Consider the following 288,358-nt stretch of genomic DNA (forward strand, 5'->3'; position numbering starts at 1 on the left):
TATTACCTTTGGCTTAACACTCAATGAAATCAGCTGTAGTAGTCACTAAGTTCAATCTTTCCGGTATTGATTAGTTTTTAGTAGCAAAAAATTTGACTTATAATAATAAGTATTTGAAGAATAATAAAAATCCTGTGACAATGCATGCTTCCATAATGTGTACAATAAACCTACTAGGTGTTAAAGATGTAGCTCAAAAAATGTAGGAGGATAACCAACTCTCTATTTATCTGGTACCAAAACGTTAATGTGTCCAACTACCAGACCTTTAACGAAAATTTGATAAAAAATCAAAACCCTGTAGACATACACACCTCTATTATAAATAAAAAAAGCTTTTTAGTCTAAAAAAAAATGAAGGAGATAGCGAAACGTATATATCCGGACAGAAACAGCCGAATGGATGATCCGGGCGGACAGATTGAAGTTAACGAACGTGCTCGACATTTTGATACGTGGGAGAGGGGAACAAATGTGAAATAGAATAAAGAGGGCTTAGTTTACCTGTACATTGAACAGGTCAGAAGAACCTGTCCACTCTAGGATTCGGTATCGGTTTGTAATGAAATTTTGTCACCTACATAGAATGCATGAGAAAACAAATCACATATTTGAAATGGCAAACAAATACAGTCACGTGTTCTTTAAAATTCCAAAAAGGAACTGAGTCAATTCAATGCTACATTTGTACTTTTATGTCATGGTTATTGCTTGTGAAAAGAGTGCTCTGACATATATAAGAAAAATCATTAGTGTAACGATATATGAATAGGCTGATCATACATAATTAACAGTATAGCTTAAGTGTCGTGAACTTAATTTCAGTATCCACTGCTCTTTACATGAATGAAGTTTGTAATTATATACTGTATTTGATAACTGCACATGCAAAACGCATTTATTTAGTGTAAACAGAATGTTTTGTCTATCAGCAAATAATTTTTCAATTTTCAATTCTTTATTGAAATGATTTACTTAAAGATATAGAGGGTGTGTTGGAAGTATCCAAAATTGTACGAAATAAATATAATACAATTATAAATCTATTTTTCTGTAGCTGATTAAAATGAAAATTAACAAAGTGCAATTATTTAATGGTTGAGGAATGATTTTCTTCAGAACTGAAAAAAGAGTTTGAATGTATTGAGAACTTATTATTAAATTCATTTGTAAGATTTTGTTGAATATTTGAAAATAATTAATAATGAATAAAAATTAATTCACCATATTTCAAAAGACACAACTCCGTATTTGTCTGTACTGTGTTAGACTATTTTGATCATTGTGGTTCTAATTTTGTGTACAACATATGTTTAAAGAGAGTGACATGTCTTGATGACTGGATACGACGTAGTATAAAGTATCTGTACGTGATATTCTGATCGATTATGTATCCCGGAATAATTTCGTACCCGTGCCGTGCCCTATGACGTATTACAAAGACTTGCCAAAATTGTAAACAATCGGATTATTTTTCATAATTTTAGACATGAGCGCCAACGTAGACCACCATGATATTTTATTATGTGAAAGATACAGAAGAGTACAGTTGATGGATAAAATTTCAAGATGGTCTACGTTGGCGATGATATCAAATTTCGTCTCCGAACATGACGAAATTGTAGATTTTTTACATTTTTCGTCGTTTAAGGTTCATGTGGACCCTATGGCTAAAATGGACGTATTTTCACCTCAAATGTGGTTGTATTATCTGTCATTTTTGCTGGTGTGTTTTGTAAATGCGACTTTTTGTGTTTCTTTGGTTCTCATAACGTTACTCTGTACTTTAAAAGATCCTGCCAGTATGTTATTGCTCTATAAAATGTCATTATGTTATACCGGTATTTCTATTATAAAATAGAAAAAAAAAACGTTAAACCACGAACGTCAAAACTATTATTCAATCGCGCAGTAGAATGAACTATTTGTGGATTCTTATAAATTCTATAGACCTTTTGTACAATTTAAAATTTTGGACTATTTCTTAAATTAATTCTTACATAATTTTGATGTTTTAACCCTGAATTAACATTGCCCACGTGAAAATTTAAAATTGTTGGTATAAATATTGAACGACAAAAATAAATGACGTATAAATTTTCTGACGTCAGACACAGCAACAAATGTGTTCTTAATTTGAAAGATGCTGTTGTGTTCTGTAAAATTGTTTCTTTTAAAATTGTAACACGATGATGACTGCTGTAGCCATATTTTGACTATATTATTTATTATGTCTGTTTAGTTTACGCATCATTGTAAATATAACGGAATTTGATGACACTGTCGTACAAAGTGAGAGGTTTAGCGCTATAAAACCTGGTTTAATCCACCATTTTCTACATTTGAAAATGCCTCTACCAAGTCAGGAATATGACAGTTGCTGTCCATTCGCTTTTGATTGGTTTTGTCATTTGATTTTGCCATGATTAGGGACTTTCCGATTTGATTTTCCTCTGAGTTCAATATTTTTGTGATTTTACTTTTTACTAAAAAAAATATTATTTGGCGCCAATAAAATATGGTTTTTTTTTGGCGCAAATGAAATTTCACTTGACGCAAAAACAAAAAGACCGGCTATAAATCATATCCGAACATGGGCACTGACTACTGGTCTGATGATACTATCAGGCACTTATACTTATAGTTCACAATCAGGGGTATCGACCGTATGCTTTAAACAAAAATCAATAAAAACCATACGTCAAATTATATGTCTTCGAAAGCCTTTTTCTGAATTGACCTTTTTTGGAAATAATTCAAAGCTTAAAGTGTATAACTACTATTTAAGAGCTTATCATAAACTATTGTAATAAAATATATGAACATAGTGGTATAATTAGTAGTTAAACAATTTTTGAAGTGTAAAAAATTCTTTGAATGTTTTAGATAAATTACGTGCTTTTGATGGTCCTTTTGATTCTGTTGACAGTTTTTATTTTTCTACTCTTTACACTACACTTCCACACTATCTTATTAAACAAAGATTTTCCTATTTATTAAAATGGTCGTTTGGTAAAGCTGAATGCACATATATTTGCTGCAACTCATTTAAAGTCTTCTTCTCTAACGAAAAAGGTAAATATGTTAGATATACTTACTGGAGGTTTGATGAGATGATTGAAGCTGTTAATTTTCTCCTTGATAATATTTATATACGTTTAGGCAACAAAGTTTATCGATAGGTTGTAGGTATCCCCATGGGCACTAATTGTGCCCCTTAAATAGCTGACTTGTTTTTGTACTGTTACGAATCACAGTTTATGACCACAATTGCATGAAATTATGAAGATCGAACAAGAAACTGGCTCGGACGTCGCCCAGTATAAAAAGGTCCGAAACAGACGTCACCATGGACACGGTGTCGTCTGATACGGCAGGTGTCCCCTTCTAACCAGACATGAAAAATATCTCAAATATGACTCATTCAGATCATCGTCCTAGTGACAATAGCAATATTACACATATACAGCCATATTCAGTTGTCCTTAAAAACATTTTGGTTTTTGATGACACAGTACAACACTGTCGCATTTCGAAATGTGAGACCAAAGGCTGCAAAACTTGTGCAATTTTAATTACAGATGCTGAATTCACTAGCAATTTGACCAAGAAGTTATGTTTTACCAGAAGTTACGATGATCTGAATTGTAAATCGATAAATGTCGTCTACGGATTAGAGTGCAACCTTTGCGGATTGGTATACGTCGGTGAAACGAAAGGAAGGCTAAACAAACGTATGTGCGGTCATTGATCAGACATTAACCTCAATGCTAACGACATTCTATACCAGCATTTCAATCAGCCCGATCATTCCATCGTTTCTATGACACTTCGCATTATCGAAAAGATATACCATAGCTCTGACAATCCTAATCTTTCAACGACTCTCCGTAGACAAAAAGAAGATTACTGGATTAGACAATTGGGAACTGCGACACCTTATGGTTGCAATGACAAAATTGATGGTATAGGTATTCTATCTAGTCCTTCGTGTAACTCGGTGAATGTGATGAATATTTTCAATTCGACTCCTCGACATAGACGCATTCATGGTCATCGTCATTATACATCAACTTCTCTGCATGATGTCTCTATTAATGACCTGCTGCCATTTATACAAAAGCCGTTAGGTATTCATCACATTCGCACGAAACTTTATTCATTACCCCTTACAAAACTTCCTTTTCTGTTCAATTTATGTTTGGAATTCACTGTTACAAACCCTCATTCAAACCAATACAAACTTGAAGCTATAATTTCGGATATTGCAAGTCACAGACTTTTCAAGCCAGTCCGCATTGAAAAAGAGGAAAAAGAGAAAAGATCTTTCCTTAATTTTTCCTTTGCCAACAAAGGTCTCGATGGCGTCAACTTAGGCACTATCCTTCATCATAAATTAGTTCAATCAAAAATACCTCCTTATTTCAAAGACCAGTCTGTACCTATCATTTCTTATGCCTATACCAAACCTATTGCAACTAAAATGTTCAATTACAAACACGTTTTGCCGGATCTCGATATTGACCACTTCAAGTCTAAACCTCCTGATTGCACTTGTGCTTGTTCCCAATTCACATATAATCCTGCTGGCCACGTTATTACCGGTGACCTCAACATTGTAAACAACACTTCTCTACGAAATTTGTTATCGAAAGGTCCGAAATATCGTGAGCCTAAATCCATCAATTGGAAATACAACTTTATAATTTTGATGGATTCATTCGAGGATTATGCCTGGCAATAGGCTAAGCGCGAAAAGGAAGACGTAGACACTCTTTCCGAATGGATTAAGGCAGTGAGGTCGTTGATACAAATCAGAATTAAGAAACTGAATGGGTCCATCAATGCCCATGCTACGTCAATCTTTACAGACCCAAAAGTGCTAAACACCAATCCGACCTCCATGATAAATATGTTGTTGTCCCCGCAGACAAAGCCCCAAATAACATCGTTTTTGTGTGTAAAATTCATTACATTAACTCGAATTGGGTATTGACAATTCACTTGGAAACTCAACATATACCCTCAAAACACTTACCAAAGAGGAAATTCTGGATAATAATAGGTCTGTTCTTTGTTCCTTTGGAATATCAACCAAAGATGAAAAACTGGATCTTCCATCACTGTATTGGATACCTAAACTACATAAGTGTCCTTACAAACAACGGTATATTGCTGGGTCTTCAAAGTGCTCCACGAAACCTCTTTCTAAATGATTAACATCTATTTTATCAGCAATCAAAGACGGGCTTCAAAGTTATTGTGAAACTGTCCATTCTAGAGGTGGCGTGAATCAGATGTGGATACTTAAAAATTCCAAAGATCTTTCAGAGTACATACAATCTAACTCTCTTTCATCTTGTAACAATATTAAAACATTTGACCTTTCTACTCTTTACACAAGTATTCCCCATTCCAAACTAAAAGACAAATTGAAAGAGTTGGTATTACTTTGCTTCATAAAAAAGAATGGCCAACGTAGATACAAGTATCTTGTCTTAGGAAGAAATAAATTCTACTTTGTAAAGGATAACTCTGATTCAAACAAAAAAATCTCTGAAATTGAAATTATCAAGATGCTTGACTTTTTTATTGACAACATATTTGTTACGTTTGGAGGACGTGCTTTTCAACAGACTGTCGGCATTCCAATGGGAACAAACTGTGCCCCTCTATTTGCCGACTTGTTTCTTTATATATGAGGCTGACTTCATGCAGGAACTTCTTAGGAAGAAAGCCAAGAAGTTAACAATATCCTTTAACTCTACTTTCCGTTATATAGATGATGTTCTTTCACTAAATAATTCAAAATTTGGTGACTATGTGGAACGCATCCATCTCATTGAACTAGAGATAAAAGATACTACAGATACAGTTAAGTCGGCTTCATATCTTGACTTACATCTAGAAATTGACCATGAGGGTCGGTTGAAAACAAAACTTTACGACAGAAGAAATGATTTTAGCTTTCCAATTGGGAACTTTCCATTTCTAAGTAGCAACATTCCAGCAGCACCTACATACGGGGTATATATCTCCCAATTGATACGATATTCTCGTGCTTGCATTTCCTATCATGATTTTCTTGATAGAGGATTGCTGCTCACAAGGAAGCTATTAAACCAAGAGTTTCAAATAGTGAAGTTGAAATCATCCCTTCGTAAATTTTACGGACGCCATCACAAGTTGGTTGACCGTTATGGAATAACCGTTTCACAAATGATATCGGATATGTTTCTCATGTCGTACAAATGTAACTACAATCACCTTCCCTTTCATGAATGTGACCTGCAGAATTATACTTTTTACCGGATTTGATATCACATAAGCAACACGACGGTTGCCACATGTGAAGCAAGATCTACTTACCCTTCCGGAGCACCTGAGATCACCCCTAGTTTTTGGTGGGGTTCGTGTTGTTTATTCTTTGGTTTTCTATGTTGTGCCATGTGTACTATTTTTTGTCTGTTTGTCTTTTTCATTTTTAGCGATGGCGTTGTCATTTTGTTTAAGATTTATGAGTTTGACTGTCCTTTTTGGTATCTTTCGTCCCTCTGTTTTGACACACACATCGAAATTGCATTCAATTTATAAATTCAACAACACAACCTTTATCTTGATGATATTTTTTCGTTAAACAATCAAGAATTTTCTCAATATACTGCTGAAATTTACGGCAAGGAACATACTTTAAATAAATCAAATTTTGATACGGTAATAACTGTCCTTTCCTGGATTTAGATATTTCGGTTTTAAACGGGAAACTTCACACTAAACGTTTCGACAAAAGGCACCATCTTACGGTGTTTATATTTCACAGGTAGTTCGCTATGCCCGTTTCTGTTGTGACGTTTTTGATTTGAACAAACGCAATCTATCGTGTATTACTGGTAAATTATTAAACCAGGGATATCGTTATCATAAACTATTTAAAACCTTTACTAAATTGTTCCATAGATATTAAGATTTGGTTTTGAAGTTTGGTTGTACCTTTAGAAAACTTATTTCAAACGGGATAGCACATACTCATTTTTACGGAAATGTTGTTAACCGTATCCCGAAATTTAGAATTGATCCTTGTAAACTTATCGCTCCTTTAAATAAACTTATTCTATAAGGTTACCAATTCAAAACTGTAATAAGATCAGTGAATGTTGTTTTTATTGGTATAAATATTGACTTTGTTATCAGTAAATTTAACTATTTATGACGTCTTTACCCTAAATCTATTGGATGATGGATGTGTAGGAATTGATTGTTCAGTTTTAGATGCATGATTTTTGGAAAGATTAAATGTATTCACACAGAAATATAGTTCCCTATTGTTCTCGTGTATGTGCACATAAACTGAAAAATATGGGTATATGTTTTTTAGCAGTTCATTCAAGAATGTAAGTCATTAAGGTGTGTTGATGTCCAGGCTTTTTTGATTAGGTAATTGGGTATTGATATCATGAATGAATGAATGATTTTATTCTCATAAACTAGTAGCTTCAGAGATTATAACAGTTCATATATAAAACATATTTTTGTTTCGCATGTGTGAAAATAAATAACATTATAATAATATTACAGTTCCTCTAACCAGGAGGACAGACTTTCAATGACATATATCGTATAAATCTAATTCTACAACATTTTCAGATGAGAATACATTTTTAGATTTAATAATGTTTGCATTTTTGTTACAATAGTGTGGTAAATATTTTTCTCTTTCTATGTTAAAACAATTGCATGACATAATGTAGTTAAATTCATCGCCAATATCTTTAGAGCTACAGAGATTACAAGACCTTTCCGATCTAGTATGATTGACAACAGTCATTATCACCAAACAATCAGAGACAAGATAGACCTTCAATTACAATACCCCCTCCTAAACTGTGAATCAAATTGACCACATTACTTGTCAACCTCAGTCTTACATAATTATACAGAATCCTCCAATACACATCTGAATATACAAATATTTGACCTCATAATTGAATACACAAATGTATATATTAGATGTTTGATATAAATAAGGATGATAGATTTATTTATTGCCTATATTTTTTTATCTACATTACATAAAGACTTTAGTGATTCTGTAAATTATGTCTGAAAGATAAATGATTAATGGATTAACAAGATCTTTAAAAAAATATATGAATATAAATATGAATATATAAAAGGTATTCATTACAAGTAAGGCTTTTAATTTACTTGATAAATTTCCAATAATCTGACATCTGTAATAAATCAACAATTTCGATTAGTTCACTTATTTTTTGTATCAGGAATTGGCTTGAAACAGTTTTCAAATTTTAAAAGGTACTCTACAACTTTTTATTTGCAATGTCATTTAACCCATGTTTCTACTTACAAAATGCCCCAAAACAACATTTTTAGATTATTTTTGTTGACACTTTAAAGTTCTTAGCTGTTGGTCTAGATTTTTTGTTTTCAAGGATAGCTGGTAACATTTAGTAGAAAAAAAAATTATTTGCAATTTTTTGATTTTTTTTAAACATGTTCAGAACAGACAACATTATTTGGATAAGATATAAACTGCCATTTAAAGAAAATTTTGCGAATTAAGACTAGAGACCAATATTACTTAATTTAAACTAATTTCATCATCATACTGGAAAAACACTTTTCCTTCTAAAGACCTTCTGTTAATGCAATTTTCCGCAATATTTTTTTATAAATGTTCTTTTGTCCCCACGCACCATACCTTGATATGAAATTATTCAAACTACTCTTCTAATCTTTCCATCAGTGATATCCATCACTTTGACTTATATTAGTTGTTAGTGGCTTTGAACTAGCTGTCAGATAACTGCGAGTACCTCTCAAATCTGTTCCTAGTGTCTTTTTGTTGTCGGGATGTACAAGTACCCAGCCACGTCCACTTGTATTTTTGTCCATCTGATGAGTTAAACCTTTTTCAACTAATTTTATAGTTCGTTTTTATGTTGTACTGTTATACCACTGTCCCAGGTAAGGGGAGGGTTGGGATCCCGCTAACATGTTTAACCCCGCCACATTATTTAAGTAAGTGCCTGTCCCTAGTCAGGAACTTGTAATTCAGTGGTTGTCGTTTGTTTATGTGTTACATATTTGTTTTTCGTTCATTTCTTTTCATATAAATGAGGCCATTATTTTTTTTGTTTGGAGTGTTTTACATTATCATATCGGGGCCTGTTATAGCTGACTATCCGGATTGTTTTTTGCTTATTCTTGAAGGCCGTACGGTGATCTTTAGTTGATTGTGTCATATTGGTCTCTTGTGGACAGTTGTCTAATTGGCAATCATACCACATCTTCTTTTTTATATGTTTAAACAAACCACTGTTGTATATGCCTTCTCCGTCATTGTTTTTTCTTGTTGAGGGTTGTCTCATCATACCACATCTTCTTATCATCATACTTGTAGATAATTTAATTCAAATTCATGCTAGGAAGATCATGGATCCTACTGCATTCCTATTCGTATGACGTTTGTTTCCAATTATTAGATGTGTTTTAGCGAACTAGATTTTGCCATTCTTTAAAGGACTTTTTATTTTAGGATTTCGGTATTTTTGTTATTTTACTTTGTTTGTACTGTAACGAATATATATCGGTGTTATTGCTGTGAATCTTCCCACTTTAACAGTGAGTGCGTATTTCACTTTCTGTATACAATATACATTGTTTTATGTTTTAGATACATTCATCATCTTGGTGTGACGTACATTTTTGTACATGAGATTATAATAGTGTTTGATTAAAAAAAAATTCAATGCAGAACTAAGTAGGTGATAAAAATATATAATAATAATTGCGATTTTTGTCGGACTATATAATGCTTTAAATCATCGTTTACATGTTATAAGTTAAACACAGCCAACTTCTGCATTCTAAAAGTTCCATCTCTTTTAAATTCACCGTGCGATTTCAAGCCATAAATCATTACACATGACATAGTGACAATACATTTCCTTCTTAACAAACTTTGTTACATTAATCCCCCAGTTCACATCAAGTTATAAAAATAGTGTAAAAATAAAGGGATTATATGAGCATATTTAATTCCATTCAGATTCATCAACTACTTCTTTATCTTGACAGTTGATTGGTTAATTGGTATACACTTATTAACATGTGTATAGGTGTCAGACCACCAATTATAAATCCCTATCTGTTCAACCAAATTTTGCAATTTCCACAGCTTTCTAAAATTTTTACCTTAAGTTTAACTTCATAGAAACCAGGTATATCCTGAATTGTACATGTTTCAGCTTTCTACATGCCAATTTTCAGCATACCTTTAAAGCCTTCTAACAAAATAACTGACGTTTAAATAGAAGTACTCCAAAACAAAAACCTGGTTTTCTGGAAATCTAAAATTAGCATACTATGGAGCGCATTAATCCTCAATTTTTAATGCAAACTCATAGACAAGTAAATTTTGGCTCAAAATGATCTAGATATATTTATCTTTCACCCGAAGTTTCATTTCTGCAAATTTGTTTGTTAGTTTAAGTAAACAAGGACATCAAAAGCACTATTTTGTGTCAGAGTAGGTCTACTTTTACATACGTTTTAAATTGGACGGAGTAATTGGTGGTCTGACACCTAAAAGATTACAGAATATACTCTTACTTAAGCATTATCCCTTAAGTGTTTTTGGGGTTAAAGGTCATAAAGGTTTGACTGTACTTGAAGATACATCGATATTTGAATTTTGACGGCTTTTAATATCTCTGTCGAGTTCCACCATGCGATTTCAAGCCATAAACATAAATTCCAGCACATACAGCGCGTAAGAATTCCTAAAAAATTATGAAGTTGTTCTGTACATTGCAGGTTTTTCATCGAAAAAAGACTCCTTTTTTCTATTTTTTGTATTTTCTCAGCAACTCTGTAAACAAACGTTATTGTAAAAAGATTAATAATGAACAATTAACTTTTAATTTAAAAAACTGTACATGTATTTTTTCGATAAAACCCTCATGGAATGATATATATCTGTTGAATCGAATAATTGTTCAACATTCGAAACTAAATTCCATTATTCAGTCGCTTACAAGCCGTTAGCAAAACCGACTACGTTAGAAAATGCACACAAATGACCAAGCGTATCCGTGGATGCATTTACGCAAATACTTATAGATTATCGTTGATTATCTCAACGAGATTGATTTTCTCGCTTGAGCTGGAACAGCGAAAGTGAGAAAAGCAATCGAGTTGAGATGACCAATGATAATCTGTTTATCGCTATTTGACCTATGACGACGTTGTCAATTTCAATGTCAATTTCGATAGCAACGCCACGTGGCCTCCTTAGTTTCTAGTGATAATTTTTTCATCTCAAGCGAGAAGCATGATATGAAAATTATCACAAAAAAAAGATCAAATGAAAAATGCACAAAATAGCGATAACAGAGTTTATCGAATTGCATTGCTCCTGCGATGGTTAGATATGAAAAACATTCACCGATAAAAGAGCACACTTGAAATTTACACAAGCTGTTAGCCAATCAAAATCTGTCTTTTTTCATTATACGAAGTGCCGGAATTACATCTTTTATCAAGTAATCTATTTTTCATAACACTTCACATCCTTATTATTTAAATTTGTTGTTAAAATTTGTTGTTTCATTTTGCTTTGATAGAAAGAAACTGTGTTATTGTATTTTACTTTAACGTTCTCAAATATTGTCCTCTTTGATAAATTTGCAACGGGATTAGTAAAAAATATTGAAAATACAAATCAAACTGCAATACACACAAGTATTTCTTGCTTTCATGATAAAAGTACAGGTGGCTTACACCACAAGCAAAGAGAAAGGAAAAATTCAAAAAAAAAGTTTTCTCACAGGTTTTCCTTTTTGAATAGTTTCTAGTCCTGAAAGATATTTATTTTAATCTTCTAAAATTAAATTCAAATGTTCCTGATAAATCTGTCAAAAATTGGTTTCTAGAAATCATTCTAGTCAATTGAGAATATAACAATCCGGTAACGGTAATGTTCAACATGTAAATATTATGTTTCAGGAAATAAATGGCGTATTTACATTCATACGCAATGTAATTGGTATCAATATGGACAAATCAGGTTTTCAGTTTCCATGCAATCTTTACAGTTTACTTCATACGTAATTAGAAGTCGTTGGAAACAAATGTCATTTTATCAACATTTTGACATTATAAACCGGACGTACGATATTAGGAATCGAATGTACCCTTTCAATTTCAAAACAAGGTAGATGAAAAGAAACCGGATCTCCTTTTTTGAATCCAATCAATACTAATGTAAGGACTAAATCATTACGCGGAGACATTTCCGGTATTTAATAATCATTTATAACAGCATAATTAGATAATGCTACATCCACTTAGGACCTAGTTGACGGTTTGAACTAAAGTAATTATTTTTCTCAGTTGCGTGAATTGGGTTACATATAATTTGGATTATCAATACCGTGACAATAATGATTTGATATTAACCAATTATTAAATCAGAACTAGAATGAAAGTGGAAATCAAACGTAATTAAACAAATATAAATGAAGGAAAAGTATTCTTTCGTGTCCATTATTTGACCAAAGTTGAACTGAAAAATATGTATACTACAGCATTATATATTATTTTTGTAAATATTCTCCAGTTGTTTGTGAATATCAAATGTTCGGAAATTCCTCCGGATGCTAGAGATATGTTTCCAGCGAGCGGAAAGTACGAGGACAATTTTCGTTACTTACACGTGAGAGAGTTTTCTACTCTAGCCAACAGAACATTTCCTGATGTAATACCAGTCTTTAGTTCACAATCTATATCAGATTGTTCCATCTCTTGCTTGAGGTACTTTTGTGTTGCATTTTTCTTCAACGCAGATAAACTGGAATGCACCTTGAATTATTTTCGTTTTGATCTTCCAACACTCACTGTTGAAGACATTGGTTCAAAATACTACCTGACTTTTCGAGGTAAGATTTATTATAGATATTTTATATTAGTATAACTTGCTTCGTTAATTTATTTAAAACAAAAGTTAGAAAAAAAATGTTCTTACATTTGTAGCTTGCCACATTTTCTTTGATATATATGCAGGAATTCTCTTAATGTATTGTTAAATCAGTTTAATTGCCGATGTTCCGTAACATTTTTTTTATAATGAGTAGATCACTACGGATTATGAAGATAATATATGATAAATTTCAATAAAGGTTCAATGTTAATACATTGTATATCAATTTTAGATATATTTTAATTATAAATGTACCGATTTCACATCTTGTCTTGAATTGGTTATGAGTAAGAGTGCATTTTACAAACAAAAATACAAAGTAGAATGTTCTTTTGTTAAAAAAAATTCTGAAGCAAAAGATATTCAGTTGCTCGTCTTATAGATATTCCCATTTAGTGTAAGCCTATGATATGGTTACATAGATATAAAAGCATTGATGTGGTCACTTAAAGGAAATCCCGTGAGGTGGTAATACAATGTGATACCCAGTGGCATAGTCAAATCAACTGAACCTCCGAAAGTTCATCGATAACTTTTCTCGCCAAAAAAATTAACCTGGGTGCTACAGTAAGTAAGTAAGTAAGTAAATTATTTATATTAGTGACATGTGTAAATATGTACAGATTATAAATATACAATATATGATAAATATCAATACACCCGGCCCAATGGACCTATAAGTCACCTCAAATGAAATTAAGTAATTTTAAAACAATATATCACGTTATCAAAATAACAAATTATTCATGAAATTATCTTTTTGTTGACGAAAGTTAACCTTTAATTAATTTAAAAAAATATATATATAAATATTAAGCTATTTGTAAACATAATTTCGTCTTTTAAACTATGCCTGCACAATGTATTTGGCTAGTTTTCGAGTATGGCTAATATTTAAAAAAATAAGTTTATCATTAATGTTCATTGAAATAAAGGAAGTAGTTAACAAAAGTTCACCTAAACATGTTCTTGTATATCAGATTAGAATGTACGGTCTAGTAAAAAATGAGTTTCAGTTTCTGGTCTTTCACCTTTATATCGTCCTGTTTCTATCCTCAGAGGTAATATTCCACACCTGAATTATGCTAAATGTGAGCGTTCGACTTTGGTTAAATTTAGTTTTACATACTGTTCCTGATTAAATGCAGATTTGAAAGTAACATAGGTACGAAGTTTTGGTACTTGTTGTATATTGTCATTCCATATGTTTGAATAAAGTCGCTGAATGTTCATTTCTACAGTTTTCAAATTAACAGCTGTTTTTTAGTCAAAATAATGTTCTAGATTAAGTTTACAGAAAATGTTCTTCAATTCGCTACACCAATTGTCGGTGCAACGGTTATAGTCTGCATTAAAAGCGATCTTCGTTATGCGATCATCTTCAAACTTGACTCTTCTGTTCCAATACCTCACCATGTTTGTCCATCTTCGAAACTGGCTAGGGATCCATCCAACATCACCATGTAAGGCGAGAGTAGGCGCAAAACGGTGAACACCAAGAAAATATCGTATTGTACGGTTTTGAATATTGTCTATTGTTTGAAATTTTCGGTATCCCCAGACACTTGAGGCGTAATCTATGATTAGAACTACACATGAGTAATACAGTTTTTCGTAGGCATTGAATCCGAAGTCTTTATTGTTGTGAATTTTAGGTATGATTGTTCTTATGCTCTTCCATCGCCTTTCGACAAAATTTCGACGTTGGTTTTGAAATTTCCGTTATCACTGAATGTAATCCCTAAATATTTGTAATTTTCAACCTTCTCCAATTTGTTTTTACCAATTGTAAATTCGAAATTAGTTTCTTTGGTTTTTGGTTTTCTGAAATGAATACACTTAGATTTATCTGTATTGATTAACACCCTCCAACGTTTACACCATTGGTGAAGTGTATTCAGCATACACTGAAGATCTTCAGCCTACTTTGCAACTAACGCTATATCATCCGCGTACAATAATCATGATAACTTCGTTTCAAGTAAGTCTACCCCAAGATTAAGGTCATTAATTTCTTGTACAAGATCGTTTATAAATATGGAGAACAATGTCGGTAATAAATTATCTCCCTGTTTCACACCAGTTTTACAGCAGAACCACGATGTTAGTTTACCGTTTATACGAACACAGGACTCAGAACTTTGGTATATACTTTTGACAGAGTTGTATAACTTCCCATCAATTTTGTTCAGCAAAAATTGTATAACATCATATCTCTGTCAATAAAATCAAAACATTCAGATCGATGAATGCAACAAATACTGATTTATTATTTCATATAACACTATTCAAAGTAAAACGATCTGTTTTTTCTAAACCCATTTTGTTCGTCGGCAAGAATATTATTATTATCAAGATGACTGACGAGCCTTTGATTAATAAAAGAACTATACAATTTGCTAGTGCACGACAATAGACTTATACCTCTGTAGTTCATTGGTACTCGGAGATCTGATGACGGGTCCTTCAAGATTGGACATATTATTGCTTTTCTCCATATGGTTGGAATTATTCTGGTGTCAAATATTAGTTGGAAAAGTTGTTGTAATGTTTGAATGATTATTGGGTACATTAAAACGACACATGGAATTTTGTCGGGTCCACTTGCTGCCTTTGATTTTGCATGCATTACAATTTTAGTTATTTCATGAATCGTAATATTAAAGTTTAAATCTTCATTCGGCATAGATAACGGATCTTCCATTTCAGATTCCAATAACTGTGTGTGAACTTTTGACTGATTATAAAGGTCGTTTTCAAATTCTATGTTGTTTTTCTCGTTGTAAAGATTTTCAAAATCAATACGCCATTTGTTAAGTACGTCCTCCTCGTTTGTTAAGATTTCCCCAGATTCATCAACGACTTCCATCGGAATATCCTTTACTTTTCGAGGACCAAGCTTTCTGCATCTGCGCCATTATATTTTAAATACTACAGGTATCATTAAAGTAATTGTCATCGATTCAAAATATGATCAAATACTACTGACTAGTCTATGGTCATTTATCAGAATTACTATTGGCATTGAAGTGGTTAATATGTATATCGAAGTCAGAGTAGAGCTATTGTATGAAACAGCATTTATTTGATAAATGTATGGTATCAGACGGGAAAAATAGTATCATGTGTGGTCATCCCCTTACACCTTCCTTTGCAGTTTTCAATAGTGGATAACTTTAGACAAATATCAAATAGATACTACTTAAATATGACATCGTGAAACCTGTTCGACTCTGAATAGGTTTAACAAGGTTGCTAAATATATAAACATTGAACTATTAACTCTAACTATCATAATATAAGAGTTTTTGTTGGATCTGCATTCCTTTATGCATGTTCCTGTTTAGACACTGCACTGTAATTTGACTCTGATGTTCCATGTATTATATTTTTCAGAGGACTGTCCAGCCGACCAAGGCTACATGTATTACCCAACAGAAAACTTTTGTGTTAAGTTAAATACAACTAAGATACCATATCTCGAAGTACAGTATAACTGTGTATTAGAAAGAGCAACGACGGTAAAAGTTGACACCCTAAAAAAGCTCAACATTCTACAAAGTTATCTAGGTATTATTGTGTTTTAATGTATACTTCATATAGGTGTGGGTGTTCGTAGAGAATAATTGGAATAAACAAAAGGCAACAGTAGTTTACCGCTGTTTAAAAGTCATAAATCGATTGAGAGAAAATTTATCCGGGTTACAAATCGTAAAACCGAGGGAAACCATCAACTATAAAAGGATAACAAAAAAGGCATAGAGGAATATATAATTGGTCAAAAAATAAAATTTGGAGAAAAATTACCTCAACATTTCTAGAGTAAAATAAAACAAAGAACCCAGAGCCCGACTCTCATTAAGAGATGTACACCAGCATAAGGTACTAGGATTTGTTGAAAATTGCGTGTTGTATGTTCACTGTTATTTAAGAAATGAATGCTTCTTTTTGTAACTTTATTGGGGTTTAAAAGCGTTGACCGAAGTACATTTTGTATGAAGTGCGGAAGCGCTTCATTTTAAATATGTGCACACGGTCAACACTTGTATAACCATGGAAGTTACAAAAAGAAGCGTTCAATACTTTAATTACATTTTTTAGCTATGATGATAAAAACACGAATTTTATCATTTTTTTATTTAGTTCGCCTGTGCACTTTATTGTGGGACCTCGTGTTATCATGAATGATAAATTTTATTGAGTAATGCAATTATCTAAGGAGTAACACGTGCTGTGCAGTTAGCCAATCAAAATAACGTATTTGAATGAAACATACGTCTAATGTAATTATAAACGTTCTTATTTTGATGTTTGGAACGATAAAACAAAGTAAGTTAAGCCAAAATGTTTATGAATATTTTGGATATTTTTGGTCTGCAAAAAAGACAAACAAAAAAAATTGTTGCTTTAGTTCACTTCAAAAAGTAAAACATATTGAACCTTGTAATTCCTTATAGCGTTATTTACTATATTTTGATTGTTTTTGCGTTATTTGTCGCGTCTCATTTATATGATAGTAGAGTTGGCGATAAAGGTTTTTTTTGTGCGTGTATATTTCATATAACAACATTTGTCATTAAAAATTGTAATTTCCATACATATGGAACTATAAACAAAAAATTAACAGAAGAAATATGTTGTCCAACGAACCCCTCAGGGTCCTACGATCTAATCAATCAAAATGTAAACTGTCAAACGCTTAAATCGAGCACTCTAAAGGTTTGGCATGAACATATAAATATTCAAAGCGTACAATATATAATATATATTAGGGCGATATTGTTTTCCGCCAAATATGAACTCCTTTGCGCCACAACGTATTTGCGCCAATGCTACTTCCGCGCCACTACATTTTAATTACTATAGGTATCATTTGCGCTAAATGAAAAAAATAATCTTATTGCCGTCAATTTTATTTATTTATTTATCTTTTATCATTTTTACACCAAACACATTCATAATTTCGTATTGACTAACTGGTTTATCTCCTTTTTTGTAGCTTCTCAAGGATATAACGATGACAACGATTTCGCATACATCATGAGCAACCCTATGCATGGTAATAAATATGGCTTAATAGATGGCACGGAAATGCTTTATTTTGATTGGATGTCTGGAGAACCAACGAATGATGGTGGTGGACGAATAGTCATGGGAGGAAGCAATCAGAAGTTTTACAATGTAGCTAAAGAAGATCCCCACGGGTTTATTTGCGAGAAACATATTTTGAAGCCATAATCTACGGTTATAATTCCCGGTTACCGATATCTTTAACCAGCTCGGCAACATCAAGAACGTTGAATAATGTATATCTACGACAAACTATACAGTTTATGTAAATTATAAATTGTAATAGATAACTTGAGAACAAATAGGAGGTCACCTTTTAAAAAGAACATCGAATTATTGTTTCATGTACAAAAACTAAGAACTATATGATAATCATGTACATGTTGATATCACTTTCCTTTAATAAAAAATTGTGCACTGCATCCGGGTAAAGCTATAAACTACCATGTGGTGGATCATGGAGGAAGTCCAGACCTCCTTTTTTAATGTAGTTTACGGTTATATGGATTGAATTTAATAAATATAAAAAGAAAACTACAGTCAACATACATAATGTTGCTTACATTTTTTAATTACATTTGTATGTCAGGTAAAATTTATCAAATTTGACAATGAAAGACAGAAAAGACGTTTTGATAAAGTTAACATATGCATGGCTCGTTAAAAAATCTATAAAATCAATTTCCACTCCTTTTATTAAAATGAAAGAAAGCTATTCTTTTCTTAAATGTAGATTTTTTTTTAAATCATAATAATCACAGATTAATTATTAAATAAAATCATCTTTAAACAAAGGAGATCAAATAACTTACGAACAAATGAAATAATTACTAGTTCATCAAACCCAATCTGTACAAATACTATCAAAACAATGAAGTGAAAAAAAGAAACTGAAAAAAACCAGTTTCTTCAAATGATTGAAACCGTCGCAGACAAATTAAAATAACCCTAATTTTGAAGGAGAAAAGTATATTTCACTTCCAAAATAGAAAACAGCACAAAAAAATAGTAGAAAATGTGAAAGATACGTAAACATACAACAAAAGAACACCACCAATACAAAAGAAGACTGCTATCATTCTAAAAAAAAAAGGAATTTGTATGACAGATATGTTTGTGTTCCTAATGCTTTCAAAACTATCGGGAAACTTTCTTTGGACTACCTTTATTTGGAATAATAATATGTATTCATATGTAATTGTTTTTGGTTGTTGTATACCTTATATATAAACTCATCATTGATACCAGGACTAAATTTTGTATATACACCAGACGAGCGTTTCTTCTACAAAAGACTCATCAGTGACGCTCGAATCCCAAAAAGTTAAAAAGACCAAATAAAGTACGAAGTTGAAGAGCATTGAGAACCAAAATATTCCTAAAGGTTTTGCCAAATACAGCTAAGGTAATCTATGCCTGAGGTAGAAAAGCCTTAATATTTCAAAAAATCTAAATTTTGTAAACAGTTAATTTATTTATATTACCATATCAATGATAATTCATGTCAGCACAAAAGTGCTGACTCCTGAGCTGGTGATATCCTCGGAGAAATAAATCTCCACCAGCAGTGGCATACTCGCTGTGTTAAACTTTTTGTCAATTATATTTTTTATTCATGTAAAGACATCAAGGGTTTACTGGAGTAAAGGACTGAAGCGGAGCTTATTATGTTGAATTAAGCTGACAGTTTGTGAAAGACATAAGCGGCGTTATCAATTATCTAAAATTTCTATTCATTATTCGAATAACAAAAAAAAAGAATTATACAAAATAATACAAATATAAAATTCTGAAACATTTAATTATTTTAATCAAGTCGATTATTAGTTTTAGACCTGACAGATTTACGCAAACAGTAACTTATATATTCCAGATGGCTGTACGTCCAGGGACCGGTCTATACATTTAAGAAAAGCATTCCCAACCCAGGAGAAAAGATCTTTCTAACTATTTGTCCCCATTCAAATGCTTTGATAATTCAAAATAAAGAGGGATTCAAACCCCTATATCCGCCTCTGACGACACTGGGTAAACTTTAGCCTTGTTTTTAATGTTACCAAAACCAAGTGTTAAGGTCCATTGATTTCGTAAATATTGGCCACTTTAAGTATAATTTGAATATTTTCACATTTTTTAGGAATGTATTTGTTGGTGGTTTTGCTTTATTGATATAATTTTCGTTTGATACCATATATTTTTTGCTTTCTCCTTTTTTTGAAGAGAAAATCGATATGATTTACTTTTAGACGCCAATTTCACTTGATATGGCAATATGAACAGCCATTTTTTTCAACAATGTGAAAAAACTAATCTTTCAAAATTATATCTAATTGCTGGGTTTTAATCTAAATCAATCGTAAATGCCAAACAAAAATTATAAATTCACTAGATTTTTATCCAAAAAAATAAATCCAAAATATTTGGACGATTTCACCATATTTGTCAGGATGTTACATTGTCCCATATCTACAGGCTATTATAGAAAATAGATAATCCATTAATTTGTGTATTTCTAGTTTTAAACACATTCTATATTCACAAACTTTGGCATGTTTGATTGTATGTTGCATGCAACAGCTTTATTTCCGAAAGCAATGTTATAAATCATAATTGCTTCACTAAATGCGGTTTACTAAAAGTAATTGAACTTTTATCTAATAAACACGTGTTTTTTGTTTAGTTCTGAAAAACCAAGTTCAGTCTTTTGAAGATGAGGGTAAGTTAACAATTTTACAGTTTAAACGATGCAAAAACACTTGTTCCCCTTTCTATATGCAAGCACTGATTGTATGACCTGCTTTACAGAATAAGAGGTCGTGAAAAATAAGGTTAATCTCTATTTATTGTTTTCATTCATGCATTGTAAACCATTAGAAACTGCGTGGCAAATCCTTTAATTAATGTAGAATACTAATACAGATGTTTTGCTTTTAAAGAGAGAGATAATACCAAAAGTCAAATTGCTTGATTATGATTTTAAATAATTTATGATTAATGCATTAGAAACAGATGGTCAACGACAAGAAATACAAAGCCTTTACATTTTTTCAGTAATTGTTTATTTTTTTACGGTTAGAATATAAATAGAAATCAATGTTTACAATAAATAACCATGTGTGCTTTTGATTATCATTTCTTTGTATTTTTTTTCATAAAAAATAGGCATTGAATGGGATTCATTATGAAAATTAAAAAAATAATGTCGCCGCATGATTCTGTACAAATAGAATTTCTCCTTAATCCTCATACATAAATTGTTCAAACTATTTTTGTAATTGTGGTACAAACATATAAGATTTATTATGAATTATTATTCCATCTGAAGAACTTTAATGAAATGGGCAAAACTTATTCAAGAATTGTCTCGGTATTCTTTCATTTTGGTTTCATTAATAGAACTTATGAAAGTGCTTAAAATATATATCTATACTGTCGTTGAAAAAAATATGATTATATTCGTGGGGATTTAAATATGTTCCTTCGTTGATAGTTTGAAGCTAGACAATACTGTTCTTTTCTAATAATAATACTTTAAAATGCTTCAAAAATATTAAACATGGAAAACAAATCTTAAATAACTACTTGACTGTACGGTTTGAAAGAGTATAGAGGAACAAGATTCCATCATTTTTTTTATCTATAAGTCGTTTTGTGAAATTTGCATTTTTCAAAACGAAAATGTGTTGAATTTATCCTTTAAATCTAATACCATAATAAAAATCCACCCCTAAAAGTAAAATGATAAAATTTCCACCTTTTGTTTTGTTTACACGGTTACGTAACCATGTCATCCCAAGCTTCCCTCTCAATCTTTACAATTAGACTTTCATTCTTAACTGTTATCCGATAATTTTAAACATCGATATCACATTATCTCAAACGCGAGTTCGAACCGCCAAGAGGACCCCAAATTGTTTTAATGCCTAAACAACCTATTTAACATTTCAGTGGATACTTTCATTTTGTTATTTCGTTGATTCAGAACGAAATGATAGGTAAGAGTACTAAACATATGTTTGTTGCAAACCATCTTGGTTGTCTTTTGCCTCTTGGTACTAATGGAATTTGCTTTAAGGGTATCATGACAGTTCTTTAAGATGCATGCCGAACTTTTGTAGACTGATTTTAAAAGTATGATGTATAAATGCAAATACCTTTATATAATTATTCCATACTTCATTTTTGTCAAATAATAGGTAACACTGGTCAGAGATAATGCAGAAAAAAACAATTTTTAATACCTTATACTGCCTTGTAAACTGTTATAGTCTTTAATAATAATTTTATATTTGATTACTAGTTTATTTCTCTTAGCGCGGTTTCGACAATTATTACAAGTGTTGAAAACTATTAATCATTGGAATAATAATTATTAATGAATTTTTTTTGTAGAATTATCTTATTATGTGTATTCTCGTACTGTGCACAGTAGGGACATTACATGTCTTCACATGTGACAGCTGTAGACTGGACATCTTCTCATGTACCGGAATCTGTGGTCAGTTGGCATCAAAAGAGAAGTGCTATTGTCAGAAAGCATGTTACAAATCTGCACTTATTTGTCTCAACTCATGTGTTGACCTGTCTGGATGGGAAGCTATTTGGTTGCTTTTGGAAGATGATTAAAAATAGCTTAGATATTATTAAAAGCAGGCATCTATCATGTAAATAAAGCTAAAAGAATAATTACATTTGTTTTATTTCAATTATTTATTTTAGTTATTTAAAGGAATTATACATAACATTTCAATACACTTGAATACTAAGCAAATGTTACAATGTTAGTACAAGAGAGGCAACATATAATATAGGGTCAAGCAAACTCATAAGGCGAAAAACATCAAATACCATTGATATTCAACCCTCAGATACCAGTTGTAATAACTGCAATATAATGCAATTCTAATATCAGCGATTTCAACCATGTTTTTCTACATAAGTTTTTAAAGATTTATCAGTATAATATCACCTTGAAAAATGATACGCATTTTTTTAGGTAACATTTATACTGTAAGTTCAGAAATGAAAACTACATCAGTTCCATAAAACAATTTCAATTCTTCAACTCAACAAATGGATTCAGATAAAATTGAAAAAAAACATCCACAATTAATCTACTTTGAATTATTCCGTTGTGTAATTTAAAAATATTCCGTATCAAATTTCACTAATTATTAAGTTTACATTTACATTTTTATGACATAAATTTTGACAGAAGTTATCATTAACGTTGTTTAATCATAATGAATATTATCTTATGATGACAATATAAATGAATTACATCCATTCTAACGAGTTACACTCAAGTATATTAAACAAATTACATTCAGGCTAAGCAAATCTCTAAAGTAAAACTATATCACAAACTGTGATGGATCTGTTAGACAAAGTTCGCACAGTTTATCCACTGAGGCCGGTCCATCTAAAATAAAAACAGATATATCATTTAAAGATCAAAGGAAATAGGAAGAGAATGTATAAAAATAAGTCACATATTAAGAAAACAACAATTAACAAGTGAAAATAACCCTATATCATGGTATCGTGCTTGTTTGGAGTGCGTTTTTGTCGCGATATTAATCCCCGTTCGTTATAACAAACTATTGACTTTAAAATTGGCATTGCTGCATTGTATATATGATTGTTGCATTAAGAATTTAGAACATGATTTAAATTACTTCTGATTGTCAATTACAATATTATAACAGCGTGTTGAGTATTTGCTAACATACCCTATTTAATTTCTTACCTTTTTGATCAGATGAAAACAAGAAGACAAGACTACGAACACATTTGTGTAGACAATTGTTAGAACGAATTTATATATTGCCAAACACATTTTTGCAGATACATAATATTTTTATATATTCTATTTTAAACAGAATATTCAAGACTCATTTACTATCACCCTTAATTTTTAAAATACCTAGCGGGAAGAAGGTATCTTTCTGTATATCCTTCCTTGCAGCCTCAACACAACGTTTCAATGCAAACAATGCTGAAGTACTCATACATAATGGTGGTTCTCCGACAGCTAATGTAATAAACAAGATTGGTTTCAATACTTGTGTTAACGTTGTGATATCTAAATATGTACGTAACTCCAATAAAAAAACTGTTAAGCAAAAACCCGGTCTCCAACGCCCATTCAAAAACACAATCATGAATGAATTCAATATATGCTAAAAACCTGTATACCGTTTGTATCGTGTGAGATTCTTTCTAAATAATGACTGCAAGAACGTTTCTTCAATAAACATTATTCTTTGTCGTTTGATTTGGTACATTTATAGTTAAACTCTGTAACGTTTGTTTTACTAGGTTTTTTCTATTTTTACATATTTTGGCCTTGAACAGCAATCAAAAATTAAAAAAAAAAACAACTGTTTTCGAAACACCTTTCTGAATTTTTACCTCACCACAAAAGTCAAAAGCTTAAAGGTTGAAAAACCAGGGATATATAATTAACGAAACACCTTAAGAGCTATATGACCAAAAGAAACGTAGCCAAAATAGTTTTCGAAATAAATGTCTGAGAAATCGCACTGTTCATATCAATATGCTGTTTCCCCTAGTGTAAATGCATAATCAGATATGACACGTGCAGTTACCTTTTTCTTTTAATTATTGTATAAGTTTTTAAGTTTTGAAAATTATGCTATTTAAGTTATTCGAATATAAATGTTTCATGCATGTAGCAGAATGTGCACAATTTTTCAAGAGGCCGTCGTACTTAAAAGGCCAGCGCTAAATTTAACTATATTTAAAAGATTTAGAAGATGTTTTTCACAAAGGTAACACTTTGGAAATATTAAACTCCAAAACCTTGATGTGATATTCTAGGTGGGTTATAAATATGTATGCTCATGTACTATTGGATTTAGATTGGATTAGAAAATAAACCTAAAGCCTACAATCATCACATCCTAAATACGTACTCCACCCACTCCCCCCCCCCCCCCAAAAAAACCCACAACAAATCAGACAAGTCTCTTGTATATATCGTAGAAGTCTTAAATTTTGCACATTAATATGTATATAGAAACAGTCAATGAGGCTTTATATTAGAAAATGTTAACTTAAATAGAGAATATTTCATCATATAAAATCATAAATGATCCACAAAAAGACAAGTGCCTTGAATTTGTCGTGGAAGTTTATGTTTTGCACATTGTAATGTAGATACATCTTAACTAAATATTAACTTAAAATAGACAAACATTCACCATATCATGACTATATATGCTTGCGTAATGCAAAACTGTTACCTTTTGATCTTAGAACGCCTTTAGGGTTTGGAGCATTTTTTAACAACTGTATTCTAAAGTCAATTGGAATGTCTTTGGCCATTGGTGGCTTGTATTCCTGAAAGGATTTAATAAATAATTGTAGTAAATCACATTAAAATGTAAATAAAATTATAGATATTAATTATACCTTACAAAATAACTTGCATAGTTTCAGATAAAATACGGTATTAATTTGATAATTGGTTACAACACCTCATTCAATGCTTGCTTATTTGCAGGGTCGTCGTGTATCTAAATCCTCGATTCAAAACTGTTGGTAATTGAAATACCTGTTTAATGTCAGTTGTTACGGAAATTTGACATTATCTGTCTTTGTTTATTGCAAAAAGATGTACCCTGATCTGCTAAATGTCTTCATTTCTGTCATACATGTACCATCAAGTAAACTGTTCTAGTTAAGACATACTTTTTAGCATATATCAAGTACGGAATGGGTATACTGAATACGGTTTTATTGTATTAACCATTGACGACTTGTAATTTCGTGCATTATTTTATTTACACTTGCAATTTATCAAAGTTATTTTATTACGTCACAATAAGAGTCTATTGATCAAGAACTCAACTTATTCATAATTTTTTTTTAACAAAATGTCATATTTTATACAAATTGTTCTATTTGATTTAAGATATAATGCTGTATTTTATTTTCACTTACCCATGTACTATCAGTCAATAGTCTTCCAGACTGAGGGTCAAACTTAACCTGTTCTGTCAGCCAGTATCCGAGTCCCATTACAAAGGCACCTTCCACTTGCCCTACGTCTATCATGGGGTTCATACTAAAAATGATAATAATAAATATTTCGTAAATCTGATTAGCTTATTCCTTGTTCAACCAATTTTACAGTTCAATTTATCAGAACAGCAATGCTGTTTCAATTCGACTTCAAGGTATTAAAATGTGTTTACTTCACCTATTGTCATTCTTTTTCTAAATACAAACATAACTTTGACACTCGGTATAATACTGTTGCATTTGTTACATTGCGACAGAGGATGATCTAAACAATTTTTAACTTATAAGTGCCAAAAAAACTCACAGAGACCTTTATCTATCATGAATGTCATACAAAAGAGAGATCAACATTTTATTATTCATTAATATTAACACCGAATTTTAAAAGGAATTAAGTTCAATTAAAAATGTCAAAATAAAAAATAAAAATTGACGACACGACTGAAAAAAACAACTGTTATATTCCTTTTTTTGTACAGATTGTTTTTCTCTGAAAATGGTAAATTTAACCTGGTTGTATAGCTAGCTTAACTCAAAACGCGCATAACAGTCTTTATAGTGCGTATGTTATTCTGAACGCACAACAGGCTGCGAAATATCACACGTTTTAAATCAGGTGTTATGAGATACATGTTGACTTACCTCTCCCCACAGTCATACAGAAGATCTACTCTATTGATGAGGTATTGGCCAGTAAGAACGTCGAATTCGACTTCTGTACATGTGACACCGTAGCTGTTGTACTGTGGTTCATCCTCAGTCTTACCAGGCTCATAAACACTATTTAATAAAATTGAGAATGGAAATGGGGAATGTGTCAAAGAGACAACAACCCGACCATAGAAAAAACAACAGCAGAAGGTCACCAACAGGTCTTCAATGTAGCGAGAAATTACCGCACCCGGAGGCGTCCTTCAGCTGGCCCCTATACAAATATATTCCAGTTCATGCATGTAACAGGAAATAATTTAAATCAGTAAAAAAAAACTAATGCAAGTGCAAGAAATTATTTCAATATTTCTTACAAATCTCATTCAAGGCATCAATAATACATCCGACATCGTTTTTATATGGCGTTTGTACTAGGAAATTGTATGCTCAAGGATTGCTATGCATACATTTTTGTTTAATTTAGCAAACGATATATACTATACAATATATATGTTGTGTACAAATGCAAGTTATAATTTGTACAAAAATATTTGATGATTTTATAATACTACACCAACTAGTTTTCTTATAAAATAAAAGTCTGTCTGTTCTGCATACGTTTAATGTTGTTTTTAAAATTTGGATTGTCTCAACTGATTTCCATTAAGTTTTATGCGCAATCATAGATAATTATAAAACAAAAATCCTTTGTTGAAAAAAAACATTGATAAAAAACAGCAGAATAACAACTGACACATTCCTGACTTTAGCATAGTCATATTCCTAACCAAATGGGGTGTTTAATCTCGCTTTCTTTCTGGGGTATTTATTTGTCTAAAAGCCTCACTGAAGCAGTCAAATACACATGTTTATTCACAGTAACGGTTCCTGAGCTTCAACGTTAGCTATGTGAAGCAGCTAAAAAGAAAAACAGGTCGTCATCGATTTGAGAGTGAAATGATGGTTTGCAATACTTGATTCCATAAATCACTAGATCACCTGCTCAAACGAATGATAAAGAACTGATTTTTGAATTTTGTAACTTTGGTGTAATGTGTGGTCATTGAATAGAAATTAGATAATGTGTATCAATGCCTTTTCACAAAAATACATATGATAAATTATTGTACAAGTTATAAGTGATTTTTTGTCCATATTTGTACAAGCACTTTTTGAACAAATCACAATTTGTTCAAAGTCAAAATACAAATTATAATTTGTACAATATTTTTGTACAAATTATAAATTGTACACAACATATACATATCGTAATACAAAACTGATTCAGTACGTCCATACGTTTTGATTTTGACTTTAAAATACATAACAAAGGAAAACAATAATGACCTAACATATTGGATAATAAAGCTTAGACAGTCAAATGCCAGTATCTATATCTTAATGTACAGATACGTAAGAGGAACTTACCTTGTCAACAGTAAAATAAATTCAATATTTTAATAAATGTACAAACATTTGGTGGTTTTTTTTTAGAGACGTGAGTTTCTTTTTCACATTATTACAGATAAGTTAATGAAGAAAGTCAAAAAAAAAGTTGAATACGTGGATTACTCTAAGCATTTGGTGTTTTTTACAGAGACGCAATTTCTCTTCAAATTGTAAAAAATAAGTAAATGAAGAAAGACAAGAAGTTAGCAGAATCATTTTACTTCGCTTACTTTTATATAGATGATATTCTCTCACAAAACAATTCAAACCTTGATTACTATTTTGATTGCATCTTTCTCGTCAAACATGAGTTAATATATCCAACAGATACATTTAAGTCTGTTTGATATCTCGACTTACATATAGAAATAGACAATGAAAGTCGGTTGAAAACAAAACTTTACGACAAAATGATTTAAGCTCCCCGATAGTGAACTCATATCTATGTAGCAGATAGACAGATAATATAGCTGTATAGATACATTTTAAAAAGGTGATAACGAATATCTTGTGAATAAGTTTAACCAATTTTACCAATATCTTTCTGACAAGTCAACTTTTGCATGTTGACACATCTGTGCCAACTGTGGCCATGTTGGATTTTTCATCTTAGCTTTTACTGGAGCCATTCTTGCTTTTAATGCTTGACAACAGTTCAAAACAGCCTACAAAATATCTACTACATTAATGATTTACATAGCCGTCTTTTATATCAAAGACAAAATGCAAACTAAATATAAAGTGAGTGTGTACTGATTGATTATTTAGTCTTATATGCATATATTGTAGTTGGTGGCTTTGAACTAGCTGTTAGTAACTGTGAGTGTTCTCAGTTCTGAACTAAGTCTCTTTTTGCTGTAAGAATGAACAATTACTCGGCTACGTCCACTCTGTGTTTTTTAAAGATGTATTTCTATTTGTATCCATTTGATGAGTTAAGCCTTTTTCAACTGAGTTTTATAGTTCGTTCTTATCTTGTAGTGTTACTCAAATGTTCAAGGTTAGGAGAGGGTTGGGATACCAATGATATGTTTAACCCCGCGACATTCTGTATGTATGCGTTTGTTCCTACTCAGGAGCCTGTAAATCAGTGTTGCTTTATTACATATTTGCGTTTACGTTAATGGTTTGTACATAAATTAGACCGTTAGTTTTCTCGTTTGAATTGCTTAACATTTGTCATTTCGGGCCTTTTATAGCTGACTATGCGGTATGGAGTTTGTTCATTGTTGAAGGTCGTACGGAGATCTATAGTTGTTAATCTCTGTGTCATTTGTTCTCTTGTGAAGAGTTGTGTTATTGGCAATCACATCACATCTTCTTTTTAATAGAGATAGTATTGGATTTGCCTGAAGTATAATAGATAAGCTTTTATTCTGAATGTACCCTTCAAAAAATTATAACGTTTGTCCGCTGAAAAAACGTCACAACAAATACATGGATTCGATGCTTACAAACAGGGAATATAATGACGAAATATCATATTAATCTCAAACCTACCAAACAGCATAATTCACTAGTTGTACTACCACCGCTGGCAAAATCATTGGCATTAGATGTTGTTGTGTTTGATTTTACTGTTATTATATCCAGAGGCACTCCAAGCTCAAATGCACACACCTGTGCTACCTTCAATACAGATGAATATACATTGTTTTGTAATTTTTAAACTACATATATTAAATTTATCTAAATGTTTATAAAATATGTACAGGATTTAAAATACTATTTTCATTTTGTTTCGTAAGCAATCGGTTTGATACGTTTTGCATATCATGTACACATTAAATATAGAGCGCAGATAAATATAATTCTTTGATTTTTTTTATGACTATAAAGTAAAAGAAGAGGAACCATATTGTTTTTAATAAATAAAGGGTTCCACCTTGTGGAGTTTTTTGTGTTCAGATCAGAGAAGACATGTAGGCTTGAGACTAACCTACTGTAGTGTCTAAAAATTATAATGCTGAAATTATAATTATTTTACAATTCAAGTATCTATACAGTTCCAATCATTAGTGTTAACTCTCTTGTTGTTTCCTTGATCTTTCTTGTTTCCTTTCACGTGTTTATTGACATTTTTTCATATTTCAAATACAATATATGTATACCTTAGTATTGATTCCTTGGCCCATTTCAATCCCACCATGAGCGATAGATATACTTCCATCCCAAGCATATATATTTACAATGGCATTGTAATGGACGTATGCGTATCCGATTCCAAACTTAGCTGGTACTACAGATAAACCCTTTTTCTTCCACCTATTTACCTATATTTTAATATTGAGAAGAAATTAGGAAAAGTTCTAATATGCCAAGACACGTTTATGTTATTATTTAGTTTTGTTAAATAGATTAAAAATAAACACATTATAAAGTATTATGTTTATGTATGTTAAAATTTCACCAACTTATATTTGACCAGTGTTGTCCAAGAAAACAAACTAGCATTAAACGGTTAAAAGTTAGAAAGAAGTATGAAGGATTTCCTTAAATATATCACCTGGTTGAAAGCTTTAATAGAGTCCTTTCTCTGTGTTACTCCAGCGGAAGTCATTAGGTCTGTTGTAAGTTGTCTGATATTGCAGTATGGCAATGGTTTATTCGCAGGTGTGGTCTATATGTAAAACAGCATAACATAATTTAACAAGCAAAATAGCTGCATTCATGATTATTAGTAATCAAATCTTTATTATTTTTGTCTAACGAAGGGTGGATTATGCATGCTAAGTACGACAAAAAAGTAAGATCACAAAAAAATCTGAAATTCCAAACGGAAAGTCCCTAATCAAATGGCAAAATCAAAGGATAAAACACATCAAACGAATGTATTCCTGTCATGTTCCTGACTTGGTACAGGCATTTTCAAATATAGAAAATGGTGGATTGAACCTGGTTTTATACCGCTAAAATTCTCAATGTTATGACAGTCGTATCGAATTCCGATATTTTTTACAACAATGCGTAAACAAAAAAAGATATAATAGGTTAAATTAATCAAAATATGGTTACAGCAGTCATCACTGTGTTACAATCTGAAGACGCTTATTACAATATACAAACACAGACAGTGTCGCCTCTTTTTAAATTTATACAGTGTCTTCATGTTTAACTAAATTTGTATCTTAGATCGAATAATGAGATTTGAACATTGAAAGACTAGTGTTGTTTCTCATTGTATGACATGTTTTTTATAAAAACAAATTATAATTAATTCACACACAGTCTAAATTTGTGTCAGATATTTACATTTGATATTCTGCATTATTTATCAAGTATTTTAATATAGTTGTTTATATATATTCTTCCAGAAAATGTTAAGCGTTAAAAAAAATCTTTTCATAATTTTATTACCTGTCCTTTGTTATAAAGATTTAGTATCCTAACACTTGTTGGGTCTAAATTCAGTTCCTTAGAAATATGTTCCATAACTGATTCTATGATAAAAATTCCTGGTGCCGAATCTAAATATAAAATGTAGTCATTACAACAATAAAGTGTCTTTCAAAAAGCGCACATACAAATTTCACTCCTAGTATCTATAATGAGTTTATTAATTCACACCTGATAAAACGTTCATTAACAAACAAGCTCGTGTGAAGATACAAAGGTAATGCACCCAAGCTTAAATACACGTGTTACATTTAAATGTGCTTGCTTTGTCACGTACCGAAACAACGAAATATGAGTACTCTTGTGCATTTAATTTTTTTTTCTCGAATATATCAGTTCAACGACGTACACAGTATGAAAACGATTTTAAAATACTTGACCCCTGGATTCACTAAGGAAACATTTTCAGGCGAAATTTCGTCTGTTTGTTTTTTAAAGTTAGTATTGTTAAATGGTTAATACTGTTTATCCGATTAACACTCCTTTAAGCTTCGTTTTCGTCCTAAACTTAATGGTATTCATTCCGAAAAATTGTATGATAAATACTAGTAAGTTGATCAATTGCATTCTTACCTGGTGCTCGACAAAACGTATTTACTGGTTTGTTCGTCCTGACGGTCTTTGGTGTTACATTCCAATTGTCACAGAAGTATCCTGTAGGAGTAAACAGTATTGATATATTTTTTAAAAGACTTGTTTGATCCGTTCCGGTCAGTTTAATGTATAGTTGTTTCATTTCCAACTATTCTACATCTCCTTTACGAGATAAAAAAAAGGTACTATAATAAAAATTGATTCATGAAGACCAAATATATTGTTAAGTGATAGTTTCGGTCGTTCTTTCAAAATAATTCATATGTGTTATTTGGGCATGAATAAAGGAAACAGTAGTATACCGCTGTTAAAAACTCATAAATCCATGAACAAAAAACAAAATCGGGGTAACAAACTAAAACCGAGGGAAACGCATTAAATATAAGAAGAGAACAACGACACAACACTGAAATGTAACACACATAGAAACGGATCAAGCATCAGACAAAATTCCACGAGAATAACAAACATAACATCAAAACCAAATACATAAATTTGGGATAAACAAGTACCGTGACACGTCTTATCGCAATGTCAATTTACACTCAAAAATAAAAGAAAACAAACGACGCAACTTTAAAATGTAACACACACAGAAACGAACAATAATATAACAATGGCCATCTTCCTGACTTGGTACAGGATATTTTTAAAGGGAAAAATGGTGGGTTGAACCATGTTTTGTGGCATGCCATTTGAAAACATAATAAGCTGGAAAAGAGGGACGAAAGATAACAAAAGTACACATGACACAACATAAAAAAATAAAGAATAAGCAACACGAACCCCACAAAAAAATAGGGGTAATCTCAGGTGCCTCGGTAGGGTAAGCAGATCCTGCTCAACATGTGGCACCCGTCGTGTTGCTCATGTTATAACAAATCCGGTAAATAGTCTAATTTTGGTAGGTCACATTCATGAAAAGGAAGGAGCAGGCTGTAGACAAATATTTAGAACGTTAACATTGCCAATGTATCCTGTAATTCCATGTAATTAGACTCGTTAAAGACAGAAGAAAAGGGTTTCAACAGTAGTTAGTTCTGGCAAATTAAAAAGAGACAGAGACAAAAAGTTGACAACATAAAATCCGATATCAAGCAAAGTTATCATTTTTTTTTTAATTGTCCATCAATATGACTTGCAGTTTTTTAACATAATATTTGTCTCTATATGTAATTACGATTTGATGTTTATGAAATGTTTAAATTATTTAAAATATTTTCAAAATTGATAAAATGCTTATAAAATGCTTATACAACTACAAAAGCCACTAAACGTGATCTTTTTCATTTTTCATATAATTGTGTTACCGTTATCGATATGTCCAAATACACCATTCAGCGGATCTTCGTTTCCAAGATAACCAGAGTCGCTATAAACTGTCATTTTGATACCATTTAATTTTCCTTGATCGGTACACCCAACCTGTACGAAAAGGGAACATATCTTAATCTAAAAGATATATGCATTACACATAGGACGACATGCTCGTGCACGTCGATACTGTGTCCTTGGTAGATTAAAATCAGATGTTCATAATGACAAAAAAACGTGCTATATGTTTTATGTCTTTTAAAAGTCTGTCCCAGGTTAGGTGGAGGGTTGGGATCCCGCTTACATGTTAAACCCCACCACATTATTTATGTATTTGTCTATCCCAAGTCAGGAGCCTGTAGTTCAGTGGTTGTCATTTGTTAATGTGTTACATATTTGTTTTTCGTTCATTGTTTTACATAAATAAGGTCGTTAGTTTTCTCGTTTGAACTGTTTAACATAACCTTATCGGGGCCTTTTATAGCTGACTATGGGCTTTGCTCATTGTTGAAGGCCGTACTGTGACCTCTAGTTGTTAATGTCTGTATCATTTTGGTCTTTTGTGGATAGTTGTCTCATTGGCAATCATACCACATCGTCTTTTTTATATTGTGTGCTTTAAAAAGAAAATGAACAAATAAAAAACACGAATAAAACGTACCGTATAATCAGCTCGGTAGGCAAATCTTCTTCCGACCATTTTCATGTTTGTATGAAACTCCAAATTCAATTTGACTGGCCTAAATAAAGACAAATATATGTTTTGTTAATATTTTAACTTCATAAGATGCAGTCTCTATTTACACATCTATTTACTAGTATAACAAAATGAATGAAATTTTTTACCACATCAAGTTTTTGCAAATAGTACACACTGACAATGATAAATAATGTCTTGGCAATCCCAGGGCAATTGTACAAATGACATGATTTGGAGAGGCTAACAAAAACAGATCAAAGTTAAGAAATTCCGTAAGTGGCGCATGTCCACCAAGGAGCAACATGATTAAGCTAGTAAGCAATCCCATGGGTGTAAACTAATTTAAACCTTCAGATGCAGCGATCATGCAGGTGCGCCTTGACTCCAATCTTAATTGATTAGGATTGTCAGTTTTCTTATCGACGGTTGATGGTTTTCTCCGGGTACTCCGACATCCTCTTCCAATAAAAACTGGCCGCCACGAACTAGCCTTAATACGGTGCTTTCAAGTGGCGTTAAAACACTAAAAACTCAACAACAAAAAAATGTCACTAATTGGCTCATCAATTTGATACAAGGGTGACTTTTACGTGCAAGATATATGCATTTCTCTTGACATGGGTCAGCCGTTTATCGTCCCCTTCCGACCATGGGACTATCATCGCTTCCTCAAGAACATACTTGCAAACATTGTCAAGGGAGAGCAGAAAACTTAGTTCCTGAAATTTTAATCCCGGAACGGGAATCGAACCAGGAACCTTTGTGTTAGTAGTCCGATACATTTACCACTACATCACGGTTTTGCAGTTCATGAACGTCTCGCAATGTTTGTTTGCCTCCATGATTCGTAGTTTTTTAACGAGATTTGAACATCGGTAAACTTTGAACTACTTTAACAACAAAACTATTTCAAAAATAACTAAAACGAAACTAAGTATCTTGAAGTTGTTTACTGTTGTGGGCTTTTTATTCATTACACCTTATAAATAAAGTCAACATTAGTATAACGGTGTTCAAAACTCATTAACCGATTGAGAGAAAGGAAATCCGGGTTACAACCTAAAATCAAGTGAATCACATCATCTTTAAGAGGAAAACTAGGAACCACAGAAACACTGAAGTGCCAAAAAAAAACCCGACAACATTCATATAAACAAACCATTTGATAAAAACTGCAATATTCCTGACTTGGAGCAGGACATTTTAAGAAAAGTACAAATGCCATTCAAGTGAATACTTGATTGAATTTTTAAGCTGTTTCAATTCAAGTAATACAGTTATAATTTTAGAAAGACTATATATAGTATCAGCCTATTGTTTTTTGTTGATATTATGGCAAATTCAAATTGTAATTCGGATGGTTATAAAATGATTCGATATACCGATTGTTTTGAACCTTGCACGTATAGCATTTGTCAGATTATGTACTGCTCAATTAACGCTTCCAAGTGTTTTGATTCGAGAGCATTGAAGGATAACTCAATTGTTGTTTTATTTCTAAACTTCGAATTCACAAGCTCATTTTTAACAGGCGGAAGATACGGTAAATTAGATTTACTCGGTAAGCGAGGCCACATTGTCAATAAAACAGAGCTATTGTGATATCATAATTTTGAATGCTGGTCTATATTGTACAGATTTCAGACTGAGCCCTAGTTTAAAGTGCCGATTTAAAAAAAAAATCAGTTTGTATGTTCAAATGACAATGTCTTATCAATATTTACATACCTATTCATAATATGAGCTGTTAATGCACAACCTGCAGCTACGATAGCATTCCTAGTCAACTTTGAACCATATGCTCCACCAAGTCTTTTTACCGTCACATTTACCCTGAAAACGTTCATCTTTATACTCAAAGCTTTAGCATTTTGAAAAATCATATTTTTTTCTGCAGCAAATGCGCATTTCGATAAAGTTATTTATTTGGTGATGCTCGAAACAGAAAATTTACAAATGTCACTGTCAAAGCACATTATAATGTAATTAATTAAATTAGATGGATCGAATAATCTACTCAGTTTTTCAAAACGCTTTATTTTTCAAGATACCTCAGTATGCAATATTTGCAGAAAAGAATCCGGCTGGGATCGGGTGTATCTTCTTAAAACACTTTGAGACATGTAGTTTTATCAAAACAAAGTTCATTTATGCATTCGTTTTGTTCAGACTTAAGTTTATAAGTGTAGTTTTCGGAGCGTGTTTTTGTCTTTACATCGTTTATTTTTATTTCTAAACTCCGAATTCACAAGCTCAGGGTAGAGAGGCGAGTCATGCTGTAAATGTGATTTACTCGGTAAGCGAGGTCCCACATGGGCACAGTTAACATTATAAGTTGACGAAAAACATAAAACAACATAGCTAAAACAAAACCTACGAAAACGACAGCCTACTAAACATTTAACAGAAAAATACAGACTTAGCAACACAAAACCCAAGATAAAAAGCAATGGGATCTCAGAGTTTCAGATGCAGAACTTGTTCCACTACAATGCGCTAAAAATTAAAAAAAAATTGCATGAACTTCTTTAAAAATTGTTATATATACCTGTTTATCGGTACACCTAAAACGTTTGAAACAGCTTTTTGTGTATTGTCTAACCATTGCGTAGAGGCTTCTACATTCATCCCTTCATCTGTTGGTCTGCAGTAACTGATCTATGGTAAAAAGTAATACAATTAGTTCAGTTTGTTGATGATAAATACATATATTGTGCTTATTCTTTTTTTTTTTTAATATTAAAATTGAATTAACAAATTCCAACACTGAAAACATGGCTCTTAAGATGAAATATCGCAGAAGTCAGCTATGAATGAGATATATATGCTTTCTTCTTCACACAAATTAGACTCATCCTTTAATTTAAAATCTGAAATTTACAACAGTTCGGAATCGTTTTTAAGGAGAACAAGATAGTATCTTTGGAAAGCTTATGGCGTTCTGTATTTATTGAAAAATACAATTTTGATCATTGCTTGTAACAGACTAAACCTTGACTTACATGTAGAGCACCATGAAATGAATAGTAGTAAAAGTTATATGATGAAGTTGAAAAAGTATAATAATACAAGTAGGAACTTCAAGAGAATTTCAAGAGGACAAGTCCATGACATGTAAACATCAAACACATAGGCGAATACGGGATGTTTACATATTCGAGAGGGCAACAATTTGTGTTTTTAGTTGAAAAATACCACTCATCAAATGTTATACACTGCTATAAAGAGAGATCTAAAATATAATTCGAATGTAAAAGTATTGAACTTAATCATTTTATCTTTAAATAATCATATATTATGAGCTACTGTTCTTTTGTACGAACCTGTGTTTCCATTTGAAAATGTTGTTGTTCTCCAAAACTTATGGTTCCAGTAATTTGTTTCGTACTGTTTGTGATAGCAGCTGTAATACGTCAAACAGGGTTTAATAACAGATATATATTTATTTAATGATCTAAAAATGTTCGTGAAAATACTTTGATAATTAACCAATAAAATTCATAAAAATTCTTTTTTTTTACCAAGATACTGCACAAAAATTGTAAATATATATTTTATTTTAAATATCTCATTAAAAGATTGATAAATAACAATAAGACTGTATTACAAAATCACTTTATAAATGGAATAAACTATAATAATTGTACTGATATTATATTGGCATCAGTTATTCTCCAGGACATAATATTTAAAAACCAAAACCTAACAGAAACGTTGCAGAGATGACAAATATCAAAAAGCAGCACGTAACATGCCCGTCAAAACTACTCAGACAAAAAGAGCTTTGCATGTGAGATACATTCCTATGTTTCAAATAATGTAAAAGGTTTGCCAAGAATGATTCCAATATAACTAGAAGTCACAGTATTCAATACTAATGTTTCTAAATCTTTCAGCAAACAGACAGACATATAAGACTCTTCGATAAAAATTACATCTTACTTTGAGCATCTCCTTTTACCAATGGTTTTGTTATAATGCTTGGGATGAACGAGCCCTGTGCTATGCCATCATCTATAGAAAGAATTGGCGTCTTTTGGTCTGAATACGTCACTTGTACTTGTGCAGCAGCTCTGTTGGCCGTTTCTTCGTCCACTAAAATTTAATATTAATTCGATATTAAAAAAAAATACCAGCTGCTAATTCGTAATAAAAGAGGGACGAAAGATACCTAAGGGACAGTCAAACTCGTAAATCTAAAACAAACTGACAACGCCATGGCTAAAAATGAAATGAGATTAAATTCATCTTTTCTTTTACAGATTTTTTATTCTGTTCTAAATTGGTTCGAAATATTTAGAATTTAAAAAAAAAATATGGTAACTTTTAATTGAAAATATAATTTATAACTTCTTTTTCATAACCAAATCAACGAATATTATCAGAACAGTATCTTCTCTTTAAGATTTTAATTTTATTATGACGGACCCGGAGAACACACCTGCCACTATAATTGCCAAAGCTTGACCAGCGTACATCACATCACCGCCACATAGAATCTATAAAAATAAAACATAAACTGAATGGCAACCAGTGTATACAAGGGGTACAATCAAAATCACGTGATGGATATACACACACCGGAAGTAATAGTCGAGCAGACCGCTTGAAAGGTAAGTAGTCGTATTTACTTGTTTATATCAATAAAATTTAATATATAAGGTAGTGCACCGAATGTCGGATACTATCTAGTTTTGAAATATACAATTATCCTTGCTAGAAATCGTGCAGTTAATGCTAACACTTCGACACAAAAAATCGTCGAAAATTTGGAACTGTGTCGAAGTGTTTGCAATAACTGCACGCTTTCTAGCATAAATAATTGTGTATTTTAAAACTACATACTATCCGACATTCGGTGTGCCAACTTATTAATCAAAATTTAATTGAAATAAACAAGGAAATGCAACTACTAACCTTTCAAGTGGCGAGTTCGACTGTAACTTGCGGTGTGTGTATATCCATCACGTGATTTTGATTGTACCCCTTGGTATACGATTTGCTAAATCTGCAAAATCCAAAGCAAATACACAGTGGGTTTTTTTCAATTATCTTTCACTTCCTAGTTGGGCATTTAATATTTACTAGTTTTAGATAGGCCCGTTGCACCAATTTCCAATAAATTATTTGTAAGATGCCGATGCAATATGTCGCCAAAATATGGATACATTTATATTTCACTTTTTAAAACTGATTTTACTGGACCTTAATAGTAATAAGATATTGTAGTGTAATTAATGCTTTAAGCCTTCTTTTAACGTTCTATTATATAAGGCCCTGTATATTGTACCTATAAGGTTATATACCGCACAACACCGGACGTACCCTATATCTAGAGTTTCGAAAACCGGTCCTACAGACGTCAACATTTGTCGATTTTTGAAGAGAAAAACAATTTAAAAAGAGATTTTTATTCCCTTAGAGTACTAGTACTTACCTTCCTACAAAATGCTTCCTATGATCACACAGTTGAATAAAAAAAAACATGCGCATACATGCAACGAGCCAGGGTATTTCATGTCAAAATAAAGTTCATATATTTTTAACATTCCATGATGATTTCAAAATTTCAGTATCATTGCCTTTGCGGTGAAGTATTTGTTTGTATATTATTTATTGGATATCAATACCACTTCAATTTGTTTTATTTTACAAGACGAATCTAGCGGTCAGGAATACATATGTCGACTAACAGAATATGGATGCTCAACTTCAATGAGCAGGATATAATAAACTTTTGACTCACTTCTTCGGGGGAGGTAGGAATGCCTGGAATGGATGCAACACAATCATTTTTACCGGGTATGTCCTTGGCTGTTATGAATTTTAGTACTCCTGGAATACTCTAAAATGTTAGAAAGACATTCAATGTTCAGAATTTACTAAACTTAATAGCGCTAATCCACATTTTGAAAGAGGAACAAATAAATAAATGTTAAGCTCGTCATCATGGTGGTATATGGTCTGTCAAATCAAATAAACCATTTTACATAAATGAGGCCGTTAGTTTTCTCGTTTGAATTGTTTAACATTGTCTTATCGGGGCCTTTTATAGCTGACTATGCGGTATGGGCTTTGCTCATTGTTGAAGGCCGTATGGTTAACTATAGTTGTTAATGTCTGTGTCATTTTGGTCTTTCGTGGATAGTTGTTGCAATGACAACCATACTACATCTTCTTTTTTACATGTATAGCAATACCCCCAGAATTACTTCTTTCTTTCTTGAAACACATTTCGTTTGCACTTAAATCGTATTTGTGTTTCATTCAACCCTTAAAACTTTTGAACGTTCTTTATTTTTCTTTCAAAACTATGTTTATGGTCAGGATCTATTATTTGATCGACTTGATATGTCGGTTGGTGTCTCAACTCTGTCATGAAACGTTTTTAATGTCTCAGAAAGAACCGTTTAACCTGTTATTTTAAACAAATGTGTTTTTTTCCCTATTATTGAATTATGGCGTAATGTCGATTCGCATGGCGGGTGATGCAAGAAAAACAGGAAAGTTTACCAACTAGATCTCTTGCATGTTTTTGAAATTCATTTATTTTCAAGTTTTTGATTGTTTCCTTGATTGGTTTTCTAGATCGATAAACTGATTTTTCATTGAATTGAATTGCAACTTTCCATTTCAGGTATAAAAAAATAGTTATTGAAATTCAAAAGTTATAAACCACAACCTAAATTTATGAACGACAAAAGAATTATTTAATGTCGTATATCTGATAAATGAAATGTAATTCAAATATGGCAAATGTGTGTCAGGACTTTATACTGACGTACCAAACATTAAAGGATTATTTTCATTTTTTGCACATTAAATTTATAAATTTATAAATTACCAATGCTTTCGTAGAATCCATGCTCTGAAGTTTTGCATTTCCAACCGTACTAGTGACAAAAGCAGCATACAAAGTATCTTTATATTCAGGAATGTCGTTGATATATTCTGCTTTTCCAGTGCACTTTTAAAGAGATTGGTAAATTCAAGCATTTAGAACTATTACAATTTATTATTTACAGATTTCAGCAGTGCTGGTTTTAAACAACTGGTACACATTACGAATTGTGTGGATGCTGCCAATTAACTGAGTTTTGGTCTGGTTTGGTCCTTTCTGTCATCTAAATCAAACCCTCATTCTACGATATTTTTTTCATCTTTGACATCAGTTCCTGCACGTTTTATCAACAATAGAAAATGCAGTTTGCAATTGATTCTATGATTCTATAATTTTGTGGGAGGTTGACTTCCCATTTAGTCTACCTCATTTATTCGGATTTTAAAAGAAACATCATTCAACATTTGGCTGTTGTTTTATTTCCAGTCATCTTATTTGGACATGTAACGTAATTTCAAGGATAACTCGCTTCAATCAATGTTTTATACAATTAATATATTTTCGGATGTTCGAACCACTGATTCTAAATGACCAACTGTTTCACGACTGATATAATATAGATAATAGAACTGAAACAGCGAAAACATATCTTTGATTCTCTGTGTTGAAATATAAGCCATCGGAAATTAGGGGTGAAATGAATGACTCTAGATTTTTTTAAATTGTCAACTTATTGTTTTCAAAAACTATGAACAAATAACGAGTGTTTTTATAAAATGTTATTAATAATTTGTAAAACCATTTGCATTAAAATAATGAAAAAAAAGTTGTGTTCAGGGAATAAAATGATAGTGGCACTTTTCGACGATAAAAGCAGAGAATTGCATTTATCTTGCAAAATGTAAGAGCATCAAACATCCTTAACGTTTTAAAAAACATACGCATATAACAGTGAAACTGAGTAACCAGATGCAAAATTATTGGATTGTACAATGTTATGTCGTCTTCACATTCAAAATATAATAAAATGTGTATATACGAATAGTTAATGAATTATTACCTGGTCAAGAGCTTCTAATTTGATTAATGGTTCCGTAAGTGGCCATTCCATTGGTTTTGTGTCATATGATTGTTGTCCGGATGAAAGTGGTCTTAACAATGGCAATGCACCACTTTTATATATAGCTCCTGCTGCATTGCCAACAGCTTCTAGAATAAACTAAACACAATATCTATTTTATTTGTATCATTCTTTATCATTTATTGTTTTCTTATTCACTTTTTGACTGAATGGATTAATAAAAAAAATGTAAGATATTTTGAATAATAACCGTAAAATTGAAGTTTATATAAAACATAGATATCGCGCAAAAGAAGAAACATATTCAAAAGATTTAAGTATTTACTAAGACTTTTAGTGTAACTATTATCAGAATATATGCCTTTAATGTAAAATCGGCATATCCACTATTTTTTTTAAATATATCTTCTTTAAAACAACACTATAACAAATTATATATAGGCCTAGACTCAGTTAATTGTAAATAAACTCATCATTATTTCTAAATTAATTATGCATACGCTGTACAGGTATCCGATTGCTACATTCTTTCTATATCCCACACTAGGTTCAACGGCATCAATCTTTGGGTCGGGATTTAGTTCGGACGCTAGTGTTGTTATAGCACCTGTAGATATAATAATTGAATACGAGTTGTTTTAATAGAAGTATTCGATTGTTTAAAACCTTGTAAAACCTTATCAGATACTAAATTACAAACCAAAAATATAAACAAAATCAGAAAAGCATAAGCTATATATAGTGTTGGAAATTAACTATTCAATGTATCTGATCCTTTGAAACCTTCCTTTGAACAAGAAGATAATAAGCGATTACTTTTGAGCCAACTCTTCACAAGAGACAAGAGAACAGATACATAAACAATTATTGGTCACCGTAAGGTCTTTAACCATGAGCAAAGGCCATACAGTATATTCAACTATAAAAGAGACCGAAATGACAAATGTTTATACTTGTAACTCAAACAAGGAACGGTCTATATCTTCAATTATTGATATAAATTTCGTCAACTATATCTTTATCTATATTTTCCAATGTCATTCGTTAAACATCGTCACATTTTTAATAAACTCTAGCATTTCATGTCAATTGTTTCTAGAGCTTTAAAGTAGGACGAAAAGACAAGCTCATCCTATTTCGTAGCGAGTATGAATAAATTGTACATTTACGCAAATGTGCATTGATTGTTTTATCCTGTAATTGACACCAGTCACTTTGAGGTTCAGAAACAGTGATTTTTAAGCAAATCGACATTGTTTTATGTTAAACTCGGACCACGACGAGAATCCCAAAACTTACCTTTGTGCAATTGAAAATATCAACATAACAGTTTGCTTAACATCGGAGCAGAGTAACAGAAAAAATATTTTTATTTAAACACAATTACAGTGTATCTGTTATTGGAATATTTAATGGATTTTCTTTGGAGTTGGGTGTTATTGTAAAAACGTTTGTACTTGTTCTTACGATAACAAAAAAACGGCAATCTTTTAGAGATATGTTTCAAGTCTCTTATGATGTAAGTTTTTTTTTTATTTTACGAAGACATTGATTTGTGCTCATGCCCAAATATTTTCGTCAAAGTTTTACCTTGTAATATATATATATTGTTAAATAATTATGATACCTTGTATGACATTGATATCTGCCAACGATTTCCCTTGTAGATAGGTTTCTGTCTGTACAGCGTGGATCTTTACATGAAACAAATAATAATGGTGAGATCTAGCAACTCTAACGAGAAAAGAATTTAAAAACTTTTCAATTGTTATGAAATATGTAAAAGCCGTTTGTTCTTGTAAAATGTCAATTTCACTATCTAGGAAGATATGCTTTATCTATTGTATTTGCATTCCCAAAATGACAGTACGTAAAAAGATTCAAATAGAAATTAAGAATATATTTCTAACATTTATTCCTGTTAAACTAGATTAAGCAATGTAAAAAAAAAAAAAATTGGTGTGTTACTAATTTTTCAAAAAAATAATAATTAAAACATACAAAGTCTTTCGCTATTCCAGAGAAAACAATACATGGCTTTTCTATCACCATAACTTTTGGGTTTGCAATCTTCATCCTAATACCAGCATTAATGTACGAGTGCGAGTTCTGAAATGTAAGATAAATACTATTGGTAATGATTTCAGAAATAAATAATAAAGAACTCCTACAGATCAATTTAACAACATATTGATGAATGTAAAGCAGAACATGAAAACAAAATGAAGATGGAGACCTACCCTGTTCTCAAACTGGTCCAGTTCCTTCAGAAATTTATGCATTATCCGTAGTTTTTGGGCATAACCTCGGTTTGTATTTTCGTAATCGATTCATGATATTTGATCATCGGTAAACTACTGTTACTTTACTCTGTTTAAGCAATCTTAATAATCTGACAAAATGATTTATTGAATATGTTTGGAGTATTTTTATTTTATCAAACATCTTGGTTTCAACTAAAAATATATTTGAAAATAATCTACCTCTGCTCTTTGTGCAACCTTATACAATCTAACCATGTAATCATCGGTCATAGCTGGTACCTCCATGGCAACTATTATTTTGTTTGTCATATCTGTCTTAAGAAATTGGCTGATTGGTATCGTATTAGATCCAGAACTATCCGCTAAAACAGGTGTAAATTAATATGTGAATCGTTATTGCAAACTGTCATAAGTCATATTGCATATCAATTAGATATTATAAGATTCTAACATTACGTCCTTCAAACGCTTTGAGTACTCACCCGTGGTAAAATATGAATACATTGTTTGGGCTGTTCCGATCGTACTCCCACGTCATATGTTTTTTTTATGAATGAGCTACCCGACGTCATAGAACGTTGACGTCAGAATATAGGCATTCTACCGGAAAATATACGCTAGTGAAGCCGAAAATCATCATAACAAGAAAACGTATATAAACGATGCTAAACAGTGTTAAAAATACCATTGTTGTATACATATAAGACATATAAGTAAACTCTCATTTAAATTTATCCAAAACTATCTAAATACGTTATTGTAAACAGTTTAAGCATGTCACAAATTCAGTTTGCTCCGTTCTTTTACGCCAATTTAAAAGTGCGTTTATTCATGGGAACGGCAAATATTTGCCTACACCTAGAGCGCTTCGATCCCAAACAATTGCCGTTTTTGTCCTATTAGAATCGAAATAATTCATGGGGGCTTGAATATATCTAGATTTTACCACGGGTTGTCCCTTTATGCCGATATTTTACCCCTCGCTATCGCTCAGGGTAAGATATTTGTCATAAAGGGCTAACCCGTGGTAAAATCACGATATATTCAAGCCCCAATGAATTATTTCTTAATTATCATATACTTAGACTAAATAACATATGATTTTTACCGTATGATAATAGCATTAAATTAACTTATCATATACTTGTATGAAATATTACTAAAATTTTACAGTTCAATAACATTTAAAAGGCTATTAAAGGTTTGTTAGGTTTATTGAACAGATTCCTCAGAATTTCCTCAGCGGGCTGATAAAGGGACCTTTATTGACTGCTTCCGGAATGTTATCACATGCAACTTCGTTCATTTCCGGAAATTTGTTCGAACACGACAAAACAGTGCGGAAAACCGCAAGTGATTTAATACTTGTCACATAATAGTTGAGGATCAAATATATGTTGTGACAAGATAAATAAAATGCTTGTTATATCAATAAAAACAATTAAATTAAAAAAACTTTTAATCAATAGTTCTTGTCTGTATTTCTTCTGCTGAAGTATATGATAAAAAGATCATTACATGTCATTTTTCATATCATACCCTTTTTCGGCCCTCGTTCATGATATCATCACTCGAGCCTGCGGCTCTTGGGCCGATATCATGACCTACGACCGATAAAGGGTCTGATATGAAAAATGCCATGTAATAATTTATACGTATATTCCATATTTTTTCGAATTGATGCTTAGCGGGCTGATATGAAAAGTTTATCACATGCTTCGATTGTTATCACATGCCTTTCTGTAACGTTATCACATGGCATTCCGGTGATACTCGGCAAATTCCGGAAAATACACATCAATACTACGTTTTCACTGAAAAAAATTACAAAGTAGTGTACAAAACAATTATTTGGATACTAGAAAGTATATTGTGTAAAATAATAAAAAAAAAATAAACAAAACTAAAAACAAACAAATTATTCAATAAATGCATTTTTTAAAAGTTTCAAACATATTTTAGAAAGTTACTTTAAAAAAGGTTGACTTTTCCAAACACTGTTCATTTGGCATCTCACCAACTTGGAAAACAGAAACAGAATACAAAATCTTACTTATTTGTTTTGTTGCATTTGGTATACAAAATTCTTTCCCACATTAAACCTTAAATCCATCCGTTGGTAATAGTTTAAACGTTTTATAGCAGTGATGACTTAATAATATTTTTGTTACTTATTTGACCTTTTTAAAAATAATAACGTAGTTATGAATGATTCTTTTAAAGTTAAAATATAAAAAAGCATCTATGTATATGTGTAGTTAAAACTATGACATTTTGTCACTATGAGCAATCGATAATTTTTTTTTTTAGCGTACCTATGATAAGCTTAACATTTGCTGATTCCAAGGAAACGTAGACATCTGACTGAAATTCTGGATGGAGATGTTTCATCATTAAGTTTCCTGCCCAGGATGCCATCTGTTATGTTAAATTCGAATATTTATATGAATGTTCAAAAAAAAGTATTTATCAGTGTTTACATTTTTTATCCATTCATGTGATTATTCTTTTAAAATTATTAATGAAATACATTAACATAATAATTTTTAAAATGTCACTGTCAAATATAAAAGCTTTCGTTAAAATCAAAATGATATACATTTTACAAAGTATTAATTATCATCTAATTATTTTTCCTAAATTTACTTCTCATAAGAGTATGGTGTATCTTAGTGAAATGTGTAGAGTTGTTACTATTTAATGGAGAATATCCAACTTATTTTGTTACTCTTTTTTAAAAGGAGAAAATTTACACTGGTAACAAATTAAAAAAAAAAAAAACCTTTACTGGTATGAGAATAGCCATGTTAAATCAATTAAACTATCTTATATTTACATAAACCTGCTTTACACATATTTACATAATATTGCTTAAACCACAACCTATTTTACAAAACAAATTATGCAGTAAAAAAGATTAATAATGCAAATTCTCACACTTCTGACAGATGTTCCAGCAACTCTTTTTAGCATGTCACGTATGTGTACAAGGTAACCAAGAGATGGCTCTTGTTGGGATCTTGTGAATACATCAATCAACTGATTAATGGACAAACCAGCACCAAGTACAACTGTTGGATCAAACTACAATTATAAAACATCGTCATCAATGATAAACCATTGTGTCATTGAGTTGTCTTAATCTGGTTTTGAACAAATGTCAATCTCATTAAAAGTTCTTGTGTTAAAATTAAATAGATATGTATGCATAATGCAAGCTGGATACTTATATATAGTATATACATTTACATTTTCTAAAATGTACCATGAAAAACTTACATTTACACTATACAGACCCTGTATTCCTCTTATATCGATAAGTACATCAAAACTAGCCAGGTTCAAGTCTTTGTAGTAGACACCTAAAAACATATATATAAGGTATTCTTACTTTAAATATGTAAAATGAGTTTTTGCCTAACAAAATGTAACATAAAATTGAGAATGAAAATGGGGAATGTGTCAAAGAGACAACAACCCAACAATAGAAAAACAACAACAGCAGAAGGTCACCAACAGGTCTTCAATGTAGCGAGAAATTCCCGCACCCTGAGGCGTCCATCAGCTGGCCCCTCAACAAATATATACTAGTTCAGTGATAATGAACGCCATACTAATTTCCAAATTGTACACAAGAAACTAAAATTAAAATAATACAAGACTAACAAAGGCCAGAGGCTCCTGACTTGGACAGGCGCAAAAATGCGGCGGTATTAAACATGTTTGTGAGATCAACACGATATATTATGATATAATAAGGTCTAAAACCGATTGATTTAGCTAAAATTATAACCGAAATAGCCATGATGATGCATATTTCTTTTCATCCTTTTAATTCAAGCCGGACGTAATCTACAGCTGTGTCTTTGTCTCAAAACAATGAGAACTTATTCAAATAAATACTTTTATTTAATATGTGTGGCAGCTTTTTTTTGGGGGGGGAAATATTTATAAATTAGTTATGAAAGGTAACAGGCTTTCGATTGACCTTTGAAAGGACATTACTTGGCCTGTTGTACAGCCATTGACTTCAACATTTTGCAAGAAACATCACTGATAATAGTATTAATTCATTCGAATGGTTAATTGTTGCAGTCTTTTAATGCTTGTAGTATTTTGAAACAAGTTTAACAAAATATGTACCTTGTCCTGTGTTTCCGAACACCATCCTTGTTTTCTTCCCAGAATTGTCTGCTAATATTTTGAATAGTTGATCAAACGTGTCAGGCCTATACCATACTGCATCACTGCCTACTACCTGAAGCTGTTGGCCTGCTCGTGGGTGACATTTTCCCTGGCAGCATTTTCCAGTTTTTGAACAAAAGGCTCTTCCTAGTTCCTGCAAAAATTACTATTTCTCGAAAAATGCACCTTTTATAAAAAAAAAATCAGGATGCAGTTCTCATCAAGTTGAAATGGTGGTCGTCGCATAAAACATCCCTATAGAGCAAAACTGCTGAATTAAGGCGAAGAACTGATTTGATATTTCACGGACGCCATCCCGAGTTGGTTAACCGTTATGGAATAATAAAAAAAATTAACGGTACCAATTTTCTTGCACCAGATAGTTTCACAGATGATAACAGATAAATTCCTAATATCGTTAATACAATTGCGTCCCCTTTTTAGTAATGGGATTAACTGAATTTGACTTTGTACTGGGTTTCTATTCATATGAACAACACGACGGATGCATATGTAGAGCAATAACTGTTTAGCGTTCCTCAGCACCTGAGATCATCCCCAGTTTTTGATGAATTGCGTGTTACTTAGTCTTATATGTTGTGTTTACTATTGTTTGTCTGTTTTCCTTTTACATATTTTTTAAATGATGATAATTGAAATGGCAAACATAATGAATTTAAAATGAATTTTATTGCTTTGCTACCAAAAATCATTGGAGAAAAAAAACCTCAAAAATATAAAACAAGAAATTATTGCTTGCAAGAAGCACAGACTTCAATTTGAATTAATATTTTTGGTACAAAAAGTTCGGAGAAAGGTGCAAGTTCAATTCATGACATATGTCTCATTTTAAAACAACGAATTAATATTTCATATAATAAGATAAGCGGTACCAATTTGTCTGCACCATATACGCATTTCGACAATCAATGTCTGATTAGTGATGCACGTGGCTAAAATGTTTGAATCAAAAGTTTATTAAGCAGATAAAGGACTATAAACCAAATAGGACAAACAAATTAAAGCCAAAGTAGTGCAAGCATTAAAAGCTTCGCATGAGGGAGATACATTCCTTCATTTAAAATTATTTAAAAAAAATTATGTAATAGTTATTTTTAACCAGAATCCGTCTTTTCATACCATTACCGAAGTATTGGCTACTGTGAATATTATATAATTCTTATATCATTTGCATATCTGTAAATACTTGAATTGGATTTGTCAAGTAGATTTTTTCTCTTGGTTTACACTTCGATAAACCATGTTTTCGAAAATACTTTTGTAATCTATTCATGCGCGATACACATTCTTGCAGGGATACTGGGATTTTCAAAAAGTTGAGATTATAAAACAATTGCATAACAGTTGTTTCTATTCTGATGCATATATAACCAAATATAAAGAAATAAAATAAATGCACTAACGCTTCGAAATTGTATAAAAAATTAAATTCAAATAAAATTCCGGGAAATTTCACGAATGATTCGGCGAATTTACGTCATGGCAAAACACGACGTCATACGATTGAAAACTTTCAAACGGAAGATTATTTCGTTACTTGAACGCTTCAAATTCGGATAGTATCTAATTAAAATGAATTTTTTGAGGCAGGTGCTAGTTCATTTTAGATTCTGCTGCTTTTATCGATTTTTTTTTTTTTAGAAAGTCAAGATGGCGACGTACTCCTTAGTTAAGACATGTCGTTGTGCTCCTGATGGTACATATAGTAACCATCAAGGTAATAATGTAAATTAGGAATCGCGTATGTTTGGCTAAAGAATTATAAGGATTAAACACATTTTTTCTAGAGGTTATTGATGTGTAAACGGGTCTCTAACTCACAAACTCGACATAAAAGCCTTTCGGACTTTTATTCAGTTTGTGAGTTACCCGCCCCGGTTTACAAATCAATAACATCTAGAAATCCTATAATAAACTAGTACCAGAGATGAAAAAGTAGCTTTTATGACGTAAAAAATGTTATTTGTTCATGTTAGTTTTGCATTAGTACTGGCCAAGATTGCTATTGTTGAATAGAAGAATTCATTTGTAACTTGAAAATAACTATTATGTATAAAATTAATTCCACCTCAATGTCAATAGTTGAAGCTTTTTTCATGGTTAGTGAGTCCTGTGCAAATGATTTCATCGCATCCAGAATTGGTCTATATCCTAAAAAGAAATTTAGACTTTGCCAAGTATCTGATCATAATGACATAAGGGTTTACACGGACTTGCATAATTTAAAAGGATGTAGTTTTAATCATATATATCATCATTTTATAACAAAGATCATTTGGTCGAAAGGCATTATAGTTATCAAAAGTTTAAGGATTATAATTTTATACGCCAGACGCGCGTTTCGTCTACATAAGACTCATCAGTGACGCTCAGATCAAAATAGTTAAAAAGCCAAACAAATACAAAGTTGAAGAGCATTGAGGACCCAAAATTCCAAAAAGTTGTGCCAAATACGGCTAAGGTAATCTACTCCTGGGGTAAGAAAATCCTTAGTTTTTCGAATAATTCAAAGTTTTGTAAACAGAAAATTTATAAAAATGACCATATAATTGATATTCATGTCAACACCGAAGTGCTGACTACTGGGCTGGTGATACCCTCGGGGACGAAACGTCCACCAGCAGTGGCATCGACCCAGTGGTGTAAATAGTTATCAAAAGTACCAGGATTATAATTTTATACGCCAGACGCGCGTTTCGTCTACATAAGACTCATCAGTGACGCTCAGATCAAAATAGTTTAAAAGCCAAACAAATACAAAGTTGAAGAGCATTGAGGACCCAAAATTCCAAAAAGTTGTGCCAAATACGGCTAAGGTAATCTACTCCTGGGGTAAGAAAATCCTTAGTTTTTCGAATAATTCAAAGTTTTGTAAACAGAAAATTTATAAAAATGACCATATAATTGATATTCATGTCAACACCGAAGTGCTGACTACTGGGCTGGTGATACCCTCGATAGCCGTTATCAGTGTTTTACAGAAGGAAATAGACCTTATAATTTCAGTAAAATTGAATAATGTCTGAGTATTGCAGAATACATTCTTTAGAGGTTGTCAAAATTGTAGAAAACAAAAAAATACAAAATATAAATTAGATTGATTAACGATACTATTCGAAAGCAAACTTTACTTTACACTTTGGAAAAGTATTGCAACACTTCTATGAAAACAATGTTAAATGACATGATTGTAGAATTAGTTTAATTTGGGTTTTACCCAATTCGTTTGATCCGTTTGTGGTTTGAAATTGAATGGATGTTATTAACTTACATTTAAAAGAACTATACGATTTAAATGTATAAAAGTCTGTATTTATTGCAGAACAAAGGTTTTGGAAAAAAAATAGTCCTGTACCTGTACATCTGCAGATGACATTGTCATACGCATCCTCTACTTGTTTCATGGTAACTTGCCCTTGGTTCAAGTCCAGTAATCTAAACGATTGAAATTGATATCTAAATATTTAGTTGTTTCAGTTAACATAAAAAAAATAGGATATATGTTAGACTTCAATAAGATGACAACTTATTTACACAGGCAATTAATCGAAAGACATGTTTTGTTCATTACACAGTGTTACACAATAGAAAAGAGCATTAACGATATGACAATTTCTTAATCTCCAGAGTCGAAAGTATTAATGATTGCATTGAAGGAAACTACATGTATCAAGGAACTTCCTTCAACAACAACTGCCAAAATCACACAAAAGAATAACGTTTGAGAAGCCATGGCATCAATATATGGAATTCCTGACCTATCATATGCACTAATAAAGAGTTGTCGCCTAAGAAATTATTCCAAATATTCTTGTTTTTACATGCATAAAAATGTATTAGTTTGTATCATATTATAATCGGGTCAAAGTAAAAATAAAAAGCGTTATAATGATGATGTTACCAAAAACAGTTCTGGAAGCATTAAACACGCAAACGATTTTGTGATGTTTATTTGTAAACTTACGCATGCATATTCATGACCTGACCAGGACTGCAGTATCCACACTGTGAACCATTGTATTTGGCTAGACGTTTTGGTATGACATCACTTATACCTTCTATGGTTGTTATTTCCCAGCCATCACACATAAATAGCGGACAAAGGCACTATAATTTGTTTTAAAAAAAAACATTGACGGGTTAAAAAATTCAACACAAGTAACACAAAATTACTAGGTAGCATCGGTAACACGGTATTTGTTCGACTGTTTAAAAGTTCAATAGGTGTATCGAATTTTGATTATATCTTATAAAACATTTTAAAATATGGACTGTTGTTTAGACATATTGCCTGATTTATTTTTGCGGTCAAACCTGTATGACAAAGAATATTAATCAGCTTAAAATAAGATTCGTTGAAATTGGTATAATTCAAACATTTGAGACATTTGCCTTGTGTGTGCGTTTTCAATACTTACTGAATTTATAGGATAACTTTTTCTCGTATCAGACATAGGTTCATATAATTTAGCCTCTACCATACAAATACCACATCCTCCTTCATGACACATCACTTTGGTACCAACAGAAATCCTCTCTTTTCTCAGATAAGTATTTAGTGTTGTCCATGGTGGATATTCATTGCCAACTATAAATAAAGGTGTTAGTTAAAATGTATGTGTGACTTTACCAAGCTTCTCGGTTGTTGTTACCGCTAATAGACATCTGTTTGGTTGTAACCTGTGATCTCTTTCACAAACTAGATGAGTCTTTACTACTCCAAAGGCACATCCCTAAACTTGATTTTTGAAAGAGAAACGAAGGCAATTTTCTTTTCTTTTTTAAGAAATGAATGGAACATTTACAACCCTTTTCGTTTGTTTCTGTGGACGAACATAGAAAAACTTTAATACAATTATTATCCCCCTGCTTCAAACTATCAACTCCTCGACAAAAATATTTTCAAGAAGTATAATTTGTTAAAACTTAAATGTTGATCGCAGGTATTTTTCTTCCATGCTCCTTTGTAAATATATTGTCATTCTAATAATCGAACTTTAAAGTGTGAAAGTAAGTGTCTCGCGTACAATTGAATTAAAGGTTCACAATCCATTTACCAAGTCGAAGATTTTTGTATTCGCATGCATAGTCATCGGTAAACTTTATCAGTTTGAGTTTTAATAAAATGAAAATTAAGATGACAGGAAATTAAATGATTACAGATGAAGGGATTAAAACGTCATACAACAGGGGGAAGGTATGTTACTGTCGAGAAGTAGTAAATTCACAATTGAAGAATTGAAATAATCACGTTTATCCAAGATTTAAGTTTGAAGTCGTATATATGTTTCCTTTTTAAGGAAAAGAACAAGATATGATATAGACCTTCTTCTTTGGTAGTCTCTAATATGAAGTTTATGGGGTGAAATATGAAATATAAGCATATATCAAATGTTGGGCGTTAAATAACAGGATATCACCTATAAACCTGAAAGTAAAATAAAAGAACTGATTGAAATACCTGAATATTTCTGTCCGTTGATAGTAACTGTGATTTGTGAGTTGATGGCAGTTTTCACACGGAATTTGATGAAATGTCCACAACATTCACAATTGGCAGCAAATACTCCATTTTTTATTGCATTGTTTCTGAACAAATGTCTGTAACATGAAAATATTGATGTATTTTAATTTATATTTTTCTAAATTCAATATGCAGAAACTGTACACAAACAGTATTTTAGTAAAAAAAAAAAAAAAGCAAAATAGATGACTCTTGAAATATTTTCGAAATTTTTACAATCTGCAAATAAACGGTTAGGGAATTTTTCATTTGAAATAGATCTTACGTATACTTAGAAGCATCCTCAATTTAAATGACCATGTTGCACACCAGTAAAGAAGAAGAAGAAGGATAATATGTTTTCTTCTTAATACATTTAATGAAAGCACCATAGTACAAGATGTGGTAATTCATGAAAATAATACAATACTACATTTAAACTTTCAAGAAGAATGATCTACCTTCAATTTCCTACATGATAACATATGATGACTACAATACCAATTATAAGAAGAACTTACTTATGAAGTATTAAAAAAACATTTTCATGTTAATACCAGTATTGTCTTCAGATATAAAATTATAAGCTATATTTGCTTTGATTTTTACTAACTTATCAGTGAATTAGGAGATGTAGAATAATTGTCAGTCGAGTGAGAATGACAACTCCCGGTATCCATAAAGACCAAAGATCAAACATGCCAACTATAAGAGGACTGCGTACAGCCTTTCAGTGAAAAAAAAACATGCTGCAGAAACACGCATCAAAAGCCATATAGACAAAAAACGACTCTTTCCAAAAACAATTGTATAGAGTTTCCTATTTTTAAACTGAATTATGGATTAAAGTCTAATATCCTTTTTATCAGAAACGTTTGCTAAGAAGTCAAAATTTTGCTGCTGAAAATAGATTTTTCTTGCATAACTTCATGTCCCGATATAAGATGTAAACATAAGATTTTGCTTTTTATATTTCTAAAGGTGTGCAGGGTTGAAATGCAACCCAACTAATACCCGTCTCAAAATGGTTTATGCGTAGACTTTATATGTGGCTAGATACGTCACTGACTCTAACTAGTTTAACGCTGTAATGCAAATACTTTTAAAGTGAGCTAACAAAATAAGTACAATGTCACCATTATCCACCGTCAGGTAGAACGATCTACCTATAATATTGAACATGATAAAATATAACTGTTTGATACTGCGATAATAATAAGTAGAATTTTCGTTAATATGACTCTGGATATAAGAAGGTTTCTCTCTATATAAATTTATTATCTATATTTGATTTTATCATCACTTTTCAATCAACGTATTATAAACGATCCGGTATGATTACAAATGAAACAACTGTGCATAAAAATCAAAGGTCATCGACTTTCATCAGAGAAAAAGTTTACACCGTAACGCAATCTATAACATGACAAAAGGTGAAGCTATTCATGATAAAAACTCATGATCAGTTAATGCAGAACGAAATGTCAGACCAGTGGCAACTACTGGATTAGTGTTTACAAGTCCCTGTCTTGGGACAAATACACGGCAAATTAGACCGGATTGTATATGTTCATAAGTGCTTGGTCCTCCCATAACTTAAAAAGTGATGAAACAAAACACATTAACCAAAATAGAGAATCATTTGCAATGCGTTTGACTATTTAGATCTGTAATACACATCAAAACAAGAAACTTAATGATAGAGATAATACAAATAAAAGCTAGATCACTCGCAGTTACTTAAAGCTAGCTAAAGGTACACTTTAAACAAATGAATAAACCATGGTCTACCAGACTAATTTATCAATCAGCACACTTCAAAGACAGCTTCGAATAGAGGTATCATAATCAGTTCTCCTCTTTCTGATAGCATTTCATTGGTTTTGTTTTTAGAAAGATATATGAAATAACATTAGAATTAAATGTATAATCATTTTATTATAACATCTATTTGATATTCGTATAGCTTACTGTACAGTATGTGCATTTTGCTTATAATAGCAGGCCAAACTATGACCTATAATTGTTAACATATCTTACGGTCTCTATTCGATATGTGTCCCATTTGCAATCAAACATCAAATAATTATTTATAAACTATGTACACTTTGAACATTTCAGCCTTATTAGTGTGATCGACTTTTCATCAGAAGAAAAATTCACTGTAATCATATTAGTACTTTTACAAGATATGATAGCACAGTGAAAGTAATATAATATTTCAACCTCTAAGTAGAACGCTCTACTTTCTATTTTATACATGATAACATATATGTAACATATGATAACGGCTATTCTGAATTCATTATGCAGAAACTGTATACGAACATTATTTTTGTTTAAAATCAAAAAAGATGACTCTTGAAATATTTTCGAAATTTTTACAATCCGCAAATAAACGATTGGGTATGTTTCATTTGAAATAAATCGTACGCATACTTAGAAGCCTCCTCAATTTAAATAACCATGTTGCACATCAGTATATGGTATAGTAGAAGAAGGATAATATGTTAACTTCTAAATACATTCAATGAAAGCACCATAGTACAAGATGTGATAATTCATGAAAATAATATAACACATTTCAACTTTTAAGTAGAATGATCTACCTTCAAGTTCCTACATGATAACATATGATGATTACAATAAAGATTATAAGAAGAACCTACTATTTAAAAACATCATTTTTCATGTTTATACCAGCTATGTCTTCCGATATAAAATTATAAGCTCTATTTGCTTTAATTTTTACTAACTTATCATTGAATTAGGAGATGTAGAATAATTGTCAGTTTAGTGAGAATGACAAATCACGGTATCCATAAAGACCAAAGATTAATTATGTCAACTATAAGAGGACTGCGTACAACCTTTCAGTGAAAAAAATCATACTGCATGGACACGCATCAAAAGTCATATATATAGATAACAATTTGACCCTTTCCAAAACAATTGTATATATGATAGCACAGTGGAAGTAATATAATATTTCAACCTCTAAGTAGAACGCTCTACTTTCTATTTTATACAGGATAACATATATGTAACATATGATAACGGCTATTAAAGTCATTGATATCAGGGATATTTGTTCAGTTTCAACATACAAACACAAACGAAACCATGCTGGTTTGCTTTTAAAATTGTTATTTGGATGGAGAGTTGTCTCATTGGCGCTCACACCACATCTTCCTATGTCTATTTACTCTTCTTATTTGAATAAGGCAATTGACATCCCTTTTCCGAATTAACCTTCATCCGGAACGCTCAAAGTCGAATATTTGATAACCAAGGATATATAAGGGCCGAAACCTTTTAAGAACCATATGTACTTAAGTTTCTTAAATAATAGCCAAATTAATCTAAGATCAACTAATAAAGTTTAAACCTCAGTTTCTTTACAATTTAAAAACATCTGAACTAATAACCTTGGAAAGTTTGTTATGAATCATGTCATAATTTTACTGAGCTGATAATACCCTCGGGGGCTAATAGTTCACCATTTTTATTAAGCATTTTTAACCATTGTGAAAGATTTATAGCATGATTGTTAGATAGTGTGCACTATTTAAACAGAATTGTAAACATCTTGCTTATAACCTTTCCCTAATATTCTTTATATCACAATTCCAAAATAAATCCAAATACTGTAGATAACATAAACGAGCTTAAATTTCAAAGATTTCGCGTATGATAATGATTCGTTCTATATAATGTCAGACCCTACTGTAAAACTATGAGTACTGAAACAACTGCGAAATAAATATTCAGAAAGAAATGATTTCAAGGAACATCACTATCAGGCTTATCGATTCATCTTACTCCTTAAAAGCATCATTGATATATTAAGTATATATACAAAGTGTCATTTTAGTATTATAGTATTATATTTTACATTTCTATCAAAGCGGGAGGCTTTGCTAGCAATAAAATCAGGTTCAACCCACCATTTTTTTCTTTAAATGTCCTGTAACAAGTCAGGAAAATTGTTATACATTGTATTATAGTTCGTTTCTGCGTGTGTTAGATTTTAGTGTTGTGTTTCTGTTGCGTCGTAGTTCTCCTCTTATATTTAATGTGTTTGCCTCAGTTTTAGGTGGGTTTTATTTTCTTCTCAATCGATTAATGTGTTTCGAACATCGGTATACTACTATTTATACTACAACTAAACACTTGCCTACATCACAACAAAATATGAAAGTTAAATTCATATAGACTCTTTCCATGACGGGCCTAAGACATAGTTATTACTAAATACACTGACTTTGTTCTATAGTTTTTTTTAATTGTAAATACCTTGAATTACAAACAGGACACACAATATAATTATCCAGCTCAGATGAGATTTTAGTGTCCATACTGTAAGTCAAAATGTCTTCAAATGAACAATTTTACTTGTTTATTGCCTATGAACCCCTACCACATCTGATATCTATTAATTGATAACCTACTGATAGTAGGTGACATATGGAAGGGTGGCCATTCGCGTGTACTTAATGTACAATAGATTTCAGAGTTTCATGTATTTTGAAGTCTTGTTATAATTTGAAAAAAAAGTTGTTCATACTGAACATGTTTATTATTATAACATTGTGAGTATGCAGTTTGTAAGTTTTTTTATGATTTGAATGTAAATTCGAACCAGGTAATCAGAAATAACTCAACATAAAAGTAATAAAAATTAAAAGTATCATCAATTGCAGTGCACTCTACTATTGTGGTAAATTGGTGATTGATTATCATCGAGGTACGACGATTTATAACAAGCGTAATCAAATTAAACGATTGTTTGATATTCGGTTGATTTGCACTTAAAATAATGTCGGACGAAAAACGTCTTCTATATGACTGAAAGTGTAGGCGAAACGTCATCCATGTGGGTTTTTGTTTTCTTTAGAAAGACAAAGATGTTTGTAGACATATTAAGTATATCATTTGGATGTTTGATTGTAATGGTCAATAGACATTAATGCGGTATGAGTGCCTAGAGACAACTCTCAATCAAAGCCATCATTTGTAAAAGTAAACCATTATAGGTCAAAGTACGGCTATCAACTTCGTATTTAATTTGATCTTCAACTGCTTTGACTCTAGCGCCACTTTAAAGTATTTTGTAGACAAAACACGCATATGGTGTACAACACAAAACCACTGAGTCGATGCCCCTCTAGTTGGACATTTGGTCCTGGAAGGATAATCTGCCAAGTAGCAGTCACTTGTTTGGTATTTATATCATTGAAATATTCATTCAAAGTTTAGTTTACCGTTTGTTGAATTTTTGTACATTTGAAAAACTTGGTTTTTTATCACCAGGTATATATTACTTAAGATGTATACGACATAATACTGTTTTGTCCCCGGTTTAAATGGTTTTAACCGTTTCTGAATCGCCCTTCCAACTTATTGTCCTGGACATACATAACACGTTTGCCACTAAACGTTATGCAACCGATAATCAGTCAAATCTTTGTAACTGGCCACGCGCGACTGAAAAGTCTTTTGCTAACCAAACGAGAGTCTGGTGTACTAAGTTATAAGCCTGTTCACTGGTCAATTTCTTTCTCTACCAGTAGATAAAGCGGTATAGTATTATTTATTTGAAATACCTTGTCAATATCAATTATTGTAAGACGTTTAATTGTTTTGAATGTATTGCTCTTGTCCTGTTGCTGAAATTTTTCAAAGGTAAATGTCGGTCTTTATTGAATAAAGTATCCACCAAACTAAGGGTGCATTTCTTTCTAACACAAACGATGCATACGACTAAGCGCGCAAATGTTTTGTTCATTTGTTTCTAACATACGTTTGCAAAGTTTATATAAACTTTGACCAACTATGCACTCGCTAAAAGCGCGTCTACAGCTTGTCGTTCGTCTTTTGTAAGAACAAACACTACATTTGTTTCTAACTTCACCCTCATTAAACGATGTATTTGGTTCTACATTTGTGAAAAGTCTTTTTACCAACAACATACGCATGCACTATTTAAAGTTCGAACAGAGTCAGTAAACTCTGATTAAACGATGTATGTGTTTCTACTTTTGTAGCGTTTAGAAAACAACAATAAACGCAACACAACGTTTACAAAGTTTTGGTAAGAATGCTTTATTTTAATAATTCTATATAAGAAATTACAGACAATAATTATCCAATTTCAGTCATTAATAAATTAAAATCATTTTTTCCTTTGAAATTTATATACTGTGGAAATCTCTGATTATTACACAATTGTTAATGTTTTAAATATTGAACATAGATACATACAATTTACATTATCATCCTCATCATATGTACATTTTTGAAGACAATTCATACTTCATTTCACTAGTAATCGTGATAGTAGGAGAACACAAAAATTAATACAGCCATAATGATATTCTATTTTGAATACCTGGACAGTTAAACATTAAACAGAGGAAGTTTCATAAAGACAAAATATGAATGGATAGAAAATGACATACATATACATCACTAAACATGTAATTCACGTTTCAACTGTGTTAGTGAAATTTAACATTTGATGAATTTGGCTATTCTTTTTAGATATATTTTAATAAAGATACTAATTTTTTGATATTTCAACATCCATGCTTTCAATATTTGGGTGTGAGAGTTCTTGAAAGGGTGTCAGAAATCTAGTCGGAAATAGAACCAAAAAAAATTCTTATTGACACGCACGATCTGTTTTTAAAATAGTCAATTTTGCTTAGCATTGTGGAAATATTCCTACGTTCTCGACTATCATATTGTCTGGCTGTTAAATTGTAGGACAATAGCTTGTATTTTGCACTATAAATCAAAGACAAAAAACTTAAAACGTTAACTAAGGAAGATGTTTTTCATAGATAATACAGGTTTTTACTACGAATGAAGAATTTCAACTTCAAATAAAAAGAAATGCTTTTTAAAGTGTATTATATTGTTCCTCCTATACATACAATATTTCCCTTTAGATTGCTATTACAAAGAAAATACACAGTGAATTAGCTTCAGGGCAATTACACAGTTCCGTCTTGCTAAGCTTGGTCTACTTCCGTCTAGGTGGATTGACATAGCTATGCTTAAGTAGATTTATGCCGATAACCATATTTCGTGTGGAGTTAGTTAGTTTGTTCAACTGGGATGATACAAATATGCATGAATACACAACCGATAACGATGATACACAAAATTCAGATTCCGTATTATCTATAGGATATTTCCACTGAATGCAATGAATTAAGGAGATATATAGCCCCAATCATATTTGTTAATGCATTACTTACAGGGTAAATATTTTAAATCATATAAATAATAAGTAGCTATTAGACATTCAACAAATCTCACTGTTCATGAGTGATGAAATAAAGATTGTTTCGATCAATCTCTTCAAACTTTCAGAACTCACAATAACCTTCATATATTGAATAAAAATTTACCACCTTCCAGAACAAACACTGCATATCTAGAATAGACATAATGTTATAAAGTTATATTACAAATTGAGAAGGGTCTGCTAGACACAACTCACATAACTGGTCCACTGAAGTTGGTCCATCTAAAATATAAGAAATAAATTTTAGTACGAAATCGATTTTTTTTTAATACAATATGATGTAAACTAAAATTTGCAATTGTGTCAATAGTTCCCAAAACTTAACGAGTATCGTGAGGGGAATTAGGAGAGCGAGAAGCGAATTATAAGAACGTGATCTCAACACTTAACGAGTATCATGAGGAGAATTAGGAGAGAGAGAAACGAATTATAAGAACGTGATCTCAACACTTAACGAGTATCATTAGGAGAATTAGGAGAGAAAGAAACGAATTATAAGAACGTGTAATGTCTTTTCCAATAGAGATAATGATAAAACAAAATAGGGATGCGTGCTTATAACTTATTTCCAAATCAAATTTGGTATTCAAAAACGTCATCAGTAGCTGTCTCTTATTATTTCGAAATGAGCGTTTGGTTGATATTTAAACTTATATAAACGCTAGTAACACAGATAAGCGTTCTGATACTATATGATATGGTTTTATGTTCCTTGTTGAAGGCCACAAGAGAACCCTTTGAGCTAAAAGCTATGTCACTTAGTCTCTTTTGGAAAGTTGTCTTTTTTACAATTCACACAACCTGTTTTCCATGTTGAGTGGGGAAAAAACTCACATTTAAATATTCCATGATATATTTTTAATACACAATTGTTTTCAAATAATTTCTATCCAGAGTTTATTTGATTCAACTAAAATCTTACTAAGTGGAAAATATGTGTCTTTCTGTATATCCTTTCTTGCAGCTTCTATACACCGTTTCAATGCAAACAAAGCTGAAGAACTCATACATAATGGTGGCTCTCCAACAGCTAAAAAAATAAGAAATGAATTCGATAGATTTGCGATAATTGTTTAGATATTAAAATAATCATTTTTAGTATTTACATATTATCCATCTTGGCCTACACGGTTGTTTGTGTCAGTTCCCAAAAAGTAAAGGGAAAACAAAGGCCAAATAAAAACAATTTTGTTTGTTTGTAGTGATTTACATTTGTCATTTTGGGGCCGTTCATAGCTGAATATGCAGAGTTTTTTTTTTGTCATTTTGGAAGGCCATGCAGTAACCTGTAGTTGTTAATGTCCATGTCACTTTGTCTTCGGTAGAGGTTTGTCTCATTCGCTATCAAACCACATTTCCTTATTTCATATAATATGGAAACACGGACTATTAAAGTCTTAAGCGAGTTGATTGGTCATTACAGAATATTAGGTTATAAGTTTACAAGAAAAAATGTTTTGTGTGTCGGAAATCAACCTGTTAAATATTTTCCATATCATACCAGTCTGGAATTGGGGTATCGGTATGCTACTCCATTAAATCCTATATGTTTCTTCATATATATATATATAGTATGATATTGTTCTATTATATGTCATTATTATTTATTTCTATTATGAATTAAACAATACGTTGAACCACAAACGTCAAACTTATTCAATCACGTAGTTGAATGAAATATTTGTTAATTCTAATAAATTCTATTTAACTTTTGGATTTATTTAAATCTCTATTTATTTCTATAATTAATTCTAACATACTTTTGATTTTTTAACCCTCTCTGCTAATATTGTCCATGTGAAATTTTAAAATTGTTTGTATAAACATTGAACAACAAAAATATGTGACGTAAATGATTTTTTGACGTCAAACACGCCAATCAATGAATGTGTTTGTAGATAGATGTTTTTTCTGTTCTGTCAAATTGTTCCTTTTAAAAATGTTACACGATGATGACTGATGTACCCATATTTTGACTATATTATTTATTATGTCTGTTTAGTTCACGCATCGATGTAAAATTTAAAAAAAATGATGAGGCTGTCAACAAAGTGAGAGGGTTAGCGCTATAAAACCAGGTTAAGTCCACCATTTTCTACATTTTAAATGCCTGTACCAAGTAAGGAGTTCTTGCAATTGTCCATTCCTTTTTTATGTGTTTTGTCATTCGATTTTGCCATGTGATTATGGACTTTCCTATTGGATTTTCCTCTGAGTTCAGTATTTTTGTGATTTTACTTTTTTCTTACCTTTTGATCTGAGGACACCTTTTGGATTAGGAGCATTCTTCAGCAATTGAATTCTAAAGTCGATTGGAATGTCTTTACCCATCGGAGGTTTGTATTCCTAGTATAAAAATTCATAAAGTATAAATTAGTATTCTTACTGGTACAAGACGAATTTGAAAAAAGAACAATATTAATACATGTATTCAAAAATTCTTTGGCAATATCATCACAGTAATGTTTTGAAATTATTCTACGTTCGGTGAATACATTTCATAACAATCTCAATCCATCTTATCGCATTTTTTCCCGCCATTACTTGATATTAAAGACGTTTTCATCAATTTTGATAACACATTTACAAGTCTGAGAAATTAAAGAAGGATTGATCGATATGTAGCGTCAACAGATAAACTAATTGAAAATATTTGGTTAAGGGACGCTGATTCCCCATTAGCAAAAGGTTCAAGATATTGAGTCTTCAGCTCAACGTGAAAAGAGGGACGAAAGATACCAAAGGGACAGTCATAAATCTAAAATAAACTGACAACGCCATGGCTAAAAATGAAAAGACAAACAGAAAAAAAAAAGCATACATGACACAACATAGAAAACTAAAGAATAAACAACACGAACCCCACCAAAAACTAGGGGTAATCTCAGGTGCTCCGGAAGGGTAAGCAGATCCTGCTCCACATGCGGCACCCGTCGTGTTGCTTATGTGATTACAAATCCGGCAAATAGTCTAATTCGGTAGGTCAAATTCATGAAAGGGAAGGGGGTTGTAGTTACGACGTAAGGAACATATCCGATATCATTTGTGAAACGGTTATTCCATAACGGTCAACCAACTCGTGATGGCGTCCGTAAAATTTACGAAGGGATGATTTCAACTTCACCATTTGGAACTCTTGGTTTAATAGCTTCCTTGTGAGTAGTAACCCTCTATCAAGGAAATCATGATAGGAAATGCAAGCACGGGAATATCGTATCAATTGGGAGATATATACCCCGTATGCAGGTGCTGCTGGAATGTTGCTACTTAAAAATGGAAAGTTCACAATTGGAAAGCTGAAATCATCTCTTTTGTCATAAAGTTTTGTCTTCAACCGACCCTCATTGTCAATTTCTAGATGTAAGTTAAGATATGAAGCCGACTTAACTGTATCTGTAGTATCCTTTATCTCCAATTCGACGGGATAGATGCGTTCCACATAGTCACCAAATTTTGAATTGTTTAGTGAAAGAACGTCATCTATATAGCGGAAAGTAGAGTTAAAGGATTTTGCTAACCTCTTATCTTTCTTCCTAAGAAGTTCCTGCATGAAGTCTGCTTCATAATAATAAAGAAACAAGTCAGCAAGTAGAGGGGCACAGTTTGTTCCCATTGGGATGCCGACAGTTTGTTGAAAAACACGTCCTCCGAACGTAACAAATATGTTGTCAATCAAGAAATCAAGCATCTTGATAAAATCGGTTTCAGAGATTTTTTTGTTTGAATCAGAGTGATTCTTTACAAAGTAGGATTTATCCCTCCCTAAGACAAGTTACTTGTATCAACGTTGGCCATTCTTTTTTATGAAGCAAAGTAATACCAACTCTTTTAATTTGTCTTTTAGTTTGGAATGTGGAATACTTGTGTAAAGGGTATAAAAGTCAAATGTTTTAATACTGTTACAAGATAAAAGAGAGTTAAAATTGAGAATGGAAATGGGGAATGTGTCAAAGAGACAACAACCCGACCAAAATAAAAAAAAACACAACAGCAGAAGGCCACCAACAGGTCTTCAATGTAGCGAGAAATTCCCGCACCCGGAGGCGTCCTTCAGCTGGCCCCTAAACAAATATATACTAGTTCAGTGATAATGAACGCCATACTAATTTCCAAATTGTACACAAGAAACTAAAATTTAAATAATACAAGACTAACAAAGGCCAGAGGCTCCTGACTTGGGACAGGCGCAAAAATGCGGCGGGGTTAAACATGTTTGTGAGATCTCAACTCTCCCCCTATACCTCTAACCAGTGTAGAAAAGTAAAAGCATAACAATACGCACATTAAAATTAAGTTCAAGAGAAGTCCGAGTCTGATGTCAGAAGATGTAACCAAAGAAAATAAACAAAATGACAATAATACATAAATAACAACAGACTACTAGCAGTTAACTGACATGCCAGCTCCAGACTTCAATTAAACTGACTGAAAGATTATGATTTCATCATATGAACATCAGGCACAATCCTTTCCGTACGGGGTTTAGTATCATACCATCATAACATATATGAGAAGAACATAACCCGTGTCATGCCAACAACTGTTTTTAGAATAAATGTGTTTAGTTCCGACGCAAAGACCTTATCAGTGACTCAATATTAACGCCAAAATATGCAATCTTTAATGACTTGACAACAGTATCGTAATTATATCCCTTCTTAATAAGTCTATTCAAAGGTTTTGTAAGTTTATGAGGTGAATTTAGATTGTATGTACTCTAAAAGATCTTTGGAATTTTTAAGTATCCACATCTGATTCACGCCACCTCTAGAATAGGCAGTTTCACAATAACTTTGAAGCCCGTCTTTGACTGCTGATAAAATTGATGTTAATAATTAAGAAAGGGGTTTCGTGGAGCACTTGGAAGACCCAGCAATATACCGTTGTTTGTAAGGACACTTATGTAGTTTAGGTATCCAATACAGTGATGGAAGATCCAGTTCTTAATCTTTGGTTGAAATACCAAAGGAACAAAGAACAGACCTATGATTATCCAGGATTTCCTCTTTTGTAAGTGTCGTGAGGGTATATGTTGAGTTTCCAAGTGAATTGTCTATACCTAATTCTTTTATCAAGCAATTAATGTAATGACTTTTACAGACAAAAACGATGTTATTTGGGGATTTTTCTGCGGGGACGACAACATATTTATCATGGAGGTCGGATAGGTGTTTAACAACATTTGGGTCTTTGAAGATTGACGTAGCATGGGCATTGATGGACCCATTCAGTTTCTTAATTCTGATTTGTATTAACGACCTCACTGCCTTAATCTATTCGGATAGAGTGTCTACGTCTTCCTTCTCGCGCTTAGTCCATTGCCTGGCATAATCCTCGACTGAATCCATCAAAATTTTAAAGTTGTATTTCCAATTGATGGATTTAGGCTCACGATATTTCGGACCTTTCGATAAAACATTTCGTAGAGAAGTGTTATTAACAATGTTAAGGTCACCGGTAATAACGTGGCCGGCAGGATTATATGTGAATTGGGAACTAGCACAAGTGCAATCAGGAGGTTTAGACTTGAAGTCGTCAATATCGAGATCCTACAAAACGCGTTTGTAATTGAAAATTTTAGTTGCAATAGGTTTGGTATAGGTATAAGAAATTATTGGTACAGACTGGTCTTTGAAATAAGGAGGTATTTTAGATTGAACCAATTTATGATGAAGGATATTGCCTAGGTTGACGCCATCGAGACCTTTATTGGCAAAGGAAAGATTTAGAAAAGTTTAGAAAAGTTTAGAAAATTTTAAACTGCTTTGACAGTTTTTAACAGTTATTTAGGCATTTTCCCCTAACATTTTATCAATAAACACTACATCTACTTAATTGATATCTACTGTAACTGTATTTGATAGGTTTAAGAAATATTTCCCGTTTCAAGAACAATGTTTGAATATGTTGAATGGTAATTAATTAAAAATCATCAACTAACCCATGTACTATTGGTTAATAGTTCACCAGACTGAGGGTCAAATTTAAGGTTTTCTGACAGACAATATCCAAGTCCCATTGTAAAAGCACCTTCAATTTGTCCTATATCTACCATCGGATTCATACTGGAAACATTAAAGATACATATATTATACATGTGGCAATATATAGCCCAAACCAGGGCCAGAGAATCAAAGATTTGCATCAGGGAGATGTATTCCTCTATTAATTTATAAATCTAACATGTATAGAAAATTCAAATAACACAATATCTATATTTAGTGTATGAGTTAGATTATAATTCCATAAAGTTAACATATACTGGTTGTCGTTATCGATGTGGTTCAAAAGTGTTTCTCATTTCTAGTTTTTTATATAGATTAGACAGTTGGTTTTCCTGTTTGTATGTTTTATAAATAGTCATTGTTTGGGGTCCGTATAATTTGTTGTTCGGTGTAAGCCGAGGTACATTGTCAAAGACCGTACATTTTGTACTGTGACCTTTAATAAGTAACTTTTAGAAATTGTGACTTTGATGGAAAGATATGTCATTGGTACTCATACCACATTTTTAATATCTATATACGAGATACCTTTCCCCGCAATCGAACAGCATGTCTACTCTATTGATAAGGTATTGTCCAGTAAGTACATCTAGTTCCACTTCAGTGCAGGTAACACCATACGAATTGTATTGTGGTTCCTCTAAAAGCGTCCCAGGCTCGAAGGTACTATAAGTAAAGTATATGTTAATTAACGTTATTTGTAGCTTTGTATGCATTAAACAATAAAGCTTCGGAGTCGACCTTGCATACTATTTTCTGTTGTTTGAATCGTTGATTAAAACATTCAATTGCATTTTTCGCTGAAAGTTGTTAGTGAAAATACAAGTGAACTAATCACTGGAATATAAACATTTGGCTATATATTTATCGAAAATGGGTTACAATATTATTGTTTTTAATCTTGTTCAATACAATTGGTATGTAAGTTATCCGTCTTTTAAACTGTGGTATAATTTTGTTATGCTCATTTTTGTCTATGTTCACATCGAAACATTAATTCTTTACGTTCCGTTGGTAAATGTTTGTCTCAACATTTATATGGGAGTTACTAAGAAGTAGTTACAAACATGCAAAAATCCTTTATTCGTCTTACAGCAACAAATTTCCTAACTAAAAATATAAACAAATTAAAACCAGAAGGCAAATTCAAAAAGAGGGCCACTTGGAAAACTAAAGTGAAACAAAGAACAACTATAGAACAAATAAATGCTTACACATATCTGGCAGACAGGTCCACTTTATCCAAAAGACATTTCTGGGTCAAGTCTTTCCATGAAGGGTTCTGCATTTTAGCTTTCACTGGTGCCATCCTTGATCTTAATGCCGTGCAACAATTCAATACAGCCTGCAACCATTCAAAATAATTTTTAATGATGTATAAAGTAGATACATATCATCTAAAAAAAATCATTTCAATTCAATATTGAATATCATTGGATTTGGAAAAAGATCAACATTCTTGCATGTAAAATAAAAATAATTTGTTTACCAACTTTACTAAAAACTTAGAATTGATAAATTGAATGTCTCAGCTGAAAGTACGTATAATCATATATATATTCATATTCGATAATTAAAGCATTACATAAAAATTCATCTTTAATAACAAAATATATGAATTTAAAATGACTTAGAAATTTAAACAGGAGTTTTTATACTTTTCAAACATTTCAGTGTCCAAAAATGCGAACGGTCTTGTCCTTACCAAACAGCACAGTTCACTGCCAATACTTCCACCGGTTACAAAATCATTAGCATTTGATGTTGTCTGGGTTGATTTAACACTTATAATGTCAATTGGCACACCGAGCTCGAATGCGCAAACTTGTGCTACCTTAAAAATAAATAATAAAAAATAATCATGTTCATTTATTTATAATGACACTTCTAGTTTATAAAATAACTGTTTTAGTTATCAAATCTATATACTACTGATATTTTTGAAAAAAAATAATAGATTTTATATATGATTCGAATAGAAAACTGTACTATTATTTTAAAACATTTATATATTTATGGTTGTCTAGATCTTATTTCATTGAATGATTAATATTGGCACACGAATACCTTTTTCCTTGACATAACAGTGTAATTAACATAAACTGATATTTAATTACTTGCTTGAGGCCTAGTGGCATTCCTGCATTTGCGGAACGCGAAATTCTGCATATAGTGAATTACATTCACACCCGATACTCAAACTAAAATCCCTATACTTAAATATCAAACACTTAACGAAAAGATGTGAATATGAGTTTTATTTATTAAATAATTTATGTTCGTTTGAGCTGGCAAATTAGAATATAAAGAATGAATAATAGCAGGTTAAAAGTATAAAGAATAGAAAAAAATGGCATAAAACATTAAATACTACAAATCTAAAGGACCCTATCCAAACACAAGTTAAACACATTGGCGTCATGCAGTATATGCGCGGTTGCATGGTCATCACTGTTTCCTAAATTTTTCAATGAATTGACATAGTTTATAAACGGGTATTATGTGCATGCTTGCAATTGAATACCTATATATGCATTGCTGTTGATATAATGTTTACGATTTAGAAATCTTACTCTATATTTTCATCTGATATTATTAGTTACATAGTGCGCTTCTAACCTAACGCGATATATATGGTGTCACTTGTACACTGTTTAACGGCTTGATCGTCCTGACTATCTTAACCTATGTTGTTTAGACTAGTTACCTATCAACGTGGTTAACTGTACAGTACTTAATAGTATAAAAACATACTTCTTTTTGTCCACGCAAAAACAAATGCAAACATTGACAATTTGTTAGCTTTAAATGTGTTTTATGAATTTATTTCAATCGTTCAAAATGAATTCACTCGTCTTTTGAAACCTTTCAGATTGCTCAACAATTTTTTGCTTATTAAAATAAGCTGCGCCTACTAACCAAATATGAAATATGCACGTTTTTATTTTTCTTTAATTAGAGATCTTCTGTTTAGAATTTTCCTTGAATTCGGTACGTTTGTCATTTATTTTTTGCAATTTTGCCTATCAATTATTTTCATTTTAGGAGTTTGAAGCATTGCTCTGTTTGTAAAATGCAAACAACTTGAGTACCTTTGTGTTGATCCCTTGTCCCATTTCAACTCCACCGTGGGAGATAGATATACTCCCATCCCAGGCATATATATTTACAATTGCATTGTAATGAATGTAAATATAACTTATTTCAAACTTCATTGGAACAACGGATAATCCTTTTTTCTTCCACCTGTTTGCCTGTAATATTATGTTAAATTATATCAATCGTCAAATAAAATGTATTTAACATGTAATAATAGTTTCTGTATTTGGTGCAAAACATCACCCATTGGTTTAAAAATTGTAGCGTGTTTGCTAAAACTACCCATTTTAGACCTTCATGCCAGCCTTGATGTCGATTATTTTGAGAGGTTTAAGCTAGCTATAAAACCAGGTTCAATCCACCATTTTCTACAAAAGAAAATGCCTGTACCAAGACAGAAATAAGACAATTGTTATCCATTCGTTTGATGTGTTTTCTCATACTATTTTGCTATTCGATTAAGGATTTGAATTTTCCTCGGTGTTCAGTATTTTTGTCCTACGCGACATATCATAAAACTGGAGCGATGAGAGATCGGTTTTTTATTTGATTGCCGCCTAACTACCATACACTTTTTTCCTTTTTAAATCCAGGCAATAGACAGAAACATCATAAATGATTCTCTTTTGTTATATCAGGTCGTCTTTAAGAATGTACTTAGGTAAAATTAGAAAAATCAAGAGTTTAAAATTGATACTATAAGTTGGAAAAGCATTAATTAAGAAACAAATTAAGCTGAAAATATTGATAGGTCATGGAGGTCCTTTTCAAGATATTTGATTTTTAAAATATGGCGGGAAAAAGCTAACTCGGACTTTTACCTTATATTTGCATTATATTTGCATTGGTATTATTAGGGTCTCAAAAGAAAAAAAAATCAAAAATCTGCTGACATTTTGGTATATGGTTTATGAGCTATTGAAGTTATAAATATGAATAAATAAATGGGTGTTATGGGGCAAAATAGTATATGTTGTATTGTATGGGAAAAGACCTACGGGTCCGAACATTTGACACAAGTTCCAAAATCTCACCTTAGTACATCCTTAAATGACTATGGTGTGGTTGGCATATCTTACCCAGTCTAAGTATACTTTAAAGTTATCACCTCTAGGTACTTATTAAACGGATATATAATTCCAGCACTTTCCTATTGTTTAAAACCACCTTTTTTGGTCCCTTTTGAAGGTTTTGTAGTCGGTTATAATACAATTGGTCTATATCTAAAATCTCATTTTTCTTCTTTTTTTAAACCTATATAACTCATCTGTGATTGTTTTATTGATAAAAAATCAATATTAACTGATATGAGAAATGCTAAAAACAAATTGGATTGAAGGATTAATGTAAAATACCTGATTGAATGCCTGGACTGATGTCTGTCTCTGTTTTACTCCTGCTGATGTCATCAAGTCTGTGGTCAATTGCCTGATATTGCAATACGGGAGTGGCCTATTATGTGGTGTTGTCTGCAAGTATAAGACGTTATTCCTATTGAACATATAAATTATTGCTTATTGTATATAACCATATACAGACTGCATCTTGTTGATAAAGACATTTATTTTTTCAAAATACTGTCTTGAATACATTGGTCACTTTCTTTGGGATAAAATTAAGAGGAGTCTCTCACGTAATTAGTTAGGATTGTTAGTTTATCTATTGATCATTATGTTTTCATATATTGTAGAAGAAACATTTCAACACAATGCGCACTTGGTTCGATTATCTTTTCACATTTTTTTTATCAGTTAACATGACACAATTTCTAAACTCATTTCTATTCGAGGTCTTACTCACTTCATCTGAATCCGTGTATTTCTCTAAGATATAAAAACAAAGGGAGCAATGGCAGTTTCAGAATTTGAAGAACCATGGGTAATTTCATTGTGTGTACCCCAAAACGAAAATTACGTCATGTCCTTGGTTAAATTTTCATAGTTTATGACATTTTTAAGGTGGTACCTAACACTACAGGGAGATAACTCTGTAAAGCCAGCTAAACGTTTTAAATACATTGTGTTGTAAAGGTAACACTAAGCTTCTCAATGATCAAAGTTGGTGTTTGTCAAACTGCTATATAACCAGTGTAATTTTTCTGATAAAACGGTTGGTTCAAAGTTTTTGAAATTTTTATATTTTTGTTAAAGGGTCAAAGTAAATACTTTGTCAAATTTCTATGAAAATTAAACGAGCCAAATAAATTTTAGTGAAAGTGTTGGGTACCACCTTAAACAATTAAGAAATTTTGGTGCACACTTTTGAAAATATTACCCAGAAATGCAATACATTCTGAAACGGCGAATTGATTAGACATTTATTTTAAAAACAATGTCTTAAATACATTGGTCACATAGAAAAACGAGAAATTATTACAAAAGCCCCTCCATGAAGTTACTTGGAACTCGGAATTATTTGCTTTTCTTATATTGGAGTGTTATTAAGCTTTATTTTGAATGTGCAATAAATGGCAAGGAATTTCTCAAAAGATGTTAAATTAACGTACCTGTCCCTTTTGATACAAATTAAGAACCCTGACATCTGTTGGGTCCAATTGTAATTCCTTTGCAATATGTTCCATAATTGATTCCATGATAAATATACCTGGAGTTGAACCTGTTGAATATTTTAAGGCATTTACAATTATCCATTATCATATAATCATTTATTGTCATAAAGTACTTTCAAATCAATTCTTGTAGTTCGTCGGATTGTTGTAAATATAATGGAATTGTGTGTGGCTGTCATACAAGTGAGAGTTAAAGCAAGTCATAACTCCAGGTTCAATCCATTGTATTATACATTAATAAATGTCTGTTCCAAGTCAAGAATATGATATTTGTTTTCCATTTATTTGATGTATTTGAGCTTACAATTTTGCCATTTGATATGGGCCTTTCCGTTGAGTTTACCTTAGAGTTCGATTATTTTGTTATTTAATTACTTTTTGATAGATTGTACGCTGGTGTACTAAATTTATCTGACCAACCAACGGGTAAAAAGTATCTCTTCCGGTCAAAAGTATACACACAAAATCCGCTGGTATATACATTTTTATATAAAGTCAAATATATCATGGAGTGCAATCACACATAGGAAGTATTACAATGGGTTAGGGGTATCTCTTCCTATCAAAATATATACACACAAAAGCCGCTAGTATATACATTTTTATATAAAGTCAAATATATCATGGCGTGCAATTGCACGGAGGGATTATAACAATGGGTTGGGGGTATCTCGTCCTATCAAAATATATACACACAAAAGCCGCTGGTACATGTATGTTCAAGTCAAATAAATAAAGATGTGCAATCGCACGTAAGGAATATTACAATTGTAAGAATTTTATATGGCAATCGGTCAGGAAGTATAATCTTTTTACTGTTTAGATGTCTGTAAAAGCTGTGCACTGCTTTGTTTTCACTAAACTGATATGAATGATATCATGTAAAATTAATTTATTTCTGAAAATGTCACTGATTGTGTTTATGATAGCATGATTCGTATAAATATGTTTACTTTTATGAACACATAGCCTTTGACCTTTGTTAGACTTGTATGGTTTTTTTTTAAATTTTAGTTCATTTATATGTTTTGGAGTTCAGTGTAATGTTTCTTTTCTCTGAACTAGTACAGTTTTATTAAGGGCCAACTGTTTTTTTCTCGATGCGACCCATTGTTGGCCTTTGGGTGTTTCCTGTTCTTTTGTTGGGTTGTTGTCTCTTTGACATATTCAATTCTAATTTCTATGGGTATGGGCATTCGCAATTATCAATATATAAATAAGGGCATTATTTTTGAAATTTGGTTAAATGACATATTACTTTTACCTGGTGCTCTGCAGTACGTATTACAAGGTTTATTCGTTTTGACTGTTTTCGGGTTAATTTTCCAGTTCTCACAGTAGTAAGCTGTATACAAAAAAACTATCATATGATTTTTTACCAAAAAAACAGTGAATACAATTTCAATATAAAATGAAAAAGGATGTTTCCTTAATTTATAGATAGAAAAAAAATGTGTCTGTTTACATTTAATAACATGACACTAACAAAAAGTATACTGTTTTATTATATAATATGTATATGTTACAGGCATTTTCTAAATTTAGGCATTTTGTAAAATGACTGAAATTTTTATGCATTTTCTAAATGTAAGGCATTTTACAAAATGCCTAAAAGATAAGAAACTGAATGGAATGCACTCAATATTTAACGACTTGAAATTTCAAATAGATAATTCTGTTCTATCATTAAATCATTTACATAAACACTGAAGATGACTTTTATTTGTTGCTACTTGTAATGTTTGGGTGACAGCGACTGTTATATATTTGTCCTGACTTTTTGCAAAGACAACTCTTAGTGTTACATCTAGTCTTACCACTAGCATTACAGCCACATGTTGTGTAACCCTGACTCTCACGTAAAGAAACTTTACTGAAAGCTTTTCTAAAGGATATTTCATTATCAAAATTGCAGGATTGAATAACAATAACCAGACAGTTCAAACTGATTCCTGGTGTAAAGTCCACCTTGTATTCCATCTTTAATTTCCAGTTCAATGAATTGGTGCATGCTAAATTTCCAGTGGCTAATATGTCATGCATATTCAATAAGTCTATGAGACAACTTAATGGTAAAAGAAGTTGTTAACTCATTTTTTATGTGATTATGTCCTTGTTTTGACTTGACCATTTGTTAAAATATTACTTGGGTGCATCATATTTTTATTTTCAATATTTTGCTAGATGAGCAATTCAGGAGTAGTTTCACAAAAAAATTACGACTAAGTTTGATCGCAAGTCATGAGCAAACCAGTATACTTACGACCGATCTTATTAATAAGGTTTTTGGTGAAACGGACTCCTAGCTCCAAAGAGTCTACAGAATTGACACTTGTTTTGAAAACTTTTAAATAAGTTAAAACTCAACAGAAGAAATGCACTTAGTTTTTGCATATGATAAAAATCCGAGAAATGTCACTTTATTCCAAATTTAAATTTGTTCAAAATAGTTTCATAGTTTTCTCTGTTCCATATAACACTTTTCTGATAATAATCAACATTTTCAATTAGTTGGTTTGTAAATCTTTGTTCAGGTGTAAGAACAAAAATGCCCTTCTTCCATAATGAAAGAAGATGATCATTAATGAACAACAGAGTTAGTACAAACTCATAGTTGTTGCTCTATGGAGTTTCTAATTATAGACATTAAAAACTAGTAAAACATGAAAACTTAACCTGCAGGCTACATTTTTAAAGAATAATCTTAACTCTATTTTACTCAACCCTTTTTTGTAGCTTGACAATATATTTCTATCATCTATTTCATTTATTTCATACGACACAATTTGCCTGAAACAGACCAGGCGATTTGTGAAATTTTGATTTTAAATTTCAGGCATTTTACAAAATGACTAGGTTTTTTTAGGCATTTTGTAAAACACCTGTCAACTTTAGGCATTTTAGAAAATGCCTGAAAAGTCAGTTATTTTACAAAATGCCTAAATTTAGAAAATGCCTGTAACATATATAAATCAGGTATCAATAATATTGAACAAAAAGAGACTTGTAAAATTTACTGTAAATTGCTTATGAATACATCGCTCTGAAACAATCTATTTCAGATCATGTTTTTGACAAAGAGTCACACATTAATTTTGATGAACTGTAATTTCTCCGAACGATTTTTTTTTTAATCTACAGTAAAAGTAAATGGAAATTTATGACACTAAAGAAAATATGACCAATATTTTCTGTGATAAACAGTTTTTGAACTGCACCCTTTTCCCCAAAAAAAACGTATGTTCTTAATTCCCAATGGAGCAAAAACTGAACAGAAGCTTGTATTCTTATGAATATTAACTTCCTAAATGAACCCTAAAAGTTAAATGCTTGTTATCTGTATTTTATATACTTTTTTTCTTATCTTGTAATTGTAAATGAATGTCGATAAATGCCACTAGATTGTGTTGGACATCAAACGTAAGAAAGCAAATTGTCAAAACAACAGGTGATCGATAAAGACAAAGGTCACAATTGAAACCTTCCAAAATATCTAATATTAGCTAATTGACACAGTAATGACAAACCCTTATTCTCATAAAAACTATTTAGCATTCATTTTACCATTATCGATGAATCCATATACAGAATATAAAGTATTGTCATTTCCGTTGTATCCTACATCTGCATACAGTGTCATCTTGATTCCATTCAATTTCCCCTGGTCAGTACATCCAACCTAATGTTAGATAAATTAATGTTATTCACTTTAAGTTACTTTTATAAATGAATAGATGTTAACATGAGAATCAATGTATAGAGCTTCTCTAATCTTAGTAAGAGTGTTACATTTGTAGGTTAATGGTTTGATGCATTTTCAAATTTATCTGATGCTAAGAACGAAGGGAAGTTTAAAACAGTTTACATTTGATTTTGAGCTTTTATGTAAATATTACAAAATATCCTCATAAAAGATAACAAATATTTCAACTATCCCAATACAATTTTGTCTGCAGCTATTATTGTTCGCCATTAATATTCATGTAAAACTGGCTCCCGGTAAATCTGCAAATGAATACTATTTGAACTAAAGATCAACTGACAAACTATGAATTACTATCTTAGTTTGATGCGACTGTCGTACAAGTAAGAGGTTTAGCGCAATAAAACCAGGTTCAATCCATTTGAAAATGCCTGTACCAAGTCAGAAATATGACAGTTGTTTTCCATTCGTTTGATGTGTTTTTTCATTTAATTTTCCCATTTGATTAGGGACTTTCGTGTTAAATTTTCCTCGGACTTGAGTATTTTTATGATTTTACTCTTTACATCAATTGCTCCGTGGATATATAAAGTGTCAAGGACGATGCTATAAACAATAAATATGGCCATATGGTTAAAAAACGGGTTAAACATTTCCACTAGAAAGAACTACATCTTCTTTTGTGCTTCTGTTGATACATACGAACACTGAAAAGAGTAGGTTCAGTAAGACTCCTTTTTTGCCCCAAAATATAGCAGTTTTACAAAGTTGTGAAAATGTAATCTTTTATCTATCTATTTGAAAGAAGAATGCTTCTGCTACATAAATATGGGCTGTTTTTGATAGGTCAATGCACAAATATCGGGTACTAGCATCATTAAGGCATGCTAAATTACTAAAATCTTCACAATTTCAGCATTTAAGTTAATTTTTAGACGGTTTCCGTCTTAAATGAAAGTGGCCGCATTCGTGTTCATCCATTATATTGAAATGCATCGTATCTAATGATAATACATAATATATATAAAGATTGAGGATAAACACGGATGCGGCCATTTTCATTTTTTACAAAAATGATCTAAAAGTTTTTGTGCATATTTGATAGATTTTTAATATTTAAGATTAAATCGGAGCGTTTTTAATGACTAAATCAGTTAAAATCTTTCACATTAAATAATTGAATCAACTGAAATAGGCACTTAGTGTTTAAAAAGTGTTCAAAATATTTCGTTAGATGAACCTGAAATTTGAGGTCAAAATCAGCCCTTACCGGACCTACTCCTTTAAATATCATGGCATAAGACATACTGTATAGTCAGCTCTATAAGCAAGTCGTCCTCCAAGCATCTTCATTTGAGTGTGAAATTCCAAATTCAGTTTAACAGGCCTGTAATTGAATAGTATTGTATGTTTTTTTTTTTAAATATATCTTTCTCGAAGTTTTCTTTAAAGATCTCGTTTCATAGTTTTCAATACAGAAATGTCGAGAGAATATGTTACTTATTTATCGAGTTACTTTTTATTAGAAAACGAAAAATGATTAATTTCGTGGATTTTAAGACAAATACGTAATTGAAATATGACGTAAAGATCTTGTCTTTGATTAAACATATCTATTTTTACATGTTATGTATTCATTGATATTTTAAAACGTATGACTCAAGCTAAGAAACATATAATCAATTATGAAATATGATAATTATCTAAACCTGTTCAAAATGTGTGCTGCCAGCGCACAACCCGCAGACACTATATAATTCCTTGTTATTTTAAATCCAAATGCTCCACCTAGTCTTTTAACCTTTACATTAATTCTGAAATATGTTAAGTATATAAGAATTAATAAAAGAACGATACTAGCAAAACTAACATTGAATGCTTGCAAATTGTATATATTTTGCGTTCAACAATATTATTCGGTAGGCTAATTGATAATTTTATCAAGTAAGGAGCCTGAAATTCAGTGGTTGTCGTTTATTGCTCTGTCACTTTTTTTTTTTCCTTCATTGTTTTTGTACATTAATGAGGCCGTTAGTTTTTTTGTTCGACTTGTTTTTTTGGGTCTCTTTAGCTGACTGTGCGATATGGGACTTGTTTATTGTTGAAGGCCGTACCGTGACCATTAGCTGTAAATGTCCGTGGTATTTGTTTTCTTGATGAGAGTTTTCTCATTGGCAATCATACCACATCTTTTGTTTTATATATTATGTTAAACACATTGAGCCAAATCATAATAATATATATCCCTTTAAGCTGGGGTCACACATTCAAGATTTTTACTACCGTCCTTGACAGGACCATTCCCGATTAAAATTTATTAAAAGTCTGATCAGGATCCTGTGAATCGTCGATGGAAATTCAAACTCAAATTAAAATTTGTAAAAAAAATAATTTGATCACGACAACAATCAGATAGTGTTCAGGAAGTGTCGATATTCAACCGTTTCTAAGCGAATTAGTCCCGATAATCCCGTTCTGAATCCGCTTCTGATCCGATTTGTATTTTTCGCCAGGTAAAATTCGACCGAGTTTGTCACGACTGCGTCCCGACTTTACCGAATGTAATCCGACAGAGATCAAACAGTGACCAGACAGTGAACCGACCTTGACGGAGGTTATCCGTTCGAAAACTGTCGGCATATTCGGGATGATCAGGTACTGTCGGAACGTAATCCTATCACGGTCCGTTCTATCGCATTGCAAACGGCTTTATCTGGTCTCAGTCGTATTGTATTCTGTAATTGTCGGAACTCTGACGTGGGTATCATTGACGAATTTCGTATTAATAACGGGACTGTTTCGGAACGGTTTCGGCAAAAAACGGTTCGCAATCGACAAGATCTGGATGCAATCTGGACTTAATCGGCAGAAAAACAGCTATGAAAAAATTCTCCAGATCAGTCCCGTTCCACAGGACACCGTCCAGAATACTTAAGACATTGTTCGGAATTCGATCCGATACAGCAGAATATGTCACGACATAGCTACGTTTGTAATCCGACTAGACAAAATCGGCTGAGTTGCCCCGAATGTTACGGGACGCACCTTACTGTCGGGGTGCTTTGCCGAACTATTCAGACCCTTCCCGACCCATAGGAATCTGTTACGAACTAAAACGACTGCGTTCAGACAATGATAGGACATTCCGGATCATTGTGGATACTAATCCGACTTTTTCACTTTTCGTGTCGTATTGCTGTCTGATCTCAAACGGGAGCAATAATCGGCAATGTGTGAACCCCGCATTAAAGACTATTGAATTTGAAACTTATTTGGATTTTTTTTACTTTTTCTTTTTCAATTTTTTTTTATAGTTGTCATTGAGATGAAAACGTTTTGTATATTCAATATATAAAGAAAATAAATGTAGATAAAATAAATATTACTGCAACACAAAATCTAAAGAAATAAAACTAATCAAGGTACAATTTAGACTAATTAAGGCCTACCATAGTAAACTTTAAATATAACAACAAGGACAAAATCAAACATATAACTAAAGGTTCTGTAGTATATTAATAAGCTCATTGTGTGTGTCAAATTTTAAAAGTAGATTTTGATTTGAAGGATATTCGATGTATAAACCATCTGTTAGGACTCCTGTTTTTTTCATGTTCATGACTCACGAGCTTTTAATGTGTTATGATAATTCACCATTATATGTTTTATACTATGCCGCTAAAAAAAATACCTGCTTTGGGGAACTCCTAAAACCAGTGCAACAGCTCTTTGTGAGTTGTCAATCCACTGAGTAGACGTCTCAACATCCATTCCTTCTGGTGAAGGTTTGCAGTAACTGATCTGTTTTATATATCAATATTCACATATGGAATTATTCTCACACAACTTAGGACACTTTTGAAAAACTTTTTTTTCTGATATAAATTATTAAGAATATGAAATTGATATATCTAAATTTTTAAGTTTTGATAGAAAGTTCCATTCATACATACCTGTGTTTCCATGGGAAAATGTTTCTGTTCGCCAAATTGTATGCTTCCAGTTATTTGTTTGGTGCTATTAGTGATTGCAGCTGTAAGAGGTAAATCCAAAATGATTTAGAATATAAAACTAACTGTGAGTGTTACACTTGATGACTAATAATTTCGTATTGTCCATTGTAAAGTCTACATTCTTACAGTGCAAACTAGATGATAAAAACATAAAAAAAAAGCTGTAACAAAACACTCTAACTTCGTCCTTAATCAACATTGACTAGGGGAATTTGAAAGTAACGTAAAATTAAAAGTTACCAGTACAGTTTATAGTGGTTCCTAACACTTTCACTTCAATCAATTTGGCTAGTTTAATTTTCATTAATTTTTGACAAAGTATTTACTCTGACCCTTTTACAAAAATATCAAAATTCCAAAACATTTGAATCAACCATTTTATCAGAAACATTTCACTGATTATATAGCAGTTTGACAAATCTTTATTTTAATCATTGAGAAGCTTACTTTTCCCTTAACACAACATAATTAAAACGTTTAGCAGATTTTACAGAGTTATCTCCCTGTAGTGTTAGGTATCACCTTAATCATATTTTGCAATAAAAAAAAGTTGACATAAAAAGAATAGCAAAAAACTCCAACACAATTACACAGTCCAACGAACCCCACCAACCTCCAATACCCAAATATTTCGAGAAAAAAGACAAAATGAACAAAGAAAAATAATAAAATAGTCTTGATTAGACGAATCTGAACCTGTTGCAAGCTTATAACCTAATATTTCAATAATAAGATAAATTCAGATTAAAAAATATTACTTACTTTATAGAGTGACGTTACTCAATACATATAGTTAAGATTCAAAACTTGCTACTTAGGGGGAGGGAAGAACAAGGATTGCATTAAGTAAGAATATGACATTATTCGAAAATGTGTTCCATAATTACAAGTAGTTATTTTAAGGAGGGAAAATATTCAGTGATGAAACTGAAACACTCAACAATGTCAAAGCATGAAGAGGAAAAACAGGACCACAAATTAAAATTCCATACAATTGTAGCTGTCAGTTTATGTTTTATTTATTTCCACGTATTAAAGTGTTTAAGGAAAATATACTACATCTATCATTTATGCTAAAGTTTTGTCAGTTACGGACAAATTGTGTCTTACTTTGAGCGTCTCCTTTCGTCAGAGGATAAATGTCTGGTAAAAATGATCCCTTGTTTATTCCATCATCTAAAGACAGAATAGGGGTTTTCTTATCAGAATATGTCACCTGAACTTGTTTGGCAGCTCTGTTTGCTGTTTCTTCATCCACTGAAATTAAATAGTGCAAAATCAAAATGACTCTTTAATATATCGTCATATAAATAGTTTTAATGGTGTGTATAATTTATTTGTTTAAATGGCACAAAACAAGAAAAAACAATAAACCCATTTTAAAGTACGGAAATTAAATATTACTCAATTACAATGAGTTAGTGAATTCAGTAAAGTTATTATAATCAAGTACTAGTAACTGTATTTGTATGAAACGTTTATTGTATGAATCTATAACCCAAATAAAAACAACACATAGCTAAATTTAAAAACAAAACAAACCCGCAACAATAATTGCTAAAGCCTGACCAGCATACATAACATCGCCTCCACATAATACCTTTAAATAAAAAAAATCAGAAACAAGAAAGGGTCAGTGTTAAAAGATAGAAAAAAAAACAAATAATATATTTTTACAAATTTGAGCGGTAATATTTCTGTTTGTACTAGAGAGAAAAGATAGTTCAATTGAATTTTTGAATAGTTAATAGTTTGCAATTTTGTGTGTTCTGTTTTTTATCTTTTGTTGTGTTTTGTTGTTCCTTAATTTTGACATATCGTTTTCAGATTATTTTCGACTAATTTGTGAGTTTGAATGCCCCCTTTGTACCTTCTGTCTCTGTGTGGTAGTTATTCAAACTAAGAAGATCAATGATATACTAAGATACCTCACATTTCTGATCAAAACAAAATTAGTAATTTCAGTGTTTTCGTAATTTCAGCGTTTTCTACAAGTCAATTACGTAGAATCAAATTTCGTTACCTTAACTAAAACAGTTGTTGGCATGACACGGGTTATGTTCTTCTCATATATGTTATGATGGTATGATACTAAACCCCTAACGGGAAGGATTGTGCCTGATGTTCATATGATGAAATCATTATCTTTCATTCAGTTTAATTGAAGTCTGGAGCTGGCATGTCAGTTAACTGCTAGTAGTCTGTTGTTATTTATGTATTATTGTCATTTTGTTTATTTTCTTTGGTTACATTTTCTGACATCAAACTCGGACTTCTCTTGAACTGAATTTTAATATGCGTTTACTTTTCTACATTAGTTAGAGGTATAGGGGAGGGTTGAGATCTCACAAACATGTTTAACCCCGCCGCATTTTTGCGCCTGTCCCAAGTCAGGAGCCTCTGGCCTTTGTTAGTCTTGTGTTATTTTAATTTTAGTTTTTTGTGTACAATTTGGAAATTAGTATAGCGTTCATTATCACTGGGCTAGTATTTATTTGTGTAGGGGCCAGCTGAAGGACGCCTCCGGGTGTCGGAATTTCTCGCTACATTGAAGACCTTTTGGTGATCTTCTGCTGTTGTTTTTTATTTGGTCGGGTTGTTTTCTCTTTGACACATTCCCCATTTCCATTCTCAATTTAATTAATAACTAAAAACATTTTGCCCTGGAGATTTATAAAGTTATAGTTGTTTTCAGACTTTTAATTATTTCTAACCATTTTACATTTAAGTATCATTAAAAAATCATGAATAAACTCACCTCTTCCGGAACAGAAGGGATTTCGGCGGCTATTGAAGAATAGCAGTTATTTTGTCCAGGAATATCCTTTGCAGTTATAAATTTCAATACTCCTGGCATGCTCTGAATTCAAAATACTATCTTTAACTCAAAAATATTGCGTTAAAGGAAGATTTCGTTTAATCTTTTCCGATATATCTATTTATTAATCAGAACTAAAAGTTACATAATACCAGTAAAAAAAGGTTATTTAACTGCTTTAGTTAAGGAAGGTTTGTTGTTCTTTGCTTTGTTGATGTTGGAAGGGTTTTCAATAACATCTGGTTAACATAAACACAAATAAATGTCAAGTAGTTTTTCTATCATTAATTGTCATATTTTGGCAAGTAGACTTAACGCAAATAATACTTAAAATAGACAAGGCAATATAAAAACTAAAAACCAAATATTTCTATTTTGTTGTTGACAATACCCATCGACATTTGGTTCCCAAATGAAAAGTTTAACCACAAAGTGTATGTTGCATATTCTGGTTTCTAATTAATTATAATGCTTCCAAATTGATCTTACTTCGCAATGATAAATACAAAATGAAATTAAGATATTAAGTACATATTATATAACAATTCCTTTTAGCTTATTTATTACCAAAGCTTTTGATGGATCCATGCTCTGAAGTTTTGCATTTCCAACGGTGCTTATAACAAATGCAGCATACAGAGTACCTTGTTCTATTGGAATATCGTTAATATAATCTGCTCTACCAGTGGTCTGTGTATAAGCAAATTAACAATCAGAGTCAAGATACACAAGCACATCTATATTTAAGAATCTTAATATCATACTGGTGTTGAGAAGATGTTTTTCATTTTAGTGGTATATTTAACATTGTCGTAAAGGCACGAGGCTCAAAAACGAGGTTCAAACCGTCATTTTGTCTTTAAAATATCTTGTACAATTTCAGAAAATTACAGTCGTTATCGTATAATCCGTTTCTGTGTGAGTTGCATTGTCGTTTCTTTTTTGTTGCACTTCAGTTTTTCTGTCGTTTTGTTGTTTTCCTCTAATAGTTGATATGTTTCCCTCGGTTTTAGTTTGTTATTCAGATTTATTTTCTCTCAATGGATTTATGACTTTTGAACAGCGGTATACTACTGTTGCCTTTATTTACGTGTCGCATAGTCTTTGGCAAACTGAATTCATTAATTGGTTGTTGTTTTCGTAACGACGAGAGGTTTAAATGCTCTGCAACTTTGAATTTGAGTTGGTCTTTTGAGTGTTTTTATTTGAGCGCACTGGTGAATGTTCTGAGGACAAAAGCGCGTCTGGTGTAATTGACTTTAAACATGGTATCTTTTATGATTTATTGTTTCAATATTTGTATGTTACTTGCTACATTTGTAAACCTCTACATATCGTTTGTACTTTGTTCTACTGTTGATTAACTGTGTTATTAAGGTGCACCTTTTGTACCATACATGCATGTATAAAATTTTAATTAATTCCTTTTGTAGATTTAAAATTACGAATTATAGAAGATTATAAAATCATTTTACAAAATGTACATGTAATAATGTGAAGATTTCAAAGTTCGAAATGCGTTGTTGCAGACTTTTTACTTTTACCCTTATGCTTTTAAATAAGGAAAACAAGAATAAAACATGCCTGGTCCAGAGCCTCTAATTTAATCATTGGTTCAGTAAGTGGCCATTCCAACGGCTTGGTGTCATATGACTGCTGTCCGGATGAAAGTGGTCTAGTAAGAGGTATCGCACCACTTCTATAAATACCTTTCGCTGTATCACCTACCACATCAAGAATATACTGAAAATATTAGATTATCTCAAATGAAGAATTATTGAATGACATGTTTGCAATATTTTTTTCTGAAATTAATCGATGTATATAAGAAACAGTCTGTGACTCCCTGTCAACAAATGTGCGTACTTTACAATTCCTTCAAAAATGTATTTATTTAAAAGTTTTTTTAGAAACAAACACATCAGTTTAAAATCTTCTTGTGTTAAATTTAATTATAACGTATGCTGTTATAAGGGAAGGTGACAACTGTTTCCTATTTTTATTTCTACTTTTTTCGTGAAAAAATCTCATAAAAATGATAAATTTTTATTGGTCGTACTTTTTTTCTATCATTTTCATTTTTATTATAGCTATTGTAAACAGAATTTTATTCGCGCATATTGTTGATATTATATATTAAGCAATCTTAGATAAAAATAAATCCGAAACTAAGTACCATGACATACATCTGCAAGGCAAATGCACTAAAACTGTCTCATTAGAATGAATTAAACAAGAAAGTCATAATTTCAAAAGATATTTAAATGAGATGATCGTGATATTCTATAGACAGTATAATTTTATATTTTTTTTTCTCTTCATGTTACAAGTATTTGATGAATATAAATTTTTTAATTGAAACTGTCGGCTACTGTAGAATCATTCAGTGTCGCATGAAGCAAAACATACCGACAGAAATTCATATCTTAGATAGATCACTTAGACCAATCTCTATCGGGAAAGTAGAAAACCGAATCCCCGCGTTATGTGCAAAATCTGATTAAATGCAAATTTTTAATTATTTGAAAATATGTCTTGCTTATTATTTTATCCAGTTAAGGTGTTAAATTTGCAAATTGAACGCTAAGTTTGAAGAGCAATTAAAAATACTCTATTTACATACCAGAGGAATTAAATCATTCGTTTAATACTGAATAGATGGCATTTTTGTTTTCAAATTGTTACGAACTAATTTTTTTACAAAAAGATATAGTATTATATATATATATATTTACCAAATAATGACATAGAATTATTCAGTTTTAATTTCATTGTAGTTTATAGTAAAGAATGCACTGTTAAAGTCTCACTTAGGCACATGAAAATTGATTGATAAGTTATTGCTTTGTGTTGTATCAGTACAACAAGGCTATTTCGCGGCGATGCGTATGTAGAAAGGTAGATGATAAAATTACTTACACTGTAAAGGTATCCTATTGCTACGTTCTTTCTGTATGCGACACTTGGCTCAACAGCATCAATGTTAGGATCTGGATTCACTTCAGATGCAAGAATAGTCAATGCACCTGCAGATAAAACAAATAATTTAAAATGATTAATTTCCATCAACCGCATAATCTCTAAATTCATGCACCTAATGGTTTACTTTTATAAATTGTTATTAACTCATTGGCACTCACAACACATTTTCTTATATCTACTTGTTATATAAAGCATTATTTGATTACTTCTACGATCAAATCAAAACGGTAATTTCAATACCTAGATCAAACCTAGCTCATCAAAGATTTTCAATCACAACAGTGCAAATAGAGAAAGTGTTGTCAAGAAAGTAAAATACTAATCTCCGATTTGTCTGCTCGAATGTTCCCATTTAGCAATAAAGAAGTTTGAGAGGAGTTAGCCAAAACTCGATTATTGCATTGCATAGCCAATTAACTTACAGTAACATTTCAGGTTTAGTTAACGGATACAAAGAGAAAAAGCATCTGCAAGATATTTTTAGTTTTCTTTCAGATACGTTTATGATGCTCTATCATTCATTAACCAAACTTTTAGTGATAACTTGCATCTCATATATTCCAGAAAAAATAAATTAATGATATAACCGAAACTAGGAGGTGCTGATCTTTTCCTTTATTCTAATACAGACGGAGGACTTCATACTAGAATCTATGACAAAAGTCATCATTCCATCTCACCAAGTGTTAACTTCTCAATTCGAAGTAGTGACATATCATCTGCCTTCTCGTTTACATACACAAATACATATATTAAGTTTGTGTATCCTCCCACTATAAAATCCCTATAAAAAGGAGCGTTCAACTCACACAAAACCCGTTTCAAAAGTGATGTGAGGAATAATGCACCCAATCCCACTTCTAATGTCGATCATTGGATTACCTTAACTTTGTATTTACCTGGAGTTGCATGATTGATTGATATCGATTGATATATGAGATTTGAAAATCGTTAAACTGTTTTATTGCCTCTGAATTTAGCAATCGTTCACTTTCGTATACTTATTTATAAGACATAAATACATACACCTAATTTATTCGAGTACACTGTGAATTATTCATATTCAGTGTCTTACCATGAATCAAAGGTTAAAACAAAAACAAGCCTGAATAATTATCATAAAAACGAACACAGGCTTTGGTACGCCAGATGATCATTTGTGTCTACATGAAACTCATCAATGGTTAACTTTGGAATTGATAGTGAATCTCTAATTCTATGTGTATATGCGTAAATATTATACTCGTACGCTAACTAGATATGTACCGATTATCATGTTATCTACATGTTGATATCGTAAAATATCAGCTGCGAGACATATTATGAAGCTTTTTGTCGAGTGAGCGTAGCGAACGAGATCAAAAAGCCTTCACATAATGTCAAGCAGCTGATATTTTACAATATCAATATGCAGATAATCTTTCTAGCGAAACTATCACCGTCAGTGTACCACAACCTGCATCTAAAAAACCAAGAGTACTAAACGAAATAACAAACACACTAAATTCTAGTCTGGATGATTTTCAAGCTTCAATGGGTAAGTGCATTATATTTATTTTTAATTGTTCAGTTTCACTAGTAAGTAGTTAAAATCACTTTTTAAAAATCATTTACATCGACGTCTTTCGAAGCGGTAAAAAAAAATGGCCGCTGTTTATATTTCAGCATAGCAGCGTAACTCGGGGTTATCGGTCATGCGCATAAATTGTGCATCTTCCAACTTCCGGGTCCGCTAAAACAGATTCTTCCCATCAATATGCAGATAATCTGATAATCGATTTAGCGGGCTATATTTGCGTGTTTCGGAAGTGTTTTCTTTGTTTCACTAGCACACAAAAGATGACTTGATAAGTTCGGGTCAAAGTTATTAACGTCGGTTTAAACATTATGACGTCACTGATATGTCCGGGTCAAAGTTATTAAGGCCGGGTCAACGTATTTGACGTCACAAAGACATGATACGGAATAATATTAAGAGCTGAACAGAGGGATATAGACAGTGGGACGACCGATAAGTTGTGAGATACATCTTACCTTGTAAAACAGATGGGTCTGCCAATGATTTGCCTGCAAGGTAAGTTTCTGTCTGTACTGCATGAATCTTAAAAATTAGAATGATAGTATAATTTTCATCACAGGGTTCGGGATGACGAAAGATCAATGATTTTTGTAAACATTTCCATTTATCCTGATTTCTTCAAGTGCTCAACTGACGAAAATTAGCTCATAAAAGCTATGATATCTATTTGCTTGTCGTTTGATATATGCATGATTAACGCTAACCCTATCGATACACACGGTGTTGCTCTGAATAAATATACATACCAAGCTTTCAAATCTTTAAAGTTGAGTGTTCAGGAAAAAGAAAAAGTCAGAAAAGCGCTTAGGACGTTCGAAATTATAAGTAATATTTTCATTTTGGAGTTCATTTGATTCACTTGGTCTTATATTTTTACTTTGATTTAACTTGTATCCTTTAGTGGATTTATGAGATTGTAAAGTCAGTAAATTACGTTTATTACACCTAATTTGCTATAGAGCGGTGTGTTACTTAAACATGAGCTTCTTGTATCTAGAAGTTTGTGTATAGGTTCAGTTAGTTCACTTATTTTATTCATACAAACGTATTTCATGTCTTGTGGAATGTTTATGCGACTGACATACAAGTGAAAGGTTAAGCTAGATATAAAATCAGGTTTGATTCCGCATTTTCTACATAAGAAAAGCCTGTACCCCGTCAAGATCATGACAGTTTTTAGCAATTCTTTTGATGTGTTTGAGCTTTTGAGTTTGCCATTTGCTTAGGTACTTCCCGTTTAGAATTTCCCTTAGAGTGCGGTATTTTTGTTATTTTACTTTTTGATAACAGGTGGATAGATGTTTAATTGAAAATCTTAATATTACATCTGGATGTTTTGGGGTGATTTTGCATATAATAAGTAACAATATATTTTCTTACAAAGTCTTTTGAAATTCCAGAGAAGACAATACAAGGTTTTTCCATCACTAGACATTTATTGTTTGTGTTAACTTTCATTCTAACACCAGCATTAACGAAGGAATGTGAGTTCTGTAAATGTATGAAAAAGATTAGTTCACATATAAAACGAAATAAGTTTAATCAGGAAATTATCCAGTAACATAAGCTGTTTTAACATTTAATATAAAATTCACACATTCTATCAAATTTTCATATGAAATTTACTTTTGATCAATATAAAGATTACTGCGATTTGTAAAATAAGTTTGTAATCCTATATCGAAATTCTATTTAAAAACTTTTATGAAATTATTTATCTTGAAATAGCTAATTAGCTACTGACCTCTGCCCTCTGAGCAACCTTGTATAGTCTGACAATGTAGTCGTCAGTCATAGCTGGTACCTCCATGGCAACTATCACTTTATTTGTCATATCTGTCTTAAGGAACTGGCTGATAGGTATCGTGTTAGATCCAGCACTATTCGCTGGAAAGTGACAAAAATAATAAGCAAATGTTCTTATCATATGATCTTCTTGTCCACCAACAGAGAAGTACTCTGTGTAAAGGAATTTAAGTTGGCCCGCGCAGTTACATATTTATTGAGACTAATGCAGCATGTTCAATTTTGATATTTTTTATCGTCTCTTATAAAAACATGTATTTTTGTATTTGTTCTGACTGGACGGAGGTAAGGCCCATTTCCAATGTATGCGTGTCATTCATAAAGTCAAAATCTAATAGCTATCAAATGTTATGTAAGGGAAAACTTAAATTTAAATTGGAAAGCTTTGCAATTTGAATGGCTCTGTAAAATGATACGAAAAGTAAAAATCACAAAAATACTGAAATCCGAGGAAAATTCAAAACGGAAAGTCCCTAATCAAATGACAAATCAAATGTTAAACAGATCAAACGAATAGACAACAACTGTCTTATTCCTGACTTGGTACATGCATTTTCAAATGTAGAAAATGGTGAACTGACGGCAGTTGCATCAAATTCCATTATATTGACAACGATGCGTGAACAAAATGTTCCGAATAGGGATACAAAGGTGTTTTGGAAGGGTGAGTATATCCTGCTTTCACATGTGGCTCATGTTATAAGTCGGTAAATAGTCTAAATTGATAGGTCTCTGATTCAACGTACTAGCGACATGTTTTTTTGTGTTCTTAGATTTGTGAGTATCAAGTCGTTTGATCTGTCATTGTACCGATTGTATACTATTTCTGATTCCATTTAACTGAGTGTAGTGGTTGATGAATTAATACCTGCATCATGCGCATATCATGTCAATCTATCAAGTGTTCCTGTGATGACATATTTGTTTTTTTTTATAATATTTATTTACATCTTTCAAAATTAATTTTGAGATCAGTTAACTTCTTTTTCTTAATTTTTCTACAGTTCTAAATAATTCTAAATCATCTAATGTTATATTTTTGCGCTTCATGTTGATGTGAACGGCTATTTGATTAAGAAAACGATGAAAATGTTACATGGAAATGTGGCATCTTTTTGAAGGGATGAAGATTATAACACAATGTTGTCCGTTGTACCCATATTTTTCAAATTTTTACATATGATGTCTGTTTATTTTGTTCACACATTAATATTATGGAATTTTATGCGACTCTCATACAAGTGAGAGGTTTAGCCAGCTATAAAACCAGGTTTGATCCACCATATTCTACATTAGAAAATGCCTGTACCAAGTCAGAAATATGGCAGTTGTTATCCATTCGTTTGATGTGTTTGAGCTTTTGAGGTGTCATTTGCTTAGTTCGGTAGTTTTACTATTTTACTTGTTTGGTATCGGAGAACGTAGCTGACCAAAGTATATTAATTTGTATCAAGCAGAGAGTATACAGCTTTACTTCTAAAAGAAATTTAAGTTTTCATTAAGTTTCCTCTTAGTAATACATGTCAGTAATACATATTTAAATTTGACTAACATTTGACATCAGACAAATAACATTCCATCTAGAAGCAATAACTATGAGCAATATCTAGCGTGTGATATAATATCAACATACGTCTGTTGCTGGTTATGTGTTTTTTTTTTATTGTTTTTGTTTTTGATGGATGGCTTTGTCGTTGAAATAAACCATACATATATTTTTTTTCAATAAGAATCCATTTGTGAAGGAAAATAGTTTACCTATTATAAGTTTAACATTAGCAGCTTCCAAAGAAACGTAGACATCTGACTGAAATTCTGGATGAAGATGTTTCAACATGAGGTTACCTGCCCAGGACGCCATCTGTTTAATATATATATATTATATATATATACAAAGATATTTGGTTTTCAAACTTATCATTTACGAGAGAACAGCATGAAATTAATTGTGTCTTTTCAATGCTGTGATCAGTAACTTTTCAAACGTGTTATCCTAACATATAATTTCAGCAAATTCATAAGACAAAGTTAAAATTACATTTTAATGAAATATACACAACTACTTACACTACGCACTGATCTACCAGCTACTCTCATTAGCATGTCTTTGATGTTTGCTAGATATCCGAAAGAAGGTGTAGATTGGGATCTGGTAAAGATATCAATTACCTGGGTAATAGACAAACCTGCTCCTAGAACAACTGTAGGATCAAACTAAAACGAAACAAAACCAGGGAATTACACACTGGCTTAATATATCTTCTGACTGTTGTTACCATTTCTAAAGTATAGACAATATATTAGAATGCAAGTGAAAAAGTTAAACAATGTTCACATATTTATTATTGGTAACGAAAGGTAAATTCAAGATATAGCAATATTCCAAGTGAACAGTGAAATATCAAAATTTTTGCTTGGTGCACAGCCTCTCTCAATGCTGAAAAAAGTTTTCACATGAGTTTTATAAGTTAACAATATTCTTGTGAGATTTGTTATATGCTTCAAAAGTAGGAATATAGGATTGATTTTAAAGTGAGGAAAATATGTAGTTCCTCGTCATTATGATTTAAACTATACAATATTCTTAAGTGTTCTCGTCAATATGTATCGAACGAGCACAAGAGCAGTGATATCAGACTAAATTGAATGCTATGTATCTTTATTTTTTCAAACAGAATAATTTTACTTACATTTACACTGTATAAGCCTTGTATTCCTCTTATATCAACGAGGACATCAAACCAAGCCATCTCTAACTCTTGGTTGTATATACCTTAATGTAATGTATAAAACTTAAGATTAATGCATTAAGTTTGCAAGTTCCGTTAAGCTATATTTATTTATTTTGGATATCAAAATTTATTATTATCACGAATTAGTTGTACAATTAATGGACATGAAATACAATTTCAGTTGCAAAATATTCAATTCCTTCATACAGTGTTCTTTTTATTACTTGCGTAAGTAGTCAGTACTTCGGTACTGACATGATTTATAACAAATATGTCTTAAAGTGGCTGTTTATTAATTTACAAATGGTTTAGCAACAGAAATTTCAACTTCTGAGTCAAAATTGACCTTAAATGAAGTTAGCTAGTATTTCTATGTCCATTTTGGTAATAGGGCTATGTAACTATTTATTTTCTTGTACATCATTGGATTTCAAATATCCGACTTTGAGCGTTTCTGATAAAGGTATATCCAGAAAAACGCTTCGGACACAGAAAATTTATAACGTGTTGTTCCCATTCGTCAAATGTTAAATTTGGTCTTTAACTTGTCAGGTTACTCACTATGTTCTTGTTCTTTAATGAGAGTTGTTCACTTTAAAGTCATTTTTTTGTATTAATATTTCTTAATGCAGGATATTCCTGCCTTTAGTACCTTGTCCGGTGTTACCAAACACCATCCTTGTTTTCTTTCCAGAGTTATCAGCTAGGATTTTGAAAAGTTGATCAAATGTATCAGGTCTATACCATACAGCATCGCTGCCAACAATTTGAAGTTGTTGTCCTTTTCGTGGATGACATTCACCATGGCAACGCTTACCAGTTTTGTGACAATATGTCTTTCCAAGCTCCTATGGCAATTATAGAATTTAAACTATCGGATATATACAGTAACGAGTAATGTCTTCCAAGATATTATGTTAAAGAAGACATATACTTTGGAAAATGCCTGTACCAAGTCAGGAATATGACAGTTGTTATCCATTCGTTTGATGTGTTTGGACTTTTGATTTTGCCTTTTGATTTTGGATTTTCCTTTTTGAATGTTCCTCGGAGTTCAGTATTTTTGTGTTTTTACTTTTTATATCTCAATAAGTGATAGAAATACAAGCGAGTGTAAGCTATTTAAAGTAGTCATTCTGGTAAAAATTAAATGTTAAGCACGTGCAATATTAAAGCATATGTATCAATATGTAAAGGACAGATGCATAAATAATAAATTAATAAATTAAATAATGTTTTTGTAGACATGACAGTAAGCATTACTCATTACTACTTATTAAACATTTTAACGGATAAAGTAAAAAACACCAATACATTAGAAACGTTGTAAAATTACAACTTTCAAAAACAAAAGTCTCAAGTGGTGAAATTTTAATTCACGCCTTGATTGACCGTTTCACAGATGACCAGTGTTATGATTTAATTATTTTCGTAGCCATATCACGTTCGTTTTCCGAATTTAATCTACAGATTTAGACATTTCATCAGCAACACGACGGATGGCAACTTCAGAACATGATCTTCTTTTCCTTCATAAGCACCTGAGCCACTCCTGGTTTTTGGTAGGGTTCGTGTTGCTAACCATTGGTTTTCTATGTTACTTTTACTATGTTTGTTTTTTTATCATATTTATATTTTTTTTTTTTTTTTTTGCTATGGCATTGGCATGTTGTTTTCGAATAATAAGTTTGAATATAAATTAAAAGTTGTGGTAGGATTGCCAATGAGACAATTCTCCGAGAGACCAAAATAGCACAAACATTAACAACTATGGATTGCCTTCAACAATGAGCAAAGCCCATACCGCATAGTCAGCTATAAAAGGCCTCTAAATGACAATGTAAAACAATTCAAACGAGAAAACTACCGGCCTTATTTATATAAAATAAAAATTAACGAATGACAAATATGAAACATAAACAAACGACAACCACTGAATTACCGGCTCCTGACTTGGGACAGGTACATACATACATAATGCGGCGAGGTTAAACATGTTAGCAGAATCCCAACCCTCCCCCTTACCTGGGACAGTGGTATAACAGTACAACATAAGAACGATCCTTTGGTATATTTCGCCTATCATGTACATTCAATCGATCCAAAACGTGGTGGTTTTGGGATGGGATATGTGCTCATTTAAAAAGATTTGCTACTTCGCCGTGTATCATCGGTAATTTTGTTTATCAATGAAGTTATCAGGTAAAAAAAAACATATCGTATAAGTAGTATTTTATGCTATCTTATACATTCTATTTTTATCAAACTTTGTTTTGTACGGCCTTGCTTTTGATTTTTTCAAATCGTATGTTTACCTCAATATCTACAGTGGTTGTTTTCTTCAAATCTGGAGAGTCTTGTGCAAATGATTTCATGGCATCCAATATTGGTCGGTAACCTGTACAGAATAAAGAGTCCAATGAGAAAAAAAAAACTTTTGTATCAGCCAATAGTAACGTATTGTGTTTGTGTGTGCTACATTAGATAATACATACATGGTTTCAAATGTACGATGATAATATGCAAAAAATATCTTATAATCAACCATTTCATTTAAGTTTTACCTTAAAAACCTCTATCAACGGTGCAAGTTTATTAATTCGAAAATATATAAACCGTACTCGCACTCGTTAAATGCTAGTTAATAGCTCAATTACAAATGATAAATAAATGTTTTTCTGTAATAAAACTGTCTGTCTAATACGCTTATATGTTTTTTATTTCACATACCGGTACATCTGCATATGACATCATCATAAGCATCCTCCACTTGTTTCATTGAAACGTTTCCCTCGTTTTGATCAAGTAATCTGAAAAGAGAATTTTGTAGTAAAAAAACAAATGTATTAAATAAAACAAAGTGAAAAAGTTATAACTTAAGTACCTATCTCCTAGATAAATTCAAAAGAAGGGAGTCGACAAATACTGACACGAGACATCTTTCCAGAGCACAATTAAAAGAAACGACGAAGTTATTTTGCAAGTAATAATCAAAAGCCGTTACTTTTGGGTCTCATTCAGAAAGAAAAAGCATAAAATAATGTAGTAGATGGCATTTTTTTCAAACAGATATATCAAACATCATTCAAATTGAATAACCGTATAAAACATAATTGTGCTATACAATGTAACTTTATCTATGCGTGTAAATTGATTCAAATGTATACAAAGCTGGTTCACTTACGCATGCATATTCATGACCTGACCAGGACTGCAGAATCCACATTGTGAACCATTGTATTTGGCTAGACGTTTTGGGATGACGTCACTTATACCTTCTATGGTAGTTATCTCCCAACCATCACACATGAATAATGGACAGAGGCACTGTAAAAAAAAATGTAAAGTGAACACATGTTTAAATTATATGTAATTTTCAGAAAAGGTGATAAGAAAACATGTTTTAAAGCCATAATAAACGAGTGACCTGTGAAAATAATGTTGTTCCAATTCTTGAACCAAGGCATACAAACATCATAAACTTAGTCTTCTGTGCACGATTTTATCATTTTTTTCGCAAAGATTTCGTATAATCGTCAATTTGTTTTTTAATCGGTCAGTGTCGTTGTGAAAATATGGCAGGTAATTAATGTTCCTGTTTTGAAGCCGAAGTTTAACGATTTTCACCTGTACGTCAACAATCAACAAAAATACATGGATATTGAGCACGTGTTTAATATGTACAATCAGATAATAGTTTTATTTTAAGGACATCCATGCGTATTGCAATCACCGGATTTTTATGAGATGGGTCACACAGAGGTCACTTTGCATACGGAAAATATGTCGGGTAATTTCTTCTCGGAAGGAAGCAATGAAAATAAAGTAAACTTCTTCTAAATATGACCAAATTGAAGAAATTTCTTCAGAAAAAAGTATATGTACATCAGTTTTATAATGAAAACTGGCCATTGAGTTATAAAAAACATATGCATTAATTTTTGTTTAATTTAAGGTTTCTTATGACTTTAACGAATTCATCAATTCAGATAAGATTAGAAATCTTTTGATTTAATATCTAAATATTGCTATATATGGTTCTGTTCACTTTAAAAATCCATCTATTTTCATTTAATTTTCTTTTGGGGGGGGAGGGGGGATATTTGCAATAAATATCGTTTTATACTATCATTTATGATTTTTTTGGAAATATTGGTCCATCTCTATATCAGTCGGGGGAAGGTGATATATATACACCACAGCTGCCCGAGTTGTTTGGGCAAAAAAAGATCAGCAATAAAAATTTCGGAATAATATCTATATCATTATTAGACCATTTATCATACAAAATTATGTTCCATTTATATAAGTGTATGATATTATCTTAAAATAATATTTAAAGAAAGTGTTATAATAATTATTATGTTTTGTTTTGTTTATTTGTAATACAACCACTATCTTCTTTTATTTATATCAGAAATAAAATAAAATTAGTCCTTACAGAGTTGATTGGGTAACTCTTCTTTGTATCAGACATAGGTTCATACAACTTGGCCTCAACAAGACAGATACCACAGCCGCCTTCATGACACATCACTTTGGTGCCAACAGAAATCCTTTCTTTCCGCAAGTACGTGTTAAGTTTGGTTGCTGGCGGATATTCATTTCCAACTATAATTAGAAAACAAGAACACCCAATAAATTATGTTGCTTACGTGAATATTGAATTTGTGAGAATTTATAAATGTTTTATAGTCAATCTAATTAAAAAAAAACTATCTCTCATCGCTCCCGTTTTCTGATATGTCGCGTGGGAGATCTAACGAAACCCGCTTTGAGGTCACATGTCATGTATGTTAGGTCTCGATCTCGATAATGATAGAAAGATTCACGTTGCTTTGTTTTTTAATACAAATAAAACTCTTAAAATTGGTATTTTTACTTAAAATGGCACAAATATATAGAAAATGGACATGATGGAACAGCTCCCTCTAAGGTTTCAATTATATTATGCATTTTTAAAAAGTTGGAGGCATTAAACAGGTTAGGTTTGGACAATTTGCGGAATTTGCAATGCATCTCAAAAAAAGATTATCAGAAATATGACTTTTATAATGCTAAAAAAACATGCAATTTACTAGTGTCATTGTTAGTTATTTTTTAATCAAATTATCATGTTAAAAATATACATGTGTAGCATATTTCTTTCTTATTTGTATATAATCATTATTTGCAATGAGTGAACAATCAATTATCAAACACAACTCAAAACAACAAGCATATTCTTTTCAATATTTTTATTTGATAATGTGTTCATTTAAATAAAAGGCATCAAGGGCACTAAGGTGTATAAACACATTACATTCTGGTGTAAATGAAAGAACACGTTAAAAGACAATTTCTACATTGCATGGTTACATTTACGACAAAATTAATGTCGATAAAAACCTCCTGATCTGAGTCCCAATCTCCTGACCAAAATTTCCCAATCTCCTGATCTGAGTTTCACAGTCCATCACATGTATGCACCTGTGCCAATTGAAGTAAAAAGACTAAGTTTAGAAATATATTTTAGCACTACGTAATCATTACTAAAATGATGAATTGTCACTAATTTGGGGAATAGTTCCCTATTTAGTTGGTTGTCCCCAACCTTTTAATCAAACACGTGTCCTGGTATTACATGATAATAACATTCACATTACCCGTGTACTGCTGTCCATTGATAGTTACTGTGATTTTAGAGTTGACATCCGATTTCACACGGAATTTAATAAAATGTCCACAACTTTCACAGCTGGCAGCAAACACTCCTGCCTTAACTTTGTCATTTCTAAACAAATGTCTGTAATAAAAAAAAAACGCAGTTAATAAGTGTGAACCATTTTTGTACTTATATAACGATTTTTTTTTATAATTAACATAAAAGAATTTTCTTCGTAAGAAATCATATTACTCAAATAAAAACTTTTAAATAAAACAATGAACCGGGTATGCAATAATGATTTCTGGAAATATACGAAAATGTAACTTAAAAAGAAAAGAAAGTTTGGAAATCTATAATTCAACGCCAGTTTTAATGTTTCAGAAAAAAACAGAAATTCTCTCTCTCTGATTCACAATTACGTAGCAAAATCAAGAAAATCAGATACACAATTATGTAACACAAACACAAAATGAGATAGATCTACCCAATTACGAAACACAAACACAAAAAAAGATACATAATCACATGACACAAACAGTAAATAAGATACACAATTACGTAACACAAATACATAATAGTAAATAAGATACACAATTACGTAACACAAAACAGAAAATGAGATAAACAGTTACATAACACAAACAGAAAATAAGTTACACAATATCGTAATAAAAACCGACAATTAATGAGATAAAAAATTAGATAACACAAACATATATTATGATAACAAATAGATGAAATGGAGGACGCGTAAAATATCAATAACTTGTAACAAAAATTGAACTATCATCTGATTAATAGAGTTAAGATATCTGACGGTTGATTAAAAGTACATTTATCGTGTTCCAATTTATCAAACAACCCAATAATTTTAATATCTACTAGTTGGTAAATTGATAAAGAGAATCTACACAACAAAATGAATCTTACAGTATTATAAATTTTATTTTACGTTTTTATAGAAAATCGCATATTGATTATTTTTTCTGTTTCATTGTATATGTTACCTACATATACACCGTTATCAGAACTATTCCATTATTTCTTATTCAGTATCACTCTTTTCCTATTCAAATTGTAGCACGATGATGACTGTTGTACCCATATTTTGACTATACTATTTGTTATATCTCTTTAGTTCACGCCTCATTGTAAATATAACGGAATTTGATGAGACTGTCAACAAAGTGAAAGGTTTAGCGCTATAAAACCAGGTTTAATCCACCATTTTTTACATTTGAAAATTCTTGTACCAAGTTAGAAAAATGACAGTTCTTGTTCATTCGTTATTACGTTTTTAGTCATTAGATTTTGCCAAGTGATTATGGACTTTCCGATTGGATATTCCTCTGAGTTCAGTATTTTTGTGATTTTACTTTTTTCCATAACAGACGTAAATCATTAGGTGAGGTTACTGCTCACTGTTCACGCTGTTATGAATTTATGCAAATGTATATCTGTTAACATCTTTCAGGCAAATACAGACATCTCTACGGAAAGTTTGTAACTATTTTAAAATTGAGTTGTTATAAGACCAACATTTATCTTTTACTTCGTTTTTAAAAGTATTTAAATCAATCAAAGTCAATTTGTTCAACAATCCTGTTAATGATCAGTTATCTACTAGTGTGTCAATTTTCTTTTCTTTTTTGTTTTAAAACATAAAGGTTGAGAACAATGTTATCCCTTTTAGCGCTAACGATGATATTAAAATGCACTGCTGTTTAAAAATGACAAAATACCTTGAGTTGCAGACAGGGCATACAATACAATTATCCAGCTCAGCCAAATCCTTTGTATCCATATTATTCTTTAAATGCCAGCAGTTTACAAATTAATGACAGCACAATACATGTTTATACTTATTGGACAATTGATACTGTATCTTCTATCGATTAGATCATATAGGTTATCAATTTTAGTGACTTGTATCGAGTTTGATAATGAACTAACAAATGGACAGATTGTAGGAAAACAATCACCTTTTCGGTCTGTGTTGTAATTAATGTTATGCTAAGCGAAAATAAATCAACGAATATTTCTTATAAAACAATATTCTTCCTGAGAAATAAGATAACTCAAATAAAAACTTTTAAATACAACAAAAATCAAAAGAATTAAATAATAAAAAACGCCTTTCCAGGTATTGTCAATGTTATTTCAAATGATCGGGCGGAGCTAACATTATAATTTGCATAAGGACAGTCTAATCGAAGAAGTGTGTGATAAGGATGATTGCCGTTATAATTATAATTAGTGATTTCTAGTCATCTATCATTGTCAACAAATAGATAAATAACAGAAATGAGTGTACGATATGGGACGATTAAAATAGTTTAGGATTTATAGCATGTATGTATGCAAAAGAAGGTTATTCTAAAGTATCTGCTATTTTTTGGTTGTGTAATACAGCTAGTTTTAGGTGGGGTTCGTGTTGTTTATTCTTTAGTTTTCTATGTTGTGTCATGTGTACAATTGTTTTTCGGTTTGTCTTTTTCATTTTTAGCCATGACGTTGTCAGTTTGCTTTAGATTTATGAGTTTGACTGTCCCTTTGGTATCTTTCGTCCCTCTTCTATTGTATTATTATGTTTGAAACTGTTCGGATTGTGAGATTTATATTTTAAACATGATTTATAAAAACATATATAACAAAAATTCAAATACTTAGAACCTTCTTTTCCTTTCTTATATATGATCAATTATATTTGCAACTAATCCCCTTGTGCCCCGCACCCCCACACCACCCACCACATACACCAAAAAAAAAAGCATTTGGAATATAAGTTTTAAATATTTCAAAACTTTATTGAATAACGACATATGCATATTGTGCAACTGATGTCGATTTAGTTTGCTTCATATCCACACATTCCAAAATACGACACATTTTACATGTTAATCTTTGCTTTACAAGAAAATCAACGGCTGTTTATTTTGCGAATATACGTATAGTGTTTACATATTTAAACCGGATCAATGACTATAACTGGACACTTCTTTGATGAGTTCATCCCAACAAATCTGTCTATAGATGGACTGGACTCTGATGACCGAACTGGTTAAACTCCGCCCAGTCAAGTGAAATAAATCAAGTAATACTCATGTCACTGTGCTACTGTAACATTGATTTTTCTTGATATATGCAAAAATGTAACGTAAATGGAAAACGAGTTGTTTTCAACATCCCTATTGTTCAACATGCATATTGTTATTCAATTGTTAACTTTTCTTTTCATTTCTTAATAACCGAAAGATTGATATTAATTTTATTCCTTAAAGTCGTAACGGTTTACAAATATACGCAATTTCGAAAGTATACTTATTCCTAAATAGTATTTCAATAATTTACTTGAATACTGACCTTTTAGTGTCTGTGCAATAAAGCGTTCCGAGGATACAAATTAATTAATTTAAATGAATTTAAATATCTAACATATGCTTCTTCGTTAGGTTTGTGTTTCTTTTTCTTGTTGCTTGTTCTTTGTGTATGTTTTGTTTTATATTGAAAAAAATCATTTTCAACGAATTATCATGTAAGCTTAAGTTTGTTGAGTAATTGCAATACACAAAAGATAGTTTTTAATGATATTACTCCAATTTACTCTGAGTTTTCAACATCAGATTATATTTCTCCAAAAACAAATACAATACAACTATCCAGCTCAGCCAAATGCTTGAAATTATTGCATTCTTTCAAGGCAAATAGTTCACAAGTTAATGACAACAAAGTAAAAATCTAACGTATTGAACAGTTGCTAAAATATGTCGTCTTATAACTAGATATTATTATATATCTATCATATTGATAAGTATCTAGTATGACCATGAACAAACAAATGTCAAGATTGTTGGAAAACTGTGACATATTCTGACTTTTGGCAACAGGAAATCATCTCAATGAATATTTCTTTTAATGTTCATTAAAACATGATTCTTCGAATGAAATTATATTACTCAAATAAAAACTTAAAAGCCCCCAAGAAAGAAAAATTAAAACGTTCTCAGTATAAAATTCATTTAATTTTAAATGCAGTTAATTTAGCTTGTTCGTTTTGTTTTTTTAAGGGTGTTTTTTCTTGTTCCTTGTATTCTTTCTTTGTTATATTTTATTTTTAAATTATTATTTCCCTATTTCCCTATTTCCAATGACTTATCATGTAAACCTAAGCTTGTGTTACAGTTGTAATTATAAAACTCAAAAAGTAGAAGTACAGATTTTAAAAATAAGACTTCGATTTACTCTGATATTTCAACATTAAATTCTAATTCCCCCCCCCCCCCAAAAAAAACAAGTATAATTATAAGGAATGTGAGATTACAATGTTTTTTTCAAAAACTGACAAAATATCAGAGTTACAGACATGACATACAAAACAATTATCCAGCTCAGCTAAATGCTTTAGATCCATCATATTCTTGCAAGTGAAATAGTTTAAAAGTTAATGACAACACTGTTCAGATTTAAATGTATTGGTCAGTTGATAATATATCAGTAGCATACCGATGTTTAATATGTTATCCATGTAATCTATAAAACGTGGTGTTATGATAATCAATGACATGGATGTGTATCTAGTATGACCCTCAAATTGTTCGTCGAAAAGTTATTATTGTTGATTATTTTTCTTCATATTTTATGATTTTTTCTTCCTTTTTCATCCTTGTCAATTTAAAACAAAATAGCAAAATATACAGAAAAACAGTCAAACGTATAGATCGGAAATAAACTGACAACGCAAGGACTACCAAAGAAAAAGATACACAGACAAATAGACGTACACAAGACACAACATATGAAAAAAAAGACTAATCAACACGAACCCAACCAAAAACTGGGGGTGATCCCAGGTGCTCTATAAGGGAATGCAGATCCTGTTTCACATGAGGAACCCGTCATTAAATTATTCACAAGTAACATGTATTTTACGCTTAACTGTAATCCTTCATTAACATTAATGATTAACGATTGTGTAAAAAAGAATATAGATGAATCACAACTTGGTGATAAACTGTCAAAAGCCATTCTTGACAATCTGATACGAAACATATTTCAATTCCTAATCCCCACTTTCAGAACGGCAATTTATAATATTTTACAACACGATTTTTGATTTGGTTATTTTCTGCATGTAAAAAGTAAAAACACAAAAATACTGAACTCCGAGGAAAATTCAAAAAGGAAAATCCAAAATCAAAAGGCAAAATCAAAAGTCCAAACACATCAAACGAATGGATAACAACTGTCATATTCCTGACTTGGTACAGGATATTCTAATGTAGAAAATGGTGGATTGAACCTGGTTTTATAGCTAGCTAAACCTCTCTCTTGTATGACAGTCGCATCAAATTCCATTACATTGTCAACGATGTATGAACAAAACAAACATACTCAAAGAGTAAAAATGTCAAAAATAGGGGTACAGCAGTCAATAGTGTGTTATCATCTTAATATCACTATAAAAACAACAAATGTAACGAAGAATCACAAAAAGGCATACATCAAATTTAACATACTCATTTTGCTTTTCTTGTACCACTTTATTTATGTATATAAAGTCTACCCGTAAAGGAAAGAAGGTTTTCATTGCTAAAAATCAGTCTATGAATTTATATTTGAACTAATATTTGGTATTTGTTTTCATTTTGATTTTCAGTTATGTTATGATGATTGAAATGGTGCGAAATAGATATGTAAACTTTCCAGTAACTTTGACTTTATCTGATATACCGGTAGTGCCCCCCTCCCCCGAATGTAATGTAGAAGACAGAGATAAACAATAACCTGGCTGTACTAGTAAAATAAATGTCAAAATTACTGGGAATGGAAAACAATGACCGCTCTGTATGTGCTTACAGCTTGCTTCTTTTCTCGTTTGAAATATCAATGGAGTGGCTAAGCCAGTTAATGAACCACCTACCTGCAGGCTTAATTTTGATTTTTCGTTTGGAGAAATATTTAAATTTTAAATTTTGCCTGGTCGTAGAGTTGAAGAATGGTGCATTATTTAAAGTTTGAGATCAAAGTTTCGTGTTAAAACATCATAAGGGGATATAAATAAAATCATCATAGATACCAGAACTAAATTTAGTATATACGTCATTAAAGTCAGTAAAAAATGCCTTTTTTGTGAAAAAGGAATGCAAAAACCCCTAACGGAAAGGATTGTGCCTGATGTTCATATGATGAAATCATAATCTTTCAGTCAGTTTAATTGAAGTCTGGAGCTGGCATGTCAGTTAACTGCTAGTAGTCTGTTGTTATTTATGTATTATTGTCATTTTGTTTATTTTCTTTGGTTACATCTTCTGACATCAGACTCGGACTTCTCTTGAACTGAATTTTAATGTGCGTATTGTTATGCGTTTACTTTTCTACATTGGTTAGAGGTATAGGGGGAGGGTTGAGATCTCACAAACATGTTTAACCCCGCCGCATTTTTGCGCCTGTCCCAAGTCAGGAGCCTCTGGCCTTTGTTAGTCTTGTATTATTTTAATTTTAGTTTCTTGTGTACAATTTGGAAATTAGTATGGCGTTCATTATCACTATATATTTGTTTAGGGGCCAGCTGAAGGACGCCTCCGGGTGCGGGAATTTCTCGCTACATTGAAGACCTGTTGGTGACCTTCTGCTGTTGTTATTTTATTTGGTCGGGTTGTTGTCTCTTTGACACATTCCCCATTTCCATTCTCAATTTTAATAATTTCTTTATGCAAGCGTTAACAGTAGTAATTTACTTTTGAATCATTTCGAACAAAATTAAATCACCAAATGCCCACTTTCAATAAAAGTCTTTAAAAACAGTAAAACAATATTCAATGCTTTCAGTTGGATGAGACTAACTTATTAATTAATATATCTGTTTACATGAAAAAAAATATAGAATTGTGACCTTTGGTATAAAAATAAAGAACCTGAATTTTATTTTCCCTTCTTTTATTGATTGATCTGAGTCCACAAACAATATCTTTTGTTATTGGTGCAAATTTCAAAAGATTTCCCCATGATTAGCCATTTGTTATCATATTTACAAATGTCTGAGAAAATTTAAGCATCAGAATTCCTAAACAGTATGTTGTTTCAAAATTGAATATTCAAAGAAAATACTAATATATATCAGATGTGATATGAGTGCCAATGAGACAACTTTTTCTCCAAGTCCCAATTTGTGAATGTAAACCAGTACAGCTTTCAACATGGAGCATTGGCTCACACAGAACAGCAAGCTTTATAGGGCCTCAAAAATTACTAGTGTAAACCCAATCTAACGGGAAAACCAAAGGTCTAATCTATATAAATAATAAACTGTTATAACAGAGATATGTCTCGCTTTTTTGTAATTTCGATAATGCAAATGTTTTGCAAATATTCAGTTATTGAACCATAACTTAGGGGTACATGACTAATCAATCTCCATGGAAATAAGATGTGCCAATGCTAATACAACTGCATACCAAATTATATTGACTTATCATAAGTAGTTCCTTTTAAACAAACATGAACACAAACTAATACATGTCAACATGCAAAATTTCAAAGTCAATAAAACTTAGCTGAGGTTCGGAGTTAAGGAGGCTCGAGGTTATAAAAATTTTAGAAAAAAATTAAACATTTTATTTTCATTACAAATTTTATTTGTTACCTTTTGTAATTGTTACTTTATCATATGGTACAAAAATCATTCAAAACAATCAATTCGTGTTGGCCCCAGATGACTTTTAAAATGTATACATAATTGAAAAAGTTCCAAATTATCTCCCTTTGGTGAAAAAATGCCATGTTTTGGCTTTAAAATTGAAATATTTTTTTTAACTCGTCGGTGACCTATATTTTTTAATATAATTTCCATATAAGCTGTACTAAAACTAAAATATTGTAAAATTTGAGAGATTTCTGTAATAAATTTCTTTTTTTATTTCGATATTAACTTTATTTCTCCTATTACTTCAACAGAAAAAAAACACTTTTACACAAATGTATGCTTCTTTCGAAGGCAGATTGTGAGCGCAAATGAACGGTGACCCCACTTTTTTATTTTATTTTTCTTCTAACTATAAGATAAAGTTCATTTATAGAAAAATATAGAGAAATCCTATATAAATGATTTAGACCCGCGAACCCCCTTAAATAATCTCCATGGAAATGAAATTTGCCAATACTTATACAACTGCATACCAACTATTATTGACCTGCCACTTGTGTTTCTCCATAAACCTATCTTACCACAAACTAATACATAAAATCTTAAGCAAATGTTTCAAAGTCAATTAACCATGACTGAGGGGGGGGCGGGGCCAAATAATCTCCATGGAAATGAGATATGCCAATGATTATACACCTGCATATAAAATATCTTTGACTTACAACTAGAGGTCCACCATAAAAAGACCTAATCAGGCACTAATACATTGTTGCAGACGACGTGTGCAGACTTCAAACTGCCAAAAGCATACCTATGTCTCGCTTTTTGACTCCGTCAAGTGAAACAAAAACGAGAAATGAGAACCACTTATGAACCACATCAACTAACAACAACTACTGAACATCAGGTTCCTATTAAAAATATAAAAAGAATGAAATGATGATTGATTTATTTTTATATAATATGAATCAACAATAACATGTAAATATGTTGAAAATAACAAATAAATTATTTATAAAAAGCAGCAAGAACATTCATAGGTAAAGATTATTCCTAATATTCAAAAGGTGTTCTTATAAGTGGACAGATATATCTGTTATCAGTTATTAGCACATTTAATGTGTAAAAAAATGTAAGCGTAAGTAAGTATTTGTACTCTAAATTGCAGGATATAAACATTTCTCGTTACAATGAAGACCTGTTGGTGACCTTCTGCTGTTGTTTTTTCTATGGTCGGGTTGTTGTCTCTTTGATACATTGCCCATTTCCATTCTCAATTTTATTTTACCTTTTCTTTTTATTGTATATAAGCATGCCATTCATGAGTAATTTTAAGGTTAAATTTGTATTTTCTAGGTATTTTCTGGGTTGTATTTATTTTTATATTGAGTAAATTTTTTTACATTTCTAATAAAAGTATTTACAACTAGTGTTCATTGAACCAAAACCAGTTTACTACCCCCCTTCTTACCAGTTGTAAAAAGAATGATATATGCTTAGTGAGGCAAACTAATCTTAAGGTAAAAACTAGCTTCCAGTTGAAAATATTATCTAATGATGAACTGATAACAAAAAGTAAAATCACAAAAATACTGAACTCAGAGGAAAATCAATTTGGAAAGTCCATAATCACATGGTAAAATGAAATATCAAAACGCATCAAAAACAAATGGACAAGAACTGTCATATTCCTGACTTCGTACAGGCATTTTCAAATGTAGAAAATGGTGGATTAAACCTGGTTCTATAGCGCTAACCCTCTCACTTTAATAACAGTCTCATCAAATTCTGCTACATTTACATGATGCGTTAAATAAACAGTCACAATTAATAAAATAGTCAAAATATGGGTACATCAGTCATCATCGTATAACAATTTTAAAAGGAAAAATTTCTTATAGTAAATGGTACTGTTTTGGGTTAGTATTTTCAAGCCAAAAAATTTTGAAAAATTATTTTTTATTTATCTACTGTTACTGCTCTGTCTGAGTTAAAACAGTACAAACACATGTTTGGTATAGTAAATCAAGTCTTGCACTGTATGGTATGAATAATAAATAGACTCCTAAAGCAGGCTTTATTTTGTTATACTGAATGCAAAATATAATAACATAACCATCAAATAAGACTTCTCAAAAATTAATAACAATGCATTTCTTTAAATTATGCCCTAAGTGAGTGAAAATGTGCTTGTCAATATAGGAATGTGACTAGCATAACAAACAAACAAGTATAAAAGTAGTATATGACAACATGAAAGACCTTATTTTAGTTTACATGAGCACATGAAATATTAAGGGATAAAAAAGAAAAACCTGTATCAAGAATATCCCACATAATGTCATACAATCAAACAAAAAATTAACAATAATGCATTTGTTCTATTTAGGTAACTTCTTTTAAATTACTCCATACTGGTGCAATAGTCAAATATATGTTTAAAGTCTGTTAGACATTATAAGGTAAAAGCTATGTATCAACTGTCTTAAATACCAATGAAACTGTGTTTTCACAACAAGGTCATGGATGGACTACTTAGATCATTCATACCGTCAAGGTATGAAATAGAAAATCATTTACATAATATATATTATAGAAAATAATTTAAAAAATATCCAGAAATATATATCATACAGTAGAATTTCATTTTAAAATATATGATATAGAAAGACATTTACAAAATATATATTAATTCATCTGATTTAATCTTGATATCAAAGTCAATCACATATTTCCTGAAGTACAGCAGAATGTTCTTTCAAGTGTCATTCATTATTCTCAGATAACAAACTGAGATGGATCTACCAGACAAAGTTCTTGTAATCTATCTACTGTTGCTGGCCCATCTGAAAGTAAATAATATCATTAAATGTCTTATCAGTGTGCCCCTTATGTCACTCAATAAAGGCAACAGTAGTATACTGCTGTTCAAAACTAGTAAATCGATTGGAAAAAAACAAAATGGGGGTAACAAACTGATGGAGAGTTGTCTCATTGGCACTCACACAACATCTTCCTATATCTAAAACTGAGGGAAAACATAGTTTTTCTTAAAAAAAAAGGCTCCTTTCACAACAGTTGCAATTAAAGGGTATCGACTTTGTCAAAATAGATGGAGAAAGAGAGCGATGCAATCAAGTTAAATTATTCTTTACATTTTACTTTGAGAATCATTAGAAATATAACAATCATTTAAAATAAGTAGAAATAATGCCTATTCAAATCAAGGAAAAAGGGATTTTCAATCCTTGCTCTCTGACATTTGAAAAGGGATAATTGAAGTAAACTGAACTAACTGGTAGATAATTGAAACTTTAAGCTACTGCACACTGATGATACCCCTCGTGCAACTTTTAAAATAAGTATAATGATGTAAAAATATTTAATTGTTCTATAAACAGGAAGTTGTTGAGGGATGTATCTGAAAACATGTCATAGGTAAACGGAAAAAAAGTCACAGGATAAAAAGTCACAATATCCCTAGGAAAAAAAGTCACAGGAAAAAAAGTCACAAGAAAAAAAGTCACAGGAAAAAAGTCACAATTTGTTTAGGTAAACTAATTTGTCAGAAATATGTTGGAATGCATGTGAAAAGGTCACTATGTACATGTATGCAATAAATAAATAACTGGAGTTTTTGAAAGCATTGAAAAAAAGTCATAATATATTTGTATTGGATTCTGTAAGGGTACTTATTTAAGTTATGTTACAGTAAAACTATAAAGGAATTATATATATACTTATAAAAATGTATTGGAATAAATAATGTAGACTTTTTAACAAACAGGGAAAACTAATTGTGTCCTTTTATTTGATCTTGAGCATAAGTTGTATTTCATTGATATGGCTTCCTACGAAGACAGGAAATGAAAGGTCTACAAAGGGGGAAGGGCGCCCGGGGAAGGTGTCACAAGAGGCCACACATCAATATCAACAGTTTCTAGATATATATATATAAATATATATAAATACTAAGCTATTATTATTGGCAATATGTTGTTTGTTTAACACTAAATTAAAGAATACTTATCTTTATAAAAATCAAAAACCCATGTGGTCAAGTTATATACTGAACCTTTAACTTGTATTAAAATTGAAGGAAATTGTGCTGTTAAACTCACATCTCTTTCATTAGAGATATAAAACAAAAATAATTACAACAAATCCTTGAAAGCATGTATCAATAGTACACCAGCATGTACATTTTCCATTTAAATGTTTTGCGATTTATTTCTAAATTTCCAAAGCTAGTCGTATAAAATGAATTAAAAAATGTCTATTTCCAAACAAAATATCTATTGGGAATGTTTCCCAATAATAATCCATATATATGTGCGGCCTTATGACCATTTCCATAAAAAATACAAATTGGGAATGTTTCTCCTGTTAATAGTACATATATGTGCAGATCATATGATTATTTCATACAAAAAATATATTGTGACTTTTTTCCTGTGACCTTTTTTCCTGTGACTTTTTTTCCGTGACTTTTTTTCCTGTGACTTTTTTTCCTACATTCGGTGTAGCTGACATATGTTAACCCTGAAACCAAATTTCAGAAATCTTTATGATGTAGTTCCTGAGAAAGATGCAGCAAAAAATATTCATATGAAGTATGGATGGAAGATCTACAAAAACATCAATAAAAACAGTATACCCCCACTTTTTTAAAGCAAGGGCATAAATACACATTTTCTATGATAGAAACAGAAAACATCTTAGATGGTTTCATTTTTAATGTATTTGCCTAGATAATATCTATACACTGACAAAACACTAACTGTTTAATCAACCTACCAAGAGGGAAGAATGTATCTTTCTGTATATCTTGCCTAGCAGCCTCTACACATCGTTTTAATGCAAACAAAGCTGAACAACTCATACATAATGGTGGCTCGCCAACAGCTAAAAGAAAAGAATCATTTTAATGTTGAACAAGAAATAATTTTTACTTATAGGAAAATATAAAAGATGGTTCTGCACCAAGGTTTCCAAAACGCTCATATATTCTTGATATTTGTATTATGTCCTGTTAAAGTCCGGCTAGGCAAAGCATGAAACAGTCATCTACTTTTTAGTTCAAAAGAGATGGTCAGTTTAACGTAATTCTCAATCTTTTTGACCCAACCTTTTGCCTTAAACTATAACATTGTGCACATGTGCACAGGTGGGAAATTTAATTATGCATCCAGTACATTTCTTCAAATATGCTAAAATCATAATTGATACCTGTATCTAACGTTCATTTCAAGTATTTTGTTGAAAAAATAATGTGGAAAGAGCTTCTTCACTCAGTCATGCTTTGTAAAAACGTACACAGATTTTACATATCCGTGTCTGGTCCATGTTTTACCATTGTCAAGTCAACATCCGGTTATAACAAAATGTGATTTTAAAATGAAAGTAAAGTTTTTGATAACATCATTTTACATGTGTACATTCTAATGATGCACTACCAATTTAAGATTATTTAACAGTTTACGTCAGAACATCAAATTCATATCAAAGTAAAGTTCAATGTTCTGTTTTTTCATCTAATGTCAAGCATTGGGATGGCCATCTGTTTTCAATAATTGCCTTAAGGGATTAAAATTGAGATCAGATATAAAATGTCCAGCTGGCTCAAAATAATTTTGGAATCCCTATTCTGCACTAGAAAAGTTTTAATAATTAACATTAATTTCAGCTGTATTTTGAAATAAATTCATAAATATAAACATTATTTTTAAAACTTCTAGCTTATTTACCTCTATGAAAAAAGTTTAAAAAAGAGCAAGCTTTTAAAAAAAACCTTTTGTAGGTAAGGATAAAAATCCTTGGACAACTTTAAAAGAAATAAGATATTTTAAGTACACAAAATAAGCAATTCTTTTATAAAATATGAGTACAAAGCCCTCCATGTCCTCAAATTGTGGACATTCCAGACTGATGATTTAGTTTCCATTTATTAAATTGCAATATGCAAGTCTGTAACTGTTATTACCTTTCGACCTCAGAACTCCTACTGGGTTTGGAGCATTTTTCAGCAACTGTATCCTAAAATCTATTGGAATGTCTTTTGCCATTGGTGGTTTGTATTCCTGTGAAATAAACAAAATGTTGATTTTAAAGTAAGATTTCTTCCTCTTGATTAGATTTTAAAGTCTTTTACATACATTTGTTTTGTAGATAGATACAATCAAGCTTTTCCTCATTTTTTAGGCATTATAAGGTATTGGTCATGCCTTTATGCAATTACAATTTAAGTGCTCTAATAGACCACTGTTCATTCTTCTTAAGGTGGTACATAACAATATAGGATGATAACTCTGTAAAAACCAGCTGAACATTTTAATCATGTTCTATTGTTGAGGAAATGTTACACTTCTCAATGATCAAAACTAGTGTTTGACAACTGCTTTATATCCAATGAAATGTTTCCAATAAATTGTGTGGTTGGACTGAATGTTTTATGAAAGTTGTATATAGGCCTAGTCTATATAAAAAGGATAAAAAAATTATTTGTTTGTATATTCGGACTTCATTTGAGGAATAAAACTGAAACGCACCAATGAAACCAACAACATTTAATTTTCTCCATCAAATGAAATGTCTTAGCAAATGACTTACAAATTAACTTGATCATGCAATTATCTGTACAACAAATGATTCTTTGTCAGCTTTTAAATAACTCAAGTAAATCTAGAACCACTTCCATACAGATAACATAACTTTAAGTAAACTGTACAGATATGCAGTTGACCATCCTTCTAAATCATTTGACCATGGTCAGCAAGGCTCAATAAAATATAACAATACATTTTCCACTAAATACAAAATATAACTAGACTAACCCATGTACTACGAGTCAATAGTTGTCCTGTTGTGCTTGCAAACTTGACAGATTCTGTCAGCCAGTATCCAAGTCCCATTACAAAAGCACCTTCAACTTGTCCGACATCTATCATTGGATTCATACTGAAAATATCAAAACAAGATTAATTTGAGCTGAACTAATAAATAGTTCTATAATCCCCTCTCCCTTCTGATTAGAAGGAAATACATTTACATATAGTGGGGTAATTTAAACAACAGTGGCTCATGCAGGGGGTGGCTGGGGGAATCCCCTTTTTTGGACAATCAATGCATTTGAATTTGGACATTAAGCTGGAACCACCCCTTTTTATCTGGATTTGGGAATCTCCCCTTTTTAAAATGGCTGGATCTGTACCTGAGCAATTTGTATTACTTACAGGTTATAGTTTAAAAATGATAGGTCTAAACATGTCACAAGTTAAAACTTGCTAATTATCTAGTATGAAACCTAGTTCAAGAATTAATTGCAAAATTTCAATGTAAATTCAAAGTTGAAAATGTAAAAAACAAGTTCTTTTTTCTTCTTTTACTTTTTTCCAATGCAATGTCTTTGAAAACATATTGGTAACACCTTGTGAAGTAGCCACAAAAGCATATTGTTTTTTTAAGATAAAGTTTTACCTTTCTCCACAATCATATAAAATGTCCACCCTATTAATCAGGTGTTGACCAGTCAGGACATCAAATTCCACCTCAGTGCAGGTAACACCATAGGAATTGTAACGGGTATCCTCTGTGCCTGGTTGGAACACACTACATATAAATACACAAATCATGATTACTTTACCTAGAACAAGAGAACCTACTTTTTTTTTAAGAATGTTAACTCTGCAATTTAGTGGTTGTTGTTTGATGTATTACATATTTGTTTTTCGTTCATTTTTTGTACATAAACTAGGTAATAAGTTTAGAGGCCTTTTATAGCTGACAATGAGGTATGGGCTTTGCTTATTGTTGAAGGTTGTACAGTGACTTATAGCTATAAATTTCTGTGCCATTTGGTCTCTTGTGCAGAGCTGTCTCATTGGAATTCATACAACATATTTTTTAATATCAACAATTACTTTGGAAAACTTGATAGGTACAATATAAACCTCAGGGCAAGAAGTGTATTTATTCATTTGCAAATATAAACCGAAGGAAGTTTTACATACTTTAGCTTAACAATTTCATTTATATATTTCAAAAAGTTTTGCAGCTTTTCAGGTTAAATAATCGACAACCTAACATGTCTAAGCAAATCATAGTCCCGAGGACTATCTCAGCCTTTCGTGGTGAAGACTGTTGTTATCGTTCGTTTTACTATTAACAAATTAGTTTAATTTTTTTTTACAAGTTCTCATGATGAAAAGTATAGAGACATGCTGGGGATACAACTTTTACATTAGTATACAAATATTATTTTTATCTCTAAGGTACCTTATTTGGTGATTTGGTTGTTATTTTCAGTTTTGCCCCATGTGAATTTAAACTTTTAAACTATTGAGATTACATAGCTAAGATTTTTATCAAAGCTAATATTTTGATCACAAGTCCAGAGTTCTCGAAAAGTGGTGGTCCAAGGTTTTGACCACCCAAATTTACAAAGGACATACACAATTTGTGAATTTTGCAGTCTGAGTGTGTCATATTTATAAACATTAAATTACCAATATCTGGAAGATAAGTCTACTTTATCTTCTATACATTTCTGTGTCCATTCTTTCCATGTTGGATTTTTCATTTTTGCCTTCACTGGTGCCATTCTTGTTTTCAGATCTTGACAACAGTTTATTACAGCCTATGAATAAAATATCAGAAAGATAAAATATACATTAGATTAGATTCTTTGTAAATCATATACATTTTTATAAGCAAGATACAATAAAAAAAAAGTATGTAAGTTTTATGTTATGATTACAGAGTAATTTTTCTTAAAATTGTATCCAAAATACAAAAATATATTCCCTTGGGCCTAACATTTCCAATGTTTGTCTCTCCAATTATCTTCATATTTTCTTTTTTTTCAACAGAGAAATTGCAAAAACTAATCCACTCTTAGTATACACATTATAGAGTTTCCACTTTGACTACAACTTAATAATAATATTTAAAGATTTGTTATTTTATTGTTTTTTTATTTGTTTGCCATTTTTGGTCTCATAGTACTCACCAAGCAGCATAGCTCACTGGTAATACTACCTCCTGTTGTAACATCATTAGCATTGGCTAAAGAAGTGTTGGCCTTGACCTTAATCAAATCCATAGGTACACCAAGTTCATAGGCACAAACTTGTGCTACCTACAAAAGAAGAAACATAAAATTCAAATTATTATATCTAATTAATCCCTTCTTTTATTATCAATAAATAGACATCATTCTTATGTAGTATATAGCTTCTTTTAGTGAGCTTAGGCTCACTACCACAACCAAACAATAATAATCATGATATTTTTTTAATGAGCCCCTCCCTCTTAAAATTGGTCTTCTAATTACCAAATTGCCCATAAATTGACCTCATAAACATTTCATCTTATATACTGCAGATTCATTATTACTCGTTGAATACCAATTGTTGTTTATTCACAGGGAAAAAGTAAACCAGCATTTTAATTGTTCAACCAAGTACACATTTTCTCAAGGGTCTGTATACAGACTGTGGTAAATCAATTAAATCAAATATAAAAAAAAAAAAAGTTTTCCTCTATCCACAAAAATTGAAATACACAAACAATGAATCAACAGTAACTTGCATATACAAATGTATTATTAATTGGTATATTTTAAGAAATTTGATTCGTTTAGGGATAGTCACATGTTAAACTATATTTTCGAATGTAGAGAGAAAACGGCGGATAGCAAAAAGCATATTGCACAGAACATATTGCATGGTTATTTTTAGAATATTTAAAAACTGATTTACTTTGTGACGTCATGTAATGAATTTCAGGATATCGTTAAACGTTTTGAAAAAAATGATATCTTTGACCTATTATCTGACTTAAAAAATCTTCAAATACATAAGATGTCAAACAAACAAAAACATAAAAATAAATAACAGCTAATATATGTTGTTATTGTCAAGGAGACAATATGATATCTTTCAAACAAAATCAAATGACGATTTTGATTCAAATATACATATTGATAATGGTCTGAAATTAATAATATAACAAATATAGCCTTTGTATGAGGTTAATACAGGATATATTGACCCAAAGAAGTAGATCGACCTCGGACTTGGTCCTCAGTCAATATACTTTTTTCAAGTCAATATATCCTTGTATCGACCTCATACAAAGGCTATATTTGTGTAATATAGTTTTGTACCCACCTTAGTGTTGATCCCCTGTCCACTTTCTACGCCACCATGAGCAATAGAAATACTGCCATCGCCAGCATAGATGTTTACAATAGCATTATAATGGACCCCAGCATAGGATAGGCCAAACTTGATAGGGACAATTGATAAACCTTTTTTCTTCCATCTGTTTGCCTAAATAAGAAAGAATAAAATAGTTAAAAGAGATTACCTAGATATGTATTTACATATAGAACTCTTATTATAAGTTAAATAGAGTATAACCACCATGAATTTGGTTTAAAACATGTTTGGTTGCTGTTTACTTTGACTTTTACTGTCTTCCTTTTTCTTGAAATATCTTGACATAAATCTTAAAATCAATTATATATCATTAACACAAACTCAATTGGAAAAGATGTTTCATTTTTATATAATACCTAATTTTTACTTCAAACATATTTTTTTTTATTTTGTACAACAGCTTCTTCAAATTTGTTATTTAAAATTATATATGGATAATACATTCTTAATACATGTAGTAAATATCGCTAAGTAAAAATGTGTTTGTCAGGTGATTGACTTCATTGATATTTAACATTTCAATATCTTATACCATTTTTTTAAATTGTTTAATGTCATTTAACTTGTCCTTTCATTACATAATTTCCCTGGATGAATTTTCTCTATTTTCAATTAAATAAAAAAATATATAAATACTTGACAAAATGAAATATTTAATAAATTACTTTCCTAAATTTTAGGCATAAAATATAATCAGGGCTAATTCTATATTATTCTGCAATTACACCTGACTTACCTGATTAAAAGCCTGTACAGCTGCAGCTCTACTGGTATAATCTGAAGAGGACATAAGCTGTGGTACCAGTTGTCTGATGTTACAATAGTTCAAGGTATTTCCTAAAGGTGTTTTCTATCAGAAACAAAAAGAAAGAATTGTAATATGACAATTACCAGTACTTTTATGAATTGCCCCCCTTATGTTTCTTTTGGCTGATATGAAAATGTTCAAGTATATCATGGGATTTTAGTTGCAAAACAGTGCATGCTAATTTGTTATTAACGTAAGAATAAATCATACAATATATTCAACTACATCAATTTCTTGAATAAACTAAACATTTAATCATCATCTAAACTCTAAATATTATAAGTTATATGGTTCACTACTGACCCCCTACAGATCCATAGAGGGTTAGTAAAATCCATAGGGGGTGAGGCCGGAAATATTATAAGTTATATGGTTCACTACTATATGGTTCACTACTGACCCCCTACAGATCCATAGAGGGTTAGTAAAATCCATAGGGGGTGATGCCGGAGGCCGCATCCCTATGGATTTTATTCACCCTCTATGGATCTGTAGGGGGTCAGCAGTTAACCGTATAAAGAATTCATCGTACGCTGGACTTTTTCTGCTGAGTTTTGTTGAAAAATAATCAAAGAAACACAACAACATTAATAGATGACGTCACCATTACCGTGTCATGAACCCCCTATGAAATTTATTAACCCCCTACAGTCTTATAGGGGAACATCACGTGACGGCGTTAAACCAATCACAACTTGATAATTTAGCCGCGGTACAATAATATAAGTTATATGGTTCGCTACTAACCCTCTACGGATCCATAGAGGGTTAGTAAAATCCATAGGGGGTGAGGCCAGAGGCTGAGTCCCGTATAGTTTTTATTCACCCACCATAGAGATCAGTAGTTAACTGTATAATGAATTTATCGCACGCTGCACTTTTTCTGATGCGTTTTGTTGAAAAATAATTAAGGAAACACAACAACATTAATAGATGATGTCACCATTAACACGTCATGAACCCCCTATGAAATTTACTAACCCCATACGGTCTCATAGGGGGTCACCACGTGACGACGTTAAACCAATCACAAAGTGATATTTTACCAGCGGTGCGATAATACATAAGATGTATTTTGCCCCTTAACATTTAAATTCTAACATACCAAATTATGGAAAGCCAACAGGGTCAAAATTCTGAATTCGTGACTTGTCAATTCGTAACTTGTAACTGTGTAATTTCTAAATTGTCAATTCGTAAATTGTTAATTTGTAACTTGTTACTGTGAAATTCATAATGCTTAATTCGTAAATTGTCAATTTGTAACTTGCACCTTTGTAGTTTCAACATTCTTAATCGGTAAATTGTCAGTTTGTTTCTTGTAACTGTGCAATTTCATAATGCTTCATTCGTAAATTGTTGATTTGTAACTTGTATATTTGTATCAAAATTCAACATTCTTTATTTGCTAATTGTCAATGTGTAACTTGTAACTTGTAGATTTCAAAATTCTTTATTGGTAAATTGTCTTTTTGTATATTGATGTTTTGTAATTTGTAACATGTAACTTGTCGATTCGTGAATTGTCGATGTGTGAAATGTCGAAGTGTTAAATGTCCTCGTTGTATTATGCTAACGATCATTATGACGACAGATGGCGCTCGGGTTCTTCTTCGGTGTATAATTCTCCTGTAAGTCGGAGTACCTCCATGTGGAATATATACCTAAGTAAGTTTAATCCATTTATGACAGCAAATGCGTCTAAAAAAAAGCAAAACCAAAATTGCATGTTTACAGGATTCCAGTTTTATTTTGTTTACTGACATGGACTTTCGTTAGAGAACGGAAACTATGTAAAAAAAACGTCCCGATTAGTTCAGTCCCTGAACCGGTAATTGAGGCTCTCCTAATCACGGGGTTAATGAAATAGTCGTTGGTCAGTGGGATATTACGACTGGATTATTCAGGTATATACAATAAGGAGATGTGGTCATAAACCGTATGATTGCCAATGAGACAACTATCCACCAAAGCGAAGTACAAATAAAGTCGATGTAAGCAACTATAGGCAACCTACGGCCTTCATGAAAGACAAAACCTAATACCATTATAGTCGACTTTAAAAGACAACATCATTACTGAAAACTCAGGTACTAGTAATAAACGATTTCTATTAATCATAAAATGCTATTATTGGACCATTTTATTCTGACAGGAAAGGGCTGACGTATATATTCTATTCTGCCGTTGTCGGTTATATGGTCGGGTTGTTTTCTCTTTGACACATTCCCCATTTCCATTCTCAATTTTATGTATTAATATATATGCCTACTGAATTTTTCTGGTCAAGAAGCTTAAAAATCGACGCTACCAGATTTCCTACAATAAAAATGTACAACCAAAAAGACCAAAATATTCACGAGTTCGTCCATCTCAAAAGCTGTTCAATGCCCCGTACTTCCGATATGAACCCCACGTGGTGTCACACCTCCTTATAGCCCGGCAACCTTTATACTAAATCTAACATTTTGTCAATCGTTAATTAACTGAAATGATTCACGATGTTAATCGATACACCTATTTTTTTTAAATTTGCATGTCAAATATGAAATAAAAAATCATTTGCAATGAATTCGTAACAATACAATCCCAATATCCTATTGACAAACCAGCTTGTATTCCGCCTGGCTCTTCTGTCGAGCAGTCAGCCTGGGTCACAGGCTATCATTTTACTGTAAAAATTACCAAATACATACTCCTTTGGCCAAACCCCAAATAATGTGCAAATATTTTCGTGGAGAAATAAAATTAAAGAACCTTAAGTGAGCGCGCTTACGTACCCACATTGTCACTGGAAAAATAAAATAAGTGTAAGAAAAAATAGTTGTATAAGAAAAAAAAGAATCATAATTTCATTTCGATATGTAAATCTTCATAGTATGTCCTTATTATCTAAAAGGTTTCATGAAATTCTGTGGTGAGGTTTCAGATGAGTTGCGACGATAAACTGTTGCAGAGGTATATCGAAGCACATAAGTTCAAAGGGGCGTAACTTCTAGAAAAAAAATTGAAATGTAATTTCTTGTCGATATGCAAATCTACTAAGTTTGTCCCTATTATCATGAAATTCTGTTGTGTGGTTTTAGATGAGTTGCGATGACAAGAATCAGGACCGATGGACTGACTTACTGACGACAGACAGACGGACGGGTCAAAACATTACACCCTCCGCAACTTCGTTGCGTGGGGTATAATTAGTGTAAGCATATAAGATATAATTGCCTCTTTCATGCAAATGGCCATATGGCAAGATCTTTTCTCTGACAAGTCAGAGGGAGAGGGCGTCAATTTGTTTCAAAGTGGGAGTATTAGGAAGGGGGGGTTGTAGATTTCGAAAAAAAAACACTGGCCTTTGTTAGTCTTGTATGATTTTTAATTTTTGTTTCTTGTGTATAATTCGAAGTTCAGTTTGAAGTCCGGTATCACTGAACTGCTATACATATTTGTTTAGGGGCCATCTGAAATACCAGCTTTAATATAACGGTAGAGAGAGCGCCGTCGATGAATTGACGATGCACGAGAGTAGTTTCTGAACGGCTGTTAACGATCGGTGTATGCACTACGCTTCTTCAATGTGGTTCTATACGAATACTGTTTTTACGAAAAGTGAGTTAGAATATTGTTGTATTTTACTCGTTGAGATCTCAAAACACCTAGTGTAGGTTTTTTTTATCTGCATGTTTGTTCACAACATTTCTTGACTGATCATTGTTAAATCGGGCCCTTGACAGCAATATAGTGTTCTTTTTTGGAAGATTTTTTTTTTTAAATTGTCTGGTTCTATAGCACTGCGACCACCTCGAACAGAATTTATATTAGCTTCTGACTTGAGCGTTTTGTCTGTCTGTCTTGTAGTTTCAGTTTGGTGAGCGTGTTTGAGACGCATCTAACTTCTCTGGATTTGTACTCTCCTGTTATAAATCTCATAGGTTGTCTCTGTATTCTTTCAAGCTTATTGATGATTGTACATTAAGATGTGTTCTGGTTCCATACTTTTGCCCATAACCCATTATTGACCTGACCATTAAAATATATGCGGTTTTCGTGCATTCCAGTTGACAATATCTCAAATATTAGGGCCTCGATTAGTTTTCTGGTTCCTTTAGATTTTATTACAAAAGTGCACATTCAACACAGTTTTGATATATAGTATAAATTAACTAAGTGACTCATTTAAAATAATTTTTCATTCAGTTTGTTTTGCAAAGTACTTATATGATATCATTAAATATTTTTTATAGATAAAAGAAGATGTGGTATGAGCGCCAATGAAACAACTCTCCATCCAAAATGATAACAATTTATAAAAAACAGTGTATTAAAAAATGTTAGAATTATTATTAAATTGGAATTTAGGTAAATTTGTGCTAGGGACATTTTTCATGCCTCACATGTATTCAGAAGAGAATATACAAATGAGTCATGTCAACATCATATCCATACTGTACATAATTACTGAGTTTTGTTGTTGATTTATGACTTACCGTTAAGTAAATTATAGCTCAAGATACGACCTTCAACACGGATCCTTGGCTCACACCGAGCAACAAGCTATAAAGGGCCCCAAAATTACTAGTGTAAAACCATTCAAACGGAAAAACAAACAGTCTAATCTATATATAAAAAAAACCAAGAAACGAGAAACACGTATAAATTACATAAACAAACGACAACTACTGTACATCAGATTCCTGATTTATGTTCATTACTCAGGAGCCAAATTAATAAAGACTGTTCGTCCATTTGTTTCTTGTATCAAAAGATATCATTAGATAATTACATTCTTTTCTGAAATATTAATATTGAAATTAATGAATGATGGTTGTCAAACCATTTCTGCCATTATACACTGAGTCCAAAATTTGCGGTCCTGGATACTAGTATTAGTTTTTTTCCAGCACCGTCTCATATTTCATGTTTTTAGTCTTGTTCGACCCGGTTAAATATTAAGTAGAAATTTCTTACAAAGTGACAGTAATATATTTGCGAAGTTGATAAAAAGGCCCGTTCCAGCGACACATCTATATACCTTAATAAAGGAAGTGACACACCTCATTGCAGGTTTGGTGACCAGTACAGTTAATAAACAATGATTTTTATACGAGGTTACCTCAATATAAAACCGAGTTCCTTATATACATGCCATATAAAACAAACAAAATGAATGTATCTATCTATTTGTTATCTTTTATATGTATGCGCTGTACATAATTGATTTAAACTCCTTTATATTCCATATGGCGGTGCTCCTACTTACAGGAGAATTATACACCGAAGAAGAACCCGAGCGCCATCTGTCGTCATAATGATCGTTAGCATAATACAACGAGGACATTTAACACTTCGACATTTCACACATCGACAATTCACGAATCGACAAGTTACAGGTTACAAATTACAAAACATCAAAATACAAAATGACAATTTACCAATAAAGAATTTTGAAATCTACAAGTTACAAGTTACACATTGACAATTAACAAATAAAGAATGTTGAATTTTGATACAAATATACAAGTAACAAATCAACAATTTACGAATGAAGCATTATGAAATTGCACAGTTACAAGTAACAAACTGACAATTTACCAATTAAGAATGTTGAAACTACAAAGGTGCAAGTTACAAATTGACAATTTACGAATTAAGCATTATGAATTTCACAGTAACAAGTTACAAATTAACAATTTACGAATTGACAATTTAGAAATTACACAGTTACAAGTTACGAATTGACAAATTACGAATTAAGAATTTTGACCCCGTTGGCTTTCCATACCAAATGAAGGTTATTTGTTGTGTACACTGAAATCTGTATCATATATTCATTTTCAGTATATAAACTACATAAAATTTGAACAAATCTACCTTACCTGTCCTTTTTTATACAGATTGAGAGTTCTAAATGCTGTAGGGTCAAGGTTAAGTTCCTTAGCAACATTTTCCATAATAGATTCCATCATGAATATGGCTGGTGTAGAACCTGTCAACAAAAACAGACATATATAATTAATTCATTTATTTTAACAAATTTGATTCGTTTAGGTATAGTCACATGTTAAACTATATTTTCGAAGGTAGAGAAAAACGGCGGATAGCAAAATGCATATTGCACAGAGCATATTGCACGGTTATTTTTAGAATATCTAAAACCCGATTTACTTTGTGACGTCATGTAATGAATTTCAGGATATTGTTAAACGTTTTGAAACAAATGATATCTGTGATCGATTATTTGACAAAAAAATTCTTCAAATACATCAGATGTCAAACAAACAAACAAAATAAATCAAATAACAACTAATATGTTGTAATCGTCAAGGAGACAATATGATATCTATAAAACTAAAACAAAATCAAATGACGATTTTGATACAAATATGCATAATGATCTGAAATTAATAATATAACAAATATAGCCTTTTGCATGAGGTCAATACAGGATATATCGACCCAAAGAAGAATATCGACCTCATCTTCGTTCTCAGTCAATATACTTCTTTCAGGTCAATATATCGTTGTATCGTCCTCATACAAAGGTTATATTTGTATAATTTAGTCATCAAGATGAGAAAACTTGACTAGTATTGAATCTAAACATTTTGGATAACCTGCTTCAAATTTAAAATGTGTAAACAAAATAAAAACATTGTAATCATACCTGGCGCTCGACAAGCTGTATTTATAGGTTTATTTGTTTTTACTGCCACAGGTGTTAATTTCCAGTTTTCACAAAAGTATGCTGAAATGAGAAACAATTGTAAATAGAATAATTGAAAATAAAAATCGAGATCTCCCTGCTCCCAAAAGTAACCAAGGTAAGTTATGTGTTACAACCACTGTAAAACAATCTTTGAAATGTCATGATACGAAGTGCATGTAGTTCATACAAGATCTTATATGGGTAGGTAGCTAAAAAAAACTAATATAACTTGTGGATACAAGCTTATAATTTATAATATTACCAAAAGTAGTTGTGTGTCTATAATTGAAGATTTCTTAACTAACCCAAATCTTTAAAAAAAAAAAACTGCCTCAAAGTTCATTTTTTTGGGTTTATATCAATTGAACTAATCTAGGGATTCAGGATATTATTCAAGGTAAAATAATACTCATGACATGTCTTTCTTTTTTCTTTCAGGCAGATAGCTATAATAGTGAGTTTTAAACAAAAGTCCTTTATCAAAAGCATCATTTCTTGACAAACAGCATGGTAGCAACTGTTTTGTGTCTTAGATTTTGGAAAGATCTGAAACCAAAAATATCAGAAAAACAATACAGCTTGAATCAATCACTAGATACAATAAACAACTATGCCATAATATATAATACAACAATTCATCTTACCATTGTCCATCCAGGGGGCAATCCCAGGTAGGCTGTTTTCATTTGGGAGATATCCAAGGTCACCATATATCTGTATTTTGATTCCATTTAACAACCCATCGTTAGTGCAACCAACCTGTCATGAAACGATAATTGAAAGTCTTGTTTAAAATCTTCTTGACTGGATATTCCATGGAAAATGTTACACGAAAATACTTTTATTTACACTTTAAGAAGAGTTTAAAAAATTCTATTTAAATAATATAAACAAATGAGAGATCTGGGATATATAAACCAATGAGACAACTCAACAACAGCCTCATACTCTTATCAACATGTTGTGGGGTCAATTAATTTTCAGGAGACAAGATTTAAAATTCCAAACTAGTTTTAGGTTCTGGTATTGAACTAATATGTTCGATTGTACTGTTTATTGTTATAATATTCAATAATAAATGCCTCATTAAATTCTAAACTTATAAAATGAACTTCAGACTACAGACAATCAAATGTAAAATGGTGCTTTCATCAAAATTTTCCTATGACAGTCAATTCAAGCATTTGAGTAAAAACACATTTCATGATAGAGTTGATAACTTACATCATAGTCAGCTCTGTACGATACACGTCTCCCGACCATTTTAAAGTTTGTATGAAAATCCATATTAAGCTTCACAGTCCTAAATCATTTAAAATTCAAAAAATCATACATATTAACATAAGAATGAAACTTTTAAAATACATTTTTTTCTAAAAATTATGATAGTTTAACAAATTAAAGGCTTTACTAATCAATGTAGTGCAGTGTGTATTTTTTTGTTTGTTTGACATCTTATGTATTTGAAGATTGTTTTCGTCAAATAATCGATCGCAGTCATTCACAGATATCATTTGTTTCAAAACGTTTAACAATATCCTGAAATCCATTACATGACGTCACAAAGTCAATCTGTTTTTAAATATTCTAAAAATAGCCGTGTGATATGCTCTGTGCAATATGCTTTTTGCTATCCGCTGTTTTCTCTCTACCTTTGAAAATAAAGTTTAACATGTGACTATTCCCAAACGAATCAAAGGTTCGGTTCAGTAAGACCCCTTTTGGCCTCAAAATATAGCAGTTTTACAAAATTGTTAAAATGTAAACTTTCAGTTATTTATTAGACAGTAGAATGCTTCTGCTTCATAAATATGGGCTGGTTTTGACAATACAATGCAAATGTGTTTGTCGGTTTGATTTGCAACTTGTTCAATGGGTATTAAATATAGTCATTGTTAAGCATATAATATTATATAGATTAATTAGCATATATCAGGAGACTTAATTAACCTTTTATTTATTCTTAAAACTTAACTAACTTATCATTTGCAATGAATCAGCAAACTTGTTCATGCTGAAAGTCTTAAATATTATAAATCTGTGTATCTAGCCAGGCTATACTTCATGATAAACACATACTTATTAGAAATAAATATATAAAATAGTCAGTGGTTTCTGCTATATACATATTGAATATACCTTTTCATGATTTGAGCAGCAATAGCACAGCCAGCTGACACAATTAAATTCCTAGTAATCTTACTACCATAAGCTCCACCAAGTCTCTTCACCCTGACATTTATACTGAAAATAAGTTAGTTTCAAATGTAAAAACTAAAACACAGAATTTTAAACTTTTCATCTTTATGTGACATGAATGCAAATACGGTAAAAAGTAAAATCACAAAAATACTGAACTTAGAGGAAAATCAATTCAGAAAGTCCATTATTACAAGGCAAAATCAATTAACAAAACACATAAAAAACGAATGGACAAGAACTGTCATATTCCTGACTTGGTACAGGCATTCTCAAATGTAGAAAATGGTGGATTAACCCTGGTTTTCTAGCCCTAACCCTCTCAATTTGATGACAGTCTCATCAAATTCTGTTATATTTACATTGATGCGTTAAATAAACAGACACAATAAATAAAAGAGTCAAAATATGGGTACATCCCCTGCGAGATGAAATTCATGAACTGATGAACCACCATGAACTGTTCATGAATGTTCATGAACAATGCATGACTGTTCATAATGAGTTCATTAAGTTTCGTTAATGAATTTAGTTCATGAATAGTTCATAAAATGCAGTTCATGAATATTTTCTGAACTTTAATGAACTGTAAGTCATAACACAATTTTTTTTTGTTCATGAACATTTTATGAACTTTTAATGAATAAATGAATCCATAAAGTTTATAAAAAAATTCATAAATATGACTGTCATACAAGTTCTCATAAAATTTGACATCCATTACCTTGTATCATGACATCACAATTAAAGTGCTTTTAGCATGACCTCCAGTTTATTCATTTACAGATCTTGAGATCATTTTGAGACAAAATTCAGTTGAATAGCAAAAGTGTAAATACATGTATGAGGGGGAGGACAGGGGTAAGGGAGACAGGGAGAAAGGGTGTAGGAGAAAGGAGAAAGGGGGTAGGAGAAAGGAGAGGAAGGCTGGGAGAAAGGAGAAAAAGTTGGAGAAAAAAATAAAATATGAAAAATAAAATATCTCTCTTTTTTCTGGTAAATTAAAAAAAATAAAATAATCATTAAAAAAAAAATCATTTAACAACAGAATTTAGCTCAGCACCTTTTTCTTTTTTTCATACTACGCCAGAAGAATGTTACATTTTTAGAGTCATACAAAATTTGGGACTAACTTCAAAGTTTTGTAACTTACTTTGAGCTGGAGATGTTTCTCATGTTTCGTTTTCACAATCATGACAATGGTAAACTTAATTTCTTTCTTCTAAAGATGTAATTTCTGATTGTCTCTCAAAGTTCAAACATGTGCCTTTCTTAACCATCATACCGCACATAGAGGAACTTATAAACTAGAGGCTCTAAAGAGCCTGTGTCGCTCACCTTGGTCTATGTGAATATTAAACAAAGGACGCAGATTGATTCATGACAAAATTGTGTTTTGGTGATGGTGATGTGTTTGTACATCTTAATTTACTGAACATTCTAGCTGCTTACAATTATCTCTATCTATAATTAACTTGGCCCAGTAGTTTCAGAGGAGAAGATTTTTGTAAAAGATTACTTAGATTTACGAAAAAATGGTTAAAACTTGACTATAAAGGGCAATAACTCTTAAAGGAGTCAACTGACAATTTCAGTCATTTGACTTATTTGTAAATCTTACTTTGCTGAACATTATTGCTGTTTACAGTTTATCTCTATCTATAATAATATTCAAGATAATAACCAAAAACAGCAAAATTTCCTTAAAATGACTAATTCAGGGGCAGCAACCCAACAATGGGTTGTCCGATTCATCTGAAAATTTCAGGGCAGATAGATCTTTACCTGATGAACAATTTAACACCAGGTCAGATTTGCTCTAAATGCTTTGGTTTTTGAGTTATAAGCCAAAAACTGCATTTTACCCCTATGTTCTATTTTTAGCTGTGGCAGCCATCTTGGTTGGTAAGCAGTCACGCAAAACATTTTTTAACCTTAATACCTCAATGATTGTTGTGGCCAAGTTTGGTTAAATTTGGCCCAGTTGTTTCAGAGAAGATTTTTGTAAAAGATTACTAAGATTTACGAAAAATGGTTAAAAATTGACTATATAGGGCAATAACTCCTAAACGGGTCAACTGACCATTTCAGTCCTGTTGACTTATTTGTAAATCTTACTTTGCTGAACATTATTGCTGTTTACAGTTTATCTCTTTCTATAATAATATTCAAGATAATAACCAAAAACAGTAAAATTTCCTTAAAATTACCAATTGAGGGGCAGCAACCCCACAATGGGTTGTCCGATTCATCTGAAAATTTCAGGGCAGATAGATCTTTACCTGATGAACAATTTAACACCTGACAGATTTGGTTTAAATGCTTTGGTTTTTGAGTTATAAGCCAAAACCTGCATTTTACCCCTTTGATCTATTTTTAGCCATGCCAGCCATCTTGGTTGGTTGGGCGGGTCACCGGACACAATTTTTAAACTAAATACCTCAATGATGATTGTGGCCAAGTTTGGTTCAATTTGGCCCAGCAGTTTCAGAGGAGAAGATTTTTGTAAAACATAACTAAGATTTATGAAAAATGGAGAAAAAAAAATGACTATAAAGGGCAATAACTCCTAAACGGGTCAACTGACCATTTCGGTCATGTTGACTTATTTGTAAATCTTACTTTGCTGAACATTATTGCTGTTTACAGTTTATCTCTTTCTATAATAATATTCAAGATAATAACCAAAAACAGTAAAATTTCCTTAAAATTACTAATTCAGGGGCAGCAACCCAACAACGGAATGTCCGATTCATCTGAAAATTTCAGGGCAGATAGATCTTTACCTGATGAACAATTATAACCCATGTCAGATTTGCTCTAAATGCTTTGGTTTTTGAGTTATAAGCCAAAAACTGCATTTTACCCCTATGTTCTATTTTTAGCCATGGCGGCCATCTTGGTTGGTTGGGCGGGTCACCGGACACAATTTTTAAACTAGATACCTCAATGATGATTGTGGCCAAGTTTGGTTTAATTTGGCACAGCAGTTTCAGAGGAGAAGATTTTTGTAAAAGTTAACGACGCCGGACGCCAAGTGATGAGAAAAGCTCACTTGGCCCTTCGGGCCAGGTGAGCTAAAAAGCACAGATTAATGACAATTCATTCTTTCCCAAACATTGCAGACTGGTGTCAATAATTATCATTATTAATGAATTACGTTTTGCATACGCTTCAATGACTTTGACAAAAGATTACAATGTAGACAAATGATTACAAGAGACTGGGAATAGAAAAACCGTCATAATGACGTCAGCAAAATGGTGTTTTTGACGCTTACAATACAAATGAAGATGTTTGATGAGGAGTGAAGTAATATAGCTGTCAAAATAAAGCAGATTTGTTATCAGATAAGTAAATTATATATATTTTGATTATATGTTTTTGCTGAATAACTATTTGTTGAAGCATTATATAATAATTATTGATTAATTAAAATAAATATAAAACACCAGAAAGTAGCCTTTACATTTTACAGTGTTAGTTTAATGATTTCCATTCAGGAATAACTGATAGATTTGTACAATATATTGTATTTCAAGGTAAAAATAAATCATGCTTCAGCCACTCTTATGATTGTGTGTGGGTAAATTAAAAGGGGAAAAAGGGGGTAGGTACATTATTTGAAATGTCATGAAAAGGCTGAAGTGATATTCTTGTTATTAATCTTACTCTATTGATATTTTAATAAAAACAACATTTATTAAATTAAATTATTACATTGTTTTATACCTGTTAGAAACTGTTTAATCTTGAGTGTTTATTTATAAAAACAAATATCAAGGACTTTTGATTCTTTGTGGAGTGATTTTTGATTTTGCAGGGGGGGACTCAGATGCATTTATTAATTAAAAGATCTGTTCAACTGTGAAGAATTTCAAGCAGAACAACTTCACCAAGATGTTATTTAGCATTTCTAGTTGGAAGTCCTGATACAGCAATTTGAATTACAGACAGGAAGAGAAGTTTACTTATGATAAAAACACAAAAAATGAAAATTCAAGAAAATCCTTTTTAATTATTTCATGAACTTTAGATGAACAGTTCATGAACTACAAGTGAACAAACAATGTTCATGAATTTAATTACTAATGAACAGTTCATGAACACAGTAGTTCATGTGTTCATGAATGATTCATTGACTGGTATGGTTCATGAACAAATTCATGAATTATTCATAAAAAATTCATGAACTATCCATGAACAGGACATGAACTACAAATGGACAAGCGTGTTCATGAACTATAAAATCATGAACAATTCATGAATAATAAAAGTTCAAGAACTATTTTTGTTCATGAACTTTAATGAACCAAAGAGTTCATGAACACTTTCTGTTCATGAATAGTTCATTATTCACTGGTTCATGAACGTGCTTGTCCATTTGTAGTTCATGTCTAGTTCATTAACTGTTCATGAATCTTTTATGAACAATTCATGAACTATTCATAATCATTTCGCAGGGGTTTAGTCATCATCGTGTAACAATTTTAAAAGGAACAGATTAACAGAACACAAAAACATCTATCTACATACACATTCATTGATTTGTGTGTCTGATGTCAGAAAATTTTAATGTTTCAAAGATGTCTCAGTTGTCTTTATATCCTGTAAATTTATAATTCCTGAGGCTGATTGTATTTCAACAAAAACAGAATAAATGCAGATCATTTTTTTTTCGTCCTGTCAATGTGTTCTGCTCTTGACTATGGAAGCAGAAGTAATGTGTAAACACTTCACTTTAATTTGGTCTACATGCCTCTCCCATGACAAGAATCTTGTTATGACTGTCACTACTTTCTTGATTGTTCACCAATTATTGATTGTTGGTGTTATAACGCCATTTCAAAGTGCCACTAAATTTTGGGCTATTTCATGGCGGGCAGCTTTTATAAGTTGAGGAAGCAGGAGTGCACAGAGAAAACCACTGACCTATGATAGGAAAACTGACCATCATATTCAATTAACATTGGAGTTGTGTGCACCCACACGAGTTGTTTTCAAAATCAGAACCTCATTGTTGACTAGCTAGTGATTACACTAGTAGAACTTCTTAAACCATGTGGCCTGGAGGCCCCTTAGTTGTTCACCAATAAATAAGTTGAGTTAGTTTTCATATCTTTTATCTCTACATTCAAATAATATTTATTATTTATGACATTGACATTGTTAAAAATTATAGATCTGTGTATTTGTGTTATCAAAAAAATATATATTGCGGAAGACTGTATACCTGCTTTCTGGTACCCCTAGCACCAAGGCAGTAGACTGTTGAGTTAGGTCTATCCACTGTGTTGAGGCTTCAACATCCATGCCATCTTCTGTTGGGGTACAGATACTGATCTGTAAATTATTACATTGTAAAAGATTTAATTATTGGTTAATAAATGAATAATAAACTGTATATATTCTTTCTGTCTTGCAGACACGTAATCTGCAGTTTAAGCAAATCACCTTTTCTTTAATCACTTATGTTCTTTCATTTAGACTGAATAAAGGATGGAACAAATTAAGATGAAAAGTGTTTTAGAAAACAGCTCACAAAACTGATGTATCTATAAATGTTGTTCATCTCGCATACAGATAATTTCCTGTTACTGTGGATTCATTTATTGTCAATTTGTGGCAGATACATATAGATTCCACAACTGCAACAAGTGTGTTACAATATTTCTCCACTCGAGACAGTTAAATTTTAATATTTAAAGAGGGAGGCTTTGCCAAGCAATTTAGATAGTTAAAATTTAACTGTTGAGAGGGGAGAAATATCATAATAAACAAGTTATAGCGGTGGAATCTGTTTCTCTTATGATTTTTATACTTCTTTTTCAAAGATTTGAAGAAAGTTGTGTACTTTTTATGTGACGTCATCAGGCATGGTTGCCTTTTTCATGACGTCACAATAGGAAAAATCAGAAGAAACAAAGAAAATTTAACGTCACAATAAAATTTCAACCAATCATTTGCTGAGAACAAATTTTTCACTAGAGATTGGAAATATTTTTCTCACATCGGCCAGTAAATGTGAAAATAGCATGAAAATTAGAGAAACAAATTTCTCATAGACTGAAGACAAAATGGTATTCTTGGATATTTTATTTCAACATTTTTGCCAAAGTCTGACATACATGTCTATAGAAAATTTGTACTTCTTCAAACATTTCACAAGTACCCACAAAATCAAAGAAATTTGATATCTTACTAATAATATAGAATCCACTGAACATTTGAAACGATTTGAAAATATTCTATACCTGAGTTTCCATCTGGAAATGCTGTTGTTCTCCCCAACTAATACTTCCTGTTATCTTTTTAGGACTGTTAGCAATGGCAGCTGAATTATAAAAAAAACAAAATATTTGTTTTTTAAAAAGGATGCTTTACTTCTATTTTTTTTTACCTTTTCTGTTCGATATAAAAATAAGAAGATGTGTCCAGTTTTTACTTATTTTAATAACAATCAAAATACTTTAGAAGAGGGTTAAGTGTGGAAAGGATCTTATCCTTAAACATAAATGTCCATGATGAGGCAAATACTATTATAAAATTGAGAATGGAAATAGGGAATGTCAAAGAGACAACAACTGGCCATAAGAGGTTTATTTCATAACAATGCATGTGTATTGTTGTTAAATGAAGTCGACATATCATGAATAATTTTGTCTTTCGGAACTCATTATCTTTTTTCTATACAATTCTTACTATCAGCATCCCCAACTTTGACTACATCTCCAGGTTTAGGAAAGAAGGATTTAGCCTGGATACCATCTTCTATTGACATTATCGGTGGTTTTTGGTCAGAGTAAGTTACTACTACTTGTTCTGTAGCTCTGTTTGCAATATCTTCATCATCTGAAATTAAATGAATTTTTCATAACATCCAGTATGCAGGCACTATGAAACAGTTTTGTTACAGATTTGTCTTACTATTATCAATCAAGCCCTTATGAGTGCAGACCTAATGCCAAACCTATATTTCAAATTATGTAGTGAGTATGGAAGTTTTGCAAAATATAACACATTTTTCAATCTTTTAAAATATTTGTTTTAAAAGAATTTTAAACCTTGCACTGCAAATAATCTTTGATAAACATACCAGCAACTATCATCCCTAAAGCTTGCCCTGCATACATTACATCACCACTACAAAGCACCTGCAAGATCAATGTATAAACAATCACTCCAGAACCTTTGCATTGACACATTAAAACCATATATTCACATCCAAACTGTTCTTAACTCTTCTTCATAAATTATTTTAAATAAATTCTTTTTTCTGTGAAATGGTTATTGTGAAATGCATGAAAATATCCAAATCCAAAAAGTGTGTAGTAAATAACTATATTGGAATGTTATTGTGAAATCAAAGTTTGTTGTATGAATTCACCCTTGAAAAAAGTTTATGCATTGAAATCACAAAAATTACAAACAGAAATCATCCATGTCTACAATAAATATGGATTTTACTATATATGTTGCATCCAGTGAAATACAAATATTTGTAAACTAAAAACAGTTAAAAAAAATGTTTTTTTCATATGACACTTGCTAAGCATTCTTTTAATTGTAATTAAACCAGTCAACCTACTGCATGTACAAAAAATATCTTTATTTTTCTTACCTCTTCTGGCAGAAATGATGGGTCTAGGGGTGGGTAACAGTTGTTTGTTCCAAGTATATCTTTTGCAGTGATAAACTTCAACACTCCAGGCATGCTCTAGAAAAAAATCAATTTGAATTAGGTTTATAAACTAAGGCTGTGAATATAAGAAGGAATTGTATTTTCTTATATAAATAAAAAAAAAGACAGTAAGTTGAACTGAAAATGTCTTTTTAATGCCCTGTGACTAATCTTCCAATAGTTAACATTTGTCTTACATTAGGAAGATAAATTATTATGTTTTTACTTTACATGCGATTAGAATTTTCTGTTGGTGGTTTCATATATATCTGTCCCAAGAATAGTTGTAGGCTAGATATTTAGATATGGTACTTTCCATGTACTGTTTTGTATCATTAAGAAACATTTTTTTTTACCATCTTTTCAAACTTTTCCTACATAATGTAATAAATTGTACAAGTTATGGGTGCTTTACAAATGAGTAAGCCACATGCAACCATTTTAAGTTATTATTGTCTACTAAATCTTATGTTTGCTTCACTAAAGAGTTTACAAATTTTCCTGTATATTTACAACATTTGTGTTATAGCGTCACAGTAAACACAGATTGTTTGTTGATGTCCTTTATGCCAAATGACCTTGGGTCAACCTGACCATGTTACTCATTCATAAAAACTAACTAGACTAGAGATTGATGTTTTCAAGCATTTCAAGTACCATCATTTTTGTCTTATTTTTTACACACCATATAAACATATTTGATAACTCTAACATACCAGAGCTTTAGAAGGATCCATACTCTGTAATTTAGCATTACCAACAGTACTAGTAACAAATGCAGCATACAGAGGTTTATGTAGAGGTATATCATTGATGTACTGGGCTTTACCAGTTGTCTAAAATATATAATACAACAACTATATTACTACAAGAGTTTTTGAAAATTCAAAACTTAAATGTTATTTTTGTAATTTCGTGAAGTGATATGCATAATATATATATAAGAACTTTAAAAAGCAACCATCTCAAGCTGCTTTTCATGTATCTTAAGTATATGTATATATTCAGTCCCCATGATATATAAACAGATTTTTAACCATTATCCATACACTAAAATGATTTAAAAAAAAATTAGTATCTACTGTAAAAAGATTTAGATTATTCTTCAACCTGATTCATGGCCTCTAATTTCATCAGGGGTTCAGTAAGGGGCCACTCCATTGGTTTGGTATCATAGGACTGCTGTCCTGAAGATAGAGGTCTCTGTAGGGGCAAGGCACCACTTCTAAATTTTGATCCAGCAGTATCTCCAAGCACTTCCAGAAAGTACTGAAAAACATGAAACAAATCAGTAACTATTTGAAGCTGAGCACTCAATAAATTAAACTGACAATTTTCAGCAAGAACCTGTTGAGTGTTGAAACTGTTGTAAGCCATTGTGATGTGAACTCCTTACATTGCCTTTTACTCAATTCTTATTATAACCGGTCAAAAGTAATAGAGTAAATGGTGTTTTTTGTTGAACCTGGAGCAAAGTTTGCCTTCCATTTTTGTCTGTAATTCTTAATAAAAGAAAGACAACAATTAACTGTTTAAAAAGAATCAAGTACTGTTAACAATATAACTTTCAAGATCAGTTTTAAGACCTTTATGAATAGAAAAAATAATGCAATAACATATTAAGATATTCTGATATATGAAAACCTAAACAAAATAGCAAAATTGCAAAAAATAATCACTTAAAAGTCTGCTATAATACACATGTACAGAACTGAATTTTAAAAAAATACTAAAATATAAGTTAGTTTTATACTATGTACAAATGACTGTTACATATTCTAAAAATATATATAATGAAGTTCTGAAGTACTTACTGTATACAGAAATCCCATTGCTACATTTTTCCTGTATCCTACACTTGGTTCCACAGGGTCAATGTCAGCGTCTGGAATTAACTCTGATGCAAGTGTTGTCATTGCACCTGAAGAATAAAAGGTCAATGAGTACCTGATGTGTCTCCAATATAATCATATTGAAACTGAGACCTAACTGGTTTGGTGGGACACAATTGTAGTTTTGAAGAAAAAAATTTAAGCATATTGTTGTCAATTTATTGCTTTTAGGGGGATTTCCTTCACAAGTGATTGTGCATGAAAATTAGATCATGTCTGTTTTATAGAATCAGTTGAAGTCTAGTTAAGTTTTTTTTTCATAACCTACAAGTCAGAAGGGAAATAAAAAACAATATATTATAAATACATGCCTGTTATATTAACTGAACATACATACAGTTTAAGATTTTTTTTAAAAACAAAAATATTTATACTTATGTTTTGAACCCAATTTATATTTACAAAATTCAGAACAAATTTTCCAAAAAGAAGCAATGATCAAATAAGGATTACAAAACTGATTATCTCAAATATTTGACCATCAAAATCCTGCCATGAGGTGGATACAATCAAATTAAACACAACAACTTTGGACATAATTAATATAAAAGGTTTCTGTCCTAATATTTTAGAGATATAATTAAAGGCAGCTAATAAAAGGGGACTACTGTGTCCATGTGTTTTATTAGTTGATTACATACCTTGGATTACTTTCACATCACTGAGTTCCTTTCCTAGTAAATAATTCTCTGTTTGTACAGCATGAACCTGTTAAAAGTGGTAAATTGACACTTTTCATATCAAATAGAACAAGAGTGCTTACGCTGAAATGTCTCGCCTTCTTTACTTATCATAGATATAAAAATATGTTGATAGACCAAATATAAAGCTTTATTACAACTCTCACATAAACTCAACATTAAAAAAGAAAACAAAACATCGATCAATGAAACATGAAAATGAGGTCAAGGTCAGATGAACCATGCCAGGCTGAAATGTACAGCTAACAATTCTTCAATACAAAAAATAAAGTTGACTTATTGCTTATAAATTCAGAAAAACAGACCATAACACAAGAACTTAACACTGAACAATAAGCTGTGAAAATGAGGTCAAGGTCAAATAAAACCTGCGTAACAGACAAATAGATCATAAATCATTTCCATACACTAAATATAGTTGACCTAATGCATAAAGTATTAGAAAAATAGACCAAAACTCAAAAATTTAACTTTGACCACTGAACCATGAAAATGAGGTCAAGGTCAGATGAAACCTGTCAGCTAGACATGTTCACCTTACAATCATTCCATACACCAAATATAGTAGACCTATTGCATATAGTATAAGAAAAACAGACCAAAACACAAAAACTTAACTATAACCACTGAACCATGAAAATGAGGTCAAGGTCAGATGACACCTGCCAGTTGGACATGTACACCTTACAGTCCTTCCATACACCAAATATACTAGACCTATAGCTTATAGTATCTGAGATATGGACTTGACCACCAAAACTTAACCTTGTTCACTGATCCATGAAATGAGGTCGAGGTCAAGTGAAAACTGTCTGACGGGCATGAGGACCTTGCAAGGAACGCACATACCAAATAGAGTTATCCAATTACTTATAATAAGAGAGAATTTAACATTACAAAAAATCTTAACTTTTTTTTCAAGTAGTCACTGAACCATGAAAATGAGGTCAAGGACATTGGACATGTGACTGACGGAAAGTTCGTAACATGAAGCATCTATATACAAAGTATGAAGCATCCAGGTCTTCTACCTTCTAAAATATAAAGCTTTTAAGAAGTGAGCTAACACCGCCGCCGCCGTAGCCGCCGCCGCCGGAACACTATCCCTATGTCGAGCTTTCTGCAACAAAAGTTGCAGGCTCGACAAAAACTTACTAAATATTAGCAGAACCATATTTTTTTTTGTCTAATAGAAAACATAAATAGCCTAAATATGTAAATAACTAATCAGATAGATATTTTACTTCTTTTTACACATCAGCCTTAGTCAAGGTCCAAGCTATATATAGGTATCCTCTTAACTCTTCAGATGACTTCAGACTTACCGTGCTCAAACACTGCTTTAATATATAATTAATAGCAAAATATCAACATATCTGTGTGTGATTGAGATTGTCAACTACTATGATTGGAATTATTAAAAGTAAATATGACATCACTAGCACAGTGTTAAAAGACTTCCACTTACAAAATCCTTTGCAATTCCTGAGAAAACAATACATGGTTTTTCTTTCACAACAAACTTGTTACTCTTGTCAATTTTCATTCTGATTCCAGCATTAACAAATGAATGTGAATTCTGAAAGATAAAAAATATTATTTAAGTATGCATGGAAATCCATTTTTGTGGAAAATGTTGACATTAGTATTGAAATTTTTGTAACAAATAATTACAAAGTAAATATATATGCCTTTAATTTTCAAACCATTTATTACAGAGATTTTTTTTAATCAAATACACCACTCTATAACAGACTAATAGACTTATAATTATTGTATTACCTGTTTCTAATTAATTTTGAATGAATGAATGAATTCTTTATTTGCAAAGCAGAAGATACATGCTATAGCAACACAAACATATTTACATTGTGACACACAATAAACAACAGAGAACAATTTCATAAGATAGTACAATAGAAAAATGATCAACTTTTCAAATGTGATCTAATCTGCCAGGAAGATTTCAAATAATTACATAATTTTCCAACTAAAGATCTAGATTTGGTTTGATACAAATACATAAGTTTTGTCACATTTGGCCATGAACAGTAATAATTTGGTAAAAACTGCAGTCGTACATGTTTATACACAGGACACACTAAAGTAAAATGGTACTCATCTTCAACACTTTTCATATTACAGAAAGTACATAATCTGTTTTCTCTTAGTATATTTGTTTAACGGCCCATCTCAACATTTAACTTCATAGTACCACTATGTAGCTTTGTGAAAAATGGGAATTATAGTTATAATCTACGTAATCTTCAAAACAAAAATCTAATTTTAAAATTCTGTACATAGTAAGTTTCTCACACTCCTGCATAGATGCAGACCAGCTTTGAATATATTGATCTTTTAATCTAGTTTTTATTACATCTAATGATATATTCATACCAGACTGCTGGTACCATACAAAGTTTAAACCAATACTAAACAATAGGTCACGAACATTAGAAACCCAATTAGTTTTACCAGTATTTGCATCTCTGAGTAACAATATATAGATATCATACACAATAAGTGGTTTATGAGTTACAATTTTTAACCAGTATTTTAAAACTTTTTGTTTTCTTATTACATTCATTGGCAAACGCCCTAGTTCGCCATATAAAAATACATTTGGCGTACTTTTACCCAGTTTCAAAATAGATCGACAAAAACAGTTATGGATAATTTCAACATCATTTCCACGATGGAAACCCCAAATTTCCGAAGCATAATTTATCACAGACGCAACCATACTATCGAACAAATCACATTTCTTTTTCTTAGTCAAGTATAAACCATTTGTAGAATTATTCAGAGCTGCCAAAGATCGTGAACCTTGTAAGGCTAATCGCTTCTGTGTTTTTAAAAATTTTCCATTACAGTGTATCAGCATACCAAGATATATATACGAATCGACAATTTCTAGTTCTTCGTTGTTGTAGAAAAATTTTGCAGTTACGGGTTGCCAGCCATTTTTTAATACAACAACTTTCGTTTTGTTAATATTCACTTCTATATTCCATTTATGAAATGAAAAAAGAATATTAATCTTAATCCAAGTCTCAGCTTCAGAATTTATTTAGAAGGTCTAGAAGAACATTGCCTTTTATGTAGGAGGCAGGTCGATAAAATAATAATGTCACCTGTCTTAAACAGAACCAAATAACTACCTTTCACTTTAACATCTGAGTTTTTGGCATTTTTAAAAATGTTTAAATTAATACGGCAGTCCCTTTAGACAACGATCACACTACGATCTGTGAAAAAAATGAAAATTTTGACGATCCTTTTGCGATCGTGCAGATTGCAGTAAAGTTGTGGTGAGGTCTACATGATCGTGATGAGCGTGGCCAACTTTGAACATGTTCAAAACAATCGTGATGCGGACGTGGCAAATCAGGTCATAGAAGAAGCATACTGAGAGTACAGTTAGGTCATGGTAAGATCGCAAAAGTTGCTGTACTATCATAGCAACAGCTTAGCGAACGTGTGATTCTAGTCGGGGAGACTGTGCTACAATATTATAGAGACTTTACGACGACCTCACTATCATCATCACATTCTTACCATGACCCAAACACGCTTCCAATATGACTATATAACGTTTCTACCACCCTGTACGATTTTACGATTTTAACACGTCCATGCTGGCCTCATCACACTGTTCTTATAACCCGACTATGTTCATACTAGGATCATCGTGCTCATTGTTATTGTCATATAAAATTTATAAAAGCTCTCCAGCTTTTGTTTGGCTGAATGTAATTTGGACCTCTTGTCCTTTATCTCCAACAGCTCAACTATTCTTAACGCATGTGTTGTCATCCCTGCTATCGTTCTCTAAAGCATCGTCATTTAATCTTGACCAGCTATAAATCGTGATTCAGGTTGGATTAGTCGGTTCAACATATATCTTCTAGATCATGATTCGTTACTATCAGATCTGCCTCCACCCTAACCCTAACCTAGATTTTGGTTGCTTAACTGCTTTGTTTCCAAGAATTCTACGTATCAATGAGAAATAGAAGGAATGATACAGTATTTATATGGAACACGATGTTGACGTTATTGCTGGGAACATAGTATGATCGTAGTATGGTCCTGTTAAGAGCATGCTATAATCGCAGTAGAGGCGTGGTAAGATCATGTTGCATTGGGTATCATCTTAGTGAAGACGTGATGAGAGTTGAAAGATTGTTGTAGCAGCATCATGAGGTCATGATTGAAAAGAAAATTTTCATTTTCATGCCGCTCATACTACGAGCTTACCACAATCTCAATTTATTTTAGATCGCTGTGAGCGTGGTATGCTCATGGTCTAGTGGGACTGGGGTAAAGTGACATATGTATTCAAATGTCTTGTGAGTTTCAGAATGCAGAATATATATAGACCAGTTTAAGTTCTGAAGACCTTAATGAAATATGTGTCAGTCGATATGATCTCCCCTCTATGCCACTGTGTACATCCTAATACTGTTATAAAACTGACCTCTGCTCTTTGTGCCACTTTGTACATCCGTATGATATAGTCATCACTCATTGATTGTAACAACATGGCTACTATAACTTTGTTGGTCATATCTGTCTTCAGAAACTGGCCTATTGGTACTTGGGTAGATCCTGTTTTGTCAGCTGTAATTAAATATGTATGGCATTTTACTAAATGCAGTAAATTTATGTTTCAAATTTAAAAGCCATGAAAATTGCATGACAATGGTATTATAAACAGTAAATTTGTTTTATCAAAGGGCCAAATTATCTATCAAAATCTAGATATTCATCAAATTACCAAAATCAATCATGCAAGAATAAAATATCTTCAACCTGTTCTATTCACAGTAACAGCCAACTTGTGGGTCAACATATGGGTATTGGCATGGAAAATAATCCACCAATCAGCAACCTTTTAAAAACAGTGAGCACATGATTTTTATTTTCTGATTTTTTAATCAACAGATTAATCTATGTGAATGAATCTTTAACTCACCAATCATAAGTCCTACATTAGCAGCTTCTAGAGAAACATAGATATCTGACTGGAATTCTGGATGTAGATGTTTTAACATTAGATTACCTGCCCAGCATCCAAGCTGTCAAATATAATTGAAAAGGTAAAACTTTCTATTCACATAATTCTCAAACTAGTGCTAGGGGCATTCTCAAACTTGCAGTGAGATTATATTTTTTGCTATTGGTTAAAGACATCACTGTCATTTTGCTTTTTTATGTTTTTGCAAAGCACATACCGATTTAGTCTCATGGATGGATACCCCATATCCTTTCATTTCTTTTCTATAGTACTGTAATTTATACATGAACAACCTTTTGGTCGTCATATAATTATTTTTTTTACTGAAACAATTCAGATCACCCTGTGAGGGTTGACATGGTCCTCCAATTGACATTGCATAGTAGTCTTGACATCATAGCCCTCATATCAGCCCATTAATCTAATTATATAATGTTGTTCACTATATATGCATTTAAGCACTGCAAAAACATAATACAATAGATGATAATATATTATGATGATCTTCCTCAAGGAACAAATGATATTGAATATTGGTTCATTTTCAAAACTTCAATTTTTGACATATATATGATTAACCATGTGTCATTAGTAACTAAGTTTAATGGTTTATATGGAAAAGGCATTTAAAGAATATTTAATGTTTCTAAGGTCTTGGAATTAAACAGAATAAGATCAAAATCAGGTACATCTCTTATTAAACAGAATGGCCACGAAATGGTTAAAGTATTTGAAGTACTCACACTGCGTATAGATGTAGTAGCAACTCTTTGTAGCATATTTCTAATCTGTGTAAAATATCCAAATGATGGCTCCAATTTGGTTCTTGTAAATATATCAATCAGCTGAGTGATGGACAGACCAGCTCCTAGGACAACTGTTGGGTCAAACTATAATAGAATTTAGTTGAGTGTGAATGAAGACTGGTGATTAGTATTTTGTGGATTAAGGAAAACTTTCATATTTGTGGATATTTAGTTTGAATTTATGGTTTTGCCATTTAGCCTGCATACAAGCATATCAAAAAATATAATTTGTTGAACATCTATATTTTTGGTTCATATATACCCACAAAAGCCACTAAAAATTGGTATCCTGGTGAATTTAAAGAATAATAAAACTACAAAATAAGGGATTGGGTGCTATTATGGTAAAAGGGTTCTCATGAATTCAAACTGTACCAAATAACTTCAATCCACATAAAAATCTTAGTTAAGAAAATCAATTTGACGTAATTACATATTAAAACATTACACCTTATGCTACCAAATAAAGAGACCATGTACCTTCAATAATAATATAAAACTTACATCAATACCATATAGCTCCTTTATTCCTCTCAAGTCCATTAGTATGTCAAAGTTTGCAAGGTCAAGATCACTCTTATATACACCTATAATATATGAAAGTACAGCATCAGTCCCTCTAGAAACAATAGACTTCCAAGACATGGCATTGACATTATCTAATTAGATAGTTTAACAGATCTTAAAAATAATCATCAATTCTTTTAAACTTAGTTAAATGTATATACCCATGTCTTGGTAATCCAGTACCTTGAAATTCTAAAATAAAGATACTGCAGTTAAGAGACTACACAATACTGCATTTCACCCGTGTTTAAGATATTTGTTCATGTAGAACTAGCATATGTTTTAATCATAACATTCAACTTTTGTTTACAAAATAATTATGATCAAATGATAAATACATACCTGAGCCAGTATTGCCAAACACAAATCTAATTTTCTTTCCTGGATTATCTGAGATGGCCTTGAAAAGTTCATCTAAGGTCGCTGGTCTATTCCACACAGCATCAGCACCAACCACCTGTAGTTTTTGTCCCATCTCAGGGTGACATTTACCATGGCAACGCTGTCCTGTTTTACTACAAAACATTTTTCCTAATTCCTACAATAAATCAATGTATAACAATAATGTGTCCTCAGTACACAAATGCCCCACTCGCACTTTCATTTTCTAGGTTCAGTGGACCGTGACATTGGGATAAAAACTCTAATTTGGCATTAAAATTAGAAAGATCATATCATAGGGAACATGTGTACTAAGTTTGAAGTTGATTGGACTTCAACTTAATCAAAAACTACCTTGACCAAAAACTTTAACCTGAAGCGGGACAGACAGACAAACGGACTGACGAACAGACGAACGGACTAACGAACGGACGCACAGACCAGAAAACATAATTCCCCTCTACTATCGTAGGTGGGGCATAAAAGTAATTCAGAGAACAGAAGTAATTACATTTAATATCATATTCATTGAGACAATCTGGTTATCAAGTTTTATTAATTTCCATCATATAAATCATTATAAGGTGGTACCAATCACCTTGACTAAAATTGATTTGGCCCGTTTAATTTTTATAAATATTATACATATTATATACTTTGAAACTTTGACAAAAATATTGACATATCAAAAACTTGAACCATACATTTTAAAGCAAAATTTCATTACATAAATAGCACTTTGACAAACATAAATTTTGATCATAGAACAGCTAAATGTTTCCTTAACAATTAAATGTGATTAAAACTTTCAGCTGATTTTTGCAGAGTTGTCTCCCTGTTGTGTTATGTACCACCATGAGTCTCCATATGTACAATGAGAAAAAACATCAAAATAACAAAACATAATTGCATCAAATTGCACAGCAAACAAACATACACACTTAAAAAAATACAGTAGTCTACCTCAATATCTGCTGCTGTGGTTTTATTCTTTTGTGATGAGTCGACTGCAAATGACTTCATTGCATCTAATATTGGCCTGTATCCTTTAAATATAATTGTTCATTCTAAATGAGGAAAACAATATTAGAAGATATAGGAGTTTTAAAACTGCATTTAAAATCTATCTATTTCTAATTGCATTAAGATCTATATTTATGATAGAATAGAAATCTGTTGTTTGGAAATGATACAAATAAAAGTAAGAGCACCTTCACATTATGAATGAAGTGCAAAAACACATCTTTCTTAAAATGGGATGGTCATTTGCTTTCATTTAAATTTAGGTACAGCATTCAATTCTTATATTAACAGATTTTAAAAATTAAAATATATATGTAATTAATATTTTGAATCTAAAGGTAAAATGTTTAAATTATCTCCCCTTGGCTTTACTTTATAACTACAAGAGTTCAGCCGAGCATTGTGATGAATGAGAAGCAACAAGTTAAACTTTTGATATATTTTCTTCACTTTCTTATGTAAGGGCTAGATTTCTTCTGTTTGTGTATGCTTAAATTTAAAATCAATAACAATCCTCACTTATTGTGACAGGGTTTTTTTAATAAGCAATTAAGACAATATTTTCTCTAAAAGCCAGTATATTTTGTTTATACTTAGGTATGATGGGAGTTCAGTTTCATCACCCAATATTTACATACAGTAGGAACAAGTGAAACTGCGAGCTACTGCTCACTGATGATACCCCCACCGCAAGTGGATAATATTAATAGTGTAAAAATATGCAAGTGTTAGGTAAACAGGAAGTTGTCGAGTGATGAATCTGAAAACGCATCACACGGTATAGCTGACTTAGATAAACCCTGAAACCAAATTTCAGAAATCCTTGTATTGTAGTTCCTGAGAAAAATGCGACGAAAAATATTCATGGGACGGACAGACTGACTGACGGACAGACAGAAGTAAAACAGTATACCCCCCCTTTTTTAAAGCGGGGGTATAATAAGAGCACATATAACTACTACCTACCTGTACATCTACAAATAACATCATCAAAAGCATCCTCTACCTCCTTCATTGATACTGAACCTTTGTTGAAATCTAGTAGGCTGAAAAGAAACATTTCTTAATGTTATAAATTTGAGGAAAGAAAGAGTGGACGTAAGAAACACAAATAGAGAAATGAGAAAAAATTTAATGCCAGCAAGAGATTAAAAATAATGTTAGTTTGATTGTCACAGAGTGTCCTCTGATGGATGGTTGTCTCATTAGCAATCATATCACATCTCCTTAGTTTTATCTCCATATATAGTTGTGTGCATGAGAAAGTTTAGATTAGAGTTTGAAAATTAGGATAGTCATTTATAAGACATGAACAAAATATGATTATTAATCAAAACAATTTTTAAGTACTTACGCATGCATATTCATGACTTGACCAGGACTACAATATCCACATTGAGAACCGTTGTATTTTGCCAGTCTTTTTGGTATAACATCATTTACACCTTCAATGGTAGTAATTTCCAACCCATCACACATAAATAATGGACACAGGCACTGAAATGAAAGGAATATTTTAATGTATGCATTGATCACATCCAGGATCACCGTATTCAAAATGCAATCATTTAAAAATTCATATTCCAATTCCGCTTGCACAAGTTCCCACTTTGGTCTATATACTGTAAATTTAGAAATTATTGCGAAGTCTATATTATTGTGAAATATGTGAAAGGGTTAAACGTTATAATAGCAATAATTTAAACTCATGTTTTGATATTTTGTATATGAATAAAACAGGATTTTTCTCAATCTCGCAAAATTTTAAATGGAATAATAGTTTAAACTGACAAAATCACAATAGGAAATGCACCCAATAATTTCTCAATTTACAGTATTAACTTCAATTTAAAAAAATACAAACTATCATCATATGCATCAAACATATGTGAATTTATTTTCTACCAATCTTCTATATTTGGTATTTATTTACATCCCAAAGGAGATACCGGCGTTTTGCATTTGCGCCAATCTGCATTTCATTTGCGCTGATTTTTTCTTTCATTTGTGCTGATTTTTCTCTTTGCAATTGCGCCGAATTTTTCCCAGGTAAATTACAGGTGAATGCTATTTTTCATCTATCATCATAAACCTCATCCATTAGCAATTGTACAAATGTTATGAATTGTCAGTCAATTCGGATAGCCATTAACCAAAGTCACTCAATAAAAAAGATTTGTTATGATTGCTAATGGGACAACTAGCCACAAGAAACCAAAATGACACAGAAATTAACAATTATAGGTCACTGTACGGCCTTCAACAATGAACAATGAACAAAGCCCATCCTGCATAGTCAGCTGCCCCAAAATGACAATGTAAAACAATTCAAATGAGAAAACTAACTGCCTTATTTATATAAAAAAAATTAATAATTTGTCTGTATACTCTGTGCTCAGCCCAACAGACATGATTTTCCTCCACCAGTTTTGAGCCTGCTTAACCTCAGCCACAAAGGAAGATGTTTTTGATGGCAGAGATCACAAATAATTTTCAACAATACTTCATAACACTTTTGCTTGGAAGAGGGTGTAAACTACAGGTACACAGTTTCCAATTTTACATCCGTGTAAAGTAAATAACTAATATCATAAAAGTATTTCGGACAGCACTTAAAAGTTTCATCTATAAATATTAGAGATACTAGAACACACCCGTGACATCGCGGGTCCGTGACTGAATTGAAGTATATAACTATGCGCAAGCGGCCTTTAGCCTTACTTTAGTATTAGTATTGTCATCTGATAAAATCATGCCGATTATAAGATAACCCGTCAAACTGGAACTTATCAATTATTGGTCATGATAAATACTAATTATTTGGAAAACAAAAGGTCCTGGAATGGAGTATTTTTAAATCAACAGCATTGTCCTATATTAGTTATAAATTAAGTTGAATTCTTTGATTCGCTGTTTTACGTCACTCATGCCCGCTAACAAATTGAAAACTGTACCTATACGCCTTATTTTTAGCCCAGATTTTTAGTATTCTCTAGAACACACCAGTGATATCGCGGGTTTGTGACTGAATTAAAGAATATAATTATGCGTAAGCCTTATTTTAGTATTGGTATTGTCATCTGATGAAGTCATGCCGATTATAAGATGCACAGTTTTCTCTGCTTTCAACATATTTCTGTTTGAACACGTCGACCTGGAACGTATCAATTATGGTATTATTAATTTTATTTGGAAAACAAAATGGCCTGGAAAGCAGTATTTTTTATTCAACATCATTGTCCTTTATGAGTTATAAATAAAGTTGAATTCGATGATTCGCTGTTTTACGTCATTCCGGCTAACAAATTGAAAACTGTACATGCTGTACCTATATATACGCCTTATTTTAAGTACAGCCTCGGATTTTTATTATTCGTATTGTCATCTTAGAGAGTCATACTGATTAAAATTCTACAATCGGGAACAATGTGACAATTATTGAATTTAGTAGTGACAACCCTGTGAGTACGACCCGGTGTATATATCAAAATCCTAAATACAGCGTTTGGTGGTGCGCCTGTCAGATGCGGAACGTACTGATAAGGCTAGGTAACAGGTGAATATACTATTGGTATCGGTATCGGATTTGACCCGGAACTTCTTAATTATTGGCAATATTAATTATGTGGATAACAAAAGGGTCTGGAGTGGTGTAATTTTTAATCAACAGCATTGTACTATATTAGTTATATATAAAGTTGAATTCTTGGATTCATCGTTTTTACGTGATGACGGCTGACAAATTGGACCTCGTAATTTTAGTATTATAGATATCATTGGAGATATATCATTGCAAAGACATTGAAGATTGAGGTGTGTAGAAAAAATAAATATATGTTTCTCGCTATCATTTACACAGACCTTTTGATATGTATGGCCAGTATTTATTCACCTATGTTAAACTGAAAATGCAATTAGAAGCAATTATAAAATCGGCGCAAATGAAAAAGTGAAATCGACGCAAATGAAAGACTGAAAAGTTTTAAAACGGCTTAAATGTCATTTGCCTGGAGATACACAATGTACTAAAACTACAGTCAATTGATACAGAAAAGGATTGTCATGGAATCGTAGAGACAGTTTTTCATCACACCTTAAACTTTGGTTCAACCATATTTCTTTTTATTAAACATTTTTTTAACCTGTACCAAATGAAGACTTCTTTGATTATTTCAACAAAGATAGTTTGAGATAGTTTTTGAGATCCTCCTGAGTAGTCAAGGTCTGTAACCATTCCCGATGTATATATAGTTGTTCTGTCAATTGATGATCCACTGATCATAGACATGATAGAGATATATAGTAAACAGAATATGCTTTTCCTACAGTAGAAACAAGGACTTTTAAAAAGTCTATTACAAACCAACATTAAAGCTTAGCAAGATTTTTTGTTTTCTGCTTATTCGCTGCGGTTTTTGTAATACTTACAGAATTAATTGGATAACTTCTCATGCTATCTGATATAGGTTCATATAACTTAGCCTCCACCATACAAATACCACACCCTCCTTCACGGCACATCACTTTGGTACCAACAGAAATCCTCTCTTTCCTCAGATATGAGTTCAGTGATGTCCATGGTGGGTATTCATTTCCAACTGGGAATAAAAGTATATTAGAATCAAAGATCTGTCATACTAATTACTTTTATATTAGTGCAAAATTTAGACATCCACCAAAGTTAATAAAGTAGTGTTTAGATTATACTGCATAAAGCCTCAACAAGCTTTTCTTAAAAACACAATTAGGTGACAAAAAATCAACCTGATTTAATTATTTTTTTGAATTATCATACATGTATAACTGTATTGTTTTTATTTTATTTTATAACAACATTTAGAAATTAATCACAATATCAAGATATCATCCCATGACCAACCATAAAGATAAACTTTCTTTTTTGTGAAAAAATAAAAGTTTATTTCATATAACTAGAATAGTTCTGCATTTGTTACACCTGAGGTATCCATGAAACACTAAGGCAAAGTCTAAAAAACAATGACCAATATTCTCACTTAAGTACAAAATGTAATATGATTTGTTTAGGTTGACAAAGTCTTTATATTGCCAACAATTTTAAAGTTAAACGTACCTGTATATTTCTGTCCATTGATAGTTACTGTGATTTTAGAGTTGACATCTGATTTCAAACGGAATTTAATAAAATGGCCACAACATTCACAGTTTGCTGCAAACACTCCATTTTCTACTTTCTCCTTTTTGAACAAATGTCTGAAATTACAAAATAAAATGTTGATATGGATTAATATTTGATAAAGTGCTGAATGTATAATGTTCAAGAAATAATATTAACCCAACCGGGTTTTGTGTCTGTTTTTAGTCAGGCTTTCTGGACTAGTAGTGTGTTCTTTATTGTCATTTTGGTTGGTTGGTCATATATTATAACTCTTGCTTTGTAAAGATAAGAGTAAACACAACATAAATATACAGATATAACATTTTTTTAACTTTTTTTCCATAGGAGTCAAGAGTTGATTAAGGGTTGTAATAGGGGTCGATCCACAGGTATAATTTCCTTGTAGTTTAAAATTTAAATCTTATTTGCTTTTTAACATGTTAAATATGCAAAAAGAATCAGAGACACAATATAACACCAGATGCTCTGCAGGGGGAAGCTTTATACGACCGCAGAGGTTGAACCCTGAACGGTTTGGGCAAGTATGGACACAACATTTAAGCTGGATTCAGCTCTAAATTTGGATTGTGATTAAATAGTTGACACAGCATAGGTTTTTGTCACAGAATGAATGTGGTCTAATGAACTTAAAAATTGTTTTTGCCTTTGAGCAATTCACTATGCTATATTAATCCTCTCAAAAAATATTTGAAGAAATTTTCTTTTTATTTATGAAATCTGAAATGAGAAAAATTGCCCCCCCCCCCCCATTTTTTTTTCACATCCCCCTTTCCCTTCTTCCAAAACTGATCTCAATTCAAATTTCTAATGAAGTTTGCAACAATAACAACTCATTTAAATATGTTCCAGACCGTATGAGTATTTGGACCGTACGGGTACATACCACATAGTAGGATATAAAATGCCCCGAAATGACAATGTTAAACAATCAGTCAAAACAGAAAATTAACAAATCCGTGTGCGTAACTTAGTTGCTCCCCAGAGGAAGGCTGAGCAAGTGTTAAACACGTGTTGCATTAAGTTTGAAGTTTAAAATTTTCATTCAGCTGAAGCGTGTGTCAAGCATATACCTGTACGCCACACGCACATTTTAGTTAGAGTCAAACGATTTTGAAGCGTATACAACATGCCCTTAACGTGTCTCATACTTATTGGTAGCGTTTTCAATGCCCTTGTAGCGTTTTCAATGCCCTTGTAGTGTGTATAGTATGTGCGCACATACTATACACGCTACAAGGGCATTAAAAACACTACCAATAAGTATGAGACACGTTAAGGGCATGTTGTATACACTTCAAAATCGTTTGACTCTAACTAAAATAAACACCCCATAACGTCCCAGATACTCTGAAAGGACAGATAATCGTTCCAGAGATGACCAAGACACGTCTCAAATACATTTAACAGACTTTTTTCCTACGAAGTGTACATTCCATCTACGTTAGACAAATGCCAGACATAAGATAAACACTTAGGTACGCTTCTCGCATGCCCAATACACCTTTTTAGCTGGTTGTGCACATGATACATAATGTGATTGACAGGTTGAATGCATCCAAAAGTACTGGATTGGTAGCAAGCATGATTTTTTTAACACAGTCGATGTACGTTGGACCTATACGTTGGTGTGTAAAGCCGGTATTATGATTAAGTAAACAATCAATGTCAGTTTCTAATTCTTATACAACAAAAGTAATATAAAACAATACATCTTTATTCAACAATTGTCTATAATATATAATGCCAAACAAGCATTTGGGTCTACGAATGCATTTCTTTATTTAAAGAAAGCAACTTGTTTTACTGTTATTCAAATAGGCACTTGTTTCTGTCAATGTGGGGTTTACTGTGGGTCTCATTGGGGTCTAAGCGTGACGCGGGATTGCCAATTTTTTGTAAGCGTGACATGTGAAAGTGCAATTATTGTGGCGTGAAAACGGGAAATGAGGTCTTGCGGGACCCGGGAAATGACAAAAAAATGAAAATTGCTTTCGTACATAGTGTAATTGGGATATGGGAATCTGACAAAACAGTAAGCGGGATCCGGGATCAGAACCCCCCAATGAGACCCCCTTTACTATACACACCTGTACGAAAAAAAATTCCTATGGGTGTGGATTCTGGAATATGACTGTTATTATCAATTCATTTATGTGTTCAAGTGTTTGATTTTGGCATTTCATAACTTAACACTAACATGACTAACTTAACAGTTACTTAACACTAACATGACTAACATGTTAGTATACTAGTTCTAGTCCAAATAATTATGCCGTTTAAGTACGGCTTTTTGATAATTTTTTTTGGACGCCTTCGTCAAAAATAGCCTTTCTAGACGGCATAATTATTTGGACTATATACTAGTTCCAGCTAACTGGCTAAGTAGACTTTCTGTTTTGAATTTTCCTCAGAGTTCGGTATTTTTGTGATTTGACTTTTTTGTCATTAATATCTCCTTACCTAGAATTACAGACAGGACATACAATACAATTGTCCAGCTTGGACGACTGTTTTTTATCCATCCTTCGACTTTGTGTTCAAAGCACGAGTTTGTAAATAAATGGATGACACATATTATGACCTTTGATCAGCTGACAGATAATATTTTTATATATGGTGCAAAAATCTTGTCATAATTCAATGCTGTACGTGACTTTAGTCATTTTCATCTTTATTTTTGCCAGATATGCCAATATTGTCTGGAAATGGTTTGTTAACAGTATGCTTGTTCGATATATATATTTATAGGCCTTTCTTCTTATGTTGAAAAGTTGGCGGGAAATAACTCTCTCTAGATTTTTCATAAATTAACATTAAGCACCTTATTTCTTTCAAAAACATTGAAAAATTAACAATGATTTTATAAGATTTTCAAAGTTGTCATCTGAAACGTTTTGTTATCAAATTATTGAAAGAAAAGTAGAGGTTAGTGCGCAAAATATTGTATGGCACTAATTAACATCGATAAAACCACAGAATTCCGAAAATTTGGCAAAAAAAAAAGAGAAAAAAAAGAAGAAAAAAATCAAATACAAGTGGAGTAAATAGATCTCTATGAAATCAAGGATTTGTATAGTTAACTATACAAATGCCTGATGAAATTTTACAAGAAGGTTCAATACCACAAAAGAAAGGTTGATAATGAGTTAAGGGATGGCTGGGATTGTGTTTAGTAATTAGGGGGGGGGGGGGGGAGGAGGTGCAAAAACGAGTATTTTTCAAAAGTTTCCACACCATATAACTTGTGTTTATAATTAGAATTTATGAAACTCTCTAAATTTGTACATTTTCCCTGAAAAAAAAATATTCTCAAAATTTCTTTCCACAATTTTTTTCCGTTTTTCAATTGAAGCATATGGTTATTTCTGATCGATTTATGCAACTTGAAGGATTTGTATAGTTAACTATACCAGGAACATATATATAGATATACTGTTGATCACTGTTCCCAGACTACACAAATCCTTGATTTTTGTAATACACATCTTTTATTGACTTGAAATTTCTGTCACGGTGACCGGATATATAATTATTTATCCATTTTGTTTCATTATTAAAAATTTACAAATATAGTTGTAATGGGTGAAATGGGAAGATTTCCCTTATTTCTTGAAGTAATTCTAAATATGTTTAAGATATTATAAATATATATTAAAGTCTGATGATATCCTTCTCTCTGAAGCCCTGAATGTCTCTAGATCACTAAATAGTTTAAACAAAAATAGTTGGTATAGATGTATTGCTATTCTTATGAAATATCTTGATATAGATCTTAAACTTATTTAAAATTCAAAGATGGATTTAAAATCACTAATTTACCGGAAATTAAAACAGAAATATTCTCGTATTTGGAAATCTGAACTTTACAATAATAGACAAAATAAACAGCAGGGAAATAAACTAAGAACTTACAGATTATTTAAAGAAAATATTTATATGGAAAAATACTTATTAATTTTAAATGAGGATGAAAGGCGACTGCTCACTAAGTTTAGAGTCAGTGCACATAAATTAGAAATTGAAAGAGGCAGATATGTGGGGCTTCGAGTTGAGGATAGAATATGTATATTATGTAACACTGAAGTTGAAGATGAAATTCATTTTCTTCTTCAGTGTCCTGCATGTTTTAGAAAATAAAAGATCTGAATATATAGATAACTTAACTTAAGGTTAACAAAAACTTTAAAAGCCTCCCAAATAAATCAAAATTAATATGGTTAATCAGTGGCGGATTTACCGGGGGGGGCACAGGGGGCACGTGCCCCCCCCCCCCCAGTTCAAGTCACCAAATTTGTTTTCTAACATAATTCTACCATGGAAGTATTATATTGATAATACTTCCATGATTCTACTTAAACTTCTTCTCTAGTGCGGAAATTGTCACAGCTTGATTAGACTTCTTAACTGGCCGTTAATTAATACCAGCGTCCCCATGCGTGATTTATGACAACTTATCGGTGGGTGTGTAAATATTGACACCTGTGTGTAATGTCTTTATGCAAAAGCTTTTATCTAAAATACATTTACATGTTGATTGGAATTGTACAAATTTGTATTGGTTTATAATACAATACCGGTAAAGATCGATTACCAAGTGAAACTTCTGATCTGTGTATTTGAAGAATAGGTTAAAACATTTCCTGTACTAAATGTATGTTTTTTCCAAAACTTTCTTTTTGTGAATTTATTCAACAACAAATTAAACTATTTATTTTTTGATAACTTAGAAAATATATGTTTTTTAATTGGAATGTCATATTTCATTCCCCTCTCATTTTCAAGGGAAATCAACAATTTGTTTTACTTCCCTTCCCCTTTCCTCTAATGGTTTCCCCCTGTCCAGGAAAAAATAAATTGACATTTCCTATTAAATAATCATTAATAAAATGCTATTTGATTTTCGTTAAAATTTAGTTTGTAACAGAATCTAGGACTTATACATTTCTCTAAAAGACGAGGCATGCGGTTATATTTGTTTTTCTTGTTCACTTCTTGTTTCAATTACCACGTACACGTTTGAGGCTATAAGGTAACCATTTATGAAGATATGAAGGTGTTTTGCAGATATTAGAATAATGTGTAAAAAAGTAAGTCTGGAAGCGAGGCCAAAAAATATAGTTGAAAGCATATAGAGGTGATGAAATATAAAGAAAATATTGTTTGATTGTTGCATGTTTGTTAAACTTCCAGTAGCAAATATTTGATGCATGTTTAGGTCGAATATAATAAAGATCAATTGGCAGTAAAGTGAAAAAGTAAAAAACGTAAAACATATTGAAATATAGAAACGATGATATCTGACCCCCCCCCCCTCCCCCCCAAAAAAAGGAAAAAACAAAAAACGAAAAAAAAACCAAACAAACAAACAAAACAAACCTAGCACCCACTCACACTCGCATATATATATATATATACCAATAATTTGCGAAAGCAAATTTACAGATCTAACATTGTTGGGTTGATGTTTAGACGAGTTGTATATATATATATATATATACATCAAAAAAAAAAAATTGGTTCATGGTGCCCCCCAGACATCGATGTCCTGGATCCGCCCCTGTTAATGTCATCTGAGGATAATGTCACAATTAAAAAAGTAAGTTTATTATTGTGTACTTTATTCAAAGAGAGAAAATCAATTCTAGATACAGTTTAGTCACCGGTAGTTTGTCCATCTATATTATATTGTAAAACTATATATCTCATAATACTAAAATTACGAGGTCCAATTTGTCAGCCGTCATCACGTTAAAACGACGTATCACAGAATTCAACTTTATATATAACTGATATATTACAAAGGTGTAGATTGAAAATTACACCACTCCAGGCCCTTTTGTTTTCCACGTAATTAAAATTGCCAATAATTAAGAAGTTCCGGGTCGAGACCGATACCGATACCAATAGTATATTCACCTGTTACCTATTACCTTATCTGTACGTTCCGCTTCTGACAGGCGCACCACCAAACGGTGTATTCAGGATTAATATGCTATATATACGGGTCATAATCACAAGGTTGACACTACTAAATTGTCAAATTGGAACCTATTGTAGTATTTTAATCAGTAAGACTTTCTAAGATAGCAATACGAATACTAAAAATCTGGACTTAAAATAAGGCGTATAGGTACAGTTTTCTATTTGTTAGTGGGCATGACGTAAAACTGCGAAACAAAGAATTTAACTTTATTTATAACTAATATAGGACAATGCTGTTGACTCCATCCGGGACCTATTGTTTTCCAAATAATAAATATTACCAATAATTGATAAGTTCCAGTTCGACGGGTTCAAACAGAAAGATTTGAAAGCAGAGAAAACTGCCGTGTATCTTATAATCGACATGACTTTAAATTTATCAGATGACAATACTAAATACTAAAATAAGGCTTGCGCAGTTATATACTTTAATTCAGTCACGGACCCGTGAGATCACGGGTGTGTTCTAGTACATATATATTCATCTTTTTTGCAGAAATTATTTGGGTGAAAAAGACTTGACTTTTTAATTGTTAAATAATCAATGTAATCAATATGTAATCACTTGTATGAAATTGAACTTAATTGTACTGCTCAAATTATTGGGCGTCATGATTGACAATAAAAAACTTTGTATTGTATTGTATTGTATTATTAAGCATTTCATATTTTTTGTGTTTTCAGTGTTATATGTTTTCCATTCATCATGTTCATATCATATTCATATTTCATATTTCATATTCATGTTTCTTGACGATTGACCGGACAATAATAAACTATAGCTTTGTACGATGTTTACGTCCTGAATATTTAAAACATGTAAAGCGATTTTTTATTGTTATTTAAATGATATATATTTATATTCAAATAGCATGAGTTATGCTCAAAGCGCGGCAATACTAATATAATCTTACTATTTGAGTTAGTCACTGGTCATTATTACAATCAGGAGCGCGGAGGACTAAAGTCACCGCTGCAGGTACTTGTAACTTTATTTATTCTTTTAGCCATGTTTAAAATGTTTCAATTAAAGTAAAGTTACTTTAGTATTTCATATATAGAATTCAGTATGTCTTGAAAGCCGAATTTTGGTATACATTTTGTAAGTTAAGGTCAGAATTAAGCTCCGTTGCATGCAAATATTTCAGTCAAATATATTGTGAACATACTGATTGTAAACTTGGTTTACAATTTGTATACTAAGTCTTGCAGATTTATAATAATAAAGTATATTAAAATTTGGACGACACAGTAAATGCAGAAATGGCACACACATATTGCCACGACTGGTCTTTGGGTTTATGGTGACTTATTCTTCACCCCAAGTCGACGTTATATTGGTGTCTCATTTTTCCTGCGACATTTCGATTTCTGAAATTCGTGCGGTCTCAATAATTCGGTATGTTCAATAACCACAGGTAAGTCGGATGTTGATTTTTTCAAATATGACACGAATTGAGAATGGAAATGGGGAATGTGTCAAAGAGACAACAACCCAACCATAGAATCATAGAAAAAACAACAGCAGGTCACCAACAAGGTCTTCAATGTAGCGAGAAATTCGTGCACCCAGAGGCGTCCTTCGGCTGGCCCCATAACAAATATATACAAGTTCAGTGACAATGAACGCCATACTTATTTGTAAATTGTACACAAGAAACTAAAATTAAGACTAACTGAAAGGCCAGAGGTATTATACCTTATCTTATCTGATAATATTCCATTGATATGAGTTCTTTATTTCTATCATACTGCCCAAGCAGAAGTAGTTATGAATTTCGATATTGGTATAAAGGAGAGATTAACGATTCAGAGACTTAAATCAAAGTTTACAGGTAGGATACTCTATTGTTTGATTCTTATGGAGCCTGCGACTTTAGTTGCAGACAGCCTGACATAGGGATAGTGATCTGGCAGCACCATTAGTGAGTGTGTTAGCTAACGTCTTAAAGTATTTATATTTTAGAAGGTAGAAAACCTGGATAATTTATACTTTGTTTATAGCTGTCTTATGTTACAAATTTTCTGTCTGTCAAGCACATGGCCATTATCCTTACCCGAAAGCGTCCTTCAGCTGGCCCCTAAACAAATATAAACTAGTTCAGTCTGCCTGGCATAGTTCATTTTGTGGCTAAGTTAGATTGGGAAATTCCCAAAAACAATCAAAGTAGGGCATTACGTAAACATGATAAAGCTGCGTATGTAGTTCCCATTGAGTCACAATCAGAAGACTCTTCTGATGATAAAAGCATAGATTCAGACACTCCGTTAAATCAAATTGCAAAAAGATATAAAAAAGAAAGGGAAAATTCTGATGAAGAAGATGATATACCATTAATGGAATTATCTGAAGAATTAAGGGGTTAGAAAATTTTCTGTTATATAGGGTTAAAATAAAAAATAATCAGAAACCTATACTGATATTGGGGCTAACGAAATTGGTATCTAAGGAACATGTACAAAATTTAGTGAGGGCATTAATAGGTATTATGTTGGTATCAATTAGATTTATAGGTAGTAGGTAGGATGCAGATCATTTAAGAATTTCTAAAACTTATAAAATATGTATTAAAACTAGTATTTATTCTCATTTTACAGAATGGCAGACACTACTGAAGAAAGCTTTGCTCTAAGTGAGGAATTTCAGGCCCGATGATACAGAAACTGATTAATTTGTCGGATCCAATTATTATTGACAATTATTGTGGGTTACCCACAAAATTCACAGAAATAATAAGAGGACGAAAACAATTCGCAGAAAGACACAATTTACCCAATCGGGAGCACGTACCTTAAGAAGTGGACGGTGGAAAACTTCGGAACCATTGGATGGTTAAAACGATCCAATCGCTTTGAGGTTTACCGTCAAGAAGTTATTTTAAATGGAGCAAAAAAAATGCACCGAATATATACGTATCTTCGATCTGATAATTAAATTTGAGACTGTAAAGGAACACAAACAAATATTTTATTCAGGACTATCCTACGAATTTCAAAATGAGTAAAGGCAATATACTAGTAAATAAAATATATTATGATAATCTATATATCTGTATATTTATTTTTAGGATGAACCGGTGATGAAGTGGTGGTGGTTCTCACTTGTTCTTTTTGGCTTAACCAGCCAATTCATTGTCAAAGAAAATGTCATGTTCCAGAAAATTAAGGGAATATCAACTTCAAGGTCAAATTGGCTCATTACTTTTATTGTAGACTTGGATCCTTATGAAATGTTTCTTAATAAAATAGAACAAGACTTGGGCAAGGCTTTTCTCGCTACACAAAAGGTTCAAACAATTTCTTTGTTCTTCACCCCCAAAAAAACCCATTTTGGCTACTATCTTAAGTCTTCAAAGGGAGGTTGAAGGATTAAATCGGACTAAAGATTATAATGTATTTACAATCACAATTCAATGATTACAAATCTTTATATTACGACGAAACGGCAAGATTTAGAACTATCTAGAACTAGCTTATTTCCTAATACAGGCAAGGCAATGAGCTTTTCATTTGGTTCTGTATCAAACAACACAAAATCAAGATGCAATTCGTCATATTGTTCAAGATGGGTTAACTATTTTAAACACTACACAAACATAGACAATTCTGAAAATAGACACAAGGTTAATGAGTTGATTGAAAGTGTTGAAGAACTTGGAAATAGACTACAAACTTTTGCCACGGATTTAGAAAAATAGCTATATTTTTGTACTGTAAGTTTTTTAAAAAACAAATCATGGTTAGCCGTTAAAAAAAAGAATGAAAGCTATGGTCATTGCAACTTGCGTGGTTCCTTTCTAACATATAGTGGTTAGAAGTCCTGGTTGATCCTGGTCACGGCACCAAATCGACTTATGTAATACAGTCAGTGGATTAAATAATTTTATTATATAATTACAAAGTCAAGAAAGATTCTAAAGTTCAAATGTTCGAAATGTTCACAAACTGTCCTAAAAGTTGAATTGTTCGAAAGTTCAATAACTCATCACATGGGCACGTGATCCTATAGTGGTATTACTTGAGTCCTGATGGAGTACGTTCGGATATTAAGCACACGAGTTCTAGCCTACCCACAAGGAGGAGACCTTGACGGAATCTCTCTGCACGATTCTCTTGTACCAATCTGTCTAATCTGCCGTTTGAGTCCTAAACTGGATCTTGTATAGTCCAGTGGTCCATAAACATATTATGCCTTTCCTCCAAATAGAACAAAAGTTCGAAAGTTCAATAAAATACTGTAGTTTTTCTTCTTGTTGGTTATTCTATTTAGTTCATTGTAAGGTTTCCAGTAACCATCACCACACATCTAAAGTTTATAAAGTTCTATAAGTCCAATATCTAGACTTATAATAAGTTAATTAGATTTATCAAGTCCAAAAGTCCAAACGTCACCATCATAGTATAATGTTCATCAACTGCTGGAAAGGGCGCAAATCTTTGTACATCTTCATTACGTAGTAATTGACACATCTAGCTGTTTGTTCGTCCTTCTTAAGAGGCTGTTTACATCAGCCTTCGGTTAAGTTTCGTCCTTGATCAATGGTGCAGAGGAAGACATCTCTCTGGAATCAGTAACATCTGTTCCAACCAATTGAGCAGACACCATTTTGTACCAATTGTTCATGGCATTAGAACCAAAACTCACACCCTTCTTTTTGGCCAACCAAGATATATTCTGAACTAATTAACAGTACAACAATATGGCTATTCTAATAAAGGATGCCACATTCTTTATATGTCCAATATAAATCAGGGGGCTGTATAGTTCAGTGGTTGTCTTTTGGTTTGGTTTTTGTATATGTTTTTCATAAATTGCTTTGTTATAAATTAGGCTTTTAGGGTTAGTTTTCTAAATGGAATTGTTTCATACATGTATATTCCTTTTGATATTCATAAAAAAAAGTTGCATGCAAACTCTGTATGATAATTAACTAAACAACAAATTAGTTTGGGCAAATCACCACACTGGTTGACACTGGATTAGAAGGATATATTGTATAGAACATACATTTTCTGAGGAGTAGATATTGGTAATGAAATTACAAAGAACCTTTAATATATATAGAGCTGAGTTCTACGGTTGGTTGCTAAATGTTCAGTGGCAAATACTTCATGCATATTCAGAAGCATTTAACTGGATATAGTTCTGGATATTATTCATCCAATACCTGACATCAGAACTTCAAGAGAATCATCAGTGTGGCCCTACCTACCTACCCTAACTTTTTTACATGTAACTTGACCACACATACTATTTCCTTTGGCCTAAATTGGAGTGATAAACTGGTAAAACTGTACAATATCTGATAATATTTTATTAGATCAAATCATGTTTAACATCTAAAAATATATATCTTTAAAAAGTTGTAAATATATCATAGATAGATAACAATTAAAAAGAGTTAAGTAAATAAGATACCTGAGCATATATATTACTATCAGTTCTACCAGTAAGTCAATTTACATGAATATATAGATAGGTTCAAACAAATATTAACCTCCAAGCACAAGCACTAATTTATGTATCCTCACAAAATATGGTAAAGTAATATGGCACATTAAGTAATTTCACAAAATATGGTAATATGGCACATTAAGTAATCTCATAAAATATGGGAAAGTAATATGACAAATTAAGTAATCTCATAAAATATGGCAAAGTTATATAGCACATTAAGTAATCTCAAAAAGGTACTGTGTGTCCCAATTGCCCTAAAAAATGACTAAATGAAAAATGAAACATTTTTTATGCAACTAAATGAAAAAAACAAAACAGAATATATAATAGAGAGTACAATCTACAAGATAAAAAAATATAAAATTATTGATTATTCAAATTAAAGAAGAAAGATTTTGATCCTATATATAAATTAAGAAATAAAAGGCTTATTGAATTGTGTAAAAAAAAAAATCTTTCTAACAAAGTAAACATATAAAACAAGGAAAATGCATTAAATTATGTAAGAAATACATGATTGTGTCTTAAACAATTTGATTGGGTATTTAATAAGAATAAGTGTCCATATTCAAATCATACTACTGTGGATTCATTACAATTCATTGGATACCAATTTTCATAGATTTTGTGGATAAAGGTGAACCACAAAAAATTAAATGTTCAACGTATGCCAAATATCCTATAGGCTTGAATGCAATCTTCTTAAAAACCACAAAATCAAATATCAACGAATATGTAAGTTTTCCTTAATCTACGAAAATTGGTACCCACGAAATTAAGTGAATCCACAGTACCACATTTCCATGTTGAGTGAACCATATGGCAAATAAATTGATGGTTGCAGTAAAAGTTTTAAGTTCTATGGAACATGTCCATAGCATTACCATAGCTGCTGGTTGTTAACACATTCAGATGACAAATTGAGATGGATTTACCAGACAAAGTTCTTGTAATTTATCTACAGTGGCTGGTCCATCTGGAAGTAAATGATATCTACATTAAATGTTTGTCACTGTAAAATTTTATGTTATATTATAAATAAAGAAATCAATTTTAAAATCAGGAAAATAGATGATGATACACTTTCTTATACAAAATAAAAATGTGAACCTACCAAGTGGGAAGAATGTATCTTTCTGTATATCTTTCCTGGCAGCTTCAACACATCGTTTCAATGCAAACAAAGCTGAGCAACTCATACATAATGGTGGTTCTCCTACAGCTGAAAAAATCAAATTGAAATACATCTTGCATTGTGTTGTAAATTATACAAAACCAGAGACAAAAAAAAATAATTCTAACAGGACATTAAGTTTTATTTTGTAGCCTTTTATCTATATCACTAACGGAAAGCTGAATACTAAAATTTATGATAAAAGGGATGATTTTTCATTTCCTATCGTTAATTGTCCGTTTTTAGATGGTGACGTTCCCTTGTCACCATCTTACGGTGTTTATATATCTCAACTTGTACGATTCGCTCGTGTATGTAACAATGTTTTAGATTTTAACGAGAGAAATTTATGTATTACTGAAAAATTATTACACCAGGGTTTTCGATATCACAAACTAGTCAAAACATTTACTAAATTTTATCATCGGTATAAAGACATCATTCGTAAATATAGCTCAACATGCAGACTTTTTATACGTTCAGGTATTTCACATCCAATTTTTTATGGAAATATTCTTTATAAAGCACAAAGGTGTCAGTATTCACCTCATAAACTTACAAAACCTTTGAATAGACTTATTAAGAAGGGATATAATTACGATACTGTTGTCAAGTCATTAAAGATTGCATATTTTGGCGTTAATATTGAGTCACTGATAAGGTCTTTGCGTCGGAACTAAACACATTTATTCTAAAAACAGTTGTTGGCATGACACGGGTTATGTTCTTCTCATATATGTTATGATGGTATGATACTAAACCCCTTACGGGAAGGATTGTGCCTGATGTTCATATGATGAAATCATAATCTTTCAGTCAGTTTAATTGAAGTCTGGAGCTGGCATGTCAGTTAACTGCTAGTAGTCTGTTGTTATTTATGTATTATTGTCATTTTGTTTATTTTCTTTGGTTACATCTTCTGACATCAGACTCGGACTTCTCTTGAACTGAATTTTAATGTGCGTATTGTTATGCTTTTACTTTTCTACACTGGTTAGAGGTATAGGGGGGGGGTTGAGATCTCACAAACATGTTTAACCCCGCCGCATTTTTGCGCCTGTCCCAAGTCAGGAGCCTCTGGCCTTTGTTAGTCTTGTATTATTTAAATTTTAGTTTCTTGTGTACAATTTGGAAATTAGTATGGCGTTCATTATCACTGAACTAGTATATATTTGTTTAGGGGCCAGCTGAAGGACGCCTCCGGGTGCGGGAATTTCTCGCTACATTGAAGACCTGTTGGTGACCTTCTGCTGTTGTGTTTTTTTATTTTGGTCGGGTTGTTGTCTCTTTGACACATTCCCCATTTCCATTCTCAATTTTATTTTTTACAGAGTTTGTCTTTAGTGCCGTGTGGAGGCAGTAGAGTGCCTCCCCGTGCTTCAGGTTTATGCTCTTATAATATACTAGATTATGGAGTGTGTGTCCGAGCGAGAACTTCTCTAGTTCATTACTTTAGGAATGTTTATCAAAAAGTAGTATTTCAATATTCAGCCCCATTCTACTAATTGGTCAGCCATCAGTCATACCCTGATATACACTATCTTTTTCGGGTAATTAATACTGATAGCGTTCGACATTTTCAGCCGAACAAATTTATCACTTTTACTTAACTTAATTATTGTATGCTGGTTCATATTCTGGACGCCAATCTTTGCTCCTTTATTATGTAATTCACTAACAAAACAATTATGAAACTAAGAAACGGAAAAATACTAAATACTAAACTTGTTCAAAGGGTATCTACACGTCTCAATTTTCAAAATCGGTTATCTAAAAATACTACCATCGCTAACATTTTTAACAATAAAAATCGTGGTTACCCTTCTATCGATAAGTGTCATGCCAAAAAATGACTTACATGTCCCCGTCTTTCCACCAACAATACGGTAAGGTCCACGTTTAATGGTCGCACATTTTCTTTAAATTTTGAAACTGATATTACTTGAAAAACAAACAGTATTATTTATTTACTCACATGAAACAAACCGGGATGTGGTATTCAGTACGTAGGAGAAACTGGAAGATATTTATCAAAACGCACTCAAGAACATCTGTATCGTTTTAAAAGACCTAATAAATTCAAAAGTATCATTTACCAACACCTTAAGAAGCACAACCATCCTTTTAAATATTTAGCAGTTCAACCTTTAGAAGTAGTAAATAAGCAGCCTGGTGAATCGCATTCAAAGTTTGTACGATCACGGAAAATAATTGAATTAAATTGGATTAAAAAATTACAGACAGTTTACCCTCTCGGTCTAAATGATAATATCATGGGAATTGGTAATATATCTAGAACCAATTCCGTTAACATTTTGGATATTGTTTCTAAAACTGTTCGTAAAAACCGTTCTCACGGTTGTAGAACAAATCGCAATCAAAGAAAATTTCGGGCCAATCATACCAATATTTCGGACCTTATTTCTATTTCAAAAAACAACGGCAGACATTATCTGTTAACAAAACTCTGTTCGTTACCGGTTAATAAGTTAAATAAAATTTTGGAGGATTGCAACACAATTTCATATAGCAGTCCTAAGTATGAAATTGTTCAAATTATTATGGCATATTGTTATTCTAAATTATTTCCCAAAATTGATCGCCCTGAAGATCATAAAAAACATTTTATTAAAATTAAGTATGTCAACAAAGGCTTTGATTTTGTAAATATTGCCGGTATATTTAACGACCATTCTGTTAAAGAACAAATTCCTGGATATTTTGACAATACTGAGCTACCTCTTATTTGTTATATTTACAAGAAATCTACCCGGAAATTTGTGTTTAATTATAGTCAATTGTGTAAAGATGTTAATATCAGTGAAAATACACCTACTTCATGTAATTGCAGTAATTCCGAATATATTTATGGACCCATTTCCCATGTTATAACAGGAGATCTTAACATCGTTCAAGACCGAGAGTTAAAATCATTTCTCAGTAAAGGACCTAAATATCGTCCCCCGTCAATTATTAATTGGAATGAGTGTCGTAATATCATCCACGACTCACTCCTTACTTACTGTATGAAATGGATAAAACGGGAAAAAGCTGACAAAAAATCTTTGGACTCTTTTTTTGATTCAGTAATGAAGATAGTTGATATACGTATTCAACATTTTAAAGAACATTTTACTATTAACAATAACCACAATAAACCTATTTCTCGTATCAAACATAAACTAAAAGAACTAGCCAAGGAATTTGTTTTTGTCCCGGCCGATAAAGCTGCTAATAATATTATTATTGTTTGACGTAAATTTTACATCGAGGTTCTGAAAAAGGAAATCACCAATTCACCAACATTCCAACTGACTCCATTTTCAGAAAACGAAATCTGTAACAAACATAAACTTTTAGCCACCGCTTTACAAGCAGAGCCAAATACAATGAAAGTTCCAACTATGTATTGGCTTCCGAAGCTACACAAAACCCCTTACAAATATAGATTTATTTCGTCTTCAAGCCATTGTTCAACTACTAAATTGTCTATTATTCTTACCAGCACACTTGGTACAATTAAAAACCTTATAATAAATTGTTCAAATAAGGCCTTCGAAAATAGTGGAATAAATTACTTTTGGAGTGTCAAGAACTCGTTGGAAGTACTTGATAAATTGCATGCTTATATTGGTGATTTTGAATCTGTTCAAAGTTTTGATTTTTCTACCCTGTATACCACATTGCCTCACATTCTCATTAAGAAAAAATTCACACATCTAATTAAATGGGCATTCAAAAAATCAGAATGTGAATATATATGTTCAAACTCTTTTAGGTCATTTTTTAGTAGCAATAAACAAAAAAACTATGTTAATTGGACATGCTTTGATACTATATATGCCCTTGAATTTTTACTAGATAACATTTTTGTTCGCTTTGGGGATTCCGTATATCGTCAGATTATCGGAATTCCAATGGGGACTAACTGTGCACCACTTATTGCGGACCTCTTTTTGTATTGTTACGAGTTACAATTTATGACAAAAATAAGCAAAGACCCATCAAAACAACATCTGATAAACAAATTTAATAATACTTTTAGATATTTGGATGATATTTTGGCTCTCAATAATGACGACTTCAGTATGTATATTAATGAAATTTATCCTGGTGAACTCACTTTAAATAAAGCTAATACTAACAATGACCACTGCCCTTTCCTCGATCTTGATATCTATATCACTAACGGAAAGCTGAATACTAAAATTTATGATAAAAGGGATGATTTTTCATTTCCTATCGTTAATTATCCGTTTTTAGATGGTGACGTTCCCTTGTCACCATCTTACGGTGTTTATATATCTCAACTTGTACGATTCGCTCGTGTATGTAACAATGTTTTAGATTTTAACGAGAGAAATTTATGTATTACTGAAAAATTATTACACCAGGGTTTTCGATATCACAAACTAGTCAAAACATTTACTAAATTTTATCATCGGTATAAAGACATCATTCGTAAATATAGCTCAACATGCAGACTTTTTATACGTTCAGGTATTTCACATCCAATTTTTTATGGAAATATTCTTTATAAAGCACAAAGGTGTCAGTATTCACCTCATAAACTTACAAAACCTTTGAATAGACTTATTAAGAAGGGATATAATTACGATACTGTTGTCAAGTCATTAAAGATTGCATATTTTGGCGTTAATATTGAGTCACTGATAAGGTCTTTGCGTCGGAACTAAACACATTTATTCTAAAAACAGTTGTTGGCATGACACGGGTTATGTTCTTCTCATATATGTTATGATGGTATGATACTAAACCCCTTACGGGAAGGATTGTGCCTGATGTTCATATGATGAAATCATAATCTTTCAGTCAGTTTAATTGAAGTCTGGAGCTGGCATGTCAGTTAACTGCTAGTAGTCTGTTGTTATTTATGTATTATTGTCATTTTGTTTATTTTCTTTGGTTACATCTTCTGACATCAGACTCGGACTTCTCTTGAACTGAATTTTAATGTGCGTATTGTTATGCTTTTACTTTTCTACACTGGTTAGAGGTATAGGGGGAGGGTTGAGATCTCACAAACATGTTTAACCCCGCCGCATTTTTGCGCCTGTCCCAAGTCAGGAGCCTCTGGCCTTTGTTAGTCTTGTATTATTTAAATTTTAGTTTCTTGTGTACAATTTGGAAATTAGTATGGCGTTCATTATCACTGAACTAGTATATATTTGTTTAGGGGCCAGCTGAAGGACGCCTCCGGGTGCGGGAATTTCTCGCTACATTGAAGACCTGTTGGTGACCTTCTGCTGTTGTGTTTTTTTATTTTGGTCGGGTTGTTGTCTCTTTGACACATTCCCCATTTCCATTCTCAATTTTATTTGTATTGTAAATTTTAATTCCATACACTACATATAACACTTTTTTCACAAACTTTTGCCATAGAAAGCTTGGTACTAGTGTTACATTTGCTTATAAGGCTGTTGTAATAATAAAAGATTTCAATTTATAAACCAGAATAGATATAAAAAAAAATCCATTCCTGTTTAACAAGAATGGGTCCTCAGTACACGAATGCCCCACTCGCACTATCATTTCTATGTTCAGTGGACCATGACATTGGGATAAAAACTCTAATTTGGCACTAAAATTAGAAAGATCATATCATAGGGAACATGTGTACTAAGTTTGAAGTTGATAGGACTTCAACTTCATCAAAAACTACCTTGACCAAAAACTTTAACCTGAAGCAGGAGAGATGGACGGACAAACGGACGCACAGACCAGAAATCATAATGCCCCTTTACTATAGTAGGTGGGGCATAAAAATAATTACCAAGTAAACTAACAATTAACATTAAAACAACAACTAGATGTAGCCATTTTCCCTGAGAATATATCCAGCTATAGCGAATGAATTTTATAAATGCTCTTTATGTTTCAAAAGACAAAATATATTTAAAGTACCTTTTGACCTGAGAACTCCTACTGGGTTTGGAGCATTTTTCAGTAACTGTATCCTAAAATCTATTGGTATGTCTTTTGCCATTGGTGGTTTGTACTCCTGTGAATATATATGTCAGAGCCTTCAGTCATAAAACTTTACTTGATAATTTAGAGTACAAAACTTGTACTTGAAACATCAAATTCAGTACTTTGATTGTTTGAATTCCAGGTGTGAGTATGATTATTGGTTATTAGCAATAATAAATTGATTTCTGAATTTACAGTAAACAGGATATTATAAATTGAACATGGAATTATTTTTAATTATGGAATTGCATAATTTCTTGTGTTTGAAACTTTTGATAAATTCCATGTTTATTCTGTATCATAATGCTGTGAGTGGTGCATTACACTTTCCACACAATATATTTTGTCTATATAGTGTAGTGCACAGGACAGTACATTCTATTGAAAATGTGCTATTTTCTTTGTAATAGAAAGTGCTTTGCGCCGCACAGAACATTATAATATGTAGAATAAACATGGAATTCATTAAAAAATTCAAGTACAGGAAATAACGTAAATTCCAGAATTAAATATAATTCCAAGTTAAAAAAACAAACTATTAGAAGTAGTATTTATCATTTAAATCATCCAGTCAGACTGATAAATCTTGGGCTATATGTTTGTTACTACATGTATCAAAATAGAACTACTTTCAAGTCAAATTCTTATAAAGACTTACCCATGTACTGTGGGTCAATAGTTTTCCTGTTGTGCTTTCAAACTTAACCTGTTCTGTCAGCCAGTATCCCAGTCCCATTACAAAAGCACCTTCAACTTGTCCCACATCTATCATTGGGTTCATACTGAAAATATGAAAAGAATATTCTATCAGGCAGTATCAAAAGACAATTACAAAAGTATTGCTTTCATGTCCAATATTCATGAGGTTTAATGTTACCATTTTACTAAATGTTAGTGGCTTTCAACTAGCAGTCAGATAACTGCGAGTACTCTAAGATCTGTTCCTAGTGTTTTTTTTGTCGGGATGTACAAGTACCCGGCCACGTCCACTTGTATTTTTGTCCATCTGATGAGTTGAGCCCTTTTCAACTGATTTTTATAGTTCCTTCTTATGTTGTACTATTATACCACTGTCCCAGGTTAGGGGAGGGTTGGGATCTGGCTAACATGTTTAACCCGCCACATTATTTAAGTATGTGCCTGTCTCAAGTCAGGAGTCTGTAATTCGGTGGTTGTCGTTTGTTTATGTGTTACATATTTGTTTTTTATTCATTTTTTTACATAAATAAGGCCGTTAGTTTTCTTGTTTGAATTGTTTTACATTGTCTTATCAGGGCCTTTTATAGCTGACTAATAATGCGGTATGGGCTTTGCTCATTGTTGTAGGCTGTACGGTGACCTATAGTTGTTAATGTTTGTGTCATTTTGGTCTCTTGTGGACAGTTGTCTCATTGGCAATCATATCACATCTTCTTTTTTATATTGGAGGAGTCAATATATGTATAGAAATGGTATCTTGAAATAAATACAAAACCAAAATACTACAGAAAAAAATCTTCAATGAAATGAATCAAAGCCTGAATGTTCTAAAAAGGTTGTTTCTATAAAAATAAATTGGTTCTACGGACCCTGAGTCTCATAGTCAACTGTTGCTGTCAATGTAAAAGAATTATATTCACAACCAATGTAAAAAAGAAGATGTGGTATGATTGTCAATAAGATCACTATCAACAAAAGACCAAAATGACACAGACATTAACAACTGTAGGTCACCGTACGCCATTCAATAATGAGCAAAGCCCATACTGCATAGTCAGCTATAAAAGGCCCCAATAAGACAATGTAAAACAATTCAAACAAGAAAACTAATGGCCTTATTTATGTAAAAAATTGAACAAAAAACAAATATGTAACACATAAACAAACGACAACCACTGAATTACAGGCTCCTGACTTGGGACAGGCACATACATAAATAATGTGGCAAACATTCATCAGTCTTTTGATCGGTTGAATATGGAACAATAACATGGAGAATTTGTTAAAAACTTATTACCAAATTGTTTTTAAAAACAAATAATATCATGTGATTTACGTGAATACATAAAAAAAAATAGCTACTAGAGAAAATACTGGTATAATTTACTGGTATTTTCACTTAATTTACCTTTTCCATCAATATATAATGTATCATGTAAACAAGCTCTCACCTCTCACCACAATCATATAGTATATCTACTCTGGTGATTAAATGCTCACCTCTCACCACAATCATATAGTATATCTACTCTGGTGATTAAATGCTCACCTCTCACCACAATCATATAGTATATCTACTCTAGTGATTAAATGCTCACCTCTCACCACAATCATATAGTATATCTACTCTGGTGATTAAATTGTCACCTCTCACCACAATCATATAGTATATCTACTCTGGTGATTAAATGCTCACCTCTCACCACAATCATATAGTATATCTACTCTAGTGAGTAAATGCTCACCTCTTGCCACAATCATATAGTATATCTTCTCTGGTGATTAAATGCTCACCTCTCACCACAATCATATAGTATATCTACTCTAGTGATTAAATGCTCACCTCTCACCACAATCATATAGTATATATACTCTGGTGATTAAATGCTGTCCTCTCACCACAATCATATAGTATATCTACTCTGGTGATTAAATGCTCACCTCTCACCACAATCATATAGTATATCTACCCTGGTGATTAAATGCTCACCTCTCACCACAATCATAGTATATCTACTCTGGTGATTAAATGCTCACCTCTCACCACAATCATATAGTATATCTACTCTGGTGATTAAATGCTCACCTCTCACCACAATCATATAGTATATCTACCCTGGTGATTAAATGCTCACCTCTCACCACAGTCATATAGTATATCTACCCTGGTGATTAAATGCTCACCTCTCACCACAGTCATATAGTATATCTACTCTGGTGATTAAATGCTCACCTCTCACCACAATCATATAGTATATCTACTCTGGTGATTAAATGCTCACCTCTCACCACAATCATATAGTATATCTACTCTGGTGATTAAATGCTCACCTCTCACCACAATCATATAGTATATCTACTCTGGTGATTAAATGCTCACCTCTCGCCACAATCATATAGTATATCTACTCTGGTGATTAAATGCTCACCTCTCGCCACAATCATATAGTATATCTACTCTAGTGATTAAATGCTCACCTCTCGCCACAATCATATAGTATATCTACTCTAGTGATTAAATGCTCACCTCTCACCACAATCATATAGTATATCTACTCTGGTGATTAAATGCTCACCTCTCACCACAATCATATAGTATATCTACTCTGGTGATTAAATGCTGTCCTCTCACCACAATCATATAGCATATCTACTCTGGTGATTAAATGCTCACCTCTCGCCACAATCATATAGTATATCTACTCTGGTGATTAAATGCTCACCTCTCACCACAATCATATAGTATATCTACTCTGGTGATTAAATGCTGTCCTCTCACCACAATCATATAGCATATCTACTCTGGTGATTAAATGCTCACCTCTCGCCACAATCATATAGTATATCTACTCTAGTGATTAAATGCTTCTCACCACAATCATGTAGTATATCTACTCTGGTGATTAAATGCTCACCTCTCACCACAATCATATAGTATATCTACTCTGGTGATTAAATGCTCACCTCTCACCACAATCATATAGTATATCTACTCTGGTGATTAAATGCTCACCTCTCACCACAATCATATAGTATATCTTCCCTGGTGATTAAATGCTCACCTCTCGCCACAATCATATAGTATATCTACTCGGGTGATTAAATGCTCACCTCTCACCACACTCATATAGTATATCTACTCTGGTGATTAAATGCTCACCTCTCACCACAATCATATAGTATATCTACCCTGGTGATTAAATGCTCACCTCTCGCCACAATCATATAGTATATCTACTCTGGTGATTAAATGCTCACCTCTCACCACAATCATATAGTATATCTACTCTGGTGATTAAATGCTCACCTCTCACCACAATCATATAGTATATCTACTCTGGTGATTAAATGCTCACCTCTCACCACAATCATATAGTATATCTACCCTGGTGATTAAATGCTCACCTCTCGCCACAATCATATAGTATATCTACTCTGGTGATTAAATGCTCACCTCTCACCACAATCATATAGTATATCTACTCTGGTGATTAAATGCTGTCCTGTCAACACATCAAATTCTACCTCTGTACAGGTAACTCCATATGAGTTGTAGTAGGGATCAGTTGTACCAGGTTGGAATACACTAAAATATTTGATAAAGATATCTATTTGTACAGAGTATTGGTTAATTCTACTTTTAACAAGAATTAATTGTATCATTATCATACAGATTCATCCAATGAAAGACAACGACTGTGATTATTGGATCAAATATAGGATGTTTGGATCATCATACTGACAGGACCAAATGAGTGTAACAAATTATCTCCCTTTCTTTGACTTATTTGTCGATATATTAAGATTTCTGTACCTAAAACAATAGATGGAAAATTCTCTCTGTGTTACAAATTATCTCCCTTTCTATGACTTGTCGGTCTACTTGTCAGTCTATATATAAAAAAAATTCTTTAACTAATACAATGGCAGTGAAATTTTCTATGACTTTGTTAGTGGATATATATATTTAGATTTATGTAGCTTATGCAATGGTAGTTTTATATTTTTCATTGTCATAAATGATCTCCCTTTCTATGACTTTTTTAGTGGATATATTAAGATTTATGTAGCTTATGCAATGGTAGTTATATTTCTCTCAGTGTGACAAATGATCTCCCCTCCTATGACTTTTTTAGTGGATATACATGTATTAAGATTTATGTAGCTTATGCAATGGTAGTTACATTTTTCTCAGTGTGACAAATAATCTCCCTTTCTATGACTTTTTTAATGGATATATTAAGATTTATGTAGCTTATGCAATGGTAGTTAAAATTTTCTCAGTGTGACAAATAATCTCCCTTTCTATGACTTTTTTAGTGTATATATTAAGATTTATGTAGCTTATGCAATGGTAGTTACATTTCTCTCAGTGTGACAAATGATCTCCCCTCCTATGACTTTTTTAGTGGATATATTAAGATTTATGTAGCTTATGCAATGGTAGTTAAAATTTTCTCAGTGTGACAAATAATCTCCCTTTCTATGACTTTTTCAGTGGATATATTAAGATTTATGTAGCTTATGCAATGGTAGTTACATTTCTCTCAGTGTGACAAATGATCTCCCCTCCTATGACTTTTTTAGTGGATATATTAAGATTTATGTAGCTTATGCAATGGAAGTTACATTTCTCTCTGTGTTACAAATTATCCCCCCTCCTATGACTTTTTTAGTGGATATATTAAGATTTATGTAGCTTATGCAATGGAAGTTACATTTCTCTCTGTTACAAATTATCTCCCTTTCTATGACTTGTTAGTGGATATATTAAGATTTATGTAGCTTATGCAATGGAAGTTACATTTCTCTCTGTGTTACAAATTATCTCCCTTTCTATGACTTGTTAGTGGATATATTAAGATTTATGTAGCTTATGCAATGGAAGTTACATTTCTCTCTGTGTTACAAATTATCTCCCTTTCTATGACTTGTTAGTGGATATATTAAGATTTCTGCAGGTTATACAATGATAGTTAATTTCTCCCTTCCTATGACTTTGTGAGTTGATATTTTAAACTTTTTATAGCTAATACAATGGTAATTTAATTTCTCTTATTGTGACAAATTATCTCCCTTTCTATGACTTTGTTCATGGATATATTAAGATTTCTGTAGGTTATACAATGGTAGTAAAATTTCTCTCATTGTGACAAATTATCTCCCTTTCTATGACTTAGTAGATTTATGTTGCTACAATGGTAGTTTAATTTCTCTCAGTGTAACAAATTAATTCCCTTTCTAAGACTTTGTTAGTGGATATATTAAGATTTCTGTAGATAATACAATGGTAGTTTAATTTCTCTCTGTGTAACAAATTATCTCCCTTTCTAAGACTTTGTTAGTGGATATATTAAGATTTCTGTAGCTATAATAGTAGTTTAATTTCTCTCAGTGTAACAAATCATCTCCCTTTCTATGACCTTGTTAGTGGGTATATTAACCCTTGTTGAGCGGGGGCCCTAATCTTACGTCCATACCCAGACCACCATTATTTTGGCATCAATGGCGCTCCATACATTTGGAGGTCATTGTAATGCCATTTAATTCGTAGTGTATGCACATTTCCTCAATCTGACACTATTTATTGTCATGTTTCTCACTTGTAATATTAATTTTGAGCTCAAATACGAAATTCAAAATTTTATATTGGACAAAATTGGGTTTTTTGGAGGGGTGGGCTTACCATCAAGGTCTGAAACACAGAGTTAAGAGGACTTGTTATTGGATATATTAAGATTGATGTTGCTACAAAAATACTTAAATATCTTTCTGTGTAACAAATTATCTCCCTTTTTATGACCTTGTTAGTGGATGTATTATGATTTCTGTAGCCAATACATTTTTTTTGTACAATGCTAGATTAATTTCTCTCAGTGTGACCAAATATCTTCCTTTTACAACTTTGTTAGTGGATATATTAAGATTTCTGTAGCTATTACATTTTTTTTTGTACAATGCTAGTTTAATTTCTCTCAGTGTGACCAATTATCTCCCTTTTACAAATTTGTTAGTGAATTTGTTAAAATTTCTGTGGCTTATTCAATGGTTGATAAATATCTCATTTAAAAGGCTATCAAGTATTTAAAAAAATGTATAAATTACCAATATCTGGAAGATAAGTCTACTTTATCTTCTATACATTTCTGTGTCCATTCTTTCCATGTTGGGTTTTTCAATTTAGCTTTCACTGGTGCCATTCTTGTTTTCAGATCTTTACAACAGTTTATCACAGCCTTTTGAAAAACCAATAACTTTCGTCAGAAAAAATGTTCATGATACATGTATTGCAGTTTGTACATTTTTGACAATCTTTTAATTATTAGATTTCAGCTTTTTCCTATCCTTCCATTAAATTGTGTTTTGTCCAAAAACTGAGTATTCTAGTTGCTTAAGCAATGGCCATTTATACTCATTTTGTCTAATGTAATGAATGTGATATGTTGGATTTGAGTTTTTATTTAGAAAATTGCATTCTTTTAAAAAGATCTTCTATTTAATCTAATCCATAAACAAAAATGTTTTAGAACACTACAAATGCTATGTTTTTTTTTTATTCTGGTCATTTTGACACATTAAAAAGTTATCAAAGGTACCAGGATTATAATTTAGTATTAAAAATATGCTTCCATTCTGATATATAAAATAAACATATACAAGTTTGTTTATTTTGCTTTTAAAAAGTACTTTAGTTTTAGAATATTTCGACTTTTAATGCAATCAAATATTAATCAAAATACTCACCAAGCAGCAGAGCTCACTGGTAATACTACCTCCTGTTGTATAATCATTTGCATTGGTTAAGGAACTGTTGGCCTTGACCTTAATCAAATCCATAGGTACACCAAGTTCATAAGCACAAACTTGTGCTACCTACATGTACAAACAAAATAGAAATAAAGACCACTGTTTTAATGGTATCTCATTAAAAGCAGGATGTCTGATTTATGCTTATTAGATTCTGCTTATTTAAATTTTTGATCAACTCTTGTGACAATTTAGAGATGAACAATTATTTTTAATGCAAACATTGCCTTATACATGTATAAGTGTTTAGACATTAAGTGAAACCTGTTTTAGACAAACCCCATGTAAAGTAGAAACATGTTTTAGGCAAACCCCATGTAAAGTAGAAACCTGTCTTAGACAAACCCCATGTAAAGTAGAAACCTTTTTTAGACAAACCCCATGTAAAGTAGAAAGCTGTTTTAGGCAAACCCCATGTAAAGTAGAAAGCTGTTTTAGGCAAACCCCATGTTAAGTAGAAACCTGTTTTAGGCAAACCCCATGTAAAGTAGAAACCTGTTTTAGACAAACCCCATGTACAGTAGAAACCTGTTTTAGACAAACCCCATGTACAGTAGAAACCTTTTTTTAGACAAACCCCATCTTAAGTAGAAACCTGTTTTAGACAAACCCCATGTAAAGTAGAAACCTGTTTTAGACAAACCCCATGTAAAGTAGAAACCTGTTTTCTCTGAACTTATATACCAGGACCACCAATTAATACTCTGCATATAATTTCAACCAATTGAAACAGACATTTGGTCAAATACTTACAATGTGGAATCCTAAAGGTTTTCAATTTGGTAATTCTCACTATACAGTATCCCTAAGGAAGATATGATATTTGCTTTCTTCATTGCTTAATCATTATTCTCTAAGTTGGTAAACTTAACTTTCTTAACTATATATCTATGAGAATCATTCCTAGTTAGTAATTTTCATATTTATAAGTACGTCTAAGTCTGTGCCAACTCTACAACAGATTTATCCATCGGATCGCCATCAATGATAGTGATACATGGCTGTGCACATTATGTATATGTTCCGGACCATATGAGTATTTGGACCATACGCGTATGGTCCGACCGTACGCGTATGGTCGGGGTAATTAAGTCATTGGACAAAAGTGAGTTCCCAGTCAAAAAAAGTCCTATCATTTCAACTAAAATCGATAAATTTCAAAACATTATTACGAAGTAACTGTATGAGCGATTTTCTAAATAAATATACCAAAAAGGTGTAGAAATATCTGAAGTTTTATTGTTTATTTGGTTGAGATATTATTTATGCTCATTTTAATTTTCTGACGAGATAAACACAATGAAAAAAAAATCTGGAAAGTTTGCTATCATTCTAACCAAATTAAAATCGTAAAAATTTGCATTTGTGTTTAACTTATCAGATGATGAAAACATAACTCAAGAAAACTATGACTAAATAAACATTAAAACTTCGGACATTTTTACTCCTTTTGGTTTCTATTTTATAAAAATCGCTCATACAGTTTAATAATTTTTTGAAAACTATCGATTTTGGTTGAAATGATAGGACATTTTTTGAGTGAGAACTCACTTTTGTCCCATAACTGTATGTTACTATTTACTTTAAATACTTCTAAACTCTTCATATGGTATGACCGTTATTTAAAAAGACGCTATCATATAGTTAATTTTATCTTTATATTATAGTAAAAAGATTAGCTAAATAAAAATTACAAGTTTCACAGTTAATTTTACTTACTTGTCAAAACTATAATAATCACAATTTATATCGATGGTCATTTTCAATGTGGAAGTATAGATGTCACCCCAAGCCTACATGCAAGAATGTAATTAGCGATGGAAACTTACTATGACATAAATATTTTTTTTTACGTAGTATTTAAATTATAAAAATAATACATTGTTTTTTAGATAAAGTTTTTGTATTAGTGAAACTTTTATAATGTGATTCACCAAAAAATACCTGTATGGTCCAAATACTCATATGGTCCGGCCCGTTAATAACCAAACGAGTATTATACTCATATGGTCGGACCATACGTGAACGGTCGGACCATACGCGAACGGTCGGACCATACGCGTATGGTCGGACCCTATGAGTATACGCATATGGTCATGACCATACGCGTATGGTCCAAATACTCATATGGTCCGAAACATATATACAACTCGTCTAAACATCAACCCAACAATGTTAGATCTGTAAATTTAATTTCGCAAATTTTTTGTTCTTCCCTCGCCGGGATTCGAACCCATCTCAGTAGCATGGGTTTGAAACCCCGTGAGGGAAGAACAAAAAATTTGCAAAAGCAAATTTACAGATCTAACATTGTTGGGTGGATGTTAAGACGAGTTGTATTTTCATATTTATGTATCTATTTATTTACCTTAGTATTTATACCCTGTCCAGTTTCAATGCCACCATGTGATATAGAAATACTGCCATCGCCAGCATAGATGTTTACAATAGCATTGAAATGTACTCCCACATAGGTCAGTGCAAACTTCATAGGAACTATTGACAGGCCTTTCTTCTTCCATCTATTTGCCTGGCATTCAGAAAAAAAAATCAAAATCAAACATAATCCTACCGTAAATCTTTATGCTTCATCAGGGAACCTTTTAAATCACTATTGACTTTGAATTTCAAAAGCTGATAATTTTATTTATCTAGGGCCAAAACTATCAGAAAAAGAATGTGTCCCCAGTACACAGATGCCCCACTTGCACTATCATTTTCTATGTTCAGTGGACCGTGAAATTGGGGTCAGAACTCTAATTTGGCATGAAAATTAGAAAGACCATATCATAAGGAACATGAATACTAATTTTCAAGTTGATTGCACTTCAACTTCATCAAAAACTACCTCGACCAAAAACTTTAACCTGAAGTCGGACAGACGAATGAACGAACGAACAAACAGACAGATAAATGAAGAGACACACAGACCAGAAAACATAATGCCCCTCTACTACTGTAGGTGAGGCATAAACAAATGTAAGTAGTGAACTTCATTAGCAGGCTTTCATTTTGTATAAAGAAACTTTAAGATTTCAAGTAAAGTGTATTCATAGAACACACATTATTAAACTCCTCAAGTGTATTTATAGAACATACCTTATTAAACTCCTCGACAATCATCTGTCTCTTTCCAAAGTCAGATGAAGTCTCATGGTCGTTTACAAGTTCTATAATGTTACAGTACTTCAATGTACCACCTAAAGGTGTTTTCTGTTGAAAAAAATATAAACATAAAGTAAATATCTAGACATGACTGACAGAATTTAGACATTTTGTGAAGAATTCAATACGTATAGATAAAAAAAAAACATTCAAACTAAACACACATGATTTCTTTTGACATGTCAGATGTAAAACAATCACTGAAATCATCGTCAATTAAATCTGAGTTTCATTGGTAACCAAAAAAGTAAAATCACAAAAATACTGAACTTAGAGGAAACAAATCGGAAAGTCCATAATCACATGTCAAAATCAAATAACAAAACACATATAAAACAAATGGACAAGAACTGTCATATTCCTGACTTGGTACAGGCATTTTTAAATGTAGAAAAAAGTGGATTAAACCTAGTTTTCATCTGCATATTACCTCTGTATTAATAATCTAAATGCACCTGACCACTCAGGAGAAAAAAAGAGTGTTTCCTCAATAAAGTTGTCTGTAAGAGGTGTCAGGGGTGCTAATCAATTTGGGTAATACCAGGTTTATTTTGCAGGTTTTAATTTATTTTTAATATTGAATGAATTGAATACATTTCAGTCATCTTAAAAATTTATTAATGCACAGTGCTTCAGTATCATGTATCAAGAATTTAACAATAAGGAAAATCAATGTAAAAATGGATTTTTTTTAAAAATACCTGTCCTTTTTTGTACAGATTGACAGTTCTGAGATATGTAGGGTCAAGGTTAAGTTCCTTAGCAACATGCTCCATGATTGACTCCATTACAAATATCCCTGGGGTAGAACCTGTTCAATCAGAAGAACAACACTTTTCAAGGTCGTATTTCAAAATACATTTCTAGAGTCACTAAGATCTATAAAAGACTATACTCATATAAAATATAAATTGCTTTGTGTAATGCTGTATTTATCAGTGATGTAAGGTGAAAAGTGCATCAACTCATATATATTAATAGAGTTTTATTAAATACATTTATGTAGTGGTAATAATTAAGGTATGACTGTAATAATTTTTCTGTCTATGAAGAAATAACATAAACAATTTGGTGCACACTGAATAACGCGTGTAGCAGGTTATTTAACAGTGTTCACCAAATTTTTTATGTTATTTCGAATAGAAAGAAAAAATATTACAGTCATTTCTTACAATTTAATTCTAAATTTCTTTTTAAACCGTAGAAAACCATGACAAAACGTTGATGATGTCATGGTCACATGACTAAATTATGTCTATGGGCTCATAACAAAATATTGTCATCCAATCAGAAAATGCGTTGCATCCAAAATTAAATTATTAAGTTAGGGGAAAATTTATCTAGTAAATAAGAGGTCTTTGTTTTCATGAACATATGTGGTGAGAAATAATGTAATTAAAGTTTACATCAACATATTTAGGAAAAAATATAAAGTTCATACCTGGTGCTCTGCAATAAGTATTCATTGGTTTGTTTGTCTTTACTGCTACAGGTGTTAGCTTCCAGTTTTCACAATAGTAAGCTGAAATGAGGTAAACGAATATATATCTTAACTGTTACAAAAAGAGGGACGAAAGATACCAAAGGGACAGTCAAACTCATAAATCTTAAACAAACTGACAACGCCAAGGCTAAAAATGAAAAAGAAAAACAGAAAAACAATAGTACACACAACACAACATAGAAAACTAAAGAATAAACAACACGAACCCCAAAATTATTTACCAACTTTAATAACACTATGAGTTTTCTGGATCTTGCCTAAAACACATAAATTAATAAATAAATAACAAAAAATACAGTAGAGTACAATATATTTCCTTGAAATTATTAAAAGAAATATTCACTGATAGACAGGTGTAAATAGGTTTAATTTAAAATGATGACACAGTTTGTTCCATGCTCAATTTTCTTCAAAGTCTTGTATAATATGTAATTCTCTAATATGAGACTTTTACCATTATCTATAAACGTGAAAGCCACAGGGAGGTTGTTGTCATTAGGTAAACATCCCAAATCAGAATACAACTGGATTTTTATTCCATTCAATTTCCCAACTTGCATACAACCGACCTACAACAAGATATCATAATAATTAAAGAATTGATAATAACTTTTGAACACTGAAACTTAAAACAAAATGTCATACTTATTAAACCTCAGTTTGTTTATATAATTTAGAATATATGTTTCCATTATTTAATAGTACTTGTACTAAAATTTGATATTTGTAAAGTATTGATTATACTATGAGTAAAAGCAGCTTTGTGTGATTTAAGTTACTGTAAAATATTATTGCAGTGTTTTTATTAATGCGGCCAGGTTATAATCGCAATAATTAAAACTTGAATATTTTCTTTTAAGAATGAAACATGATTTTTCTCAATATCGCAAAATTAAAATTGCATTTTAGTCTATATTGACAAAATCACAACGATAAATGCATACCATAATTTCTGAATTTACAATAGTTAAGAGTGTTAAGCAATTGTTAAGGACACTGCATAGAATGTAAGGTTGGTATGCTAAAAGCAAAGAATTTTCAATTCAATAAGAATTACCACTTCTGCAACAATCAAATGAAGCAAACAAATAGCTTGTGTTGATTATTTATTTTTTTCCCATCACCAGAGTATTTCGGGATATTCAACACAATAATAACTTATGAAATAAAGTTTCAAGCTAAAAACTGAAAGCAAAATACTAGAATAATTGCAGAATAGTTGCAAAGTTTAAATGAATAAAGCATGACTACTTATTATGTTTGTAGTGTAAAGACTAATTGATTGTTATGTTTACGCATTGAATAAAAGCTGTTGACATAACATACTGTATAGTCTGCTCTGTAAGAAAATCGTCTTCCAACCATTGTCATGTTGGTGTGAAATTCCATATTTAACTTCACGCTCCTTAAATTTAAATGAAAATTCTTTAAAAAGATCAAATCAGGAAAGTCAAATTGCTACATATTACACTTGATTCAAAGCGTTACCTTTCCATCAAAGTGTTTGGTTTTAGGTGACATTATTTGATGCATTTGTGTGTCTTTATGACTGCTTTGATAACTGTTTTCAAATCATAGAACTATTTTAAAAATTTCTCTTTTCAGGGTTTTATTACATACATGAGAATAAAGACTGGTGTTTGAAATTACTTTAAATAATAGGTACAAAGATACTAAGACTCAACCTATAAAATGTTTAAATAATGTGAGAAATCAGGGTAAAGTACAAGTATTTCTGGAATTGGAAATGATATGGATCATAGGTTTTAGGATTGAGTTCAGTACTTTGGTGGAGTTTGGTATATATTTCTATTTTAAATAAAACCCTTAAACAGACAGTTTTAAATGTCAAGTCCTCCTGCCACAGAAAACTTCCCACAATTCTGTGCATTTCCTTGACTTAACACTACATCATAAGTGATGAAGGAATTTACAAATCTGTATTGTACCTTTACATTTCTATGCTTATGCCAAAAACAGCAAATCCTCGCATAGATTACTGTACTTGTACTTATTTCTTCGCGAATTGTGTATTTCAAACATGTTTGCGGGTATTTATTTATGCGATTTAATAATTATTGCCTTTAAGTTTTGATTTCGAGTGTATTTATTTACGCAAAAATAAACAAACAGCGAAATTCGTGAAAAAAATACACCGTGAAAGTAAGTACAATTACAGTATATGCACAAATTTAAGAAATATGTAATTAATTCAACATTCATGGTTATTCTAAATGTGTAATCTTATATACTGTAGAAACATAATTTTTTTGGGGTTAAAATTTCGTAGTTTTGTCTCTCTATAAGGTTTCATGGGGATTTAATTTCGTGGTTTCCTGAAATGTGAGTGGTAATACATGTAGGTTAAATTTTCGTGGGTATATTAATTTTGTTGATACATGTATATTCTTTCAAACAAAATTAAATCCCCCACAAAAAATTTCTGCTTTTACAGTATACATGCTTGAGGTCAAAATAACATGAATAAGATTCAGTTTATGATTTATTCTGGTTGAAAACATATGAATTTAAAAAAAATCATACCTTTTCGTGATTTGAGCAGCTATAGCACAGCCAGCTGACACAATTAAATTCCTAGTAATCTTGCTGCCATAAGCTCCACCAAGTCTCTTCACCTTGACATTTATACTGAAAATTAACATATTTGAGTCATAAAAGTGATAAAGGTTTGTAAATAACAGCCCAGATTTTACAGTTTTTTTCATGCTAGTACATAGTACACACCTCCCTCAAGATGATGGATTCTATTACAAAGAAAGTCAACAATATGTTAGTGGTTTGAATTGAAATTTATATAAAAAATATATCCTATTTCAAATACACCCTTGTAATTTGTCAATATTCATTTTTCAACTGGGACAACTCATATTCAACTTATTAAGACTGTATACCTGCTTTCTGGTACCCCTAGCACCATGGCAGTAGACTGTTGAGTTAGGTCTATCCACTGTGTAGAGGCTTCAACATCCATGCCATCTTCTGTTGGGGTACAGATACTGATCTGTAAATTATTACGTTATACACATTATACATAGTTAAATTATGACTATGTATGTAATATCTAAAAACAAGACAAAATAATCTAAAACTTAATGAAACAAAGTTCTGTAAAAGTATGATAATTGCACTTATTAAAACACCGGTAGGTTACTCTTTGACTACAAATTATGCCTTATTGAAAATTGGTTCAAAAGCTTAAGTCTTATTTGAACATTTATATCATAGAAATTCAACATCAGTGGACGGAAATGTAGGTCATGAAGTTTCCAAAAATGAACTTGACTGTAAAACATATATACTATCAGTCCACAGTTTTCTGGATATTTTGTTGGTTTCATAAAGGAGTAGGTTCAGTAAGACCCCTTTTTGGACCAAAAATACAGCAGTTTTAAAAAAATGTGAAAATGAAATCTTTTAGCTATTCATTTGAAAGCAGAATGCTTCTGCTACGTAAATATGGGCTGTTTTTGTCAATACGATGCACAAATATTGGGTACTAGCATCGTTAAGTCTTGCTAAATTACTGAAATCTTCACAATTTTAGCATTTCAGTTAAATGTTAGATGGTTTCCGTCATAAATGAAAGTGGCCGCATTAGTGTTCATTCATAATATTGAAATATAAGTTGTATTTGATGATAATACATAACAAATATAAAGGTTGAGGATGAACACGGATGCGGCCATTTTTGTTTTTGACAAAAAGCATATGAAAAGTGACTTTTTTTGACATATTTGATATATTTTTCATATTTAAGCTTGAATCGGAGCGTTTTTTATGACTAAATCAGTTAAAATCTTTCACAAAAAGTAATGGAATGAATTGAAATAGACACTTATGTTTTTAAAAAGTGAAGCCAAAATCGTCTCTTACCAGACCTACTCCTTTATACTTCATCTTTTGTAAAATCAATTTACAACTCAAACAAGAATGTGTCCACAGTACAAGGATGCCCCACTCCCACTATCATTTTCTATGTTTAGTGGATCGTGAAATTGGAATAAATTCTCTAATTTGGCTTCAAAGTTAGAATGATCTTATCAAAGGGAACATGTATACTAAGTTTCAAGTTGATTGGACTTCTACTTTATCAAAAACTACCTTGACCAAAAACTTTAACCTGAAATTTGCAGTATCATTTTCTATGTTCAGTGAACCCTAAAATTGGGGTCAAAACTCTAATTTGGCATTTAAATTAGAAAGATCATATCATAGGGCACATGTATACTAAGTTTCAAGTTGATTGGACTTCAACTTCATCAAAAACTACCTTGACCAAAAACTCTAACCTGAAGCAGGACAGACAGACGAACGGACGGACGAAAAAACAGACGAACATACTATCGTAGGTGGGGCATAAAAATAATGCCACCTATCTTTAATTTATTGTAGTTCACCAACTTGAAAATTATTTCTTCATTCAACTCATACTTTTTAAATTAATTTTGATATTTACCTGAGTTTCCATCTGGAAATGTTGTTGTTCACCAAAACTGATACTTCCAGTTATTTTTTTAGGACTGTTAGCAATGGCAGCTAGAATAAATTGAAACCTGAATAAAACTGATAGACATTTCATACTTTTGAGCCCTACTATTATATTGAAGGAATAAACACAAAGAGATGACATCATCTTTGTACAAGAACAAACTACTTAGTTTTAGTACTACAGAAACCTGTACCCAAGGTAGACTAGCTACCTTTTGCAAGTATCTAACAATGTCACATACCAATAAAAAAATAATACATTTCAGTGTTTGCCCGATGAATCTATTGAGTTTATAAGTTGATATGGAATAATAATCAATTATCTTGACTAGTAGGGAATTGGCACCTCTGAATATTGTTACTCAGATATTGTCTATTTTCATTATATCATTATAATTGTTGGATATGACAATGAAAGTCAGCTTTTTATATGAAAGAACTGTTAAAACAAATATATTTCAGTCCTAATTGTCTGTTCTAGTTTATATCTACCATCAGCATCCCCAGCTGTAACTACATCTCCAGGATTTGGGAAGAAGGATTTAGCTTTGATACCATCCTCTATAGTAAGAATTGGCTGCATCTGATCGGAGTATGTCACCTCTACTTGTCCTGTAGCTCTGTTCGCTGTTTCCTCATCATCTAGATATTCAAACAGAGGTACATTTTAATGAAACATCTATCTATAAGTTACAGCTAATACTTTTAAAAATCAATCTTTAAATTCTGGCAACTTTAATTGACAAACAATCTTCGTTTATAGCGCAGGATTTTCACTGAAAAGCACCTACCAATCAGTCAAAGAAGTTGGTGGGTTTCTTGTTGCTCAGTATTTTTTATTTTATGTTGTGTTTTATTCTTGTATAAAGTTGTTTTTCTTTTTTTTCAGCCATTGTGTTGTCAGTTTATTTTCAACTTATATGAGTTTGAATGTCGCATGGTATCTTTTGCCTCTTATTTACATAATGAAAATGATCAAACATCTTATTTTCTGCAGCAATCAAACATCCAAATTGGTTTTTTTAAACTAGCAATGAGCGTGATGACACATTATAATTAAAACGTCTCACCTTGTTTATAAAGCTTTACTTAGTACTTGGAGTACAAAATTTGGGATAATTTCTAATGATTAAAAATACTGCTTTTTATGAAAATACCCACCAGCAACTATTATCCCTAAGGCCTGTCCTGCATACACCACATGACCACTACATAGAACCTACAAAATTAAACATTTTTTTCGAGATAAAGACAATTACAAAAAATACTGATTAAATGATAAAAGTACTGTATGCTCTTTAAATCATTATACAGTAAATACATTAAGTTAAGTTGCCCATTGCTACATGCATACCGCACCTTTGTCTAGCTGTGTCTTTTGTAACATTGTTTCTTCAAAAACATTTGTGTATTGAATAATTTTTAATATTGAAAAAAAGTTATACTTAAATAAACTGATTTGATAATTTATGATTTTGACCAATGAAAGTCAAGAACTATCTCTAACAGCAACTTTTTAAATATTCTAATAAAAAAAGACATTTCTAGTTTATTTTAGCTTTATTCAAATTAAACAATGTGGGTAAATGGAAAAGCGTCCCAACAACACTATATATATTTAAACAATAATTGATCTTTTAAAAAGTTTCAGAAAATATAATAAAAATCTGAATTCTTACAGACTTTAGCAACAATCTCTGTGCTATAATAAACCAATTCAGATATTGTTTTGTATGATGCCCTCATCATTATACCTATGGTAAATTAGATGCATTTGAATGAAATGATTATTATAATTTCTGAAAATGACCAAAAAAGCTATAAAAAGAGGGCTATCACCAGAATGTTTTTTTACCAACTGTGGGAGGGCTGTAAAGCCAGTCAAGGTTGTAAAACACTTTCATCTTAAATTTTTTTTATTTGTTAGCCACCAATAATGAGGGGGGATAAGACCTTTATCGGGGCTCCAGGATCAGGTGTTTTTAAGCTCAGGATTTCAGGATTTACCCATTCGCGATCTGGGAATTCTTATTTTTGAATATTGGGACCTCAGAATTTCATGTTTTTAAGCCCAGGATTTCGGGATTTCGTGTTTTAAGCCCGGGAATTCAGCATCAGGACCCCTCCTACCCTCCCTCAATAATCTCATATCTAATCTGTCTAAAAGGAACAGCATCTTACCTCTTCTGCCATAGAATTAGGAAAACAGTTATTTTCTCCTGGTATATCTTTTGCTGTTATAAACTTCAATACTCCTGGCAAATTCTAGAAAAGATAATTTTATAACTTATACTAACATGTTTAACCCAGCCACATTATTTATGTATGTGCCTGTCCCAAGTCAGGAGCCTGTAATTCAGTGATTGTCGTTTGTTTATGTGTTACATGTTTGTTTTTCATTCATTTTTTTACATAAATAAGGCTGTTAGTTTTCTCGTTTACTTGTTTTACATTGTCTTAAAGGGGCCTTTTATAGCTGACTTTGCGGTATGGGCTTTGCTCATTGTTGAAGGCCGTACAGTGACCTATAGTTGTTAATGTTTGTGTCATTTTGGTCTTTTGTGGATAGTTGTCTCATTGGCAATCATATCACATCTTTTTTATATTGAAATTCTATGAATATCATATTATGCTATAACATGAAGATCACTTAGAGTTTACATTGGTCAAAGAAAGATAAAATAAAAAATATATCAGAAATTATTGGATTTCCTTCTAATTTGATCTTGTCATTAAACTACATTTAAACATGTATCAAATATTTGCTTCTGTATCTAAGCTAACAAAATATTTTTTGTCTTTTATATATGCTTTTTGTTTAATGTGTTTTTCATTATTAGAACTTTATCTTTTCTCTCATTAGAATCATTTCAAATTTTGTGATGCCATGAACCTTCATAGCTGCATACCTGCCAACTTTTCAAAATGCCCATGGGGTTTTACGTGAAAGATGTTTCTTACAGTCCTACAAAACCTTTAAGTGTTTTTTTGACTTCTTCATGCTTTAACAAGCTCATAGCCATTGTTAAATTAATTGTTTTCTTTAAACTAGTGGACAAAATTGATCTTACAAAATTTCCAAAAGCCTCCATGGGGGAAATCCCCTGCAAATAGTGACAGTTGGCGGGTATGTAGCTGACTATGTGAATGAGTTTCACTTATTCACAAATGCTGTATGGTGACCTATGCTTGATTTCATCTACATGATTTTGACTTCAATTGATAGTTGTGGTATTAGCAATCATACCACATTCTTTATTTTGTTACATTCAATCATTCGAAAAAAAACTAATAACCCTTATAAAATAAATGTTTATACAGTGAAATACAACATACCAGAGCTTTAGAAGGGTCCATACTCTTTAATTTAGCATTACCAATAGTACTAGTAACAAATGCAGCATACAGAGGTTTATGTAGAGGTATGTCATTGATGTACTGGGCTTTACCAGTTGTCTGAATTATACAATACAATAATAAAACTATAATAAAGGACAATTCTTTTTTCAATGCTATTCAAAAACCTATAATGGTGAATGGTTATTTTGTGATTTTTGGAAAATGCTTTTGATGGTAAAAAATGATTTTTCTATATTTATTTTCATAAAACAATGCAATAGAATTTTAAATTTTAATGAAATCTTACAAATTTTGATCATGGTCTAAGAAAACTAAAAATACTAAATCCTCAATGAAACTGTTTTCACTAATATCAGGTTCAAAACAATGTTTACTATCTAATTCATTTTTCTATGACCATGTTTTCATAGTTTGAACATACAGTGAATTGTACATACCCTTTTTATTACTTGGGAAATAATATTTGTAGATCTTACTTTGCTGAACATCATTGCTGTTTACAGTTTATCTCTATCTTAAATAATATTCAAGATAATAACCAAAAACAGCAAAAATTCCTTAAAATTACCAATTCAGGGGCAGCAACCTAACAAGGGAATGTCAGATTCATCTGAAAATTTCAGGGCAGATAGAACTTGACCTGATAAACAATTTTACCCAATGTCAGATTTGCTCTAAATGCTTTGGTTTTTGAGTTATTAGCCAAAAACTGTATTTTACCCCTATGTTCTATTTTTAGCCATGGCGGCCATCTTGGTTGGTTGGCCGGGTCACCGGACACAATTTTTAAACTAGATACCCCAATGATGATTGTGGCCAAGTTTGGTTAAATTTGGCCCAGTAGTTTCAGAGGAGAAGATTTTTGTAAAAGTTAAAGCCGGACGCAGGACAACGTCGGATGACGGACGACGGACGCCAAGTGATGAGAAAAGCTCACTTGGCCCTTTGGGCCAGGTGAGCTAAAAACTAGAAACGAGGAACACGTATGAACCACAACAACCACTGAACAGGTTCCTTTCTAGTTGCAAACAAACGCAGCATGTGTAAACGTTTAAACAGGCGACAACCTTCACCCTAACCCGAACTTATACTAGTATACTCTTATTAGTAACTTTCATGTCCAATTAAAACTGTAGTTCATTTTGATAAACAAATTACAAAAACACAAAAACAAAACGAAAAAATGCAAAATGCAAATTAGTTACATACATGCATTTTACATGATATTTCACAAATCATTTGACACTGACAGGAAAGTGAAACCATTTTCCGTCATTGCCAGTATTCACATCATATTTACAGATAACCAAAATGTTCCATAGTTATAGGAAGATGTGATGTGAGTGCCAATGATACAACTCTCCATCCAAATAACAATTTATACAAGTAAACCATTATAGATCAATGTACGGCCTTGAACACGGGGCCTTGGCTCACACCAAACAACAAGCTATAAAGGGCCTCAAAATTACTACTGTAAAACCATTCAAACTATAGTCCATTTCATCGTGAAAGAAAACAGTTCATTCTGTTCTCAGTTTTCACTTGTCTTTGTCAATTTTCCCTGGCTTCAAATGAAATGAATCGATTAATTATGTTAAACATATTACTTTTTTCTTCTTTTTTTGGAATTTTATTCTCATACACACTTGTCCTGGTCTACACTTATTTAGTTTTTATACATTGACTTGTGATATTTGGCATACAGTGTATAGCCATGACTCAGATATCATAACAGTCTAATTTTGTTTATTTTCTTTGGTTACATCTTTTGACATCAGACTCGAACTTCTCTTGAATTGAATTTTAAATGTACGTATTGTTATGCGTTTACTTTTCAACATTGGCTCGAGGTATAGGGGGAGGGTTGAGATCTCGTAAACATGTTAAACCCTGCCGCATTTTAGCGCCTGACCCAAATCAGGAGCCTCTGGTCTTTGTTAGTCTTGTATTTTTTTAATTTTAGTTTCTTTTGTACAATTTGGAAATTAGTATGGCGTTCATCATCACTGAACTAGTACATATTTGTTTAGGGGCCAGCTGAAGGTCGCCTCCGGTTGCGGGAATTTCTCGTTACATTGAAGACCTGTTGGTGACCTTCTGCTGTTGTTTTTTCTTTGGTCGGGTTGATGTCTCTTTGATACATTCTCCATTTCTATTCTCAATTTCAATATCATTATGACATTTACCGTTGATCTCAAGGTCCAATTAATTGACCTTTAACTTTCATGGTTAAATGCCTTGTTAATAACTCCAAAAATGATTTATACACCCCCCCTTTTTGCCTTGATAAGTCGTTTCTAATCCACCATAGGTTTGCACCCATGCAGAGGACACATTTATTCCAACCCCTACATGTGTACATCATATTAATTCGTAATTGCCTCGATTAGACATTTTATTCCGCACAATGTCTGTATGTGGTACAAGTCACGTCTCTTTTATTCCATTAACTGTTAAGTATCTTTAAAAACTGTTTAAACTCATCTCAAATTATTAAATCTTATATATTCTTGTTTTCATGAAAAGACTTTCACATTGAAACAAAGATTTTGTACTGGTCTACAAATTAAACAAAATGTTTGATGTTGCTTAGTAAGATGTGGGATTCTATACTCAATATAGAATTCGTCCAAAAAATAATGATAATCTAGATGTGTATATTATAGTGTAACACCGTATAAGAAGTATATTCTTAAAAAATAACTTAGCTCATACTTCAAAAAATATAAAGAACCTATTATTGCATTGTTGATATGCACTTGTTATGTAATTTAGTTGTTGATCAGCGTGTAGTGACCTACAATTGAACTAAGTTTTCATTTCTAACTAAACATGTTTAGAAAAAGACAATGTGTATTGCATTCAATTTAATTTGTTCAATAAAATGACTTATTGATTTGTAGTTGGCTTTGATTCAAACATGGTTTGCTGTTGCTAAGCAACACTTGTGTTGCTATGCTCAATATGGAATTTGTAAAGAATAAAAAAAAAGATGCATATGAAAAAATATTGGATGAAACACCAAATGGAAAAAAAATCTTCAAACAACAGCTTAATTCATACTTAAATTGTAAGAGGGGCAAGCACCAATTTTTTAACCGTTGCTAGACAACATTTCTGTTGCCAAGGTTGTTATTAAGCATATAATAAACAAAATCAAAGGGTATTTTCATTTGTGACTTCAAAATCTTCTTGGACAAACAATATAATTTGCAAATATTAAAATTTTTACTGATAAAGCAATTAATATGTGATAATTTTCATTCTTCATAAAAACCGTTGCTAGGCAACCTTCTTTTCACCGGAACACAATAAAATCATTATTTTTTCAAGTGTCTACACTAAGACCATCATTGATATCAATTTAAACTTATTTGGAGAGGGGGCCAAAAATAGCCCTTATCATACCTTGTCCTTTCTCATTTGCAAGACATTTATTGTTTGACTGAATATAAACTGAGTGTTAATCTACATTACCTGATTCATGGCCTCTAATTTTATCAGGGGTTCAGTAAGGGGCCACTCCATTGGTTTGGTATCATATGACTGCTGTCCTGAAGATAGGGGTCTCTGTAGGGGCAAGGCACCACTTCTAAATTTAGATCCAACAGTATCTCCTAACACCTCCAAAAAGTACTGAAATACATAAAAAAACTTCAATATGTTTTTATTATCTAGAATATTCGTTAACTATAGATTGCTTTTCATTGTGAAACTGATAACCAGATTATTGATAAAAAGTTGTCATGCAACTACTACCATAACTGCATTAATATTGAATATCAAGCTGCCCTGTATAAACAATGCCAACTATAAAACGGAGTTGATGCAAGATATATGGTCAAGTTGGTAGAAGTATATTCTCTATGCTCATAAAATGTAAATATTCATGTACTAGAGCTAATTTACCTAAATCAGTAAAAAAAATACACAGCTGCACAAATGCTTAATTCATATGAAATTGTTGTATTTCAAAATCCTTTCTCAAATTTATAAAGATAAGATAATTAACTTATATTTTACAATTCCATGGATAAAGCAAGCATGAAGACTAAACAGAAAAAAACATACACTGTACAGGAATCCAACGGCAACATTTTTTCTGTACCCAGCACTTGGTTCAACAGAGTCAATGTTAGGGTCAGGATCTAGTTCTGATGCTAGAGTTGTTAAAGCACCTACAAAATATTGTACAGTCAAAATATATCAAAGTCTATAAATTATTGCAAATTGCACCATTTATTTTTTCTTCTATTTTAAGTTTTCTCAGTTCAATGTATATTTGAGGTACAGACTTGCCTTCAGTACAAAACAAAGAATTCACTTCTGGAAGAATTTTTTTTAAAACTGTTTTATAATGATATCTTGTGAAGTCAGCATTTTTTTACCCCACTCAAATAAAATGTGCCTCAATTCCTTAGACATATAGTGACATTGATGTTGTTAAGAGTGTTAAGAGTGTTCAGTGTTTTGTGTGACTTGTGTGTCTTGTGTTGAAATGCCTCTATAAATTGTGTAATTTAATCAAAGAGCTGAATAGCTCTGAGGGGAAAGACGGCCCTTGTTTTTATTTAATTATTTTTTTGGAAAGGGGGGTATCTTTTGATAGTTTTCATATGAAGAATGAAAAAGAGAACAGCTAGAATATGTAGAAAGGTTGACAATATTGAAATCAATTGTTGTTTATGTAATTTCATTTCCTTAGTTTAGGATTCAATTTGGACCAATGGAAGAGATCTGCATCTTCTAAATCTAAACATTTGATTAAAGTTGATAGCTAACTATCTAAAACTCAACTGAATTCTGTCATTTCACAACAACAACAATATTTTTTGAAATCTTGATTGTGTACCACTGAACTGCAGGCTAGGGCCATTTTCCATTTTTTGTGACAGTACTCTTTGATTTTTAAGTTTTTTCTTAAGAAAGTGTGGACTGAAAAATCTATTCAGTTTTAAATTTCCATTGTTAAAGTTCCGAGTTACAACTCTCATCACAGGGAAACAGGTACTAATAAAAAAAACAATGAGTGATGTAAACTGTGTAAAGCTTGTTTCCAAATCTTAATTTTGAAATATTTGTAAATAATAAATGTTTAAACTACAAAATGATTTTTTTTTTTTTTTTTTTTTTACCATTACAATGATTATGTAGGTACACAAAAAAATAGTTTTAATAGAAGACTACTAATCCAATGAAATGTCACATTTGAAGTGTTTAAATACTTTAACTTTTATTTTAGTGGATAATTACTCATCAATTGAGGTGCTCCTGAATTGGAGGAAGATTCCCAGAATTTTTACAGAAAAAAGTGGTCTCACTAATTAGCGACAAGAAGAATTTTTAGCGACAAGAATAGTCTTCTTGACGCTTCTTGTCGCTTTTTGACGCTTCTTGTCTCTGATTAGTGAGACCCGAAAAAAGTAATAAAATCGTTTCTTTCCCCTGTCTCATGTAACCCCACGATCTTTGTTTATTTTGAAAGTTGTTGACCTACAAATTAAAGTATTGTATGTTGATGTTTAAATCATCTACAGTAAACAATATTATGTTAAGTTTTAACAAATACAAATTTGTAATTAGTGCACGATCTCTAAGAATGATTTAAATAACCAGTGAACTGGTGAAGGATATCCCTGCTTCTTCCAAGAATGACGTCACTATAAAATACAATGTAGGTTGGATATATTTAGAATATCTCGTCATACTAATTTTTCCGGATTGTAAAATAAACGTAAATAGTGTAAAGGAGAGTTCAAGATACGATAATTTCGTGAGAAACAGAAGGGAAATGTGTAAAAAAGTGTTTAAAGTCAAACTATTCATTTCTGGGTCTCCTTCTCTTCAATCTAAGTGAAATTTGTTGGGGGTTTTCCACACTATAACATGTATAAAAACAAAATGAATGATTTGAGGGAGTGTACTCTGGTCAACCCCATAGTGGATTGACGGCTTGAAGCCGTCTTCCCCCAAAAACAAAGTTTCAGTACTTCAGGAACATGAAGACAAATTCCTTTAAGGAGACATGTAATGTGATTGTAGTTGAAGTACTGAAATCATAAAGATATATATGTACAACAGGGGCGGATCCAGCCATTTTAAAAAGGGGGGGGTGGGTTCTCAACCCAGGACAAAAGGGGGGGGGGGTCCAACTATATGTCCCCTTTAAAATGCATTGATCGGGCAAAAAAAAAAGGGGGAACACCCTCCACCCCACTGGATCCGCCAATGTATAACAAACCTTGAATAACTTTGACATCATTAAGTTCCTTCCCTTGTAGATAGTTCTCTGTTTGTACAGCATGAACCTGTTGAAAAGTAAGGTTTTACATGAGAATACAAAAAATCACATATAAAATTCATAATCCTTGAAATTCATATACGATAATAGCACTATAGAAATATTCCCCATAATCAAAACAAGTGAACCAATCAGATCCTAAATCTCAAATGCTTGTTCCTGAATCTGTTGTTTATAAAATCAACATATTTTATATTAGATGTTTATCAAAAAACAAAATACTGTTTGAACATTCAGGTCAACCAATTATTCCTTCCTTCCCTTTTTTTGTCTCGGACGAAATCTTCTTAATTCTCAGCTTTAGATTTATGCTCACTTGTTATTCAAATCCATTTCAATTTATATTTATTTGGCTAAAACATTTGCATGCTTTGCAAATAAAGGTCATATAAAAATTAAAACAATTTTATTTCTATCTATTATCTAATGCCCTCCCAAGTTATGTTCATTTTGTTTTTAATTGACATAACAGTTATTTGGAAAATAATAGTTCAGGCTTTCACTTACAAAATCTTTAGATATTCCTGAGAAAACAATACATGGTTTTTCTTTCACAACAAACTTGTTACTCTTGTCAATTTTCATTCTTATTCCAGCATTTACAAATGAATGTGAATTCTGAAAGATAAAAAGTAAATACATGAATATCTAATAGGTATTTAAGAGTTATTAAAGCAAAATATTTCATATAAAGCAGAACAAGAAGCTTTCAGAGAGACATAGGGAAAATGTATCTACTAAACTTCTTTTTTTGGAGTACATAAAATTGAGAATGGAAATGGGGAATGTATCAAAGAGACAACAACCCGACCATAGAAAAAACAACAGCAGAAGGTCACCAACAGGTCTTCAATGTAACGAGAAATTCCTGCACCTGGAGGCGTCCTTCAGCTGGCCCCAATGTATGTATATTAATAGGATGTTGTAACAGTTAAGGATTTACTTTTTAATATTTTAAAGATGTAAAGAGATGTGCTGGCATTACCTTCCACAAGATGTGTGAGTGTTTGTGTAAAGGTGGTTTAGGGGTTCCACTACTGAAAAACTGAATTACAGACAACTTCCACAGTAACTATGCCTGTTACTATTTCTTTACAACAACAAAAAAAATACAACCTTAAATTGAAGTCATAGACCTTTTTAATCATTCAAAATAGGAATATATGACAATAAGTCTATTTTCCAATAAAAAAAAATTCAATTACTGGAGAATCATTTATTTTTTGTATGTATAAATGTTTAGCAGATTGAGGGACATTTTTGTGGATATTTGATTTTGTGGTTTGGACAATCTCTGCATACAAAGCAATGAGGAAAATTTAAAATTAGTTGAACTCATATGTACCCACAAAACCCATGAAAATTGGTACCCAACAATAATAATGAATCCATAGTAATCATTAATTTAAATCCAAGTAAAGCTTTACGTTTTTTTATGTATTTCAATGTAGATCAATATGTGACACTTTAATAAACTATTATTTATCTTATCTTATCTTTACCTCAGCTCTTTGTGCCACTTTGTACATCCTAATTATGTAGTCTTCACTCATGGAATGTAATATCATGGCTGCTATAACTTTGTTGGTCATATCTGTCTTCAGAAACTGGCTGATAGGTATTTGGTTAGATCCTGTTTTGTCAGCTGTAAACATAGTAAAAGGGGTATTTCTAATTGTCAAAAACTATCATGGTCAACATAGGCATGTCTTTATGAGACAACTGATGCCCCACTCATACAATATTTTGTGAGCTGAACCTGATACAGGTAACATGGACAGATTAACCAACCCAGACAGACATGTACACCTAACAATCTTTTCATTTCCAAAAGATTGTTGACTCTACCTGATAATTGCTTATTGCATCTGAGAAACAGACATAATATGGACAACTAAATGTTTAATGAGGCTAAAAAGCATGTACACATTACATAAATGTAGACAAACTATAGTTATTTTCTGTGTCATTTGGTCTCTTGTGGAGAGTTGTCTCATTGGCAATTGTACCACATCTTATCTATATATAGTTAACATATTGCTTTAATTGCAGGCGCAAATTAAATTTTGAAGTAGATTCAATCTATATAAAACAAGTGAAACTGCGAGCTACTGCTCACTGATGATACCCCCGCTGCAAGTGGATAATATTAATAGTGTAAAAATATGCAAGTGTTCGGTAAACAGGAAGTTGTCGAGTGATGAATCTGAAAACACATCACACAGTATAGCTGACTTATATAAATCCTGAAATCAAATTTCAGAAATCCTTGTATTGTAGTTCCTGAGAAAAATGTGACGAAAATTTTCAACTTGCCTATCATGTGTAAAATCATACAAGAGTTCAGTAAACAGGAAGTTGTCAAGTGATCAATCTTAAAACACATCACACGGTATAGCTGACTTAGATAAATCCTGAAACCGAATTTCAGAAATCCTTGTATTGTAGTTCCTGAGAAAAATGTGATGAAAGTTTCATGTGATGGACTGACAGACAGAGGTATAATAGTATACCCCCCTTTCTTTTTAAAGCGGGGGAATAATTATTACCATCCCCCCCAAAAAAATGAAAAATTTACTCACCAATGATAAGTCCTACATTAGCAGCTTCTAGAGAAACATAGATATCTGACTGGAATTCTGGATGTAGATGTTTTAACATTAGATTACCTGCCCAGCATCCAAGCTGCCAAATAAATGAAAAAAGGACCTTAAAGTAAAAATATATATATGCTCTTGATTCTATAGTTGTTCCTTTTATTGGCTGAATACCTTTGGTTATAATGAGTAAACAAATCAGAAATGGGATAAAAAATTGTCTCATTGGCTCAAATTAAACCAAACACCTGCCATCAACACCAAGCATCTCAAATGACAACAAAATAAATAAGTTATAACAAAAGGCTGTCACTAAAATATTTTTACTCTGTAAAATAAGTTTTTGAAGATGTCACTCAGTGTGTTTTTGAAGATGAAACACAGTATATATTTCAAATGCTAGAAGGAATTATTTTTCTGTCTTAATTTAACTTCAATTTCTGCCAAATGTTTCATTAAAATCAATTTTAAATAGATTGGTTGCAAGAGCATAAAGATACTCACACTGCGTACAGATCTAGTGGCAACTTTCTGTAACATATCTACCAGTTGTGTAAAGTAATCATATGATGATGTTAGCTTGAATCTTGTGAATATCTCAATCAGCTGAGTGATTGACAGATTTCCTCCTAGGATTATTGATGAGTCAACCTTCAAAAATATTTAATGAGATTTAATTGAAAATGAATTATGTGCTGTAAAAGTAAAATTGGTCAATGTTATTTCAACACATAGGAAGCATAATTAACAAGTGAAACTGTCAGCTACTGCTCACTGATGATAGCCTGCCGCAAGTGGATAATATTAATAGTGTAAAAATATGCAAGTGTTCGGTTAATAAAAAGTTGTCGAGTGATGAATCTGAAAACGCATCACATGGTTTAGCTGACTTATATATAAACCCTGAAACCAAATTTCAGAAATCCTTGTATTGTAGTTCCTGAGAAAAGACTGAAGGACTGATGGATGGATGGATGGATGGATGGACAGACAAAGGTAAAACAGTATACCCCCCTTTTTGAAAGCAGGGGTAGGGGTTATAATAACTAGAAATTAACAGCTAATAATCAAAAGTTCATATACACATATTTAAATATGCCAAAATCAAATTTGTAAATTGAAAACATAATGATAACTGCAGCTCCAATAAGGTAAAATCTAAACCCTCAATCTTGTGTGGTTTCAAAGTGACCGTGAGCACTGAATACACATTTAAAAGGGGAAAGGAATTTCAACCTTTAACACAGGTTTTTCATTATTCATAAAATTGTCAATTTGCTTAAAAGTGACCTAGTGTCCTGAGGCAATATTCATGCAAATGTGACTTTAGGATGAAAGGAGGTAACTTACAGAAGTCCAACTCTATACATCTTGGATTCACTTTGGGGGTAATACCAAACTAGCATCATTCTGGGGACAATGACTCAAAAAAAGAACATGACATATGCTCAGAGCATCAAAGAAAGAAGATCCATCTTGCTACAATACATATATATATACATATTGCTATCAAAACTGGTATTCCACAACAATCAGCTATCTAAGGTCTCAGTTCAGCATGATTTCTATTAATTAAGGGCATACGATACAGTTACAGGGGAGGTAATGACGTTGCTAACATAAAATGTTATTTTCGTGACGTCAAACTGTGACATATCGGGAAAAGATGCATTTTTCGACTGATTTTTATCATTCAAACTGATTTAATTTGAAAACAAGTTCATGGACCCCTATTTTTCAAAACAGCAATTTGTTTCATTTTGCAGGGAGATTATGTGACCGAAATTTTGTAAAACTGTAAATATAGGATTTTTTTTAATTTTGATAAACATGCAGCAAAATATGATGTATTTTCCTCAATTCATTAACATTTGATAAATATGAGTTATTTCTGAATAAACCAGATGCTCCGCAGGGCGTAGCTTTATACGACCGCAGAGGTTGAACCCTGAACGGTTGGGGCAAGTATGGACATAACATTCAAGCTGGATTCCGCTCTAAATTTGGATTGTGATTAAATAGTTGACACAGCATAGGTTTCTGACACAGAATGAATGTATTCAAATGAACTTAAAATTTTTGTTTTCTTCACTATGCTGTTGAATATTAATCCTCTCAAAAAAATGTTTGAAGAAATTTTCTTTTTATTTATGAAATTTCAAATGAGAAAAATTTAACCCAATTTTTTATTCACATCCCCCTTTCCCTTATTCCAAAACTAATTTCAATTAAAATATTCTAATGGAGTTTGCAACAATTACTACTCATTTAAATACATGATGTAAAAAAACTGCTTGTTATCACTGAATGGTTAAGATTATTTAAATTTATCAGTTGGTAGTAAAAAGTGAATATACATTGTATATTGTATATAACAAAGATTTAAGTTGATTCTGGACAAAGAAAGATAACTCCAATTAAAAAAAAATTCTTGCAGATATTTCTTGCTTACTATACTGGACAAAGAAAGATAACTCTTAATTAAAAAAAAAATTGCTATTTCACAATATTGTGAAATTAGATATTTCTTGCCATTGCACAATACTGTGCAATTGAAAAGACTTGCTATTGCACAATACTTAATATAATAATTTTAGATCCTGATTTGGACCAACTTGAAAACTGGGCCCATAATCAAAAATCTAAGTACATGTTTAGATTCAGCATATCAAAGAGGCCCAAGAATTTAATTTTTGTTAAAATCAAACTTAGTTTAATTTTGGACCCTTTGCACTTTAATTTAGACCAATTTTAAAACTGGACCAAAAATTAAGAATCTACATACACAGTTAGATTTGGCATATCAAAGAACCCCAATTATTCAATTTTTGATGAAATCAAACAATGTTTAATTTTGGACCCCGATTTGGGCCAACTTGAAAACTGGGCCAATAATCAAAAATCTAAGTACATTTTTAGATTCAGCATATCAAAGAACCCCAAGGCTTCAATTTTTGTTAAAATCAAACTAAGTTTAATTTTGGACCCTTTGGACCTTAATGTAGACCAATTTGAAAACGGGACCAAAAATTAAGAATCAACATACACAGTTAGATTCGGCATATTAAAGAACCCCAATTATTCAATTTTGATGAAATCAAACAAAGTTTAATTTTGGACCCTTTGGGCCCCTTTTTCCTTAACTGTTGGGACCAAAACTTCCAAAATCAATACCAACCTTCCTTTTATAGTCATAAACCTTGTGTTTAAATTTCATAGATTTCTATTTACTTATACTAACGCTATGGTGCGAAAACCAAGAAAAATGCTTATTTGGGTCCCTTTTTGGCCCCTAATTCCTAAACTGTTGGGACCGAAACTCCCAAAATCAATCCCAACCTTTATTTTGTGGTTATAAACCTTGTGTCAAAATTTCATAGATTTCTATTAACTTAAACTAAAGTTATAGTGCGAAAACCAAGAAAATGCTTATTTGGGCCCTTTTTGGCCCCTAATTCCTAAAATGTTGGGACCAAAACTCCCAAAATCAATACCAGCCTTCCTTTTATGGTCATAAACCTTGTGTTAAAATTTCATAGATTTCTATTCACTTTTACTAAAGTTAGAGTGCGAAAACTAAAAGTATTCGGACGACGACGACGACGACGACGACGACGACGACGACGACGACAACGCCAACGTGATAGCAATATACGACGAAAATTTTTTTAAAATTTGCGGTCGTATAAAAATGCATAATTTTTTAGGATACTTATAAAAAACCCAGAAATTACCGATTATTTAACAAAAAACAATTTGTGTTTATCTTTTATAACATAAAAGTTATGTCTTTCTTTCAAAAAAAAAATTACAGCCACTAATCTGAATTTTGATCAAATATACAAAATTTCTACCTCATTTTAACTCAAAAAGTAGCACATGAAGGTATATTTTTTATAACATATTTGATTTAATCAGTTAAAAATAGCCTATATGCAAATTTTCACGAACTTGTAAATACAGGATCAGAACTGTATCACATGCCCTTAACATGTGGGATATAAATTTTCTTGGATTTTGTTAGTACACAATGTATAAGTACACATTTTCTTTAGGTTTGTAATCAAACTTTTGGAAAATAGCATAACATCAAATGAATCCAGAGAATTCCTCAATGGATAAATATAAAACTTACATCAACACCATACAATTCCTTGATTCCTCTGAGATCTATTAATATGTTAAAATTTGTCAGACCAAGATCTCTGTAATAAACACCTACAACAAATAGCTGACATAGATATCATAGAAAAATATGGGGTTATTTTATTTTTTTTTTCCATCCTTTAAAATATGCTTTGGACTAAAGTATAACGTATGGCTGAGATATCATGAGTACGGTTTGGACTACGGTACAACCTATGACTGAGATATCATGAGTAGTTTTCACTGCCAAACCCAGGAAATATAAGTACGTTTTTTCCTATCTAAATGAAGCTCAAATCAATTTGAAATAGCAAAATAAAATTAGGAAGGCAATAATAACACCTGAATTAAAGTCTAAATGTTGTTCCATTGATTTTTTTAATATGAAAAGTAAAGGTACAGGCAAAAAGTGAAATTTTGCACACACTTACACACAAACACATGAACAAACTACTTTTTTAACACAGTATTTTTGTAATTTTAACTATGATTACCTGGAATGTGTTTTCCCATATTTCAATGAAACTTGAAAATAAATAACTATAATAAAGTTCATATTATGTTATAGATACCTGAGCCAGTATTGCCAAATACAAATCTAACTTTCTTTCCTGGATTGTCTGAAATGATCTTGAATAATTGATCCAAGGTCGTTGGTCTGTACCAGACAGCATCAGCACCAATCACCTGTAGCTGTTGTCCCATGTGGGGATGACATTTACCATGGCAACGCTGACCTGTTTTAGAACAAAACGTCTTTCCTAATTCCTATGAAAAAAAGACAAAAAAGACAAAAGTAGGTTTGTAAATGCTAAAAATGGTTATTGTTAAGTCAATGACCTTATATGTGTTTTATACATTTTTACAACCTTTAATCTTTGCTTGATATTTTGTTCATTGACGATCACATCCTCAGATTATGGGGTTTTAGTGCTATTTAGAATGCATTGTGACGTTACAATTTCCATTGAAAAAGCATGCATAGTACAAATTCATGATGTATGATAACATATGATCAGACGATACCCTATAACCTAATCTAACTATAGACAATATACAACTCAATGCAGTTTAACCTCTGAAAGTCAGGGTTTCTCTGCAGGCATTCCTCCAAGAGTAATTTACAACCATGTTATAGCCCCTGAAACTGGTGATAAACACAAACAATATAACTTACCTCAATATCTGCAGTGCTGGTCTTATTTCTACATGAGGAATCTGTTGCAAATGATTTCATGGCATCTAATATTGGTCTGTAACCTTGAAAAGATAGATCAATAAATGATTTCATGGCATCTTATATTGGTCTGTAACCTTGAAAAGATAGATCAACAAATGATGTCATGGCATCTAATATTGGTCTGTAACCTTAAAAAGATAGATCAAGAAATGATTTCATGGCATCTAATATTGGTCTGTAACCTTGAAAAGATAGATCAACAAATGATTTCATGGCATCTAATATTGGTCTGTAACCTTGAAAAGATAGATCAACAAATGATGTCATGGCATCTAATATTGGTCTGTAACCTTGAAAAGATAGATCAACAAATGATTTCATGGCATCTAATATTGGTCTGTAACCTTGAAAAGATAGATCAACAAAAGATGTCATGGCATCTAATATTGGTCTGTAACCTTAAAAAGATAGATCAAGAAATGATTTCATGGCATCTAATATTGGTCTGTAACCTTGAAAAGATAGATCAACAAATGATTTCATGGCATCTAATATTGGTCTGTAACCTTGAAAAGATAGATCAACAAATGATGTCATGGCATCTAATATTGGTCTGTAACCTTGAAAAGATAGATCAACAAATGATTTCATGGCATCTAATATTGGTCTGTAACCTTGAAAAGATAGATCAACAAAAGATGTCATGGCATCTAATATTGGTCTGTAACCTTAAAAAGATAAATCAACAAATAATTTCATGGCATCTAATATTGGTCTGAAACCTTGAAAAGATAGATCAACAAATGATTTCATGGCATCTAATATTGGTCTGTAACCTTGAAAAGATAGATCAACAAATGATGTCATGGCATCTAATATTGGTCTGTAACCTTGAAAAGATAGATCAACAAATGATTTCATTGCATCTAATATTGGTCTGAAAGCTTGAAAAGATAGATCAACAAATAATTTCATGGCGTCTTATATTGGTCTGTTAGCTTGAAAAGATAGATCTAAATGTGGTGCATCAAAATATTAGCAAATGTATTACTACTCTGCAAATTGCATCATCAAATAACTAAAATATATGTATCTGAATATGTGCATATTTTCTACCTACCTGTACATCTACAAATAACATCATCAAAAGCATCTTCCACCTCTTTCATTGATACTGATCCTTTGTTGAAATCTAGTAAACTAAAAAGCATAACTTTTTCATTACACATGAATAAAAGATCACAAAAACTCTTTTTATAACAACCCTTTCTAGAAGAAATTTAGCTCTGAAGGTTGCAAATTAACCAAATTGAATAATGATTTAAACACTGATAATATATCTTGGTATGAATTCATGTTTTAGTTCCTTTTGTTGAGGACAATGAAAAATTATAAAATATGTCAAAAAGGGAGATAACAAATGGAAGTTGATTTAAAAATATTATACTTACGCATGCATATTCATGACCTGAGCAGGACTACAATATCCACATTGAGAACCATTATACTTTGCCAGTCTTTTTGGTATGACATCATTAACACCTTCTATAGTAGTTATTTCCATCCCATCACACATAAATAATGGACATAGGCACTGTATAAAAAGAAATAATAAATATGTAATCCTATTTGTTCACTTTACCATGATTTGTGAAATAATCTTGTCTCTGACAATCTTTCCAGAACTTAAAATTCTTATTGTGAGACATCAATAAATGTATTTATGAGAAAACATTTCTCTCAGACTAAGCACTCATTGCTATTAACAATATATTCTAAATTGTATGTCTTTTGATGTACCTATATCAAGCATCCATTCATACTAAATCTGCATAAAATTATAAAAAATAATTCTCATAGTTTATATACTGTACATCCAGCAGTGTGTTTGCTTCAAGTGGGTTTTTCTGTGTTCACTAAATTAAGAAGTTCAAAAAATTACAAGAACTTGTTATCTTAACCATGATAATGACATAAAGATAAGAATTACATTCCAACATTTTCATATAGATTTGAAACAAGGCAATTTTACATTGATACATCAGTTCTTACAGAGTTAATTGGATAACTTTTCATGCTATCTGATATAGGTTCATATAATTTAGCCTCCACCATACAAATACCACACCCTCCTTCACGGCACATGACCTTTGTACCAACAGAAATCCTCTCTTTCCTTAGATATGTGTTCAATGAAGTCCATGGTGGATATTCATTTGCAACTTTAATATAAGAAAATAAGTTTTTATATCATTACAGCAAGGTGGATTAATGTAACTCAATTTTGAAGCTAAGGATGTTTCATTTGTTTTTTTCTGTTTTCCAGAGTTAAATAATAGCAGTGAGCATATTTTGAATTATTCAAATATAGAATTTGTGATTTTTATTAGAAATAATAAACTTTCCTGATTTTTTTTTTTAAATTGCCTTATTTCTGTATGTAGATTGTGACATCTATCATAAACATGCTGTGCAATTAAATATTTGAACTTTTTAACTAGCAAGAATTCAACTTTCATACTATTTTATCTTTAAATACCTGTATATTTCTGTCCATTTATGGTTACAGAGATTTCTGAATTAATATCAGACTTCACACGAAACTTGAAAAAATATCCACAACCTTCACAGTTGCCTGCAAAAACTCCATCTTTTGTCTGATCTTTTCCACAAAGATGCCTATTAAAAAAATTCAAACTATTTACCATAACTTTCACACTGCATTATTATTAAATTGAATAATTGCATTTTTTTCTCAAATATTTGTAATTATACTATAGTTGATTCATACACATAACTTCCTTTTTAATATTAATTATCATTTCAAGAAGTTTGTTTATTTATTGTTTCTAAAGACAGAAAAAACTGGTGGTATAATAATTGTGTACAAGAGAGAGAGCTCATACTTGAATTTCAAGATGTAGACAGGATGTAAAACTTTTCTACATTTGCCTTTATAGGAGGGGGATTTAGAGGGAGGCCCTGGGTGTCATTGCAATGTTTAAGAAATGCATGTCCAGACGTCAACCACTATGGATTATGCACTTAACTGGCCCAGAGTCAACAGGTCATTTTCAGCTTCAGTTAGCAACCAAATTAGTTACAATTTTACCCAGATTTGTCAAATATCCTTATCCTGATTTGTGACAGAATGTCTCAATTAAATATCGGTTTTAAATAGGACAAAATTCAACATGATCATTTGTCAAAATCAATTATCGTCTAAACGAAAGTGTACGTTTCATTGTCATGCACCAAAAATTCCTGTTAACATCATTTGACAAGATATTTAACCATTATTCATCGTGTGAAGGTATCCCCATTATGTATGACAATATGACAATATGACAATATGACAATATTTTTATTGGCACAAACGCATTTACAATAAATGGTAATGACCGAATGGATAAACAATTTGCTATACATGGTAGTAAAATACAAACAATTATATATATATGTGAATAAACGATTAAAGGTATAATGAAAATCTATTACAATAGATTACTTCTTGCATTAAAACAATTTGTTACGAAAGAGGAAGATAATTTTAGTGCCTTATAGGATGTATTATTAAGTATGAGATTTATTATATTTTTATCACACAATGTGGTTACACTTTTTCCTGTAATATTAAACATTTTTAATACAAAAGACTCTCTAATACTGAATTAACCGCTACAGAGTAGCAACATGTGCTGTTCATTTTCAATTTCGCCACTTTTACAGATTTCACAAATTCTTTGGTCTCTGGGCATTTTTAAATATCTTCCTCTTTCAATGGCAAGGTTATGAGCACTAACTCTTAATTTACATAATGATGATCGATCTGATCTATTTTTTAAAGCATCAACATAACCTGCCCGTTCATTAATTTTGTAGACACTCTGGAAAAATATTAATTTAGGAGATGCTGAAATATTTGCATGTTGTTCCTGAAAACCCTGATCAGTTAGTCTTTGTTTAATGAAACCAAACAGGGGTTTAATAGTAAGGTTATCATTTGACAAATAAGATAAACCTAAGTTTTGAATAATAATATTTAACTTTTTAACCCATGGGTTGCTTTTTTTTGTAGCATTATATATTTGGTGAACTAAACTTCCTTCTGAAGTGATTAAATGATCCCAGAATTTAATGCTAGATAACATTATCCTATTTTTCAATGGCAGTCTTGCAAGTTCGGAACGACATGCATCATTCGAGGCCTTACAGTGTACTCCCAAGATTTCTTTAATAAATTTTAAATGCAACTTTTCGTAGGCATCACTGTCTTTAAATGTCGAAATAATCCCCCAGATTTCACTACAATAAAGGAGAATAGGGGCTACTAAGGAATCAAAAAGTTTTTCCAGAAGTTTACAAGGGTTATCTAATCCTATTGTTTTCTTTATTTTAAAATACGCTTTCCTAGCTTTTTCCATAAGCGAAGTGATGGCGACATTAAAACTGCCATTATATCTAATATTTATACCCAAGTAACAATAAGTATTAACTGTCTCTAAGGATTTGCCATTATAATTATGTATGACCCACAAATGAGGATTAAGCATTCCAATACCATGGGGCGCAAGACTACTGACTACCATAGTGGAATATATAAATGTTTGCCTTTATGATTAAACAACACAACTATCACAAGAAAAAATGTTTCTTGCAACCAATTTTTTTTTTCTAATTCTAATTTCTTGACAGCTGCAATCAGTAAAATGTTAAGATAGCATTCATGGACATGATGCTTGCCTGGTAGAACACACTGGACATACAATACAATTATCAAGTTCTGAAGATGTTTTTGGATCCATTGTTGGTGATAACATAAGTGTTTTCTATTTCCAACAATTCATATCAGTTGTCATTGCACTTAGAAGATAAGAAATGTGAAAACCATCAGAGCTGCTAGAAAGGGAGCTAAATGTAGTTGATCGTATCACGTGTTATTTTTACTTTACTGTGTCATGTGATGTTTTGAAGACGCTTCCATTATAATTATAGGAGGAAAGGATACTATTATTTTATTCATATATTTGAAGAAATGTCCATTCTCAAGAAATTTGATGGGTTTAAGATTTAAAACAGTACTAAAATTCAAAACAGAAGAATATGTAATCATTTTTTAGAAAAAATAAATAGATTGTCATTTTATTTTACAAAGTTCTCTCCTGTATATTGGAATGACCCATTCGTCGGAAGTAAACAGTATTCAAAATGGCAGACGACGATGAGGAACCAAATCATGGAAATGTGACTAACAGCGAAATGAAACAGAGCAGTTCACTGCAACAAATGCTTGATTCCATAACTAAAGAACGATCAAAGCCAAGTTTTTCCATAAGTGGTGGTAAATGAGTCCCAATTCAATAAAACCGGTGACCTAAGAATCTTTATAGAAACACCCACGCATATACAAGTTACAAAATCTCTTTTAATCAAAAGTAATGGTTGATGATGGGAGTTTTAAACAACTTTGACATACAGATATTACTGTAACTATACATCCTATCGCTAATCCCGGCTGACCCTGCCACTTGAACTTTTGATACATACAATAATCACTTTTCCATTGTGGCGTCAGATATTTTGTTTTCTGACGTTAAAATTTTACATGAACCTGTGTGATATCCAGTAATGGCGAACAAATAGCCTTAAGGGCATATGATACAGTTACAGGGAAGGTAATGACGTTGCTAATGTTATTTGTTATTTTCGTGACGTCAAACTGTGACATATCGGGAAAAGATGCATTTTTTGACTGATTTTTTATCATTCAAACTGATTTAATTTGAAAACGAAATCATGGACCCCTATTTTTCAAAACGGCATTTGGTTTCATTTTGCAGGGAGATTATGTGACCCAAATTTTATAAAACTGTAAATAGAGGATTTTTTTTAATTGTAATAAACATGCAGTAAAAAATTACGTTTTTTACTCAATTCATGAACATTTGATAAATATGAGTCATTTCTGAATAAAAAATGCATATTTTTTAAAGATATTTATAAAATACAGAAATTACCGATTATTTAACAAAAAAACAATTTGTTTTTATCTTTTATAACAAAAAAGTTATGTATTTCTTTCGAAAAAGAAATTACGGCCACAAATCTGAGTTTCGAGCAAATATACAAAATTTTGACATCATTTTACTCAAAAAGTAGCACATGAAGGTATATTTTTTATTACATATTTGATTTAATCAGGTTAAAAATAGCCTATATGCAAATTTTCATGAACTTGTAAATACAGGATCAAAACTGTATCGTATGCCCTTAAGGTGTATACTTTGAGTACATGGCGAAAATGTTCCATACGACCAGGCCAAATTATCTAAGCCGAACTGGCTCTGTGCACTGCCCTTAATATTGTGTCTGTTTTTATCACACACAAAATAGATAAATTAAGCAAATACAATTGGTTTCCCACTTTGATGTATTATTAAATCTTGTGCAGTATGTATAGCTATACAGTCATGTCCTATAACTGTCAAGATTGTGGTTGACTGATTGCCAATGAGACAACTATCAATAAGAGACCAATATTAATTATTGTCAATAAACAACACTCCATTAGCAATGATTAGAGATTAAATATTATATACATGTAAGTGAACTTCAGATCAATATTTATTTTTGAATTTATATTTCTTATTTTTTCATTAGGGAGACTTTTACAGCTACATGTACATTTGTAACTGTATGGTGAGGATTTTGTTCATTGTTGAAGGCAGTATTGTGATTCATAGGTGTTACATCCTCATCCTTTAGTTTCTGGTTGATCATGTTGATATATTTTCTTATAAATAAAAAAGCAGATGTGGTATGATTGCCAATGAGACAACTGTCCACAAGAGACCAAAATGACACAGACATTAACCACTAAAGGTCACCGTACGGCCTTCAACAATGAGCAAAGCCCATACCACATAGTTTGCTATAAAAGGCCCTGATGAGACAATGTAAAACAATTCAAACGTCTTTAACGAGAAAACTAACCGCCTTATTTATATAAAAAAATGAATTTAGTTTTCTCTTTTGCTATTATATTAAAGTAAGGAGATGTGGTGTGCTTGCTAATTAAGGGCATACAATACTGTTTTGATCCTGTATTTAAAAGTTCGTGAAAATTTGCATATAGGCTATTCTTTACCTGAATAAATCAAATATGTAATAAAAAATATACCTTCATGTGCTACTTTTTGAGTAAAATGAGGTCGACATATTGTATATTTGTTCAAAATTCAGATTTGTGGCTGTAATTTCTTTTTCGAAAGAAACACATAACTTTTTTGTTATAGAAGATAAACACAAATTGTTTTTTGTTAATTAATCAGTAATTTCTGTATTTTATAAGTATTCTAAAAAATTATGCATTTTTTAAATCAGCAATACATTTTTGTAACTCATATTTATCAAATTTAAAAAAAATCCTCTATTTACAGTTTTATAAAATTTGGGTCACATAATCTCCCTGCAAAATGAAACAAATTGCTGTTTTGAAAAATAGGGGTCCATGAACTTGTTTTCAAATTAAATCAGTTTGAATGATAAAAATCAGTCGAAAAATGCATCTTTTCCCGATATATCACAGTTTGACATCGCGAAAATAACATTTTACGCCAGCAACGTCATTAACTCCCCTGTAACTGTATTGTATGCTCTTTTAAGACAAATGTTTACCAAAGTTCAAATGACAAAAAAATGAATGAAATGGCTATAACTTTATATAAGCAATTACAGGCAACTGAATGGCCTTCAACAATGTCATTTTGAGAATACAACTGTTTACCACATCTCCTTATTTAAATATTAAAGTTTCAACTTGCACCTTGAAGAAAGTTAACAATCATTAAGAATTTCTTATGAGATGGCTAGTTTAAATATATGTATTGTCAAACATATCTTGACAAATGATTGATGTCTTAGTAATTCAAATCTTCTTTTAAAATGAATCATTGAGAATTCTATCTGACTGTGATTATTGCACTTTCATTTATTTAATTTATTCAGTTACTTATGTTTTATTTTAGATTTTGAGTTGATCACAAACGAGGTATCAAAATTCTGGACTGAACTGTTTTCCAAATATTTCTTAAAGAGTTCTCTTGGAAGTGATGACGGTAGAGATGATATGTTATTTTATATAAGAAAGTCTCCAGATTTGAAAAACAAGTCTTTCTTAAAGGTAAGTAAGATTATTTTATAGATATATATATGTAAACTTTTCCAACATGGTAAACAAAATAGAAGAAAAAACTCAGTGGCGGATCCAGGGGAGGGTTCTGGGGGTTGGAACCCCCCCTTTTTTTTGGACGATCAATGCATTTGAATGGGGACATATAGTTGGAACCCCCTTTGTCCTGGGTTGGGAACCCCCACCCCCTTTTTAAAATGGCTGGATCCTCCCCTGAAACTACACACATTTCAAATAATTGAATCAATTTATTATTTATTTTCAACTGCTTGAATATGCTGGGTAAATGTGCCAATAGACATGATTCCCTAAACAATCAACAATGATCAATATGTTTAACAATATCTTTCAAGCTCAGTTGTCAACTTCAGACTTGATTCATAATTTAAAATCAGACGTAATGATAAATGAGAAGGGAATATTAATATATGTAACTGTCCTGTGATATTTGATATCCTGATATTCAGCATCCATCAGTCAATGTTTGTTGAATTTTGCATTATATGGTGATGTTACAACTTTATATCAAATTTGATTAAAACATTTATATCATAATGGATCATTGTTGCAGCCAGAAATTGAAGTTTACAGAAAAGATTCTAAGCTGAAGCCATCGTTACAAGATGAAAGTGTAGACTGGGAAGAAACAGTTTACCTCAACATAATTTTACACCAGGTAAAACATAACTAAAAATATGTTGCGTGATTGACTTGTTTTAAATAATTCTGCTGTAACCAATTTTAGGGTACATCTTGCAATGAGGTGATAGCTTCTGCCACAATTTGAAGACTTCACTGATGAAGAACAGCAATAATAGTACTGTTCTTTTGATTTGGGTTGCTACGAGTGCATAAAGTACAGTAGTGATTAGTGTTATGCAAAATACTCAATAAATCTGCACCAATATCTTTTCCAACTGCCATTTCCAAAAAAAAAATTCAGACCTTTTCCTTATGTGTATAAACAAAGTTTCGCAAAATTGTACTAGTCCTAATAAAATGTATTTAGTATGTGACATTGGACTAGTGGCTAACAGTGCAGGCTACACTACCAAAAGTTCTTTGCACGACTTTTTATTTTTTGTAAAAGATTTTTTTCCCTAACTAAGATAGTAGAGGGGCATTTATGATGTTTTCTTGTCTGTGCGTTCTTTCATCTGTCTGTTTGTTTTTCCGTCTGTCCCATTTTAGGTTAAAGTTTTTGGTTGTAGTTTTGAATTTGAAATCAACACAACTTGAAACTTAAAACACATGTTTCCTTTGATATGATCTTTCTAATTTTCATGCCAAATAAGAGTTTTTATCCCAATCTACTGTCAATAGAACATAGAAAATGATAGTGCAAGTGGGGCATCCATGAACTATGGACACATTAATGTTTCTTATAATTTGAAATCATGGCATATCATAAAAATTTCAGTTTGAGTACACAATTACATGTGCAGTGTGTACAAGAACTAGTAACAAAGAGTTGCAGATTTTGAAGAAATTTTCACAGGTATGATTTATTGCAATTATCCAAATAATCCTAAAAATGTTTAACCATATACCAGATTGCTATAAGTATGGTTGATGGGTAGTAGTTATATAACAGCAGTTAACTTTTAAGCATGCTATAAATACACTGTTTATACTAAAACCAAAGAAGAATTGGTATGATTACAGATGAAACAACTCTTCACCAGAGACTAAATGACAATGAAGTTAGCAACTATAGGTCACAATAAGTTCATTTTGAAGTATTGATCATGTTTTAAAATGATATCTTGAAGACTTTTTTTTTATAATTCTCAAGTAAAAATCTTATATTTGAGCACCTTATGTCACAGGGTTCTCGCTAAGGTTTTTGAAGGTGAGTCCAGGGACTCGTCATTTTAGGCCATGGCAAGTCCAACAACAAGAAGAAAATATTTAAGTGCAATATAGTGTAATATTTTAGTCTCCATGGCCTAACAGAGCAATGAAATGACATTCAATTAAGATTGCTTTTAAAACTTTTGCTATAAAATGATGATATTTATGTTAAACTGTGTTCAGTTTATACAAAATATTTCAATCTTGATGCATCTGTGGACTCACCAGTTTTGAAAATGGTGAGTCCAGATAGATTTTGGTGAGTCCAGATAGATTTTGGTGAGTCCAGGACTCAAGGACTCGCCTTAGCGAGGACCCTGTTATGAATAAATGAATTATGTTTTTGTAATATTATTATTTCAGCGAGTATATCCCTCACCAAGTAAAAGACAGATGGACAGTAAAGGAACACATGAAGAAATTGCCTATCCTAATATATATTTCACTGTTGATAATTTTGATGATGTGAGTATTTTGTAATGAAAATGGGTGGTGTCCCTTTACTGTTCTGGAGTCCCCCTTTTTCCTAATTGAAAATTTTGCAAATTTGCAGTTTTCACACTCTAACTTTTACAAAATACTATAACTACCAAACACAGATCAAGTTTGAAATGGAAGCCTCAATTTTAATGGACTCATTCTTCTTTTCATTAAATGAGTCACTAGTTCACAGTGGTGAATTTTATGACAAAAAATCTCACCATAGTGATACTGTTACTAATAAAGTGGGCAGAGAAAAGTAATCATCCATATCTCATTATATTAGATATTAGTGTTTTCATAACAATAATAACGCTATATCAAAACTGTTTTGTATGTTCTAAGTTTGAATTAATGCCTCAGAGTGTGAGGGTCTCTCAGACAGATTAAGTTAATTCAAACTTGCTAACCTATTTCATTTTTTTCTGTCCAGTGTATAAGCAACATGTACATGATGCATAACATGTTTTTAATATTGTCTTTTTTTGTATTTTCTAGGCCTTTACAGATATCATTGTAAGGGATAGTGAAATGGTTTGTGTAGAACTAAAAGCTGCTGACAGAACTGGTATTTTTCAAGGAGTTATCTTTCTTGGTTCTATAAGATATGAATCCTTAAAAAAAGTTTATGATGCCAGAGTGAGTATAGTGTACTTATTCCAGTACAATATTACTAAATGAATATAAAATTCAAAAAATATTTTTAAAAAAGAATATGCTATTCTTTGTGAGTCCAAAAAAATATAATGTCTGTTTACGGTTACCCGACCGACCTTATTTTGAGCACCGACCCTAAGCCATTTTATTTCTGTCATAAAGAGAAAAATAAACTGAACTCATGTTAAAAGTGAAGATAGTGTTGCCTGATACATCCAAATGATCATAATCATGAATATGATAGCTGTTTTAAGGAAATTCGCGACTTGTGTGATGAAATAAACATTTTGCTGCCAATTTTTTCCAATCAATATCAAAGGGAAATAATCCAATCATTAAAATGACGGGCAAACTCAGCATATGATCAACTCGGACCATGACACGACGAAACCACAAGCTCAAAATCATGTCACAAAAATAAAATGAAAAAATAAAATGAAAATACCAACCTACCTACCCTATGTTTTTTAAAGCATGTAACCTTAAACAGACATATATTTTGTTTTGGCCTTATTGCATGTGATTTTCACAGTTTTATCATATGGTCCAGTGTTCTCCCAAGGCCGTTTTAGTTCTTTCATATTCAGCACTATTGTATGTGCTATTGGACAGTTGGCAGTGGTATCAAATCAAATATCAGCACTATTGTTTTTCAAATTTACGGTGTTTATTTGTATAATTCCATCATGTGATCTACTGGTTGATTTGTCAAAGATCGTTTTTCCACCTATAGCTTATGCAGTCAAATAATTGAGGCGCCATTTCAATTTTTTCATCAGGTAACACCGTAACAAAGGTTGTATAAAGGAATTATTTCATATTTGTTTTATTATGTTAAGTTTTATTTTACTAATTGATGTCGAATTCGAATTTTTAAATAACTACGTACTGAATACAAAAAAAATCATTGATTTCATCCTTAGACAAAAAATTATAATTGGATGAACAAGAGCAGGATGAGTAAACCTATGTTTATGTTTCTAATGAAATCTCAGTCCAAATATTTTGCTGTTTAGATTTATGTCAACTTCTAATTGATAATAAATTAGTTGTGCAGTCAATGAGCATTACTAGTGTTGTAAATAGCATCACCAACAATCAGTCAGTCCATAACTCATCAGACATTTTCTTTTCCTTCAGGTATTTTGGCCTTTATTTAAATTGACTAACTGTACAATGAGGGGGGATAGGAGGGGTCCTGATCCCGAAATCCCGGGCTTAAAAACACGAAATCCCGAGGTCCCAAATTTGAATAATGTAAATCCCGACGTCCCGAAATTTGAAAAACAAGAATTCCCAGATCCCGAAAGGGTCAATCCCGAAATCCCGAGCTTAAAAACACCTGATCCCAGAGTCCCGATAAAGGTCCTATCCCCCCTCTACAATATAAGGGTCACGAATTTTTGTTTAAATCTCATAAGATAATTTATATACCAGTACATTTGTAAATACTATTTCTTGTTACAGGCAAGCCTTACATCTAAAGTGGTGCAGTCAATGTCCTTAGGCTGGTTGACAAAGTCTCACAAGAGAGTAGAGTTTGTAAGAATGAGAGGACCACATAGTAAAGGCCATGCTGAGATGGCAGTCAGTAGAGTTAAAGGGTCAGGGCCAGAGACACCAGACATTGAAAACTTCCCTGTCAATGATTTTGAAGACTTAGACAGTCAACAAGAGGTAAATTACTTGCAGTTAAAAATTAATTCAGGTACTAGCTGGAATGCATTGTATGTTCTGACAGCAATATTGGAAAGTAATAGAAGATGTGTAAATGCTATTATTGAATAAGGCAGCAAGGCAGCAACCTATCATCATAAACATTTAACTTGTTGCTCAATTCTACATCATTTAGTCTATGGTGGAGAGTTGTCGCTTTGGCGATCATAAAATATTTTTTAAATTTTATATAGTTTAAACATATTTATTTATTTATTTATAGTGGATTGGGAAACTAGTTTTGCAACTTATATCAATCCTTTCTACTTTGTGGGTGTGAGTGCTGCCTTGTAGCGGCATTAGCCTGCTCTTTTTTTAAATCTACAAGGGTGTCTTTAACGTGCAAGAGATATGGCTCTCTCTTAACACGGGCCAGCCCTTCCAATGGACTATCTTCGTTTCCTCAAGACCATACTCTCAAAGTTTTATATAGGAATGATTTACAATCAATTCACATCACCTTATTTTCTATAAGATAAAAGGCATGAAAATTTAGATTTTCTTTTGGCTAAAATATATGAACCTTTTTTGTAGATAAAACATGAAAGTGCTTTTAATATTGCTTTCACTAGGTGGGGTAACAAATGATTGGATTTCATTACTATTTAATTTAGTTTCGCACTGAAAGTATTAATTTTTTACAATACAATGTCTTTAACAGGAAAACCAGTATACACAGAGAAGAATGAGTGATCCAAATGCTTCCTTTGGCTCTCTTGTCAGAGGTGGTATAAGAAGATTAAGTATGAAAAAGTCAAGGTCAGAAGCAGAAAGGATTAATGATGACATGACAGACGGCTTTCATGAAGTAGAGGCTAGTTCTGTACACGATGGTTGGTATATTCAATTCTTTTTATTTTTTGAGTGAAGTATTTAGGGGAGTGACTTCAAGTCATGTAAAAATTAATATTAAGATGCCCCTATAAAGGGTAAATAAAGAAGAGACAAATTGTATCTAAAATTGATTCTATATAGTATATAGTATATACCAGTTTGGATTTCTTAGAATGATATAGCAAGTAATGCTTGAATATTAATAACTGAAAGGTATTTAGAATTGATAAAACAAAACATTTGTACATTCTTTACTATAGATGGCAATCCAATCATTTAGTAAATAAATGATAAAGGAGTCATTGGGAAGTCATGGAGAGATAACTCATGGCTTCAAATTAAAATTGAAACATTGCATTTATCATTCTATACAATGCTTTCACTGAAATTGCCTGCCAGCAAATGTATAAAGTATTAAACCACTTAAAGTTAAATAGAAACTGTAAGATGAAAATTAGATTTTGTTAGATAAATGAACTTTAAAGCAATTAACAACTTCTTTTAGAATTAGAAAATGGTGAAGAAAGTGTTGGATTTATAGGTAGAACATTTGGACAAGCATGGCATTTATTTAAAGAAAGAAAAAGAGCTAATAGTGTGGCATTAAACGCATATCTTACATATGTGACTTTACCTTGGTATCGAATAATAGCTGGTAAGTAAGTCTTTGTTATTAATAAAGAAGTGGTACACATCAAAATCAGTAGCAGGACAAAATTACCAATTTCTGTGATATAAAAAATAAAAGATGAAATTAAAGATGCCACAGAAAAAATGATGATTTGTGATTGGTACCCATTCTTTTTGATAAAAGGTATTTATAATCAATCTATTATATATTTGGTTTCTGATGCAATTGTTGGAAAGTAAAAATGGATAAAAGGAGATGTGGGGAATGAAGGTTAACTTGATGATACAGTAACTCAACAAATACATGTATTAAATGACTGTCAAAAGATGTCCAACAGTAAAATAGTTTTACTGACTTTACAACATGTCAATCTCTTAATCTACCCAGGTCTAGATAGATATAAGAAGATGTGGTATGAATGCCAATAATGAGACAACTCTCCATTCAAGTCGTAATTTGTAGAATTAAACTATTATAGGTCAAAGTACGGTCTTCAATGCAGAGCCTTGGCTCACACAGAACAGCAAGCTATAAAGGGCCCCCAAAATGACTAGTGTTTAACCATTCAAACAGGAAAACCAATGGTCTTATATTATAAACTAGAAATGAACAATATCAACAAACAACCATGAATATGAACATGAATACATATTTATACATGATTTTTTCTATATTTTAGATGTTTTAGATGTACGACAACAGCCAGTTCTAGTGTTCTAACTCTTAGGAACAACAATGTATTATCAATTTCAAGTTGAAAGTTCCATGTCTTTGTAATATGACAGATGATCAGGGATGTTCTACATGACTGCATGTGAGATAAAGTGCCCTGTAAATGACTATGAATGTGTATATTAGATAAGAAGAAAGAATAGGACAACAAAAAACATTGATATGGCAGCTTTATGGTTAGCAGTGCAACACATTTTTTTATAAATAAACAATCAAATTTTTTAAAATTGTGTGAGTTTAAAAAAAAAGATATGGCTGTGTGAAAAAGGTTTGAATCAATATCAAAAATCAAAAGATTTTATTTCCGTGATTTTGAAAGATCTTTTTATGTATAAAATAAGTTTTGAGATTGCTTAAGGTTGTCTGCTCAAAGTTTGAATTACCATTTGCCTAAATCTTCAAATGATGTCTTGAACTGCTAAAGTTTGTATTGGTTTGAGTACATTAACAATGTCCCTTTTGTTATGAGATATTCTGTTGCTATCAAGTTAATCCTTTATATTTTTTGGTTGAAAAAAAGGAAGGGAGTAGGTCCTTTTTCTAGACCCTCTTATTAAATGTATGTTTTTTTTGTATTTTTTTAAAATGATTGGTACATGCAAAACACTGATTACAATGATAGTAAATTCTTTAAAGATTTCAATCGTTTATGTTTTATCTTAGAATAAACTTATTTCTATAATTAATGTGTACAATATAAACAGAGACTTTTTGATATAAAATATAAGGGACCATTTACCATATTTATTTCAAGATGTTGTATTTGTGCAATGCTTTTTATTTGTTGATCTTTGCCCTTCACTGAAATCCAATTGTTGTTTTATGAAGCATTTTATGAGGTACTAGTTTGAAATGTGATTTATATATACATATTTATGGTTTTTTTTTTTTTTTTTTTTTTAATGCATATTAGAAGAAGGTGCTATTGAAATATATCTAGTGCAATGATTTGATAATTTATTTATTATTTAGTAACCTCTCAATACTATTTTTACCTAACAGAATAACTTTATTCAAGGCAGAAAGCTTATTATACAATTGTCTGATTTAATATGGTATTAAAACATGAAAACTGTAAATCCAGATTATTTTAAAGGGAAAATATAGAGTTCCATTGCTTTGATTTAAAAGACAAGATTTAAAAAACTCAACATTTAAAGAAACACCTTAAATTTTATTTGTTTGATTCTGCATGCAATTTAATGCATTTGCAGATTATTTTGGGGCTGAAATTGCATTCAATATTTCATATATAAATATGCTCACTTCTTTCCTTTGTCACTTTTATAACATTGATCTGTTCTATGCCAAAACATTTTTTTATAATCAGGAAAACAAACTCCTTTTTTCCATGTTTGATTTCTATGTGCACGTATGATGGCACGATTTCATTTGTTTTAATAAATGACTGATTTTGGTCAATTGTTAGGTAACACATTCCATATCTTAAACATGACCTGAATTACATGTATGATGTATATTTTCATTTAATGTTGTGTAATTGTACTTCAAATAAATCAACCTACCCATCAATGCTGAGGGGATAGGAGGGGTCCTGATCCCAAAATCCCAGGCTTAAAAACACGAAATTCCGAGGTCCCATATTTAGATAATTTAAATCCTGACATTCCAAATTTCGAAAAAAAGAATTCCCGGTTCCCAACAGGGTCAATCCCGATATCCCGACCTTTAAAATACCCGATCCCAGAGTCCCGATAAAGGTCCTATCCCCCCTCAATGCTGTATCAAAACAAAATTTTGAGACGGGGCCATTCATGTTGCTTTGACACATCTAGTTTGAACTCATACTCCAAAATCTACTAATCAAAATGCTGGATTTCATGTTTCAAGCATGATTTTTCTGCTTCAACACACAAGTTTTATGACTTCAACCTCTTGAAACAACTAAAAAATATATTTTTCTCAAAAACCACTATAAAAAAGCCCTTATGGAATGAATTGGCAATTGTGTCCTATAGAAAATGCTAAGGTTATCACATTTTTAAACACAAAGTAATTTTGTACCTAAATAAGTTTGATATTAGTAGTATTACATTTGCAATTGAATACCAACTCTTGGAAACAGATTATCATATATATTGAAATGTATTCTTTTCCAATTGAAAAATTCTTATGAAATAGCAACAAGAGGACATTTTTTATTTTGAAAATAAGGATAATCATGAAATTTTAAATATTTAACTTTATTTTGTAAATAAAACTTCAAATATTTTTTAGGGTACTGGTTACCATTTTTTTGTCATATTTTGTTTATTTTTAAACAACTATCTATGACTACAAAACTCTTTTTACATCTGTTTTCACTTGCATATCCTGTTTCAGTGATTATGAAATATTCATTGTGTTGTGAGTACATAAAGATTACTTACAGAAAACAGTAGAATGTGTATTAGCCAATAATCTTTTTAAAAGAGTATGCATTGCCTTCTCTCATTACTACTTGATAACAATGTATATTGTATAAATATAGATTACCAGTGCATCAAATGTATTACAATATTTCTTTTGTTGAGACAGTTCAAATTTAAAATGAGAGGCTTCCCAAGCATTTAATTTTAAAGTCAGAATGTGTTAATAGCTGTTGAGAGTAGAGAATTTACATATTGCATTAGACTTGGTGATAGAGTCTGTTTCTCTAAAGGTTTTTAGAAGATATGCAGAAACTTATTCCTTCGTTTCCAATGATCTTAAAAAAAGATGTGTTATTTCTATATTACATTATCAGACATGGTTGCATTTTTCCGTGACTTCAAAATAACAGTAGGAAATTTAAAGAACTGATATCAAACAAAACACATTTATAATAACTAAAGTCTGGTAAAGAATAAATTGTTTAAGAATAATAGAAATATAGATTCCTACACTGCAACAAGTGTATTACAAATTCTCCACTCCAGGCAGTTAAATTTTATAATTTAAAGCGCTAGGTTATAGTGTCGGAATCTGTTTCTCTAATGATTTTTATCCTTCTTTTTCAAAGATTTTCAGAAACTGCTTTATAAACTTCTTTATATTATATGCAACATCATCAGGCATTGTCGCCTTTTTTCATGGCGTCGCAATAGGAAAATTCAGAAGAAAACTAAACATTTAGACGTCATAATCAAATTTTGACTAATCATTTGCCGAGAACAGATTTTTCACTAGTGAGGAGAAATATTTTTCTCAAACCGGTCAGGAAATGTGAAAATAGCACAAAAATGAGAGAAACAAGATTGTACATACCTGCATTCACTAGTCAAATTAAAAAGATAAACAAGGTTATTGTACAAAGTTGTGATAACAAAAACATAATGTAATAACAAATGTCCATAAATCAGATCTCATTTCATTTTAAAAAAAAATATTTATAACAGACATTCCTAACTTTATTAAATGTTTCAGTCACAATTATCATTTTATTTCAGTCATGAGTCATACTTTTTTTTATCGCAGTATCTACATTATGTATTTTGTTGAATTTGTAATGAATTTATGTATATATATATTTATTTATTTATTGTTTTGTTATTTTCATTGTTTTGATCAGATTTTAATATATAAAAAGCATTTTGAAAAAAAAATATTAAACTGAGAAATAATAAAAGTTGTTTTTATCATTCTCTTTAGAGTTTTGTCCATGCTTACACATAATTAGGATATCCCTCGTTAGGTCAATGCCTTTACAAACATGTTATATAAATTTAGGCAGCAGTCCTTTTGCGCCAATTACTGTTTTTATGGGTATCATTTGCGCCAAATTTTGTTTTCCAAAATGTATCAATTGTGCCAATATTCAGAACTCATTTGCGCCAATTTACCTGTACACATATCTACCATAAATATTAATATTCATTTTTATACGACCACAAATTTTGAAAAAATTTTCGTCGTATATTGCTATCACGTTGGCGTCGTGGTCTGCGTCGTCGTCCGAATACTTTTAGTTTTCGCACTCTAACTTTAGTAAAAGTGAATAGAAATCTATGAAATTTTAACACAAGGTTTATGACCATAAAAGGAAGGCTGGTATTGATTTTGGGAGTTTTGGTCCCAACATCTTAGGAATTAGGGGCCAAAAAGGGCCCAAATAAGCATTTTCTTGGTTTTCGCACTATAACTTTAGTTTAAGTTAATAGAAATCTATGAAATTTTGACACAAGGTTTATGACCACAAAAGAAAGGTTGGGATTGATTTTGGGAGTTTTGGTTTCATCAGTTTAGGAATTAGGGGCAAAAAAAGGGCCCAAATAAGCATTATTCTTGGTTTTCGCACAATAACTTTAGTTAAAGTAAATAGAAATCAATGAAATTTAAACACAATGTTTATGACCACAAAAGGAAGGTTGGTATTGATTTTGGGAGTTTCGATCCCAACAGTTTAGGAATTAGGGGCCAAAAAGGGACCCAAATAAGCATTTTTCTTGGTTTTCGCACCATAGCGTTAGTATAAGTAAATAGAAATCTATGAAATTTAAACACAAGGTTTATGACTATAAAAGGAAGGTTGGTATTGATTTTGGGAGTTTTGGTCCCAACAGTTAAGCAAAAAGGGGCCCAAAGGGTCCAAAATTAAACTTTGTTTGATTTCATCAAAATTGAATAATTGGGGTTCTTTAATATGCCGATATCTAACTGTGTATGTAGATTCTTAATTTTTGGTCCCGTTTTTAAATTGGTCTACATTAAGGTGCAAAGGGTCCAAAATTAAACTTAGTTTGATTTTAACAAAAATTGAAACCTTGGGGTTCTTTGATATGCTGAATCTAAAAATGTACTTAGATTTTTGATTATTGGCCCAGTTTTCAAGTTGGCCCAAATCGAGGTCCAAAATTAAACATTGTTTGATTTCAACAAAAATTGAATAATTGGGGTTCTTTGATATGCCAAATCTAACTGTGTATGTAGATTCTTAATTTTTGGTCCAGTTTTAAAATTGGTCTAAATTAAAGTGCAAAGGGTCCAAAATTAAACTAAGTTTGATTTTAACAAAAATTAAATTCTTGGGCCTCTTTGATATGATGAATCTAAACATGTACTTAGATTTTTGATTATGGGCCCAGTTTTCAAGTTGGTCCAAATCAGGATCTAAAATTATTATATTAAGTATTGTGCAATAGCAAGTCTTTTCAATTGCACAGTATTGTGCAATGGCAAGAAATATCTAATTTCACAATATTGTGAAATAGCAAATTTTTTTTTAATTAAGAGTTATCTTTCTTTGTCCAGTATAGTAAGCAAGAAATATCTGCAAGAATTTTTTTTAATTGGAGTTATCTTTCTTTGTCCAGAATCAACTTAAATCTTTGTTATATACAATATACAATGTATATTCACTTTTTACTACCAACTGATAAATTTAAATAATCTTTACCATTCAGTGATAACAAGCAGTTTTTTTACATCTTAATATTTTATGATGTATTTAAATGAGTAGTAATTGTTGCAAACTCCATTAGAATATTTTAATTGAAATTAGTTTTGGAATAAGGGAAAGGGGGATGTGATTAAAAAATTGGGTTCAATTTTTCTCATTTGAAATTTCATAAATAAAAAGAAAATTTCTTCAAACATTTTTTTGAGAGGATTAATATTCAACAGCATAGTGAATTGCTCTAAGAGAAAACAAAAATTTTAAGTTCATTTGAATACATTCATTCTGTGTCAGAAACCTATGCTGTGTCAACTATTTAATCACAATCCAAATTTAGAGCGGAATCCAGCTTCAATGTTGTGTCCATACTTGCCCCAACCGTTCAGGGTTCAACCTCTGCGGTCGTATAAAGCTACGCCCTGCGGAGCATCTGGTTATCTTTGGCTTAAAAAGTGTCATATGTTAAGAGATATGAAGATTAGCATCTGGAGAGAAATGAAATGACTTGAAATTAATTAGACAGTCCATGTACAGACAGAGAAGAAAACTTATTGCTCTGCAGAATATTTATTACAAGATATGCCATAAGAGAAGAAAAAGAAGCTTTTGCTGATTATATTTTATCCACATATATTGACACAGTGCATTTTTCCCACCATCCGTATGGGCTGAAACTCTATCTACCACAAGACGTAGCAGTAATGGAGCAGAACCATTCCACAGGAATTATAATGAACTGTTTTATTCATTTCATCCTTCAATTTTTGTCTTTTTGGCAATAAAATGAAGTTACAAGCTACTACATACATTAAATTTGGAAAAACCAATGCAACAGCAGTAAGAAGAAAGTATGTTTCAGAAAAAGAAACAATTAGTTGCCATGTTAACTGCTGGTTCCAAAGTCCGAATAAAGGAGAAGGGAATTCATTTTTCTTGTAATTGGCGCAATCATGTTTTATTTTTGGCGCAAATGATACCATGCAATTTTAAAAACAGGTGGCACAAATGTAGCATTGGAGAAAAAATGTTGTGGCACAAAAGGACCCATTTTTGGCGCAGACGGATCTCTCCCTAAATTTATTAGTTTCTTTTTTTTTATTTAATAATTTCCCAAGTTTTAATTGGAAGTAGTAATTTCTGTTTATGATTTACTTATGAAAACTTGCTCAATGTGGATTCCTTCCTGATGATTCTGTATCCTGTAGTCATTGCAATGACACTTGAAACAGCACAATGTAGAATCGACTTGAAGGTCAAGGTTATTCTATATCAACTGGTATCCCTTGAGCACCTTATGATCCAGAATAGTATATCCAATGTTATTTTCATATGCTCACTGAGTCATAAATGTTCAACATAACTGAACAAAATAGGGCTGTCATGTTTTATGAGATAAGGAATCTTTATCTGTGAAAAAAGAGGCAAGAATTCCTTCTTTTTAAATGCAGAAGGAAATTACAGTTATCTCTCCTTGTATGAACAACTTATTTCTGAAAGAATATGAAGCTGGTATAGTTTGTTTGGTCAAAATATTATACCTAGAATAGGTATTTTAGAAAAATATCTTAATATATATCTGATTGCAAATGAGACAACTCTTCACAAGAGACCAAATGACACAGGAATTAACAAATATACATCAGCCTATAGCCTTCAACAATGAGAAAAACAGTTTCCTCATTTAAGTGGATTATCTTTATATATTACATCTATTTAGATATAATAAATTTGATTATCCATTTAAAGATGCTTGTCAAACGGTAATGTCAATACTGTATTTTCGCGGGTACTTTATTTCGCGTTTTATCAATTCAAGTCCTTATTCACTACAATTTATAGTTGCGTTATTTTTCTACTAGCGAGTCGCAAAATAAATCGCTCGCAAAAATAAGTTGGTTTACAATAGTGTTGGTAATGTAATGTCAGATGGCTAATATTTCATGTATATACAGAACAAAGTCAAGTCAGTGCTGATGAATGAGATTTCAAGGAAAATATAACCATAAGAGATTTTGTTTGAATGGTTGGTATTAAATACTCGTTCAATACTTATGTGCTAATTCGTGGCAGTCAGTTTTTATTGGTAAAGGAAGTCGTATAACCAAGAGAATCCCATGACCTTTGATAAGAAAATTGACAAACCTAGTTAATCAAGATTGGAGTCTGGTGAAAAAACCATGACCTTTGATAGGAAAACTGACAAACCTAGTTAATCAAGATTGGAGTCTTGTGAGAAAACCATGACCTTTGATAAGAAAACTGACAAACCTAGTTAATCAAGATTAGAGTCTGGTGAGAAAACCATGACCTTTGATAAGAAAAATTACAAACCTAGTTAATCAAGATTGGAGTCTGGTGAGAAAACCATGACCTTTGATAAGAAAATTGACAAACCTAGTTAATCAAGATTGGAGTCTGGTGAGAAAACCATGACCTTTGATAAGAAAACTGACAAACCTAGTTAATCAAGATTAGAGTCTGGTGAGAAAACCATGACCTTTGATAAGAAAAATGACAAACCTAGTTAATCAAGATTGGAGTCTGGTGAGAAAACCATGACCTTTGATAAGAAAATTGACAAACCTAGTTAATCAAGATTGGAGTCTGGTGAGAAAACCATGACCTTTGATAAGAAAACTGACAAACCTAGTTAATCAAGATTGGAGTCTGGTGAGAAAACCATGACCTTTGATAAGAAAACTGACAAACCTAGTTAATCAAGATTGGAGTCTGGTGATAAAACCATGACCTTTGATAAGAAAACTGACAAACCTAGATAATCAAGATTGGAGTCTGTTGAGAAAACCATGACCTTTGATAAGAAAACTGACAAACCTAGTTAATCAAGATTGGAGTCTGTTGAGAAAACCATGACCTTTGATAAGAAAACTGACAAACCTAGTTAATCAAGATTGGAGTCTGGTGAGAAAACCATGACCTTTGATAAGAAAACTGACAAACCTAGTTAATCAAGATTGGAGTCTGGTGAGAAAACCATGACCTTTGATAAGAAAACTGACAAACCTAGTTAATCAAGATTGGAGTCTGGTGAGAAAACCATGACCTTTGATAAGAAAACTGACAAACCTAGTTAATCAAGATTGGAGTCTGGTGAGAAAACCATGACCTTTGATAAGAAAACTGACAAACCTAGTTAATCAAGATTGGAGTCTGTTGAGAAAACCATGACCTTTGATAAGAAAACTGACAAACCTAGTTAATCAAGATTAGAGTCTGTTGAGAAAACCATGACCTTTGATAAGAAAATTGACAAACCTAGTTAATCAAGATTGGAGTCTGGTGAGAAAACCATGACCTTTGATAAGAAAACTGACAAACCTAGTTAATCAAGATTAGAGTCTGGTGAGAAAACCATGACCTTTGATAAGAAAAATGACAAACCTAGTTAATCAAGATTGGAGTCTGGTGAGAAAACCATGACCTTTGATAAGAAAATTGACAAACCTAGTTAATCAAGATTGGAGTCTGGTGAGAAAACCATGACCTTTGATAAGAAAACTGACAAACCTAGTTAATCAAGATTGGAGTCTGGTGAGAAAACCATGACCTTTGATAAGAAAACTGACAAACCTAGTTAATCAAGATTGGAGTCTGGTGATAAAACCATGACCTTTGATAAGAAAACTGACAAACCTAGTTAATCAAGATTGGAGTCTGTTGAGAAAACCATGACCTTTGATAAGAAAACTGACAAACCTAGTTAATCAAGATTGGAGTCTGTTGAGAAAACCATGACCTTTGATAAGAAAACTGACAAACCTAGTTAATCAAGATTGGAGTCTGGTGAGAAAACCATGACCTTTGATAAGAAAACTGACAAACCTAGTTAATCAAGATTGGAGTCTGGTGAGAAAACCATGACCTTTGATAAGAAAACTGACAAACCTAGTTAATCAAGATTGGAGTCTGGTGATAAAACCATGACCTTTGATAAGAAAACTGACAAACCTAGTTAATCAAGATTGGAGTCTGTTGAGAAAACCATGACCTTTGATAAGAAAACTGACAAACCTAGTTAATCAAGATTGGAGTCTGTTGAGAAAACCATGACCTTTGATAAGAAAACTGACAAACCTAGTTAATCAAGATTGGAGTCTGGTGAGAAAACCATGACCTTTGATAAGAAAACTGACAAACCTAGTTAATCAAGATTGGAGTCTGTTGAGAAAACCATGACCTTTGATAAGAAAACTGACAAACCTAGTTAATCAAGATTAGAGTCTGTTGAGAAAACCATGACCTTTGATAAGAAAACTGACAAACCTAGTTAATCAAGATTGGAGTCTGTTGAGAAAACCATGACCTTTGATAAGAAAACTGACAAACCTAGTTAATCAAGATTGGAGTCTGGTGAGAAAACCATGACCTTTGATAAGAAAACTGACAAACCTAGTTAATCAAGATTGGAGTCTGGTGATAAAACCATGACCTTTGATAAGAAAACTGACAAACCTAGTTAATCAAGATTAGAGTCTGGTGAGAAAATCATGACCTTTGATAAGAAAACTGACAAACCTAGTTAATCAAGATTGGAGTCTGGTGATAAAACCATGACCTTTGATAAGAAAACTGACAAACCTAGTTAATCAAGATTAGAGTCTGGTGAGAAAATCATGACCTTTGATAAGAAAACTGACAAACCTAGTTAATCAAGATTGGAGTCTGGTGAGAAAACCATGACCTTTGATAAGAAAACTGACAAACCTAGTTAATCAAGATTGGAGTCTGTTGAGAAAACCATGACCTTTGATAAGAAAACTGACAAACCTAGTTAATCAAGATTGGAGTCTGGTGAGAAAACCATGACCTTTGATAAGAAAACTGACAAACCTAGTTAATCAAGATTGGAGTCTGGTGCACATGCCCTGAGTGGGATTCAAGCTCATAACCTTAGTGTTGACAGACTAGTGATACAGTAGTTTGAACGCTTTGACCACTCAGCCACCAAAGCTCCTCCATGATCTAGTTCGGAAGTTAAGTTATAAAAATCTAAAATTTCAGGTCAACATGCCAATTTATCATTATAAATGTGCCTATATAGTGACTGTAACAAAAGTAGATGCTTTCACACAAATGTTTAAATTTATTTCAAAATATCCAAAATTTTCTCCTAAAAAAACATTAAATATTGACAAGTGAAATAATGATCTCTTGAATTGAATTGAATTCCAAAAATAAAGCAGGCAAAAAGCAGTAAAATTCTGAAATAAGGCTAAACTAACTAAAGTAATCAGTTAAATTGGATATTTCCTATTTTCAGACAGATGTATGCACTTGAATCCCACGTGTAATCATACGTTTTTTGATTGAGTTAAGTCTGCTAATTGATATTTTATCGTATGTTTTTATATGTTGTGATGTTATGCTATTGTTTCAGAAAAAGGGAGAAGGTTTGGGCCCATTAAAACGTTTAATCCCGCTGCAAATGTTTGCACCTGTCCTAAGTCACGAATCTGATGTACAGTAGTTGTCGTTTGTTTATGTAATATATACGTGTTTCTCGTTTCTCGTTTTGTTTATATAGATTAGACCGTTGGTTTTCCCGTTTGAATGGTTTTACACTAGTAATTTTGGGGCCCTTTATAGCTTGTTGTTCGGTGTGAGCCAAGGCTCCGTGTTGAAGGCCGTACTTTAACCTATAATGGTTTAATTTTTAAATTGTTATTTGGATGGAGAGTTGTCTCATTGGCACTCACACCACATCTTCCTATATCTACTTATATTAGTGCTGAGATTTTTCAGGAGAGCTGGAATATAGTTCTGTTTCTCTGACATTTTTGTATCATCAAACAAAAAATAAAGATAACTTCTTCAACTAGATATTGATGGGGGAAATCATGTTTCCATTACAAAACACAAGCCTATATTATATAACCCAGCTCAAGAGATTATAAATAAACACAAAAAATTATATGTAATAAAAATATTTTATTAAAAAATACAACAACAAAGTGATCAACAATTACAAAATATATTTTTAGAGTCATATGCAGACACAAAAATATGCATAGTCAACATAAAATTTTAAATTGACTTCAGGGGAAATAGTTTGAAAGATAATCTCAAAATTGTTGTGTTCAGCATGATTCAAAGAACCAGTGCTGTTTCTAGTAATTTCCTCAAAAGACTTTCAGAAATTGAAGTTTTGAATTTTAAATGAATAATGATGGTATTTTAACATGTCAATGATTTTATTTTGCTTAAAAGGAAAAAAGAGAGTTGAAAGCAACCTGGCATAAAGCTGTCTATTCATTTTATATATCAAACATCTCCTTCCGTTCATACAAATAAAGACATGCTTTATTAATCAATTTCAAAAAGGAAGTTCGCATAGCTGATAATTTCTATAAAAGTTATATATATAAAATGATCGACAATGAGACAACTATAAACAAGTGACCGATTGACATGGTTGTAAACAAATATTTTGTTTACTAAATAGTAATTAAAAAAAAAAAAGTCAGCAGTTGTATAAAAATATAAAATGTCATTGATTAATTAAAACAAAAATTATCACATTTGTTTAAGATAATAAATAATCTTGACAATAAAATAATAAAATTATCACATTTATATCAAATAACAGATAATAATGAATACAAATCTTGATAATATGGTTAAAAAATAATTATGAATTTATCTGGACAATGTGATTTTTTTTATGACAAATAGAGTGGGGTGCTCATTTTCGCCATATCTTTCAATGTTTTCTTCAGTTTATGTTCAGGTCTTCATGTTTTTGAAGTATACTGATATTTCTATATGAAGATAACTTCAAATGCAAAATATTCTTAGCTTGAAAACGTGTTTGTTTTGAGTAAAATCATCTGAAAAGTTGGATTAAAGGGTGTTTGAAATTTCCTAATTTTTTGTCAAGGGGGGACACATATTCGCCGTTTTTACATATCTATTTAAAACCAAATAACTTCAGCTTTAAATAATATTTATCAAATAAAATTCATTATAGACGAATAGCAGACATTTGAAAGGTGTAAAAAACTGAAATTTAGGGCAATCAGTCAGAGAATTACTAAGGAATGCTTCTTTGAAATCGTTTTTGTCATTCAGGAAATTGTGTGAAAATCGTTGTCCATTTTTCGGTCCTTTGCCGTAAGTGCCAAAATTTAGTCTCATTTTCAAAAATAATCATATTTGTTATAAAAATATAATTCAACAGCATATTTATTCCATTTCAACCATCCTTTGAAGGTTTTACACCTCAAAATCATAAAACGGCGAAATTGTGTCCATGGCGAAAATGAGCGCCACACTCTAGTAAGGTTCCTCCATGAAGTTAAACAATTTACCACATTGTACTGTGAACATTCACAACAAATTGTGATCAACACTCATTAACATGCAAAATGTACACAAAATAGTCACTATATTATCGTTTTCTAGGTACAGATAACAGGAATTAATAGATTTCAGTAGATAGACAGTCAATATTACAGCAATGATGATCTCTCCTTTCATTCTAGGTACAAATAACAGAAACTAATTGATTAATAGTATATTATTTCCTTTTATAAGTAGACACTTGCAACATGCCAGTAAACTATTTTTCTTCATATTCTGTTTTGAATCATGCATGCTATAAAAAGGATGTCTAAAGATGAAGTTTTGGAGCCTGTGGAAAGATGTATGAATCATAGGTTAAAATCTTATGGCATCCTCTGTTGATTTATAAGCGAACACATCAAGTGGATCTAAAAATTCTCCAAAATACTTGGCTCCCACATCACGTTCTGGACCTGTCTTTTTTGGTAGCAACTTCTCTAATCTTTTCTCCCTTTTCTTTAAGTTGATCTGTAGCTGTGTAGGTTCTCTCCTAATTAATAGAAAATATTGTTTTAACTTGAAATAATAAATAAAAGAACTTATATAGGAACATTTAAATAAAATGCACTATTTGAAAAATCATAAGATAATTGTACAATTCCTTCCATCCTAAAAATGATTAAATATAATAAAATACTGCTGAAGCTCATATACTGGCCTTTTTCATCAAAACAAATGGTTGATTTTCCTATTTGACGAAACAAATTAAAACATGCCATACTAAGAATTTGAATAAAATACCCTTATAAGATTGAATCAAGCGAGAGCATTAGGCTAAAAGAAATTCAAATTGTTCAGAAAACAACAGATTCCTAAGTCTTGACGTCAGTGTAACAAGTTAAATAAGGCTAATTTATGAAAGATTTGTACACTTAGACCTCCAACATGGCAACTAAACTAATGGGAAGTAACTCTTGCACAAATTGTATCAATCAAATAAAATTGAGAATTGAAATGGGGAATGTGTCAAAGAGACAACAACCCGACCAAAATAAAAAAACACAACAGCAGAAGGTCACCAACAGGTCTTCAATGTAGCGAGAAATTCCTGCACCCGGAGGCGTCCTTCAGCTGGCCCCTAAACAAATATATACTAGTTCAGTGATAATGAACGCCATACTATTTTCCAAATTGTACACAAGAAACTAAAATTTAAATAATACAAGACTAACAAAGGCCAGAGGCTCCTGACTTGGGACAGGCGCAAAAATGCGGCGGGGTTAAACATGTTTGTGAGATCTCAACCCTCCCCCTATACCTCTAACCAATGTAGAAAAGTAAAAGCATAACAATACGCACATTAAAATTCAGTTCAAGAGAAGTCCGAGTCTGATGTCAGAAGATGTAACCAAAGAAAATAAACAAATGACAATAATGCATAAATAACAACAGACTACTAGCAGTTAACTGACATGCCAGCTCCAGACTAACATATTTTGAAGATATATTCAAGAAATCAACCAAAATTGATATGCCATTAATAATAATTAAAACACAATATATGAGAGAACACGTAAGTATACTGCATTTTAACACTTACTCTTGGTTTGGAACAGGATTTTTATAGGCTACAGATTTTGCTGTGGTCAGTTGTCTCTCTACTGGAGCCAGAGGATGTGATCTATCCCATTCTACTTTCTTATGTTTCTTATAACAGGTATCACAGGGCTTCTCTCTTGTCACTGGACAAAAATAGATAAAATTACAACTTACAATGCTTGCTTGAACATGCATATGAAGGATCATTTGTGGATTCTATACAGTACTTTACCTGGAAATATTAAAATGTATCGCTTCATTTGTAACTGTCGTAATTAATGATTATATCAGGAACTTTTTATTATAAACAATTTCTTTTTTTTTAATTTTTATTATTTATAACTTCCAATTTACAACATAATATACACAAATATAATAGCAATATATAATATATAAATCTATAGATATTATCTAATCAATACAACTGTCTATTAGGAAGCATTTTTTTTTTTTTTTTTTTTTTTAATACAAATATAAGATATAGAGTAAAGCAGTTTGAACACCGGAGAGAGAGAGGGAGAGAGAGAGAGAGAGAGAGAAAGAGAAAGAGAGTGAGAGAGAATAGTGTGATGAGTTTTCAATATAATTCATCTAGAAATTGAATTCTATTTTAGTATAGTAAATACAGCATTTTCATTTATAACATGTATAATATTGAATGTAAAGTATATACATTTTTGTATTTAACTAAGTAATATATCAAAAACATTCCATTCTCTGAAAAAATGATGTTCACATTTGTTTTTCATAGCAATATTTTTTTCCATTGCATACACATATTTAATCTTTTTTTTACTGAGTTTAATGTAAGATTTTTTTTAAAACATCTAGAATTATAAATATATTGCTTTATGGTAAGAAAAATAGTATTTTCTGCATTGCCTTTTGATATTTTTGCAGAGTTACCAAACAAAAAAACTTCTTGTGTAAAAAGTACACTAATTCCATTGGTCAGAAACCAATTTTCAATCTTTTATAATAATAATTGTGTATGTTCACATTCCCAAAATAAATGTTCTAATGTTTCAATTTCTCTATTACAAAAAGTACAATTTGGATTATCATAAATCTTAATTTTATAAAGAAATTTGTTTGTAGCTAAGATTCGATGATTGAATCTATACTGTAGCCACTGTAACTTAGTATTATTTGTGACAACAAATGGCAGTTTATAAATTTTTTTCCAATGATTTTGATCAAAGCCAAAAATTTCAGTCCATTTTAACTGACTAGTGGGAACACTTCCATTTTTATTTAAAACAATATACATATCTTTAGATCCTTTTGAACTTTTTATAAACAATTTCTTAGTGTCAAACGTTTATTTTGGATTCCCCTTTGCTTTCTTTTATTCCAAAGGGGAAGGGGTGTAGGGGAAGGTTTTTAAATGATTTTCTGAGCTCAAGTTTTGTTTTGTATTTTGCTGAAAGTTATGTTTTATCCAATTTGCCTGTCTCAATGTAATTATTTCTTTGTATCAAAGTGCAAATGAAATTAGGTTCATTTGCTTTCATTCAAGTCATCCTGAGATAAGACATAAGCAATGGAAAGTTGGCAATTATACCACATCTCCTTATTTGCATTTTAGAACAAAATTGCCCAACAGAATAAATATTTAGGAAAAACAACGTTACAAGATACTGTTCTAATTATAGAATCTCAAAATAAGCTATATAGATATTTTTTCTTAATTATATTTTTAGTCGATAACCCATTTCAGACAATTTTTTATCCCGAAATTCCTGCACATTAATTATATCTTACATGCTTTCTCCATAAGTAACGGATGGCCAGATTTTTTAGCAGAATCCAGGGGTGTGTCTCCTTTTATGTTCTGTATGTCTATTTCACCTCCATGAAATATGTAACAACTTAAACATTCAGGTTTTCCTCCTTCACAGGCATAGTGACCAGGTGTATTACCAAAATCTATAAGAAAAATAATCAAAATTAATAAAATATTGCTATTTGTAATTTTGGCACACTTAAAACATTTGATCAAATTGAATTAAAATAGGGACGAAAGATACCAAAGGGACAGTCAAACTCGTAAATCTAAAACAAACTGACAACGCATAATGGCTAAAAATGAAAAAGACAAACAGAAAAACAATAGTACACATGACACAACATAGAAAACTAAAGAATAATCAACACGAACCCCACCAAAAACTAGGGGTGATCTCAGGTGCTCCAAAAGGGTAAGCAGATCCTGCTCCACATGCGGCAACCGTCGTGTTGCTTATGTGATTACAAATCCGGTAAATAGTCTAATTCGGTAGGTCAAATTTATGAAAGGGAAGGGGATTGTAGTTACGACGTAAGGAACATATCCGATATCATTTGTGAAACGGTTATTCCATAACGGTCAACCAACTTGTGATGGCGTCCGTAAAATTTACGAAGGGATGATTTCAACTTCACCATTTGGAACTCTTGGTTTAGTAGCTTCCTTGTGAGCAGTAACCCTCAATTAAGTTTTAGCTCACTGCTTTCACATTTTGTGTGTTGTTTTTTTTTTATCATAACAACCCCAAATACCTGTGGTATCCACTCTAGCACTAAAGATTTACCTGAAGTTTGGGTTCACAGCTGTTTGTAAAAATTTTAAAAGTAACTTTTATTACTATATAATATTATTTACAACCTTTTAAAAAATTTAAGCTGAGAGAAATGAAAACACTTCCAATATTTACATAACGTATATTGTCATGAAAGTGATCAGATAAAGAAGAGGGGAAAATCCAAATGAATTGACGAAAGTCGCTACTATTTGATCAAATTTTGTAAATGTTTTTATGCAATAGACTTAAAGGATGGCAATTGAATATTTATTATTGTTTAAACATCTCAATAGGATGGATTTTCTTGCTACGGCAAAAGTGACAAAATCTAGCGAGTTGCAATGACAAATGATAATCTGTTTATCGCAATTTTACCTATGATGACATTGTTAATTTCATTGACAACAGCATGCGGGCCCTTAGTCTCTAGTGATTATTTTCATATCACTCTACTTTTCTGAGAAAGGAAATAATAAGTCAGTAAGATCAATGAAAAATATTGTAAAATAGCGATAATGGTAGTTACTTTTGATCACTATGAATACTTACGATCTTGCTGATTTGGGTTTGCTCCTTTATCAAACAACCAATGAACAACATCTAATGCTCCAAACTGGGCTGCCTGTAAAAAATGTAAAAGATACATATTTCTTAAACTACAATGTACAATAACCTCAACATAAATATATATGAAATGTGGACATATATATGCAGTTTTAACTCACTTCATATAATGTAATACAAATTGCATGAGAGTTACTTCCCATATTAACATAATTAATTCTTACGGTGATCCTGTGCTGGGAAAATGGTGGATGCCTTCCCACCTCAAACAAATTATCAAAATCTAACTGATTATTGCATATAAGTGGTTTTCATCCTTGGTAGAATATGCAAAAAAAATGTTTGCCACTAAACAATCAATGAACAGATAACCTTATTAATACAAGACCATAAGTAAATACCATATGTGGCACACTTTTCCCTTCAGATTATATTTAGCATGGTCCATTCTTTATTTTTTATTGATTTTAAATAAGAACATGCATAGTCAGGAATATGAAAGTTTTTGTGCTTTTAATTTTGTCATTTGATACTGGAATTTCGGGTTTGAATTTTTGTTGTTGGGAGTTTAAGTATTTTTGTTAATTTACATATGTGTGCCATATACTTTTAATACCATCAGATTGTGCATCTTTTGTCAATGTTAACTGTTTGTTAAATTTAGCTATGTGATTTAAGCCAGACTGTTCTCTGTTTATCTGACTTAAATCAGATATGCGAGACTTTGGTGGATAGTTGTCTCATTTGCAATCACACCACATCTTCCTATTTTTGTATTTCATCATTAGGTTGTATTTATTTAAATGTTTGACTTACCACATGTGCAAGACTTTTTCCATCAGATTGTGTAGCCTCTAATGGTGTTCCCTGCTTAACTAAGAACCGTAAGCAGTCTACTTTGTTATGTTTAGCAGCATGGTGGGCTGGCAAGTATCCGTTATTATCTGCTATAGTGATATCACAATCTCTCTGGACTAATAAAATCACTGAGTCCAAGGCTAGAAACGAAAAGAATAAATCTCTGACAAAATGTTTTGCAAAAAGAACATTCTGATGACTAAATTATTTGTTAATTTCTAAATATCATGAATATTATGAATTGTGTATAACAGTCCTTTAATAAAAACATTATTTGTTAAGCAGGTCACAAACTGTTTAATCTTTTAATCAGATTTTATGACTAATTCATTTTCTATTTTTTTTTTAAATCTAGCCATACATATATTAAATGGGTCTACATTAATTGAAATAAGAAATAAATTTCCCTTAATGTTTTGCTTTCTACCAACATATGATTAGTTACTCCCTTATATATGTAAAACTCTCAATAATCTCGAAATATTAGAAAAGAAATATAAGATATACTTGGTTAGCCTTTACCTTTTAAGTTAATTGTAAGTCCAATAAGTCTTGAAGGACAATAAACCCATCAAAAAGTATAGAGATTAAATAACATATCCATATTGTCTATGACATTTCTGAAAGCATATGGCATGACTTTTTTTGTATATGAAATGTCAATTAATACATACCACCATGTTGGGCAGCATAATGTACTGGAGTTTTATCTAGATGACAACGACAATCTAAGTCTACTCTCTGATCAAATAAATACTGTAGAATCTTTTTATGGTTTCTCATGGAAGCATAGTGGGCTATTTGTCTACCCTTCCTATCTTCTGATACTAAACTACCCCCTACAAAATAGTTTAAATTTCTTATATTTACAAACAGATTGAAATGTTATTCATAGAAAAAAAAATGTAGTCTTGATAAACATAATTTAAATGTTTGATAACTTAGGTGTATTATCAAGGAATTGATAATTTAACAGATTTAAAAGAAAAAATGTATCATGAAATGTCACATGTATTAAACAATTTCATAAAAAATCTTCAAAATTTCAATCATTATATTTTAACAACAGCTATTTTTACCTCTGTCCTGTAAAATTTTTATACATCCAAGTTCTCCATTAAAAGCTGCCACATGCCCTGGTGTCATTCCATCCCTGTCCCTAATATTGACCTCTGCTGTGTAGTCTAACAAGAGTTTTAAGCAGTCTTTATATCCTCCAACTACCACATCATGAAGAGCTGTTCTACCATTTACACTCTTATCTAAAGGATTACCTCCTGCCTGAAATAATGGGATATCAAATAAATTCTCACTGGTAGAAGATCCTTGGTTTTGATTAGACATATTGTGGAATGATTTTTTTTTGTGGATACCAATTTGATTTATAAGAGGAAAAATTTAACAAGTGGGGCAACTTGTCATGGATAAGACTTTTCAGGACTCAGGAATATGATAGTTGGTTTCCATATAGTACGTTTGATGTGTTTAAGCTTTTTCTTTTGCCATTTAATTTATTAACAATACAGTTTCTGAAATTTCCTTGGAGTTTGGTATGTTTGTTACAAATGTATATGCATGGTCCATGATGGTTATAATAGTTTTGCCTTGGATGATAAGTTATAACTTGTGTTTTTCTTTAGCCAATATCAATGATTTGGTCTTAATTCTTTGATTTAAAGACAGTTGCTTATTTGATATTCACATGATATGCATCATGCATGATGTAAAATTCTTACTTTAAGTTGTTTTTCAACCTCTTCTAACTGCCCATATGTACATGCTAAACCAAGTGGTGATTTGCCCATAGCATTTGGTCTGTCATCATCATCTTGTGGATCTCCTTTAAATGTTAAAAAGTAAAAATATACAGGTTAACTAAGTCATAATTTAAACTGTAGAAGAAAAAGTTCTGTGCTGTTTGAACCCCCTGTACATAATACTGGTATGGTGTGTACATATATTTTGCAGGACATGATTACATTTTAAAATTGGGTGCATGCATTGACAGACCTTGTTCCACATATGTTTACCTGTGTACCCGAAACCTTGATAGTAGTGGAACAAATATAAAAAAAAATACAGGAGATTGGAAAGGGTAACAGGTCATTCCGGCCCCAAATCAATCCAGCTCAATTTGAGTCTATCCGGCCCAGATCGATCCTGTCCCAAGTCTATCCAGCCCTATAATATTATATGAATAAAATGTATTGATTTTGGAGTTTCCATGATAACTTTAAATGTCATGGTGTTCTAATTGTTTTATACTCATCGCAAGAAAATATTTTTCAAAGGCCTTTTTGAATTATTTTACCAATTCAATTCAATTCAAAGTTTAACACCATGCGGTGACCGTCATATGACGGGCGTACCCAAATAAACGTTATTTGGCTCCAATTGCGTTCCATACCTTTAGAAGTCCACTTTATGATACGTATTTTAAAAGTTATGTTCCGTCAACCTGATGCTATCAATATTCATGTTTCTCATGAATAAGAAGCATTTTGAGCACAAATACGGACTTGGAAAATTGAAATTGGCTAAAACTTGGCTTTCTGGAGGGGTGGGCTTCACATTTGTATCTTACACAGGAAGTTCAGAGGCATAAAACTTGCAAAAATAGTGCAAACCCATATATAACTAATGATCGTTTTTATTATTGAAAAATGCATACATGTAGGAAACGACTACTTCCGGTTTTGGGTCCATTTGAAGTCAAAAATTGGCAAAAATCGTGAAAATCAGTATTTTTGGTCCAAATGACCTTCTGTAGACCGCTGAAACAAGATCAGATTCACTCCGACCTAACAACTGTTGGGGTCAATTTGTTAACAAGGGTCCACTCTACATGCAGGCTACAGATGGATACCTCTACCAGCATCCCTGGGTCTTCTGGGTCAAGAGAAAAGATGAAAAATCAGCAAAATTGAAGCTTTTTGCATCTGATGACCCACTTTTATTTATTGTACACCTTTTACATTAAAAATAAAAATCATAAACATTTATAAATTACAATTATGTATCTTCATTTTTATTCCTTGTAAATATATTTTTTATTGGGACCAGATCAACTTTACATATGGGATTGATCGACATGGGTCAGGATCAACTTGGGCCATTCGACCCGAAAGCATTGGAAAGTTCTCAAAATTTACATGTACATAAATGCATTTTTTTAAGCTTAGGAAAGTCATGCAAACTTTATTGTACTCTGATGTTCATAGTTGGTCTGAACTGAAAGAATAGATATGTGGTGTAAATACAGTCATTTTGTAAATTTCTTGTGATGAACCATAAAAAAAAAAAGTTTTTATTATCCTCTTAGTACTCCTTTTTGAATTCTAACAGGTCTCAAGCGCATAACAAATTTATTTTCGAATGTCTGCCATGTGATCATAACAAACATATAGTCATATTTTAAGCTAAAATATACAAACTTACCGTTTTTATACGTGCTGAACGTAAAAGCACTTGCTTTAGTCGCCATATTGTTTACATCCCTAAGGAGACCGGTTTATGGTATTTTGATTTATGAACTTATTTAGCCTAAATTTTTAGTATCTCCGATTAAAGTTGTCCTTAGAATAACTTTCAATAAAGATACTGACAGAAGACATTTAATGTTGATTTATAAATGCATAATAAAAAGTTCAAGTATGTTGCAAAATTTTAATAGTTTAGTTAATAACCAAAAATACAAATTGTAGTAGATAAACTACAACGAACAGAAATAAGTTTTATTTTTTTGTGGGAGTTTGTTCCTGACAGTAGGTTTAACATAGAGGAGATTTTTTTTTAAATTTTAATGCAAAGAATGAATATACAAAATCAAAAGTATACAATATGAAGAATGAAATTAGCTATTTTAAACATGAAAAATTATATCATATTAATTAAAGGTATCATTATGAATTTTTATTTGCACAGTTAGTTATTTTTAGCTTGCATTGACCTGTTCTGTTCATATTAATTTTATTTTTCACAGCAAAAAAGAAACAAAGCCATTGACCCTTCATATACGGCCAAAATCTGCTATAATATTTTACTGAAAAAAAATGTTGTTTTATGTTATTCTTAACATTTGTATACTTTTAATTTGTTTTATGTTTTGTGTTTTATGTATGTATATATATATATGTACATGTATATACCATTTTTTTTATAGTCTCTCATAACTCTTTTTAGAGTGGCTCTAAAGTGTTTTATATTGTAATATTTAAAATGTAATATTATGTTAACGTTTTAGAAGAGGTGAGACTCAAATAAAATATTGTCTTGTCTTGTCTTGTCTATTAAAGTTTCCTCTTGATAAAATTGGAATAATTAAATTAACATGTAACTGTTTAAACAAAATTCTATGGAAAATGTTTTTTTTTTTTAAATATTCTGATCCTTTTGAAATGATAAAAAAAATAATCTGATCAATCAGTTAAGTTGAAAAAATAAATATTTTTTTTCTTGCTAAGAAATAAAACCATAACCCCCACTTGAAGTTAATTGGTTATTCCCTAAGCAAATAAATCCCTGAATTCTTAAAAAAAAAATTAAAAGATACAACTCAAAAGACAAGCTCACATTTTGGATATCTACCGTAACTTAAAATATTGATGAATGCATCATTGGCTTTTCAAAGTTTTGGTGTTTATGGGCACTTTTTATGATTTTATTTTTTTTAAATTTACCAAATCAGTATGTACATCGATTTACTACAGGACTATAAATGCCATTACTAGTAAACAATCCTCTCAAAATTCAGTGCTAGATTCAACACTGTGAGGCCTGGCAGAATTTTGACAACAACTTGCTGTGGATCACTTTTAAGTAACTTCCTGTTGCAGCAAACATATTTTGTCATGGCCATTTATAGCCAACTATATGGTTGAGTGTTTTGCTCATTATTGAAGTTTGTTCTGCTTTAAAAAATATCAACTTCATTTAAACCATGTTGGATAGCTGTCTCATTAGCAATCATATTGGCATACTAAATCTACTAATGGTACATATTTTGACCCTGCTTTCAAAGAAATAGCCATCTTTTATGTCCATGTTCATATTGTTATAGTTATACTGCTGAAAGCTGCATGTTGCAGGTTTTTTTTTCATTATGGATTTAACTTTTAAAACAAATGGTAAATGATGTCTAGATTTGTGCACACCTTAAACTTGTTTAACCCAACAACATTATGTGCTGTAGTACCAAATCCACTATTATGACAAAGTGGTTTGTGTGTCTGTTGGCAATGGTCAGTCCAATATATTTAGTTATTTCTGTTGTCATTATTATGTAATGTTTACACTTATCAGACGATGTGAATAAAATGATAGATTTCAATTTTCAAAACTTAAGGTTTCAACTTCCTTAAATATGATGGATATTGTCCCTATTATAATAATAAATAATTCATGTACATGATGGTATCTTTACTTTTCAAATTTCTTTTCGCAACAGGCATACCTATTCCTCGAGCTGTCTTACTTTAAACTATCCATACTTTTTCTTCTTTGTTTAATTAACAAACTAAAGCATATATGAATTTTCAAATCTTTATTTATAAATAATCTTCATAAAATCTTTAACAATCAATAACTTACAAATAAATATATAGTAAGAATAATTACATACAACACCGGTACCTGAATGTCCAATAATTTTTTAACAAATAATTATTCAGGAGATTTTCACTAATTCAATCAGAAAGACAAACAAAAATGCAAAAGCAAGATTTCTTAAAAATTGACTTTTAAAGAGGAATAATTTTATTTAGGTTGTAATGTACATCTTTTGATTGGCTGACGTTATTTTTTAATCAGCCCATAGACATAATTTAGTCATGTGACCTTGATGTCATCAACGTTTTTCATGGTTTTCTATGGTTTAAAATGGAATATAGAATTAAATTATAAGAAATGACTGTATTTTTTTTTCTGTCTATTCGAACTAACATAAAAACATGTGGTGCACACTGTTAAATAACCCGCTACGCAAGTTATTCAGTGTGCACCACATTTTTTATGTTATGTCTTCAGAGACAGAAAAAATATTACAGTCATTCCTTAAATATATCACTGGTAGATAGAATATATCATATTATTGTAAAAACAATTTATACACATCTGATAATAAACCTGAGACTAATAAACCGAACTGTAGTGGTGTAAATGGGACACATGGCGCTAATGGGAGATGTAAGTAATGGTGTCTTTTAGGAAACTTAACAAATAATTTTAAAAATTTGCTTTATTGAAAACCATCTTAGATTTTAAATTGGCTCCAAAATCATAACATGTAATGAAAAAAGTCATCATTTCATCATCATCTTTCATGTTGACATTGTCAAAGAGTAGGTAGAAATAACATGATTCTGCAATAGAAGTGGAGAAAAAAACTTATAAGAACCTATCAGGGGTATCATATGAAAAATGAAAATTAGGTTGCCTCAATATGATTTTTTTCCACTATTTTTCCACTCTAAGACTTATAATGAAATCCAATTGAATACAAGCAAACCAATACAATTGATATATTATATGATGATTGAGCCTCTAACTCCATTTAGATTGATTGATTATTGGTGATAACTGCTACTTTCATAGCAGCCAATTTTTATTAATGGAGGAATAAGAGTCTCACAGAGAACCACAGCAGGGAAACTTCATTTTAACTTTTCTGAATATCACTAATATAAACAAGGTTCTGAATATACCAAACTAGTTCAACTATCACAATGCAATGTATAAATTGTATAAGAAAATCATAAGACCACTTTTATACCTATTAGTTTATATTGTTATCACATCTTATTTTACATCTTAAAAAGCTAAAGTATTCTCCTCTGACTTTTAAAATATCAACAAAAAAAATCTAATGATAACTTCTAGAACTGATAAATACTGAAACATATAAAATAATATAATTAGATGAGATCCCAATTTGATTGTCAAAAATATTCAGTATTTAGCCACACAGGTGCATCCTTTTTGGTACACATCAAAGAGAAGGTATGGTAAAAGACATTGCCAATCACTGATCTTAAATTCAAATGAAAATAAGTAGCAAAAAAAGTAGTAAAATTTACCAATTCTTTCACAATTATTTTAATATATGATAATATAGCCTGGTCTGTTAGAATATCTTTGTCACTGAGATGTCATAAAGATATCTATCACCGATTGAACATTTTATAAATAGTTTTGTGTACAAACCAAATATGGGCAACAGCTTTCTTTAAAAATATTTGACAGGCATTTAATATGACATGTTGGTTAAGCTGATGCTAACATTCAAATATTAATGTGAGTTAACTTGTCAATTCGTACAATTTAAAAGTAATAAGTTAAAGCCAACATGTTATAACTCATATTTGACAGACGCAACAGAAAAATGTCTGTAACATCATCTTAGGGATTTTATTTGAGACCTTTTACTTTGTTGTCTTCTTAAGATGGTCCCTAACACTACAAGGAGATAACTCTGTAAAGTCTGCTAAAAGTTTCATTACATTGTGTTGTAAAGGGAATATTAAGCTTCTTAATGTCAGATCAAAATAGCTGTTTGTCAAACTGCTGTATAACCAGTGTAATTTTTCTGACAAAACAGTTGGTTAAAATTTTTTGATTTTTTTACATTTTTGTCAAAGGGTCAAAGTAAATACATTGTCAAAATGTTATGAAAATTAAACGAGCCAAATTAATTTTAGTGAAAGTGTTGAGTACCACTTGACCTTAATTCTAAAAATTCAAATTAAATTCTATAACTCATGTCCTAAAGATTTGTATCTATTTTACAAACATTATCTATGCACATATTTGAGTAAATCTATTATATGTTTTGTCAATTCTGGAATCTGCGTCTTTTGTAACAAATGTCCACCTCTATCAAACTGTACAGCTTTGTAGTACCATTCTTTGAGTGTTTTGTCTGTAAAAAGTAGGAAAAAAATAAATTATTTGATATCTTATGAAAATATAGTATGAAGAAGAAATTGAAAAGTTAAGAAGTTCATTGCTTTACAACAAGCTAATATTTTAAAGGCAATTATTTCTGATAATGTGTTATTCCATTGGTACTCATACCCTATCTTTCTATATCTATATGATGAAATAATCTCAAATGCTGATACTGAAAATTCAGAAATTATTGTGAGGTTTTTATTTATATTGCAAATAATGAAAATCATAAATTTGTACAAAGTTTAAATGCTATAATAGATATAGGAAGATGTGGTGTGAGTGCCAATGAGACAACTCTCCATCCAAATAACAATTTAAAAAGTAAACCATTATATAAGACTGTTTAGACAAACATTTACTTTTAACACTCTAAAAGGTTTTATATTTTTTACTTACAAAATCGCAATCATAACTTATACAGGTAATGACGATTTATAAATAAGTTTTAAGTTTAACTAGAACACACCCGTGTTATTGCGGGTCCTTGACTAAATTTAAGTATATAACTATGCGCAAGCCTTAATTTAGTATTAGTATTGCCATCTGATAAAGTCATGCCGATTATAAGATTCACAGTATTCTCTACTTTCAAATCTAAATCTGTCTGTTTGAATCCTGAATACACCGTTTGGTGGTGCGCCTGTCAGATGCGGAACGTATAAATAAGGTAATCGGTAACAGGTGAAAATATTATTGGTATAGGTATCGGACTCGACCCCGAACTTCTTAATTATTGGCAATATTAATTACGTGGAAAACAAAAGAGCCTGGAGTGGTGTAATTTTTCATCTACACCTTTGTACTATATTAGTTACATATAAAGTTGAATTCTTTGATTCATCGTTTTTTCGTTATGACGGCTGACAAATTGGACCTCGTAATTTTAGTATTATAGATTCTGGTAGTTAGCATCTTTGCAAAGTTACTGCCCTTGAAATTTGAAAATTTTCAGGAAAATTACATTTTTCATGACTTTCTTTTTGTAATACATGCTGATCTGGAGCTCTGTGTTTATTAAGATAATGAATGTATAATGATGACTGATAGTCAAGGTTGCATTTGAAACATCTGGATTAAATTTTTGTAAAAAAAAAATGTAAGGGGGAACATTTGTTTGTGGTACAAAATGTACTACATGTACTATCTTTTTTTTCTTTTTTTTTATACATATTTACATACCAGTTTCCTCAGTTATTTCCCTTGATGGTTCTTTAATATTGTTTTCTCTACATAGATTTATGATGTCAGATTCTTTTATGCCGACATGATTTAGAATGGTGTATGGAATGTCAAGTTCAACTAATTTATCTGTTGTTGCAAAGCAAAACATGGCTGGCTTTTTCTTGTTTTTAATTGTTTCAACATGATCCAATATCTGAAATATAAAAACCACACTTGTTTAAGTTTGTTATAAGCACACTCTCTCTGAGAAATAAATGTATTTTTTATTCAATTATTCAACACATCACATTAACAGACTTACTGTATTTGATTTCAGCTTTTGTCGTGCTTATGAATTCGACATGTATTATTTTTTTCTATTTTATGTGCGCTTTTATCTCATTTAATAAATAAGCCTTTTTAAGCATCTAATAATGAAATCTACATGAATTCCATCACAAATCAAATTCTGTACATTTAGCATAGAATGGGACTCAGGTAAAATATTATCACTAAATCAATCATTAGCATCTGTATAATTCACAACATTTCTTTTAAATACTTTTGAACTAGAACTTTGAACTTTAAACAAAAAAAAACCTCTTCATAATTGTATTGACACCATCCAAGTCACAATCATAAAAGTAAACTTAAACCATTATAGTTCAAAGTACAGTCTTCAGCACAGAGCCTTGGCTCACACCGAAAAGCAAGCTATAAATGGCCCCAAAAACATCATGCGTAAAACCTTTCAAACAGGGATAAAAATGGTCTAATCTTAAATTAATATGAAAAAAAAAGAAATGAGAAAACCGTATGAACGCCATGACTGCTATTATTATGGTTAGTGAGAATATAATTATTAGAATCATTTTTAATTATTCTGACCATGTCAAATTGGAAAAATGTAACAATTGCACCAGCTGTTGAAGTAATTTATTGTAGAAATGCTTAAAGAACAAACTTCATTAAACATATGAAATTAAGTATGTTTTGCCTACAGGAGATAATATCAAACCTCTAGAAAAGTTGCAATGACTAAATTTTCCAATGCTCATAAAGGTTCAATCAAAATACAATGTTAAAGTGCACATATTGGTATCTTTGGACTTAGTAAGCTCAAAGGTCCTACAATGATCTTCTTTAGACAAATCTATGAAATTGTAAAGATAACACACCTTCTCAAACTCAGCTGTTGCAACATTTTCAATAGCAACTTGTAATGGTTGAACATCATACCTGGCAAAACCTGAAAGACAAATACAAATAAAATTTGATAGGAGAAAGGAAATAAAACCCAAAAAGGGCCTCATGTTGCAGCACATTTTTCTTGTAGCTACGTAAAAGTATTTTTCTCCATTTCAGGCAGTACACATATTTAAATAATTAAATTTAAACCAAATTTGGTTTTAATTGTCTCATGAAATAAACTGGTAAATCCCAAATGATGTGAGTGGTTGCTTATCATTATGACATCACATTTAAAGTAGCCCTTTTTACAATTACCTCATTAAACCATGATAAAAAATATAAAATGTTAATTGAAATAAAAAGATGTTAGTAATTTTTACCAATTAATTCATAAAACTTTGGCAACAGAGGTGTATGAAAAGACTGTAATCTGGGATTCTTCATAAGTCTTGCAAAGAACTGTATAACATTGTGTGGTCTGGCATATCTACAAAAACAAAGAAGTATACTGCTAATAAACAGTCAGTAAAGTCAAAACATATAATTATTAGTGACTATGATGATTAATTATATCATATAAAGTTATGAAGGGACACAACTGGAGAATGGTTAAAGTGATTCTTCACAAATTTGTACTTGATCTGAGTTTTGTGGTAATATGTATTGAATATAAGTTTCATCATTGTAAATATAACGAAATTTGATGAGACTGTCATCAAAGTGAGAGGTTTAGTGCTTTAAAACCAGGTTTAATCCACCATTTTCTACATTTGAAAATGCCTGTGCCAAGTCAGGAATATGACGGTTCTTCTCCATTCACTTTTGATGTGTTTTGTCATTTGATTTTGCCATGTAATTATGAACTTTCTGATTGGATTTTCCTCTGAGTTCAGTATCTTTGTGAATTTACTTTTTTCTAATAATATTTGGTTGAGGCAAGCTTCAGTTTGAGAACAGAAAAAAAAAATTCAGCAATATTTCTATTTTTAAAGGGGTATAAATCTAGAACAGTCAAAGTGACACCACCAATATTTAAATTTGATCTGTGTTTTGTGGTAATAAGCATTTTGTATAAGTTTCACACATTTCAATAGGGCAAACTAAAGTTAGAGAACTGAAACCAATTTGGAATGTACTTACAGACAAGGCTAAAACTTAATGGTCCCTTCCCCTATAGCTGGGGTATAAAAATATTGACCTATCAAAATGATGTTATTGTATAGTCAACGGCACATGTCTAAAATCGATCTTGATATATCAAAGCTATCTGTGGAACAGTATTAATAGAGTATTGTTTTGGATATATACAAACTGATGGATAGATTTAACCCTTGTATTCTAAGGGGTACACGGCAGAGAACAATAAATGTGTAAATTACTTCTTATTTAATCAGTTTAGAGCAGTTCTGCTAATACAGTAAATTGTGTAATGCAGATATGCTGTAATAAATCATATTATTGCTATTTTAAGAAATTTTCCATTGATCTTACTGACTGATAATTTCCTATCTCAGCATAGTAGTGATATGAAAAACTGTTGCTAGAAACTAAGGGTGCAGCTGCCTGTTGTCAATGAAACTAGCAATGTCATCATCATGTAAAATAGCAATAAACAGATTATCATTGGTCATCTCATCTCAACTGCTTTTCTCACTTTCAGGCTCAAGTGAGAAATGTGAGAACATAAATTTCGTTTAAATGACCAAAGATATAATCTTAAACTGTCAAATAATTCCTTTATAATAGTTTACCTGTGTGGTTTACCTCCTAAAAAGTTTAGGAAGACTGCAGATTTAATTCTATCATTTTCAGCTGCAGCTCTAAATCCAAGAAATGATCCAGCACTGTGGGAGATCAGAACGTCTACTCTGAAATATAAAATGTATGTGTATATCATTAAGAATGGAAACTTAGAATATATAAGAGACAACAACCTGATCAAAGAGCAGATAACAGCCAAAGGCCACTAATGGATCTTCAACTGAGCAAGAAATTTCCACATCTGGAGGTGGAACAACAACCCGCCCAAAGAGCTGATAACAGCCAAAGGCCACTAATGGATCTTCAACTGAGCAAGAAATTTCCACATCTGGAGGTGGAACAACAACCTGACCAAAGAGCAGATAACAGCCAAAGGCCACTAATGGATCTTCAACTGAGCAAGAAATTTCTGCATCTGGAGGTGGGCCACAGCTGATATCCATACTTTTGGAGTTTTGTGCTTACAAAAATTATTGACTAACAGGCAGACAGATTGATTATAAATGTCCATGAGTGATTATCATTGCTTGGCTCTAAATCCTTTAATAATAACCTGTAGTCAGAGCATTACACAAGTTCAAATAAAGTTTATGGTGATAATTTTGATAAATTATAATTTTAAATATCCATACAAACCTTTCAAGTTTTAATTCATCCAAAATCCTATTAAGCATATCTGCTTTTCCTGTGGGACTATAATCAATACTATACACTTCATTGGCTGGTAGCCTACTTTCACCACAACCTATTGAGAGATATAGTACTTTTTAAATAAATCAAAAGGATTATTCAGATATTAAAAATATGAATTATGTAAGTAAAATGTATATGAAATAAACCACTATGTATAGAAATTGAACAAGAATGTGTCCATAGTAGTAGTAAATGAATATCCCACTTGCACTAACATTTTCTATGTTCAATGGATTGAGAAATTGGAGTCAAAATTCTAATTTGGCATAAAAATTAAAAGGTTATATCATATAGACATTATGGTAGCATGTGTACTAAGTTTCAACCTGATTGAACATAAACTTTATCAAACACTACCTTGACATACATATATTTATGTTCAGTATTTAATTTAACCACAAAAACTTGGTAAAAACTCCTAACTTTGGATCTATTAAAAAAATGGGACTTCATACAGAACACATGTTCCTCATATTTCCAGCTGATTTGACCATAATTTTTTTGTAAATTTATACCTTAAACCAAAACTTGTAACCTGATTAATTCATCCATATTGCCAATCAATCAGAGACAGCTTTCCACTGGAGACCAAATGAGATAGATGTAAGCAAGTATAGGACAATGTTTCACCTTCAACAATGAAACAAAACCGATACAGAGTATGGGTATAAACTGCATACATGGTAGTAACCTATAAACATGATAAAGTGCCCCATTAATGGCCTATATGACAAATTGTAAAAAATCAGAAAACCTAACTTATGATTAAACAATCATGACAGTAAAGGACAGACAAATATAAGTCAGCTATTTTATTTGTGCAACCAATGAGAATAACAACCAATGTCACCTACATTGATATTTATTTTTAGAAGGTTTTTTTATAAAGATCATGTGTACTACTACTTGGATAACTTTATTGTTAAATAATTTAAATTCATACCTGATATCGGACAAACAGACCAAATGATTGTCTAACAGACAAATAGGAGTACAGACATAATAACATAATGACGCTCATATTACATGAAGGCGGGGCATAAGTTTGTTCTAATTTGCAAACTTACCTGGAAAATCTGGTGCAATACAGTTGATGCCATGTTGAGCTAACTGTAACGACAGGTTGTGGAAGTCACCACCATCACCTGGCATTCCATGTAAAGCTAAAACTACCGGATCACTTGGTGAGGCATCATGTCTTGATATGGTCTGTACATTTAATTGAACAGCAATATCTTCTACTTTATGTGGATCTGTTGACTTAAATTTAACAGGAAGTGTAAGTTTTTTATGGACAATATTTTCTGGCTGATGAGGCAGTTTATTAGCTTTCAACTGTTGATTCTCAAGTCTGCTTGAAGTTGATAGATTTTTACATAGAAATTTTATATGACTGCTGAACTGCTTTGTTAGTTTACATACAAAGTAATAAGGGCAACTTTTACTGCAGCACTGCATCTTTCAGCATTCTGAAAAAAGTAAAAAAAACATGAAAAATTCTTAATTATTTTAGGGTTGAAACTAAGTCAATTTGCTTATTATTAACCTTGTCAACCAGTTTGAAGAATGGTAATATTTAAAGAAACAGTACTTTATAGCTCTCTTATAAACATGATAAAAAAATGTACATATGAATAATCTATATATATCAGTAAAGAGCTGTCTCTTATTATACAACATGTACTACAAAAACATGTAATATTGAAGGTAATTAAAAGTGCATTTAAGAGTCCAGTCTATACTGTGTTTTTCTGGTGATGAAATATTGCACTGATTCAAATGAAAAGATGATGTAAGCCATTTTTTCCCAAAATATTGGCTGTTACATGGTATTGAACTTTTTAGGGATCATATGTATGCAAGTGTAGGATTGCACTCAGACTTCGTCCGACAGCCTTTGTTTTACTAGCTGTAAGACTTAAAATGTAGGCTCATAGCTTTTGTAACATAATTTTTTTTTCCTTTTAAAATATGAAAATATTTAAAATATTTTATAAGTAATAATCATAATGGTTATTATTTTAACAATTCTAACTCTTGCTAGGTTATTCAACATATTAAATTTGGGTCATACACATTGCTATGTATGTTACAGAAGAATATAAGAAAATCAAAATTTGGTGGGCTAAAAAGGATAGGATCCTTCAATATGAGCTCCACAACGATCTTACAGGTAAATTAACAACTTTCTAATCGAAAAAAGTTGCAGGCGAAAAGATAAGAGACGGAAAGTCGCTTAAAAAATCAAAGGTTAATTTGAATCTTGCTGAAAGATTCCCTTTAATGTATATATGTTTCAATTTTGTATTTCAACTGTTAAGCTTAATCATGTTAATTGATTAAAACATTGACCTCCACTTATCTGCTTACACTTTTCTTTCCATTCATAAAAATCACAATCAACAAAATGATTGTACATGTTTTATCATTCAATTTTTTTTTAAATCACTTCACATCCTAATGACTATTGTTTATACATGTATGATGTACATAAGTAATAAATAGGTTCAAAAGTTAGCAATTTATGGGTTTATGTTACAAATCTGATTAAATTAAATTGTGATTAAATGAATGACATGCCTGCAGGTAAACTGCTGAAAGTTTGTTTTGAAAATCAAGTGAATGCATGGTTTATAATTGTTTAACAAACACTATTTTGTTCCCTTTTGATCTTATTCAGAATAACATAATCATGATTATGATTTCATTTAGACAAATCTAATTACAAAGTAAAGAAGTTATTACTGCTTAAATAGATGCACCATGTGACCTACTGTCAGAGAAAAAACATAAATAATTGATAAATAAGTGGTCATTTATATCATCAACACATAGACTGCATGAATGTTCTATATACAACTGTATATTATAACCAGATTATGCAAAGGAACATGATTTAAAGTTATACAACAAAACAAAGGTAATGCATTTGTTGTTTACATTCTTGAATCTAAGAGTTCAGCAAATTACTTATACTTTCATCTAGTGACAGAGTGTCCCACTTTCATGACTTAATTTTCCATTTAATTTTATTAATCATCTAATGTTCTTTACAAAATCTTTGGTTTTCTATTTTACTTGGGACTATGGATAATTCAATGTATTAGTTCCAGTTTCTGTTATATTGAAAAAAAATTTAAAAGCTGCCTCGGTTGCTCTAAACATGCTAAATACCCATTAAACTATAAAAAGATAAGACTTATTCAGAGATTTAAAAAATCCATTGAGAAAATATATACTACATTGTACTTTATTATTGACGATTTAAAAGATACTCATCTCAACATGTATTTGCATAAGATATTAACTTGCAGTAAAAGCAATAAAACAAACTTTAAAAAAAATAATAAATTAACTTTTATCTTATTTTATGATGTTCAACTAGTAAGACAGTTGAAATATATTATACATCTGATAAGTTGTTATTATTTTGAAAACTGGGTCAGCTATATAGTTTTTAACCTTAAAATTCTAAAATTAAGCACACATTTAATTAATAACTGACAAGAAGCAGATGGTCAGGTCACAGTTAGCTCAATATAGTGGAAATTTACCTTTCACTTTCATTTCATTTCAGATATTGCTGATTTAAATTTTTGACATAAATTTCATTAAACTGATCCCATTACAATTGTAGGTGTAAGCAGAGTAACAAAATGAGAATTCTCATGATATTAATTTCGTTTTTCTTTTTCTATTTTGCAACAGCGAAATAACCCCTTTTCTGAGTAAAGCAATTTTAGCAAAAAAATAAAATTCCATTTCAAGATGTAATTTGGACTAAAACTAGAGGCTCCAAAGAGCCTGTGTCGCTCACCTTGGTCTATGTGAATATTAAACAAAGGAAGCAGATGGATTCATGACAAAATTGTGTTTTGGTGATGGTGATGTGTTTGTAAATCTTACTTTACTAAACAGTCTTGCTGCTAACATTTATCTCTATCTATAATGAACTTGGCCCAGTAGTTTCAGTGGAAAATGTTAATAAAAATTTACAAATTTTATGAAAATTGTTAAAAATTGACTATAAAGGACAATAACTCCTTAGGGGGTCAATTGACCATTTCGGTCATGTTGACTTAATTGTAAATCTTACTTTGCTGAACATAATTGCTGTTTACAGTTTATCTCTTTCTATAATAATATTCAAGATAATAACAAAAAACAGCAAAATTTCCTTAAAATTACCTTAAAAGGGTAACAATGGGTTGTCAGATTTATCTGAAAATTATAGGGCAGATAGATCTTCATCTGATAAACAATTTTACCCCATAATGCTTTGGTTTTTGAGTTATAAGCCAAAAACTGCATTTTACCCCTATGTTCTATTTTTAGCTGTGGCTGCCATCTTGATTTGATAGTCAGGTCACCGGACACATTTTTAAAACTAGATACCCCAAAGATGATTGTTGCCAAGTCTGGATTAATTTGGCTTAGTAGTATCATAGGAGAAGATTTTTGTAAAAGATAACTAAGATTTACATAAAATGGTTAAAAATTGACTATAAAGGGCAATAACTCCTAAAGGGGTCAACTGACCATTTCGGTCATGTTGACTTATTTGTAAATCCTACTTTGCTAAACATTATTGCTGTTTACAGTTTATCTCTATCTATAATAATATTCAAGATAATAACCAAAAACAGCAAGATTTCCTTTAAATTACCAATTCAGGGGCAGCAACCCAACAAAGGGTTGTCTAATTCGTATGGAAATTTCAGGGCAGATAGATCTTGATCTGATAAACAATTGTACACCATGTCAAATTAGCTCTAAATGCTTTGATTTTTGAGTTATAAGCCAAAAACAGTATTTTACCCCTATGTTCTATTTTTGGCCGTGGCGGCCATTTTGTTTGGTGCAACGGGTCACCGGACACATTTTTTGAACTAGATACCCCAATAACAATTGTGGCCAAGTTTGATTGAATTTGGCCCAGTAGTTTCAGAGGAGAAGATTTTTGTAAAAGATTACTTTAATTTAAGAAAAATGGTTAAAAATTGACTATAAAGGACAATAACTCCTTAACGGGTCAACTGACCATTTCAGTCATGATGACTTATTTGTAAATCTAACTTTGCTGAACATTATTGCTGTTTACAGTTTATCTCTATCTATAATAATATTCAAGATAATAACCAAAAACTGCAAAATTTCCACAAAATTACCAATTCAGGGGCAGCAACCCAACAACAGGTTGACCGATTCATCTGAAAATTTCAGGGCAGATAGATCTTGACCTGATAAATATTTTTACCCCGTGTCAGATTTCCTCTAAATCCTTTGGTTTTTGAGTTATAAGCCAAAAACTGCATTTTACCCCCATGTTCTATTTTTAGCCGTGGCGGCCATCTTGGTTGGTTGACCGGGTAACGCCACACATTTTTTAAACTAGATACCCCAATGATGATTGTGGCCAAGTTTGGTTCAATTTGGCCCAGTAGTTTCAGAGGAGAAGATTTTTGTAAAAGTTAACAACGACGACGGACGCCGGACGACGGACGACGACGGACGCCGGACGCAAAGTGATGGGAAAAGCTCACTTGGCCCTTCGGGCCAGGTGAGCTAAAAAAATAGGGATATATTCAAACAATGTTGGTTGAAAGTCAACCATACTAGCAAATGGATATGACAATTAAAAAAGGGCCTTCTTTTTTCTTTAGGGGTCTCATCCCATATAGAGCTATATAGAGAAAACTAGCTCTAACCCTAACCTAACCATAGCAGTGTACCACGATTTCCCGAGAAATACAAGAACAACGTAATATCTCAATCAAAGTGATGGAAATCACTCATGGAAAGATTAGAAATGTAAACAAATTAAAAAAACTTATTTTATTGAAATGAGGATTCTTTTTTGATTGCAAAAATATATATTCCCTTCTAATAAAAATTCAAATGACTAAAATAGACATTATAATTGATAGGGAATACACTAATAAACAATGGTTTGTTATAATTAAACGTTTTCAAATTTTAAAACTGTTTCAAGCCAAATCCTGATAAAAAATAAGTTAACTAATCTAAATTCTTTATTATTGGAAATTTATTAAGAAAATTTTAGGCCTTACTTTGCTGTTGTTTTCTCTATGGTCGGGTTGTTGTCTCTTTGACACATTCCCCATTTCCATTCTCAATCTTACTTGAATACCTTTTATATATTCATATTCATATTCATATTTCATTTTTTTTAAAGATCTTGTTAATCCATTAATCATTTATCTTTCAGACATAATTTATAGAATCACTTTATGTAATGTAGATCAAAAGAAATAGGCAATAAATAAATCTATCATCCTTGTATATATCAAACATCTAATGTAAACATTTGTGCATTCAATTATGAGGGTAAATATTTGTATATTGAATTGTATATTGATGGGTATGTATAACTATGTAAGACAGAGGTTGAAAGATAATGACCAGTGATATTGTCACAGTTTGCCTAAAATAAGTGGAGAATAAAGGCTTTTTCCCCTGGAGAAGAATCCCAATTTGAAAAAAAATTGCTTAAACTTATTCCCCAAAAGACAACTTTTTCCCCAAACAGTGCAGTCCCAGTAGTAATAGTGCATGAATTCAAACTGAAAAACACTCATTTAAACAATTTTCTTGCCTAAAATGACTATATGTGCACATTTGAGGGTCTATTTATGTATCATCACTGATAAAAGGAGGTCTTATTTTAAAACAGGGTTTTACTCTTGAAAATGGGTCTGTAAATTGAAGTGGTTTATTTTAAATTTCCCAATTTGATGAAAATGACGCATATTTTCCCAATAAAAACATTTGAAAAAAGGGTAGAGGTAGTTTTGAAAAAAGCCAACAATATCAGACAAGACAAGACAAGTACTTTATTAGAGTCTCACCTCAAAATTGACATACATTTATACATTAATAATTACATTAGATGTATGTTTCATTATAATACGTTATTCTGATTGGCTAATTGCACATCACATGTTATTCCGTAAGCAGTTGCATGAGACAATAACATTTCATTCATGATGACACGAGGTCCCACAATAAAGTGCACAGGTGAATTTAAAAATTTAACTTCATGAAAATCGTGTTTTTATAATCCTAGCTAAAAAGTGTAATTATAAGTATTGATTCCGCGCTTCATACAAAATGTACTTCGGTCAACGCTTTTACACCCAATAAATTTACAAAAAGAAGTATTCAATTCTTAAATAAAATAACAATAATATTTAAAACAAAATGAGCCACTCTAAAAAGAGTTATGAGAGACTATAAAATTTCTAAAAAACACATTATTATCTACAGGTATATAAAATACCTTTTCTTTTTAATAATACATCATAGCAGATTTTGGCTAAAAAGTAACACACATTTTCACCAGTGAATAAAAATTTGAATTTATCATCATCAGACAAATCAACAAAATCACAATTATAAGAGCTAGCATGTCTAAATAAAATAGCTCGCAAATCTGCATATACTGGGCAGTTAATTAACACATGTTTCTCATCTTCAATAATATTATTTTTCTTACATTAATTGCTCATTAAAACATAATCTATTGTCAACCATAATGCCTTCATATCGACCAGTTTTTATTCTCAGAGGTGCAACACCACATCTAAATTTAGCATATATGCACTCTTATATTTTCCAGGCATATTAATACATAAATATTTTTCTCTATTAAATAACCTTTTTTCCGTTAGAAACAATATTACTGTATACGATACTATTTGTTCCAGTGGAAATACTATTCCATGATATTTCTTCCAATAGGAACTTTAATATATGGCACTGGCTACGGTTACATGGAAATGTAACAATAATAAAAATATTATTGTTACATAGGAGACTAAATGCCGGAATGCAAAGGCGGATAAAGAACCGATTAATTAAGAATGTAACAATAATTACTGAGCATGCTGAGGCTACAGTTACATGGCGTTATTGTTACATGAAAAACAGCAATCATTAAACTTAAATCTTGCATAGTTTTGTTGCCTTAATATTGCATATGTACGAAATAAAACTTGTAATAATGATAAATAATAAATATTATCGTTAACAAATGGTGTTTAAACTGTTTTTTCTAAAGTATAAATGGTTTTGGTGTTATAAAGATACTACTTTTGATAAGTAGTGCCAAAGGCGAAAATATAGACCAATGGTTTGTTGTTGAGAACTCAGGCTGAGAAAAGTGTCCACTTTAAATATTTAATTGCACACCTACTCGTATTACTGTCATTATTCAATGCACAATGGATGAAGAGATTCTTGTGACCAATTTTGTTGTGGGTGAAAAATTTAAAACTTGGGATTCGTTTCACGACGTTTGAAACAAAACTGAAACAATATCAAGACACAAATTTCATTCAGCTTTACAAACGCAGTTCTAAAAAAATTGATTCATCTATAACAAAGTTTGCTAACTGTGAAGTAAAATACTGTGAACTTCGGTATACATGTATCCACGGAGGACGTAATTTCGTTTCAAAATCAGATGGAGCTCGATTAAACCAAAGGTAAGTTATTTTAACCTATAAACGAATATCAATGGGTCAAAATATTCATTTCATTTCATAATTCAAAGTTTGAATTGACACAGACCAAGTCTCCAACTCTTTTTTGCCATCTTTCAACGACATATTTGCTACATCTACATCATTTAAATGCAGAGGGTCTAAGACCCATTACGCATGTAAGTTAAGTCATTCAATATGGTGCTCATTAAAAACATTTTTATATGTGAAATTAAAATCAAATGTTTGTTTTATGACAAAAAGGGATATCGCAGAATGGAACTGTACAGTATGTGATACGGACGTTCACAGTGCGGCATCACTGGTGTGTGATGGCTGCATGGAGTGGTTTCACCAAAAAAGTGTCGGACTCAGAAATGCTCCAAAAACCACTTACTGGATATGTAGAAAATGTCATTGCAAATAAATAATTAAAGAATTTATATTTAATAATTGTATGTATTGTAAATATAAAATAAATGTCTTTAATTTTTATTATCTAGTACATTTTAATAGACCCATCGTATATTGCTATTTTTCATGTAACAATAACGCTATGTAATCGTAGCCTCAGTAATTATTGTTACATTCGTAATTAATCGGTTCCTTACCCGACTTTGAATTCCGGTATCTAGTCTCCTATGTAACAATAATATTTTTATTATTGTTACATTTCCATGTAATCGTAGCCAGTGCCTTAATATATTATGATGGAACCTATATTCCGTGACAACCATAACCATGAATAAACTCTAGTCTTACTTTAAAGTATGGGGACCATTTAAGTAAAAGAAGGCCATTAAAAGGTTGTCATATCCTTAATTTGGAATTATAAGTTTGACTCCAAATTTCAAAATAATTTCAAATTTCAAAATAAACATGTAATCCTTAGGTGCAAAACTCTTTTTGACGCTTTCAGCTATTATTCTTGTCACATATGCCTCTGTCATCTTGTGCATACCAAGACAAAAACATCATGAAAAACTGTCAACAGATGAGTTCAAAACAACTTTCTATATCAAAGCTATGTCATGGAAAGACATCACCCCAAGCCTTTGTCTTCAAGCACAAAGACTAAAAATTCCAATTAATAAGAACAAACTGCCAAGAATCCTGAAAACATTTTTGCTACTTACACTTATATTATCAAATGACATTCATCAAAATCCAGGACCCATAAAATATCCATGCGCAATCTGTAATAAATCAGTCAACAGCAACCATAGAGCTGTATCATGTGACAATTGTCAACTATGGGTTCACATCAAATGTGGTAACATAAGTCCAGAAGATTATAACAAACTGAGTAAATGTGAGAACATAACATGGTCATGTCCAAAATGTAAAATAATTTTAACTGGTACAACAATCGAACAAAATAAGCATACAGAACCAATAGTAAACAGCAAAAACAACAGCTTAAACACCTCCAGTACATCAACCGGAAGTGATAGATCAGAGATGAATAATGAAAATGATAAAGGATTACTTACCATACTTACAATGAATTGTCGTAGTTTGCGAAGTGAAGCTAAACGAAACATGCTCCAGACAATAATTGAAACACATGAACCACACATAGTTCATCTGCAAGAAACACATCTTGACAAAACCATATCAACAGCAGAAATATTAGACCCAGAACAATATGAGATAGTCTGTAAAGACCGAATAAATGAAAAAGGTCATGAAGGCGGCGGCATAATTAATGCTGTACGTAAGAACATTGTATGCAACGGAGAAGACACACTAGACACTAACTGTGAAATAGGATGGACAAAGATACAACTGAAAGGCTGTAAAGCCCTCTACACTGGCTGTTATTATCGTAAACCAGATAATGACCCTACCCCATTACAGAACTTGAATACTTCAATTAGTAGATTAACGCATAATAATACTCTGCCTTACATAATACTTATTGGAGATTTCAATTTACCAGATATTGATTGGGATGAAGAAGACTCAAATGGAGGATACACCATCAAATCAAGCCATAACTATTCCAACAAAATTAATAAACTAGCATTAGACATTGTTGAGGAACACTGCTTGCAACAATGTGTCACAGAACCAACCAGGGAAAAGAACATTCTAGATCTTGTTCTCACAACTAATGATAATCTAGTACAGAAAATGAGCATTACTGATGGAATGAGTGATCATCAGATGATAATTACAACTGTCAATGCAAGACCAAAGGTAATTAAGAACAAGCCCAGAAAAGTCTATCAATATAAGAAGGGAAATATGGAAAAAGTTCAAGAATATTTGAACAGCAAATATGAAAATTTCAAGGAGAAGATAACTGAAATGAACATCGAAGAGTACTGGACTCTATTTAAAACTCACCTTTTTCAAGCAATGGACCTACATATACCATCCAAAAATCTGACATCGAGATTTAACTTACCTTGGGTGAATCAACACATCAAGAAGATGATACGTAAAAAAGAACGACTATATAAAGTTGCAAAGAAATACCAAACTAAAGAGCACTGGGATAAATTCAAGCAATATAGAAAAGCAGTAAAGACAGAACTTGATATATATCACATAAGAAGTATATATTTGATATGTTAGAAGTAAGTCCATCAACATCAGAAGCTTCAACAAACACACAAGACCAATACAGAATAGGGAAAAAGTACTGGAAATACATCAAATCTAAAAAGAGAGAAACAGTGGGAGTATCAACACTCAAAGTTAATGGAGAAATATTAGACAACAGCAAAGGAAAAGCAGAAGCACTTAATGAACAATTTCAATCAGTATTCACGATTGAAGACTTTCAAAGCTTCCCTAAGATAACTGAAAATGAAACATCAAAAATACCAAGCCTACACATTAGTACAGAAGGGTTAATCAAACTACTAAAGGGAGTGAACCCAAGCAAGGCAAATGGTCCAGACAATATATCGTGTAGAATATTGAAAGAGTGTGCAGAGTCAATATCACCATATTTACAGTTAATCTACACCAAAACACTAAAAGATCAAAGTGTACCACAAGACTGGCTTATTGCAAATGTCATCGCACTATTCAAGAAAGGGGATAAGAGTCAACCGGTCAACTATCGACCAGTATCCTTGACATCAGTTCCATGTAAAATAATGGAACATATTATATTTAAACACATAATGAACCATCTTGAGAAGTATAATATACTTGTGGACTTCCAGCATGGCTTCAGAAGCAAAAGATCGTGTGAGTCACAACTAGTCATAACAGCAGAGGATATAACTAGAAATCTGGACAATAACCAACAGGTAGATATGCTCATATTAGACTTTAGTAAAGCATTCGACACAGTACCACACCAGCGATTGTTGAAGAAACTAGCATCATATGGTATCGATGGAAACATACTTGCATGGTTAGAAGCTTGGCTGACAAAAAGAGAACAACAAGTCACACTGGAAGGAGAAAGATCAAGTACTGCTAAAGTAACATCTGGCGTACCACAGGGAACAGTTTTAGGACCATTGCTGTTTCTCCTATACATAAACGACATCGGGAATGACATAACATCAAAAATTCGCCTGTTTGCAGATGAGTGCCTACTCTACCTAGCAATCTCGTCAAAGGATGACTGCAAACATCTACAAGAAGATCTCGACAAAATGGTAAAATGGACAAAAATTTGGCAAATGATATTCAATCCTTCAAAATGCTATGTCCTTACAATAACCAAAAAAAGGAAAACCATCAACTTCAACTACAACATTAATGGTCATATCCTGGAATCAGTTGCATCAAACCCATACCTAGGAGCTGAACTCACCAACACCCAGATGTCATGGGACAAACATGTTAACAAAGTTGTCACCAAAGGAAATAAAGCACTAGGCTTCATACGAAGAAATGTGGGATCATGTCCAGAGGAAGTTAAAAAACATGCCTATCTTGCCCTTGTCCGACCGCACCTTGAATACCCTTGCAGCGCATGGGACCCTCACCTACAAAAACATATTTATCAGATTGAGATGGTCCAACGCCGTGCAGCACGCTTTATCAAAAGCAATTACTCAGTAGCCTGGAACAGTAACAACTCTTCTAGAAGAATAAAATTTAACACCACTAGAAATAAGACGAAAAGTAGCATACATGTATAACACTCTTTCATAAAGCCATCCATGAAAGAGTTGCTATATCTATTCCAACGCACATTATAAAACCAAGAAGAACGTCGAGACTCCATCAACCGAAAAACTAAAAGATATGTACAAATAAGGCCAAATAAAGATATATACAAATACAGCTTTTTCCCTAGGACCATCAGAGACTGGAATACACTACCAGATGAACTATTAGAGATCGAGAGCAGTGAGGAATTCAAGACCAAACTCACCAAGCTCCTCTGTAGTGGCTAGCAACACAGACAGTCGATACTGGTAGAAAATGTTTTTAACCTGCACCTGTATATAAATTTTTAGCACAATTTTGGAACAATTGGTTGTAAATATAGAAAGTTTATTGTCATGTTGGAGGACGCCAAAAGTTAACCCATACTTGAGTGATGGGTCGAAGTATCCTTTTCAAGTGACGACATAGCTCCGCTATGTCGTAGATGTAGATGTTCAGTCCAACTTCTGTCCTGACTCGTGACCTCGAACTTTGACCACAAGATTTCTTGGAAAATTCGTCTTTCCTTACAATAAAAAGTCCCAAAACCTTAATCCCATACAAAGTTGATATCAATTGACATAGACTATCTTACAAATAAGCAAAAGTTTCTCAGAATGCCTTACATAAAATCACAACCATGTGGCTCAGCTTACGGGACAAGCTACCCAGTGTTTACCTTTTTTAAAAGAGCAGACGAATTGTTTTCGAATCCGGATAATCTATTTACTTTTTTATCCACCTTTAAAATTCATATTTCAATTTTACATTTTTTTAAATAATACCTTTCAATCTGTTTGTCTTGTTGTCATGTTAAAAACAAAATATACAATAAATGACATTCGAAACTATCGAGTACCTGTTTGGAAAAGTTCCGAAAGGGGTCATGTGCTTTGACCTGACCGCAGTTGATTGATGACTTTAACCGAGATTTTTTAGATCATGTCAAACGGCATCGAATCAAAATAGGAACGATTTGAAGATTTAAGATTTTTCTGCTCTCGGCAATTTAGCCAAATAGTAAGTGCACAGTTGAGAATGACGAAGTTATGCACAGATTATTTTAATATGTGACAACAGGCACACAAATAAAAAGTAGGGCAACAAACAAAACAGTTATTTTATCGTGTATAGAAATACATAAACATGTACTTTAGATCAGCTGATATTCGAATTAATGCATAAAAAGGTTTGTGTTAACGATCATCTTATTACGATTGCACTTATATATAAATATGTACATAATAATGTTATATAATTCTGTAAGAGTCCTTAACTTAGATTCTGACCTCAGGATATAGACATTTACATGATATTATTTCTACTGCAAACTTTTCATGTCTGAGTTATGAGAATGGTCATAATTTACGGAATTGGTTATATACAGGACTTGTTTTCACAGTAAGTTTGTTATGAGAATGGTCATAATTTACGGAATTGGTTACATGCAGGACTTGTTTTCACAGTAAGTTTGTTCATCTAAAATAAATCCAATCATGGTGTTACTAATACACCTTATCACTAATTTTTTTTTACTGGATATCACACAGGTTCCAGTAAAATTTGGCGTCACAAAACAAAACATCTGACGCCACAATGGAAAAGTGATTGTTGTATGCGTCAAAAGTTCAAGCGGCTGGGTCAGCCGGGATTAGTGATAAGGTGTATAACAAGTAGCTTACATGTTGGTCTATTTTAAGTTTATGAAGCTATTTTTATCTTGTCTGCTGGTCCTTAGAATATAAATTTTATATAAAACTTAAACACAATACTCATTATTACAAAACATAGCCCTCATTGTAATTTGGTTGGTTTTACTTTTAGAGTTCATGAGTAATGCATCTTTATGAATAAAAAAAAAGCTAAATCTGTTGTTTCTGTAGCTTTAACATGTTAAGTTTGCCTCAACCAAATGTTATGGAACTCAAACAGTCTATAACAGTAATCCATATAACCCCCCTCATATATATCATGTATATATACAAACTTTCTAATTAAAAAATAATATACTTTAAAGTTTTGAATCTATATAAAATCATGATTATGTCAGATACTGCTTAGCAGCAATATTTTATTCTTTTACATTTATTTTAGATGGTTGTGATTACATGTAACTGTTTGAATGTTAAACTGAGCAGCAAACAAAACCCCAACACAGCTGTATTTGAATTCTTGACAGGTAAATTTAATTTTACACTGTAATTCAGCAACATGCAAAATTAAAAGCAAAGCAAAGACAGAATAATGTGCCCTGATAGTCATGATAGTGAAACTTCTCTTTCTGCAAAAACACATTGTGAACTTTCCCCTTAAAAATATGACTCTGACACCATATATTTATCTAGTGCAAAGCAGAACTTATAATATTCATATCATATATTCTCCTGATTTATCTTGATATGCATGTAATATTTGCCACTGGACATTTAATACCATTTATTTCACTTGAACATAAGTATATAGTCATAGTACATGTTTTGTAAAATTGTATATTTATATATATGTAAATATACAAAGATGGTAAATGATGGCACAGTGCAAAATTTTTAATTTATTCTGTTAGCTGTGAACATTTAGTAGAATTATTATAATTATCTTACACATTTTATGGAAATTATATACAGTATTTAGATTATTTTTTTTATGTTATTGAGGAATTAGTGTCATTTTAATCGAATTTGTATGTATTTTTTACAGACAGTGGATCAGAAAACACACCATTTTACCCGAATAAAGTGTTACTAGTAGAAGTTATTGACCCAGGAATTACTATTGTAAGTGTAAAGACCTATTTTATCTTATAGTCAAGTGGTTTGTAAGTATACAGCACTGATGAACTATTTAATTGTAGTCAAGCTAATATTTTGTATAATTATTGTTCTCTGTGATGATGGTGAAAATTTGTTAATTTTTAGGGGAAAATGTAGAGGTTAATTCCCTTATAATGAAAAGCTTAAATTTTGAAATAAGAAAAAATGTTGATTTAATTTTTGTATTCACCATTTTCAGTCATGTCAGCGTTAATTATTAATGTTAAATTGATAAACTCTAAATTCAGAAATTCATGAGAGATTTTTATTTATGGGAATAGTTCAATTGGGTTTAAGTATTGCAATAATTAGAATTTACATTTTGATGTCTGGTAAATGCATCTGTGGAATTTTCATAAATCACAATAACTAATCTCATAAATTGTCCATTCTTCATAAATCATAATAATACATTCTTGCTATAATTTCTTAATTATTAGAAATTCTTTAGGACTTGTTAAATGTAAGATTATCAAAAAAACTTTATAAAATAATCACTAATCATAGTACATATCTTCCTCCATCTGCCTTACATATGTAAGTACTCTATAATCAGCACACATTCCTGTCTATTTTGATTTTAGTGTTAAAAAACACTGAAATTTCAAGATGGAGCTCAGTTTTAAGGAATTCTATATAGAAAGTATTATTTAGCTGCATATAATTGTAAAACTTTCCTCAAAACTTAAAATATGTTTATTAAGAAAATTACTGAAAAATACATAAGTTTCCTATGTCATGTATGGCTTACATGTTTCATTATCTTATTTTCATGCATTCTAGTTAAATGACAAAAAAAATCTGTTGCATGAATCATCTTTCAATAACAAATATAAAAAAAGAAGATGTGGTATGATTGCCAATGAGACAACTCTCCACAAGAGACCAAACGACACAGAAGTTAACAACTATAGGTCAACATACAGCCTTCAACAATGAGCAAAGCCCATACCGCATAGTCAGCTATAAAAAGCCCTGAAATGACAATGTAAAACAATTCAAACGAGAAAACTTTGGGCCTAATGCTATTCATATGTTTAACCTTTATCAGGGAAGTATTTCATTTTTTTTTGGAAAGAATACTGAAACTTTTTCTAAATATCATTACAATTATTTTTTCCCTAGGAGCAAGATTACCTAGTTCATCGACAGCCAATTGGAGAATGGCTTGTTCACAGCTGCTTGAACTGTGGACTAGATGTCTATGCAACTAAACCAAGATCTTCAAGATTACTAATCAATCAAAAAGTGCAGGTATGGGTAAATTACTGATCAACTTAACATTGCAGATTATATGTTATCGATTTTAATGGTGTTGGTTATCCATTCAATTTCAGAAATAAAATCACAATTCTGCAAATGTTTGTTACACTTTTATAACATGGATAAAAGTATTTCAAGAAGCATTACTTTAAATGCAAGTAAATGAATTGTACAGTCATATAACTTATATGAGAAGATGGGGTATGAGTACCAATGGGACAACTCTTCATCCAAGTCACAATTTGTAATAGGAAACCAGTTTAGGTCTAGATGCATTCTTCAACACAGAGCTTATATATTGTATATACATTGTAGTTGTTGTGGCATACATTTTGTAGTGGCATGGCAAGGCAGTTTAAATTGTAACATCATCTTTATTCAAACATGACATAAGGGACCTTCCCTTACAAAATACCAGAGCCTGTCACCATGACAAATAGTGCACAAAATTTTAAATTGTGATATTTCATCCCCCCTAAAAAAAGTCACATGCTGTGTTGTCTTGTTATAGCTCACCGGGCTCGAAGGGTCAAGTGAGCTTTTCCCATCACCTGGTGTCAGTCGTCGTCCGGCGTTAACTTTTACAAAAATCTTCTCCTCTGAAACTACTGGGCCAAATTAATTCAAACTTGGCCACAATCATCTTTGGGGTATCTAGTTAAAAATTTGTGTTTTTTGACAGGGCCAATCAACCAAGATGGCCGCCATGGCTAAAAATAGAACATAGGGGTAAAATGCAGTTTTTGGCTTATAACTCAAAAACCAAAGCATTTAGAGCAAATCTGACATGGGGTAAAATTGTTTATCAGGTCAAGATCTATCTGCCCTGAAATTTTCAGATGAATCTGACTACTCGTTGTTAGGTTGCTGCCCCTGAATTGGTTATTTTAAGGAAATTTTGCAGTTTTTGGTTATTATCTTGAATATTATTATAGATGGATATAAACTGTAAACAGCAATAATGTTCAGCAAAGTTAGATTTACAAATAAGTCAACAGGACCAAAATGGTCAGTTGACCCCTTTAGGAGTTATTGTCCTTTATAGTCAATTTTTAACCATTTTTCGTAAATCTCCATGATCTTTTACAAAAATCTTCTTCTCTGAAACTACTGGATCAAATTAATCCAAACTTGGCAACAATCATCTTTGGGGTATTTAGTTTAAAAATTGGGTTTTTAGAACCCAGCCAATCAACCAAGATGGCTGCCATGGCATAAAAAATGGAATATAGGGGTAAAATGCAGTTTTTGGCTTATAACTCAAAAACCAAAGCATTAAGAGCAAATCTGACAAGGGGTGAAATTGTTTATCTGGTCAAGATCTATCTGCCCTGAAATTTTTAGATGAATTGGACAACTCGTTGTTAGGTTGCTGCCCCTAAATTGGTAGTTTTAAGGAAATTTTGCTGTTTTGGGTTATCTTGAATATTATTATAGATAGAGATAAACTGTAAACAGCAATAATGTACAGCAATTTAAGACTAAAAAATAAGTCTGAATGACCAAAATGGTCAATTGACCCCCTAAGAAGTTATTGTCCTTTATGATGAATTTTTAACGATTTTCATAAAATTTGTAAATTTTTACCAACATTTTCCACTGAAACTACGCGGACAAGTTCATTATAGATAGAGATAATTGTAAGACGCAAGAATGTTCAGTAAAGTAAGATGTACAAACACATCACTATCACCTAAACAAAATTTTGTCATGAACTGTCTGCTTCCTTTGTTTAATTCACATATACCAAGGTGAGTGACACAGGCTCTTTAGAGCCTCTAGTTTTTACAAAGAATAATGATTCTCCACATGCTACAGGATCTTTAAGAGTTTTTTTTTTATTTTTTAGTATGATCCTGCAGTTATAGATAGATTACATCACCACCCAAATTATTCTGATGTATTTGAGCTTGTGCTACCAGAAAAAGATACCCCATTCCAGACTATACCTGGTAAGGCTTTTAGATTGAAAGATAGAAATAATATAGTTAGATTTAACCCAAAGATGATTATGGGAGTTCATTGAGATTATGTAGATACAACTCAACAGTTGTTGGTCATTATTTTTGTTCAGTTCTCTGACTTTAAATTTTGCTGTAAGACCCATCAACACATTTGGCGGTTTGAAGTTTTTATAGTGGGGAAACATAATGTGTGATAGGACAGTGATTTTAGAGCAAGATTTTAAAAGATATCAATTATTCTTTGTGCCCCCGCTGTAGCAGAGGGGGCATATGATTTATCCTTGTCGTCCGTCTTCAAACTGTATGTACGTAAGTAGCTTCTATACATCCACATATTGGTTCCTGTTCTCTAACTTTAGTTTTCTTCAATCAAATGTTATGAAATTTATACAAAATGCAAGCCGGGGCATCATCTGTGTCCCATTTATTAAAAACTGAGTTATTGAATAAATGAACAGATAAAATTTATGTTTTGTATCTGTACAAAGTATTATTAAATGTATTTAATATAAAGGTTTTTTTTCTGGCAAAATATTTTTTTTAAATATTATGTGTTATATTTCTGCAACAGTTATATTTTATCTTTATTTTAGATCGATCATCTGGACAATTTGAATCTCTACAGGGTGAAATAAATATGGTGCAGGAACAGTTGACAAACTACCTAATACAAGAGGAAAATGAGATGGAAAACAGAATCAAGTAAAACATTTTAGAAAGATAGATTTTTTTTATGATCATAGATAAACCAGTAACTGTGAAAAGTCTCACAGTTTTATTTGACTATTTATCTTATAGAATACTGGTCTGGAAATACTTTCTTGTATATCAAGGTTAAAGATCAGTTCATAATCTTGGGTTTTGTCTTAAAAACAAAACATATGTAACTATTAAAGTATGCTTATTTTGAAGAATTATGTTATGAACACTAGGACCAGTTACCTTTACTTACCTTTACTTTCTACTGAATTATAAAGATGTTCACTATATATACAAGCTATATACAAACTTACACACTATTAAATTTGGCCCTTTATAGCTTAATGTTCATGTTGTTAGGTGTGAGCCAAGGCTTCATGTTGAAGGTCATACATTCACCTATACTGGTTTACTTTTATAAATTGTTATTTGGATGGAGAGTTGTCTCATTGACACTCACACCACATCTTCCTATATCTATTTAAATATTAACTATGTAAGCATGAGAAACATACATTACCAATGAACCAAACATATTGACACTTATTCAGTAAATTGTTCAGGAGCATTTAGATTTTATTTTGAAATGGTATACTTTGGATTCATTTATTTTTGTGGGTATCAATTTTCGTGTATTGAGGAAAACTTACATTTTCTAGGATATTTGATTTCCTGGTTTAGCAAATCTCTGCATACAAAACATGAGGAAAATTTGTAACTCCTTTAACAGGTGATTTTGTGGTTCATCTGTACTCCTGAAAAATTGGTATCCAACAAATAATAATGAATACACAGAACCTGGTTTCTTTTCAAAATGATTCTAAATCATACTTAGTTTGGTTGATAAAATTAAATATTGTAAATCAAGAGGGTCATAAACTTATGAAATCATTACTTGCACATGTAACTCAATCTCATTAAAATTCGATGTTCTGATAAGCTACCCTCCACTAAAATCAGATGTTCTGATACGTTACCCTCCAGTCCAGTGGAGGGTAGCGTATCAGAACATCGGATTTTAATAAGATTGCATATAACTATACACTACATCTTTAAAAAAGGGGGGAGGTGTCATTACTCTTGCATAATAATTATGTTAAATTACAATGTATGTGATATTAACAGAAGTTTGACATAGAATAACATCTAGGTAATGTTTTGAAATGATTACTCTTCATTGTGAATTAAAAAAAATATATCTTGAGAGAAATTGTACTGATTTTCCAAATCCCTAATGTCTACTGTGAATTCAGTAATTTTTCGTGGGTACCAATTTTTGTGGATTAAGAAAAAAATGCATATTCATGGATATTTAACTTTGTGGTTTTACTGCAGTCTGTATACAAACCTATAGAAAATTCCTCATTTGTTGAACATTGAATTTCGTGGTTTATCTGTTCCCACGAAATCCACGAAAATTGGTATCCAACGAATAATAAGGAATCCACAGTATCTACACAAAATAAAGTGAAATGCCTTTAAACATGTTTAAAACAAATTGAGGCATGCAATATAGACATGAAAGAGAAATAGTATATAAGTTTTGTATTGTAGACACTATGAAGAAGAGCAGAGAATACTGTTCCAGCAACTGCAAGAGAAAGTACGGAAAGATAAGAAAAAAATGATAAGGTAAAATACAAATTGTAAACAAAATATACTAAGTAAAAAATGTTTAGCATTATTTTATGTAGCAGTTCCTTAAAAATCACAAATAATGTATTTGTATCCATTGTTTAACAAGTTTTGCACACAAATATTGATAATTTACAGCATTCTATCTACTCTATTGACCTAAAGGTGTAATACCACCAAATCATGGTAAGTCACATCCGGTTGCATACGAAAGTAGGTCTAAAAAAATATTCCCTTGAATTTGACCGTTGTAGGTAATTAATCCTACATTTTATTGCATTAAAACTATTTCTGTGTCATAAACATATGTCTTTGGTATTTCAAAACACCATTATTTTTTATTTGTGATTCCTATAGAAAATTTTGTAATCTTGAGGTTACATGGTGACTAAACCTTGTACACAGATAGAATAAGGGGAGAAATCTGATTGGTTAACTTCCAATGATGGTTATTTTCTTATATGCAATTATATGTTATGTGAAACTTTTTCTATAGAACTGGACAGGATAAAACTTTACTCATGCCAAGTATTTCTTTATTTGAAACAAAGATAAATTCTGCACAATTTTTTGAAAAGTGCAAATTTAACAAAGACTAATAGGGAAAAATCAATGGTGGTATTACACCTAAAGAGCATATCAAGTGGCTGAAGGCACTATTTTATCATTCTGATACTTGTAATTGCAGTGTTCTCCTAGAGGCACAAAAGCAAAAGATGAAAGTTATTGGTGACAATACAGGTAAGTTGTTTCAGATCAGAATAGTTTTACAGCTATTTTGTCTTTGTAAATACAAATATCAGTTTTGGTGATAAATTACTATTTAATTAATAATTTTTTGTGGCCTTCAATATAATTTTTTTTTTTTATTATTGACAAGTTCTTCTGTTTAAAGTACAATCCATATAATTTGGATAGTACTTTTTCTATCAAAGAATCACTGCTAATTTTAAATACATTTTTGTGCAATTATTACTAGTAAAACTAATACACTTAATATAAGATTTTACATTCTACACTTACGGTTTTAGTTCTATTTAGTTATTACAATATATTTACTTTTACTTTTTAGGGTCAAAAAATGTTTCAAAGACTCCAGAAAGGTTAAAGCCAAAAGCGATGTCACAGGTATGTCTTGTTGTTAAAAACTTTTATGGAATAATTATTTTTTTTTAGTTTGCAAGTCTACCATTTGGAAACATGTACTTGAGATCTTAAATGGTTAAGGAAAGGGATGATAATTTCATACTGTAAAGATGTAAATAGAAAAAAAGCAACGTATTTAATGATGTACTGTGGAAAAAAAAAATTTCATTGGTACCAATGTTCACTGATCGATGAAAAATCATATTTTCATGGATATTTGATTTACTGTAAATTCAGAAATTATAGCATACATTTATTACTACAATTTTGTCATTTTCGACTAAAACACGATTTTAATTTTTGCGATATTCAGAAAAATACTGTTTGAATCATATAAAAAAAAATCAAGTTTTAATTATTACGATTATAAACCTGCCACATTTTTCGCAATAATAGGAACATTGCAATAATTTCTCAATTTACAGAAGTATTTTACCAAAATCTCCATACAAGCTAATTAAAAACTTGAACGTCCTTGAACTGTGAATTAAAAAAAAAAGGTATTCAAAGAATGATGATGAATTATACTGAATTATACAGTATACTTCAAGTAAGCCTCAAAAAAGAATATGGGGATGTAGGATTGGAATTTTTCTGACATAATTGGTGGGTCATTAATGGATGTACATCAGTTTAAATTACTCAATGAAAGTATTTTGTTTGCGAAGGGTTTTGCAAGTCTCCTACTTCCATCTTGAAGGGAAGAGACAAGCATTTTGACATTAAATATTTTTTTATGATTTTCAACCAGATGATAACTTCTTTTTCCACCTATGACACAAATACAGAGAGATAAGAAGATATTGTTAAATTTCTTTTTAGAAAACGGCTCTTTCAAGGGCCAAATCAACACCAGTCCCAAGAGGACAGTCATTGGAAGATTATGATCAAAATGCTGATGGTTTGTAATTCATTTAAATTAAAATTTCATTTAATGAAGAGAATTAAGTTCAGGAAATAATCTTTTTTTTTAATAAGTATATAAAGATTAACTGAGGTTTATATACACTTTATTATACATATATACTGTATAACTTTAAGATGCACATAATCTTTAAATATAAATAACTTGAAGAGATATATGTCTTTTGTTTGTTGAAACATATTTGTTTTGACATCTTTGTAAAGACTTTTGCACCAAACTGTATATAGACCATGAAAATAAGGTGGTTTGAAATGACCTGCTACAAAGGTTTTGACTTCTAAATTTGATTTTGCTGTGTTTTACCAAAGCAATTTGAATTTATTCATTGTACAAATAAAAACAGCACTTCATAAACATAAAATACTATTTTGGTGTAACTATTTTCCAAATAAAAGAAGTTTTTTTGAGTTACAGCACTTACTAACATGACTAACCGATTGTCTTTAGAATTCAAAAATTTAAAACAATGTGGATAAAATTATTTGAATTACTTCCCTTTAATAGGTATGTTTATGTTTGATGGAGGTGATGTTGACAGTGAGGAACACTTTTATCAGTCAGATGATGAATCGGAATCTGAAGAAGGAAGTAAGTTCTTGAATATGATACAGGTGCTAAATATAGAATTATAAGAACTTATCACTTGGAATTGTTATAGAAAACCTATCAGGGTTTTTATAAAGGTTCTGTTTAGTTTTGCTCAACAACTCTTAAAATTTTTTCTATGAATGATAAAAAAGTATATGATGTTTAATTCATGAGAAAAATCAATACAATATAGGTCTAGTCAATTTCAAAACCAATCAACTGGAACATTTACTGGAAGTTTATACAGCGTAACAAATATCTAGGTTACCAAGTATGCTATGATTGAATGATAATATTAATTTATAAACTATATTGCAGGTGATAGAGGAGAAAGAGATGCCCCTTCAAAGAAAAAGAATAAGTTAATATATTCAGCATCTGTGCCAATCTCAGTCCCCACTTGGTGCCCCGGTATTAGGGAATCTGGTGACATAGAAGAGTTTGATGAAGATGGAGTAAGTCTAATTTCCATAGTCACATGATATAAAAACTAAATATATTTTCAAACAGATATCAAAACGTTAACCAAAAAAAATACCAGACTCCAACCTAAATTTAAATCAGAAAGTCCATCATTAAATGTCACAAAATCGAAACCTCAAACACATCAAACAAATGGAAAAAACAGTCATATTTCTCGGTAAGGCATTTCCTTATGTAGAAAATTGTGGATTAAACCTGATTTTGTAGCTAGCTGAACCTCTCACTTGTACAACAGACACATACAAATCCATTATAAAGACAAAAATGTGTGAACAAAACAATCAGACATAATAGGGTACAACATTCAACATTGTGTTATAATCTTAATCACTATAAAAACATCACTGAACTTGGAAATATGATATATAAAGCAGGGCATGGTGTCTTATGGACACAGATTCTTGTTACTTGTATTTCAGATATAATATATTTTGTAAATAGGAATGAAAAGCTATGATTTTATTTATGATTAAAAACACTCACATTGATTTGAAGAAGAAACAAAATTTGCACTTTTTGATGACAGATATATTTCTACAAATGTTTGAAAAAATAAAAATCTATGTATTTGTATTATTTCAGTCACTACCCACTGACCCAGAAAATATTGCAGCATCTATGCAAGCCTTGGCTCAAAGCATACACAATGATGAAAGATACATCTTTGGTGAAAGACCAAGACCTAGGTTAAACACTGGTGATTTTACCAACCAATAGCAGTGTTTTATGTATTTTAATTAGAAATTATGGATTGTTGATCTTTCAAATAATTGTTTTATTCCTGTCTATTATCACTGCTTTCTGAACCTTGTTTTGATTAAGAACAGATCTAAGCAAAAATCTTTAAGTTTATTTGAATGTGGCATTGTGTATAGATTATTGTCGATGTATGGTCTTTTTTTTGGTCATATGGCCTGTAATTTGAAGTTTTCATATTGAAGATGATAATTTACTAGGGATATAACTTCAGAGAAACAATACTTGCTTGCTTTTAAGGAATATGTTTTTGATTTTTAGTATACATAAATTGATAGTTAGATAAGTGATGATTATGTATTGAAAAAAAATATTGGACATGGAGGTCAACTAGCTCATAAAATTACTCATTTTAATCATAGGGCATTTTTAATTTTAGTTTTGTTTATAGTAAATGTACTTACCAGGAGCTTCTTTTGAAATTAATTGATTTGTTGTTTTTATCAGTGCCTTGTACTACATTGTATTTTGATTTTACAAATGGAAGCAGGTGCTTGTTTTAACATGGCATTACACATTTTGACAAACAGTGTTTTTTTTAGTCTATATTTTAGCTATTGCCATGGTATAAACAATCAAATGTAAGTTAATGACAAAAATCTTTGTCAGAACAAATTATGTTTCAATAATAACAAATACTGTTCTTCCATCAGTACACAATATATATCAATGATGATAAATACTGTTAGGGCTGTTCCATTAAAACATATGTCAGTGGCAGATCCAGGAATTTTCATAAGTGGGGGCCCACTGACAGACTTAAGAGGGGGCTCACTCCAGTCACACTTCAGTGATTCCCTATATAAGCAACCAATTTTTTTCCCAAAAAGGGTGGGCCAGGCCCCTGCCTCCCCCCTAAATCCGCCTCTGTATATGGTACTCAGGAAGGCACTTTAAAAATAGGGTAACCACCTACAGAGACAAATAATTTTGCACTTGCATTTCCACTATGTAAAATCATAGATGACATCCACCCATAGTTGAGATTTTGAGATTTGAAGGGCCTTCTCTGGACCCATGTATGGTTTTTTTATGGAACAGCCCTAAATGATTCTAATTTGCTTTCTTGTTTTCTTTTTTTTTAGCTGAATTTTATCTGACTTTTTTATTGATATTCCTTATTATGTGAATATGTCCTTTACAAATATAGATAAAAGGAGATATGAGGAAATATCATGATAATATAGTATATAAATGCATTGTATTTTAAATGATTTATTCTGTCTGCAGGTTGTAATGTTTAACATGTGATGTTTTTTTTTAAATAATCCTTCATTCAAATGTTTAATTTGATCTCGGTTGTAAAACCAAATTCAGTTTACAGGTACTAGTCATATTATAGATGAACTAATCTAGTTTTATTTCATTGGGCATACCTAAAACAAGTATTTAGAATAGGGATTGGCAGTTTTTAAAAATACAAATCATGATATTTAAAAAAAAAAATGGAATCTAAGCAAATGCTGGATAGCTATTCTTTTGATAGGTTTTCTTTTTAAATCACAATCTTTAAACAACAAAAACAGATCATTTGTGAAGTTATTATACTGTTTTTATATTGAAATCATGTGTAAATTTTACATTGTTCATTTGGATGAGTGTCTTAGAACTCACAAGAGTAGTTCTAGAATTTAGTAGTACCGGTTTTAATTTATTGAAAAATTATGTTTGTGTAAGAGACTTGGTTGATGGTGTCTTCTTTCTGTATGTTTTGGGGAATTTAGAATCTTTCATATTATGTGGTCACTATTGTTGATGAAGACTTTTTGATTAACTGTATGTTTATTATGGTTAACTTGTATTGTTTTGTTGACTTGCTGTCTTATTCAGACAATTATTTCATGTTTCCTTGTATTGATGTATAATATGAAGATGTATTAAACAAATATCCTTGAAATGGTTTGATTGCATCCAGAATTTTTAATAAGAACATTTTTCTATGCAATGGATCCTTAACTTCCTATTTCTGTGTATCGCAACTCTATATTTCCTTTTTTCCCAAAAATATTGGTATGATTATTAAGATGCTGTGTACCAGTTTTGAATATAGGCAAATTGAAGCTTGCTATATAGTATTGGAGCTATCCTATTGGTGAAGATTTTATGTTTGAGATCTACATATGTAATGTTTGTGAAATTTTGTTGATGGTTCACTGTCTCGCTGTCTCATTGAAAATTATCCAACATTTTCTCTGTATTAGATATCCACAGTTTGCAGTAATGTACAAAAATATTCTTTGTTACCTATTTAGGTTATAAAATGTATATACAATACCATGAGAAAACTCCACCAACTAGGGGAGATAATTCACAAAAAATCATTATATAGGAACACTTAAAATAGCAGATTTCCTCAAGTAAGTGACCTAGAAACAATCTTTTACTTTAAACTTTTTTTTACAAAGCAGGTTCATCATTCTATGCTTGGAAGTTTTCAAATTCAAAATTGACTAAATTCAACAAATAAAACTTAATAATTTTATATTGCTTGAAATGTTTTTGTTTTTTAACAAGGGCAGTCATTCAGGTATGTTGTCAGAAAGACATTTTTGTGTTATTATCTAGTCCATCCATTGATTTCCATGTAAATTGATTTTTTCATTTTATATATACAATGATGTTTAGAAGTTTGCCTATTTGTACAGTTATAACTTTGCTGTTGGATAAATGATATTACATTGTCTGAATTTGTAATGAAATACTTGTATTAAATATTGCTCTTAGAAAAAAATGTTAATGAATCATATCAAATTAATGAGTTTGATTATAAGATGTTATAACTGCTTACATCAACTTCAACATTGTCTCATCTGCAATCATACCACATCTCCTTATTTTTATGCTGATTAATTATTGTTAGTGATTTAGATTTAGAACTATGTGATGTTCTAGGAAAGACATCCACGGAAGATGCTTTTATGAGTGACGTTCTTCCTATGGAAGTTTATTTTACAGCTTGTTGTAAGAGTTTAACTTTTAATATAGTATAAATCTAGATTAAATTAAAAAAAAAAAATTCCATACTCTGTATTCATCCCTGAAACAGTTCTGACAGGGAATAAATGACATTACATATACATTTAGTTGATGCTTGTGATGAAGTTAGTTTAACAAATTAGATTTTTTTTTCTTGTGTACTTCCAAAGGACAGTCACAATTTTGTTTTGTTTACTTAGATATGCCATTTATCTGTTATATTTCCTAGACTTTGTAAAATTTTACAGCATTCTGTATAGGCCTTCTATGTTTAATCAGCCTGTTTATAAAGTTGAAACTATCAAATAACATCAGTTGGCTAAAGTGCTTCAACTGGATAATGAACAAATCAACATACTAAATATCTGCCATAACTGAGGTAGGCATACAGACCCCTCCCTTATAATGTTTGAATATAGTTCAGCTTTGTCACCAAGACTTTCAAAGCCCTGATTGACAGTGCTGATCCAGTCCAAGGAGGGAGAGTAGAACATCAAGGTTCAAATTTAACTTCTTGGTGTATATTGATATGGATGTTATTTGGTGGAAAATACCTGTATAATTATGTAACTGAACTATTAAATTGGAAAACCTATCATTGCAATCTAATTATAGATGATCATCATTAGTTAGTTTATATTTGGTGCTCTTTGTTGCGATTGTATGTGAAAATTATTATACATATATCATGTTTTCTGCTGGGAAATACTGTAAAATCAAGAAATTATTGTATGCATTTATTAATGATATTTCTCTGAAGACTGAACTAAAATGGGAGGTTAATTATTGTAATTTCAGGAAGAGCTTCATATGTATCTGGAGTCGGTTTCACAAAGAAATTTACGACTAAAATTGACTGTAAGTATACTGAATTGTACATGAATTCAATCAATCTTAGTCATAAGTCTTTTTGTGATATCGACTCCTGATATCAGAATGCATGTTCTTCTTAAATTTTGTGAAAATCACCCAGTTGCTTTATTTGCATTAATAAAAACATGCAATAATTTTTGAATTTACATTATAACATTTGCTGAATTTAGATTCATGTTTAGGGTAATGAAAAATACAATTGTTTGCTCTTTTCATAGATGGAGCTGAATGAATGTCATAATTTGTTTAAGGGGCTTAGCTAGAGCAAAAAAAAAATAATATTGTATTAACTAGAAAATTATATAGAAATGTTTTATATGCTTACCTTTTTAAGAAGTAAAACAAGGATAGCTGTTCATGATATTTTTATATAATGTTTCATTTTTGCATCTGTTTCAGGACAGTTTGACTATTCACAAGGGAACTCTTTATTTTTATTTAATAGAAATATAAAATTGATATCTGTTTTCTTTTTTATAGATAGGATACCAAAATTAACATCAATTAATTTTAATGAAATCTACCAATAAATTATAAATTTTCTATTGTAATTTGTAAAGTATTAATAATTTGTTTATAAGTATTGATTTTATACAAGGGTTAACCAGAATTTCAAAGCTACCCTATTGATAAGAAAACTCAAATTAAGTGCTATTTTTGTGAGTGTTTTTAAAAGATTTTAACTAATTGGTGTACCTGTTTTTGTAGGAAAAATAAAATTTATTTTAAATGATAAAGAGAGAGAGAGTGAAGTAGAACAGCTAACATTGTTAGTTTAGTATATACATAATACATACATATGTTTTGACGGAGGAGAAACAAATCAGCATTGTAGAGTATTTAAGAGTTATTTGCATAATGTTTGTATTTTTGAGGTTTGGTTGTCTTGCTTGCTTTGTTTGCATAAATGTTTGCTCAAGCATTGTAATAAAGATTGACATCTGAAATCGATAGGTAGGTTGGGCTACAGATTGTATACATTATACTTATAAATGTTATAAATTGTTAAGTATAATGTATACAAGCTGAAGCTATGCCTATTTTTTTTTATTGCAGATGTCAATCTTTATTAAAATCCTTCAGCAAATATTTATACAAACAAAGCAAATTAACAAGCAAACCATCGAAACATTTGCATTACAAGCATTAGGAAAACCGCTGAAGTTTAACTTTCAATTATCAATATATTTCAATATTCTATGTTTATAAAAGAATACACACGTTTTTGTCTTGATTCTCAGATATGTTAATTTTTTGTTGTTGTAATCAAACAAAAATCTGTCATGGTTCATAGACATCATCCGGTCAAGGGTAATCTTTTCTATGTTTGTGCTGACCACAGAGTGGTTATGTTAATAATGGATAACTTATTTGAATCCATTTCACAGATCTGATGACTTAATGAGAAAGTTAGACGGACAAAACTATTTCCTGTTTATCTATTTCCATGCCTTAACAAATAGAAACATAAATACTGGTTTTAGTATTAATTTTTAAAGGATGACACTTTCATGTTAGATAGCAAGATTGCTTATGTTTGAATATAATTGTTTTGTTCTAATTTGATAAATTAGTTCAGTTTCTGATCATCCTATTTTCAAACATCAAATTCTTCTTTTTGCAGAACGAGGTGATCAGAAAGTGTGCTCCAACCTCAACTACATTTATTTCTGAATCTGTTCTGAATAAAAAATACTTTAAAAGAGTAACATGTAGAGATTTTATTAATTATGTTTTATGTTATAATTTTACCTTGTTTTAAGAGAATGTTTATGAAGGAACATAAAATAGTCATTGATGTATTGCACATGGTTGTGGTACGTGATTTTCTCAATCAAATAAATTGAATGGAATCATTGTTTTTGTTGTTTTTCCTTTTATTTTCAAGTGTAATTAATTAAAGGTAAAAAGATTATAAAGATTACATTGGATTTTTGTTATTTTCATCATCTCCTGTCATCTGTAAACTATTACACATATCTTACCTGAAAATGATAGACCAAATCTAACCCAACATGGCCAAAATAATCATTTGGCTAGTTTAACTAGAGTTACTGCCCTTTAATGACTTTTGTTTTGCATTTTTACAAAATATCTAATAACTAGGATAGATAGATAGATAAAAACTGAAATAAGCAAAAGTGATCAGCAATACAAGTTCTACAAACAAATCAACATTACTGACATCATCTAATGACTTCTTATTGAAGTAATTGCTCTTTGATGATGAATTATACTTTATTTTGAGTTCCTTTAGTATTATTTGCCTCTCTTTTACCCATATGTAGTGTTTTTGCCTATAATCTCGAAAACTATACTAAATAGATACACATTTTCAATAACAAAATTGATAAGCAAGAGACGAACCACAAATAATATTTATGGCCAAAATCATCAATTGACTAATTGGACTTACTCCTATGTTTTGGTAATTTTTGTTTTTTAGCCTAAGTTTAATTATTGCAATTTCAAGAAAATTTGCAAGAAATGACTATTCAGGTGCAGATATGGAACTGAATAAATTCGAATCCATTACGAATGACGGCTTTGAATTAATCTTATAGTAAGGTAAACAAGGTTGATATCTGCAGAATATCTTCTGTATGAAAGACGTATTTATAAACACATTGACACATACAATAATAACCTATCGCATATTTAATGAGGAGGCCTTTAACCCGAACTACAAGAAAGTGAAAATGAAGTCAAGAACAAATGACCTGGCCTTGAAGGCATAAAACTTTGCTCAGTGCTCCGAGCACAAAAATCATGCTCGAAACATGAAATCCAGCAATTTGATTGGTTGACTTTCGAGTCTGAGTACAAAAATCATACTTGAAAGTTTTATGACCGTGAGGCCAGATGTAAGACAGACATATACTCCACTCAGCTTTACCCATATAAGAACTTGTAAACTTTCACCCCTGATTTATCAGTATTAATGAGATCATATTCATAAAAGTTCCAAATTACTACATGGACATGATAATGAAGTTCAGGTCAATTTGCCATATTTCCTTATAGCACACAGTCTTGTATATATACCACCTTTATACACAATACTTGAGTCGCATAACTTCACAGGCTGTGAAAAGGTAGTGGACATATACACATTAAATAATGGCAATATTTGTATGCCGAACTCTGTACTCGGATTCTTCGTTAAAAAAGTTACCAAGGGCAAATGATTGACTCTCTAGGATTAGAAACAGGCTTCCCTGATATTTTTTTTCTACATGCTGAAGAAAAAGAAGTATACTTATTAAAACTATGACGATTGTGCATATACAAGCTGAAAGTTTAAATTTTTTATATACTTGATAGCTCGGAATTCTGTTTGTTCACAGTAATTTTAAAGTAGTATTTGTCGTAATATATGTACGTAAATGCGAATCTTGAAAAATCTAGAAAAGAAAAGGGGGTAGGATGTTGAAACAGAAAAATCAAACATATCTACTGACAGTTAACAATTTATTTTATTTAATATTCAACTAAAATCAGAGAGAGTGTTAAAAGATTTTAAAAGATATTGGAGTATACTTTGAAACGAAATATATTAAAATATACACAATTAAATCAAAAGTTCTATTTCCCATGGCGCATAATTTCAAACTCTTGTTGTACTCGTTGCCACCCATAGAAGGCTTGCAAAACTTTCACAACTACAAGTTTTGCAGAGCTTGCGAAGTTTTCATGGTTATTGAAAACGAATTCAACCATTGTTTTTAAATCAAAATCTATAAACGTCAGTGTTTGGTGTTCAAATTTGTCTTTCGGTCCAGTGCTAAATATATCTTTCAAACTATTGGCACTTATTCTATGCTTTGCATCTATTCTTTCATCTGTTAAATCTACAAAACCACATAATCCCCATTCATGAGTGTCGAATTTCAAGTAAACTGTTGTCAAACAAATAGCATCTAAGTCACTTCCTGAAAGTTCGAGCCCAAGTTCCTCTTTCAGTCCGCGTGCTGCAGTATTGACTAAGTCAACATACGTTTCACCGTTGTGTATCTTGTAGTCCGGTTTAGATGCACTTTCGACGGCTCCACAAGTGAATTTTCCTGGCGCAGCCATTCCTTCTCTTTGAACACGACGTGGAAATAAAAACTTTTGAGGTTTACCGGGACCTTCATTTGTAAGGACTGCAACATGCAGACCAAACGTGTTACTAAAATATGGATGCACGTCCGCCTTTGAGGGAAGTTCCTCAATCTTTTGCTGATTTGAAAAATCAATCCATATCTTTCTCATAGCCCTATGATGAATATATTCAGACTCTTTGAATTTGAATTCAATTAGTTGGTTTTCTTCTTCACCGGGTCTTGCAAATGCCAATCCCTTCAAAGCTACAGTAGGATTGTTGTCTATTACTTTTTTCCTTGCCATTGTCATAAATTCGTCCAGATTATCTATATAATCTTCCTCAAGATACCACTCATCTGGTCTGTCTCGATATGGAGCCTTTTCCACTTCAATGAGACATTTCAAATCCGAATGGTCGTATCCAGTTGGTCTCATTCCAGATTCATAGAAACCGATTTGTGACGCTTCTTTGTCAGTACACGAGTCAGCAACAAATATATCAGTCTTATCCATGAAGCCCCAACTAAAGAATTCGGCTTCGGTCTTCGGATCAGTAGGTAGTAGATAGGGATTATTTTCCAAACTGAAGAAATCTTTCAAAATTATTTCCGCTGTTGGCCTCAAATTTGGAATCTCTTGATGACACTTTGAAATCACATTTTTCAATGGACCAGCTAGAGTTTTAGGCAAATGAGGAAATGGAATGCTTGCTTGCTGATTTGTAAAGTCAGCAAGCGTATTCGTCGACATTGTATCATAAGGTCGTTCACCATTCAACATGAATGTCAATACATTCTTGAAGCAATATATGTCCGCCTTTTTATAATCTTCCAATGACCATTTACGACCTAATACTTCAGGTGCACCCCATCTTACATGTGCAACGCTGGAACTGGCTATGGACCCGCTCATCCCCGATGACATCCTCTTATCTCGTGGAGGATTGGTGTTGATTTCATTACCGTGTGTTGCCAGACCAAAGTCTGCCAGTTTTACGACGACTCTCCTCGGGCCAACCTCCAGAAGAATATTATCCGGTTTAAGATCGCGATGAGCGATGTTCAGGTTATGGAGATAGTTCAATGCACTAATGATCTGCTGTCCAATATTCCAAACCATATCGTAGCGAAGTCCTTTCCTTTCATGAACTCTCATCCCATCGACATACTTTAATAGGTTTTGATCTATATACTCCATAACCAGAAACATTATTTCACTTGTGTTTCCGTCACTTACTCGTATATTCATTTCTTGCGATTTTGTTTGTGATATATACCCATATCCTCGATATGCTATTATATTTTCATGGCTCAAGTCCTGCAGTATCTTTCCCTCTCGAATTTGTGATTTTGATTCTTCTTTAAATATTTTAACAGCAACCTTTGATCCCCCATATCTGCTGGTATATACACATCCAAAATGTCCAGACCCAATCTCTGCCCATTTTTTATCTAGATCATTCACGTCGACACGACGAACGATTCCTTTATTTTCCTGAGTTTTCGTATAGCCTTTGATGGCATCAAGTAGCTCTAGTGCTTGATCAATATTCTTTTCGGTACAGACTTTCCCGGTTAATGATTTAAGAAGACCTTCCAATTTATCAAATAACTCCATATTTCCTCTCCTTCATTTAAACTTCCTGATAGGAAAATTGTACACGAAGAAAGGTCAATAACCTGAACTAAAAATAAACATTATTCGTTCTTATACTTGAAAATATTTATTTAGTTTTGAATACTATGTCCTTAATATTATTTCACTTGATTTTAATTTTCCTTTTTTCGTCTTTTTTATTTAAAGAAATGTACGACCGTTAAACAACACGAGAAAAAAGAAGAAAAACCAAACAGTAATTTAAAAACAAACATGACAAATAAACTTAAACACACATTAAACAATTACCGTTTTACACAAATACAGTCACGAGTTGGCTATGTTTTACGCCTAAAGATAATTTTAAGATATATTAAACTTTTGGGTCGAAAATTTAAAGTACCAGATTGAAAGGGGTTGGGCTATTTATTGATATCCTGATATTGTCAAGTAGACATAGTTATTAGTCATATTCATATTCTACAAAACAGAAATACACTATCGAATCCCATAATAGAACTCATGAAGCAGAAAACAAGTTAATACTAGAACATGAAGTTTTTCTTTCCAAATGTCATGCACTAAAAGAAATTGAATAACAAAATTAACGAACTCTTTAAGAAATTTTTTACGGAAAGTCCCTACGCAAATGGCAAAATCAAAAAATCAAACGAATGGATAACGACTGACATACTCCTGACTTGTGACATACATTTTCTAATGTAGAAAATGGTGGATTAAACCTGGTTTTATAGCTAGCATAATCTCTATATATTGACAGCGATGTGTTAACAAGAAAAACAGACATTATAGGTAAAAATGTCAAAAATAGGAGTATAGCAAGTAACATTGTTTTATAATCTTCATCACTATTATCAGAAACAAATATGTAAAAACTATCATCCAAATAGTTTTAAAATAGTGCTTTAATGCATAAAATATTTTAAGATAATGTTTATCTCTATTTTGAAAGTGTTACAAATAAAATATAAGAAACAAAATATTCAGAAGTTGAACAAATAAAAAATGTTATTTTAAATCCAATTACTAGTATCACTAATTCACTAATGGAGAGGGAATATGTTTTGCAATATTTGTAAACGTAGATAACGCATAAACTGAAACCTTTTTTTCAGCTCACAGTCAAGATCGAATTCAGTTTCAGACAAGTTAGAGAGCAAATATAGATTAATACCAAAATGTGTATAATAAACGCAGTGGTTGCTCTGAAGGTCCGACAGGCATTTTTATGTGCAATCCATGGTTTTTACCGAAGTATCCGTCTTTGAAGAAAATAATAAACATTATCCAGACGATGCCGTTGTTAAAAGGGTATATCACATCCCATAAGTCAGCACTCATTTTCTGAAAATAAAATATCAGACGTACGGTCCAGTATTATATTACATCATTGGCTCTACACATTTTATTAAGAGCGTTACTGATGATGGTATATCTAGAAAAGTGCATTGGACGCATACCAGTTAAATTTTCTGTATCTGAAACTTTACGATCATTTGAAACATTAACGTTTGGCCAACTTAATTTTACGTTTTTGGTTTTCTGTGATCTTCATCTTGATTATGCTTTGAAGCTGTCCTGTTGGAGCGCCATTTGTCAGTTTTGTATTGACGAATCACACATCTTGCGTACCAAATCATTAGCATGATATCGATTTCTTTTTAATACTAATTTTATATGATTTGCTAAATATTTTTTGAAGTTTCTTAAACGTTCAAAGAGTTTTCGATTTTTTTCAGCTGGAATATACATGATATAAGATTATTATGATCTATCTTAACGATCGGGCGTTGCTGAAAATGTGTTTGATAGTATCATAAATAGTAAAAAAGGCACCCTTTTAAGAAGACCCTACCACCAGACAAAGCTAGATAAACAACTACATGTACGTCAAAGAGAAGCTATTTGGTACACACTTGATAACCCAGAAGTCAACAGCAAATGCTTCACAAGAACTATCATCGTATTAGATAAGGGCAGAAATAAAACAGCTCTTATGTACCATAGGTCAACAAAAAACCCCTCCTACTAGTTTTGTAGGATTCATTCAACGTACAAAGAACATTTTATTTTGGACACACTTATGAAATAAAGGCAACAGTAGTATACCGCTGTTCAAAACTCGTAAATCTATAGACAAAAAAACAAAATCGGCGTAACAAACTAATGGAGCGCCATTTGTCAGTTTTGTATTGACGAATCACACATCTTGCGTACCAAATCATTAGCATGATATCGATTTCTTTTTAATACTAATTTTATATGATTTGCTAAATATTTTTTGAAGTTTCTTAAACGTTCAAAGAGTTTTCGATTTTTTTCAGCTGGAATATACATGATATAAGATTATTATGATCTATCTTAACGATCGGGCGTTGCTGAAAATGTGTTTGATAGTATCATAAATAGTAAAAAAGGCACCCTTTTAAGAAGACCCTACCACCAGACAAAGCTAGATAAACAACTACATGTACGTCAAAGAGAAGCTATTTGGTACACACTTGATAACCCAGAAGTCAACAGCAAATGCTTCACAAGAAGTATCATCGTATTAGATAAGGGCAGAAATAAAACAGCTCTTATGTACCATAGGTCAACAAAAAACCCCTCCTACTAGTTTTGTAGGATTCATTCAACGTACAAAGAACATTTTATTTTGGACACACTTATGAAATAAAGGCAACAGTAGTATACCGCTGTTCAAAACTCGTAAATCTATAGACAAAAAAACAAAATCGGCGTAACAAACTAATGGAGCGCCATTTGTCAGTTTTGTATTGACGAATCACACATCTTGCGTACCAAATCATTAGCATGATATCGATTTCTTTTTAATACTAATTTTATATGATTTGCTAAATATTTTTTGAAGTTTCTTAAACGTTCAAAGAGTTTTCGATTTTTTTCAGCTGGAATATACATGATATAAGATTATTATGATCTATCTTAACGATCGGGCGTTGCTGAAAATGTGTTTGATAGTATCATAAATAGTAAAAAAGGCACCCTTTTAAGAAGACCCTACCACCAGACAAAGCTAGATAAACAACTACATGTACGTCAAAGAGAAGCTATTTGGTACACACTTGATAACCCAGAAGTCAACAGCAAATGCTTCACAAGAACTATCATCGTATTAGATAAGGGCAGAAATAAAACAGCTCTTATGTACCATAGGTCAACAAAAAACCCCTCCTACTAGTTTTGTAGGATTCATTCAACGTACAAAGAACATTTTATTTTGGACACACTTATGAAATAAAGGCAACAGTAGTATACCGCTGTTCAAAACTCGTAAATCTATAGACAAAAAAACAAAATCGGCGTAACAAACTAATGGAGCGCCATTTGTCAGTTTTGTATTGACGAATCACACATCTTGCGTACCAAATCATTAGCATGATATCGATTTCTTTTTAATACTAATTTTATATGATTTGCTAAATATTTTTTGAAGTTTCTTAAACGTTCAAAGAGTTTTCGATTTTTTTCAGCTGGAATATACATGATATAAGATTATTATGATCTATCTTAACGATCGGGCGTTGCTGAAAATGTGTTTGATAGTATCATAAATAGTAAAAAAGGCACCCTTTTAAGAAGACCCTACCACCAGACAAAGCTAGATAAACAACTACATGTACGTCAAAGAGAAGCTATTTGGTACACACTTGATAACCCAGAAGTCAACAGCAAATGCTTCACAAGAAGTATCATCGTATTAGATAAGGGCAGAAATAAAACAGCTCTTATGTACCATAGGTCAACAAAAAACCCCTCCTACTAGTTTTGTAGGATTCATTCAACGTACAAAGAACATTTTATTTTGGACACACTTATGAAATAAAGGCAACAGTAGTATACCGCTGTTCAAAACTCGTAAATCTATAGACAAAAAAACAAAATCGGCGTAACAAACTAAAACTGAGGGTTACGCATTTAATAAAAGAGGAGAACAACGAAACAACTTTAAAATGTAACACAGACAGAAACGGACTAAGCATTAGACAAAATCCAATGACAAGTATAACATCAACATCAAATACATAAATTTGGGATAGAAAAGTATCGTGACACGTCTTATAGTAATGTGAACTCACACTCAAATATAAGAGAAAACAAACGACACAATGGAAACACAACGTTAACATGTAACACACACAGACACGAACTATAATATAACAATTGAACACCCATAAATTAGTTCGGACGGAAAGTGTACTGTTACGTTCTGCACATCCGACGGACATATTCCAGGTCTTACATTTCGCAATTGGGGTACTAAATTATAAACTGGGTGCCTTTGATAGCTTAACACACCACTGTGTTGATGCCACTGCTGGTGGACGTTTAGTCTCCAAGGGTTTTACCAGCCCAGTAGTCAGCACTTCGGTGTTGATATGAATATCAATTATACCAACTTTTATTAATTTACTGATTGTAAAAGTATGAATTATTCGAAATATTCAGGATTTTCTTACCCCAGTCATAGATGAAAAAACCTTAGCCGTATTTGGCATAACATTTTAGAATTTTGGGTTATCAATGATCTTCAACTTTGTACTTGTTTGGCTTTTTGGTTATTTTGGTCTAAACGTAACTAGATAAGCCTGATATCTTTGATAACCGTTCCTATTAGAATTTCTTGACTTGAGCGAATAATTGTATATCCAAGGTCGATTTTTGACTGCCATGTGCAACTTAAAACATAAACAGTAAAATCGACTGTAAGTTATATTTTCTTACTAAGACTGTGTTCATCTCATAATTGCATATACAAGGAGTTCCAGATGTTTTCAATTTAAACCTTAGCTTATAGATACAAACACAGATTTCATTACATTTTGTTAACTGCAATGTACTAAACATTCTTCATACAAAAAATCAAAAAACTTTAGATAACAGTAGTTCATCGATGTTTTTCTGAAATTTATCTTCATTAGGAATGCTCAAAATCAATATTTGTAAGCTAAGGCTTTTTTTTTTTTAGATCCGATACATTTTGGAGTTATATCAACAAAAGAGATTAAAAAAAATATAACTAAAAGGGATACAAAAAAATAGGACCAAGGCAATCGAAGACAAGCTTTGCTTAAGGGACGTGAAACCTTAGTTTCCTAATTAGTATGGGTTCTTAATTTCTTGAACGGACAATTTTAGAAAAGTTCGTTAGTAGTTGCGCCAGTTCTGAAATATTGACAACTGAAGAGAAATAACTTTGTAGACTGATAGTTCACCATCCAAATTTTCTGATTAGGTTGCATCATTATATACACCAGAAAAGAACATAAACTAACATCAGACATGGCTTTCCTCGCCTCATTTGTAGACTTATACCTCGAATTTGACATTAGCGGTGATCTCAGTACAAGATTCTATGACAAACGAAACCATTTCAATTTTGAAATTATCTATTTCCCCTACCTTAGCAGCAAGATATTAACTTAACCTGCATGTATTTCCCACCTCATTTGATATTCAATAGCTTCCACTTTCTTTTCATACTTTATTAATATCACTTGTGTCTGAACAAAAAGTAAGGAACATCTTGTGCTTTTTATCAAACATTTAATCGAAGACACCAATACATTATTGATAAGAGAGAGGCGAAAGGTACCCAGAGATACATTCAATCATTTTAGTCTAAAACAAAACATCATGGCTTAAAAGAAAAAAGACTTAGAGACATACAATATTACACAAAACACAAAACATGAAACTAAAGACTTAGCAACA

The 288,358-nt window shown here is 31.5% G+C and overlaps 9 protein-coding genes across 13 annotated transcripts; 2 read left to right on the forward strand and 7 right to left on the reverse strand.

Moving 5' to 3' along the window:
* Window positions 1–12,403: 12,403 nt before the first annotated feature.
* On the forward strand, window positions 12,404–18,441 carry LOC134683693 (uncharacterized). The gene is made up of 3 exons (XM_063543005.1): window positions 12,404–12,959; window positions 16,397–16,570; window positions 18,000–18,441. The coding sequence occupies exons 1-3, from the start codon at window positions 12,596–12,598 to the stop codon at window positions 18,236–18,238; spliced, it is 777 nt and encodes a 258-aa protein (XP_063399075.1). The 5' UTR covers window positions 12,404–12,595; the 3' UTR covers window positions 18,239–18,441.
* Window positions 18,442–25,306: 6,865 nt separating this feature from the next.
* Window positions 25,307–52,716, reverse strand: LOC134684383 (xanthine dehydrogenase-like). The gene is made up of 28 exons (XM_063543668.1): window positions 52,580–52,716; window positions 51,971–52,050; window positions 50,684–50,766; window positions 48,553–48,748; window positions 47,689–47,771; window positions 47,347–47,493; window positions 46,725–46,827; window positions 44,629–44,771; window positions 44,147–44,254; window positions 42,125–42,283; window positions 41,068–41,190; window positions 39,970–40,068; window positions 38,665–38,722; window positions 38,166–38,318; window positions 37,547–37,626; window positions 36,772–36,881; window positions 35,952–36,056; window positions 34,185–34,263; window positions 33,520–33,634; window positions 32,189–32,269; window positions 31,577–31,686; window positions 30,726–30,839; window positions 30,331–30,492; window positions 29,720–29,848; window positions 28,754–28,884; window positions 26,762–26,899; window positions 26,039–26,162; window positions 25,307–25,435 (listed from the first exon to the last, which is right to left on the reverse strand). Exons 1-28 carry the CDS (start codon window positions 52,702–52,704, stop codon window positions 25,307–25,309), a joined length of 3,267 nt encoding a protein of 1,088 aa, XP_063399738.1. The 5' UTR covers window positions 52,705–52,716.
* A 7,901-nt stretch (window positions 52,717–60,617) lies between these two features.
* On the reverse strand, window positions 60,618–100,266 carry LOC134685310 (uncharacterized). Its single transcript, XM_063544967.1, has 35 exons — window positions 100,129–100,266; window positions 98,385–98,524; window positions 97,181–97,350; window positions 95,924–96,066; window positions 95,470–95,549; window positions 95,055–95,137; window positions 93,392–93,587; window positions 92,698–92,780; window positions 92,075–92,221; window positions 91,766–91,868; window positions 89,946–90,088; window positions 89,582–89,692; window positions 88,657–88,723; window positions 86,560–86,666; window positions 85,225–85,383; window positions 84,208–84,330; window positions 83,581–83,682; window positions 82,365–82,422; window positions 81,933–82,079; window positions 80,763–80,842; window positions 80,501–80,610; window positions 78,519–78,623; window positions 78,118–78,196; window positions 76,671–76,785; window positions 74,371–74,451; window positions 73,044–73,153; window positions 71,893–72,006; window positions 70,531–70,692; window positions 69,144–69,272; window positions 68,653–68,783; window positions 67,967–68,104; window positions 67,375–67,498; window positions 63,683–63,779; window positions 62,356–62,463; window positions 60,618–61,655 (listed from the first exon to the last, which is right to left on the reverse strand). Exons 1-35 carry the CDS (start codon window positions 100,188–100,190, stop codon window positions 61,588–61,590), a joined length of 3,975 nt encoding a protein of 1,324 aa, XP_063401037.1. The 5' UTR covers window positions 100,191–100,266; the 3' UTR covers window positions 60,618–61,587.
* Window positions 100,267–106,968: 6,702 nt separating this feature from the next.
* Window positions 106,969–151,871, reverse strand: LOC134685311 (xanthine dehydrogenase-like). Its single transcript, XM_063544969.1, has 35 exons — window positions 151,648–151,871; window positions 149,122–149,261; window positions 148,458–148,627; window positions 145,384–145,526; window positions 144,996–145,075; window positions 143,970–144,052; window positions 142,968–143,163; window positions 142,563–142,645; window positions 141,996–142,142; window positions 141,211–141,313; window positions 140,713–140,855; window positions 137,701–137,811; window positions 136,173–136,239; window positions 135,454–135,560; window positions 134,750–134,908; window positions 134,356–134,475; window positions 133,580–133,675; window positions 133,055–133,112; window positions 132,661–132,810; window positions 132,213–132,292; window positions 131,192–131,301; window positions 125,899–126,003; window positions 124,984–125,062; window positions 124,404–124,518; window positions 123,718–123,798; window positions 122,930–123,039; window positions 116,985–117,098; window positions 116,198–116,359; window positions 115,036–115,164; window positions 114,533–114,663; window positions 113,505–113,636; window positions 112,862–112,985; window positions 112,012–112,108; window positions 110,826–110,933; window positions 106,969–108,874 (listed from the first exon to the last, which is right to left on the reverse strand). Exons 1-35 carry the CDS (start codon window positions 151,707–151,709, stop codon window positions 108,807–108,809), a joined length of 3,963 nt encoding a protein of 1,320 aa, XP_063401039.1. The 5' UTR covers window positions 151,710–151,871; the 3' UTR covers window positions 106,969–108,806.
* A 9,191-nt stretch (window positions 151,872–161,062) lies between these two features.
* Window positions 161,063–206,986, reverse strand: LOC134684384 (xanthine dehydrogenase/oxidase-like). Its single transcript, XM_063543669.1, has 35 exons — window positions 206,807–206,986; window positions 204,603–204,742; window positions 204,116–204,285; window positions 203,515–203,657; window positions 203,184–203,263; window positions 202,061–202,143; window positions 201,456–201,651; window positions 200,873–200,955; window positions 197,242–197,388; window positions 196,723–196,825; window positions 195,643–195,785; window positions 194,648–194,758; window positions 194,081–194,147; window positions 191,911–192,017; window positions 191,317–191,475; window positions 187,813–187,932; window positions 186,658–186,741; window positions 185,638–185,695; window positions 184,969–185,118; window positions 184,445–184,524; window positions 182,880–182,989; window positions 182,512–182,616; window positions 181,294–181,372; window positions 180,422–180,536; window positions 179,905–179,985; window positions 179,165–179,274; window positions 178,398–178,511; window positions 177,667–177,828; window positions 175,236–175,364; window positions 174,597–174,727; window positions 171,946–172,077; window positions 168,451–168,574; window positions 167,727–167,823; window positions 161,742–161,849; window positions 161,063–161,603 (listed from the first exon to the last, which is right to left on the reverse strand). The coding sequence occupies exons 1-35, from the start codon at window positions 206,881–206,883 to the stop codon at window positions 161,536–161,538; spliced, it is 3,966 nt and encodes a 1,321-aa protein (XP_063399739.1). The 5' UTR covers window positions 206,884–206,986; the 3' UTR covers window positions 161,063–161,535.
* A 277-nt stretch (window positions 206,987–207,263) lies between these two features.
* Window positions 207,264–220,728, forward strand: LOC134685312 (uncharacterized protein KIAA0930 homolog). Its single transcript, XM_063544970.1, has 10 exons — window positions 207,264–207,404; window positions 210,091–210,245; window positions 210,826–210,930; window positions 211,675–211,752; window positions 212,472–212,573; window positions 213,087–213,227; window positions 214,713–214,922; window positions 215,623–215,794; window positions 216,301–216,450; window positions 217,106–220,728. The coding sequence occupies exons 1-10, from the start codon at window positions 207,272–207,274 to the stop codon at window positions 217,144–217,146; spliced, it is 1,287 nt and encodes a 428-aa protein (XP_063401040.1). The 5' UTR covers window positions 207,264–207,271; the 3' UTR covers window positions 217,147–220,728.
* Window positions 220,729–229,811: 9,083 nt separating this feature from the next.
* On the reverse strand, window positions 229,812–238,990 carry LOC134685313 (serine/threonine-protein phosphatase 6 regulatory ankyrin repeat subunit B-like). The gene is made up of 9 exons (XM_063544971.1): window positions 238,858–238,990; window positions 237,156–237,259; window positions 236,499–236,700; window positions 236,094–236,258; window positions 235,378–235,559; window positions 234,547–234,619; window positions 233,198–233,362; window positions 231,435–231,576; window positions 229,812–230,384 (listed from the first exon to the last, which is right to left on the reverse strand). The coding sequence occupies exons 1-9, from the start codon at window positions 238,901–238,903 to the stop codon at window positions 230,210–230,212; spliced, it is 1,254 nt and encodes a 417-aa protein (XP_063401041.1). The 5' UTR covers window positions 238,904–238,990; the 3' UTR covers window positions 229,812–230,209.
* Window positions 238,991–242,944: 3,954 nt separating this feature from the next.
* On the reverse strand, window positions 242,945–261,643 carry LOC134685314 (uncharacterized). 5 transcript variants are annotated; one of them, XM_063544974.1, is made up of 8 exons: window positions 261,587–261,643; window positions 249,240–249,641; window positions 248,116–248,224; window positions 247,470–247,586; window positions 246,099–246,205; window positions 245,706–245,776; window positions 244,546–244,741; window positions 242,945–243,334 (listed from the first exon to the last, which is right to left on the reverse strand). In XM_063544974.1, exons 2-8 carry the CDS (start codon window positions 249,628–249,630, stop codon window positions 243,207–243,209), a joined length of 1,119 nt encoding a protein of 372 aa, XP_063401044.1. In that variant the 5' UTR covers window positions 249,631–249,641; window positions 261,587–261,643; the 3' UTR covers window positions 242,945–243,206. The 5 variants fall into 5 exon arrangements, with proteins under 5 accessions (XP_063401044.1, XP_063401043.1, XP_063401042.1 ...); XM_063544973.1 differs by lacking the exon at window positions 261,587–261,643 and adding an exon at window positions 261,428–261,477; XM_063544972.1 differs by lacking the exon at window positions 261,587–261,643 and adding an exon at window positions 261,397–261,455.
* An 18,733-nt stretch (window positions 261,644–280,376) lies between these two features.
* LOC134685315 (serine/threonine-protein kinase TAO2-like) lies at window positions 280,377–282,659 on the reverse strand. The gene has a single exon (XM_063544977.1). The coding sequence runs from the start codon at window positions 282,620–282,622 to the stop codon at window positions 280,505–280,507; it is 2,118 nt and encodes a 705-aa protein (XP_063401047.1). The 5' UTR covers window positions 282,623–282,659; the 3' UTR covers window positions 280,377–280,504.
* Between the last annotated feature and the right edge of the window lie 5,699 nt (window positions 282,660–288,358).

The sequence above is a fragment of the Mytilus trossulus genome, chromosome 9 (genome assembly GCF_036588685.1).
Source record: "Mytilus trossulus isolate FHL-02 chromosome 9, PNRI_Mtr1.1.1.hap1, whole genome shotgun sequence".
Taxonomy (NCBI): Eukaryota; Metazoa; Mollusca; class Bivalvia; order Mytilida; family Mytilidae; genus Mytilus; species Mytilus trossulus.

Excerpts from the sequence above, each read along its gene's own strand:
- LOC134683693 (XM_063543005.1), top strand. The coding sequence starts at position 12,596 with ATGTATACTACAGCATTATATATTATTTTTGTAAATATTCTCCAGTTG. Across the intron at positions 12,960-16,396 it reads ATACTACCTGACTTTTCGAG|AGGACTGTCCAGCCGACCAA; the intron begins GTAAGATTTATT and ends TATATTTTTCAG. Across the intron at positions 16,571-17,999 it reads CATTCTACAAAGTTATCTAG|CTTCTCAAGGATATAACGAT; the intron begins GTATTATTGTGT and ends CCTTTTTTGTAG.
- LOC134684383 (XM_063543668.1), bottom strand. The coding sequence starts at position 52,704 with ATGTGTGATGGCTGGGAAATAACAACCATAGAAGGTATAAGTGATGTC. Across the intron at positions 48,749-50,683 it reads CTTCAACTATTGACATTGAG|GAACTAGGAAGAGCCTTTTG; the intron begins GTGGAATTAATT and ends TAATTTTTGCAG. Across the intron at positions 47,772-48,552 it reads GTTCGGAAACACAGGACAAG|GTGTCTACTACAAAGACTTG; the intron begins GTACATATTTTG and ends ATATGTTTTTAG.
- LOC134685310 (XM_063544967.1), bottom strand. The coding sequence starts at position 100,190 with ATGGATACAAAGGATTTGGCTGAGCTGGATAATTGTATTGTATGCCCT. Across the intron at positions 98,525-100,128 it reads TGCCCTGTCTGCAACTCAAG|ACATTTGTTTAGAAATGACA; the intron begins GTATTTTGTCAT and ends TTTTTATTACAG. Across the intron at positions 61,656-62,355 it reads AGACACATATTTTCCACTTA|ATGGACCAACTTCAGTGGAC; the intron begins GTAAGATTTTAG and ends CTTATATTTTAG.
- LOC134685311 (XM_063544969.1), bottom strand. The coding sequence starts at position 151,709 with ATGGATAAAAAACAGTCGTCCAAGCTGGACAATTGTATTGTATGTCCT. Across the intron at positions 145,527-148,457 it reads GAAGTTATCCAATTAATTCT|TGCCTGTGTCCATTATTTAT; the intron begins GTAAGTATTACA and ends CTTTCATTTCAG. Across the intron at positions 133,676-134,355 it reads TGGATCCTTCTAAAGCTCTG|AGCATGCCTGGAGTGTTGAA; the intron begins GTATGTTAGAGT and ends ATTTTTTTCTAG.
- LOC134684384 (XM_063543669.1), bottom strand. The coding sequence starts at position 206,883 with ATGTTATCACCAACAATGGATCCAAAAACATCTTCAGAACTTGATAAT. Across the intron at positions 203,658-204,115 it reads AAAGTTATCCAATTAACTCT|TGCCTATGTCCATTATTTAT; the intron begins GTAAGAACTGAT and ends CTTTTTATACAG. Across the intron at positions 200,956-201,455 it reads ATTTGGCAATACTGGCTCAG|GTGTTTATTACAGAGATCTT; the intron begins GTATCTATAACA and ends TATTTGTTGTAG.
- LOC134685312 (XM_063544970.1), top strand. The coding sequence starts at position 207,272 with ATGGCAGACGACGATGAGGAACCAAATCATGGAAATGTGACTAACAGC. Across the intron at positions 207,405-210,090 it reads AAGTTTTTCCATAAGTGGTG|ATTTTGAGTTGATCACAAAC; the intron begins GTAAATGAGTCC and ends GTTTTATTTTAG. Across the intron at positions 213,228-214,712 it reads AAAAAGTTTATGATGCCAGA|GCAAGCCTTACATCTAAAGT; the intron begins GTGAGTATAGTG and ends TTCTTGTTACAG.
- LOC134685313 (XM_063544971.1), bottom strand. The coding sequence starts at position 238,903 with ATGGCGACTAAAGCAAGTGCTTTTACGTTCAGCACGTATAAAAACG. Across the intron at positions 233,363-234,546 it reads AAACCCAAATCAGCAAGATC|ATTTTGGTAATACACCTGGT; the intron begins GTAAGTATTCAT and ends TTTTTCTTATAG. Across the intron at positions 231,577-233,197 it reads GTTACTTATGGAGAAAGCAT|TGACAAGAGAGAAGCCCTGT; the intron begins GTAAGATATAAT and ends ATTTTTGTCCAG.
- LOC134685314 (XM_063544974.1), bottom strand. The coding sequence starts at position 249,630 with ATGCAGTGCTGCAGTAAAAGTTGCCCTTATTACTTTGTATGTAAACTA. Across the intron at positions 248,225-249,239 it reads TATTGCACCAGATTTTCCAG|GTTGTGGTGAAAGTAGGCTA; the intron begins GTAAGTTTGCAA and ends ATCTCTCAATAG. Across the intron at positions 244,742-245,705 it reads CAACAGCTGAGTTTGAGAAG|ATATTGGATCATGTTGAAAC; the intron begins GTGTGTTATCTT and ends TTTATATTTCAG.
- LOC134685315 (XM_063544977.1), bottom strand. The coding sequence starts at position 282,622 with ATGGAGTTATTTGATAAATTGGAAGGTCTTCTTAAATCATTAACCGGG.